General features: G+C 43.9%; 2 protein-coding genes and 1 pseudogene across 2 annotated transcripts; 2 read left to right on the top strand and 1 right to left on the bottom strand.

Annotated features, from left to right (window-relative positions):
* The first annotated feature begins 4500 nt into the window (after positions 1-4500).
* On the top strand, positions 4501-14680 carry DYNLRB2 (dynein light chain roadblock-type 2). Its single transcript, XM_005907874.3, has 4 exons — positions 4501-4619; positions 7063-7138; positions 13226-13393; positions 14423-14680. Exons 1-4 carry the CDS (start codon positions 4617-4619, stop codon positions 14464-14466), a joined length of 291 nt encoding a protein of 96 aa, XP_005907936.1. The 5' UTR covers positions 4501-4616; the 3' UTR covers positions 14467-14680.
* Positions 14681-60193: 45513 nt separating this feature from the next.
* Positions 60194-230359, bottom strand: CDYL2 (chromodomain Y like 2). The gene is made up of 7 exons (XM_070388662.1): positions 229511-230359; positions 118229-118817; positions 87754-87971; positions 77361-77533; positions 71302-71512; positions 69394-69537; positions 60194-66848 (listed from the first exon to the last, which is right to left on the bottom strand). Exons 1-7 carry the CDS (start codon positions 229532-229534, stop codon positions 66690-66692), a joined length of 1518 nt encoding a protein of 505 aa, XP_070244763.1. The 5' UTR covers positions 229535-230359; the 3' UTR covers positions 60194-66689.
* LOC102266981 (EEF1A lysine methyltransferase 2-like) lies at positions 150769-193713 on the top strand (annotated as a pseudogene).
* Positions 230360-288358: the final 57999 nt, after the last annotated feature.

The raw sequence follows: 288358 nt of genomic DNA, 5'->3' as shown, positions 1-288358 counted from the left end.
CTTCAGTCCTTTCTTTGAACAAAATTAAAAACCAGGAAATAGTAACAATTTTCCCTCACCCCTAAGATACTGAGACTATCTACTGGGTGCAGTGCACAACGATGGAAACTGCTTGCTGGAGCGATTAGTTTAAAAATGGGAATTGTGAAAAAATGAGATGAGAGGTAAATAAATTACACTAGATGAACATTTTAAGTGAATAACTGGAGAAGAGGAATAAGAGAACCAAGGGAAAGATTTTCTTTAGTGAGAAAGTCAGTGATACAAGTTATAAATTTTTTTTCATAGGGAGGGCATGAAGGAAAAGGAGGCTGAAGAGAAAGTAGTCAAGAAGGGAGAGAGGACAGAAATAGGGGAGGGAAGTAAGGAGGGAAAGGCTAGAGAAAGAGAAAGCTGAGAAAGAGGGAAAGAAGGGAGTAAAGGAATGGAAGAAATAAGGAAGAACACTAAAGAAAGGAAATGACACAGAAAGTAATGTGGCTAAATGACCCATAGCGGGCACCTGACACAAGCCAAGTAGTTCACCCACATGATACCTTTGACACCTCACATAAACTCTGAGATACTGTCTTTCCTATTTTATAAGTGAGGAAACAGAAGCTCTTATAACTTACTTTACTCACAGAAACACACCTAGAAACATCACCCTGCTGCTGCTGCTGCTGCTGCTAAGTCCCTTAAGTCATGTCTGACTCTGTGAGACCCCATAGACGGCAACCTACCAGGCTCCCCCGTCCCTGGGATTCTCCAGGCAAGAACACTGGAGTGGGTTGCCATTTCCTTCTCCAATGCGGGAAAGTGAAAAGTGGAAGTGAAGTCACTCAGTTGTGTCCAACCCTCAGCGACCCCATGGACTGCAGCCTTCCAGGCTCTTCCATCCATGGGGTTTTCCAGGCAAGAGTACTGGAGTGGGGTGCCATTGCCTTCCTAGCTGCATGTAACTCCAAATTCTGTGCTCTAGGAAACCATTTAATTACAACAGAAAAGATTCTCTTACAGGAAGTAAATGCTTACGTTACACTTGAGTCCTGAAAAGAATTACCCTAGAGGTTGCCTTTGTCCTAATATAAAGTAGAAAATGGCTGATTTTCTGAAACTCTAAATCTGTCATTCTAAAATGGTACTGGGTCAGTTATAATACTTACTGATGTCACTGACATCCCCTAATTCTGCTTCAGTATTAAGGGCAATTTTCAAGCAAACTGTTGTTGCTGTTGCCGTTTAGTCGTAAGTCATGTCCAACTCTTTTACAACCCCATGGACTGTAGCAGGCCAGGCTCCTCTGTCCAAGGGATTTCCTAGGTAAGAATACTGGAGTGTGTTGCCATTTCCTTCTCCAGGGGATCTTCCCAATCCAGGGAGTGAACCCGAGTTTCCTACACTGGCAGAGAGATTCTTTATCACAGAGCCATCAGGGAAGTCAAAGAATCTAGTGTACACTTTTTTGAGCAATATCACTAGAGTACTAGGAGAAGTTGTGTTTAAACTGACAAATAATGCCTTATTTTATGAGAAAATGGGCACAAAGTATACTCCTTGGCTCATTATTTAGTATTTGCCAACTGGTAGGAATGCCAGTTTCTATATGGGACGGTACTGAAAATACCAAGATAAAACTCGAGCTCATGAAGTTACCTGGGTTTCTTCAGATTAAACAGAGAGTAGAAACAAATTATTAGAGAGATTCCAGCAGAAAATTGTCTCACTTTCACAAAATTATATGTGAAGAACAGTAGACTTTATGTTCGCATGTACCACAACTTTGGTGGTCACTTCAAGAGTACTTGCAAAAAGTATTATTCATTAAGTCTTTCACTTTAGTTCAAAGTTATTGAACTATAGTTAGCATTTACTGTGGGTCAAAAGAAGTGGTGAGGGGATGAACAGAAGAGAAAAAGAGAAACAGAGGTTCCCATACACTGAGCATGGGTATAGAGAACGTGATAGATGCTGCCAAGATATTTTATACAGCACAGCTCTGGATATTCATTATAGTCCCTCAAAAAGCATAAAAATTAAACCATGCTACCTCCAAGGAATAATTAGAAGTGAAAATCAATACGGAGAAAATGGCTCATATTCTCTTCATTGATTTTCTGTGCACAGTGAGTCAAACTTGACTGTTGGTTGGAAGTCAGTTTGGCTACTTCTTATTACTTTTTTCAGCAGTTGGATACTCCTGCCAGTGCCTTTCATGCCGGAGTCTCTCTTTGCTCTAATCACAGCTGTCAGCTATTGAATGAGTTTGATACCCTGACTTCAGAAAGGAGGGGATTCGCAGACCATGCATATGCAGTCAGTTCCTTCATTAAAGCTGACTGACATCAGCGATAACACGGTGCACTGCCACTGATTTTTAGAAGCAAAACAAATTGCTGCACAACCAAGTAGGAATCTCCTGGATCTAAAACACCCAGAGAGCCCAAGAATCAGTGTTTATACAATTTATCCAGTATTGCAGTATATGCCTGCACTTTTATCACTGAAAAGCATACAAGTTATCAGTGCAGAACTAGATCTGCAAACATACACACCAGCTCCTCCCCCAGAATCTCAGTTGCCCATTCCAAATGACCTTGGCTGGAGTGTCAAGTGTGGAGTGACAAGGCGGTATGAGTTAGCCATTGTGACTTGGCTTTTTGAGAAGCAGTAAGTTTCTCAAAGGAAAAAAAAAAAAAAAAACTGAAGCAGAACTAGAGCTTCAGCGAGTGTTTCTGTACATAACATAGTATCATCAAAGGGTAGGACTCCAAGTTGAAATGGATCATCTAGTCCCAAGCCAAGTTCAAAATTTTTCCAGGGCATCCCTGACCAGGAAGACAAGGACCTATTCAGATTCTAGATGACTTCCCTAGCAATAACTATGCCTTGTTTGGTGTAACGTACTTATTGGAAACAAAAGCACAAACTGAGTCAGTATTACAGGGAGCTGCTATAGTGGGGTCCCTATGGAGAAGCAGTCCCAACTTGACCATTTATATTTACTGCATGCATGCTCAGTCGCTAAGTCATATCCAACTGTCTTTTGATCCCATGGACCAGGCTCCTCTGTCCATGGGGTTTTCTAGGCAAGTAATGGAGTGGGTTGCCAATTCCTTCTCCAGGGCATCTTCCCCACCCAAGGATAGAACCCGTGTCTCCTGCTTGGCTGGTGGATCCTTGACCACTGAGCCACCAGGGAAGACCTGTCTAGAGTTCAGTCATTCAAGTTCTCTTCAAACCCCAGGACAAGATGCCGACCCAACCACAAAATTTTCCCACTGTGCCTCAGGTACACTCTGTCTCTTCCTCCCAGACTACCAAGATACATCAATGCCCCTCGGAAGACCAAGAGACTTGTAACCATCCCTAGTTGACCTTTAACTTGTTTCCTCCCTCAGTTCCTCCAATACCCAATGGACTGCTCTTCTACGGAGATTTGCAGAAACTCAGCACTAACCTGCCACTTTTCAGCAACTCAGAAATGTGGGCAAATGGCTTTGTAAAAAATAAAATAAAGTTCTAGTGGGTTAAATATAAGTACTGGGTAGTAGCAGCTCTACAACTGAGGGAAGAGCAGCTCGGGGGTGGTACAACCACCACGAGAACCTAAGACGTTATGATGACACTTCACCTACGGTGTTGGGGGTTGCTGCTGCTGCTGCTAAGTCGCTTCAGTCGTGTCCGACTCTGTGCGACCCCACAGACGGCAGCCCAACAGGCTCCCCCGTCCCTGGGATTCTCCAGGCAAGAATACTGGAGTGGGTTGCCATTTCCTTCTCCAATGCAGGAAAGTGAAAAGTGAACGTGAAGTCGCTCAGTCATGTCCGACTCTTAGTGACCCCGTGCCTGCAGCCCACCAGGCTCCTCCATCCATGGGATTTTCCAGGCAAGAGTACTGGAGTGGGGTGCCATTGCCTTCTCCATGTTGGGGGTGGGGAGATGTAATTTAATAAATATATATTTACTATATACATACTTATTGTATGTGTGTGTGTGTGTGTGTGTGTGTGTGTATGTCTTCAATTAAAAAGAAATGCGCTTGGTGGGCGGGGGAACAAATGTGTCAGCCCTGACCCGGCAGCGCCTCAGCAACTCTGCGGGTCACAGGGCAGCTGAGTCTATACCTAATATCACCCCGGGGTCAGACGGAACCACGCCGGTTTATTTGCTCCAGAACACGTATCACACTTGGACAGTACTGCTTCGTTTGTCGCGCATTTTGTCTGTCTCCCGTTCTAGAATGTACCACAGGCCCAGAGAACGGGACACGGTAAGTGGTCAATAAATCGTTCTTGAACGGGGAATTGGCGGTTACCGAACGCGTACCTCAAGGAATGACTGACTGAAACTTCGAACGAACGAATCGAAGCCTGGCCTAAGTACCTCAGTTCTCAGCTCAGGTGAGCGCTGGGGACAACGGTCCCCAGCCCCTGGCTACGGCAGCCGGGAAGGTCAAGCCAGGTCCGGGCGGAAGTGCAAGCCCCGCAAGGCCCGCCCCGCGCGCACGCAGGCCCGGGTACCCACGCTTCCGGGAGATCACTTCCTCCACTGTCTCCTAGCAACGGCTGGAAGCGTTGTTGACATCCGAGGCCGCAGTGGCGCAGGTCTGAGCCCAGAGTCTCGCCGCCCATAAGATGGTAAATCCGAGATCTCTGTCAACAACCCGCCCGCCAAGGGTGCCGACAGGCAGGGTCCCTTCGCTGCCCAGTTCTCGGGGCCGCAGGGAAGGCTAGGAGCTCCAGAAGCTTCTTGGAGGGGCACACGGAGACGCTGGAGGGACCAGAGGGGGCGACCGTGGAGGAAGGGAAGATGTGTAGATGGGGGGAGCTTTCTTGGGGAATAGATATCTAGGGGTGTTTTCTGGGAGTAATACTTGAGGAGGAAGAATATCGAGAAAGAGACACGGAAGGGATGAAAGATCCTGAGGGGAATGAGTAATCTCCTCGACAGCGAGGGAAGTTTGAAAGGGGAAGAGGCACCATGGAGGAGAGAAAAATCACCCCGAAGGGAAAGAAAGACATGCGACAGCGCAAGGGAATGGAGAGGGGCGAGAAGGAGGAGCTGTTGAGGAGAGAAGAAAGAAAAATAGAAAAGAGGAAGTAGGGATGGGAGAAGGGAGGCGAAGAAAAGGAAAATGGAGAAAGAGAAAGGTCGAAAAAGAACAAACCGAAAGTGTTTTTGGTGTTTTGTTTGTTTGTTTGTTTTTAAGGAAGGAAAAGGTATTGGCGATGGGAATTAAGAGACTATATTATGAGGGCTCAGAAATCACGAAAGGAAAAAACACCTGGGAAAATAGAGGGACAGGCTGGGTCGAGCAGGGAGAGAGAAGTAAAACAGAAATAAAGAGGTCAGCGGATCTTGTAAGGAGCTGTGGACGTTGTCCTATAGATGGCACAAAAAAAGTAGTTATTTAATCCCCTGTACAGGTACTATGCTTTAGTGCAGTGTTTCCCAAAGTGAGATGCAAACATGAGTTGCTACTTTAAGATGGCTCAGAAATACCAAATACCACAGAGTGAATCACATCAGAGAAAGTTATTCCTCTTTCATTTTTTTCAGCCTCTAGACTATATCCAGGAGAGACTTTCTGGCACTTTTAGGTCCTTTTAATACTTTGGCCACCTCATGCGAAGAGTTGACTCATTGGAAAAGACTCTGATGCTGGGAGGGATTGGGGGCAGGAGGAGAAGGGGACGACAGAGGATGAGATGGCTGGATGGCATCACCGACTCAACGGACATGAGTTTGAGTGAATTCCGGGAGTTGGTGATGGACAGGGAGGCCTGGCGTGCTGCAATTCATGGGGTCACAAAGAGTCAGACACGACTGAGTGACTGAACTGAACTGAATGCCACGATCATCTATCTATCAAGTAGTTTTGATTTTTCACCTGAAGTGCAAACCTCAGGCTCATAATTTTCATTGGAGTAGAATTTAATAATATGATCTCTCTTTTTTTATGATTATTTCTGCCTGTGACAAATGATACAGAATTTGCATTTGTGGTAGCGATGTATAGTTTCCTTTTAAAATGCATTCATTTAAACTTTTAGCAGTGAGATAATTCTAAAAATGTGCTGGGTGAATAATATAGATGTTATTTATAATGGCAGAAATTGAAAAGCTGGTACACGAATGCCTGAAATTCAGAAAACACCTGCTATAGTGGTGGAAAGAGGAAATAAGTGCTCCCGCCCACATTAGGGTCAAAAGAAAACTGAGTCAAAAGAAAACTGTCTTTTGACAAAAGTAACATAGCATTCACCCATACAATGTTGTAAACAAAATTATTTTATAAACTCTCATCAAAAGACTCTGCAGAATACTGTTTGAATTCAGAATATCCAGTGATTACTCTGTTATGAAAAATATGCAGGCTGGAAAAAATATTCTTTAGTTTAGCATTTGTAGAAGGAAATAAACTGGTACAATAGTCTATGCATAAGATTCAGAAAGCTAAATTTAAAACCCAGTAATGGGATTATAACATTTATGGTTGAACATTCAGCATGCCCTGAGATCCAGGCTGTAGTTACCAATAGAATCCTGGGATACATTGTTTTCACAGAATATTTTTAATTTAATCATCTGAACTCCCAGTTAGATGACATTTACAACTGAGAATATGATTTTTTATTAAGTGATGCTTTTAGAAGGAAGGAGGTCGTAATATAGCTCTATAAATATTTTTTTAAATCTATAATGTAGAAATGGGATTTTTTGTGTGAATACAGAAAGATCAATGAATGAAAGATGACCCGAGCAGATTTCTGTTCAACATAAAGGATACTTTTCCAGTGAATAGAGACAGATAAAAATGAAGTGCGCTCTTGTAAGGCAAGATTTCTGTCTCAACAAAAGTTCGGGGCAAGATATTTTTCAGGGTTGTATGTAGAGAGTCTTATATAAGTTTGCATATGGGTCTTGACAGTTTCAATGCTCTCTTCCAAAAGCTGAGATTTAGCATCCAATACCTTAGTTTAAGGAGACAGAGGAGTAGGGATCTTTCTAAACATTACTCTCGTTAGGACTGGGATCACCATGAAGACTCTGGTTAATTTTTTTCCTGATCTCTTCCAGGCAGAGGTGGAGGAAACCCTAAAGAGGATCCAGAGCCATAAAGGGGTTATAGGAACAATGGTTGTAAATGCAGAAGGTAAATACATCACAGGCTGCCTTCTTGACACGCAGAAGCAGACCAAGAGCCTTTTTGTTCTTTGAAGTCTTAGGCAAACATCTTGGAATTTTAAGTCAAAAGTATATTTTACATATTTTAGCTGAATCATTTACTTATCAAACATCTATTGAGTGTCTGTTAATTACATGCCAAGCACTCTGCTAAAAGGTAGGGAAATAAAAATTTTAATGTATATATATTCCTAAGAAGTGCTGTACATTGTCTAATTTTTAAAGCTTTGGTAAACTCTCTTCTAACATTTCAGGAGGAGCTATGAAACTATTACAATGAAGATAAGAATACCATTGTTGGCAGTTTGCTTTCATTTTGAAATTGTAAAGCGTACAGAGTTTCAATCTTCATTTGAAAAGAAACCGTTCCTTCACCATAGTAAATGAAATCTTTGAGAATTAATTTTAATGTAATTTATAGTATAGTCTTCATGGTTATAGTTAAAGGAGGGCCAATACATTTCCACCTATGAAATCTGTAGACTTATTCCAGAAACTTGCCTATTAACAGTCCACAGAGCCTTCTCTCTGGCACGTTGTTCCATGCTCAGCTATGGTGGCAGCCTCTTAAAGGCTTCTGCTGGCTTCATTGCTAATTCAGGCATCTGTAAGGGCGAGAGGTGCCACAGATCCCAGAACGTTAGTTGAAACAAGAGTAGCTACTTCACATAATTCATGGTATAACCATGGAATTGGCACACTGCCAACTCGGTGCTTGGCAACGGACTCTCACAGCTAATCATTATTATGGAGCAAATCCATCAATAAATATTTATTGAGCAACTACCCACTGAAAGTCTGTTTAAGCTCTCAACTTCAATCCCTTATTATTAAAAATGGAAAATAACCCAATTTACTGATGATTGTGACAAGTAAGTGAAATAATAATTGTCAAGGGCCTGGCACAATACCCAATACTTAACAGAATTGTAATGAAGTAGTTCTGTGAATGTGGAAATTTTTAATTTATTTATACAGATAAAATATTTGATGTGTTTTACAAAATAATAAAATTTAAAAATGCTCAATGTCAAGAGAATGTCAAGTAATAAATTCACCCAGCTTGAGTGATCAGGAAGGAGAGGTTTTAACATCAGCCTACAGGTAAATCAAGAGCTATGCCTAATATTTCCAGGAGGCCATCCAGTCTGAGTCCATTGTTCTGGTTGAACTGATTTTAGTTCCAGGCATTTGCATAAGCTCTATCACACCCCCTAAGATTTGAAGGACTTCACAGAGAGGCTGTATTTGTTTTCTTTGGCTGCCATAACAAAGCACTACATACTTAGTGGCTTAAAAAGATTAGACGTTTATTCTCTCTCAGTTCTGGAAGGCTAGATGTTGAAATCAAGGTGTCAGTGGTCCAGGCTCTCTTCACAGAAGCATCCTTCCTTGCCTGTCTCCCGGCTTGGTGAGTTCCAGCAGCCCTTGCTGTATGTTTGCTTGTAAACGCGTCACTCCCACCTCTGCCTCCATCATCGTGTGCGTTTTCCTCTTCGTACTCTTTTTCCTCTTCTTATAAGGACCCCAGTCATTGGGTTAGGTCCCACACTGATCTAGTATGACCTCACATCTTCAAAGACCCTATTTCCATATAAGATCACATTCTGAGGTTTAGGGGAGGCTTGAAATTTGGAGGGAACTCTATTCAACCCATCTGGTGGCTCAGACAGTAAAGAATCTGCCTGCGATGCAGAGGACCTGGGTTCGATCCCTGGTTCAGGAAAATCCCCTGGAGAAGGGAATGGCCACCTACTCCAGTGTTCTTGCCTGGAGAATTCCATTGACAGAGGAGCCTAGTGGGCTACAGTCTATGGGGTCTCAAAGAGTCAGATACAACTTAGCAACTAACTCAGGTACATTCATTCACCAATCCTGACACCGAGGACAATGTATCTGAAGGCAGACTTAGTCTAAAGTTCATAATTCTGGCAATATGCTTTAAATGTTGGAAAAATATCCATACCTTTTGATCTGTAATTCCACTCCTGGGAATTTATTTAAGGAGTAATGAAGAAAAGATTTAGGTGCAAAGGATCTCAGAGAGGCATCATATATAACAGCAATAAAGCGAAAGTCACTCAGTCTTGTCTGACTCTTTGCAACCCCATGGACTATACAGTCCATGGAATTCTCCAGGCCAGAATACTGGAGTGGGTACCCTTTCCCTTCTCTAGCAGATCTTCCCAACCCAGGGATAGAACCCAGTTCTCCCACAATACATACACAGACAAATAGGTAAATAAATCTCTCCCAACAGTAGGGAAATTTTTGAATTAATTATGTAATATTTACTCAATGAACCATTACTCTATTTAAAATGTTGAAGAATATTTAAAGTCATGAAAAACTACTCCCAATATTAGATGAAAAAAAAGCAGGAAACGAAGCAGTACCCAGTATTTTTAAATCCTAAATACAGCCAAGCACACATACACACTGAAATATGGAAGAAAAGGCAGGGATGTGTTAACGGTGATTATCTCTTGAGCAGTTGAATTAAAAATGACTTTTATTTTCCTGAGGTCTCTCAATTAACACTTTTCTCATCCAAGGGTAACACAATATTATTTTTCATACTCATTAACTTCTAATTAACCTCTACTAGGAAAAGGTTGTGTTAAGGTTCGGGGCACTTTTCTGAAAGCCAAATTAACCTTTTCCCAAAAAATACAAATGAGGGGCTTATTTTTATGGTCAGATTATTAACAACCAGAGTGTATGACAAGGATGTTTACTAATAGCATATAGTATAAGTTGTGTGACTCGAATGAAATGAAATGCTCCATCTCAACAGCCTACTCAAGTTTAAATGAATGTGCCATTTATTACAATGTAGCTTTGCAGCATTCAGAAGTCCCATGAAATTTAACACTGTAAATATTTAACTAAGCTGCTGTTTGTGTGTTCTTGCTCTCTACCAATGGTTTTAGTTGACTAATTCCCAGTAAATCATTTTAACAGTTTTTTAGGTTTTTGATTGTGGTGAGGTAAGCCTTCTACCATGTTATACGTTTAAACTCATTCTCTGCCATGTGCAGCAGAGTCCTTTGGTTTCACTATCTGAAACATAGACTTATCCATGACAATGAAATGAGCTTATCAGTTTAACCCAATGCTGAGGGGTGTAGGTTTTTGTTAGATTCTTTGTTAACATTGGTTCCCCATTTATAAAATAATTCATTGTTTACAATATTACAGTCCTGATCACTGAACTAGATACTGGTGAACATGCATATTTGTTTCCCAGACAGTCATATCCGTTGTATATTCTTATGTATATAAGCCTGATTTCTGCAGGCTCTTAATTTTAAATATTCTTGACATTTCTAACAATCCATCATTTGGATTTCATTAGATTTTATCCAGCCATCCAGCCATTTCCTTTTATTTTTGAAATATAATCTAGCAACCAAACTACAAGTGTACAGTTGAAGAGTACCACCTTGGTGGGATCATAAAGATTCATATTTTTAAAGCAGTGTCGTAAATTTAGGAATATTGAATTTATACTCTTTGTTCTAGAAGTTACATTTGAGGAATTTATCCTACCCACAAGTATATACAAATGTGAAATGGCATCCACACAGATATATTCTGTCGCCTTGTTTATAAAAGGCAAAGATTGGGAACAGCCCAAATGCTTGGCAGGAAGATATATTAGTTACGTGCATTACAAAGCATCCATTCAACAGTCGCATTATACAGCCATTAACAGGAATGCCCTAGCCTTATGTGGACAGAAGGCAACAACTTTCCAAGTGTATCAAATGGAAGAAGTTAAGGTACAGAATAGAGAATGATACAGTTGAAGAATACAAATGTGAACAGACTTAAATAAACTTAGACTATCTCTGCAAGGACACCAAAGAAACAGAGCAGTGGTTACCTCTCAGAAGAAGTGGGTGTGTTTTATACCATATGCTATAATTACTTCCTAATAAATTATTTTTTAATTACTTCACATGGTCCCAAGCAAGAACTCAATAAATATTTGTTGATTGATATTTTTTCCCCAAGGGTCCACAGCAATATGAAGAACTCCAAGAGTTTCCACAGTGCACACTTATTATTCAGGAAGGCTAGGTCTATTATTTATTGACTTGGATCATGAATAGACTGACTAAGTAGGCCCGAGCATCTGATTCATAATCTTGTCATCTGCACTTTAAATAATTTATTCTGCTTGTATTTCTTTTTTGACACTGAGCAATGCAGACTTTGTAGATAGTCACTCTTCGTGATGCAAAATAAAACTGTTTGGTCAAAAAGCACCCTTAAAAGGTGGAGTGCTTGCTCCACTTTCAGTCTCCTGCTTGGTAAAGACACACATGTAATGGTTCACCAGGTGTGAAAGACAGAACTGACTTCTGGAGAGAAAGTGGCCAGCAAACAATAATACAGAAATTAACAAGCTTTCTATGAAACCTTATTTACTGAAAAGGTTTTCCTTATAAATATTGTCCTCCTCATCTTGTTTGGCAAGACCGACTCTGGAGAGAATGAATTTCTTAAAGGGGAAGGAAATTAGTCTGTTTCAGAGTTGAGGCTCTCCAAAGGTTTTCATGAAAAACAAAGTCCCAAGTTAGAAGCACTCAGACCAGTTTCTGGAGCTACATTCTCTGAGGGAAAAAACCAAGAGGGCCACCTTAGCCTTTTTTATTGATGGGCCTTCATTTGGGTTCCTGAGGAACTTGACAACAATCCCAGATTCACCTTCATGTGCCCCCCAAAACTCAAGGCACATTTGCAAATCAAATCCTTGGAATTCCCTGGCTTATTTGGTAGTTTTCAAAATAATATGGAGGTCGGCTCTGATTAGGTACGATATATGTAAAACAGCTAGCACGGCACCTGTTCCACAATAAGCACAGAGTGACCTGAAGAGAGGCTGGATGGATTTGAATGGAATGAAATTATACTCGCATATTTGTCTGGCTAGGTTTTTTTCTGCTAAATTAATAGCTTCTGTTTTACACTCATAATGAAACAATAGAGCACACAAGTAGCCAAATCTAATCATGCTTAAACCAAGAATGAGTGCAAACCAGGGCATGCCCAGCCAAACTACAGCATCTTTGTGGCTGTGTTTTCTAGCATAAAAATTAAGGTTTGCAAAATACTGTATGAGGAAGTTACAAAGAAATTCTGAAAACCCCTTTTGATACTCTCTAGCAGGTGCAGATACCCCCTTCTATCTCTGTTCTCAGGAAACTAGCACCATGTGTTAAGTGGACTTTTCACAGCTTCTCACGGTGAACTCACCTCACTGTAGACAGGATGCTTGCTGCTGCTGCTGCTAAGTCACTTCAGTCGTGTCCGACTCTGTACAACCCCATAGATGGCAGCCCACCAGGCTCCGCCATCCCTGGGATTCTCCAGGCAAGAACACGAGAGGGTTGCCATTTCCTTCTCCATTGCATGAAAGTGAAAAGTGAAAGGGAAGTCGCTCAGCCATGTCCTACCCTTAGCAACCCCATGGACTGCAGCCTACCAGGCTCCTCCATCCATGGGACTTTCCAGGCAAGAGTACTGGAGTGGGGTGCCATTGCCTTCTCCAGACAGGATGCTTAGGGAAATGCATTTCATATAGAAACATGTTACTACTGAAATAATCAATTAACAATTTCCAAAAGATTTGTATACTAAAGTGTTCATCACCATTAGGTACGAAAACAAAAACACACAACCTAACAATCCTATAGTAGGGGGTTGATTATATTATGTTGTATCCAAAGAACAGTAAAGTCTACAGCCATTAAAAATAATGTCGATGGCACCGTCAACAAGGAAAACTTGTATGCTGCCCTTTGAATGAAGAAAAAAGCAACAGTCAAATCTACTTTTATAATTTGATCCAACTAAATTTTAAAATCCATGTGGAGGCAGAAAGATTGGAAGGAAATAAAGTAAAATTGTTCCAGTGAGTAATATGAGTCATCACTTTTTCTTCCTTTTTAAAATTACCAGTATTTTCCAGTATTTCTATGATGCACCTATTGCTTTTATAAAAAAAAAAAAAAAATGTTTAACCCATAATTAAATCTTGTACTAGGCATTCCCATCCGAACAACCTTGGACAACTCAACAACAGTTCAGTACGCAGGTCTCCTTCATCAGCTGACCATGAAAGCCAAGAGTACCGTCCGTGACATTGACCCTCAGAACGACCTAACTTTTCTTAGGATCAGATCCAAGAAACATGAAATCATGGTAGCTCCAGGTAATCTGGCCCATTTCATGTCACATTTCAGGCATCTTTCTACTTTACTGGATAAAGGCTTTGTGTCTCAAAGGATGGGGACTGTGGGTTTTAACATGCACTATGACACATCATGTTCCTCAATTAAAAAATGAAGAAGTTTGAATCTGAAAATTCCTTGAAATTAGTCAAGAAGTTGGATTTTGCCCGTTTGTACCTGTTGTTAGTAAAACATTTAGGAGGTATAGATTTCCTGTTACGTAAACTTAGCACACAGACCTCCTGAAGAGTGGGAGAAATATCTCCTATCCAGGGGATAAAGCAGAGGGTGGGTCAAAGGTCTGTTGGGTCTCAAACCTTCCCTGGGGTGGAGCCCATCCACTGGGGCCACTAAAAGCCAGCCGCCACAGAAATACTTCTTTCCTCGAAGGAGGTGCATTCACTGTGTTAGTGGATGTCAGTGTAAAACAGGACTCATGTTCCTAAATCTAGTCTAGAGCAAACTTCTCTATAATGCAGCTGTAAAATCAGAGTCGCCCGCAAACTAAATAAAGCTTTACCTGCACCTGTGTTCTCACACAAGGCGCACATTAGAATTGCTTGGAGATCTTTTTAAAAATTTTTACTGATACCTGGAACTCCACCTCAGACCAATAGAATCTGGGGCTGGGCCCAGGTAGCTCAACAGGTGATGCTGATGTGCAGCCAGGCTGGCAAACCACTGGTCTACACAAGGTCCAAGTGATGTGCTGAAGAGACAAGCAGATGAGCTGAAGCATTCTTTTATTAAATTTAATTTTTAGGGTAGCCTAACACATAAGATGGGCTCCCCTGGTGGTTCAGTGGTGAGGAATCTGCCCACCAATGCAGGAGATGCAGGTCTGATCCCTGGGCCAGGAAGATCCCTTGGAGTAGGAAATGGCAACCCATTCTAGTATTCTTACCTGAGAAAACCCATGGACAGAGGAGCCTGGTGGGGAACAGCCTACGGGGTCGCAGAGAGTCAACCAATTTTTAGGGTGGATTAACTTTGTCCATCTCTCTCCACAGATAAGGAATATCTTCTGATCGTCATTCAGAATCCATGTGAATAGACCTGCAACAGCCAAATTCTGCCCTGTGATGCCAGGCTGAAAACACTTCATTCTTTAAAGATTCCTGAGATTATAATCAATCCAAGTGATCTTTTGGACAGTCCTTTCTATTTTTACATTTAAACTCTTTACATGTCTTATTTAATCCCTTTTGAATGTATTGTAAATTTATAATTTAACTATATAATAAATAAGTTTCTGAAACAGTAGTAAAGATGAATAAAACTAAAAGCTGGTTCTTTGAGAAGATAAACAAAATAGACAAACCTTTAGCCAGACTCATCAACAAAAAAAGAGAAAGAATCAAATAAACAAAATTAGAAATGAAAAAGGAGAGGTTACAACAGACAATGCAGAAATACAAAGGATTATAAGAGACTCTTATGAACAACTATATGGCAATAAAATGGTAACTTGGAAGAAATGGACAGATTCTTAGAAAAGTTCAATATTCCAAGACTGAACCTGGAAGAAATAGAAATTATGAATCCAATTACAAGCACTGAAATTGAAGCTGTGATCAAAAATCTCCCAAAAGACAAAAGCCCAGGACCAGATGGCTTCATAGGAGAATTCTATCAAATGTTTAGATAAGAGCTAATGCCTATCCTTCTAAAACTCTTTCAAAAGATTTCAGAGGTAGGAACACTTCCAAACTCATTTTACAAGGCCACCATCACCCTGATACCAAAACCAGTCAAAGACAACACACAAAAAAGAAAACTACAGTCCAGTATCACTGATGAGCATAGATGCAAAACTCCTCAACAAAAGTTTAGCAAACAGAATTCAGCAACACATCAAAAAGCCATACACGATGATCAAGTTGGGTTTATTCCAGGGATGCAAGGATTCTTCAATATATGCAAATTAATCAATATGATACAATATTAACAAATTGAAAGATAAAAACCATACGGTAATCTCAATAGATGCAGAAAGAGACTTTGACAAAATTCAACACCCATTTATGATTAAAACTCTTTGAAAAATAGGCATAGAAGGAATCTACCTCAACATAATAAAGGCCATATATGATAAACCTACAGCAAACATTATTCTCAATAGTGAAAAACTGAAAGCATTCCCCCTAAGACTGGGTGTCACTTTCACCACTGTTATTCAACATAGTTTTGGAAGTCCTCGCTATGGCAATCAGAGAAGAAAAAGAAATAAAAATAATCCAGATGAGAAAAGAAGAAGTAAAACTCTCACTGTTTGCAGATCACATGATACTGTACATAGAAAACCCTAAAGATAGTATCAGAAAATTACTAGAGCTCATCAGTGAATTTAGCAAGGTTTTAGGATATAAAATAAATACACAGAAATCACTTGCATTTCTATATACTAACAAAGAAAACTCAGAGAAATTAAGGAATCAATCCCATTCACCACTGCAACAAAAAGAATAAAATATCTAGGAATAAACTTACCTAAGGAGACAAAAGAACTGTACACAGAAAATTATAAGACACTGATGAAAGAAATCAAAGATAATGTGAACAGAGAGATATTCCATGTTCTTGAGTAGGAAGAATCAATTCTCTGGAAATGACTATACTACCAATGCAATCTACAGATTCAATGTGATCTCTATCAAATTACCAATGACATTTTTCACAGAACTAGAACAAAAAAATTCATATGGAAATGCAAAAGACCCTGAATAGCAAAAGCAGTCTTGAGAAAGAAGAATGGAGCTGGAGGAATCAACCTTCCTGACTTCAGATTATACTACAAAGCTACAGTCATCAAGACAGTATGGTACTGGCACAAGAATAGAATTATAGACCATTGGAACAAGGTAGAAGCCCAGAAATAAATCCATGCACCTATGGGTACCTTATTTTTGACAAAAGAGGCAAGAATATACAATGGGGCAAAGACAGCCCCTTCAAAAAATGGTGCTGGGAAAACTGGACAGCTACATGGAAAAGAATGAAATTAGAACACCTCCTAACACCTACACAAAGACCAACTCAAAATGTATTAAAGACCTAAATGTAAGACCAGAAACTATAAAACTCTTAGATGAAAACATAGGCAGAACACTCGATGACATAAATCAAAGCAAGATCCTCTATGTCCCACCTCCTAGAGTAATGGAAATAAAAACAAAAGTAAATAAGTGGGACCTGATTAAACTTAAAAAGCTTTTGCACTGCAAAGGAAACTATAAGCAAGGTGAAAAGACAACCCTCAGAATGGGGGGAAATAATAGCAAATGAAACAACTGACAAAGGATTAATTTCCAAAATATACAAGCAGCTCATACAACTCAATAGCAGACAAACAAACAACCCAATCAAAAAGTGGGGAAAAGACCTAAACAGTTATTTCTCCAAAGAAGACACAGATGGCTAATAAACGCATGAAAAGATGCTCAGCATCGCTCATTATTAGAGAAATGCAATCAAAACTGCAATGAGATAGCACCTCACACTGGTCAGAATGGCCATCATCGAAAAGTCTACAAACAATAAATACTGGAGAGGATGTGGGGAAAAGGGATCACTCTTGCACTGTTGGTGGGAATGTAAATTGACACAGCCACTATGGAGGATGGCATGGTGATTCCTTTAAAAAAATGGGAATAAAACCACCATATGACCCAGCAATCCCACTCCTGGGCATATACCCTGAGGAAACCAAAATTGAAAAAGACACAGGTATCCCACTGTTCATTGCAGCACTATTTACAAAGCTAGAACATGGAAGCAACCTAGATGTCCATCATCAGATGAACGGATAAAGAAGTTGTGGTACATATACACAATGGAATATTCGGATCACGTCAGTCGCTCAGTCGTGTCCGACTCTTTGCGACCCCATGAATCGCAGCACGCCAGGCCTCCCTGTCCATCACCAACTCCCGGAGTTCACCCAGACTCACATCCATCGAGTCAGTGATGCCATCCAGCCACCTCATCCTCTGTCGTCCCCTTCTCCTCCTGCCCCCAATCCCTCCCAGCATCAGAGTCTTTTCCAATGAGTCAACTCCAAAGAACACACAGGACTGATCTCCTTGCAGACCAGAATGAACTGCAATGAGAATGGACTGGTTGGATCTCCTTGCAGTCCAATGCACTCTCAAGAGTCTTCTCCAACACCACAGTTCAAAGGCATCAATTCTTCAGCGCTCGGCTTTCGTCACAGTCCAACTCTCACATCCATACATGACCACTGGAAAAACCATAGCCTTGACTTACACGGACCTTTGTTGCCAAAGTAATGTCTCTGCTTTTGAATATGCTATCTAGGTTGGTCATAACTTTCCTTCCAAGGAGTAAGCGTCTTTTAATTTCATGGCTGCAGTCACCATCTGTAGTGATTTTGGAGCCCAGAAAAATAAAGTCTGACACTGTTTCCACTGTTTCCCCATCTATTTCCCATAAAGCGGTGAGACCGGATGCCATGATCTTCGTTTTCTGAATGTTGAGCTTTAAGCCAACTTTTTCACTCTCCTCTTTCACTTTCATCAAGAGGCTTTTGAGTTCCTCTTCACTTTCTGCCATAAGGGTGGTGTCATCTGCATATCTGAGGTTATTGATGTTTCTCCCGGCAATCTTGATTCCAGTTTGTGTTTCTTCCAGTCCAACGTTTCTCATGATGTACTCTGCATATAAGTTAAATAAACAGGGTGACAATATACAGCCTTGACGAAATCCTTTTCCTATTTGGAACCAGTCTGTTGTTCCATGTCCAGTTCTAACTGTTGCTTCCTGACCTGCATACAAATTTCTCAAGAGGCAGATCAGGTGTTCTGGTATTCCCATCTCTTTCAGAATTTTCCACCCTCCTTATTTAACTTATGTGCAGAGTACATCATGAGAAACGCTGGACTAGAAGAAGCGAAAGCTGGAATCAAGATTGCTGGGAGAAACATCAATAACCTCAGATATGCAGATGACACCACCCTTATGGCAGAAAGTGAAGAGGAACTCAAAAGCCTCTTGATGAAAGTGAAAGAGGAGAGTGAAAAAGTTGGCTTAAAGCTCAACATTCAGAAAACGAAGATCATGGCATCCGGTCTCACCGCTTTATGGGAAATAGATGGGGAAACAGTGGAAACAGTGTCAGACTTTATTTTTCTGGGCTCCAAAATCACTACAGATGGTGACTGCAGCCATGAAATTAAAAGACGCTTACTCCTTGGAAGGAAAGTTATGACCAACCTAGATAGCATATTCAAAAGCAGAGACATTACTTTGGCAACAAAGGTCCGTGTAAGTCAAGGCTATGGTTTTTCCAGTGGTCATGTATGGATGTGAGAGTTGGACTGTGACGAAAGCCGAGCGCTGAAGAATTGATGCCTTTGAACTGTGGTGTTGGAGAAGACTCTTGAGAGTGCATTGGACTGCAAGGAGATCCAACCAGTCCATTCTCATTGCAGTTCATTCTGGTCTGCAAGGAGATCAGTCCTGTGTGTTCTTTGGAGTTGACTCATTGGAAAAGACTCTGATGCTGGGACGGATTGGGGGCAGGAGGAGAAGGGGACGACAGAGGATTAGATGACTGGATGGCATCACCAACTCGATGGACGTGAGTCTGAGTGAACTCTGGGAGTTGGTGATGGACAGGGAGGCCTGGCGTGCTGCAATACATGGGGTCGCAAAGAGTTGGACACGACTGAGGGACTGAACTGAACTGGACTGAACACATAAGGTGGGCTCTGCTGGTGGCTCAGTGGTAAGGAATCTGCCTGCCAATGCAGGAGATGCAGGTTTGATCCCTGGGCCAGGAAGATCTCTTGGAGTAGGAAATGGCAACCCATTCCAGTATTCTTGCCTGGGAAAACCCATGGACAGAAGAGCCTGGTGGGGAACAGCCCATGGAGTCGCAGAGAGTCAAACACGACTTAGTGACTAACCAGAACAAATTTTTAGGGTGGATTAACTTTGGCCATCTCTCTCCACAGATAAGGAATGTCTTCTGATCGTCATTCAGAATCCATGTGAATAGACCTGCCACAGCCAAATTCTGCCCTGTGAGGCTGAAAACACTTCACTCTTTAAAGATTCCTGAGATTATAATCCAAGCCAAGTGATCTTTTGCACAGTCCTTTCTGTTTTTACATTTAAACTCTTTACATGTCTCATTTAGTCCCTTTTGAATGTATTGTAAATTTGTGATTTAACTATATAATAAATCAGTTCTGGTAGTTATGCCACCTCTTTTTTTTTTTTTTTTTGAATTGGCCAAAATGTTTGTTCAGGGTTTTCTGTAAGATGTCATGGAAAAACCAAATGAACTTTCTGGCCATACCCAAAACTGAAGCATTCTGCTGACAAGGCAGACTTCCTTGTGACAGTTCTTTTAGTCTAGAAGTAAATATTCAGCCTCCTGAATATTCTTTGGAAGGACTAATGTTAGAGCTGAAACTCCAATACTTTGGCCACCTGATACGAAGAACTGACTCATTTGAGAAGCCCCTGATGCTGGGAAAGATTGAGGGTGGGTGGAGAAGGGGACGACAGAGGGTGAGATGGCTGGATGGCATCACCGACTCAATGGACATGAGTTTGGGTAAACTCCGTGAGTTGGTGATGTACAGGGAGGCCTGGCGTGCTGCAGTCCATGGAGTCACAAGGAGTCAGACACGACTGAGTGACTGAACTGAACCGAACGGCCACCAAGAATCAGAAGTGTGATTTTGCCCATTTCGCTGACATGCCCAGGAGATTCAGCAGAGTCCTGTGGGGTGGAGAGGAAGCAGGGTGTCCCAGCCCTTGAGGAGGGTTAAGTGCCTTCCCAGATTAAACAAGGACAGTAAGAAGTCAGGAGCATGGTTCTCAGTTGGGTCAGCACCGCCACCTGCAAAACTCCTCCGGCTTGTCCCTGCATCGCACTAGCCTGAGCAAACCAGGAGCTGGTTCTGAGCAAGGACGCACATGTCTAAGGCTGCCTAGATAATTCTGGAAGGGTATTTTTTTTTTTTACAATTTTTAAAGTATTGAATTTGTCGCAATGCTGCTCTGTTTTATGGTTTTGTTTTGTGGCCCTGAGGCATGTTGGATCTTAGCTCCTCAACCAGGGATCAGACCTGCACTCCCCGCACTGGGAGGCGAAGTCTTAACCACTGGGCCACCAGGGAAGTCCCAGGAAGCTTTATTTCTACTAAGGATTTCAAACACTCCAAAAACAGTAACAATGCTAGAACAAATACAACAGATTTTCCATGACCCACAGAGCACAGATGTCAGCCTTTTGCATATTTGCCTTATATCCTTTTTTTCCCCTAATAATTGTTTTATTTTGAGATCACTAAGGATTCACATGAAATTGTAAGAAATAACATAGATCCTGTGTACTCTACCCAGCTTCCGCCATGGCAACACCTTTCAAAACTATAGTGCAACATCATAACCAGGAAGTGGACCCCGATTCAGCCCAGCCATGGAGCATTTCCATAAACACCAGAGTGCCTCATGGAACCCTTTTTGCAGCAAGCCCCCAGACCTCTGGCACCCAGCAATCTGTCCTCCATTTCCATAATTCTGTCACATCCAGAAGGTTGTTCAATAGATGGAATCACACAGGACGTAGCCTCTTGAGACTGACTTTTTTTTCACTCAGCAGTTTTGTTGAGATTCATCCAAAAAATAAGAAAAATTTCTGATTATTCACTTGAATTAAAAAGATTAAAACACAATGTATATATAATTTTATGGGGAGAAAGGAATTGCTTTAAATAGGATTGTATCCCTTGCTGGCATGTTTCTTCCTCTTTTAAATAATAAATGTACTGATCTGAATCCCTAAAAAATATTAACTGTTAAAATTTTTTAATTAAAAACATTATGGGTATAACTGCAGCCCATCTGCCCCTCAAGGCCTCGGCCCTCTCCTTTCCCAGCTGATTGCTTTTCTGTCTGTCTGTTTTAAGATGTATCGAATGACTTATCTCGGCTGCACTGGCCTGGCTGCGGCTGGCCGGGCTTTCTCCAGCTGTGAGTGGAGGCTGCACTTCGGTTGTGGTGTGTGGGCTTCTCACTGGCGCCTTCTCTTGAGAGAGGGTTCAGCAGGTGTGGCGCATGGGCATAGTTGCCTCCATGCATGTAGAATCTTCCCAGAGCAGGGATTGAGTCTGTTTCCCCTGCATTGGCAGGCAAATTGGTAACCACTGAACCACCAGGGAAGCCCACCCAGAGGATTCTTATCGGATGCTCAAGTTACCTTGCACAGGGGGCCACAGCACTTCCCCACAACTCCTCCAAGGCACGCCAACGGTGAGGGACAGCGCAGGACAAGTCTAGTTCCACACTGCCGCAGCGCCAGCTGGCATCCTGGGGGGCTACCATGGCCCCACTCAAGCAGTGTGTTAGTCACTCAGTCATGCCCGACTCTTTGCAACCCCATGGACTGCATCCTACCAGGCTCCTCTGTCTGTGGGATTTCCCAGGCAAGAACGCTGGAGTGGGTTGCCATTTCCTTCTCCAGGGGATCTTCTCAACCCAGGGATCAAACCTGGGTCTCCTACACTCCAGGAAGATTCTTTACCATCTGAGCTATGAGGGAAGCCCCCACTCAAGCAGACCATAGTGTAACCTGAGCAGCAAGCAAGGGCCGAAGCAAAGCCCTCAGATGAAAGGGGTTTACTCAGCACGTGATGACGGGAGAGGAGGCAGGTCAAGGCTGAGAGAGACCATGGTGGCTGAAGCCAAACAGTTAAGTCTATCCACACAACAGAAGTCTGCACCCCACTGCAGATCTCAGCGCCCCCTGGAAAGCAAGACCAACATGCATATACTCTGAAAATGCTCTCCAGATATTTGCAGTATGGCTCCAGGCTGAGAGCCGTTGCTGTTACTCAACAATGGGTCTTACTGGGGTAGTGAGGAGAGGAGCCCAAGACAACAGATAAATATTATACCAGTTCCAGCCTGGGAACAGCCCTGCAGTTCCCCCGCATCGTCCAGCCAGCTGAGCCCTAGATTTACAAAGAGGTTGCTGACTCTGTCTCTGGAGAGAACAGAACAAATGAGGAAATGAGCTTAAATTACAGCAGAAGTGAGTTCTTCCTAAAAGGGGATAAATAAACACAGAAGAGACAGATTGCAGAATAGAGAACCTGTATACTATAGCACATCTTTGACTTTCAAGCATTTCCCCCCACACTTTTTATTTTAAAAAATTTCAGCATTGCAGAAGAAGAATCAACACCCACATAAGTTTCATCACATTTACCGACTCAATATTTTACAACAGTTCTTCATCTCTCTCTCCATATATAGACTATATGGGTATATTATATACCTATGGCCTCAATATCACACTTAAGAAATGTATTAATTGATATAACAATATTATCTAATATATAGTCATATTCAAATTTCCACAATGGTCCCCTCCTGTCCTTCATAGCTAAGTTTTAATCCTGCATTCTATCAAGGGCAGCATGTTACATTGGGTAGTCATGTCTCTTGCTTTTCAGCTGTTTTCAGAACCCGTTTTCTATTCTCCACTTTGAGGTGGTATCAAATTTGTGCTTGTTCTCCCTCGAATCCCCCATGCCATCTGCTCCCCATGCCCCTTGAGTGCCTCCTGATTGGACCCAGGGGCTGCCAGTAAGAGTAGAGGAAATTCAGCCCTAGGGCGGGTCTTCATTACTGGTGACTGCTTCCCCTGCCTCTGTCATGACTCAGAGGCCAGACATAGTACCACGGACCCAACCTCACCCTTCAACCCAAAGAGGGCTGGGTACCATAATAATACCCAGTGGTCCAGGGGACATGTCTACGTGTGCTGACCATCTCCAACATAAAGAGCATCTCGTGAGAAGCCGAGCAGCAAGGAAATGCACTATTGACAGAGAGGATCACTGACACCGTCTCTCTCAGTCCTTGGTGTTAGGGGTGAAGGTTTCACCTGAGCCCAGTGTGCAATGTCTTTCAGGAATCAAATATGTGAGTTTGTACTGAACTGGTCATGTTATGGGCTTCCCTGGTGGCTCAGACGGTAAAGAATCTGCCTGCAGTGTGAGAGACTGGGGTTCGATCCCTGGGTCGGGAAGATCTGGAGAAGGGAATGGCTACCCACTCCAGTAATCCTGCCTGGAGAATCCCATGAACAGAGGAGCCTAGTGGGCTACAGTCCATGGGGCCACAAAGAGTCAGACACGACTAAGCGAGTAACACTTTCACTTCACTTTTCACTTTTTTGGAATTGGGGCTCATGATCTCATCAGAGGGTTCATGCTCTTGTGAGACCCACTCCATACCCCCCAGAAAAAATATATCTCACTGTTATACAATGTACCAGAGGCAACGTTTGATTGCAATCCCCTAATCTGTCCTCTCCCCATCGTTTCCCAGCCCACCCAGAGCTCAACAGCAGATGCACAGCTGAGTGGGAAAGCCACTTCCTCCCTCCGGGCCAGGCCAGAAATTTCAAGCCCCATTTGAGATGCAGCAGTGGGAAACCTCTGGCAGGCGCAGGTGCCACCACTTCGCGTGCCAGGACTCTGTGTGGGCTCTTCTGAGCAAGAGCCTCCCTCCATTCCACCGGGCAGGGAACCCTGCTGCAGTCCTGCCTGCACATTTCCAAGGGAAACTGTAACCCTTTGCTGGAGGCAGAGACTGTGGTAGAGAATTTGCCAAACCCAGTGACAGTGGAGGAGGATGTGATATTAGGAAATCTGTGCCACGTCTCTCTGCCTCAGCAGAGAGAAACTCACACTCCCCTCGGATTCCTAACAGCAGAGTAAATTAGCTCATTTAAAAAAATATCACAAGATGTCTGTATCTATAGACTCAAGGTCCACATTCATACAAAACCACGGATAGAGTTTTCATTTCCTGTGAGAAGTACAAGCCTGGACTCACTGGGGCCTCCCTTTAGTCCAACTTGCTATAAATTTTATCTGAACAATAGGAGAGCTATTCACAGACTCTCTGGAGGAACATATCCCAACCATCAATATTAATGAGAATGAACCTGGGAAGACCAGCTTAATAAAATAGCTAAAATGCATTTACACATCATTAGCATGATGAGCTCCCAAATTTTCATCACTGAACAGCCAGCCCATTTCAGAGAGGATGGTCAGAAAACTGCCCAAAGATCCAGAGAGTGTCTGCCTCTCAAAGCCACTTTCACTGTGTACGTTCTGGCTTTTGAGCTAGATCACCTCTTCAAAGGGGTAGGTCTGGTGGCTCAGATGATAAAAAATCTGCCTGCAGTGTAGGAGACCCAGGTTCGATCCCTGGGTCAGAAAGATCCCCTAGAGAAGGGCATGGCAACTCACTTCAATATTCTTGCCCAGAGAATCCCACAGACAGAGGAGCCTGGTGGGCTACAGTCCATGGGGTCGCAAAGAGTCAAAATGACCGAGCAACTAACAATTTTCACTTTTTTTTTCACCTCTTCAAAAGCAAAAATTGCCATAGATTAAGACTTGGATTCTGCCCCACTCTTTTCTTGGCCTTCAATAAACCACAATCCTCAATATGTCTTTGACATGGGGGGAAATACCCTTATTCTTCTGCATTTAGAAAATGTGTAATAATATATGCCCTTGAATAATACAGCCATAGGTAGTCAATCAACCAATATTTGGTCTTACAGTTCCTGTTTTAAGAAAAAAGTAGATCATGTTTTGGGCCACAGCAGACCTTTCAGAGTGATGGTAACACCTCCAATCAGGAGTCTTACAAAAGACAAACCAGTATTTCAAATCCTGGGAATCATGGGTCTGGAATGCCCCCCTAATACAAAACCATCTCTAATAATGGACACTCTGCATCCCCAGGGAAGTCTGGATTACTTTTAGGATCTTGAATATTTTAGGTGAGTGAAATATCAAAAACCTCAGATATACAGATGACACCACCCTTATGGCAGAAAGTGATGAGGAACTAAAAAGCCTCTTGATGAAAGTGAAAGAGGAGAGTGAAAAAGTTGGCTTAAAGCTCAACATTCAGAAAATGAAGATCATGGCATCTGGTCGCATCACCTCATGGGAAATAGATGGGGAAACAGTGGAAACAGTGTCAGACTTTATTTTTCTGGGCTCCAAAATCACTGCAGATGGTGATTGCAGCCATGAAATTAAAAGATGCTTACTCCTTGGAAGAAAAGTTATGAGCAACCTAGATAGCATATTGAAAAGCAGAGATATCACTTTGCCAACAAAGGTCCATCTAGTCAAGGCTATGGTTTTTCCAGTGGTCATGTATGGATGTAAGAGTTGGACAGTGAAGAAAGCTGAGCACCCAAGAATTGATGCTTTTGAACTGTGGTGTTGGAGAAGACTCTTGAGAGTCCCTTGGACTGCAAGGAGATCCAATCAGTCCATTCTGAAGGAGATCAGCCCTGGGATTTCTTTGGAGGGAATGATGCTGAAGCTGAAACCCCAATACTTTGGCCACCTCATGCGAAGAGTTGACTCATTGGAAAAGACTCTGATGCTGGGAGGGACTGGGGGCAGGAGGAGAAGGGGACGACAGAGGATGAGATGGCTGGATGGCCTCAGTGACTCGATGGACGTGAGTCTCAGTGAACTCCGGGAGTTGGTGATGGACAGGGAGGCCTGGTGTGCTGCGATTCATGGGGTTGCAAAGAGTTAGACATGACTGAGTGACTGAACTGAACTGAGCTGAATAACACTTTGCTCCATATTTCTTAGGCAAGATTTAACCTAGAGGTTGGATTGGCCATGTGCTCAGCCATGTCTTGGACACAGAAAAAAAGACTTCCTCCTGGATTCTGACTTTGGGAAACTCCCCTCCTTCTTCCCCTCACCATACATGACCTCAGGACTGCCTCTCTTGCCGCCCTCAACCATGAACATTCCTGCTATAGGCAGAAATGATTTTCAAAGTCTCTTTCTCTGGTCAATTAAACCCCATGAGATATAAATATGGGGCAGTTGAAACATCATAAGACCAACAGTCTGACTCTACTACTTACTTATAGGCAGTATCCAAACTTCTCTGAACTTTAGCCTGATGTTGTTTAGATTCTAAGTCATGTCTGATTCTTTGAGACCCCATGGACTGTAGTCTGTCAGGCTCCTCTGTCCATGGGACTCTCCAGGCAAGAATACTGGAGCTGGTTGCCAGGCCCTCCTCCAGGGGATCTTTCCAACCCAGGGATCGAACCTGGGTCTCCTGCACTGGAGTGGTCTCCTGCATTGCAGGCAGACTCTTACTGCATGAGCCACCAGGGGAGCCTGAGCCTTAGCATCCTTACCTGAAAAAATATATATAGGCCATAATTCCTACAATGTAGGTTGTCGGGAGACAAGAAGAAATTACATAAAGCCCTTGATACTGAGGAGATGTTCAACAAAGGGGAGTTGCTATGATCATCAGTACTCTCTAGAGAAGCAGCAAGAGGCGGGAGATGACCATCACAGCAATTACATCATCATTAGAGATATGATCAGTGTCACAACGTCGACATTTGACAGTATTCTGTGGGGTTCATCACGTAGAACAATTACTGCTAATCCTTTCATCAAACTCCAGCAATCAACCATCCATCTGGGTCTCCAGGATGTCAAACCACCACTCCATTCATGCAATGTCATTATATCAGGGACTGCTCTTAGGACAAATCTCCCCATCGAGAAATGAATTTGAGTCAGTTCCAGTGAGGTGGAGGAACCAAGAGCCTGTTATACAGAGTGAAGTAAGTCGGAAAGAGAAGAACAAATTGTGTATATTAACACATACATATGGAATCTAGAAAAAATGGTGCTGATGAACCTATTTGCAGGGCAGGAATAGAGATGCAGACAGAGAGAACAGACTTGACACAGCGGGGGAAAGGGAAGGTGGGGCGAACTGAGAGAGTGGCGTTGACACATGAACACTGCCGTGTGTGAAACACGCAGCTAGCAGGAAGCTGCTGCAGGGGTGCAGGGAGCTCCGCCTGGTGCTCTGTGACAACTAGAGGGGTGGGGAGCTTCAGGAGGCAGGGGACACGTGTGTACTTGTGGCTGATCCACGATGTCGTACGGCAGAAGCCAACACAGTATTATACAGCAATTATCCTCCAATCAGAAATAAAAAAGAAGGCATCTACTGTTTAATATGCTGACCAAGCCTATGTTTTACCCCTCCCAGTACAAAAACTAATTTGTACTATGCTTAATCCGCCTCCCATACCATCCACATTTGTAACCTGTTTGAACTGTTCTTTCCTTCCCTCTCCCTACCCTGTGTACGCACATCACCAGCTTTCTTATTCAGTCTGGATTGATGGATCAATTCAATCCATCAGACCGATTTTCTGATCCGTATTAACTGGCTGCATTGCTTCACCAATCCAATCAAGAGACATTGTGCATTTCGCCACCTGTGAGGCTTAAGGATGCAGACTCTGCCTTGTCCTTACCCCTACCCCAGCATCTGGCTGAAACCCTGGCACAGGATGGGTGCTCAGTCCTTAGGGTAAATAGTCAAGATCTCTATTCCCACTCAGGCCCTATTTTAGAAACACTGTTCACTGGATCATGGGCCTGGTTGAAAAGGGGCTCACCAAGTTATTGAGCACCTCTGAAGTGCGCATCCTCCAAGAATACTCAAGACAGGATTCTGACCAATTGGAAGGTTTGCACTGGCAGGCTAAGTCACTTCAGGCATGCTGACTCTTTGTGACCCTATGGACTTGTAGCCTGGGGACTCCTCTGTCCTTGGGGATGCTCCAGGCAAGAATACTGGAGTGGGTTGCCATGCCTCCAGGGCATCTTCCCAACCCAGGGATTGAACCCGCATCTCTTACATCTCCTGCATTGGCAGCAGGTTCTTTACCACTAGTGCCAATTAGAAGCTTTAGAATGTCTCAATTCAGATTGCAGAATGAATTAAAGCAGCTCATTGAGTGCCACGGGCCTCCTTCTGCATCTGTTCCTGCACAACTTCCTGCTTCTTGAATGGCTCCCAGGAAATACTGGGGCCTCCCCATCAATGCCAGGAGAGCAGAAGGCCCAGCTTCTCAGCAGAGGTCCAGTATTCACAGCCGCACCCTCTGTGAAGTGTGGATGGGAGGCCTGTGTCAGCAAGTCCCAGACCTCCCAGGAATGGGCTGGCGCCAGCCTCATCAGATTACAATGCCCCGAACGGTGCTGTCAGCCAGATCCTTTATCCAACATGAACTTTAAGTTGTTCACAAACCCTGAACCTTTTGGCTGGGTATTTGATCATATCTCAGGGACAGAGGGGGAACGTGAACATCTAGTGTCTCCAGGAAAGGAAAAAAAAAAAAAAAAAAAGCACACACAACACCGTCTGTGATGTCAGGAGGACAGGAGAGAGGCTGTTATCTGAACGTGTTTACCTGCTCTTTCCCAAGCCAGGTAATTTCCGGGAGATGCAGGCGGAGATGAATAGCCATTTATGAAACTACAAATGAATTAAAAACACTGGCTCCATCTGAGAAATGAAAGGAGGTGTGCTTCTTAGTCAGGGAAGTATGAACCAGGTGGTGCCTCGTTCAGCATGGAAATCGAAACAGCCTGCCCAGGAGGGGACATGACTGACGTCATCCCCGCCCTCAAAGGGCTCTGGGCGTAGAAAGGGGAGAGGCGTGCAAAGAATGCACTTTCGACACAGTGAGATGATGGTGAAAAAAAGTCTGTGTGAGGGCCGGTGCCAACACCACGCAGATAAAGGACCCTGACCAAGGCTTGGTGTTTAAGGAAAGTGGCTTGCAAGCAAATATCCCTGAGCTGGAGGCTGAAGGCCGAACAGGAGTTTACAAATTTAGGGGGAGATAAAGAGCAACCTGGGCTAAGGGTGTGTAAAGTGAGGCACATTCTAGGTCAGCGGTCTTTCGATCTCGCTTTAGGAATCGCTCTCCTCGAAGTTGCGGGGGGTGAGCTTCCATTCTGCCCTCCCCTGCACTTCGCCCCGCCCCACCACACTTACACACAGCAATCCTTCAGGGACCCCACCCCAGACCTGTTGAACCAGGGTTAAGAAAGACTAAACCTGCTTCTGTGTTTAGAAAGACTCCCAAGGACCTGTGTTCTTCCCATTGAAGTTGGATGAGGAAACCTATGTTTCCGCCAACAAGCGTCCCCGGGAGAGGGGTTAGGATGGGAGTTTATAAACACCGCCAGCCCACCCTTGTTCTCTTGAAATCTCCCTCCACTGTCAAGCAAGGCCCCCCAAAGCCTGGGCTAATAGTAAGAGCTACAGAGACAAGGAAAAGGATGCCATATGGCAGTCAACTTATGCCCCAATCCTGACCAAAAAAGAAGAAAAAAAGAGGAAGGAGATGACCTGGAAAATCCAGGCAAAGCTGATTCCCCAGCCAGGTTTCACACACAGGCACTGGGGGGTCCCTGGGGCACCTCAGCTGCCCATGTGTCAGGCCAGCAGTTTTAAAGCAGCATCTTCATGACCTTTGCCTTCACTGCTCCAACCCTCTTGGAGCTCCTACCAGAGCCACAGGGCTCCAAACATCACGGATAGCCTCTGGGGACCAATCCCTCATCTGTGACCACCATCCCTTCCCGTGCTGGTACAACTGCCGCCTACGAGGAAGGAAACATCCCCCTCCTCCTTCTGCCTGGGCTCCTTGTGAAGCCCATCTTTCAGTTTTTACACACAGGGACCCTTCCTGGGTCCTGACTCCATTCTATACTCAGATGATTCTTGCACTCAGAGAATCGAGGATTCCACAGCACCCAGTGCAAACAGGTTTCTGGCAGCACCAGCTCACAGGGGCCCTCAGCCAGTGGGTGCTGGGGTTAGGGTGTAGAATCAGTTTCCCCTAAACCCAGGAGAGGCACAGGGTACCACTCAGAGCCCCTGCGGGAGCAGCCTACAGCTCCCTTCCACGGGTCTCAGCCTGGAGTCACAGCTCTGCCGCCTCCTTCCTCTGCCCTGCCCTGCTCCTGAACTAGTCCCATGCACAGGACTCCGCGGGCAGGGCCCACTTCTAAGGAAACTGCTCTCAGACAAGGGTCGTGGATAATTGCTGTATAAGCCACCCATGCACCTTTAAATTTGTTGCCATGTCTGCAGTCAGGATGGCCCTCCTGCGGGGCTGCAAGCCTCGACTCATGAGACCCCCGGGCTAGAGGGAACCATACACGTCCTGGAGCCCTGAGCTCCTGAAACACCTTGAATCACGCCCACTTCTCCCTGAAGGGGATTACAGCAGCTTTTGAGTGAAATAACCCGGACAGCCGAGCCACCCCCACCATCACTCCAGCTTTATTGCGCCACAATCAGCAGCCATCTCAAGTGGAGATGAAGCTGTGGAGAGCGGATATTAAAGCCACCTGCTGCGCCCAGCCTCCCCAGATCGGAGGCCAGATTCCCTACCAGCCGTTCCGAGCCGCCTTTGCACCCCTCGACCCTGCCCGGCTGGCAGGGAGGAGGGCTCTGTCCTTGGGCCACAGGCCCTCCCCTGCTTGTTAGCACCCACCCTTCCTGAGAAGGGGGTCTTCCTGCAACATAAGCTCAGAAGTACAAAAAGATATTAAAAGACGGTGCAGGCTGGGGGACACAGCATGCACGAAGTTATCCTCTCTTTTGAAAAGAAAATTCATTGTCTGTGAATAATTCATGGCATTGATCTGTATTCGAAGAGCAGGCTTTGACGTCTTCCCCCCAACAGGAAGAGATCATGGGGGCCTCAGAACGACAGGGAGCACTTGGTTAACATCAATAGTTGCCACTTATGTGCCAGGCACTATGTCCAATGTTTAACAGTCTTTTTTTTTTTTTTTTTTTTTGGCATGCAGGATCTTAGTTCCCCAACCAGAGATCAAACCCACACCCCCTGCACTAGAAGACTGGACAGCACAGAAGTTCCGGAGTTTAACAGTCTTTGAAAGAGGTCCGTTCATCTTTGATTCACAGGTGAGGAAATGGAGACTCCAAAAGGTGAATGGCTGACCTCGACCCACATGTCTGGTAGTGATAAGTTAAGCCCCACGCCCGGTTCTGCCTACCTCTAGGGCTAGATTCTCAAGCAGAGCTTTTGCCAGGGATTTGGGTTCAAACTGTGGTTTAACTTCCTGTTGTTGTTCAGTCACTAAGTCATGTCTGACTCTTTGCAACGCTATGGACTGCAGCCTGCCAGGCTCCTCTGAGGCAAGAGTACTAGAGTTGGTTGCCATGCCCTTCTCCAGGGGATCTTCCCAACCCAGGGATCAAACCTAAGTCTCCTGCATTGCAGGTGGATTCTTTACTGTCTGAGCCACCAGGGAAGCCCATTATCCAATAAGGTCCCATTCTTATACTGTGAGGTTAGTACTTCAATGTATCTTTCCGGAAAACTCAGTTCAACCTGTAACAGAGTACAAGCAGCCAGAACCAGAAACTCTAACTTTCTAAATGAGATTCAGAGAGGATGAGGAGAGACCTGGCCTCCTCCCCGACTGAGGGACCCCCAGGTGATCACTTAACACCTTTGATCTTGAGTCTCGATCTCCATCTCTGCTCACTTGCTACTTAGGGGATGTTCCCAGAGGAAGAAGCCTGCTCACCACTGCACCGCAGCAGGAATAAGAAAGAACACAGAAGGAGGGAGGGCCAGTCTTTAAAATGTGGCACCCTCCAAATGCAGTGTTCTAGGGGACAACCTCTACAAAGCTGTTTTGTTCAGACTTTAGTCTTATAAAACATGTCTCATGAAACTGAGATAGGGTTCTCAGTTGCATGCATGGAAACAAACTGGAGATGGTTTTAGCTGAAAGGGAATCTATTCTAAAGAGAGGGTCTGGTTCACACAGGAGCCAGGAAGGCTGCAGGACCCAGCTGAAACGATGGCCAGGAATGCGGGAGTCTGACAGCCAGAACCACAGTCAGAACCCCAACCAGCCCAGTGGGACACCCTTGCCACTGAGCATGGCCCCAGCCCCGTCACCATAGCTGCCCATAGGCTTGGACACAATCGCTGAGGCCACACGGCTCCCAGAAGAGATTCCCCACTGCCCCTGACTTCAGGGGCCACTAACTCCAGACTGGTTAAGATTAACTGGTTGATCATTAAATCATCAGTTAATGATTGGCTAAAATCATTGGCTAAGCCTCCCACATCAGGGATCCAGCGGCAAGGGAGTCTGGGAAAGCATGTATTCAGCTTTTTTTTAAAGCTTTAATACAGGGCTAGGCTTTCCTGGTGTCCAGTGGTTGAGAATCTGCCTGCCAATGTAAGGGGACCTAAGAGCCTCTTGAAAGAAAGAGGAGAGTGAAAAAGTTGGCTTAAAACTCAACATTCAAAAAACTAAGATCATGGAATCCTGTCCCATCACTCCATGGCAAATAGATGGGGAAACAATGGAAACAGTGAGAGACTTTATTTTGGGGGCTCCAAAATCACTGCAGATGGTGATTGCAGCATGAAATTTAAAAGAAGCTTAATCCTTGGAAGAAAAGTTATGACCAACCTAGACAGCATATTAAAAAGCAGAGACATTACTTTACCAACAAAGGTCCATCCAGTCAAAGCTATGGTTTTTCCAGTAGTCATGTACAGATGTAAGAGTTGGACCATAAAGAAGGCTGAGCGCCGAAGAATTAACACTTTCAAACTGTGGTGCTGGAGAAGACTCTTGAGAGTCCCTTGGACTGCAAGGAGATCCAACCAGTCAATCCTAAAGGAAATCAGTCCTGAATATTCATTGGAAGGACTGATGCTGAAGCTGAAGCTCCAATACTTTGGCCACCTGATGCCAAGAACTGACTCATTGGAAAAGACCCTGATGCTGGACAAGATTGAAGGCAGGAGGAAAAGGGGACGACAGAAGATGAGACAGTTGAATGGCATCACCAACTCGATGGACGTGAGTTTGAGCAAGCTCCAGGAGTTGGTGATGGACAGGGAAGCCTAGCATGCTGCAGTCCATGGGGTTGCAAAGAGTTGGACATGACTGAGCAACTGAACTAAATGTAAGGGACACGAGTTCGATCCCTGGTCCAGGAAGATCCTACATGTCGTACAGAAACTAAACCCGTGTGCCACAACTACTGAGCCAGAGCTCTAGAGCCCAAGCACCTAAAGCCTCTGCTCTGCAATAAGAAAACCACCACAATGAGAAGCCCGTGCACTGCATCAGAGAGTAGCCCCTGCTTGCTGAAAGCAGAGAAAGTCCACGAGCAGCAATGAAGATCCAGTGCAGCCAAAAATAAATAAATCTAAAAAAAAAAAAAAAAAAAATAGAAGGCCTCTGACAGTTAGCCATACACTATGGAATTCCACACATAGGAAGGAGGTTCAAATGTTGAGCAAATAATGAAAAATAGCTCTAAGGGAAGATTAGACCTGCTTATCCAGGAGCAAAGGTAAGACAGAGACGGCAGAAAGTAGATTAGAGATTGCCACAGGTGGGGGGAGGGGGGAGGTGAAGGTACTCAAGGGTGCAGGGTTTCTTTTTTGAAGTGAGGACAATGTTCTGGAACTAGTGGTGATAACTGCACAACTGAATTATATACTTTGAGAGAGTGACGTGTATGTACGTGTGAACTATGCATGAGTGTGCGTTTAGGCACTTTAGTCGTGTCTGACTCTTTGCAACCCCACAGACTGTAGTCCACCAGGTTCCTCTGTCTGTGGGATTTCCCAGACAAGAATACTGGGATGGGCTGCCATTTCCTCCTCCAGGGATCTTCCCGACCTGGGGAAGGAACCGGAGTCTCTTGTGTCTCCTGCATTGGCAGGCGGGTTCTTTACCACTGAGCCAAGTGAGAAGTCCTGTATCTCAATGAAAACAGAAGTCTCAGAGAGGCATCCAGGCTCCTCTTATTAGCAAGCGGTGTTGGGAAAGCTGGCCAGCCACGTGCAAACCACACGGGAGTTAAGATGTCTGAAGGTCCACAGCTGGGACTCAGAACCCACCGGAGGGGACTTGGAAGCCCAGCACCCTCTGTTTCCTCCCTGGGCCGGGCCAGTGGGATTCTCGGGCCCTGGGCAGAGGGTGGCCAGGCGTGCCCCTCACCCTCCTGCCCTCCAGGATCGGGCCTGTGGGATGTGTGGGGGAGCATTCTCAGGGTCCAGGCCAAGCCAAGCCTTCCTGGCGATGCACACCATCTGCAGACAAAGTCTTACATCAAACAAATTAAAGGCCTCTCAGCCCTGCTCCTGCCTCACAGGCCAGGGACGGGGGGCTGATGCTGGGGCCACGGGGACTCAGACTCATCAGCAGGGGCTGGCAGCCCTGAATGCTGCGGCAGATCAGACGGGGAAGGAGGGGTGGGGCGGAGCACCCAGCTCTCGGCCAGCAGGGGTCTGGACTGAGCTAGACCCTGAGTTGTGGGGAATTCAGGTGGCCTTCCCCTCAGCCCTGGACATCCCCGCCATGGAGGCTCAGGGCATGCATCTGGCCCCTCTGGCCCCCAGTTCACAGTACTGCATTATGAGAAAGCATGAGATGCTCAGAGAGTGGGGGACGGTCTCTCCTCTGACTCATTTACTAGGATCCAGGCTCAGCAGGAGAGAGCGGGTGGAGGGGGAACCCCCAAACCTCCCAGAGCAGCATTCTCCAGACCTGTTTGGCCACGACTGGCTGCATCACATCCTGGTGGATCCGAATACAAAACAGAACACATCTGCATGAGGGAATCCTCACCCTTACCACCTGCAGTACTCTGGACTTTATTCCATTCCATTCCTTTTCCTTTTACACACACACACACACACACACACACACACACACATATTTTTTGCAAATGCTGGTTGTGACCCGCAAAAATGATGTCACGCATCCATGAGGGGGACACCTGCGCTCAGAATGACTTGCCACACAGGCGCTGTGCAGTTGAACTGGGTTTGAGCTGGTTGGCTGCAGAACCCAGCCAAGTGACTTAGCGTCTGGCGTCTGGCCACTTTTCCTAACTGCTAATACCGTGATCCCTTGTCCCTGGCCTCCGTTCTCGACTGGGGCTCGACTTGCTGACTGGTCTCCCCAAGATGCACCCTGGAACTCCCTCTTTGCACATTCCGTGCACAGCCCATGGCAAATTTGTGAGTGTGGGCATGCCAGCCCTTGCTCAACACCTCCACACTTGCCCTTTGATCTCTGGATGAAGACATAGCTTCTGCCCCGGGATGATGGGCGCACAAAGCCAGAGGGGTGTGACCCCTGCCCCCTGTCCCGCCCCTCCTCACCTTGAGCCCACCCCCCACTGAAGTCTCTTCCCCCTTCCTCCTCCCCTCCTACCCCTCCTCACTACTCCAGACCCACCCGTTCTTCCAAGTGCCTGGTCAGTGTCCTTACCACACTCCTGCTTGCACAGGGACTTTGCACACCCTCTCCCTTCACCTTTTTACCTCGTTCACTCCTACCATCTGCCCTTCAGAACTCAACCCAAAGTCACTTCATCTAGGAAGCCTTCCTTAACTTCCTGAGCCAAGTCCAACCTCCCAAATAACCCTTCTGGACCACGCTCCTCACCCCCATAGCGCTCCAGGGCTGCAGCTCTGTGCTACTTAGAGAGTTACTGGGTTAATCCAGGAGACTTCCAGACCAGGACTTCTCAGTGCCCCCGGGAGTTAGGATCAACTAGAGACATTTCCAAAACTGCAGAGGCTGACTGCCTGCCACTCGACTAACCCCCATCTCCCACCTATTCCAGTTCTGTTCCTCTAAGATTGCGGCTTCCCAAGGGGAAGGAGAATCACTGGGCCGGGCCCTCAGCCTCAGGATGGCAGCGATGAGGTCGGCTTCCTGCCCCACTGTGCGCCCCAGGGCCTAAGGGAGGGAAGGAGGGAGATGAAGGAGATAGAGGAGGGAGGGAAGGAGGGAGGAGGTAAAGGAGAGAAGGAAGGAAGGCAAGGGAGGGCAAGCAGCCTTTTTAAGGAGGATACACCTTCCAGCATGAAGAATCGATGGTTTTGCCCTTCTCGGTTCCAGCCCTTGGAAGACTCTAAGGGCCTGGAGGCACGGAGCAGGCTGGCAGCATGGGGACCTGGGTTCTCAGGGTCCCAGCTCATAGGGGTGCATCCACTGGCCCTGCAGCCACCCCCAAAGCTGAGAAGGTGCCCCCACGGCTGTGGTGGGGTGGGGAAGAGTTCTGCTTAGCTGGAGGAGAAGATGGGATTTTGTCTCCATCTCCCTCCGACCTCACACAACGGAGCGCAACCGCACTGACTCTTATCCAAGCCCCTTCCTATCTGCGTGACAGCACCCCGAGCCTGTGGGGGCATCAGGGTGAGAGGACAGCCAGCTAGGGACACAGCCAGTCCCCCAGCTGGGGGGTCAATGGGAAAAGGCCTCAACAAGATGACAGCCCCCAGTCTCCCAAGGGCTTGTGGTATGGAAGGTAAGAGATAGGTCGAATACATAACCCACTCAACTAAAGCCTCTCTGCTGAGCACCATGCTGCTAGGGTTGGGTGGGGAGGTATTAGGAGAAGTGGCTTTGGAGTCACGCAGACCTGGGTCCCCGACCCACCTTCCACCCGTGGAGTCTTGGTCAGGTGGCCCCACTTCTCAGCCTCACTTTTCCCAACTGTAAAATGGAGACAATAAGATGCCCTCATTGGGCTGTTTGTGGGGCAGAAATGGAATAATCAGTCCAAAGTAAGAATGAACTTTTTGGCCAACCCAGTACTTAGACTCGAATTTTGCGGCCGAAGACATTCCTTGACTTCTGGCCCCTGCCAGTCTCGCCAACCACCTCCTCCCTCTCCTGGCTCTAGCCTCCTAGGATACCTTTCTGCTCCATGAGTAATTCCAGCTTGTTGCCACCTCAAGGCATTTGTTCCGCTGTTTCTCTTCTAAGAACACTCCCGTCATTTATCATCAAGGGCCTGGCCTGAGGTCTCCTCTGATGGCTCCGTCCTGTTCAAGAGGCCCCTCTCGCCTTAACAAATTTCTGCCCTCTTTCTCCATTTTACTTCCTTTTGAGTATTTATCAGTAACTGAAATAATCCTGTTCATTTTTTAATTTTTTTTGTTTACAACGTTATAATTGCAGGGGAGGAGGAGCTTCTGTCTCCCCTCCACCTTCCCTGAATTGTCAGCTCCATGGGAGCTAATTGCTTATCTGATTGGTTCTCACTGCTCTGGCATTATAATGATGCCTGGGGTTAGTGGTACTCAAAACATGTCTGTTTCAATGTCTGTGTGAATGAATGAGTGAGTGAATGAAGGAAGGAACGGACAGTGCAGTGGTTGGTACACAGTCAGTGCTCAGAAAAGGCTGTTTATTTAATATCCACATTGTGACGATCACCGTGAGAAAGCTTGTTGCTAATAACGGAGCCCTCACATGTATGGCATCCTCATTACTTCATTAGTTCCCCTCCAGGGGGATAACCAGCTGGGTTAGCTTTGGGACTCAGCATCACCCCCAGGAGTCAAACTGGAAGCCACAGGGGCCTGTGATGGGTGCAGGAAGTCCAGACTGGCAGAGGCCCAGTCTGGTGGCCAGATGTGAGGGCAGAAGCTTCCTTGGGGGAGGTATTTGTGTTATTATATATGCTAACTCAGACAGGCAACAAACACCCGCTCTTGGTGCACAGACACACGCACACACACTCCCCACCTCACTCCCACCAGGGCCCTGCCAGGCAGATCCAGCAAATGAGAAACCTCTGGAGGAGAGATCTTCAGGAGCCTCCCTGGGCACCGTCTGGAGCGACCCTCCCATCATTAATACCCCCTGCAGCTGAGCACATGTTTTTTATGGGGATGAGTATAAATAAACAGCAGAAGGAGCCTTCAAAGAAATGACCCCCAGAGGAAACCTGATCTTCAGGCAATTAGAATACTTCTGTTCAGATAATTGCCAGCTGAAAAAGTGAGCCTGGTGCCAATTCTCAAAAGGCGCCAGCACCGGCCACCCCAGGCTGATCGCAGCCTCCCGTCTGGCGTGGCACTGGAGATGGCGCTCCAGCAGGTGTCCCCGAGGGTGTGAGGGGGATTCTGCCACTTCAGGGACAGTTTCAGCAAAGCATTTTTGGTTGTTCCAACTGGCACTTAGTGGGTAGAGGCAAAGGATGCTGTTAAACATCCTGTAACATGGACGGCCTCCGCACCAAAAAATTGTCAGCTCAGAGGGTCAGGAGCACTGAGAGTGAGAAACTCTGGTCCAGGGTGGGGAGAAGCCTGCAGGGGCAGAAGCTTCTAAGGCGCTCCAAACACCCACTGCAGGTCAAACACCTGGTCAAACACAGCTCGCGATCCCTGAATCCTCAAAACGTCACTATGAGGTTTAATCACCATCCTCATTCTACAGTTAGGGAAACTGAAACTTAAAGTGGTTTTTATTAATAAAAGGGGGCAGCTTGCCCACGATCGCCCTGGCAGTCAACACAGAGCCAGATCTCAAAGCTGGACTGGTGCCACAAAGCCTGAGCTCTGCCCTCCAAGCTGGACCATCATGGTTATAAAACTCTATGCTGGTCGCTCTTACATAAGCATCTTCTTGACCCCATGGGAAACGTGAGATGGTGTGAATAGCAGGGACTTAGGCTTCCTGTGGACCTGCATTCAAGGTCCTGCTCTGCCATTTTTTACCTGCCACGCAACAGGTTATGATAAAGTGAAAGAGGAAAGTGAAGAAGTTGGCTTAAAATTCAACATTCAGAAAACGAAGATCATGGCATCTGGTCCCATCACGTCATGGGAAATAGATGGGGAAACAGTGAAAACAGTGTCAGACTTTATTTTGGGGGGCTCCAAAATCACTGCAGATGGTGACTGCAGCCATGAAATTAAGACACTTACTCCTTGGAAGGAAAGTTATGACCAACCTAGATAGCATATTGAAAAGCAGAGACATTACTTTGCCAACAAAGGTCTTTCTAGTCAAGGCTATGGTTTTTCCAGTGGTCATGTATGGATGTGAGAGTTGGACTGTGAAGAAAGCTGAGTGCCCAAGAATTGATGCTTTTGAACTGTGGTGTTGGAGAAGACTCTTGAGAGTGCCTTGGACTGCAAGGAGATCCAACCAGTCCATCCTAAAGGAGATCAGTCCTGGGTGTTCTTTGGAAGGAATGATGTTAAAGCTGAAACTCCAGTACTTTGGCTACCTCCAATGCAAAGAGTTGACTCATTGGAAAAGACTCTGATGCTGGGAGGGATGGGGGGCAGGAGGAAAAGGGGACGACAGAGGATGAGATGGCTGGATGGCATCACCGACTCGATGGACATGAGTTTGAGTGAACTCCGGGAGATGGTGATGGACAGGGAGGCCTGGCGTGCTGCAATTCACGGGGTCACAAAGAGTCGGACACGACTGAGCGACTGAACTGAACTGAACTAACAGGTTATGGGTGTGCTAGTCAAACTCTCTGGACCTCAGTTTTATCATCTGTAAAATGGGCTGATATGGCCCATCAGAGGGTTTCCATGATACTGTGTGTAAATACCTTTGAACATCACCCAGCACATCAAGGACCTCAACAATCAATAGCTATGAGTGTGATTGCTACTAGTGAATTTGAAATTCAGAGCCACAGAGGTGCTGATTTTTTGTAGGGAAATGGGGTCTTGTGGGGCAAGTATGGGGGGAAGGGGAGGGGCATTGAGTGGGTGAAGGGAGTTGATTCCTCGGGCTGCCAGAACTCTTTACTAAGTCCCCTGTGCATGGCTTCCTTTGGGGAAAGCCTTGTATTTTGTTTACTGGTGATGGTAGCAAAATGTAACAATTCTCTGTCTCACCAAATGCCCAAATATATAAGGTTCCAAGTAGGACTAAGCAGGTCCAGAGAAGCAGGCTGAGGCAAGGGCAGGGGAACTTCCCTGCAGTTTGTAAAGTCACCTGGCTTTGAACCTCACCCACCCTGGCCCTCTCTGATGGAGGGGAAGAGAACTAACACTTCATAACCTGCTGTGTGCAAGTGCTTTTGACACAGCGCTTCCAGTCTTCCCACAAGTCCCTATGAATTCGTGGCACACACATTTCACAGTTGGGGAAACTGAGGCCCAGGGAGGTTTATTAATTTTCTCAAAGTTGCATAGCTGAAAACGAGATCTGAGCCCTGACTCCAATGCTGGTGACTTCAACCACCTTACCTTAAGCCCAGTGAGCTTAGGCAGGATGGCGGCAAGACTGACGAGTCCACCAGGAGCCTCTCTCTGGCTCATCTCCCCATCCCACTGATGCACGCTGGCCACAGTGACCACAGGCTCCAAGCCCGAGCCCAGCCTCCTTATCTGAAAAGATTAATGTACTCAGAGGCCACATGGGGACTGAGAATCAGGGCCTTCTAGGACAGCACTGAGAGAACTTTTAGCAATGAGACACTCAACGGTCAATGGCTGCATAGCCAACATGGTAGCCACCAGCCACAAGTGATGCAACGTGGCTAGCATAACTATGGGACTCAATTTAACATTTTATTCTATTTTAAATAATTGACTTTTAAAATTTAGTCGCTAGTGGCTTCCATTTTGGTTGGACAGTGCAGGGAAAACAGAGAATCCTCAGCTTCTGAGCGTTTTTGGCAACAATGTGCTTCTCAGAGCACCCTTCCACAAGAATTTCAGGTTTAAGATCCACTAGCCCTGGGCTGCTGTCTATGGGGTTGCACAGAGTCAGACATGACTGAAGAGACTTAGCAGCAGGAGCAGCAGCAGCCCTCGACTGCCGGAGAAGGCGATGGCACCCCACTCCAGTCCTCTTGCCTGGAAAATCCCATGGGGGAGGAGCCTGGTTGGCTGCAGTCCATGGGGTCACGAATAGTCAGACACGACTGAGCGACTTCACTTTCACTTTTTCCTTTCATGCATTGGAGAAGGAAATGGCAACCCACTCCAGTGTTCTTGCCTGGAGAATCCCAGGGATGGGGGAGCCTGGTGGGCTGCCGTCTATGGGGTCGCATAGAGTTGAACATGACTGAGACAACTTAGCAGCAGCAGCAGCCCTCGACTGCTCTGGGCACATGTATGAGAAACCTCTTGGATGAGCTGAGCTCATGAAGGGTCATCTCACTCATGCTTCCAATCCACAGACACGTGCTGAGATCCTACTGCTCATGTGGGCACCATCCCCATCCAAGAGGAGCTCCAGAGCTGACAGACACAGTTAGGAATAATGATAACAATGACATCATCACAGCGATGCTGATGAGGATGGTGGTGATGAGAGTGGTGATGGTGGTGAGGGTGGTACCATGCTGACTGAATAGTGTGATGGTGATGATGGTGGTGAGGATGCTGACGACGGTGATAACGGTGATGGAGAAAGACAGTGATGGTGAATGACGATGATGGTGAATGACGATGATGGTGAATGACGATGATGGTGAACGCGATGATGGTGACGATAAATGACGACGCTAATGATGACAAAGGCAGTACATATGAGGTAAGAATATGGACTCGGAGTCTCTCTGGATTCAAATCCACATTCTACCATTTACCGGCTATGAGACCATGAGCAGGTCATTTGGCCTCTTTAACCCTCAGATCTTTTGAAAACTGAGGTTAATAAAGTATGTCTTCCTAAGATGGTTGAGAGCATTAAATAAAAAAATATAATGTGCACAGAATAGCCTAACACATAGGGAGGACCAACTGAATTAACATTTTATTATTATTACAATTATTCGTTATCACTGATTCAGGACACACTCTTTCCCAGGTTGTTTTACACAGTCTCAGTCGGTCCTCACACTGACTCTACTCTCCTTCCCATTTGACAGGTAAGATAACTGAGGCTCAGATAAGGTTAAAGGATTTGAGGATTCTTAGAGCAAGTGGCAGTGCTGTGATCTGAGCCCCGGTCTACATGTCTTTGGGCTTCCCAGATGGTGCAGTGGTAAAGAATCCGCCCACAATGCAGGAAATAGGAGTTCAATCTCTAGACCGGGGCGATCCCCTGGAGGAGGAAATGGCAACCCACTCTAGTGTTCTTGTCTGGAGAATCCCATGGACAGAGGAGCCTGGCAGGCTGCAGTCCATGGGGTCACAAAGAGTCGGACACGACAGAGCACGCACACACACACACACACACGCACTATACTATGTCTTCAAAATGTTTTAAGTTGCTTAACTGCCCAGGATGCTATTAAATACAAATTAGAGATGATAGGGGTTCTCAACACGGCGCTTGTGGAAAGAAAGAAAGTGAAGTGCGACTTGGGTCAGTCCCATCACTTCTCAGATCCTCAGGTGCCTCAGCCACAAGACACTCTACAGATGTTAAAGGATCACACAGGTGAATAAATAAGACAGTCCGCATAAAAACAGCTGCATGGAGCTTTCACAGATAGAACACGCATTATCAGCTCACGTCTTCAACCAGCATTAAATCACCGGGCATAAGCCTGGCACACAGTCTCCAAATGCCCCAGGCCCAACCTTGTCTTCACGTCCCTACCCCTATGATGACAGCACAAACCTCCAAGTGGTTTTATCTGAATGGGACAAAGGAAAGTGTTATTTCCCCACAAGGCTTTTGACTGCCTGGCGAGGCACAGGGAGGAGGGAGGCAGCCCCAGGACGCATCCGCCGGAGCCTCTGCTGCAGACCCTCCCCAGGGCTAGGGGCGACCCACCACCCTGGATTCTCATCCCAGCAAATGAAGCACAGAGGCTCCGTGAGAAACCCTGGAATCACTGACAACTGGCCAGGGAAGAGAGAGGGTATTTATAAACCTGGCGCGGTGCCTGAGCCCTCAGGAACCTGAGAGGGCGGCAGCTTCCCCACCCCGCGGGGAAACCAAAGAGGAAAAACACCAACACGCTCCGAGCTTGGGCACCAGTCGAAAGCCACAGAGGGCGCATCCAAGTCCCCTTCTAAATTTAGAACATTCTGCCAAACCAGTTCTCCGGCTCACCCCGCACCTCTCCCCTGGGCTGGACCACGGCATTCTACTGAGAGGCAGCCACACGGTGGGAGCCCAGATCCCAACCCGCTTTGTCTCCATCCTCGTCCCCATGAGCAAGGACAGCCAGGACCCCGGGGGCCTCTCCCACACCTGAGACAGCAGTGCAGGAGGAAGGGATCTGAAGTCAGAGGTGGGAGTTCCCATGTTTGTGCTGGCTGCTGACGCCAACCAGTTGGAGATCTTAGACAAGCATCTCCAGCCTCCTACTGTCTACTCCGACAGTGTCATATTCATCTGGACCACGAGCAAACCTAACCCGGCAGCGTAGGGTGGGCACCCAACCCCTGCGGCTGAACCAAGATGGAAGCTGGAACCTGAAAGTCCCTGTTCTGAGTCTCTCTCTCCTTCTCTTTGACTGAGTTCAACACATTTATTTCAATATTACCCAAGAGTTCCAGGCTCCATTTTTAGTCCCAGGATTAAAAACAGGCACCATGGTAATTATAATCAAAATGTATTTCTCCATCTTTAAAGTCCTCCTGCTATTCTAGTACCATCATCTCCGTTGATAATCATAATCATAAAAATAACAAAAGCAATTAGCAGCTGTATGTAGCACTTACTACATACAGACATTGGTAATTTATATAATTTAATTAAATTATTAATAGTACATTGTTGTTCAGTCACTAAGTTGTATCTGACTTTTTGTGACACCATGGACTGCAGCACACCAGCCTTCCCTGTCCTTCACCATCTTCCTGACTTTGCTCAAACTCATGTCCATTGAGTCAGTGATGCCATCCAACCATCTCATCCTCCGTCATCCCCTTTTTCTCCTGCCCTCAGTCTTTTCCAGCATCAGGGTCTTTCCCAATGAGTTAGCTCTTCGCATCAGGTGGCCATAGTATTGGAGCTTCAGCATCAGTCCTTCCAATGAGTATTCAGGGTTGGTTTCCTTTAGGATGGACTGGTTTGATCTCCTTGCTGTCCAGGGACTCTCAAGAGTCTTCTCCAACACCACAGTTCAAAAGCATCAATTCTTCAGCGCTCAGCCTTCTTTATGGCCCAACTCTAGGGTCTTCCCAGGTGGCACAGTGGTAAAGAACCCACCTGCCAATGCAGAAGACTCGAGAGTTGAAGATTTGATCCCTGAGTCGGGAAGATTCCCCTGGAGCAGGAAATGGCAACTCACTCCAGTATTCTTGCCTGGAAAATTCCATGGACCAAAGGAGTCTGGCAGGCTACAGTTCATGGGGTCACAAAGAGTTGGACACGACTGAGCCCACATGCAGGCATGTATATGTGTGTGTGTGTGTGTGTGTGTGTGTGTGTGTGTGCGTGCGTGTGTGTTAGTCGCTCAGTCATGTCTGACTCTTGTGACCCCATGGACTGGAGCCCACCAGGTTCCTCTGTGTATGTATGTATGTATGTATGTATGTATATATATATATATATATATATATATATATCAGAACTGAGGTTTATTTGACATAACAATTAAAATTATGAAACAGCAATAACAATACCAATGCTTTTCTTATTCTTTCATTTAATTCCCATGTTGACCCTATGACACATGCCACATTACCTCAGCTCCCTGCTTGAGTACACAGGGTGCCATGCATAAACCCAAGAACACGCCTCTCTTGGACACCCCATGTAATCTGTCTGTCCTATGGCCCTCCTGGCCAGCTCTGGCTCCATTTCTCTATGGGAGGGTCACTGCTGTCCCCAAAGCCCCACTGCCCAGCATGAGACCCTCTAGCATGACCTCATTCTGTGCTCCAACAGCCACCCCAACTGTGAAAGTACCCATCCCCATTTGTGCTACATCCTGTTTCCCTGGTTACAGAACACCACAGCCGTGGGCTCTCGACGCCTTTCCAAGTTTGGATGGATAGCAGGCTTCTGATTTTATGCTCAGGCTTTATGGCAGGTCCTCACATGCCCCTGTTCCTGGTTAGAAGCCAGGAACATTTCTTCCCTCAGAACATTTCTTTCCAGAAGCCTTGGGTGAATAACCGCACGAGGCCATCCCATCATCCCTTAGACTTGCTGGACTCTGCTGCCTTCTGAGTGAAACAAGAGTTGATGCTGTCTGGCTGGGACTGAGCTGCTGAACAGCCATGTCTTTCGGTTACCTTCTGGGTCGGTTTCATCCTGACTCGTCCACAGTCTCCCTCTGCTGTTGTAAGAAACCCTGTGCACTGTTGAGATAAGTGCTTGGCAGTACAAGTGCTTCTCAGTTTGTGGTAAGCGCTCAGTTATTTGAGCCAAACCTCCTTCCTGTCTCCTTGCACTCATCTCATCAGGAAGGTCAAGTGTTTGTGGGAGGTCAGACTCATCACTTCACCTCTTCAAGTCCACGTCCCGACCCCATGGGCTAATCGTAAGGAAGATGAGGTTCTGAGCTGTCAACCGGAAATTCCAAAGCAAGATGTGCTCGCTGAACTCCGTGCATGTTTGGAATGAAGAAGGACCCCCAAATGTGGAAGGACCACCATCAACTCTGAGGACAGCCCAGCCCACATGGTGGTGCCAAGATGGCAGCTGGCTTACAAAACGTCCTTGAAGGAACAGCCCCAGCCCCGTGGCTCCCAGCCTGTGAGTCAGCAGCCTCCACTGCCGCTCGCTGCTCACCACGGAACTGCGGGTGTCTGCAAAGTTGATGACATCTGGAGTTTCGGTCTCAATCAGGCTGCTTTTGGCAACTACCTTTCCTGGTATGGAGCTGATTCTGAGTATTTTTCAAATTTGTACCTAGGGACTTCCACAGAAAAACCTCTAAAGTGCATCCTGCGAAAGCCACAGCTTGAAATTCCTCGACTGGCACACTTGTCACATGGTTTGACGTGTATCCACACCAAGAAAGGTTGACCAGAGACTAAAGGCACGGCAACAAGCTGTACCTAGACAGACTTGCCTGCGTCTCCTGCCCTCAGGCCCAGCTCTGCCACGTCCCAGGTGTGAAGCTGACAAACAGCTTCCAGGGGCTCCTCTAACTTTGTCTAAAAAAAATGGTGGAAGTGATATAAGTAAAGCACTTAGAAGTTAACTACACATGTTTTAAATGGAAGAACATTTAAAAAATAATTTGATTTATTTATTACTGATGTTGGCCGTGCTCGGTGGGCTTTGTGAAGGCTTTCTTTTCTCTAGCTGCAGCGAGCTGGGGCTACTCTGGAGTTGCAGGGCATGGGCTTCTCAGCGTGGTGGCCTCTGGTGTTGCAGAGCACAAACTCTAGGGCACGCAGGCTTCAGTACTTGCAGCTCCTGGGCTCAGTACTTGCGGCTCCACAGCTGTAGTGCACAGGTTTAGTTGCTCCGTGGCATGTGGGATCTTCCCGGATCAGGGATCGAACCTGTGTCTCCTGCATTGGCAGATGGATTCTTTACCACTGAACCATCAAGGAAGTCCAGAAGAACATTTTTAAAAAGGCTAACTACAGTGTCAGTATCCTATCAAAAAACTACCAGCAATTCCTTAATATTATTCACACATACACATGCACACAGTTTTTTTTTGTTCAAATCAAGATCTGACACAATCTACATATGATGTTTGGTACATATGTCTCTCCTAGGTTCCCTTCTCCCATTGATATTTTCTCCTTTGAAAGTCATCTGGTAAAGGAACCAAATGCTGACATAGTTATTTTTCTGCACTTTTCTGCATTCTAGATTTGACTAATTGCATTGATAGAGTTTTGCTTAACATATCCTCTCGCATACAGTTCCTGGACATTGCAAGCCCAATTTAGAGACAGGTGGTATTATGTCTTTCCATGAGGAGAAAAATAATGTCCAGTTGACTCCTTTTGGTGAAATTACTAGGAATGGCAATCATTAATTAGCTAAATGTAATAACTCATGAGGGGCTGCAGCCCAATCTCTTTTAAGAGAAAGAGAGGTGCCTAAGACCAAGAAGAATGAGGGCCATCAGCACAGAGTACAGGTCATAAAGCTTAAAACAAGACCACTCCACATTCCAAACCAGCAGCTGCCATTTACTAGTTGGGACTAATTATGACTTGGAAAAGTGACTTAATGACTTTGAGGCTCATTTTCTTCCTCTGTAAAATAAGAAGATCATAATATTACCCAACCATAATATTACCCAACTGGTTTGCTGTAAGGGTTAAACAGCAGATATAAAAGGCAGTGCATGAGAAGTTGAGGAAACACATGCCCTGAGCTCAGACTAAACTAAAAAGTGACAATAATGAAAACAGTGTGGTACTGGCCAAAAATAGAAACATAAATCAGTGGAACAAGACAGGAAGCCCAGAACTAAGCCCACGCACTTATGGTCAATTAATCCGTAACATGGGAGCCAAGAGTATACAATAGAGAAAAGACAGGCTCTTCAATAAGTGGTGCTGGAAAAACTGGAGAACTACGTGGAAAAGAATAAAATTATATTCTATACTACCATATACAAAAATAAATTCAAAATGGATTAAACACTTAAATGTAAGACTATATATTATAAAACACCTAGGAGAAAACAGACAAAACACTCTTTGGCATAAATCACAGCAATGTTTTCGGATCCATCTCCTAAACTAAATAAAAGCAAAAATAAACAAAAGGGGCTAATTAAACTTACAAGGTTTTGCACAGCAAAGGAAACCATCGACAAAAGGAAAAGACTGAATGGGAGAAAATATTTATTTGCAAATGATGTGACTGATAAGGGGTTAAAATCCAACATAAGTAAGCAACTCATACAAACATCAGAAAAACAAATAACTCTACTTAAGAATGGGCAGAAGAACTGAACAGACACTTTTCAAAATGGAAATGCATATGATCAACAGGCACATGAAAAGATGTCAACATCACTAATCATCAGGGAAATGCTGACCAAAACCACGGTGAGATATCACCTCATACCTGTCAGAATGGCTACTATCAAAAAGAACACAAATAGCAAATGTTTTCGAGGACGTGGAGAAAACAGAACCCTTATACACTGTTGGTGGAAATGTAAATTTGTGCAGCTGGTGGGAAACTGTATGGAGTTTCCTCAAGAACCTAAAAACGGAGCAGCTACTTGACTCAGCAATGCCACTCCTGAGTATACATACAAAACAACCCAAAACTACTCACTTGAAAAGATACATGCACCCCAATGTCCATGCTGCTGCTGCTGCTGCTAAGTCACTTCAGTCATGTCCGACTCTGTGAGACCCCATAGATGGCAGCCCACCAGGCTCCCCCATCCCTGGGATTCTCCAGGCAAGAACACTGGATTGGGTTGCCATTTCCTTCTCCAATGCATGAGAGTGAAAAGTGAAAGTGAAGTCACTCAGTTGTGTCCGACTCTTAGTGACCCCATGGACTGTAGCCCACTAGGCTCCTCCATCCATGGGATTTTCCAGGAAAGAGCACTGGAGTGGGGTGCCATTGCCTTCTCTAATGTCCATAGCAGCATTATTTACTATAGTCAAGATGGAAGTAGCCTAACCGTCCATCAACAGATGGATGCATAAAGATGTGGTATACACATACACACAATGGAATGTTCCTCACAAAAAAGAATTCATTTTTGCCATCTGCAGCAGCATGGATAGGCTTGGAGGGAATTATGTTAAGTCAAGTGAGTCAGACAGAGAAAGACAAATACTGTATGATATCACTAATGTGTGGAATCTAAAAAAATATGACAAACTAGTGAATACAACAGGAAAGAAGCAGATTCACAGATACAGAGAATAAACTAGTGGTTATCAGCAGAGGCAGAGGGTGAAAAGGAGGGGCGGTACAAACTGCTGAGTGTGAGGATTTATTGTACAACACGGGGAATATAGCCAATATTTTGTAAATGGAAAGTAACCTTTAAAATTGTATTAAAAAAAAATTTAAGGCAATGTATGGTACCCAGGGTATGGAAAGTAATCAATAATTATCCCCCTCCCTTGATAACAACCTAATCTACAAGCCGATAGGGAAAACCATTCTGAGTGAGACCCGAGGAAAATGGCAGACTGAAGAGAGACAAAAGAAACCACGCTCGCCTCTTCTGAGGCACAGGGACTACCCCATGCTGTGACCTCCAGAAGAAATAACGTGTGTTTATGACTCAACTAGAGCTAGGTTCAAAGTATGATTCTGCCATTTCCTGGCCATGTGACTCTTAGAGCCTCAAGTTGATTCAGCAGTAAAAAAAAAAAAAAAAAAAAAAATTGGCTGTCAAGTCACAAAGAAGACATGGAGGAAACTTAAGTGAAATTAGCCCATTTGAAAAAGCTGCTGCTGCTGCTGCTAAGTCGCTTCAATCGTGTCCGACTCTGTGCGACCCCATAGACAGCAGCCCAGCAGGCTCCATCCCCCCTGGGATTCTCCAGGCAAGAACACTGGAGTGGGTTGCCATTTCCTGCTCCAATGCATGAAAGTGAAAAGTGAAAGTGAAGTCACTCAGTCAAGTCCGACTCTTCTCGACACCATGGACTCAGCCTACCAGGCTCCTCCGTCCATGGGATTTTCCAGGCAAGAGCACTGGAGTGGGTGCCGCTGCCTTCTCCACACACTGCATAACTCCAACTATGTGACGTTCAGAAAAGGCCAAACTATTGCTGCATAACAATGCATCACAAACTTAGCCACTTACAACAACACAAATGCATCATCTGTTTCCATGGCCTGGGAGTTGGGGCACAGTATAGCTGAGTTCTTTGCTCAAGGTCTCATGAGGCAAAATTAAGGTGTCAATGGGTTTCGGTCCCATCTGAGGCTCAGGTCCCCTTCCAGTCTCACTCAGGGTGTTGGTAGAATTCAGTGCCTTGTGTCTGTGGACTGAGGTCCCTGTTTTCTTGCTACAAGCCCCTGACTGGTGGCTGATCTCAGCTCCTAGAACCCTCCTCCCATTCCCTACCATGTGACTCTCTCCCTTTGGTCTCTCAAGTCTGAATCTCTGAATACTCCATCTCTGACCTCTAGTCTCCTAATGGTTGAACCGATTAGAGCAGGCCCACCTCACTCAAGAACAGGGGATTATATCGGGTGGCAATCTTGAAGCCATCTCAGTATTCTGCCTATCACGGGCCCAAATAATTAACCAGCTTTCTTAAACTAAACAGTTATGGTCTCCATCTGTGGAAATACCACAAACAACCAAAGATAAGAAAGTTATTTTTACACACCCAGAATCAAAGCAGAAATACCTTTGTTTAATAAGAAAGAGCTGTGAAAAAAATAAATATTTTTCATTTTTTAAAATACAAAATAGATATTTTCCCCTTCTTCTTGTAAGTCAGGAAATATCCACTTGGAAGTGTTAGTTTCATTCACTCACATTAATGAGTATCCACTGTTTGTAGGCAATATAGAAAGCAAAGGGATATATAAGGTATATATTCCTGCCCTCAACTTGAACTGAGAACCCCATTCACTCATATGTTCATGATTTTATTTATTTTCATTCAACAAACAGCATCTTGGCTTTCTCTCTGTGCAAGGCACAAAAGCACCGAAGATTCAAAATCAGTTTTTGCCCTCAAGGAAACTCACAGTATAAAAGCAACATCTTGAGTTGTGGTATCATTTAATATTATTTTCAACAGCTTTAACGGCAGGATCAGTTCTGACAGCTTGAGTCCAGTATATAGAAATCAGATTGTTGGTAGCATGGTGCAGTCAAAAGAAAAGAAGCCTTGGAATCTAAACCCAAATGATCAAGTTGACATCATCGGTAAGAGAACAAATGGCCCTGATGCGATGCACTCAGAGAGACATGACATGGCTTCTGTGATCCTCCTCCCAAAATGCATAACCTGAATCTAATAACGGGGAAAGATGAGACAAACCCAAAACTGCAAAATGTAACTAGCTTCTTATATTCTCTTCCAACTGTCAAGGTCAAGAAAATCTCAGAAAGGTGAAGGAACTGCTCCAGGTTAAAGAGGAACAAGAGAACTAAATGTGACGCATGACCTTGGATTGGATTCGGGACCAGAAAAAGGACAATCATGGGACAGTCAGTAAAGTCTGAATAATTAGATCATAGTATTGTTGTTCATGTTAATTTCCTATTTTTAAAACCATGCCATGTTTATGCAAGATGTTATCGTTTGGGGGATCTGGGTGAAGGGTATGTGTAATTTGGGGGTGTACAATTTTTGCAACTTTCTTGTAAGTCAAATTATTTTAGAATGAAAGGACAGAAAGACGCTCTGGAATTCCCACTCACTGCTTACTACTGTGTGTCCTTGGGCAAGTCATTTCACCGCTCTGAGCCCCAGTTTTTCTCTCCTATTAGACTGAGGCAGGCAAAGAAATTGGGTACAAAATGAGTACACGTTTTTCAGTTGTATGTCTGCATACGGACTTCCCTGGTGGCTCAGACAGTAAAGCGTCTGCCTACGATATTTCTTAATTCTTAAAACAAACAAACAAAACCTAGAAGAGGTACCGAAGGCAAAAGGAGCTGAGTCATCACATGACATCACACCATGATGGAGGGAGAACGTGAACTCAGCTCCATTTGACGCCAAACGCCAGGCGCTTCCGGCTTCCTCTTGGCCATTGCTGTGATGATAATACTACAACCAATGCAAGACACAGGGAGGAGCAGAAGGGGGAGGAAAAGACTCCGCAATCAAACAGGAAATGTGGCCAAGAGGAGATACAATCTTAAAGACACAACCGCAAGACTCCTTTAAAAAAAAAAAATAATTGTCAACCACAGATCTCCTCTGCCAGGAACTGGCCCACAACGTCTGAGTTTTCTCTTCTTTTGTCAGTAACTGCTTGTTACCATCCAAATGGCTGTGAGAGAAGCCTGCGGGCCCCTCTTTGGAAGTGAAAGTGTAAACAAGTGTGTCTGCGCGAGACAAGGAGGCGTCTTGGGACGCCGAGTGTGGCCTGAAGCTAGAACCCATCGGGGCCCCCTGGCACCGTGAGACAGCTCATTTGCCATCTGTCCTGGTAGAGCCCAGGCTCCATGTTTGACAATAGATGGAAAATCCCAAGGACACGCGTCCCCCACCTCTGCCCCCCGGGCAAGTCCACAAGTGTTCTATTAGCGTGTGTGTGTGTGTGTGTGTGTGTGTGTGTGTGTGTGTGTTCTGCACGTGGTGGCTAAGCCCGTGGACCCCAACTGTCCTACAGCCACAAATCATTTTTAAGGCCCTTAATCCAGGAGGTTAAGTTACACCCCACAAGTCACCATCTGGATGGAGGGTTCCCACGTGGGTGGGGTCTCCTGGCACTTCTTGAATTACACCAGCTTGAATGTCAGTCCCTGATGACTGACTCGCGGAGACCCTTGCTGCCTCCCAGTCTGCATCGTCCGCTCCGCCCCTGTGCTCCAGACAGGTTTCCACTGCTTTAAAGACGGGGAAGGGGAGGAGGTAGGTATCAGGCGATCAACATGTATAGGACACCTACTACGTGCTACTCTACTGCGGGCACTTTCTGCCTTCAGCTTGCATGAGCATCATAATGACCTGTAGTGAGAGTTATTGTGCCCATTGCACAGATTAGGAAATGAAGACTGCCATTCAATGAAGTCAGATCAGAGACGTAAATGCAAGGCTTTCTGCCCGTATAACAATCATATACATCATGCTCTTTCCATTGACATTGTTGCTGTTGATCTCTCCAGTCACTTGTCAGCAAGATCTCTCCACATTTCTCACAAACTGACAGCCTTGAAGGAGGAATTATCACTGACGTTCATACACATATGGGTGCTGCCCGCCTGCCTGGTGCCCTGGACAGTCTCCTCCTGATCCCTGAACAAAACAGCAGCTGCCCTATAAAGTGTCCCCCTCCCACTCTCTGCCCTGAACCTCCCAGCCATTCCAGATTTGTGCCCCCATGATGCCTGTCGGCTCCTGGACGCTGATTTCTCAACTTGCCTCGGTGCCCAAAGGCCTCTTGTCCTCACCCCCAGCTTGGGAAGGCTCCTGGACCATCCTTGGGCCCAAGCCTCTGCATCCACATTTCCAGGAAGGGGTTTGGAGGATGGAGAAGTAGAGACCTCACTGGAAACCTCAGAATCCAAGAGCTTCTGACAGGGCCGCCTTAGGGAATCCCCAAGGAAAAGGGCAGCAGGCCTCGCACACATTCTCATTGAATCCTCCCAATAACCTTAAGAGAGGCAGCAGCATGAGCCCCACATGCAGGAGGACACAGAGGCCAGTGAGGAAAAGGGTGTGCCATGGTGTCACAGCCAGGGGCCTTCTCTGGGGAAGTGTCCATTCAGCCACCAGCAGAGACTAGTTCTCACCTGGGAGAGCAGAGGGACATTACTTTCCTACCCAGCTTCTGCCTGAGCCCAGACCTGCATTTGCTCTCGTCTAACAGACATGCCCGAGTCCCTGACTGATGTGACCCAGTCTCTCGCCCCGGCCTCCACCAGCATAAGTACTGATAAGGCTACTCTTGATTCAGTAGCAATGCTTTGCCAACAATGGTCCTAAAGATGAGAGTGTGTTTGTATATGTATGTAGGTAAGTACCCACTTAATCTCACACTTTATTTTTTCTTTAAAAAACATAGTATGATTATATTTTAATACACAACCAAAATACAAAACACCACAGTAAATTGACAGCAATAAAATATGGTATTTCATTTGCACTACACTTAGACATTGATATATCAAGGAAAATGAAAGGAAAAAAAAACAGAGCAAAATCTCACACTTTAAATAAATCTAATATAATCAAATCCCTTAATTATACAGTGGAAGTGAGAAATAGATTTATGGGACTAGATCTGATAGAGTGCCTGATGAACTATGGACGGAGGTTCGTGACATTGTACGGGAGACAGGGATCAAGACCATCCCCATATAAAAGAAATGCAAAAAAGCAAAATGGCTGTCTGAGGCCTTACAAATAGCTGTGAAAAGAAGAGAAGCGAAAAGAAAAGGAGAAAAGGAAAGATATAAACATCTGAATGCAGAGTTCCAAAGAATAGCAAAAAGAGATAAGAAAGCCTTCCTCAGTGATCAATGCAAAGAAATAGAGGAAAACAACAGAATGGGAAAGACTAGAGATCTCTTCAAGAAAATTAGAGATACCAAGGGAACATTTCATGCAATGATGGGCTCGATAAAGGACAGAAATGGTATGGACCTAACAGAAGCAGAAGATATTAAGAAAAGGTGGCAAGAATACACAGAAGAACTGTACAAAAAAGATCTTCATGACCAAGATAATCACGATGGTGTGATCACTCACCTAGAGCCAGACATCCTGGAATGTGAAGTCAAGTGGGCCTTAGAAAGCATCACTACGAACAAAGATAGTGGAGGTGATGGAATTCCAGTTGAGCTCTTTCAAATCCTGAAAGATGATGCTGTAAAAGTGCTGCACTCAATATGTCAGCAAATTTGGAAAACTCAGCAGTGGCCACAGGACTGGAAAGGTCAGTTTTCATTCCAATCCCAAAGAAAGGCAATGCTAAAGAATGCTCAAACTACTGCACAATTGCACTCATCTCACACGCTAGTAAAGTAATGCTCAAAATTCTCCAAGCCAGGCTCCAACAATATGTGAACCGTGAACTTCCTGATGTTCAAGCTGGTTTTAGAAAAGGCAGAGGAACCAGAGATCAAATTGCCAACATCCACTGGATCATGGAAAAAGCAAGAGAGTTCCAGAAAAACATCAATTTCTGCTTTATTGACTATGCCAAAGCCTTTGACTGTGTGGATCACAATAAACTGTGGAAAATTCTGAAAGAGATGGGAATACCAGATCACCTGACCTGCCTCTTGAGAAACCTATATGCAGGTCAGGAAGCAACAGTTAGAACTGGACATGGAACAACAGACTGGGTTCCAAATAGGAAAAGGAGTATGTCAAGGCTGTATATTGTCACCCTGCTTATTTAACTTATATGCAGAGTATATCATGAGAAACGCTGGGCTGGAAGAAGCACAAGCTGGAATCAAGATTGCCGGGAGAAATATCAATAACCTCAGATATGCAGATGACACCACCCTTATGGCAGAAAGTGAAGAGGAACTAAAAAGCCTCTTGATGAAAGTGGAGAGTGAAAAAGTTGGCTTAAAGCTCAACATTCAGAAAATGAAGATCATGGCATCTGGTCCCATCACTTCTTGGGAAATAGATGGGGAAACAGTGGAAACAGTGTCAGACTTTATTTTTGGGGGCTCCAAAATCACTGCAGATGGTGATTGCAGCCATGAAATTAAAAGATGCTTACTCCTTGGAAGAAAAGTTATGACCAACCTAGATAGCATAGTCAAAAGCGGAGACATTACTTTGCCAACAAAGGTCCATCTAGTCAAGGCTGTGGTTTTTCCAGTGGTCATGTATGGATGTGAGAGTTGGACTGTGAAGAAAGCTGAGCACCCAAGAATTGGTGCTTTTGAACTGTGGTGTTGGAGAAGACTCTTGAGAGTCCCTTGGACTGCAAGGAGATCCAATCAGTCCATTCTGAAGGAGATCAGCCCTGGGATTTCTTTGGAGGGAATAATGCTGAAGCCGAAACTCCAGTACTTTGGCCACCTCATGCGAAGAGTTGACTCATTGGAAAAGACTCTAATGCTGGGAGGGATTGGGGGCAGGAAGAGAAGCGGACAACAGAAGATGAGATGGCTGGATGGCATCACCGACTTGATGGACGTGAGTCTGAGTGAACTCTGGGAGTTGGTGATGGACAGGGAGGCCTGGCGTGCTGCGATTCATGGGGTCGCAAAGAGTCAGACATGACTGAGTGACTGAACTGACTGAATAAATAAATAAATAAATATATATATATATATATATATAAAAAACTCATGCATATACATGTAAAGTTCACTTCATCACTAAAGAGTGGTTATGCACAGAGACAAGACATGGAGACAAAATATCCATCAACAGATGAATGGATATAGAAGAAGGAATATTACTCAGCCAAAAAAGGACAAAATAAGGCCCTATGCAGCAACATGGATGCGACTACAGATTATCATCCTAAATGAATTAAGTCAGAAACAGAAAGACAAATACCATATGATATTGCTTATATGTGGAATCTAAGATATGACAAAAAGGAGCTTACCTATGAAACAGAAACAGGCTCATGGACATGGAGAACAGACTGGTGATTGCCAGGGAGGAGGGGTGATGGGGAGGAACGGACTGGGAATCTGGGATTAGCGGATGCAGACATTGTATATGGAATGCGTAACAATAGAGTCCTACTATAGAGCACAGGGAACTACATTCAGTGTCCTGCGATAATGGAAAGAATATCACAAAAGGATGTCTATGTACAACGGAGTCGCTTTGCTGCACAGCGTTAATTAACACAACACTGTAATTCAACTATATTTCAGTTTTAGAAAGTGACTATGTGCCAACAGCTGTTCTAAACATTTTGTACATAGATAAAACCTCAATTACATATGTATGTGTGTGTGTATATTAGCCACTCAGTCGTGTCTGACTCTTTGTGACTCCATGGACTGTAGCCCTCCAGGCTGCTCTGTCCATGGGATCCTCCAGGCAAGAATACTGCAGTGGGTTGCCATTCGGATCTTCCCAACCAGGGATAAAACACAGGTCTCCCACATTGCAGGCAGATTCTTTACTATCTGAGTCCACATATAATGATAATTATATATAATCTCTAAAATTTATATATGATGCTGCTGCTGCTAAGTCACTTCAGTCGTGTCTGACTCTGTGCGACCCCACAGACGGCAGCCCACCAGGCTCCGCCATCCCTGGGATTCTCCAGGCAAGAACACTGGAGTGGGTTGCCATTTCCTTCTCCAATGCAGGAAAGTGAAAAGTGAAAATGGAGTCACTCAGTCATGCCCGACTCCTAGCGACCCCATGGACTGCAGCCCACCAGGCTCCTCCCTCCATGGGATTTTCCAGGCAAGAGTACTGGAGTGGGGTGCCATTGCCTTCTCCATCTTATATATGATACTTATATATAAATCTCATTTATATAAATTTTGCATATATAAGAAAATCTCACTTAACCATTAAATATGGACTATGTTAGCAACTGTTCTAGAGACTCTATATAATTATGCAAATCTCATTTAATCATTAAAAAAGACTTCATGCCAACTCTTATAAATATACATAATCTAATTTTATAATTAATGTCCTTTGTATATTTAAATAAATCTCATATATATAAACTGTCACATATTCATACAGTCACATATATACATATGTTTTTATAAATCTCATTTAATCATTTAAAAACTCCCTAGAAGGCGAGCACAGTTGTAATCCCCAAAGGCTAAGCAAGTTCTAACACCCTGTGCATGTGATACCAGGACTCAGGTGAGCTCCAAGCACTCCAACTCAGATCTGCCCCCCTAAACCCCAGAGCTGTCCCTGCCTCAGTTAGGGGGCAACCCCAAATCCCAGGACCAAACTTGACTCGTTTTAAGTCTGCCTTAAACATACACTCAGGATGTCACTCCTTCCTATTACCTCAACTGCCCCATCCCCAATTCAAGCCTTCATCGAGGGCAGACAGACAACTACCAGGGTATCCTTTGGGTCCCCTTGCCCTCAGCTCCCTTTTGCCCGAAACTAGCAAATATGCTAAAAGCACAAGTCAGTTCTGGCTGCTCCTTCCTAAGCCCTCCAACCTCCCTTAGAGTGGAAACTTGAATCCTCAGCACAACCCACAAGGCCATACAGCACATGTCTCCCATACAAAGACCTGCCAGCATGTTGAAACCACCACTCGCAAGAGCCTGAATCATTTTGGGATGTAATGTATGAATCTAACATCTATTAAGGAGGGTTTGTAAGAATTTCTTTGGTGAGAACTATGCTACCTACCACCCCTTCACACACACACACACGTATACACACCCCAGAGTGAGTGAGAAGGCCTCCCCTTTCATCTGAAGTCAAAGGAAACGAGGCTTTAGCAATTTATATGCATCCCCTAAACCTTAGGGAACACAGCAGATTGGCATCTGACTCGTGCCTGAGAAATTCAGTGAACGAGAGGCCGACCAGCTGACTAGTTAGCCCACCAGGGAGGCAGTCGCTGCTGTTTGGGATTCAGCCTGTGATCCCTGGTCTGTGTGAACAGAGGTTGCATGAATGCTCCCCTGAGCCAGATGGGGTCTAGGCATCATCTTACCCTACAGGGACAAACAGACGTCCACTGAAGAAGCTGGCAGTGGACCCCAGACTCCTAGGGACTGAGGAGGGAGTGATGTGCTGATGATGCAGAGTTTACTTGGCAACTGTAAGAGACTGGCCACCATCAACTGAAGAAATCACCAAGAAACCCATATGGGTTCCCTGAAAGAGAGTCAGTATAAACATTTATTGGGCCCAGAGAAGGAGAGTCCCCATGTGACAAGAGCACCACTTGGTCCTTATAAAATCTTTCGAGCGCTCCCTAATCCAACCAGGAAAGGAAATGAGAGTCGGTAAGAATGAGTGAAGTCTTGACATTGAATGAAATTGGAAGCATTGATGCTTAAATGGAACATAACCATCTTTGACAACTGAACTGACATTGTGTTTGTGACACTGTATTATTTGCTGAAAGACTGAAGGCAGGAGGAGGAGATGACAGAGGATGAGATGGTTGGATGGCATCACTGACTCGATGGACACTGAGTTTGAGCAAGCTCTGGGAGTTGATGATGGACAGGGAAGCCTGGCGTGCTGCAGTCCATAGGGTCGCATAGAGTCGGACACGACTGAGTGACTGGACTGAACTGACAGCCTACCTGTGTTTTCATCTAGGAGATGATTATTCAGTTAATCCAACTTAAAGAAACAGTGAGAGGCAAAATTTGGGGATTACACTCCATTACTGTTCATCCAACATAGTGGCGGTCCCTTTAATTGTTGATGTGTCTGACCACATGAGACCCTCAGCTCAGTTCTCACCACTGGGTGAGGGCTTCCTTCAAGTATCACATCGCATCAAAGGTAGCCTGGGAGAGACAGTAAGAAGAAGAGGGTTAGTCTTACAGACGCTTCACCCTGAAACGTCTGAAAGGTTTCGTCCAGTCTTCTGGAAGGACCAGACACAGTCAGGAGCAAAGCGGTTTCCAGGTTTGATCTTGACTACTCAGGATGGAGTCAGGACTTCAGAGAAAGGGCAGAGAGGCACACAAGACAATACTGAGGACACCAAGAACAAGAGAAAGGAAAGGGGACCATCAGCGGGACGATCCTGGGCTCCAGCCTAGGCTGGCTGGTCCACACCGCTGGATGGGGATTTGATGGAAAACTAACACCACCACACCATCTTCTAGATTCTAGGGGTGTTGGAGATTATGTAAGCTCTTCTTTCCAGTACCACATTGTGGGCAGTCTGAGAATTAAGGCAGGATGACATGTCTTTCTCACACTTCTGGACCCCAAGATTCTGCATGACAGGGACTGAGGAATCTGTGCCTGTCAGCACTGGTGTGGCCTCGAGGCAGAGCTGGGGGCTCAACACCGCCGCTGGACGGACAGACAGGTAGACGTGACCTTATGCAAGTTCCTTCCACAGAGTTCCCTGCTGCCGCAAGCCCCTGACAGACTTCTTCTTCCTCTTTCCTGTGGCCTCCGTGTTGTCTCCAGAGCCAGGCGTCCTCAGCAGCATGCTTCTCCTGAGAGCCACGACATGACGACCAAAGCAAAGAGAACAGACTTTGTATAATTCCATAGTGACAAACATGCCTGTGAGTCATGTGTGCAGCTGGGATTGTATAAAACCAAGCTCTGCAGAGGTTTATCTCCAGTGAGGAGGGATAGCTATGCAAAGAAACATGCTGGCTGGGTCAGGGAAGGAGTGGATGCTCCTACCAATTTCTGACAAATCCTACCTGCACCCCTCCCCATTTCCAGGTCTTCTGTTACCAACCCATTGCCCCGCAGCGATCCACCAGCCTGAATTACTGAAGCTCAAGGTAGATGTGGGTGGGAGGCACCTTTGCTCCCTAGGAACTCAGGCTCAACCTAGAAGCCTCAGCTGTTGCAACCCCCTGGAGACCCCAGAAACATCTCTGTTTGGAAACCACAGAACTCGTCTGTGAACTTCACCTGCCAGGCTGCCAAAGGGAGGACACGAGTGAACGCAGACCAAGTTTCAACCTTTTTATTCAAAGCAGCTTCTCACGATGTATAAATACTGCATATTAGCACACATGAAAAATACAACTTCTAAGGCACCCAGAAATGTGTTCATACACGTTACAGGACCATTCACAAAGAGAGTGTACAATTTGCTCTAGACAGTCAGCGTTTGATAAATCAGAAGGTTATTATCCCTCAGTACCGCACCCAGTCTCGGGTAATATTTACAGCGTGGTGAGAAAGGGGCGCTGTACCTGCTTTATAAGTCTATGAAGTACTCATACTTACAGATATTCAGAACTAGTTAAAGACTTTCCCATGATAACCTGGCGAAAGAAAACGAGTAGCCTAATTTGCAAAGGTCTCCTTGGATTTTGGTGTGTGTGCTAGATCCATGATCAAATCTGAACACTCCCGGGGTGGGCCGGATACATTTTTTGGTAGCCTGCTTCATTATCAGAGGTTTGGTAATAAGCCTTACCACTAGAATCCCACTTCTTCAGTATCAGATCATTTCTCAGCCGGCCGATGGATGAATGGTTTCATTGTGGATGAGCATGGAGCATCTACCTAGTGTGAGAAGTGAAGAGATTTCTTCCAGGACTAAACAGGAAGCGGAATGGGTTGATGGAGAACAAAAAGGAGGTGGAAATTTGGCAACTGTAGGATCTGGCTGCTCAGTGTAGACACACATCTGAAGAACGCGCTGGAGGTGTCTACACGGATGGACAAATCACACGCTGATCAGGGACCCTGAAGGATGCCGGACCTCCACTCTCTACGGTACCGACGTGGATAAAGGCTGGACTACATAGCAGAAACACCCGCCTGGGACAGCGCGTTTCAATCTAAGAAACTCATCTTCCAGAGCCTTCGAGAGGGGACGGCAAATCCCTCTGTAGGGCCAGCCGGGGGGAGCATACAGTTGGTGGACGGGGGCAGCTTCTCTGTGCCATGAAGCATGCACACCTCTGCCTAAATGTGCCCACAATCTATGGAACTCGTGCTTTGCTGGAATAATGGAATTCTTTGGTCCTTGGTTTTATGAAAGGCAATATTTTCACAGTCCTGTCAACATGGGCATCAGCAATGACTTCAGGCTGGGACTGATGGCACAGGGACACATTAAATACTATACGGAAAATTCCACACCCTCCAAACTGCCCAGAGTCACCTTAACGAGCTCCAGAGCGAGGCCAGGTGCTGGGCCAACGAGGCAGGGTCAACCCACAGAGAGGTCAGAGCAGAGGCTAAAATCTAGATGTCAGTTTTTCTGATTGACACACACACTGCAAATATTTGAAGCCAGTCTCCATCCTAGTGGGAGACAGGTTGGCTTTATGAACACGTATTTTGAGATGAACCGAATAACTTGACTTTAGCCATTCTATGGCCCTGGTCTCAAGATCATCTTTGAAACCTTGATAAGGAGAACCAGGAGGTAACTGCAGAAGCAGGGCCAATGAGAAAGAATCATTTTTTTTAAGTTTAATTTTCAGAGTTTACTTGGTTTTATCAGACCCTGGTGGACGCCCGTCCAGTGAGCTCCACGACTTATGCGCCGTTCAAACAGCCCAGAGTGGGCTGAGACCGGCTCAGCTGATGCGTGTGTTGCACACCTAGGTTGCCTCTGCCCTGCTACACTCAGGTTCAGTATGGCTTAATACACCTACTTCACTGACAAGACACTCAGCACATGTGGGAATGCGGATGACATAACTGAAATCGACTTCAGATTGTCTACACAGTAAGACTCACATGTAAACTTTGTTAACATCTCTCAAGGAGTGCTGACCGCAGCCAGGCTGGACATTCCCAGGTCACCTGCAAGGAACCTGGGGTAACCGCCAAGGTCAGCAGCAGGAAATGCCATTGGTTCAAAACAAACAATGGACCAGCGGCCCTCCCTGTGGCCGTGTCTACACCACATGAACAGTACGCAGGGGGCTCCAGAACACCTGTCCGGGGCCCCTTCGTATGGCCAAGACAATCGCCAAGGTGTCTAACTGGTCCCTGCTGCCGTCAACTCAACCGCACTCTCCAGATTAGCCATGCTGTACAGACTGCACAGAGTCCATCCACATGGCTTACGCTGCTTAAAAAAAAACAACCCGTATTACCTTTTTTTTTTTTTGCAACAAGCTTAAGGCTCTGTTCACAAACTCCATCAACTGCCACACAGTGAGAATTTATGGGGAGATCCTCAACTACATACCTAGTTGCAAAGGTTGGAAAATTTTACTGATCCTAATGGTAAGGCTTATTCACAAATTCAATACATTTTTTCAAACTCAATTACTTTGAAAAAAAGAAAATTAACCGGCTCTCTAACAATTTAGGAGCACTCGATTTTAACGGGAAAAAAAAAAAACAGAAAACCATTGGCACCAAACCAGAATGCTATTTCTTGAAAGAACAAGTGATATTAATGGAAAAGATTGCCTAAAACGCAGATCCTAACTTACCACAGAAATATAAAAGTTTATATTCTGAAAATATATATACTGTATTAAAGTCTGTACGCATTTCAACCAAAATTTGCAGAAATAACTAAGCAACACTTATCTACAACAAAAATATACATGCAAGACAACCCCCAAATGGTTTCCCTTAAATATCTACAAAAGCAAAGTGTAGATTTTTAAAGATCATACAAAACCATTTACAGAAAATAAAATAAAATACTTAAGAAATCTCATTTAGAGTCTTAAATACTGTGTATATTAGTGAGGATGTCTAAACTAATATATACAACAGATCTCAGTATCTGAATACAGAAACACAGAAGAGAAGCAGTTCTGCATTTTAAATATTCACTTAGGAAGATCTGAAGGTGTTTCTATATTTTTTCTTTGTTAAAAAAATTTCCACAGAAACTGGCTTGAAAAATTATATGAATGTGACTAAATTTCAAATTAAAAAAGTGTACAAAATTTTTTAAACCAACAGTTAATCATGGGAAATGCAATTCCGCATCCAGTGGAGGCTATTTTTCAACATGGATATCAGGAAATAGAGTTGCATTGGTCAAAGTCTAGTGTGATTATCATTTTTCCATCCTTATACTAAACTCCACATGGGAAAAACCTATTTTCATGCTTCAGCAAGAACACTTCCCAGTTTGCTTTATACCAAACAAGAATAATATTTTAAATCAATTCTCTACTAGCTTCTTAGAGTTATCCAACTTCATTTCCTAGAGGGTCATTTTTCATGGTTTTCACCCACAGGCATTATTTCAGAGCAGGAAGGGATATATGGGTATATCAGCCTTAGGCTGAGCCATTGGAGCTCTAACCATCTTTGCAACGTTCTCCAAAAAGCCCTCCTGAACCATGCTGTTAACTCAGGTGCTTCCACTGCAAGGCCCTGGATGCTAATCACCAGGGGCTGGAGGAGAGGGGGGTCCTAACGCATGCCTCACAGGATGGCACAGGAGGTACTGTCCAGAAGACTTCTTGACTAAAGAAGTGCCCTCATCTTCCCCAAAGGCAACCCCAGGACGGGGCTGCCAAGACCAAGTACAATTCCTCTAAGGCCTGCCCAGGCTCTGGGACATGACCGACTGGGTGGGGAGCGGGTGAGACAGAGTAGAGAGAGGGGAGAAAGGATCGTATGGATGGAGAGAAGGTTCTGGGGTAGAAGATAAGAAATGAAAACCTGGGCCCCATCTCAAGAAGGCTATGGAGGACAAACCGTGACACAGCCACAGGTTTGGCGAATTTCAACCCATGTCGGCCATAAGTCGACAACCCATGTCGTAAGTTGGCCATAAGTTACCTGGATCTCATCTCTGCATTATCAAAGCAATTATTCAGAAAGTGAAAAACTCAGTGGTTTGGTCTACCCTGTAGCCAACAGATTAAACTGACTTTTGCCCAATTTGTGGAACATCCTTCTTGAACTGACTGTATGGAAACAGCCGAAACACAGACTGTCGGGTAAAACATCTCCTCTTATACGTGGAACCTGCCCAGGCATTCCACCTGAATGATGGTTTCACGTTCCTACCTTATCATCAGAGATCCTGGAGGTGTTTAGAAGTTTGGATTTGATGATCCAAAGCTACATTTTAGTCCAAAGCTAAAACACTTCTGGTTTTTCTGGCAGGGGACAAAGATGGGCATTGAGCCAAAGAAATTTCCAAACATTGTCTTCCATCTCCAACAGGAATCCTAACTCTGCTTCTAGAGACGATGAAGTGGTTGTCCTTAGAAGGTAAACAGAAAGCAAGGTGCTCTTTCTTTAGACGACTTAGTGATGGGAGAGAGATTACCTGCCAATAACAAGGCCGTCCAGGGGCTCTGGCAGAGCACACATTGGCTTTCTCAAAGGAGGAGACAAACCCAAATAAAGATGTGACCACAGGTATCTGGGCAAAGGGAGGTGCTTCCCTATGGTAACAGTTCCTACAGGATCCCACGTGGACCACGGTGGTTGGCAGGGGGTGGGGGTGGTGTACACAGGACTTCAACCCATCGTCCCGTGGATGGATTTAGCCAAGGCAGCTGTCTCCCTGCCGAAGGAAGAAGCAAGTGAGACGTGTGCTCTTCCCTGATTCTCTTGAGGTCACAGGAAAAGGAATGGGGCTTTCTGCAGATGGAGCCAAGACCATCTGAAGGATGGAGAACCCAGGTTAAGTCTCTAGTTCAAGTGCAGAGACTCCACCTGTCCTCCGAAATGCAAAGCTCAGCACCACGAGTCCTCTCCACCTGCCCGGCCCAGGGTGTCCAGCTGCCTCCAGAGGAGGGAAGAGGGCCAGAGAGGGAGAGGGAACTACAGCAATGACCCTCCCTCAGCCGCCCTCCCCTCCCTCAGCTGTGCCCAACTCTCACCGCTCCTCTCCACTCTCTCCAAGGAAGGGCCAGGAGGGGCTGGGGACTGACAGAGGGCAGAGGAGATGGGTGAGTGGAGGTCCTTGAGAACACTCGGGGGCTGGGGTGGAAATGGAAAGATTCTGCCACGCTGAGAACCAAACTTCCTCTGGTGTGTGACCCCCACGCGGAAGGACATGGCCCTGTAACTTCTCTGCTTGAACCCCGATGCTGACGGCCTCTGAAACCAAAACCAAGGCCCCAGACCAAAACCTCTCCCCTCCATGGCCGATCCGGGGACTCTGGGCGACAGCCTGAACACAAAGGCTGGGGCCCTCTGTGGCCTACGGGCAGAGGCCTAATCCCTGGTTACTGCTCCCTCGTGGGAGTAAAGAGCCTGAAAACAGGACTTCTGGAGGCAGAAAGACTTAGACCTGCTGCTGACAGCTCCACAGAGTGGGGACTGTCCCCCGTCTCTCTGGAAGGCCCCAACCAGATACCACTGCCCTATGAGAAAAGGGACTCTGAAAGTCAAGCCCCAAAGGAAGAAGTGTCCCTCAGCAGTATGCAACCCCCAGGGGGCCCAGCCCCCACCTGTTCCTGACATCCAGGGATTAGGGACTGGCTGTGTCTCAGGACCATTCAGGCGGGAGGCCCCTTTATGTCCTTAAAGGCAGGAGAGCGAAGAGAAGACCCTTCCATGATTTCTCCTAGAACAAGTATTCAATGACCACAGAGCTGTTTCATACGCAGAGAACCTGGTGCAGAGCCATTCCTTCTAATTCTAGCAATCCCGTTTCCATCCCTCTGAATTTTACATCTACGTGGTTCATTGCTAGAATGCACCAAACAGCTCGGACCCTGTATGGGATTTGCTCTAGGGCAGCATGAAAGTAGTATCTGTGTGAACAACAGACACCGTGACATATAAACAGAAATAAATAAATTAAATAAGTCTGATTAAAGGGGGGAAAAACCACTTTCCTAGTAGTTTATGTGTTTTGCAAAACTAGCTTTACATATTATACACATAAATTATCAGAATTTCCACTTACATCGTTTTAAAAAATATATATTTAACAAAACGCTCCTAAATGTACAATATCTGGGTTTTGTAAATCACTTGGTTGGGTTGTTAAGACCAAGCCCTAAAAGTCACACAGACGTGCATCAGAGAGGAGACTGAGGCCGGCTCCACACAAGTGTTCTGCTCATTGCTCTGGAAAATCCCCTAAGACTGGTCGTCCCCCAGTCACTGGATCTGCCCTTAGCCACAGAGGGCATGGCAGCTGAGTCCCCACGTCAGAGGCACTGTGTAGACACAGCCTGCGTCAGAAGGACTGGTGGGGCGAGGGGACTGGTCTTCCTTCCTGGACAAGGATGGTGGATCTCAGCAAGTGGGGTGGGACAAGGGCGCTGGCAAAGGCCTGGGAAGAGATAGCCCTCGATGGCCCTCCAGCCAGTTGGGGTTTGAGGTGCGGACACGGGGCAGGAGGCCAAGCACACTGCGTTTCCCATCATTACACAAAACCAAACCAATGAGGAGCAACCAAAGGACACAAGGAAATGGACACAACCCTAGGGACAGAGAAACACCTGGACAGACCCCTCGGCCAGGCATACACTGGGCTCTGATCTCTGAAACACAGGGGCGGAGCTGGAAGTCAGGGGCCCCACAGTGCTGGGCCCTCACACTTCGTAAATTTTGTCCTGCAGGTAGCTGAAGAGGGAATCCAGGCCTTTGGAGGAGCTCCAGAGCTGCTTGAGCATGATGCATTCTTTCTCGTTCACATCTTCAAGCACCGACCTCAGGAAGCTCCGCACGAGGCATTTTGACTCCTCCAGCACCTGCAGGGAAATGCACAAGCCTCGTTAGTCAGGCGCCGGGGACCTGCTCCCGAGGGACATACTTGGCCTGGGTAACCTTCTGATGTCCACAGCCAGAGGAGGCGCCTCCTGTGGTTCTGGGCTTCCCAGGCCTCTGCCCCTTGGCAACACCAGGAACAGGTTGCACGTGTGCCCAGATGTCAAGCCCTCAGTCCCTGGGATGGCTGAGTGGGACCTGTGTTAAGCCCAACTGCAAGGACTTGGTCTTTTACCCAAGGGTGACCGATACTCAGTTTCACTTTCTATGGATGTCAGGAAAAAACTTGGGGAAACGCTGCTTTAACCTCCGTGTGCTACCTAACTCAAGAATGGCTGGGACCGCAGAGTAAGATAATGAAATGAACTAACGAGTTGCCAAGGTACCCACAGGACCCGCCTCGACAGCAATGTCCCTTGTTCAGGCTTAGCAGTAAGCAGTGGTAATAAAAGTAGCAATCCTTGCAATAGCAAGTAATAACAATGGCAATAAATGGCAGTAACGAGCAATAATAGAGACAACAGTAATACTATAGTATTATAGTTGTGATAACAGAAATGTTAGTGGTGGTAATAACGGTAACAGTAGTAACAGAGCTATAGTATTACAGCAGCAATCATAGTAATGCCAGTGATAGCAATACGATAGTACTATATTACAGCAGTATTAACGATTGGAATATTAGTAATACAGTAGCCAGCGTGGTAAAAATAGCAATAATAATCATGATCATGAGTAAGAACAATCGCAGCAATCACAGCGACAGCAAAGCCACTACAACCACCATTAGCTGTCGGCTCTATGACAGGCACTCTCGGTGCAGTCGTTTATTTCCACCTCAAATTCACAAATAGGCAGTATGTTTATCTCTGCATTACAGATGAAGGACCTGAGCTCAGGGAAGTGGAGGTGCCCACGGCTGCCTGGTGGACATGCCCTGCAAACCCCTGGCTGATTCTGTAGGCCCCACGGCTGCCTCAGTCTGGCAGAGGCACTGCTGGCAGCAAAGTGTCTGAGCATCCTTCTGCCTCCCCATTCTCTGTGGACGTGGGAACTTCAGTTCTCAGTCTTACCAAGCACTTTCAAACAGAAAAAAGCAAGACAAGAGCTCCCTTGCTCAAGCAGGCTGGAACCATATCCTTCAGCTTGGGCTGGAGGCTCACGGGTGGTAAGAGGGGACGAGCTGACAAAGGACACCTCTTCCCTCCCCCAAATTTCTCTGAGGACCACCATCTCCGGGGGTTATGGGGAAGATTCCTGTCTCAGGTGAATCACCCCGAAGCTCCTGAACTCCTATCTGTGGACAGGAGAGTCTTCCTTGCAGGACTTCTTCAAAAGCCGTTTCTGAGCACCCCCAGAGGTCAGACTCCTCAGGGGAGCTTTGGAGTCTTTGTCCTCCTGCCTTTACAGCCTCATGGCCCCCAAACATGCTGTGCGCCAGCTCACACCACCAGGAACCACTGCCTGAACCCCACGTGCCCTCACTCACACTGTTTACCCCACTGAGAACGTCTACCCACTCCTGCAGGCAGTGTCCCCTATGGCACCAACCACCCCTGTCTACCTAGGCTCATGCAGTTTCCTGGGACCTGAGATCTTTGGGGTGAAAACCACAGGAGAGAGTCCTGGGCAAAGAGTTGGCCACCAGAGTCATCAGGAAGATTAAAAGAGAATCCACAGAAAGAGCTGAGCAAAGGGCTCGGCCCACGACAAACGACCACCAAGAAGGCAGGGCTGTCCCCACCCTGCCACCGTCCCTGGGACCACAGGCTTCCTGGGGGCAGCGCTGCACAGTGGGTGTCTGTAAAGGCTGGCGGGGGCAATCAGGAGGTGAGTGACTGCGGGTGGGGACTCAGGGTAGACGGGGAGAAGTTGTGGGGACCGCTCGGCCCCCACAGTCCAGCCCAGCGCCCCATGACGCTGCAGCACAGTGAGCGGCCAGACCTTCTGCTCTCAGAGAGCCTTTTCTCCTGCCCTGCCCTTTCTCCCCCTTCCCAGGGTATTCCCACGCAGCGCTCAGAGCGACTTTTAGGAGATAAAATCGACAGTTAAAACCCAGTACCTCCATGGAGGTGTTATTCACTTATCCCGTTTTCAAGGAGTTGAACTATAGACTCTAAATGTGCTGCGCGCTGGGCGGGCAGGAGAAATGAGGTACCAGGGCGGCAGGAACTGGTGTTTCTCATCTCTCAGCTGGCTCATACCCTGCCCTTATTCGCTTTTGCTTCCCCTTTCTTTGAAAACCATAGATGATTTGTGTGTCTGTGCAAGTTTAGGAACTTTAAAGCATCACTTCTACCCCAGGCTATAAATCTCTTCTGAGGTTTCTGCACTGGAGCTGACGTGGGAACACCTAATGGTGCTCACCGTCTCCCTCTGGATTTAAGCTCTCAGCACCGAGACTCGGCCTCTGCGAAATCACACAGGGCCTCCCATGGACTCCCTGCGCGACCTCTGGCAAGTCAGACACTCCCTTCCGGTCTCGCGGCCCCCACCTGCGAGAACAGCGCACAGAGACGCGGAACTCACCACCGCGCTGCAGGAGGCCATCTCCTTGACCCGCAGCATGACCTCCTGGCTGAACGTGGTCGGCCAGAAGACCTGGGACACCAGGCCTCTGCTGCATGCCTCCTGGGCGGTGAGCTTCCGCCCACAGAAGAGCATCTCGTTGGCCTGAAAAAGCAAAGGCAGGAGAAAGCTGAGAGCCGGTATGCCTGTGAGCCTGTTAATGAGTGAGCGTGCTGTGGGTGATGGTCCCAGCTCTCAGAGGCGGCATCCTTAACTGGAGACCAAAGATGCTGGGGGAACTATTTGCCAACGCTTGTATCTGTATGCATCTTTCTGAGCCGAGGGCCTCAGCTTCTGTTAAATTCCCGAAAGAAGTCATGTACCTACAGGAGCTTCGTCTGCCCAATACCCCTCCCCGTGTCTGGTGGCAGATGCCCCAGGAGGGACTGGGGACAGTTCAGAGTTGACACCCCGTCCTTGATGGCTGATATGGGAATAAGCAGAAGAGCCACCCTAGACATTAAAGCTCTCTGTGAGGTCTCCAAGCTGGAGAGCATGGGGAAGAATCTTTCTCCTTCTCTGGTGGCTTAAGTCACTCAGCCCAAGGCCACCCACTGCTGTGTCTGTCCCTGCTCCATGGAGACGAGGAGCTGCAAAGACAGGACAGGTGGAGAACAAGAGCCCTGCTGGTGCTGGGATTCTGGGGCCTGGCACCCCGAACAGGGGCTCTACTGTTGGACCTGCCAGTTACGGGAACCGTTAAACTCTCTGTTCCCCCACACCACCCTTTAAGCCACTTCAGGTGTCTCCCTCACCGACTGCCCAAAAGGTCCTGAGTAACCACATGATCCCGACACAGAGAATGCATCCTTTCCAGGGGCCCAGAGTTGGACGCAGACGCTGCCCAGCAGCCAAGGGCAGAAACCCCTCCTGCCTTCTGAAGAGTCCTCTGTACTCTGCTCCCCCAAGAACTTCTCTCAGCTGTGATCCGTGTTCTGGGAGGAGCTACGTGGACAAGGTCCTAGGCAGCGGCGGGGCACAGTGCAGCCACCACTGACACCGAGCGGCTGTCCCACTGACACTCAGGGCAAGAGGGTCGTAGCCCCTCCCTCCTTCAGGACAAGTCCCTGCCTCCTTCCCACAGCGGACCGTGCAATCCCCTCCCTGACTGCTGTCTACCGGCCTCCCCTCCCATCCCCTTCCTGGCTCTGCACACTTTAGCTGCTCTTAGGCAGATGTTGAAATGCCAAGCTCTCCCAGCCTCTGGATCTGTGCACCCGCTTCCCCTCTGGGGGGGTCATGATGACCCAAAGGACAATCTTTCACGGCCGAGGAGCAAAATTTGTCAGGTCGATAACAGGCTAATGGATGCATCTGGTTGGAGGTTTGAAGACAAACACACGCTGTACGTATTTAGAGACAAGAGACGCCGTCTCAGGAAGAAGAAATGCGAGGAAGGAGCCCAGTGGAAGAAGCCAAACGGGACGCAGTCAGTTGGCAAAAACAGGTCTCAATTGGGAACATTCTTGGAGTTTCAGAAATGACTGAAATGAAAGAAAGAGACCAGGCTCTGCAATGTTAATATGTTTGTGACCACCAAGGCCGGGAGGAACGGGGCAGAGTGCAGAGGCTGAGATCACAGGGGAACGTGCCTGCCTCATCTGCCCACCACCGCTGAGGCTGTGAGCCACAAGAAAGCGGCCCCAGCTCTTGAGTCCAAACCACCTTGCAATCCACCTGCTGGGCTGCTGCGTAGACACCGGCGGGCAGCAACCCCAGGGAGGCAGAAGAAGCTGAGATGACCTGCAGACTGCACAGGGAGGGAGCAGCCCTGGGACTCTACCCACGTGAAGGGCCACGTCCTAAACACCAGGACAGAGGAGGGGTGCTCTGGCACCCCAAATGTGCTGCAGAGACGAGGAGGCTTACCAGGGCGACGCCTAGGATCTGGGGGAAGGTGTAGGAGGAGCAGCCGGCGGGCGTGAGGCGGATGGTGGCGTACGGGGTCTGGAACCAGGCCTTCTCGCTGGCCCACACGATGTCACAGAGGGGCAGGATGGAGGCACCCAGGCCCAGAGCAGGCCCATTGATCGCCACCACGATGGGCTTCTTGAACTGGATAAAGGCCTTCACAAAGTCCCTGGGGAAAAGACAGGACCCTCTTTAGCAGGTGAGTGGATTTGCCAAGACCCACAGACAAGCTTCTGTCGAGGTGGGAATAAGCCTTCCCAGGTGCTGGAAAGCACCCACGGGTCATCAGGGGACCTCCCAGATGGCGAGCCCTGGAGCCACAGGCATAGAAATGGCACAGTGCTTGGCATCAGATTTTCAGGGGAAAACTCATGGAGTGACCACGGTTTGCCCAGAAGATCCCAGGTCAACCCATGGTCCCAGCACTGCACCTGGCTACCCTGCCCTCCCACCTCCAAGATAGTAATGAAGAGCAAATACCCTTAAGGAGGACACCCTGAATGTTAACGTTCAGAACGGACCTAAAGGAGGGTTTTATAAGGAGGGGTATTTGAACTCAAGGAGAGAAGGAATGTTCTAAGGGTAGTGTTGAGGGTGGAGTGGGCGCCTTTGGTGGCATGAACCCTTTGGTACTGGAGGTACCCCAAGTTTGGCCCGATGATCACCCTGAGTGAGCGTTAGACCATGGGCACAGGTGGGGACTGATGACCTCTAAAGAGTTCTTTCAGTCTCAGGACTGTCTGATTTTGAATTACCTACAGGCATACCAGACTCACTGAGTGTGGTTCTAGAATGTTGATGAAGGTCTGTATGTTTGGGTGGCTTTGGCCAAAACTGGGGAAGGATGCTGGGCTCCCCTGGGGGCATGAGGCATCTGGCTCCGTGGCTTTGGATTAGGCAATGTCGCCTCCCTGTCCTGCACCAAGCAAGCTTACAACATGCATCTTGAATATTAAACAGGGACACCTACAACAACCTCAGGTCCTCTGCCTTAGGACACTCTTCACCTTCCCCCTAGCTGCTTTATAAGGTCCATAAAACATTAATGTTATCGGACATGGAGGAAAAACCCAGGATGTCTAGTAAAGCCTGCATCCCTCATTATTTTCAGGTGGAAGACTGGAAACTAACAGGAACTCACAAGAATAAAATCCAGACTCCAAACTGTGACCTTGGTCTGCCTCCGCTTCCCTCTCCAGACTCATCTCCTGTCTCTCTCATCTCTGCTCACTGTGCAGGGGCTGCCTCGGCCTTCTGAGAGTTCTTGGAACACTCCGTGATCGGGATTTGCAATTATCCCAATTATTTGCTGCTTGCTTGAACTCTCCTCCTCTTCCAGTTCCTTAAGGAAACTCACAGGTCTGCCTCATGCACTGCTTGGTCTCCAAGCACATTGGGATGAACACTTGGTAAATCAGCTCCCAGAAAGAGAGCAAGGATGGTAGATGTGCGGTAGGGAGGCACCGGCTGGTCATCAGACCTGCTTTCCCTTCCCTCTTCTTCCTGGGGTTACTATTGGAACATGGTTCTCAGTCTCCCTGGCAACTGGCTATGCCCAAGTAACCAGGTGCCGGCCGATGGGACATGAGTAGAAACCAGATACACACTTCTGGGCCTGGTACAAGAAAATCTCCCACCACACAGCCCTCCCAGCCCTCTCAGCTTAACAAGCTCAGCAATCTTGGAACACATTTGTTGAATCACAAAATGGCAGGTGTTTGGGTTCCTGACTCAGCCCTTGGGGGACAGCCATGGGTTGATCGGTAATATCTACTCTGAGATCACACATGCAAGAAGTAAATTTCTTTCACAGCTGAGCCATTATGTATGTTGGGGGTTCATTTGTTACAGCAGCAAATACTTAACTTATACAAACATCAAGCTGATTTATCTCTTCTCAATTGATACTACTCCCCCAAATTCGTCTCAAAAGATCTGGGTATCACAGTGATACGCCGGGATTGGACTGAACTGTGAGAAGATGGCTTAACATCATGGCTCCTGACATGGGGGTTATCTTGGGACCTACGTGCTGTCACAAAAGTATGCACCCAGGCTTGAGCCATTGGATTTCCTGACTTCTGTACGACTCTGTGCGTAGACTCTTTGTGACGCACCTTAGCCACTGTTGTCCCAGTACAGCTGACCCCAGAGTACACTGCTGCACAGAGGGAGATGTGGCCCTATGCCTTCTGAGTCCTGGTTTTCCAGTGGCCTGTTTCCTAGCTTGACTTCCTAACTTCATGGCCCCAGTCACTGGTTTTAACAGGAGGTTTTTGCCAAATGCAATTTGGAATCTGCAGGGGGACGTGGGGCTTCTTTGCAGGGTCCTTGGAACCACAGGGTTTGGGTTTGGGATTTTCAGCAGATGTCCCATTCCTAAACCCCCTGGTACAACTCCAGGACCTTGGATCTCACAACTGGGAAGGACGTTAAGAGAGAGGCAGGGAACCAAATCTTCCACTTGGCATAGAATCACCTCCTGAGGATGCATCACAGCCTCTGTTGCACACTCTCAGTAAAGGGGGCACACCCCTATCAGGACGCCCCCCCTGCTGTGGCCCCTCTGATACTCCTATTCCCTCTGCTTCACCATCCACACGACAGTCCTTCCAGAAAGTCACTTGGGCACTCATGACTCTCCAGGAGCTTCCTCTTCTAGACCCCAGAAACTTTCACGCTGTTGTTTCCAACCTGAGCTCTGTACACAGGCACCAAGGACCCCCGAGGAGGGCAGAGGGGCCCAAGCATGCTCAGCTCCGACCCTCTGACCCTTCAACCCACCCTTCCATTTCAGTCCAGCGTGCCGAGTGCTGTTGCTTCGGTTGTGTCCGACTCTTTGCAATCCCATGGACTATAGTCTGCCAGGCTCCTCTGTCCATGGGACTTTTCAGGCAAGAATTCTGAAATGGGTTGCCATTCCCTTCTCCATTCAATCCAGCAGACTTGCAAATTCATTTCCTTGATATAAAAACGCGGTGAGCAGACCACACTCCCCTTCCTTTTCCTCTCACCTCGAGTAGGAGATCTCTATCACAAGGGCCCGCTGGACGTGCAAGCCAGACAGCAAACAGGATATTGCATTACAGATGCTGCCACTCAGATATCTGATCCTGGCCTAGATGGTAGGGCAGCGCTGGGAAGATGGCTGGCGTCTCCCCCCATGTCAGAGCCCCTCGGGCTCACGCCAGCCCTCATCGCTGCCTCCACTCAACCTGAGCCCGTGCCGGGAGCTGCAGGCTGGGCTGACGTGGCAGGAGGATCAGGAACTTTGGGGGCTAGAGGACTTGGCCTCCAGCTTCAACACTGCCGCTAACGAGTGGGGAGACCTGGGGCAAGTCACCTAGTCTCTGGAACCTTATTTGGCTTCTCTTAAAACGGGAAAGCCAGTGGTATGTCCTGAGATGAGAGCAGAGGCTTCAATGTGAGGGTCCACCCAGTACCAGCTCAGTGCCTGGCACGTGGGTCTCTGTCATCACGGTCAGCACATCGGCCGGGGAGGGCAGACACAGCTTTCATGCTGTTCCCAGTGGTCCGTGAGCTCCTCTCCTGGCCCACAGGAGACTCGGAGCAAAATCCTGCATCGGGAGTGTCCAAAGTCCACCCGGAGCACTTGGCAACTGTGACCCTGCTGCCCGTTCCCTTTAACAGGAGCTGTGGGGTGCAGCCCCCGACTGCCAACATTCGGAGCCAAGTCGGCTGAGATGGGGCATGTGGGCACCAGGCACACACACAGTGACAGCCACCCTGGGCCCCCCACTAGAAGCCCGTTCCATCGTCAGATCCAGGCTTTTAGCTAGACCTCATGGCTGGAAGTAACGGGAAGAACAGTGAAAATCATTCTTTACACCAGTCCTAAGTACTCATTATGGGCCAGGAATGGACCAAGTACTGCACACAGGTAATCTCACTCCTTCTCGTCCCAGCATCCAGCCAGCAGGCCATGGTCTCCCGTGAGGGGTTCAGGTGAGGCCGGCCTGGATGGAGCACATAGCTTTTTTTGGGTCCTGGATAGAGGCTTCTGCGGAGTGAGTCATCCGAGCTCTTCCCACATCTGCTAGTTCATTCAGCAAACATCTGCAGAGGGCAGGCAGCTTCCCGGGCCAGGTGCAGGCGTGTTTTCTTTAGGAAACTATCAGGATGGGGAGGGACCACGGCGGGGGTGCCACGGCCGCGTGTCTGGCCCGGATCCTGGGCTCAGCCCAGCTGAGATCGTGCGTAAGAACTGCAAGGGACGCCAGCAGCTTACAAGGTTCTGTGGCCAAAATACGTATCAGCCTTGCTAGACTCTGAACGAAGTTCTTTCACAAGAGACCTCTCAGACTGTAAATTTCTTAACATGCCTGGAAAATCCACAGACGAGGGGACAGACCTCATTTATCAGCAGGGTCCCTCATTCACGATGCTTCTCTGGAAAGCTGCAGCAAGTTTTCCAGGAAATGCTTCTCTACAACACTGTGGTTCTAAAACTTCTGGGACATGTGTGTTAAGTCACTTTCAGTCATGTCTGACTCTTTGTGACCTCATGGACTTATAAGCCGCCAGGCTCCTCTATCCATGGGATTCTCCAGGCAAGAATAATAGAGAGGGTTGCCATGCCCTCGTCCAGGGGATCTTCCCGATTTCTGGTGCACTGTCAATGTGGAGAAGCCCCTTGGTTGGCACGCGGCAGGGGTTCCTGATCTTGCTTTCATATTAGAATCACCAAAGAAATTTTGAAACCCAAGGCATGCTCCCCCAGCGCTCCCCTCACTCATTAAGCCCAAAGCTCCTGGAGATGCTGCCGAGCTGCTGGGTTTTGGAAAAGCTCCTGGGCTGAGAACCAGTGGTCCGGGGGAGTGTGGTCCCAGACAAGTCATGGTTCGGTGGTGCCTCCTGGTCCCTGGAGAAGGAGCACTTAGTCCACATACGGTGGAGCAGCGGGTGTGTGCCCCTCCCAGGGTGCAGGACCAGTGACAGCCGTGCTGGAAGTCACACTCACTTGCTTCTGACAAATCTGTAAGGAAGGAGGTTGTAACCACCCTTTGCTTTCCCAAAAGAGATACTGGTCTATGGGAGTGGATGTCCTCCCCAGGATCCCAGCTTTTGCCCCAAAGATAATGCAAGAGGGGAAAATGCTCCCCACCCAAGGGTCTGCATATACAGAGCTGCACGTCCCTCCTCCTCCTCATGGCTGAGCCTTGTCAGCTCCATGAGGCTGGGACGCCCAGAAAAGCAAAGATTTCACCATCAGGCAGAGGGTGGGATTAGTGTGTATAATACTTGGGCATTACCAGAGGCTGGGTTTAACATGAGGAAATAAAATCTCTTTATGATAAAAAAAAAATAAAGTGGATTATAACCTAGAGTGTAAAAGCATCTCTAATTTTGGCAGGAAAATATCGGATGTCCAATTGAACTCTGAATTTCAGATAAACATAAAACAATTTTCCAATAGTCACATACAGATATGAGAATTGGACCATAAAGAAGGCTGAGCACCAAAGAACTGATGCTTTTGAATTGTGGTGCTGGAGAAGACTCTTGAGAGACCCTTTGTACTGCTAGGAGACCAAGCCAGTCAATCCTAAAGGAAATCAGTTCTGAATATTCATTGGAAGGATTGATGATGAAGCTGAAGCTCCAATACTTTGGCCACCCGATGTGAAGAGCTGACTCGTGGAAAAGACCCTGATGCTGGGAAAGATTGAAGACAAAAGGATAAGAGGGTGGCAGAGGATGAGATGGTTGGAAGGCATCACTGACTCCGTGGACATGAGCTTGAGCAAACTCCAGGAGATAGAGGACAGAGGAGCCTGGCGTGCTGTAGTCCATGGGGTTGCAAAGAGTTGGACACGACTGAGCAACTGAAAAAATTTTTAGTATAAGTGTATCCCAAGTGCTGCATAGGATGGGATATACTTATGCTTTTAAAAATGTTTCCTTGTTGGAAATTCAAATTTAACTAAGCAGCCTGTATTTTCACGTGCTAAACCTAGGCATATCCCCCCACGTGTCTGAACTCCAGCAAGGCTCACCTGATGGCCTCCGCGATCCGGGTGCTCTCCTTCCTCCGGTCGCTGGACAACCTGCCAATCAGGTAGGAGTAATCCAGGCCACTGCAGAACACGCTGCCCACAGCGCTGAGGAGCAGCAGTTTGCTGTCATCTGTGGCTGCATTGCAGAGTGCACGCCGCACTTCCTTCATGATCTGAGGGCAGAGATGGATTTGTGGGAATGGTGAGTGGTCCCTCTAAAAGCAGAGCACCTCCAGGCCTGTGCAGAGCCCTGGGCGTAGAGGAGAGTGAATCTGCTCTTCCCATGCAGGGAGCCTCCCCTGCATACACGCCACACCCAGACCAAAGAAAGAAACCCAAACCCAACTCCCTGTACCATCTCCGAAGCAGCACAGAGCGCCAAGGAGGTGCCAGTGGGGTCAGTGGCTGCAGGCTCGGAAACCGGGTGTGAAGCTGTCTAAGCCTGCTAAATCTCAGCACATCCTCCGCCAGCATTGCTTATTTGGCCCTTTCCAAGGTGTGGGAAAATATTCTTGCGCACAGCTCAGGCAAGGTATGTCAGCTGTCGCCAGAAGTCCCAGTTTAACTATGCTCCTGCTTATCCTTTTTGTTTTCATAGCAGCAGTCATTGATATATGTTGGGCTTCTCTTGTGGCTCAACTGGCAAAGAATCCGCCTGCAATGTGGGAGACCTGGGTTTGATCCCTGGGTTGGGAAGATCCCCTGGAAAAGGGAAAGGTTACCCACTCCAGTATTCTGGCCTGGACTGTATAGTCCATGGGGTCGCAAAGAGTCAGACACGACTGAGCGACTTTCAAATTCAGATTTCAAAAAAATACATATCAATGCTGCTGAGGATACAAAGTGCTAATACCATAGCATATACCAAAAACCCACACTCATTTATATAAACATTGCTACCTAGGATCAGGTTGCATCTTTTGGTCCCAAGATGCAATCCTGTCCGTCACAGTTCTCTTCTCCAGTTTAATATGTGTTGAATTGAGCAGTTCCATATATCCAGTAATAACAATGCTATCTTGTTTATCCTTAATTCCACTAAGATGCTCACACGGCTCAGAGGTCAAGTGGGAAGTGGGCTTTGGCACCAGACTGACCTGTAACATTTTCCAGGTGCCAAGGAAAATAACCATTAAACACAAATTCTATATCCAGCTAAACCATCATTCAGAGGCAAGGGTAAAGATCAGGCATTTTCAAGGAGGGAAGGATGGGGAGAAGGGATGGTTAGGGAGTTTGGGATGGACATGCACGCACTGCTGTATTTAAAATGGATAACCAACAAGGACCTACTGTATACCACAGGGGACTCTGTTCAACGTTACGTGGGAGCCTGGATGGGAGGGGAGTCTGGGGGAGAATGGATGCGTGTATATGTATGGCTGAGTCCCTTCACCGTTCACCTGAAACTATCCCAACATTGTTAATCGGCTATGCTCCAATATAAACTAAAAAGGTTAAAAAAAAAAAAAGATTAAGAATTTTCAGTAAAAGAATGCTTACTACCCTTAGGCCCTCACTGGAAGAACTAAAAAAGGATGCACTTCAAGAAAAAGAAAACTATATTCACAAAGAAAAACTGACTTGCAAGGAAAAGCAGCCAGCAAAGAAAGGAGAAAACGTGTCAGTAAATCAGTGTAAGAATTGACTATGAAATCATCATCAAACTGATAGAGGCTGACTGAAGGCTGGAGTTTGCACGGGTGAGAGGCCAGAGTTGGGGCATGTGAGGCTGTGTCTGGAGACGGTGCAGAGGCCACTGTCACATTCAGTTCAGTTCAGTTGTGTCGCTCAGTCATGTCCAATTCTCTGCAACCCCATGAACTGCAGCACGCCAGACCTCCCTGTCCATCACCAACTCCTGGAGTTCACCCAGACTCACATCCATTGAGTCAGTGAGGCCATCCAGCCATCTCATCCTCTGTCGTCCCCTTCTCCTCCTGCCCCCAATCCCTCCCAGCATCAGAGTCTTTTACAGTGAGTCAACTCTTCGCATCAGGTGGCCAAAGTACTGGAGTTTCAGCTTTAGCATCATTCCTTCCAAAGAAATCCCAGCGCTGATCTCCTTTAGAATGGACTGGTTGGATCTCCTGGCAGTCCAAGGGACTCTCAAGAGTCTTCTCCAACACCACAGTTCAAAAGCATCAACTCTTCGGCGCTCAGCTTTCTTCACAGTCCAACTCTCACATCCACACATGACCACTGGAAAAACCATAGCCTTGACTAGACGGACCTTTTTGGCAAAGTAATGTCTCTGCTTTTGAATATGCTATCTAGATTGGTCATAACTTTTCTTCCAAGGAGTAAGCGTCTTTTAATTTCATGGCTGCAGTCACCATCTGCAGTGATTTGGGAGCCCAGAAAAATAAAGTCTGACACTTTCCACTGTTTCCCCATCTATTTCCCATGAAGGGATGGGACCAGATGCCATGATCTTCGTTTTCTGAATGTTGAGCTTTAAGCCAACTTTTTCACTCTCCTCTTTCACTTTCATCAAGAGGCTTTTGAGTTCCTCTTCACTTTCTGCCATAAGGGTGATGTCATCTGCATATCTGAGGTTATTGATGTTTCTCCCAGCAATCTTGATTCCAGCTTGTGTTTCTTCCAGCCCTGCATTTCTCATGATGTACTCTGCATATAAGTTAAATAAGCAGGGTGACAATATACAGCCTTGACGTACTCCTTTTCCTATTTGGAACCAGTCTGTTGTTCCATGTCCAGTTTTAACTGTTGCTTCCTGACCTGCATACAGGTTTCTCAAGAGGCAGGTCAGGTGATCTGGTATTCCCATCTCTTTGAGAATTTTCCACAGTTTATTGTGATCCACACAGTCAAAGGCTTTGGCATTCAATAAAGCAGAAACAGATGTTTTTCTGGAACTCTCTTGCTTTCTCGATGATCCAGCGGATGTTGGCAATCTGATTTCTGGTTCCTCTGCCTTTTCTAAAACCAGCTTGAACATCTGGAAGTTCATGGTTCACGTATTGCTGAAACTGTCACATTAGGCATCACTATGTGTATGTACATAATGGGCTTCCCCGATAGCTCAGATAGTAAAGAATCTGCCTGCAATATAAGAGACCTGGGTTCAATCCCTGGGTCGGGAAGATCTCCTGGAGAAGGGAATGGCTACCCACTCTAGGATTCTTGCCTGGAGAATTCCATGGATAAAGTAGCCTGGCGGGGTCACAAAGAGTCAGATATCACTGACCAACTAACACTTTAACTTTTTCCCTTTCATGTGGACACAGCTTAAGGAAAACATCTCAAAAGTACATGAGTTACAAAGAATGGATGGCGGAGGGTATAAAATTTAAAAAAGCTCACTCAATCCAACAGAACTTAGGGAAGCAGGAAAAGTAAGTGCAGAAAGTGCATGAAAAGAAAAAACAAGGCATGTACTTGCCTGAGTGGAGCTGAGAGTCCAATAGAAGAGACAGTAAAGGAACAGGTTTTTGAATGATTGTTATTAAATATTCAAAAGGCAGAATCGTAGAGTACAGTGGGGACACTTTACGAGACCACTGTTTTATAGATTGTACTTTAAGTGACCATGCCCTTTTATTAAGCATAGAGGTGCCAGGATTGCATCCATGAATTTCCACATAATATTTTACCTGAAACAAAACTTCAGTGATGGAGGGTATGCTATCCCAGTCTTGCAGATGAAGCAAGGAAGACTCAGAAAAACAAAGTCAGGGGTTCAAGGTCACCAGCAAGAGGCAGAACCGGGATACAAATCTCACCTCCCTTCTCTGCCCACTACTGCACACTGTAGGATGACTTAAACAAATGGGTGAGTCTTTGTGGGGGAAAAAAAACACATGCCAAGACATCAGTCTGAATCACAACCCTTGGGGCTTGAGCTCCATGAGAAGGACGCGAGAAGTGCTTTCCATTCTAACGGGGATAAGCCATAGATATTCATTTAAAACATCAGAAAAGCTAACAGGTCACTATCGTGTGGGTCCTTTAATCCATCTGCCTCCAGAAATAGGCAGGCTCTCACCTATACACGAGCTCTGCTTCTCCGAGAGGCAAAGAAAGGAAAACCCTGCCCTGGGGACGTGAGTTGTAATTCTTCACGTGACTCCCCACCTGAGGGCCTGCGCGCTGGTCAACTAGTGGAATAAAGTCGAACAAAACGGCCACCTCCTCTATGAGTTAGATGGAAAGCAGGTTCGTGTTTTGTTCATGCGACGAAAGAACAAACTCAGTTTTTAATTTTTAAAGTGTATGTATCCTGGGGACTTCCCTGGTGGTCTAGTCGTTAAGACTCTGCACTTTCAATGCAGGGGGTGTGGGTTTGATCCCAGGGAAACTAAGCTCCCACCTGTCTTGCTGCTGCTGCTAAGTCACCTCAGTCGTGTCCAACTCTGTGTGACCCCATAGACGGCAGCCACCAGGCTCCCCCATCCCTGGGATTCTCCAGGCAAGACCACTGGAGTGGGTTGCCATTTCCTTCTCCAATGCATGAAAGTAAAAAGCGAAAGTGAAGTCGCTCAGTCGTGTCCAACGTAGCGGCCCCATGGACTGCAGCCTACCAGGCTCCTCCGTCCATGGGATTTTCCAGGCAAGAGTACTGGAGTGGGGTGCCATTGCCTTCTCCAGAGGTGTGGCCAAAAAAATAAATAAAAATGAAAATGTGTGTATCTAGTTAGTGTACTTTTCCTTGGCCTTTCTCATGTTGATAATCCAACTTGGATGGAAGGCTGAGGTTCCCGCTTCTTGAAGGACACCCACCAGTCATATAATGTAACTGAACCGTCGTTCTAAAATTCTTACACACTCCTCTGTCTTCTAAAACAGAGCATGCTGCACACGCGTCACTGCCTCTCCACGTCACATGCTAGTCCCCTCAGAGGCTCCCGGGCGCACCTCTGCTAACAAACAGTGCCGGACCACCGTGCGTGTGGAAACCCTGGGTCCCTTCTTGACGCCCACTGCCCTGCTCTGCACTTGGTGGCCATCGCCTGCTCCTGCGTGAGTGTCTGCTGGAAAAAACACACCCCTCCTCTGCAGCTTCTACCTTCTGAGCTGCCAGGGGCTGGAACCAGATAACCAAATCCATTAAAAATGGTATTAAATGGGAGCAGACCAGGGTCCCTCTCTCTCCTTCATCTCTGCTTGCTGAATCCAGTCACCCAGGGCCCATATGCACTGAGACCACCCTCGTGAAGGCCTTCTCAAATATTCCCCACGAAATGCCACCTCCTCCTTCTCCTGACACCCCAAGTGCTTTAATCCCCTCCCGTGACACTTCTACCAGCTCCCTGGCAGAATGTGTGTGTCCTTACTTTATCCTGCCCTCTCCCTAGCTTAAATCCCTGGGACAGGCGGCCTCCAGGTAGCTGGTATTCACACCTGCGTGAAGTCCCTAGTGACTCACTTCTAAGAGAATATGGTGAAGTCATGGGATGTTCCTTTCAAGAGGTGATTAAGATACAGGATGACTAAACTTGTCTCAGCTTTTCCTGGCCACAATCCAAGGCTTTCAGTATCTTAGTTCCCCAACCAGGGATTGAACCTGGGCCCTGGTAGTGAAAGTACCAAGTCCCTAAGCCAGGAAATCCCCTGAGTCGTCCTCTTTCGCTCTCTCTCTCTTCCTTAGAGCTCTCAGTCTGGGGGAAGCAAGCTGCCACACCATGAGCAGCCCTATGGAGATGCTATGCCATAGTCCACGGTGGGAAGCCAATGGCAAGAAACGGATGCCTGTGGCCAGCAGGGACCTAGGACCTTCCAACAGTCACTAGAAGGAGCATGGAAGTGCAGCTTCCCCAAGCGAGTCTTCAGGTAAGGCTGGAGGAGCCACTGATGTGTCTGAGGTAAGTGTGTGTGTGTGTGTGAGGAGTGACTTGATCATATTTGCATTTCCAGCAGATCACTCTGCCTTCTGAGGAACAGACAAGAGGGCAGGAAACACGGAAGTGGGCAGACCTGTTGGTAGGTTATGATTGATACAATCGTGCAGACAAAACAGCCAGCAGTGTGGCCTCTGATGGAAATAGAAAGAAACGTGACTGGCTTGAGGATGGCGTGGACATGGCAGATACACCCCAGAGGGTGTGAAGATGCCTCCAGCGGGTCTGGGGGCCCCCGTGGAAGGTGGTGGTCTGTGGACTGAGGCTGGGGGCTACAAAGAAAACCCCAGAAACACAGTGAGGGCCTGAGGTCCTCTCCTAAAGAGAAAGTGGATGAGTTTTTAATCCCCAAGACTTTGTACTGTCTATTTTGCCGATTCTTTCCTGCAGGGGCATTTCCATTATTTTCCTGGCTCTTTGCTGTATTCCAGACAAGGAGAAATATGACAACACGCATGCTAGCTTCAGAATCCGGTTAACACACCCAGTAACGTATGGATTTCCGCCCATGGGGCCAATCCCGCCAACGCCACGTACACAGCTAGGAAAAGAATCCAGCTGTGACCCTGAGAGCGGCCTCTTTCCAGTCCCTCCCTGAAGGAGCAGGGCTGGGGCTGCCGGCGGCCACTGTCACACCTCTGTTTCATCTTAACAATAGGAACATTCACTGAATGCTTCCTAGGTGTCAGGGACTCTGAGAGCCTCTTTTGCAGACATTATCTCTAATCCCACAGGGAATACACTGTATGATTCCTATAAATGAGAACACTCAGAGAGGCAAAGTAATCCCAAGGTAGCAGAAAAGGAAAAGTGTTGGAGGCGGGATCTGATCCCAGTTCTGCCAGGAGGGGCAGGGCTCCTCTGCTAACTCTCTGCGTGCTAAGTCGCTCAGCTGTGTCTGACTCGCTGTGACCCCACGGACCATAGCTCACCAGGCTCCTCTTAACCATGGGATTTTCCAGGTAAGAATGCTGGAGGGGATTGCTATGCCCTCCTCCAGGGCATCTTCCCAACCCAGGAATCGAACACGTGGATCTTCCGTTTCCTACACTGGCAGGTGGGTTCCTCACCACTAGCGCTGCCTGGGGAGCAGTATTCCTTCACTATCACCATGTCACATACTTCCACGGCTACTCCACCCAGTTAGCCAATTCATCCACGGCATCAATCCACTCTGTTTGCTGGGAGAGCTGAAAACACCAGATCAATAATTGTTTTTCCATCTTCCTCCTGTTCTGTTACTGACAGACACCAATTAGGAGTAAACCTTGCTAATCAACCAAACCCGAGTCTCAGGAGGTGAGAACCCGGGCGCCTGAAACTAGTCAGATGCCACACACTTCTGTGATGAGAAGGCAACAGTTAATACACAGAGCTGCTGCGAAGAGAGAGGATGAACTGGGAGGCTCCACATCTATTCGGTTTATCAAAGGAAAATACCATGCCTTTTTCAAGCATGCTTTTTAAAAGTAGTGAAGTAGAAAAAATCTGAGAAGAATTGGTCTCTTGGGAATGTTTTGTGAGGAGCTTAAAATAACAACGTTTCCAGGTGTATCAACATGTGAATGGCGGCCTTTGGGATAAACCACAGGCCCTGGACTCTGAGATCTCTGCAGAGGTCTACACAGCAGAGAACCTAGAGGTGGTTCCACTGAAGGCGGAGGAGGGAGCGACCCCAAACACCCGTGCTTAGAAGAGGGGTGATGAGTCACCAGCAGCCCCCCACCTCCACAGCCCTGGCCACTCTCTTCCCTCACAGGCTGACAAACATTCCTGCCCGTTACCCCCACAGTCCCCAAAAAGAACCACAGTCTATGTAAATCATAGTGACAAGGGGAAAAATGTAATAGAGAAAAAAAGATAAATTGGATTTCAAAGAATTTTGAATTGAATATCAAAGAGTGCTATCTAGAAAAGAATAAGACAACCCACAGAACGGCAGTATTTTCAAATGATAGCTCTGACAAGGATCCGGGATCCAGAGCATATAGGGAATGTGTGATAATAATAAGTTCAAGGACACAGCACTTCCCATTCCACCCACTTCCGGGCCCCCCCTGAATTGCACTGGACACGCCGGGCAGTGCCAGACCATCTGCACCTCCTGTCTGGGTGGGTCACCAGTGACACAGCCGCTCCCTGACTGTGTCCCCCCCCACCCCAAACCCATCCCATGGTTCACCCTCCAGGTCTGCATTGCTGCTGTGGACACCGGAGTGCAGGGTACCATGGGAACGGGGGTCTGCACTGAACTGCCTGCGATGCCCAGGCGCTGGGCTGAGGGCCACCCTCTCTGAAGCCATGGGAGCCCAGCCCTATTCCATTCTCTAGGCATACGCTGTCTCACCTGGAAGACGTGAATTGTAATAACCCTACACCAGAAGGCGGGATGAAGAGGGGCAAGTAGGACACGGTGTGCAGATGGTCACTCATCACTCTGTGCCCTCCCGGGTTGGTCCAGCAGGAGAAGACAGCTCGGATTCGAGTCTTCTCACACGGGCACTATCAACAATCTCTTCCCTGCCATCTGCTAAGCACCCCCTCTTTTGAATGGTGTTGTCTATGTAAATGCATTATGTATTCACTGCTTCACGGTTCTGCTCATCTAGACATAAGTAGAATTAGCATTTTAAAAAGTAATAGAGACGGAATCCCCTGGCGTCCAGGGGTGAGGGCTTGGTACTCTCGCTGATGGGGCCTTGGGCTCAATCCCTGCTTGGGGAACTAGGATCCCGCAAGCCGCCGTGAGCCACAGTCAAAAAGAAAAAAGAAAGTCAGAGAGAAAAAAGATAAACTGGACGTCAAAAACTTTTGAATTGAATGTCAAAGAATGTTATCTAGAAAGGAAAAAGACAACTCAGAATGGCAGGATTTTCAAATCATAGCTCTGACAAGGGTGTGATATTCAGAACACACAGAGAATGCTTAAAACTCAACTCTAAAAAATTCCCAATTTTAAAAATTGGCAAAGGATTTGGACAGACATCTCTCTGAAGAAGACAGACAAATGGCCAACAGCCACCAGAGGAGATGCCCAACATCATCCATCATTAGGAAAATGCAAACCAGAACCAAAATGAGATAGCACCTCAGGCCCACCAAAACAGCTGTAATAAAAAAAGACAGACAATAACAAGTGCTGGCGAGGAAGCAGAAGAATGGCGACCGTCATACACCGCTGTTGGGGATGTAAAGTGGCCCAGCCACTGGGGTAAATAGTTTGGTAGTTCAACTATGCAGTTACCACTGTTACTGTAGCTCAGTCGACTCTTTGGGACCCCATGGCCTGCAGCACACCAGGCTCCCCTGTCCTTCAGTGTCTCCCAGAATTTCCTCAAACTCATGTCCATTGAGTTGGTGATGCCACCCAACCATCTCATCCTCTGCCATCCCCTTCTCCTCCTGCCTTCAATCTTTGCCAGTAAGAGGGTCTATTCCAATGAGTTGGCTCTTTATGACTCAGCAATTCCATAATTAGGAATATAACCAAGAAAACCTTATATTCACACAAAAACATATACACAAATGTTCATAGCAATATTATGCAAGATGGTCAAAAGTGGAAAGTGAAAGTGTTAGTCGATCAGTCGTGTCCAACTCTTTGCGACCCTGTGGGGTGTAACCCCCCAGGCTCCTCTTTCCATGGGATTCTCCAGCCAAGAATACTGGAGTGGGTTGCCATTTCCTGCTCCAGAGGATCTTCCCGACCCAGGGATTGAACCCAGGTCTCCTCCATTGCAGGCAGATTCTTTGAGCCACTAGGGAAGTCTGCACCAAAAGTAGAGCCAACCCAAATGTCCCTCAACTGGAGAACTAATAGACAAAGTGTGGCCTACCCATACATGGGAGAGGGATGAGGCACTGATCATGCTACCACATGGATAAACCCCTCAAATACTGTGCTGAGTAAAATAAGCCAGCCACGGAAGGCCATGCATTGCACAATTCTACATCTGTGAAACACCCAGAAGAGGCAAATCCGTAGAGACAGGAAGACCATTCGTGGCTGCCAGGGACGTGGGGAGGAAATGGGGGTGACTGCTAACGGGCACAGGGTTTCCTCTGGGGGTGATGGAAATGTTCTGGAATTAATGCTGACGGCCACACAACTTTGTGAATACACTAAATACCACCGAACTGTACATTTTAAAAGGATAAAGTTTATGGTATGTGAATTATATCTCAATCAAAAAAACTGTAAGTGAGCTGAGCGAATATAATTCCATCTATATTAGACATGCTGACTACCATTCAGTTTTGCTGGAGAAGCCCAAGATGTGATGTTTGGTTTCTGGAGCCAATACTGACTAATTCTGTGACCATGATCAGCTTATTGAATCTCTCTGTTTTCCGGGGTCTTCGTTTTCAAAATGGGATACTGTAGTCACAGATCATAAAGATCAGACAGATGACGGATGTAGTGAGATCAGCAAATTGGGTCCCCAGGTCAAGTCTGCCTGAGGGTGGGTGGTCTCCACTGACTCCGGAGGGCTCAGAGAGCCAGCACCCACCCGCCATCCCATCCCTCTCACCTCGGGGGTCAGCGCGTTGTTGTCCGAGGTCTGGCTGGACAGCAGGATGTGCGTGAAGCCCTCTTCCTTCCGCACGACAATGTCCCGAAACCGACAGTTGCTTTCGTTCTGGCGGACGCTGTACCTGAGCCTTTTGTCGAAGACGTAGTCCTTCTCAGCTTCCAGCTTCCTCTTCACCGGGCTGTGTAGGTTGAGGCCCCCGTTGGTCAGAGCAGAGCCTTCCAAAATCAGAACACAGAGTGAGACGCTGACCGCAGAACAGCCACACAGGAGCACGGCGGGAGAACACTCAGATTGTCGCGGGAAGGGTTGGATGTGGCTGGGACCTGCGGGCAGCCCCTGTTCTGGGTGGTGAAAGGCTACATCGCCAATCACGGAAGAGCACAGACAGCACTCCCTGTGAAGGGCCCCGCGAGACCCTTGGTTCCCTCTCCCACACATCCACCCTTCAGCAACGACGGATCCAGGAACGGTCCCTGAATAAAACAAACCACAAACCAAAAGTACTGCAGCTTTACTCATAATCAAAAACTGGAAGCAACCGATATGCCCCTGAGCTTCCCTTGTGGTTCAGCTGGTAAAGAATCTGCCCACAATGCAGGAGACCTAGGTTTGATCCCTGGGTTGGGAAGATCTCTTGGAGAAGGAAAAGGCTACCCACTCCAGTATTCTGGCCTGGAGAATTCCATGGACTATATATGGGGTCACAAAAAGTCAGACACAACTGAGTGACTTTCATTTTCAACTCTGATTCATTCACACAGTAGAATATTATTTGGCATAAAAAGAAGTCCACTGTCAAGCCACAAAAATACATGAGTGACTCTTTAATGCATATCACTAAGTGAAAGAAGCCAGTCTGAAAAGGCAACACATACTGTATGATTCCAATTATATGACATCTCAGAAAAGGCAAAAGTGTAGAAAAAGTAAACAGATCGTTGGTGGCCAGGGGGTCAGGTGGAGTAAGAAGAGGGCAGAACTGGTGAAATGCAGGGGACTTTTTTAGGGCCATGAAACTACTCTGCAAGATATGATGGCGAATATGAGACACTGAACATTAGCCGAAACCTGAGGAACTTTACAGCATAGACACCTTTGCTGCTGTTGTTCGGTCGTTAAGTCGCATCCGACTCTTTGCGACCCCGTGAACTGCAGCATGCCAGGCTTCCCTGTCCTTCACTATCTCCCGGAGTTTGCTCAGATTCATGTCCACCCAAGGATGGAATGCAGAATGTGATAAATAGGATCTAACTGTATGACACGCATATGAAACCACCTCCCTGAAGGAGGACAGGGGAAAGGTCCTGACCGAAGTAATTTTAGGAAGGAGTGGAGTGTGTAAAACTAAAAACAACCTGCATGGAAGCACTGTAGTCCAGTTGATGAAGTTGATTCCTACAGAGGTAAACTGTTGGTATTTAGTCACTAGGTCATGTCTGACTCTTGGCCACCCCATGGACTGTAGCCCACAGGCTCCTCTGTCCACAGGACTTCCCAGGCAAGAATACTGGGCTGGTGTGTCACTGCCTTCTCCAGGGGATCTTCCTAACTCAGGGATGGAACCCACAACCTTCTGCACCACAGGCAGATTCTTTACCACTAACCCACCTGGGCTTCCCTGGTGGCTCAGATGGTGAAGAATCTGCCTGCAATGGAGGAGACCTGGGTTTGCCCCCTGAGTTGGGAAGATCCCCTGAGAAGGGAATGGCAATCCATTCCAGTATTCTAGCCTGAAGAATCCCACGGACAGAGGAGCCTGGTGGACTACAGTCCATGGAGTAGCAAAAAGTTGGACACAACTGAGCCACTTTCACTTTCACCTGAGAAGCCCGTGGAGGTAAGTGGAGGTAACTAGGAGTTAAGAATTCTGACATCCTACATGCATGTTGGAGTTGAACAATTATGTAAATACATAGCAAATGGGAGTGCAAGGTTTCTCTGAGTGGGAGTTTATAGAGAAATAAAGGGAGGGAGCTAGAATGATCCATGTGTTGATGGATGAACACTGAAGACATCAGTATGAACTTAACACAGGTACAGATGGTTACATACAGAAATATTTCTAGATAAGCGTGTCTACGCAGGTTCGTATACACAATGTATTTCCTCGCTCTGTCGGCTGAGAAGGCCCAGAGTCTGGCATCCCAATAGCAGTGGGCACCCCAGGAGTCCAGGTCTTGGTTTCTGATAACCATTCTCAACAAAAGGAACAGGGGCTCTCTGGAGAAATAGGTGATTCCAGGACTGGGGCAGGAAACATGCAAGATAAGCTTGTAGAGACTGAAAGGAAGGGAGTAGTGAAACCAAGACCAAAACAAGTAACAACCTTCACAATGGTGACACATGTCAAAGGACACAGGCGTCGACTGACGGAGCTCTCAATGGCCAAAGATGCAGGAATTTGAGCAAGTAAAGTATTAAAAGCACATACTGTGTTATAACTGAAAGTAAAAAATAAATATCCATGCGTCTAGACTGATATAATCAAATGACTGGATAAACAGGAGAAAAGAGACATGAATCTGAGCAAACTCCAGGAGATAGTGAAGGACAGGGAAGCCTGGTGTGCTGTAGTCCAGGAGGTCAGAAAGAGTCGGACACGACTTAGTGACTCAACAAGAGACAAATCTTCCATGGAGAAGAATTCCAAATAGTTCAGGTAGATGCTCTGTTCTCAAGGAGGTAAAACATAGCTTCTTTAAGGGTGTGCCTCATACCTTCCAAACGGTGTAGAAAGTGAGGGAAGGGGCTTAGTGGGGGAAGAGGAACAGTGGAGAAACCTGACTGGGGCAGATGGAGAAGCCAAAGCCCCGTGATCAAGACCAGCACTGACAGGGATAAGTCATGGCATGGCCTGCACTCCTGGTATAATGTGAGGGAGAAGGCACTGGACCTCTGGGGTCTCCTCTCAAAACCCTACAACCCCAGTCTAACCATGAGAAACACACAGACAAATCCCAGTTGAGGGGCATTCTACAAAATACCTAATCATTGTACTGCAAGAATGTGAAGGTCATCAAAACCCGGGAAAATCGGAGAAATTGTCTCAGGGCAGAGGATCCTAAGGCGACATGACAACGAAAAGGGGTGTGGGATCCTGGATAGGATCGTAGGATAGATGGTAGGATAAGGTCTGGACTTTAGTTGATAATACTGTATGGATTAGCAGTTCATTGATTGTAACACATGAACCATGCTAGTTTAAGATGTCATAAAAACAGGAGAGGCTGACTACAGGGAACACACAGGAACTCTCTGTATTTTCTTTCCAAATTTCCTGGAAATCTAAAACTATTTAGAAAATAAAGTTTCCTTTAAAGAACATATATTAAAATAAAGTTAACTTTTAAAAAAAGAAAACGACACCCCAGGTGATTCTGACATGCAGGTGGGTTTGAGTCCCTAGACCAGTGGTTTTTGCACTTGAGCAGACACCTGGATCCCCTGGAGAAGGTTCGACCAGCCAGCGGGGCGCACCCCAGACTGTTGCCCCTGCCCCAGGGACTGGACTGTGAGAACCAGGCTCAGGACAGCTGTCAAGGTGGACTCAGATTCTTAATGAGCACGGGGGTTGGGGTGGGCCTTGGAATCGCAAGAAGCAAGCCAAAGGCAGAGACCAGGAAAGGCTGCTCTGGAGCCCTCTCCTACCCCACCGAGATGAGCGCCCAGCCCCAAAAGGGCACAGAAGCACCAGCCGCCGTGTCATCAGACAGACTCTGAGAAGCCTCCTCATTTTGTCCCTTTCCATTACCCAAAGCGACAGGGCTTTGTCAAACACCACAATGCAGGTAAACGATTCAATGAACTCCGGAAAGCAAGCGTGAGCATTTAATTAAAAGGCTCGTGGAAAGGGAGCTGTTTCTTCAGGGTCAAGCTCAAAACCTCCAGCTCCTGAGAAAGCCTTCCTAATTGGAGCCGGCAGATGTGTGCTGGGGACCTGCTGGCAGAGGTTAGCGCATCATGGAGCTGCTCTCAGCGGCGGCCACCCGGCTCACCCGCGAGAAGTCAGAAGCCGAGGGCTCCGGAACAGCAGTGTTTTCCCTGGGGCTGGGAGAGGTCTGACTTCACCTCTCCTGCCCTGCAACCAAGTCAAGGTGCTGGTTTACTTTTACATCAAGGAGGAGGACCTGAGGGTTACCTTTTCTGAGCAGCTCCGTAAGCTGCCTGTAAATTGCTCAACAGTCCTACAAAACTGCCCTTCTTAGTCCATTTTGCAGATAGGAAAAGTGAGGCGCTTGCAGGAAGCCACAAAGGTTTTAAATGGCAGAGCCAGGATTAGAGGCAACTGCCCCTCCTTCTCTTCATTCATTCAGAATCTAATGAGTTACACCTCTTCTGTGTCAGCCATCACACTAGATGTTGGAGGTCCAAGAAAAATCAGAGAAATAAGGCCCATGCCCTCCTGGAGCTTGCTTCATGCCCTCCCAGAGGGTGGGAGACAGAAAGAAAACAAAGAGACTAATCATCAAAATAATGATAAATGGGAAAAGATAGGGTGACGTGATAAAGAATACGGGGGGTTCTCGGTGAAGGAGCCCATGGTCTTTCTGTTAAAGCATAAGGGGAAGCGGCCCCTAAGGGACCATCTGACCAAATAATCCATAAAACTATATAAGAAAATAGACCCGTATGTCTATTATCTACCAGGACACAGGGCTCACATCATGAATGCTAACTTGGAGGACACGCCATCTCTGGGCCAAGGAAGGCAGGAAGCCTCCGTGAGGGCCTGGATTCACTCACATACAGTAGCGTTAAGTCACCTTTCTGAGCCCCACTCCGCCCTCCCACAGAGCTGCTCTCAAAGCTGCTACCCTTCTGGGGCACCATGCTTCCAGAGAGACAGGGGAGGCTGGCGGGGAAGGCACCATAGGGGACAGAATATGCCGGAAGCAGGGAAGTCCAGGGCTTTGCGGCCAGACAGCATGGGAATTCCAGCACTGTGTCTGCTCATCGGGAGAAGCTGGAAACCCACGAGCTCTCCACTGGCGTCTCCTTCGCTATAAGCTGGGGTTAGTGGTACCTGTTTTTGAGGGTTGTTCTGTGTTAATTTAATTAAGGAACCGACATGGGATTTGCAAGGGCGTGGCTCATTCTAGGCACTTTCAGAAACGTTAGCTGAAGGACGCCACATCACTCCAAAGCTGAGGAATCCGTTTTGGTGAGTTTGTGTAGCCCCAGCTCTCCTGCTCCAAGCCAGGACACAGGTCCAGGGGAGATGGGGTGTTCCAGGGGGAGAGGGACTGACCGCCTGATGAGGCAGAAGGCCAGAGTGAAACCCAGGTTTCAAAGCCCACACCCCCCTTCTCGGGCTGGGGGTTCACTACTCCCTCTGCACCCCCCCTTTCCACACATGGAATGGGAGATGCCATCCCTGCCTCCCAGGATGATCAGGCTGGTTTCTTTCCTTCCACTCCCATCAAGCCTTCTCATGCTCCTTCCTTCCAAGTACAAAGGAGTATTTCCCATTAAGAAGGCCCCACAGAATCTCACTCTCACACAGCCCCTCTGCTCCAGACATGCAGAAGTGATGGATACAATGCTGGGCTCCAAACAAGATAATCATCTCTGTGTGTGAGAGGTAGAGCATCAACACAAAGCTCGCCGTGGGGGTGGGCACCGGGAGTGACGGGCAGGAAGGGGACGTGTGGGCAGCAGGACTCACGTCTCCCTCGCGAGGTGGGAGGATGGAGATGGGGGCTGGAAACCAGGGGATGGTGTGATGTCCTCCATGAAGACAGAACAGCGACAACAAAGCCACGTGCTGCCCACAGCCAAGGCTTTATTGGGACCTCTGGGCCGGGTAGAGGGAGAGAGAGGAAGCAAAGAAAGACAAAACCAACTTCCCTCTTGAAATGAGCCTGTCTGCCAAAATTCCAAAACAGGAAGATATCTAATGCTTAGGATTCTAGCTGATAAAATCAACGCTGGTGACACGAACAGCTCCAAATCAAATCAAATAAATATTATGAGACAATATGACATGGACTTTAAAATAGGAATGTTTAGAATGCTCCAAGTGATAGATGTGAGGGAAACAGTCATTTAAAATAAATTCTCAGACAAAAGCAGACAAAAAGGAAAAGAGCACAGAGGTAAGGTAAAGAACTAATTAAAAAGCGAATGACAAAGAGGAAAAAAATTGCATGCCACGGATAAAAGATCCCCAGACTAAAGAAAATTTAAACACTGAGGACGAAAAGACCAAAATTCCTCCAGGGGGAGAAAAACAGACCGAAGATATGCACAGATAATCCACAAATACTACATAAAACAGCTCTTACATTATAAGAATTCAACTTCGTTCAAAAGAATAATGCAAACTACAATTCAGAATGAAAGAAATGAACATTAAAACTACACTGAGAAACCATTTCTTACCCATTCACTTGGCAAAAGTTTAGCATCTTGACAATATACCCTTCTAGAGAAGATGTGCAGAGAAGGCAATGGCACCCATTCCAGTACTCTTGCCTGGAAAATCCCATGGACGGCAGAGCCTGGTGGGCTGCAGTCCATGGGGTTGCACAGAGTCAGACACGACTGAACGACTTCCCTTTCACTTTTCACTTTCCTGCATTGGAGAAGGAAATGGCAAGCCACTCCAGTGTTCTTGCCTGGAGAATCCCAGGGACGGGGGAGCCTGGTGGGCTGCCGTCTATGGGGTCGCAGAGTCGGACATGACTGAAGCGACTTAGCAGCAGCAGCATAACTACACACCCAAGCACAGACTGGGGAGATTAAACTATGGTGCATGCACACATGGGATGCTAATGCAACTGTAAAAAGAGTGAAAACTACTTCTAGGAACTAATGAGTGATTTCCAAAGCATGTCTTCAAGTGAAGACAGGCAAGGTATAAAAGTATTTTACCTTTAGTGTAGGAAAGAAGGGGAAATAGATAAATTTGCTTATTTTGCAAAAAGAAACAGAGGAAGGGTAAATCAGAAAATGATTAAATCGGTTACTCACAATGGTTGGCAGAGAGAACAGAGTAGAAGGGATGGAGAAGGAGTATATATAAATAACTGAATCACTTTGCTGTACACCTAAAACTAATACAACATTGTAAATTAACTATACTTCAATAAAAACAAACAAAACCCACAGAAAATATTACTGGGTAAAGAGGCATGATGTATGCAATCTACACTTAAATGGTTCAGAAAAAGAAAAATAATTTGTATATAATCTGTATAATCATTTGTACATAAATTCTAAGTGTGTATATATGTGTGAGTCTATATAATTACCTATACATGTACATACACACAGATATATACACAAAGAGAGAGCATGGTAAAATGTTCAGTTCAGTTGCTCAGTCATGTCCAACTCTTTGTGACCCCATGAAGTGCAGCACGCCAGGCCTCCCTATCACCAACTCCCAGAATTCACCCAAACCCATGTCCATTGAAAATTAAAATTATATAGTATATATATATATATATATATATATTCTGAAAATAAGAATCAAATTAAAATTCCATACAAGGACTACCTCTAGGAAGAAATATTTGAAGAAATAATGGTTGAATGTTTTTAAGAACTTAAGAAAAAAGACAAATTCTTACTTTGAAAGAGCACTCAGTATGAAATAGGATAAACAGACAAATAATAATGAAACTGCAGAATGTCCCAGAGAAAGAAAAAAATCTTAAAATATAGCATGGAGAGAAAAGAACACATTCTCAAAAAGGAATATCAGATTGATAGTAAAAGCAGTAACAGAGGCCTGAAAAAAAAGAACTTCCATCAAAATGCTGACAGAGAATAACTCTCAGCCAAGAATTTTATACCCAGCTAAAACCACATTTAAAGGACCAGTTAAATGGGCATTTTTAGATATCTCAAAACTAAAAGAGTTTATCACAGATTCTAAAATTATAAATAGAAACTTAAGCAAATCAAAAAGTTAATTTGTAAGAAGACAAGAAACACAGCTGATGGTTTTCTATATTGAAAAGCAGAGACATTATTTTGCCAACAAAGGTCCATCTAGTCAAGGCTATGGTTTTTCCTGTGGTCATGTATGGATATGAGAGTTGGACTGTGAAGAAAGCTGAGTGCCAAAGAATTGATGCTTTTGAACTGTGGTGTTGGAGAAGACTCTTGAGAGTCCCTTGGACTGCAAGGAGATCCAACCAGTCCATTCTGAAGGAGATCAGCCCTGGGATTTCTTTGGAGGGAATGATGCTGAAGCTGAAACTCCAATACTTTGGCCACCTCATGAGAAGAGTTGACTCACTGGAAAAGACTCTGATGCTGGGAGGGATTGGGGGCAAGAGGAGAAGGGAACGACAGAGGATGAGATGGCTGGATGGCATCACTGACTCGATGGACGTGAGTCTGAGTGAACTCTGGGAGTTGGTGATGGACAGGGACGCCTGGCGTGCTGTGATTCATGGGGTCGCAAAGAGTCAGACACGACTGAGTGACTGAACTGAACTGAACTGAAATGTAATTCCTGGCTGCAAAAATAACAAAAACAATTTTTGCTGTTTAACAACACTGAGTGAGTGAACAAAACAAAAACATGAGGCTCCTTGAGAAGTCAAAACCAAGTAAGGCCCTCCTTGCTGCATCAATAGGAGGACAGCATATCTGTTAGAAAAAATGTGTAGTTGAATATGCATGCTAAAATTTAAGAGCACAAGTATAGCCTATGGCTAGCATCCAAATCAGCCCAGAGAGGAAATATATAAAATGTATAAGCTCAATTAGAAAGTACAAAAAGGGCCGTGGATGGGGATGAGAGAGGGAGCAGAGAGACAGAATTACAAAGTGAAAATGCAAAATAAATTAGAAGAAAAGACATAAATGATGTTAACAGTCACATTAATTTGTGAGCAGGTTAGGCTCATATATTAGAAGACAGAGATGATCTGACTGGAGAAAAGAATCCAGAATCCAGATGTGAGGAAGGCTCCCTAAGGACAGACTCTTAAAGACGGAAAAAAAGCATCTCAACTCAGCTAGTGGGAGAAGGAAACCTGTCGGGTCAACTGAGAAATAGTGGAAATAACTCAAAGTGTCAAGAAACGGTGCATAGTTGTCACTGTGCGGCAGGAAGAGGTGTGTCGGGAAATGCATCGCTGTTTGTAACATACACAAAGGCAAACAGAAAGCTGGTATGTGAAAGGTAAGGGAGCAGCTGCCCTGGACAGGTGAGGGGTAAGTTTTCAGGGAGGACAGAGGGTAAAGGTCTAGGGGAAGCCACAGAGGACTGGATGGATGAGGGACAGACTGCAGGACACGACTGTGTGCAGCATCAGCCACTCTGGGCAGGGCTCGGCATCCATGTCCACGTTCTCCACCAGGAACATGGCATATCCCAGCCCTGGAGAGCACCGAGCTCCCTCCAGAGAGCAAGAAGGGAAGGAGTTCAGACAGGACACCAGAGGATGCCATCCCCAGGTGAGGGGTGCGTCTTCTATGCTGGCTTCACACTTAACTCTTACTCAGGATCTAGGGCAGCTCTAGAGAGTCCCTTGACAGCAAGAAGATCAAACCAGTCAATCCTAAAGGAGATCAACTCTGAATATTCATTGGAAGGACTGACACTGAAGCTGCAGCTCCAATACTTGCCCACCTGATGTGAAGAGTTGACTCAATGGAAAAGACTGAAGGTAGGAAGAGAAGGTGGAGAAGGCAATGGCACCCCACTCCAGTACTCCTGCCTGGAAAATCCCATGGATGGAGGAGCCTGGAGGGCTGCAGTCCATGGGGTCACCGAGGGTCAGACATGACTAAGCGACTTCCTTTTCACTTTTCACTTTCATGCACTGGAGAAGGAAATGGCAACCCACTCCAGTGTTCTTGCCTGGAGAATCCCAGGGACAGGGGAGCCTGGTGGGCTGCCGTCTATGGGGTCGCACAGAGTCGGACACGACTGAAGTGACTTAGCAGTAGCAAGAGGAGAAGGGATGACAGAGGACAAGATGGTTGGATGGCATCCAACTCAATGGACGTGAGTTTGAGCAAACTCCGAGAGACAGAAAAGGACAGGGAAGTCACGTCCCTCCCTGTGGTCCATGGGATCACAGAGCCAGACACAACTTAGTGACTGAACAACAACAATAAGGGCAGTCCTTTGATTATCTTGGGCAACTGGGCTCAGAGCCACCTACATCTGCCCAGAACAGTCTGAGAGGGCTCCTTCCACGATCAGTCCAGCATCATCCTCAAAGTCCTTTCTCTCGATTGCCCACTGTTAACACAATCATCCTATTTTGTTGAATGCTTATGTGATCCACAGATGCCTGATCCTGTAAGGCATCATTTCATCCACATTTCACAGGTGAGAAAAGAAAATCCCAAGTCATGCCCCTGAGAAGGGCCAGAATACAGTTCAAACTCTGAACATCCTGACATTAAACATGACACTTGACTCAAGCAACAAGACTCGGAAGCCTAAAACTGGTCCTGGGCCCTCCCGCTGGTGGCTGGCTCTGAGGGACCTTCTGCATTTTTTTTCCCCTGACAGACCACTGAACAACATCAGAAGGAAAATCTGGGTACAGCACATGGCTCCAGTGTCCTGTGGAGCTGTTTCCAAGCTGAGCTCATTTCGCTGCATCCTCGTCATCTCTGCACCCACCTGATGTCTCCACCTGCCAGCAGGCTCTTCAGGCACAAGCCACTCACTTGCTCTGTGTCCGCAGGACGGAGCACAGTGCCTGGAAGGCAGCGGTGGTCATCAAATGGAGGGGTGGAAAACAAACGGTGGAAACTAACCGGAGCAGCCTCCTTGCACCACATGCCAACCTCGTATTCAGCGCTCTCCGTTTGGAGACACGTTCCACGCTCACCTCTCGACACACTGGTCATACTTCCGAACCTTGGTATGAGTCTCATGCATGGAAAAAAACAATGGTTTCCTGAAACCAGGCTGCACTCACACCTCAATGACTAACTTGTACTTACATCACACTTGGCCCTTCTGCTTCACGTCAGCCGGGCGAGACCTCACCTCTCAGAAACGCCCGGGGAAAAGAATATGGTGTGAGTGCTATGAAGTTTCCTCCCCTTGCAAAGAAAGTAGTAGCACCTTCTTGGGGTGCGAGCCATCAGGACACAGAAGGAAGGCGTCTCCAGACCAGAGACACTGTTTCCCAGAACGCCCTTCCCCCTGTGCCCTCCTGGTAAAGGTCTCATCCTTCTCAACGCAGCTCTTCTGGGACCTGCTCTCTAATTCTTCCAGGGCAGTTCATCCCTCGTCTAGAGTCTGCTGGAACATCCTTTTCCTTTTTTTTTTAACTTTCTTTACTGCCCCTCCCTTCATTCATTCAGCATGCAATTAAAGAATGTCCAGGGCAAACCTGGCTCCTGGGAATCACTGATGGGCAGAAACAGAGATGGAGCCTGCGCTGAAGAACTTACAGTCTGGGGACTTCCCTGGTGGCCTAGTGGATAAGACTCTGCACTCCCAGTGTGGGGGGCCTGGGTTCGATCACTGGTCAGGGAACTAGATCCCACATGGCACAACTTAGAGTTTTCATGCTGCAACTAAAGATCCCTCATGATGAGGCACAGCCACATAAATAAATACATGTCAAATACGAACTCACAGCCCGATTCAACGCTATCCAGAAGAACCCCCTGCCATGCTGGAGATATTTGCTATCTGCACAGCCACATGCTGCCACCAATGCTCAGTCGCTTCAGTCGTGTCTGACTCTGTGCGACCCCATAGACGGCAGCCCACCAGGCTCTGCCGTCTCTGCGATTGTCCAGGCAAGAACACTGGAGTGGGTTTTCATTTCCTTCTCCAGTGCATGAAAGTGAAAAGGGAAAGTGAAGTCACTCAGTTGTGTCCGACTCTTCTCGACCTCATGGACTGCAACCTACCAGGCTCCTCCATCCATGGAATTCTCCAGGCAAGAGTATTGGAGTGGGGTGCCATTGCCTTCTCTGCCACAGCCACATAGGGCTATTGAAACTTAAAAAAAAAATGTCTAATTTTAATAAACTGAAATCTAACTTTAGCCACATGAGGCTGGTAGTGCCATGTTGGACAGTGTAGGTAATCACGCTGCAGGAGAATTACCTTGTGTGCCTTGCAAACCCTGACATAGCACAGGCACATCTGGCTCCCTCTTTACCCATAGTGAAGTCACTCAGTCGTGTCCGACTCTTTGCAACCCCATGGACTATAGCCCACCAGGCTCCTCCATCCATGGGATTCTCCAGGCAAGAATACTGGAGTGGATTGCCATTTCCTTCTCCAGGGGATCTTCCTGACCCAGGGATCAAACCCAGGTCTCCTGCACTGCAGGCAGACACTTTAACCTCTGCGCCACCAGAGGCCCTCTTCACCCATGCACAGATTCTTAAAGGCAAGGGCAGTGCCAGCCATTCCTGTATCTTTACACCACAGTGGTAAAAAATCCACCTGCCAGTGAAGGAGATGCAAGAGGTGAGGGTTCGATCCCTAAGTCGGGAAGATCCCCTGGAGGAGGAAATGGCAACCCTCTCCAGTATGCTTGCCTGGAAAATCCCATGGACAGAGGAGCCTGGCGGAGCTACAGTCCATGGGGTCATAAAGAGTCGGACATGACTGAGCTTTAAAACCAGTGCAGCCGGCAGGCAGAAGTGGCTCAGTCATGCTGAACAAATGAATGCGTGCATAAATGAGTCATGCCACACACAGCAGAAGGCCTAGAGAAGTTTCTGTCTCCTGACCCAAACCGGGAGAGCGAGAGGCTGGAGAGCAGGACGAGAGCACGGTGAGGGACCTGCCCCGTCCCACCCACATCCCCCCACCCACGAAGGCGCGAGTGTGAGGCCTTTCCCCCGGCTCCTTTTCTCCCAGATCTCCTGGGAAGCAGATACCACTCACGGAGCCGAGGGAGGCCTGCGAGCAGCCGGAGGGCGCTGCACCCGAGCTCCATGGCCTGCAAGCTGTGGAGCGGGCTGGGCGAAGGGGAGGCTTAAAATAGACAAGAGAGAAGACTCATCAGTTCCGCAGTTGAGGGAAACCGTCCTTTGTTGACGGCGGGGTGAGGGCTTTCCAGCTGCAGTTCTTAGAAGAGAAAGTGATAGTTCTTACACTTGAGAACCGTTTCCTGGTCTGTGGTTGATGCACCAAAGATCCCCAAAGTGTGGCCAGGTCTGAGGGCGCGCTGGGAGGGGAAGTACAGGGTGCAGGGCTAACACGCCCGGTCCTCTTCTGTCTCAGCCGGGGAGGAACAGGCTGCTGCCCGCAGACTCCACAGTGGGGGCAGCAGCTTCTTTCCGCAGAAACGGGGCTGGGGGTCAGGTGTTTGGAGCTGGGTGGGGTATAGGAGTTGGCGGTGGTGCTGAAGTTGAAAACACCCTCCAATCTTCCCATCCTCTCATGTCAAAGAGTTCAAAGAGCCCAACATATAGTCAATACTTGTAGAGTCATCTCGCAGCTGGTCCTTGTCCCAGCCCCTAACCGTCACCATGGACGGAATCCCTGATCTCAGGGCCGAATTCAACAGCAAAGCTCAAGTTTAGAGGTACGTTCAAAAAAAAAGACTCTTCCTTTAGGCAGTATGCTAAGTGACACAAGTCAAAGATAGGCCCTGTATGATATTGTTTACTGTGAAAACTAAAAAAATAAAATAAAACAACAAAATAGAACAAACAACAACAACAAAAAAAACCCAGCAGACACACAGACATAAAGAGCAAATCAATGGTCACCAGTGCAGAGGGGAGAGTCAGTACGGGGTGGGGGTGAGAGAGGTATACAAATTATTGCATATAAGACAGGCTCTGGGATGTATGGTACAACACGGGGAACATAGCCAATATTCTGTAATAATTGTAAATGGACTGTAACATTTAAAATTGCATTAACAAATAAATAACCAAATTAAAAAAAAATTTTTCTTTAGCCTCGTTAGCCATCATCTGGCATGTTATAATCATGCCTGATAAATACACTAGGAATTTCAAGAAAGCTTAAGGCTCCCAGGTTACTTCAAACCATTGAGAGTGATGGGCATATATCTTACGATGTCTGTTGCCAGTTCTAAATGTTTTTTAACAGCAGAGCATGAATTCAAAATGTAGAATAACCTGATGAAATTGTTTCTAAAGGTGAAATCACACCTCCTGTGTTAAACACCCCATGGCCATGGTGATGCTCAAATATTTGACCAGAATCCTGGCACCCAGAGAAGGATACCCTATTCAGCTATACCCAACAGCTGAATTTGCTACTGAATTCAGCCCTACGGTCTCCAAAGCAGAAAATGACTCCACTGGAAAGCCGCTTTCTCATCTGTTCTTGTCACCCCTCTGGCTCACAAACTCTACCTTCTGGCCTCACTCTAGTTTCCAACCTCAGCTCCCACCCCTGCCCCTTAAATGCCCCAACCTCCAAGACGATGTCAAGTTTCCTGCTTCCGGGCCATCTTCAGCTGTCCCCCTGCCCCGAGTGCCACTTCCGTCCACCTTCACACCTGGAGTCCTCGGGGCCACCTGAAACGCTTCCCTCCCAGGTAGCTGACTTCCTCCCAGGAACAGCCACTCCCTGGGGGCCCCCACGGCGGTCTGTCTAGGCCCTTCCTGAGCGCTCAGCACACTCGGCTTTGCGGCTGGCCACTTGGGAGCATCTGATTCCTTAATTAGTTTAATGAGTTCTTTGGAAGTCCAGGCTTGTCGTCTCTAATCCCCAGCTCCCAGCGCGCAGTGGGCATAAAATAAATGTCTCTTTAACTGGGTTGTAGAAAAAATGATGGTATCGGAAGGCTAAGGGATGGGTTTTCGACAAAGAAGTATTCTCTGTGCTTACAGACACCCCACCCCTCAGGAAGTTGAAGAGCTAAAGTTAAGAACATGGGTCTGGAGCAAGAAAAACTAAAATATAAAATTTTACAGTTTTTAAAATAAACAATAACACAAAATAACAAAAAGTATTTTTAAAGAAAACAACAAAAAATAAACTTAAAAATTAAAAAAAAAAAAAAAAGAACATGGATCTGGAGCCTGACCCACTGAATCTGAATCTTGGGGCAGCCACCTTCTGACGGATCAGTTACTTCTCCACATACCTCAGTTTCCTTATCTGTAAAGGATTCTTTACCAGCTGAGCCACCAGGGAAGCCCTATCTGTAAATGGAGGAGAGAAACAGACCACCCCCCACCCGAATTAAATTAGTCACCACATATTACACTGCTTAGAACTGGGCATGGTGCACGGCATGGGCTCAACAAATAAATATTGGGTATTTTGGGCACCATATGGAAACTGACCCGATGCTGGGAAAGACTGAAGGAAAACGGAGAATGGGGTGAGAAGGTTAGATGGCGTCACCGACTCAATAGGCATGAACTTGAGCAATCTCTGGGAGATAGTGGAGGACAGGAAAGCCTGTCATGCTACAGTCCAAGGGGTGGCAAAGAGTCGGACACACCTTAGCACTGAACAGCAACAATGGAAACCGCCAATTTGTCTTTTCCCCATCAGTTGCTTTCTCCCCTTAACTGTGAGCACCTTGCTCATCAATATACTTGGAGAACAAGGCACGGAGTGACCCGCTCCTAGGTACACGTGAGGGCTCGTGGCAGTCACTAAATGTTGGATGAAGAAAGCATAGATGAAGTTGACCGATGGTGTCAGAGGTCACTGTTACCTATTTCCTAGAAATCTTCTCAATAAAATGCAGTTCCTACTTGTCCAGAACATTCTCCCTTTTCCCCTTTGCCTGACTACACTCTACAGGTCCTTCAGGTCTCAGATTCGATGCTCTCCCACCTGGAAGACCCTCCTCTCATCTCCTAACCCCGGTGGGCTCCTCACTCACTCAGAACACCCCCATATCCTGTGTGCTGGCATGCTGAGCTGCTTCCTCAGGTTTTCCCATGAGAACACGAGCTGGGTGAAGACAGCAACCATCTCACATACAGCCGTGGCCTTGGCCCCCCATCCCACACCTGGCACACGCGGGTGCTCCTGCCGTCAGATGTTTCTGTCTCGCCACCAAGTGATGCTAGGAGCTGCTGGTGGGAAGCCAGGCCAGTAGTAAGACGCCTTGCTTAGACTCTGGGGGCTCAGCATGGACCCACTTTCCTCCCATGTGGAGAAGCAGGCAGAGGGCGGGGAAACCACAGAGCGCTAGTGTGCTGGAGAAGGAAGGACTTGGGATCACTGTCACCATGGCGCAGGCGGAAGGGTTGACTCTGACTACCAACTCTGAGGACACAAGTGACGGGCCAGTCATCCCACCACTCAGAAGTAGGGCCTCTTGAGTGTGCCTGCTGGTTGACATGAATGGAATAGCCATGAAGATCCTAGCATCAGTGAGCGAGCAGCAGGGCATGTGGTGGCAGGGAGGAAAGCGTGCCTCCGAGCAGAGGAAGAAACCCCACCGGAGGCCATGCCGTCTGAGAAAGGGGAGAAGAGAAATCAACACCCACGGCACTGAGCATGCGGGCCCATCACCTAACCCTCTGCAGGGGGTTCTGTCATCGCCCCGGGACAGAGGGGAAGACCGCCAAGGCTCCAAAGCTGCAAGCACCCGCCTAGAGTCACTGGCTCGACAAGAGGCAGTTTGCACTTGAACTCATGGACCTTGTGCCTCCAAAGCCCCTGCTCACTCGTTCTAGTCTCTTCCTCACCACTGCTGCTTCCAGAATTCACAGCAAGTTTAAAGGAGAAATCCCAAAGTCCTTTCTGGAAACAGGACTTACATTAAGAAGTCTGCTTGCATTTTCTCTGCCACAGCGAAGGACTACACGTGACACGGAACACGTGACTCGAATGAAATGCACTCTGCTGCAAAAGAACACGCAGAGCCCTGGACGGGGGACGGGCGGGGTCTCAGCCCTGTGGCTTCAATAAGAGCTGGGCGTCTACGTGAATATTAAGGGCGGAGAAAGAAGTGCAGCCAGCAGGGCTGTTGGCGGGTGGTGATGCGAACAACTGTCAGGCAAGATGCTGAAAGGGAACCCTTCAGCTGATGAAGAGAGCCCTGACCAAACATCAGCGGTCCTCTGGGCCACGCTGCGGGAGCACAATGTTGAGAAATGGAGACAGCCCAGGATGGGAGGTGCTGCTGAGACGAGGGATGGGGGCGCCTGACAGACATGCGAAGATTCACAGGGATCAGAGCCCACGGCTCCAAGCAGAAGAGGCTCCCTGCTTCTCTCTCTGCTCCGTTAGTTCATTCACTCCCTCATTCGGCAGGTATTTCTGAAGCACTTCCTCGGTGCTGAGCAGTGCTAGGTGCTAGATCTACAAGTGGGAGCAAAACCAGAGCCCATCGGTGCTCTCTGGAGCTGACAACCCAGGGAGGGAGGCAGAGGCTTTCTGAGAAGTCGGGCTGTGACCGCGACAAGCCGAGGTCCGTGCCGTCAGTGAGGAAACGCGGGTCTAGGTGTGCAAGCAGAAGGGAGGCTCACCTACCCGCGGAGTCAGGGGGAGCTTCTGAGGGAGGGCTGCTGTTGAGCAGAGCCACGAAGCATGAGCAGGTGGGTTAAACACCCACCTGAGGGCTGGCAGGGAGGGTGCCCATGAGTACACAGCACACAGAGACCACGTGGGGAAGGAGGCAAGGCAGGTCTGACCGGGGAGGCTTTGCAGGCCTGCGGAGTGTGGGCTGCACAGAGGGATGCCTCCGTTCCTTCCAGAAAGACTCCCAGATGCCCTCCCACTGCAGGCTCCAAGCCACCTGGCTCTTAAGCCAACCCTGCAGCTTCAGCCTTCCCTGCAGGGTTGTCCAGAATGTTCTTTGTGATGTGGTGTTGTGTGCCCACACGCCGATCCTTGGCTTTGTGCTTCTGGGGGTGCTGTCATCTTCTCCCACCAGCCCTGCCTTTTTCCTTGCTCATTCCGCCTCATTCTATCAGACTCAGTTTGCGTGTCAACTCCTCCAAGAAGCCCTCTCCTGACTCCTTTCCCAGGCTGGCCTTGGCACCCCTGCTTGTAACTCCCTCAATGTCTTCTGCGTCTCTCTCCATCATGCTATGAGGGACTGCCACTCGACAGTTCCTGGTACACAGCAGTCACTCAGTGAGTACAGTTAACAAATATAACAAGGGATTAGAGTATACAATATATAAAATGCTCTAAAAACAAACAAAAAAAAGCTTCCCAGGTGGCTCAGTGGGTAAAGAATCCATCTGCGATGCAAGAGATGCAAGAGACTTGGGTTCGATCCCTGGGTTGGGAAAGAGTCAAACATGACTGAAGCAATTCAGCATGCACGCATGCAAGAGAAATGGGCAGAGGATTGAAATAACATAGCTAATATTTATCAAATGTCTACTATGTGCCACCTAATATTCTAAAGGCTTTCTGTGAATGAATTCCCTTATTCTTTACCACAACCCCATGAGGCATGATTACATCTACATTTTATGAATGAAGCCTCTGGCCCAGAGAAGCTGAGCGATTTGCCTGAAGCCACGTGGCCGAATGCCTGGTCCACCCACCCTATTGAGCATCATCCCCTGCTCTGCTTGGCATGACGAGGCTCAGGCCCCTCCCAGGGGAGGACGCACAAGTGTTGGGAACGTGAGAAGACGCTCACCGGCACTAAAATCAGAACCGCAGAGCTTGGGAAAGCGTGACAAAGACTGGCAACAGCCAGAGCTGGCGAGGGTGTGTGTCTCGGGAAGCCGCCTGGACGCCCATCAGAGAGGCCAGCTAAGTCCCTGCAAGCCGTGAGAGCCCGGGCAGCCAGAAGGGGGGGGCACATCTACTCCCCTGACACAGATGGAGTTTCAGATTTAAAACACAGTGTTCTCACCACCTCCAGTCTCTACCCAGATGCCACCTTCTCAGTGAGGCCCCGGTTTCTTACATGTGCGCACGCCCACAGAGGTGGGACCATCCTTGTTCATCATCCCTTCAACAGATCTTTGAGCAAACAGAACGTTTTTACACGTGCAACATATAATGTGTAATAAATATACATAAATATATATACAAGTTGCATAAGCTGAGAGAGTAGTCCTGAATGAGCCATAGGGAAATGTGAACATCAGTCACCTCAAAATAGGATTCGGGGGAAAACGGAGGGAACTTGAATGTTTAAAAAGCTTACACTTTCCATAGTGTTTCAATTTTTTGAACTAAATTACTTTTTAACCTTAAGAAGGAAGGGAGGGAAGGAGGAAGGAAGGAAAGAAGTCTGGGGGCACGAAAGGCAGGGGACATTTTGGGGACTGCAGTTAGACAGGCCTCCATCCCAGACCCTTTCTCTCATGAAAACCACCCTGAAACAGCGTGAAGGAATCAATTTTCTGAAAGGTATAAATAAAACTCACAAGAAAAAGAGCAAGAAGGGACAAGAGTGGATACAGCTTTTCACCACGTGGACAGGAAATGGGACGAGGCAGGGCTGAGGTCATGCCCTAAAGTTTCCACCAAGTGCCTGAGAGGGGGTGGCTGAGATGGGGGCCACCCCCCAAAAGCCTTTACAGCTCAGGACTCGCAGGTGCCAAGGACCAAGGAGAGCAGCCCTGCCCAGCCATGGAAACCAGAGGGTGGGGGCCCAGAACTGAGTCAGAACTGCGGGAGGCCACCTGAGACTGGGCATCTGGGCTGAGTGCACTGGGGAGGGTGTTGGCCGGGCAGCCAGAAGTGGACGTGTGACCACAGCGGAGGGTGGTCACAATTCCCTTCTCACTTTTACTGCTGACATATAAGCCAGGAGGAGATTTTGCTATTTCGGTCTTTTCTGACAGCTCATCCATAATACAAGATCAGAAAGTCATCAGGAAACCCTAAATCAGAAAAGTAGGATCAGTCCTTCCATTCATGACCGCCCCCGCAAAGCAACTGGTCCTGTAATCATAACTAGGGTTGGGTCCCCAAGTATCCCAGCATCTCCTGCCCTGGCCCTGCCAGCCTTCAGAAGTCTCCCTGAGTCTTCCCCTCAACACAAGCCCACCTCCTCCCCAGCCTGCCACCCCTCTGTATGAGTCTACCTTCTCCCCAGGTTCAAAGACAAGAGCAGACAAGCCCAAAGACTCGATGAGCATGTGCAGAAAAGACTCAGCCTCAGTGATGAGTTAAGAAATGCAAATCAGAGAGACACTGAAGTTCCTCTTTTTTGTTCCCACAAATAATGCTGACAAGACAATGGCAATAGTAAAACTCATCACCTCGTTCGTTACTTTGTTTGCTGGGGAGAGGGGCAAAATCGCCAGGACAATCCTAGAATAAACGCCTCTGGGAATTTATTCTAAGAAAACAATTCAGAAATAACGCAAGACAAAACCAAAGAAGTTTTCAGTTCAGTTGCTCAGTCATGTCTGACTCTCTACGATTCCATGGAAGTTTAGACCCAACCTGTGTCTAGCGACCGGAGACTAGGTCAAATGTATGTTTTCTTATATATATAAAATGGCACGACTAAAATTATAAACATGAAGACCTGCCCAATATGGAAATAGGCATATGCTATGTTGAGCAGAAAAATCAAGATGCAAATGTTGTCATACAAAATGTTTTCCATACACACAGACACAAATATAGATACACACGGGTGTGTACATGCGTGCACACACACATACACACACGAGCAGAACAGGCTTTTTCCCACTGTGTGATTAGGGTCTGCAAAGAAAGTTAGATATCACACAGCAAGACAGTGTGACAGAGAAGTTTTTAAAAGCCCTGAATCTCAAAAGTAAAAAGCTGGTCAGGGGACTTCCCTGGCAGTCCGGTGACTAAGATCACACACTCCAAGGCAGGGCTCCCTGGCTCAGTCTGCAGTTGGGGAACTAGATCCCACACGCTGCAGCCAAGAGTTCACAGGCCACAATTAAAAGACTCCGTGCACCGCAGCTAAAACCCAAAGCAGCCAAATAAATAAATGTTTAAAAACAAAACAAAGCAAAAAGCGGGGATCAGAATTCTGACTCTGGCATGTTACCCTCTGGGGAGTCCTAACTTCTTAAAGGCTCAGTTTCCTCACCTGTAAACTAGAGATGAAAAAGACACCCTGCTCCACAGAGTTGTCAGGATTGGCTGAGCTATTGCACGTACAGTCCTTAGCGCCATACCCAACCATAGCAAGGACGTCTTCAGTGTCTGTTACTGATGCCATTGCTGTTATCATTATCACTAGTAAGGCTGCACCCTTTAGAGGGCTTGAGTTAGCTCCTCTCCAATAAACGCGGATGTGAGATTTGCCACGTGGAGAGGTGTCGTGGAATTTGGAAAGTGCCTCCTGTCCCATGGGAGCCGCAGCTGGCCTTCTATCTCTAAAATCAACAAGGAAACTTAAGCCGAGTTCAAGGCCTGCCAGTTGTTCACAAGTCCACACCAAACAGGTGATTCCATTTACACGTATTGTCTAACCCAGAGGACAAAAGCCATGCCTCCTTGTTACTAGCTGGCTTCTGCCCATACAGGAATATAAACCCATGTGTCTGGACTGTCTTCCCTCCTGACTCTGCTATGTGGGAGTGGTCTGCTGGATAATGCACCCCCAAAGATGTCCCCATCCTCATGCCCAGAACCCTGGGATACGTGACCTGATGTTGCAAAAGGAGCTTTGTCAGAGGAGGCCATGCTAGATCACACAGGACAGCCTTGATATCACCACAAGGGTCCTTGAGAGAGAGGCAGGAGAGGCAGAGAAGGAGATGAGATGGTGGAAGCAGGGAGATGCGGGGCCACGGGCCAAGGAATGCGGGCGACCTCTGGAAACCGAAGAAGACGAGAAAACCGGTCCTCCCCAAGAGCCCCCTAGGAACACAGCCCTGCCAGTTCCCTGTAGACTTCAGACGTCCAGGACTCCAAGAGTGTAAATGTGTGTTGCTTTAAACCACTCAGCGTGTTACAGCAGCCACAGGAAAATCATGCGGGCTGTTGCTCCACTAAGAGCACCTGCATTTCGTAGGTGGGGTCTGGGGTCTGGGAGTCGCGCTGTGGCTGTGCTGCAGCTCCACCTGGACATGCCTGAGAGCTGCGCTTTAGCCCCAGTTTCCTGGGGCAGCAAAGGGGCATGTCTCTGCAGACAGCACTCAGGGCTCCCAGGCACGTGGTCAGCACTAGCTGTTTTGAGATATCATTTACATACTATAAAATTCACCCATCCAAAGTATACAATTTAGTGATTCCTAAGTTCACTTGCTGAGTTGCACAACCATCATTTCAATCGAATTCGAGAACATGTGGATCGCCCCCAAAAGAAGCCCTGTACCCATTGGCAGGCATTTCCCCTCCCTTTCATTTCCTCAGCCTCTGGCAACCACTAATTTGCTTTCTGTCTCTATAGATTTGCCTGTTCTGGACCTAGCAAATAGAGAGTCCTACAGTAAGTCGTCTTCTGGGACCAGCTTCTCTCACTCAGCCTCGTGTTCTCAAGAGTCATCCACATTGTAACCATGTCAGCACTTCATTCCCTTTTATGACTGAATAACATTTCATTGTCTGAACATAAAAAGTTTTGTTTACCCTTTCATCAGCTGATGGACACTGTTAACTTTCATTTTATGCCAATTCTTCTAGCCCTGAAATGAACTTTGATAATTAAGGGAATTCCCTAGAAGAGCTGCGAGTATGTATGTGTGTGTCTTTTACTATAAAGAATAGAGGTTTAAAAAAAAAAGACATAAATGAACTTATTTACAAAACAGAAACAGACTTAGAGAGTTCAAAGACAAACTCATGGTTACCAAAGGGGAAATGTGGAGGGAAATAATAAATTAGGAGCCTGGGATTAACAAACACACAGTACTATATATAAAACAGATAACCAACAAGGACCCACTGTATAGCACGGGGAGCTCTATTCAATATTCTGTAAAAACCTATATGGGAAAAGAACCTGAAAAAGAATAAATATATGTATAACTGAATTACTGTGCTGTATACCTGATACTAACACAACACGGCAAATCAACTATACTCCAATAAAATTTAAAAAAAAATTAAGCCTAGTGGAAAATCCTCATGCAGGACTGACAATTCCATCCCCCTGGAATGCTGAGCCAGCATCTTTGGAACCACTGAAGATGTCTCATAGGAAGGCCCAGGGATGCTGGCCAGAACACTGCCCTAAGACCCTGGGGAAGTTGCTGGTTTGAACCTAAATCCCTGTAATGCCTTTTTGTAAAAATGGGTCACAGACCTCTGAGGACTTCAGCATTGCCAGACCTGGCACTAAGGCCCCACCCAGCCCCTCCCATTGGCACTCCATGTCTGCACCCCTCCAAGCCTCAGTTTCCCCATCTATAAGCAAGGCTGATGATAGCTAAGCTTGTTATGTTGCTATGTTGTCCAGTTGCTAAGTCAGGGAGCCAATGAGGGGATTAAATGACAGGCACTCATCAAACACAAACAGTAAGGCTTCTACTACCGTGGAGCCCAGCACTGCATCATCAGGATGGTCTTTGTAGGGCCAGCTGGGGGGATGGGTGGAGCTGCAGCCCTGGTCCCTGGGGGTCTACTAGCTTTTCACCAACATCTGCAAACCAAATTTGACCACTGTTTTGAGACCCTTTGCCGACAAGGTACCCCTCACAGCTTGTGCCTGGCGGGGCAGCGGGGGACTTCCACTCCCCACCCCACCCTCTTTGGTTCACCACTGATAAATAGGACTCGGAAACAATTCTAAGGACTCTTTTTTGAGGTGGTTGAGAGAGGAAAACATCTGAGCTGGCAGTGAAAGTGATTAGTCAATTTCCAAGTCTTGACAGTGGTCAAGATTCCATCGGCCTCCACTGGATGCCAAAATCAAACCCGGGATTGGGGAGCCAACCGGGAGAGTCGATTTCCCCCTTGGATCTGCCGTGGGTCAAGCCGACAGTCAGATTTTCCATCACAGTCAGGCACTTTCCACTCAGAGGCAGTGGCCAAGTTGGACGGGTCTGCACACATTACCCATAAAAGGGTTTTAAGTTCATTCATTCGCACAAGTCGCTCACTTGCCACGCTTTGAAAGACAAAACGTAAGAATCCCTTAGGCTCTAGTGGCTGCTATATGTCTGGAAAATGACCCATTTTTGTAAAAACAACAAGGCTGGTCAAAGTCTGCTGGCCTGGGAGTGGGTGTCTGAAGTATGTTAAAGGAACAGCTGTGCCCAGGAAAACGGATACCTGCCTTCACAAGAGGCCCCGTGTGGACACCCTCTTCGGACTTCCTGTGATTCACTGAGATGGCTCGGGGCCTCTGCCTCTGACACTCAGGATCTCGGGACAAGCTGGGCACCTCCAGAAGCGGTGGTGATTCTAAAGGTCATGAACTGGGGTCGAGTTCAGAGCATGGAGTGAGGACTTTCTGGAAGAGTCACAACTTTGAGGAAGTATCAGGGAACTGTAACAAGCCCAGGGTGGGGGGCGTCATTCAGGACTTTATCACTATATCCTTAAGTGAAACTGGCCTCTAATTTTCCTTGTTCCTCCCTTCCTTGTCCCTTTGGAAACCCAGGTTATGCCGGCCTCATCAAAGGAGCTGGGGTGTTTCCTATTTTTCTGTTTTCTCTGCAACCATTTGGGTATGAGAGAGATGCTTCTGTTGTAGAATATTGGGAAGCTGCTGCTGCTGCTGCTGCTGCTGCTGCTGCTGCTGCTAAGTCACTCCAGCCATGACCGACTCTGTGCGACCCCGTAGACGGCAGCCCACCAGGCTCCCCTGTCCCTGGGATTCTCCAGGCAAGAACACTGGAGTGGGTTGCCATTTCCTTCTCCAATGCATGGAAGTGAAAAGTGAAAGTGAAGTCACTCAGTCGTGTCCGACTCTTCGAAACCCCATGGACCGCAGCCCACCAGGCTCCTCCATCCATGGGATTTTCCAGGCAAGAGTACTGGAGTGGGGTGCCATTGTAGGCTTGCCTGTAAAACCACCTGAGTCCTGTGTGCCTTCTTCTCTCTTTTTGTGAGGGACGTGGAATGACTGATTTAATACTGGAATTTAAAAGCCATTCCCCTTATTCAGGTTTTCTAGTCATCTGTGAGTCTGTCTGCTTAAGTTGTATCTTTCTAAAGAAATTGACCACTTGCTCCTGGGTTTGAAATTGAATATTGTTGCCATTTAGTTGCTAAATCGTGTCCAATTCTATGCAGACCCCATGCACTGTAGCCCATCAGGCTCCTCTGTCCACCAGCTTTCCCAGGCAAGAATATCAAAGTGGGTTGCCATTTCCTTCTCCAGGAATCTTCTCGACTCAGCGATCAAACCCACGGCTCAGGTGTTGCCCGGTGGACTCTTCACAGCTGAACTACCAGGGAAGCTCTTCAAGTTGAATGGCACATAGTTAACCTCAGTTTCTTAGGCTTAGAAGGATTACATCCATCCATGAGTAAACAGCAAGGATGAGTCCAAGTGGCTTCTGCCCCACCAACATTCCAGGGCCCCCCGTCAGAGCGTATTTTTATCAGTGACCAGGAACTGCCTTGTACTGCCTGGGAGCCAGTTGAGCGGTGATCTAGGGACTAGCTCTGGAGTCGGCCTGCTTGGATTTCTCTCCTAGTGCCAACCTGAGCACTTGTAACCTCAGTCTCCTCCTCCGAAAAATGGGTAGATTAACCACAGCTGCCACTCAGGGCTGCTGTGAGGACCACAGAAAGGACTTCGTACACTCCAAGGCCAGACAGGGAAGTTCCCACATGGTAAGACTTTCGACTCAACAACTTTGTTCCACAAACTTTCACCTTATGAATTCTCACGAAGGCAAACTCGAGGTCCAGAGCAAAAGCGCTTCAGCTTCCCGGTACCACCAGCTGGCGTTCCCAGTCGTCTCGGTGCTTACTCGTTCAGACTGGTGGTTCTGAAAGCAGGGTCCCTGAGCCAGCCACAGCATCTGTGAACTTGCTAGAAATGCAGAGTCTCAGGCTCTCTGCCACAGCGGCTACGTCAGTAGGGGTAGGTGCCGTAATCGTGTTTTAACACGCCCTCCAGTGGATTTTCAGAGAAGGCAATGGCACCCCACTCCAGTACTCTTGCCTGGAAAATCCCATGGACGGACGAGCCTGGTAGGCTGCAGCCCATGGGGTCGCTAGGAGTCAGACAAGACTGAGCAACTTCACTTTCACTTTTCACTTTCCTGCATTGGAGAAGGAAATTGCAACCCACTCCAGTGTTCTTGCCTGGAGAATCCCAGGGACGGGGGAGCCTGGTGGGCTGCTGTCTATGGGGTCGCACAGAGTCGGACACGACTGAAGCGACTTAGCAGCAACAGCAGCAGCCAGTGGATCCCGATGCCAGCTCCACACCTGAGAGCCCAGGGTTCTTGAAAGTCACCGGGCACTTCCTCTGTTCAAGTTTAGTTCTGAAGTGCTTTTAAAGCACAGTCACTCCACGAGGATCAATAAAAGGAAAAACGATAATCGTGGTGAGAGAGTGAGTAGGGAGAGATAAACAAACACGGTAGAAGTGAAAGCTGAGATAATTTTACAAGATCAATGGAGAAGAGACGGCAAATGTTGTGCGTTTGTGTGGGATGACTCATTCAATGATGGGAACAGTTCTGCAAACACTGAATCAGGCGGCATCTGAGACGCAGCGCCTGTGCTACAGAAGACAGTCATCAGGAAGCGAGGACGGTGATCCCCAAAATTCAGAGAAACGTGAACATGGGGCCACGGGGTCAGCGTCAACAGTGAAAACTCACTGGCTTCACGGAAATTCGGGGAACACCAGGCACCTGTGTGCTGTGCTTCGGGCTCAGAGTCAGGGATGTCCACAGGTTACAGGCTCATCTGAATCTGTCAAGTATTAATGCTTTGGGCTTCCCTGGTGGCTTAGGTGGTAAAGAATCTGCCTGCAATGCAGGAGACTGGGGTTCAATCCCTGGGTCAGGAAGATCCCCTGAAGAAGGGGATTGCTACCCACTCCAGTATTCCTGCCTGGAAAAACCTGGCAAGGAGGAGGAGCCTGGTAGGCTATAGTCCACGGGGTCTCAAAGAATCTGACACAATTGATGCTTTGGCGTATTTTGATGAAACTGTGCTAACTAATTCTGGACCAGACTACAGGGGGAGTTCACTAATCCAACAGCTTTTCCGTATGGATGAAACAGGTTTGTTTTAGGAGAAAAAAGAATGAAAAAGAGAGAGAGAGATGCCTGGTAAAGAGTGTATGAGCAAGAAGGAGACGTTATTTCAGGTTTTAAACCTTTAAAGAACTAAATCACATTCCTACTTACAAGCTTAAAATTCAAGGAGTAATTCTGAATCTACCAACAAAGGACGTGGACTATGAACCATTCATCACTACAACCAAACGCTTCTGTGAGAACTGCTGTATACACCATGGCTGTGAAAATGCAGCATTTAAAAGACACAATCCACACTCCGCCCCCTGAGATTCATTGATGGGCGTAGAGACCATTTTTAACAAGCTCCCAAAGGGACACTGAGGCAGATGGTATCTGGACTACAGAGCCATTTGTCATTACGGGAAAAAAATCAGAAGCAAAAGCTGTCCTGGGCCCCTGCATGTACTTCACAAACATTGCTGGGGAAAATGCTGTCTGAAACCAAAGCACCACCCGCTAGAGCCCCAATTTAGCACTTGTTCCCACAGCTCAGATCGGGGAAGTCAGCAGTAAATGAGTAACGTGTTACATAAGTTGCTTTTCTGTATGCAAAACCTTAATTCACCAAAGAGAAGTTGAAATCATATAAAAAGCAACAGCCCTCCCCCAAAACAAATGCTGGGAAAGCGTGGCCAGGATCTCCCCATCTTCTGCCAGGCAAATATGAGGCCCCTCTGTGCTGAAAACCCTGTTGCCCCCTCTTTGTGCCCCTGGGGTTCTGGGTCAGTGGTGGATGTGGTCAGAGAAGGCGGGGCTGGGGAAGAGGAGGAAGAAGAACATTCAGGGTCCATGTGGGCATGGACACTGGCTGTACCAAGGCTTCCCTCTGCCTGAAAACATAAGTGGACTCATGTTTTGCTTGACTATACCTCTGACCCCTGGCTGGAAAGTTCTGGAACCACACAACCTCCTGTCTCGGGTCTTCTTCAAGAACTCCAAACCTCGCAATTTCTCTCTCTCTCTCTGGTGAGGATTCTCAGTCTTTTCCTCTTCCCAGTTACTCCAAAACCTGGATATGATGCTATCTCTAACTAGAGTGTTAACGGCTGACCAGGGCTTGGGCATTTATCACCCCACTGACCACTGGAGATATCAACCCAGGTACAGAAAGGCACACCATCTATGTAACAAACGTGCTATTCCTACCAGCGTGTCAGCCTCAGGAGTCTTCTCAACAACGACCTAGAGATACCCAGTTTCAACTTACTGGAGAGCAGGCTCTAAGTTTCAAAAGGCACAGCCCTAACCTCCAAGCACCTAGCACAGTGACCAACTCTTGTGAAGAACAAAAAGTAAATTGACAGCTGATGTGAAACATAACTGCCACCCCATTTTACCACAAAGCAGGTCCCCAAAATGCAGGAGAGCCACCAGGAGGTGCTTGTTAAAGACCCACCTTCTGGGCTCCACCCCAGACTTAGGAAATCAGACTCTATGGGACCTGCCTTTTAAGAAAGTGCCAGGGAATCTTACACACGTGACTTTGAGGACCACTGCCCCAGCCTTACGTGAACCCGAAGGACATCAATATTATAGGATGCGATCAAGCCAAAGGACCTTTTGGGAACACTCAAACCAAACAAGAGAAAGGCAAGTGACTTCCTCCTCTCTATGCAGGCATGGGCCCGAGTGGAGTACAGAATGTTCAACACTGGGAATAAATAAGGCCAAGAAGGGATCAGAAACAAGAAAGGCCCAGAGAGGCACTCAGCATCAACGAGGCCACCAGTAGGGCCGGCAGGCTTGTCCTCGTCTGTCTCCCCCGGTGGCGGGGTACCGTGCCCCATCCTGAATCAAGTGGTATCGACCAGACCCGAGGACGGAGTGCATACAGCTGGCAGCCACGCCGCCTCTGGAAAGGGGTGCTGAAGGAGAAGCAAGCCTTTATCACAACCTCCACAGGCCTGGAGTCCCTCCACCTTGTGGTCTGGCAGCTGGAGTCAGTATACAGCCCTCCCTGACACTGCCCCCCTACCCTGCTCTCAGGGCGGCCCCCTCCTGAGCAGGGCAGGGGGCGGGGGGGCGGGGTGCCGCTACCAGCCGGGGCGCCGGCAGTCACTGCCAAGCCCCTGGGCCTCCAGCCGAGGAGCCGCCAAGGCTCCCCTGCCCGAGACGGGGAATCCCTCCACTGCTGGCGACTGTCACGGGAACGTCAAACACCGGTGTTTGTGCCAGGCCTCATTCACACGAGCCCACTCCTCCCCGAGAGATGGATTTTTTAAAACAAACAGCTTTTCCATATGCTAGCAGGCAGAGTCATGTCAGCATCAGGGATCCCCAGACGGAAACGTGAGTCAATCTGGGGCAGAGACTGCTAAATCAATCCTGTTTGGGTGAAATTCCTCTCTCTGGAGAAACAGGGACCTCAAAAGCGGATTGCTTGGATTCCCCCCTGCGGAGAGTCCCTGAGGACGCTCTTCCCAGCCACGCATACCCTGAGCGTCCTGAACTCTGACATCACTATCCCCGTAACGTGCCTTGTCACCACATCCTTCTGGGAACTCTCCCAGCCTATCCCACCTGCCTCCTGACACCCTCTGCCCACCCGCACTCCAGTTCCACCCGGGGCATCAGAGGGCCCTACTGTGTTGGGCGCAGGTTGTCCACACCCGTTGCAGGATTTCCTGACGTCCTAAGGCCTGGAGTCCTGGTGGCTAAAGACAAAAATTCACCACGTGGACACACAGATATCTGAGAAATGAAGCAAGGCAGGTAACAAGTGCAGACAGCTCACCTGGAAGACGTGGCCACTGAGGACTTAGTTGGGAAACCATCTGACTACTGGGGGAATGTCAGACTCGAGAGCTCGAAAAACCTGGGTCATTGTCTCCTCTTTCCCCAGTTGTGCCTATGGGGCCTTGGTCAGAGGGAGGGGGGATTCCAGCATCTTTGCTGGGTGACTTGCAAGAGGCAAGTCAGGCACCAAGAAGGGCAAGAAGGCACCAAGCCAAAGGAGCCTAGGCAGGGGTCCAGGCAGCCTCTGGGACCTAATACAGACCGGGGAGCTGATCATGCATATTAGCGAGAGATGGGGGCAGGGAGTTCCAGCTGAAGGGCCAGTTTGGGGAATTCCAAGTCCAAACTGGGTCTGAGAAGGAGGAGCAGCCCCTGGCCCAGACTCCACCTCTCTGGGCTATGGTGCTGGGTTCACAATGAGATTGAAAGCAAGGGCCCTGGGAGGCATGTGAGCCCCAGAGAGACACTGGCCCCGGGGTAAATGAGTCTCAGGTTCTGGGGGTTAGGGACTCTGAGCTGCCCTCAGGGCAGGGCCTCCAGAGCAGTTACCATGGCCTCGGGTGTCCCCGAGGGCAGCTGGGGATGCTGGACCTGGGACTGGCCTTGGCCAGAGCGTCAGTGGCTTGGCCTCCCCCACCTACATAGGCGTCCGGGATGGGCAAGGGATTGAGCCTGCAGGGCCCCAGGTAAGAGAGCCAGGGCAGGGGTCCTGTGTTTCCCCAGGCTGCCCGCAAAGTCCCATCAGAGAGGAGGAGCAGCCACATACCCAGCCCGTTCTCCGCCAGCACCGCGGGGCTCCCATCGCAGTCGCCCAGGTCCTGCTCGCCCACGTCGTTCAGATCCAGGTCAGGCTGGTGGGACCCGTCTCCAAAGGGCCTCTCGTCCTTCTCGGAGCCAGCATCGCCATTCTCCATGCCATTCTGTGCCTTTTTCAGTGGCATGATTTGCAGGCCACTGGGGGTAGTCCTGTAAGACACCGTCTTGGCGGCCCGGTCCCCGCTCGCTGGGGGCTTGGCTGAATAGCCTTTCTTGGGCCTGGACAGGGAAGGGTTGACCCGCCTCCGTTTGTGGGAAGTCCCTTTGCTCTTGCCGGCGTCCGAGGGCCTGTGGGGGAGCTTCTCGACCGAGGGTCCTCGGCCGTCCCGCAGGAGCTTGGAGGCGCCGGGCTGCTTCCCCGACTTGAGCCTCTTGTCCTTGGCCAGGTGCAGCCCGTTGAACTCATCGATGAACTCCTCACAGTGCAGCAGGTGGTGCTCGGGCTCCCAAGTGTCCTCCGTGCTCCCGTAGCCTTTCCACCGGATCAGGTACTCCCATTTTCCCTTCTTGTTCTTCCTCTTGTCTACAATCCTTTCGACCTGGGATGCGGGAGGAGAGTCAGGAAAGAGAGAGAGAGAAGGAAAAAAAATCAAACCATTGCTAGGTCACAAGAGCAACACAAGGACAGAGGTGTCCATCCTGGCTAGGGGGGCCAGGAGGCTGACCCTCCCAGCAGCCTTCAAGAAGGCTGGTTCATTTCAGGAGACTGCTGAAGGGAACCAAAGGCACCCGTGCGGTTGTTTCCCATGACAACGGCATGATGCCACGCCTGGCTGGTTGCCTCTACCTGTCTGTCCAAGGCTTGCTCTTTTTCTTTTTTAAAGATTGGGTGTGGACCATTTTTAAAATCTTCATTGAATTTGTTACAATACTGCTTCTGTTTTACGTTTTCGGTTTTTTTGGCCCTGAGACATGTGAGATCTCAACTCCCAGGCAGGGATCGAACATGCACCCCCTGAATTGGAAGGCAAAGTCTTAACCACTGGACCACCCAGGAAGTCCCCAAGGCTTACCCTAGCTCAAAATCGCATTGTGAGCATTCACGGAAGGTCTTTATTCTTTTCGTGGCACAAAACTGGAATCAGACTTTTAAAGACCAATTTGGTGTGGGTTTTCCACCCACTCTGCTAATGTGTCCTTACTTATCATAATACTAATGATTAGTAATGTTTGCTGGGCATGTGCGAGGAGGCAGACGCTACTAACTGCTGGGCATGGATGCTTTCATTTCATTTTCTCCGAACAATAACCCAATGCTGTAGGTGTTCCTCCTATCCCCACTTTACAGAGAGGAAAATGGGGCTGAGAGATTAAGTCAGTCAACTAAGTTCCAAGCTGGTAAGAGCAGAACTGGGAATATGAACCACTCTCAGCCCAGATTTATTTTCTTACTCACTAGGCCGTACCAAATCTCTCAACTATAAAAATCTTCCACATTGACCAAAACTGCCTGGAGTCAGTGACACCCAATGTCCCCCTAGCTGGCTCCCCTAGCTGCAACATAACAGGTACAACTGCCAAGCAAGGTGACGGTATGTACCTTGCATAACCCCCCAGAATGTACATTATTACTGTTCCATTTGATAGATGAGGAATTAAGTATGAGGCAACCGGCCTGCAACACAGGGCTAGGGATGGTGGAGGTGAGATCCGAACGTAGATCTGGTTTTCAAGTCATGTACTACTCTCTCTATGTACCATCAAAGGTAAGGGAATCTCTGTCTTCAAGTATTATCATGGGAAAGCACACTTACAAAACGCCAGTCCCAAGGCTCATAACTGGTGAACGAGGTGAAGGGTATACGAGGGTTTATTTATTATTCTCTCAACTTTATAGGTTTGAAATTTTTTAACTAAAAAAAAAAAAAAATTTCCATTGCTCTACCAAAAAGAGCTAAATTTCAAAGGAAAAGTAAACTATTACATTCAAATGTTTATTATATTTCAATGTCAACGTAATTTTATAGGATGGAACTTTGACCCAAAGAAAGTAATAAGTGAGGGTGTGCTCTCGGAACTCATAGGAAAAAAAAACCAACAATATGAGAGGGGGAAAGTGGTTACACTTAGAGCTGGTAACTGTTAAAGATGGGTAATAGGTAAATGTGGGTTCATTTTCAACTGTTTATGTTTGCATATTAGAATTTTTATGTTTAAAATTTTCCATAATAAGAAGTGAAAATTTCTGAAAAGTGAGATTGTTTCCCAATATCTGGGTATAACAGAAGCTATGCAAAATAATTAAATGACTTTCATTGCTTTGCACTTAATAAATATCTTAATAGCTAGACCATATTGCCTCTTTATAATACTGCTTCTTCATAGACAATTTAAATTGTTTCCTTAATTGATTCATCTCAAATCAAATTGGCCTATTTCTATTAAAATTTGTTTCCTTCTAAAATGCGCTGTGAACATCTGTTTTGGATTGATTATATAATTTTTAGAAGTATCACACAAACTCTATAATAGCTTGAAAAAGTAAAATCATGCCAAACTAATCAAACTTTCAATCTCTGAGTCAAGGAATGGGGCTAGCTGGGTATTCATTTGTGATAATGGTGCAGAAAGTTGGGAGTGTTTGTGGAGGAGCCTGCAGCTTTGCACATTTGTAGGACTTTGAAGGGGAAATCCTCTGCAAGTTTACAGAGGGAGGAAAGTGCACAAGCAGAATGGCACTGCTGGAAAGAGCAGCATTCTGGAGAAAGCCAGCCTAGGGGTGTCAGGAGGAAGCCCAGATATGTCTAAGGGCTATGAGTTAAGGCATTTGTGTGGGCATGGAGGTCTCCAGCTTCAGAAAGCATATGCTTGACCTCCAGGATGGAGAAACTTCTTCCCCAGGATGAAGCAGAAAAACCATGCTAGACAAACAGCCAATACAATGGTTGGTAGGTAGGTGGATGGATGGATGGATGGATGGATGGATGGTTGAATGGATGAATGAACAGATGGGTGGATAATGGGATGGATGGAAAAATGGATGCTTGAATGAATGAATGGATGGGTGGATAGTGGGATGGATGAGTGGATGGATGGATGGATGGATGGATAGATAGACAGATGGGAGGATAGTGAGATGGGCAGGTGATGGAAAGATATATAAATGGACAAATGACTAGATGGATGGGGGATGGGGGATGGGTGAAAGGGCAGGTAGAGAGGTGAGTTCAGGAATAAATGGGTGGATGAATGGATGGCTCACACTCATCAGATGAGCTTAGTATAGTACTTAAGAATACAGGCTATGGAGCAAGACTATCTGGTTTAAAGCTTCTAAGGAGTTATGTGTTCTTGATCAAGTTACTAAATCTCTTTGGGCCTCAGATGACTTGCCTAGCAAGAGGGAAATAACAGCACCCACCACCTAGGGCAACCGTGGAGAATATACAAATAAGGTATTTAGCATTCCAGGGTAAAGGTCACTTCACCTTGCATATCCTCCTGTGAATGCAAACCTGGGTAGTAGCTAAAGACAATGTGTCCCCACCCAGCAGAATAGACATCCTGAGGGTATTCAACTCCTCCCTAGGAGAGTCCACCTCTTAGGTAAGTCCTTCTGAGTAGAGGAGATGCCGTGCAGAGGAGAGAGGCTCAAGAAGCCTTTATTGAGCAAGGGTGCAGTGTCTACACGGCTACTTGCGGCCACACTGGGAGAGCAGCTGGTTTCCTTCCCTCCTGGTTACTGGAGGATTCAGTCACAGTAGGCTAATTTATGGGGGACAGAAAGGCCACTGCTTCCACCTCTGGTCCTATCCAGAAAGCTACTGGGTGACTTGAAAGTCATTTCTACTTACCTTAACCCAATACCAACAATGAGCAGTACTAGCGGGATCATTACTAGCCTGATGTGCAGGAAAAAAACTATTGGCTCTTCCACTTTGTATATACGTGACCCTGGGCAAGTTGCCTAACCTCTCCGTGCCTCCCTGTCCCCATCCGTTAAACGGAAATAGTAATAATAAGAAGAAGAGCTTCCCGCAAGGTTGTTGGGAGAATTAAAAGGAATGAGGTGTGATGAGAAAGTAAAGTGTCTTGAACATCAATCACAAAGCACTTCAAGATGAGTGGAACTGCTCTGAGAAGTACAAAGCTTCAGGTGACAAGAGTTCCACAGTTTACACACTTTGTAAAAAAAAAAAAAAAAACAGTTTTTTTTTCCAGGTTTAGAGAAGCAACTGCTTTTTCTGAAAGCCCAAAATGCCCACGAGGCGCTCATAGGAAATCTGGCCCCCAGACACCCCCTGAGACTTTGAATGCACCATCTTCTGGGACCTAATCTCCTTCTTTACATCCCCGTACAGGTTTTCTGACCCTCTTTTCCTCTTCTTCTCAGGAAAGCCTCAAATAGAACCAGAAAGCTAATCTGTTCTGTGGATAACAAAAGCCCACGTTATTTAGGACTTGAGTGTTAAATGACTGCAACATTCTCTCTGGAAAATCTCTTTCCCTGAAGATCCCCCAGCCTCCTCCACTGTCCCTGACTCCTTGCACCTGTTGAAAACAGAAACCTGAGCCCTCAGGTGCTGGCAGCTCTGCTCCTGAATCCCCAGCCTACCTGCACAGCCCTCCTGTACTAGCTGAAGCTCACCTTCTAAATGGACACAATTGTCAATTCCCTGAACCTGCAGTTACCTACCAATGCATGTTAAAGTCACTCAGTCGTGTCCGACTCTTTGTGACCCCATGGACTATACAGTCCCTGGAATTCTCCAGGCCAGAATACTGGAGTGGGTAGCCTTTCCCGTCTCCAGGGGATCTTCCCAACCCAGGCATCAATCCCAGGTGTCTCACATTGCAGGCAGATTCTTTACCAGCTGAGCCACAGGGGAAGCCCTACCTACAAGTGCATGAACACTATTAAAAAAGCGCGTACCCACACACCTGCCACCCTCTCTTTTCAAAGGTAAACAATCTGAGGCCCTGAACGATTCCTTGGAGTTCAACCAAATCATTAATTAACATTTCCCCTCTGTGATCCCAGCTGATACAAATGATATTCTACCGCAGGTGGGGGCAGGGAAATTTTGAGGCAGTTATTACCAGCACTGCAATGACATTAGGAACAGGAGGATGCCAGTCACTTTCAGTGGTACATGCTAAGTGAACATGCCAGGAACTGTACTAAGAACCTAAAAGGCATTAGGTTTCACCTTTCCACCCGAGCTTTCCCCTAAGGAGCATTCTCACCACTGACAGCTGAGGAAGTTGAGGCTCAGCAGGTATAGATAACTTTCCCTCCATCACACGGTCAGCAGGCAGTCAGCCAAGACTGGAACCACAGTTTGTCCGACTCCTCAGCAGGAGTTCTTGGCCACTGGCTACACCTCACTGGAGGGAAGCCACTGGAACCAAGCAAGCAAGTTGCCAAGCATGTGGACCAGCAAAGCAAAGCGATGGGCACTGAGGAAGAAGGCGGCTTCATGAAGTCGCCCACCCCACACTCCAATGAGCCCACACACAAGGCACCGCAGGCCCTGGCGAACCCGCAGACCGCCAGGACGGTGCCCACAGGCTGCGGGAAGGAGAGCGCTTCAGCGGGCGGCACAGAGTCTCGGGGGTAATAACTATGAAAAGTGCTCTGACGGTGGAGAGAAAGGGGCTGTGACAAGAATGGCTACTTCAAATCGGATGGGCAGGGAGGCTCCTCCAAGAAGGAAAGGGACCTTCAGAGATGGAGAAAATCTGGACACTGAGAGGCCTCTCCGGGCAGCAGGACAGTTGCTGCCCACGGGCAGGTGGACCAAATCACAGCAGCAGCACCTAACACTCACTCAGCATTGACCAAGCGCCAGCCACTGTCATACGCGATCGTTGCATAGCAGATTAACACTGTATGTATTAACTCATTTCATCGTCAAAATATCCAAACGAGGTAGGTAACTTTATCCTCTTTTTTATAAAAGGAAAAACTGAGGCACCCAGAGGTTAAAGACTTTGACCAAGACCCCACCTCTGTCAAGCAGTGGACAGCTAAGACTTGGTCCGGAACGTCTGGGCTCCAGACCCCCTGCTTTCAGTGATGACACCGTATCCACTCCCCACCCTTACTCAGTGAACCCAACCTGACTGAGGCTGATGCTGTGTCTGTAGCTGCTGATGCTCCCCCAACTCCTGCCAGGTCCCAGAAAACTTACAGCAGCTGTACATGGCTTAAAAGCAGCCTTCTAAAGAGAACTCTAATTTGAAAAGATACAGGCAGCACGTATTCATGGCTGCACTGTTTACAATAGCCAAGACATGGAAACAAATGTCCATCAACAGATGAATGGATAAAGTAGACGGAGACACACACACACACACACACACACACACACACACAATGGAATATTACTCATCCATAAAAAAGAAAGAATGCCATTTGCAGCAACATGGATGGACATCGAGATTACCACCCTAAGAGAAGAAAGTCACACCAAGACAAATATCAAATGATATCAATTATATGTGGAATCTAACATTAGTAACACAAATTAATTTATTTACAAAACAAAAACAGACTCACAGACATAAAAAACAAATTTATGGTTACAGTGACTGCAGCCATGAAATTAAAAGACGCTTACTCCTCGGAAGGAAAGTTATGACCAACCTAGATAGCATATTCAAAAGCAGAGACACCACTTTGCCAACAAAGGTCCATCTAGTCAAGGCTATGGTTTTTCCAGTGGTCATGTATGGATGTGAGAGTTGGACTGTGAAGAAAGCTGAGCACCGAAGAATTGATACTTTTGAACTGTGGTGTTGGAGAAGACTCTTGAGAGTTCTTTGGATTGCAAGGAGATCCAACCAGTCCATTCTAAAGGAGATCAGTCCTGAGTGTTCATTGGAAGGACTGATGCTGAAGCTGAAACTCCAATACTTTGGCCACCTCATGCGAAGAGTTGACTCATTGGAAAAGACTCTGATGCTGGGAGGGATTGGGGGCAGGAGGAGAAGGGGATGACAGAGGATGAGATGGCTGGATGGCATCACCGACTCGATGGACGTGAGTTTAGGTATACTCCGGGAGTTGGTGATGCACAGGGAGGCCTGGCGTGCTGCGATTCATGGGGTCGCAAAGAGTCAGACATGACTGAGCGACTGAACTGAACTGAAGGGGAAAGGTGGGAAGGAGGGATAAATTCAGGGTTTGGAATTAGCAGATACACACTACTATAAATAAAACAGATAAACAACAAGGTCCTACTATATAGCACAAGAAACTATATTTGATACCTCATAATAACCTATAGTGGAAAAGAATCTGAAAAAGGATATATACATATAAGTGAATCACCTTGCTGCACACCTGAAACTAACACAACATTGTAAATCAACTGTACCTCAATAAAGAGTAGTGGCCTCCTGAGTTTGTCTCTCCTGGGGTCCCCAGCACGCCATGTGGGACTCCCTCCCTTCCTGCTCCCATGCTCCATCAACTCAAAGGGAAATAAAACAATTATCAGTCATCTTCCCTCTCCCAGCTTCCCACCAAACCAAAAGAGGACATAAAATGACAACTGCTCAGGAATACAGGATCAGATTGTCCAGACTTCTAAAGGGACGCCCCTTACGCCCCCTCCTTCTCACCTTTCCAGACTCTTAAAGGAACGCCAGATGGGGTTGGATTGAGAAACTGTGGGTTACTAGTACATCTTGACCTCTGAACGCAAAGAGCCAGGCCAAAAAGGAATAAAGGAAGGTGATGTCCACTTGGGCTCTCTGCCCATACATGCACCAGAGCAGCCATCCCTGGACATTTCCAGAATCCTGGACCTCAGACTCAACAACTACAAGGGCCTCTCCATCTGCACCCTTTCAGTATCCTGGGACAACTGCCTTGGAGGTAGAATGGCACAGGCACCCATCATCTGACATGAGGGATGAAGTCCTTGGGTTTCCCTGGTGGATCAGCGGTAAAGAATCTGCCTGCAATGCAGGAGACCCGGGTTCGATCCCTGAGTCAGGAAGATCCCCTGGAGAAGGGCATGGCAACCCACTCCAGTATTCTTGCCTGGAGAACCCCACGGACAAAGGAGCCTGGTGGGCTACAGTCTATAGGGTCACAGAGAGTTGGTCATGACTGAAGTGACGGAGCACACGAGCACACGTGAAGTCCTCAGGAAGAATTAAGATGGGGTAAGTTCTGCAAACTACTAGGTATGGACTGTACCAGGTTTAGAAGACTGTGGTTGTTTCAGATGATCTCATCAGTGAATAAGGCAGTACCAACAGGCAGTATGTCCTGCAGCTGAACTACACTAAGGAAACAGAGGCAGAAGTTCAGCTCAGAGCCATACAGTTCAAGCTGGCTTCTGGGTGAGGGTCAGAATGGGGGACTCAACAGCATCTAAGTGAGGAGAGGACCAAGAGGAATTCCCACACCCACTCTGTTGGAAAACACTAAACCAGAGACTCCTCTTTGATCAAGAGCACACACACAAAAACTGGTAATGTATTTATAAAAACCTCTAAAACCAATCAGAACACGATCATAACTAAAAATTCTCAGGAACATTACACTAGAAGTACTACTGTATATTTCTGGATAGCATTTGTGTTGTGATTTCAAAGACTATAGAAAATATGACCTCTTTTTTAAAAAGAGTAAGGAAAAAGGAAAAAAGATAAATGATGATGATGAAATCAATAGGTTGAGAAGGGAACTGAAATGAAAGAAGACTCATTTACATAAGAAAGAATGTAAGGAAGCCAAAGGAAAAAAATGCCAGCAAAGAAATAAAATTCCCACTGGAACCAGGAAAGGACAGAGCCAACAAGCAGAAAATCAAATCAGTGATGTAGACAACATACTCGAAACACTCTCCAAGAATGCAGAAGAAAAGGACACAGAGCTTTTTTAAAGAAAATATTGAGGAAAATGAGAGTAGACATATAGGAGGGTTAACAGAGATCCAAGAAATGTAAGCCTGGCAAAGAGAAAAAAATCAAAATAAGACAAGAACACTAACAAGGAATAACAAGAGACATCTCTGTATCTTGAGTCTGCATGTCAAAAAAAGATCTCTTTTAGGGGAAGCAAAGGTTGAGAATAAATCAGCTTAATTTCTATTTTTGCAAACTTTCTTGATTTCAAAAAGTTAAACTCCCCAACTCACACCCCAGCCTTCCCCCATCCAAAATGGTACACAAGTTGAAAGCATAAATAATGTGAACTTAAGAAGTCTAACACCAGTCAAGTGGACCTTCAGCTGAGAAGGAAGGAAGAAGACATCTTGTTCGTTAGGGCACAAAATAAAAAATAAACCATTTTTTTAAAAACAAGAGTCTGGAGGATCTCATAATGCCAGAAAATAAGATAGGGTTTAATCAATCAATAAAGCCCAACTGATGAGGAAATGCCAAAGAAGCCAACTGAAACTGAAAGAGTGCCCAGTGGCTGGAACAGTTTGAAAAAAGCAAATAGTGGTAGTACTACATTCATAACCTAAAAGAATGAAATAAATACCCATGAGGCCACCTGAAATAAATAAGTGAATTAATTATCAGAATTGGTCGCAGGCCAAATCTGGTCCAGGGTCTGTTTTTAAGAACATACCACACCCACTCATTTATGTATTAACTATGGCTGCTTCATGCTACAAGGGCAGTTAGTTGTCTAACAGAAACCGTGTGGCCCACAAAGCCCCAAATAATTGCTATCTGGTCCACTGCACAAAATGTTTGCTGATTCTGAACTAAACAAGTGGAGGATAAGGGACAAATATTCCTCATAGAACAATTTGAAATAATAAATGTAAAAAGAATGAGGGAAATAGAAAAATCATCATTAGAGCACCACAGTAATAATTGCTACAAACAAGATCCACAGATGGATGCTAAAATTAGTGGGTAAAATTTTAAAGAGAAACAGGATATCTGCATAGCCTGAAAATATTTCCCCCAACTACCACAGCAGTTTTAACAGCCCTCCAATTAAACCACTCCCCCCAAAAAAAGTATGCAAAGAAAAAAGAGTAACTATACAGTGCAGAAACCTGGCCCACATCAGTGATCAAGGTTACATCACCTGTGATAAATCATGTTGATGCCACATAAGTCTGATCTGATTCACTGAGAAGAATTCCACTTATTCTCTGTGGAATAATCCCCCAAAACCCATAACCTATTGATTAAACAGCAGACAAATCCAACCTGAGGGAACTCTACAACATACTTGACCAGTATCCTAGAGAAGTGTCAAGGTTACAAAATATAAAAAGACCAAAATATGGCCTTAGATGGACGTGACTGAGGGAGAGCAGTAACTAAGTACAACGTGGTATCCTGGACTGGATCCTGAAACAGAAAAAGACACTCATGGAAAACACGGCTGTGCTGTGCTTAGTTGCTCAGTCGTGTCCAACTCTGCGACCTCATGGACTGTAGCCCTCTTGGCTCTTCTGTCCACGGGGATTCTCCAGGAAAGAATACTGGAGTGGGTAACCATTCCCTCCTCCAGGGGATCTTCTCAACCCAGGAATCGAACCCAGGTCTCCCGCTTTGCAGGTAGAGTCTTTACCATCTGAGCCACCAGGGAAGCCCAAGAATACTGGAGTGAGTAACCTATCCCTAAACTAGTGAAATCCTGAGAGTCTGAAGGTTAGTTTACAGTGTAACACCAATGCTCATTTCTTAGTTGTTATAAATGCACATGGTGTAAGATGTAAATAATTATGAAAACTGGTTAAGGGGTATATGGAAACTCTGTACTATAGATTTGTGAAAATCCATAATTATTTCAAGCCTGTTTTTAAGTACAGTTGCAGGTTACACTAAAACTTTAAAAAGCGTCCAAATAATGGTAACAACAATCATAAAACCTAACAATTTCAAGTACTCATTATATACACTTATTCACTTAGTGAGAAAAGTTAAGAGAAATAACAAAAATATATTAGGCAAGATCAAATTTTGTAAAGAATATCAAAGTAAAATGTGAGGAGCAAAAACACATTAAATAGGAAGGAAGTTTTTTTTAATTAAAAAATACTAAATACATAATAGTCATGAATTTTTCTGTGTCAGATAGCAGATCAAAAAGTAACTTTTAAAAATTCAACAGAAAACTGGTAGAAATAATCTGAACTGAAAAACTTAAACTCAATACTTTCAGGCTAAAATAGATCAAGCAGATGAAAAACATGGACATAAAGAATCTGATGTATAAATATGATGGTTGATCAAGTAAATATTGCATATATTTGAATGAACACAAACTTTTAACTGGATAATTTGTAAACAAAATAAACTTGACAAAATTTCAAGAAAATCATCCACAGAACACATCAAAATCAATTAAATACTAAAATATCAGAGGAAAAATCCTCTAATGAATGTCAAAAAGAAGGTATTTATGAACTATGATCTGTAAATACACAAAATGCTAATATACTAGATAAGACATTTAAAAAATAAGTCCCAATCACTTATAAGTGAAACAATGGCCCTAAGTAACCATCAAATAAAGAGCTAAGAAAATAACTACAGTAACAATTTTTTTAAAAATCAAAAAAATGGGGACACAGAAAATCAACAGTTGGGCAGCAGAAGGAAAGAAGGAAGGAGTTAGACATCTGCCCTGAGTAGTCAGGGAGAGAAACACACTCTCCTGGGAAGAAAGAGAAAGGCATAAATATCAAAGTAGAAATTAGTAAACCAGAAAATGTAAAAAGGCTGCACTCACTGACATTCAGAAACTGATTCTTGAAATAAAGAGCAAAAAATGGAACAGTAGGCAGCCCTGAGGGCTTGTTTCTCTACAGAAACACTGAAAAAATCCAGCAAAACATCAGAAGCAATTTTTCTAGAATTCTGGAAAACACGGTCTGTAACAACCAAACTGAATGGTGAATCAAGAAAAACCCAACTCAAAAAGCAGGAAAGGTTTTTTTGTCATTTTTTTACCTTACCCTTGCCCCACCCATTCCCCAGCTCAGCAGCGGTCTTAAATAAAGCAGCCCACATTCCCAATATAGAACCATGGTCCTTGGTTCTGGAAGGAGCAGAGCAAACCTTTCCTTCAAAGAATTGTGTTTGTTCTAACCTGTCTGGGGCTACATGAAGAACTGACATAAGCACTTGTTTTTATTTTGCTTGAAACTTATTCAGGTTGGTAAAACATTTATGCAGACTAATTCTTTCAGAACAATGTAAGATTGCAACATCGGCTGCCAACTGGGACAAAAGAATACAGTTGAGAAAACAAAGTACAAAGGCCTGGGAAGAAAAGATGGAGAGTTTTCTTGGGAAGTTAAGGCACTCAAAAAACCCTGACTGTACCAAGAAATTTAGAAAGCTACACACATTCCCAAGGCAGGCTGCATGCTCAGAAAAGACCAAGGATGGCCCTACAACTTTCGCCTCTGGCTAATCTCTAGCGTTCATGCATGCAGGAAGTGAAGACTAAGGCAGAGTTGTAAATGGCCTGGCTGAGTATTGAAAGAATGTCCCAATACAGAGCCAATCTGAGGCTTCCTTTCTTCCTTCTTTCTTCCCTCCCTCCCTCCCTCAATTCCTCTCTTCTTTTATTTCTGTTCTTTGTTAACTTCTCCTGGCATGCAAGGAAATCTGTCACAACTGCCTTAACATATGCTAAAGGAACAGATTTCATAGACCATCCATGATGAAGAATACAGACTTTATAAAAACTGTTTAGAAAAGCCTCTAAACAACTAGCAAGAGTCCACAATGAGCAACAAAACAAATCCTTAGAAGTGAGGAAAGCCTACTTTCCAGAGTTACCACATTATAATATTCAAACTGTCTATTCTTCAACAAAAATTATGAAACATTCAAAGAAACAAGAAATATGACCATTCACAAAATAAATTGACAGAAATCTTCCCTAAGGAAGGAAAGATATTGGACTCACTAGACAAAGGCTTTGCATCAACAGTCTTAAGTAGGCTCAAAGAGGTAGAGAAAACTATGGACAAAGAGTTAAACTAAGCCAGGACAGCAATGGCTTAACAAATAGAAAAATCAAAAAAGACACAGAAATTATAAAAAAAGAACCTAAGAAATGTGGGAGACAAAAAGCACAACGACATAAATGAAAAATTCATTAGAGAGTTTCAGTAGAGAATGTGCACAAGCAGAAGAAATAGTTGGCAAATTTGAAGATAATTCAACTTAAACTGTCCAGTCTGAGAAGCACAAATGAAAAAAATAAAGGAAAATAAACAGAGCCCAAGAAACCTGTGGAACACAGTTAAGAGTAATAATATACACACATAACGGGAGTTCCATAAGGAAATTCCAGCTCACTGCTTTACAACAAGAAGAACAACAAAAATCCAGACAAACCCATGTTCATAACTTGCCTAGAACTCACCACACAATAGATATTGAGGGAAAAACAACTTAGCCCCAAATCTCAGGTGTTTTTAGAAGGAGACTGAATTTGATCAGTGATGAATCAGAGACTGAATTTGATCACCTCAAGTGACGCCACTAGTCACCAGCTCTAATGGAAAAGATGAACAATGCAGAATCAGAGAGAAAAACTCAGTGGATACAAGGAAATTACAAGCAAGGATAGAAGGAAATAATCAAGCAAAAGTGCTAGAAATCAACAAAATAATAAGAGATCAGATAGACTGATCAGTAGATTTAACAAAGCTGAGGGAGGAAATCAGAAAACTTGAAGGTAAGTCAATAGAAATTAACAAAATTGGAACACAAAGAAAAAAAATAAGGGAAAAAAACAGGGCATCTAAGAATGATATAAAATAGTCTGACACACATGTCAGTGGAATCCCGGAGGAAAAGAAAGGGTAAATAGGCAGAAGAAATATTTGAAAAACGAATAGCCAAAGTTTATCAAACTTGACGAGAGTATCAAACCACTAATCCAACAGTTCAGAAAACACTGAGCAACATAAATACTACCCCCTCCATACCCAAAAGAAAGCGATATAATACAAAGCAATATACCAACTTGTATCATATTGAAACTGCAAAAAAATACAATCAGAAAATCTTGCACTCAGTACAAAAGAGACATATTTCATACCAAGGAACAAAAATAAGCATTACAGTGAAAAAAGTAAAGTGTTAGTTGCTCAGTTATGTCCGACTCTTTGTGACCCCATGGACTGTAGCCCACCAGGCTCCTTTGTCCACAGGACTTTCCAGAATACTGGAATAGATTGCATTTCCTTCTCCAGGAAATCTTCCCAACCCAGGATTCAACCTGGGTCTCTTGCACTGCAGGCAAATTCTTTACCATCTGAGCCATTTCAGACTTCTTATCAAAAACCATGCATGAGAGCACAGTAAAATAACATCTTAAAGGTGATGGAAAAAAAAATGATGGTCAATCAAGAACTTGATACCCAGCCAAAGTATCTTTCAAAGATGAAAAAGGAAGAATTTATCAGAAAAAAACTAGGGAATGAATCTCCAGCAGACCTATTCTACAAAAAATGTTAAAGGACTTTCTCAGATAGAAGGAATATAATCACTAGACAGAAACTTGGATCTACGCAAAGAAATACAGAGCCCTGGAAATAGGATACATGAAAGTAAATTCCTTACCTTGAATTGCTCTAAAGTTAAATGACTATCTCAAGTAAAAAGAGCAGCAATGCACTGTGTGTTCATGGCATATGTACAAGTAATATGTATGACAACGATAGGACAAAGGCAGAAGGAAAATAAGAATATCTTATTGTAAGGTCATTAAACTGCAATGAAGCAGGGTAAGTTATATAAAAGTAAACTGAGTAAAGACATGGAATGCAAACTTTAGTGCAAGTAGTTTTATAAATAAACAAGAGATATAAATAATTGCCAAAGAATTGATGCTTTTGAACTGTGGTGTGGGAGAAGACTCTTGAGAGTCCCTTGGACTGCAAGGAGATCCAACCAATTCATCCTAAAGGAAATCAGTCCTGAATATTCATTGGAAGGACTGATGCTGAAGCTGAAACTCCAATACTTTGGCCACCTGATGTGAAGAACTGACTCATTGGAAAAGACCCTGATGCTGAGAAAGATTGAAGGCAGGAGAAGAAGCGGATGACAGAGGATGAGATGGTTAAATGGCATCACCGACTCAATGGACATGAGTTTGAGTAAACTCCAGGAGTTGGTGATGGACAAGGAGGCCTGGCGTGCTGCAGTCCATGGGGTCACAAAGAGTTAGACACGACTGAGTGACTGAACTGAACTGATAAATAAGTGGAGAGATAAAAAGAACCATGAGAAATGCTAAAACTTTTTTGAAAATTTTAACCCAAAAGAAGGCAGAAAAGTGAAACAATAGATTAGGGGAACATAAAATAACAATATTTTAATACAATTATATAAGTAATTATATTAATGCAAAGGGCATAAACATCAAACTAAAAGACAATATTGAATTTGATCTTAAAAAGTGAGACTCCACTATATGTTGTTTCTAAGTAATCTACTTTCAATCTAAAGACATAAGTTAAAAGTTAAATGATAAGAATATACACTATGAAAAAATTAACAAGGCTTGAGAGTTATATTAATATCAAACAAGTAGAGTTCCAAACAAAGAATATTACTAGAGACAAACAGGAACATCACATAAGAGTCAATTCTCCAAGAATATACAACAATACAAAAGATTTATACACTTAACAACAGTTACAAATATGTAAAGCAAAAACAGAAACCTGGAAGAATTAGACAAATACACAATTATAGTTGGAGACCTCAATATTACTCTCAGTAATTAACAGAATAAGAAAAGATGAAATCAATATGGATACCAAATTCCTTAAAAACACTATGAATCACTTTGACTTAATTGACATTTATTTAAAAAAACACACAAAATATACATTCCTTTCAAGGGCACATGGAACATTTACCATACTTTAGGCCAGAAAGCAAACCTTAAAAAGTTCAAAAGAATGAAAACCATGCAAACTATGTCCTCATAACAAAATTAAACCACAAATTGACTAAAATATATCTGGAAAATCTCACCCCTAATATTTGGAAATGAAAGCACCCACTTCTAAATTATTTCATGGTCAAATAAGTCTCAAGAGAAGTTATAAAGTATTGCAAATTAAATAAACATGAAATTAATACAACGTATCAAAATTTGTGGGAAGCAGGTAAAATAGTGTTCAAAAGGCAATTTATACCATTACAAGCTGTTATAAGAAGAAAATAAAGATCTAAAATAAATAACCTAAGCTTACACCTTAAGAAAATAGAAAGAAAAGCAAATTAAACTCAAAGCTAACATAAGGAAAAATAATAATAATAAAGGTAGGAATAGAAATAAAGGAAATTAAAAACAGTAACAATACAGACAGTATTAATAAAATCAAAAGCTGATTCTTTTAGAGAATGATAAGATTGATAAACTTCTAGCCAGACATAACAGCAAAGAACATGAAAACTCAAGTAACCTATAATAGGAATAAAAGAGTGGACATACAGAGACCCTCAGATAGACATTTAGAACTTCCCTGATGGCTCAGATGATAAAGAATCTGCCGACAATCCACGAGGTCCCAGGTTCGATCCCTAGGTCAGGAAGATACCCTGGAGGAGGGAATGACTGGCTACCATACCTCTGCAGTATTCTTGCATGGAGAAGTCCAGGGACAGAGGAGCCTGGCAGACTACATACCCCAACATTTAGGGACTTCCCTGGTGGCTCAGATGGTAAAGACTCTGCCTGCAATGTGGGAGACCCAGGTTCAATCTTGGGAAGATCCCCTGGAGAAGGGAATGGCTACCCACTCCAGTATTCTTGCCTGGAGAATCCCATGGACAGAGGAGCCTGGTGGGTACACGGGGTCGCAAAGAGTTGACACGACTGAGCAACTAACACTTTCACTCCTTTCATGATGATCCACGGTTGCCAAGGGTTGGGGAGGGAAAAATGAACAGGTGGCACACAGAGAACTTTCAGGGCAGCGAAACTACTGTGTATGATGATGGATATATGTCACTGTACATGTCTTCAAACTCAAAGCATGCACAGCACCAAAATGTAAACAGTGTGACAGTGATATATCAATTAAAAAAAAAGACAAATGACAGAATGACAAAATAGTGACATTTATGACTAAACTGTTAATGTCCAAATCCTTTTTCAAAACTTTGAAACCAACAACAAAAAAATTTTTAACAATAAAAATGGGTAAAGAATCAGAATAAAACATTCAAAGAAATAAAAATGGATATAACATGCAAAAACATGATCAATCTCATCACTAATCAGGAAAGTAGCAATGGAACAATGAAGAAAACGGACAGAAATAAGGTTGATAATATTCATTAGCAAAAGCGTGGGGAAATGAACAGCCACGTATGTCTTTTATCAGAGTGTAACACCCTTAGTTGTTAGTTTCTAAGTCGTGTTCGACTCTTTTGCGACCCCATGGACTGTAGCCCACCTAGCTCCTCTGTCCATGGGATTTCCCAGGCAACTTCCTTCTCCAGGGGATCATCCCAACCCAGTAATTGAACTTGCATCTCCTGAATTGGCAGGTGGATTCTTTACCACTGAGCCACCAAGGAAGTTTTTGTAATACCCTTAAGAGTAATTTAATAGATACCTATAAAAACTTTAAATGCACAAATAACAGATATCTTAAAATTTATTAACTGCACACACACAGAGTATTTATATTTAGGGTCGTATCCACTAGCTCAGGTCAATAGCCATGAGCAGAAGAACTGTGTGTCCCCTCTGAACAAAAACACATCATTTCCCGCTTTGTCTACTCCATGCTAGTAACCATGGAAGTATCAAATATTTTTGGTACAGCTAGGATAGTTAATAACTAGACTCCATCATCAGCCTGGGCCCCCATGGGACTGGGTGGAGCTGATCGCCCCCACCAACCCACCCTGCACTTGAAGCATGAATGAGAAATAACCCTTTGTTGCATCAAACCACTGGAAATAAAAACTGCACAAACCCTTGACCCAGCAATTTGGCTTCTGGGTACCCATCCTGACTATACAACAATGATCAAATAAATTAAAATAGAGCTGTATGCTTTGATATAATAGTATGATTCCATTCATGTTAAAATATGCATATGCAAATGAAGACAGGGCTAGACTATTTCACTGTTAACTGTCTCTAACTATTGTCTAATCCTTAACCATGCTTGGCTCTCAGGCTGGGAGTGGGATCAGGGAAGACGCATTAAGGGGTTCTTCCCCTTTTATTCAATAGTCTTCTGCACTGCTTAACTTTTTTCAATGCACGCTATTTATATAGTATCTGTGCCACTGTTAAATCAATAAAAATATTTTTAAATTAATGCATTTCCTATACAATCTAAATGACCAGTTAGAAGATATAATGGGAAAACAGCCTATTCCAAAAAGCAACCAGAAAGATTAAATAGCAGAGGTTAACTTTTACAAGAAATATTGAGAAACCATAAGAGGAAAAACCACAAAATCCTGCTGAGGTATTTTAAAGGGCTCAAATGAATGGAGCTATATGTACAATGTTTCTGGGTGGAAAGTCTTAATATATTAAAGATGTCAGATCATAACAAACTGATCGATAAAAATAATGCAGTTACAGTCTAAATCCCAGTAAGTCTATTTACAGAACTGTTCAAAAGGATTCTCAAGTATCTCTGGGAGAATTAAACAAAAATAGTCAAGAGATTTTGAAAAAGAAGAATAATGAGGTTCTTTCCACAATTATAAAATAAAACCCAATATAAAGTCACAATCACTGTGAGCCAAGTATTTGGGCAAGAAAAAAAAAAAAATCAAGTGAATAAGGGAGGAAGCCCAGAAACAATCCTTAGTATATTAGGAAATAGAATCTGAAGGGGGGGAAAAGTTGCATCAAAAATTAATGCCAAAAGAGGAACTTCTCCTGGTGGTCCAGTGGCTAAGGCTCCCCCTTGCAATGCAAGAAGCTCAGGCTGGACCCCTGGCCAGGGAACTAGATCCCACGTGCCACGACTAGGAATTCGCACGTCACACCAAGACGGAAGACTCTGCACGCTGCAGCTAAGACCCGGCGCGGTCAACAGATGAATGAATAAAATGAGTGCCGGAAAGAAGAATTCTTGGATAAGTGGGACAATTCAATAGACATGAGGTGAGAAACAGCTCCTCACTTCACAACAGAGGGATCAGAGGTTGGTGTTTCTTTAAAAACTAATTCCAGGTGCTTCCAAGAGTCAGAAAGCTGAAAGACACACACACACACCACATACACAGCCGAAAACCTAGAATAAAATGGACGTGGACAGCCATCTGAGTTTTAGTTGAAAGACATTGTATATTTTAAAAGAATAATTTTTTACTCTGAAAAAAACTGTTTATAAAAATAGAAAAAAATCAAAAGGTACACAAATAAAACGGAAAAAAATCAAGAGACATGCAAGAAACATGTCAGATGAAAGCTTAAATAATTACCACATGAAAAGCTCAGGAACATCATTAAGAAAGGTACATAAATAAGCAAAGGGCATGAAGAACTATTCACAGATAGTATATACAAATGGCTATTAAGTATGTAAAAACACTTTAATGAATGAGCAAATCATGTAAACAAAAACAAGAGTGGGATTCTGGTTTTTGATCCGTCAAATTAAAGCTTTTTTCTGAAAATCAATAATGCTTAATGCTGACAAGGGGATGGACCCCTGGATGTACTGTTGTGAAGCGTTACAACTTTCAGAAGAGATTTTTACAGTATGTATTAAGAGCCTTAAAGCATCCACATCTTTGACCCAGTCATGCCTCTTCAAGGACTCCAAAAAGTTGGCAAAGCACCACACATGGAAGTGTGCGTGAAGTATGTGTACATGGAAGCAGGTTGAAATCTAAGCCTCTAACAAACAGGTTAAAATGAAACCTGGACTCTCTAAAAAAAAAAAAAAAACACTGCATCTACAAATAGGTTTTAATGATGTGGGAAAGTGATGAACTATTAAATGGAAAACAAAGATTTTTCATAGCTTCAGGGAATCCTAGATTGTTCCAGTTATGGCCCTTAATAAATAACATCTTTCTGTTCCCACCCCACTTTGCAATGGGATCTCACCCCTCTTCTTATCAAAGGGTGGAGTGTATTTTCCAGCCCTGGAATCCAGAATAGGCTTGTGACTTGCTTTAACCATCAGAATGTGATAGAAGCGATGTCATTCAACTCCAAACTCTAATAAGCCTTAAGAGACACTGGAGCATCTAATTTCACCTCCTTGGTCCACTGCCCTGAGACCACCAGGTCCAGCCTACAGAGAGTGAAAAGACCAGAGGTGCCCAGCCAGCTGCCAGCACCACATGCCGGAAAGGTGGGTGAAGCCACCTTGGACCTTCCATCTCAGCTGCATGAATGAGCCTAAGATACCAACAGAGAACCACCCAACCCACCCACTGAATCATGAGAAACAATCAGCTGTCATTTTCAGCCACTAAGTCTGTAGCTGATGTACCATAATATAAAATTGTATTAGAGAAATAGCTCAATCATGTAGCATAGGACACATGGGAACTTAGACAAAAAGACAAGAAGGAAATATTAATAGAAAGATAAAACCTTAACATATAGAATACACACACTTGGGCAAAAAGAAAAAAGGCTGTTAAGGCTATGTCCAGGGAGTAGGATTTGAGTTTACACCCTTTATATTTATGAATTTCCTTTCATGCACAGGAAACCATATGTACATAGAATTGTGTCTTAAAAATTCATTTATTTCCCCAGACTAGATTGTGAACTCCTTGACGCTAAGTAAAGACTGTGTTTTTCAACTGGGAACCCCAAGGCTTGTCACAGAGCAGGTGAACAACAAATGTTTGAAACATGAAAACATGGAGCACCAGGGCTTCCCTGATTCAAGACTGGGCTGCAGTTCCAAATTGTCTTGCTCCCTGGATTGCTCCTAATGTCCACTGGACCAGATCTGGTGCCCAGGGGTCAATGACCACCCGATCAAGTTGCCCAATGGCAGGTCTCCTGGCCACCCTGCCCTGGCTCAGGCCAAAGGGCCCTCTTGTGGGGTCCTCTAAGGACTGTTCTAGTTACCCTGTTTTATCATATCATTTACAGAATAACCATATAATAATTACCATTATTATTATTTCAGTGAAACACTCCAGGCAGCCAATACTAAAGATAATACTAACTTGTTCACTCAACAAACACTTTATTGAGTGCTTATCACATGCCTTCCCTTATAGCTCAAGAATCCGCTGCAATGCGGATACACTGCAATCGACCCAGTTTGATTTCTGGGTTGGGAAGATCCGCTGGAGAAGGAATAGGCTACCCACTTCAGTATTCCTGGGTTTCCCTTGTGGCTCAACTTGTAAAGAATCTGCCTGCAATGCAGGAGACCTGGCTTCAATCCCTGGGTTGGGAAGATCCCCTTGGAGAAGGCAAAGGCTACCCACTTCAGTATTCTGGCCTGTAGAATTCCATGGACTCCATAGTCCATGGGGTCACAAAGAGTCGGACACGACTGAGTGCCCTTCACTATCACATGCCAGGCACTGTGGTAGACACCAGAGGTTCAGCAGTGAGTAAAGTCAAATGTGGCCCTTTCTCTTGAGCTTATAGTCTAGTGGGAGACAGATACTAGTCAACAGCATCACCAATCAACTCATAATGACACACAGGTAAGTGCACTAAATGTCTGGAAAGAATTCCCTGCTGATCCTAGCTTCCAGAAAACAATGAGCTATCACTGAATTATCAACCTGGAACATGGGACAGCCCCACAGGAAACCATCCCCATTCCACAAGTAATTCGCACGGGTGACAAGAAAGCTTTGGGTTACAGAAAATATGGAGAAGAATGAGGTTGAGGTCTACAGCGTAGACAGGAAAAAGGAAGAGGAGGAATCAAGGGCTGAGGCTGCAGGGAGGAAAACACGCTCAGTCGTGTCCAACTCTTTGCAACCCCATGGACTGTAGCCCACCAGGCTCCTCTGTCCATGGAATTCTCCAGGCAAGAATACTGCAGTGGGTAGCCATTCCCTTCTCAGGGGACCTTCCCAACCCAGAGATGGAACCCAGGTCTCCCACATTGCAGGTAGATTCTTTACCATCTGAATCACCAGGGAAGCCCCCTTAGTTCCCTGTCCAGGGATCAAAGCCACAACCCCTGCATCAGGAGGTGGATTCTTAACCACTGGACCGCCAGGGAAGTCTCCCTGGTTCTATGATTTTAAACGCTCTATCAGAGAAGTAGTCTCATAGAAGCCAGAACACAGTTTCCCCAGGTTAGCTTCACCAAACTACAGATACTTCAGTGGTGTCAATCTAATACCTAAACCTACACTGAAGTCATAATCTTTTCCTTGTTTTTATCAGCTTTGGTGTTTATACAAAATAACCCATTTGCAACAGAATGGCCACACCTAGCCCTCCAGAGAGATAGCCCTGTTCAGTTAGGGGACTCACAGGTCAAGGACTGGTACGTCAAGGGGGCTGTCATGCACGGCACAGTTGTTTCATTGCCATTTACTGGGGAAATTCCAGAGAGAGACCACTGATGTCTCTTTTGCCACAAGTGTTTTCTATTCCAATACAGTGTCAGGGTGCTGAGAGTGTCTAGGTCACCTTGCGATTATCCAGAAAGCAAGGCCAGTGGTTCCTCTTCTGCAGAAGGGCTCAGAAGACCAAATTCCTCATTGGTGGGGCAAAGATGGAGCCTTTCCCTCCCCCATGTTCCTTAGGAAGGTTGTAGGGGATGTTAGGTCATTGGAAAAACCAACATGGGATGGAAGGATGAGGGGAAATGCTCCTTCACCCAATAGGAAATGGAAAAGACACACTTCTTTTCTTGGTACAGCCTCATTACTCCCTTATGAGGACACCAACACCATCCCACTTTGAGGATGAGGCTCAGAGAAGATCCACATCAAGAAGAAAACAACCTGTTCCTTGAGAACGCAAAGGGCGTCACTGTACCCAGGAGGCAATCAATAAATATTAGCTGTTAGTCAGACCTCCTCTTAAAAATGAACAAAAAATAAGAGGCATGGTCCTTTTTTCTAAACTTAGAAATGGAAAATACAAGACACTTATTTTGTAGTTCAAATTGTTCCCGGCTCCAAAGTATGAAGACAGAGCAGAGAAGAACCTAGTAATGATGGAATCTGTATTATAAAGTAAAATTGATGCAATCCTTATTTATTATAAAGCAAAATGAGGCAATTACCTATCTACATTCCTATTTTTAAATACAAAGATAAAAACTCTCTTCAGGAAACACAGCGCCTGTTTGCAAATTGAACAGACGCATAAGACACCAGCCCAACAAGAGGAAATACAAACAGAAAAAAGCACAGTGAGTTCTGCTTATAACTTGTTTTGAAAACACAAATTTGTTCCAATGTGATTGATTTGAAGGTACAATTTGAACAGAATGCAAATTTTGTGTTCGCATGTGCACAAGCTTTACCCATTAGAAACACACTAGATGAATGCAGAATCCCACATAAAATATGTATACACACGTATGCGTGTGCACACACACACACACACCCCTCATGCATCTACCAGCAGCCTCAGCTCACCATGTGTGTTATGAGACACAGCGATCCTCAAGCTCCCTCCATTCAGATGACCTCCTTCCAAATTCACAACCCCTCTTCAGCTGCAGACCCTCTCAAACCCACTTCTGCAGGCCAATTTCCAATCACATGTACTGTCTAAGGTACGAGTTTCTTAGGGCTCTCCAGGTGGCACAGTGGTAAAGAATCTGCCTGCCAATGCAGGAGCCGCAGGGTACACGGGTTGGATCCCTGGGTTGGGAAGATCCCCTGGAGGAGGAAATGGCAACCCACTCCAGTATTCTTGCCTGGAGAATCCCATGGACAGAGGAGCCTGGCGGGCTACAGTCCATGGGGCTGCAAAGAGTCGGACATGACTAAGTGACTGAGCACGCATGCACCCGTGTGTTTCTTAACCATTTAACATGTGCAGAACTCTGCTGCCTTCTTTTTGACTGTGTCACTGACAAAGTTTTTGAGTTTTGTGCCCACTTCTATAAACCCTGTGAGTTTTTTGATTCTGGATAGCACAGCGATTTTTAGGGACACCAAAGTCACTCTCTAACAGAACTTGCTGTACATGGAAAAATGTTCTTCCATGGTTGATTTAATTTTTAAAGGAGATACACAGCATTATATTAATAAACTGGCCCAGCCCTTCTTGTGGTCATCTGGCAATATATACCGTTATGCCCATGTCTTTTGACCAAGTAATCCCATTCGAGGAAACATTAAGCACGTTCAACTGGAATTACAGACATAATTTAAGAGGAAAAAGGAGACCAAAGCATGCATTTAAGATGTTCATTGTGAAAGCAGCGTGTGTGTATGTGTGTGCTATGTCTGTGTGTGCACATGTGTGTGAATGCAAAGCCCTGGAACATTAGAATTACAGACAATATGTAACCAAAAATTATTAGTAAATTACTTTAATATATTGTCTGTTAAATGAAAAAGGAAAACAAATGTATGTAAACTGATTAACAGGATCAAAACAAAGGCTGGGAAAACAATAATATATTTTTACACAAGTATACACACACAGGCACACAGAGCTGTGTTTTACATTTTTAAAAAGCGAAGTCACCAAGAAGGGTTTTCAATAGGCTAATTTTTCAGTTTTGCTAAAAAATCAGAACTAGTTCTTCACTGCATATCACATACCCAGCACCCTATTTATTTCTAGACGTGAAGAAAGTAATTTGAAATTTTAGTTTTGTGAATACATATTTTTGTACGAGCACCAGTCTGAATCCTGAACTACAGCTGGTTATCTTCAGTCTGTCACTAAAACTAATTTGCAGCCCGCTGCTTGCTGTAAATACGGAAACAATGGTCCCTTCGCAACACGCAAACACACAGGGCAAAACATACCAAGAGAAAGGAAAGGTTTTGCTGAAAGGCTGGCCAGTCGTACAAGGCTCTCAGGCCGACTGTGCTAATGGGAGAAGAAGAGGTGGGAGGGTTTGATCAAGCAGGGTCCTTACCAAGAAGACAATTTTCTGGACACAGCAGATGGCACAACGGGAAGTGAGGGTTTCTCACGTTTAGCACAGAAGGAACCACTCAATGGGTTCCGCAAACTATAAAGTCTGTATCTGGAACCATTCATGTCAGAATCTTTGAATCAGTAAAAATTCTCATGCTGGGAACCAGACGCTGACGACGTGGAGGGAGGTGGGTCAACATGCCTGTGTGCATACCTGGGAGGAGCAGAGATGGGAATACTTTGTGTGTTTAACAGAAAGTTCTGTTTTTATTAACATTTCATGAGTTGGCTTTCCCATACCAAAAAGCTCTCTCCTCTTCTGACCACCTGGGATGCAGAGTAGAAGACAGCACTCACGCTTTGGGTCCTAAGAACTGTGGGGTTTAATCCCATCTGCTTGCTGCATGACCCATCTGCTTGACTTCTCTGAGCCTCCCTTTCCTCTTCAGAAATGTAGAGATAACAGTTTCTCTCTCAAATGTTTGTTCTGAGGATTGAATGTTTTATAAAGCAACACCCCCTGGCTCTGAGAGGGCTTCCCAGGTGGACTGGTTGTAAAGAATCCACCTGCCAATGCAGGAGATTCATGTTTGATCCCTTTGGTCAGGAAGAAGGAAATGGCAGATGGAGAAAGAAATGGCAACCCACTCCAGTGTTCTTGCCTGGAGAATCCCATGGACAGAGGAACGTTGCTGGCTACAGTCCATGGGGTCACAAAGAGCTGGACATGACTGAGCGACGGAGCACACATCGGCACGCTGGCCCTAAGAGGAACCAAGCCAATAGTCATTAAACCTGAAACCTGATATTTCAAGAGACATTCAGACTGCTTCTACTCTTCAACTTGACCCCATGCCTGATGTCCCCAGAAAGAACAAAATGCCCTGACCATATTCAATATGGTACCGAGAGATGGACACCACAACAGGATCTTGAATTATCATTCATCCAACCAACGCCAGATTGGATCAACCATCTTCACTCACTCGATCGCCCAAGCCAAGCGTGTGGGGGATGATGAGGCTGGAAGGTTAAGGGGAGACTGAGTGCAAAGAATTATTCTTCACACTTTAAAAAAAAAGAAAGAAAATATCCAAACCACTGTGATTCAACTGCATGCAATTATGTTGTGTCTGTTTTAAAATAATGCCCCCAAAGTTCTTCCAAAATAACCACTTGGCCACCTGGCGACTGTGCACAAAACCACCAGTGTGAGCGATCGCTGCCTGGTGTCCTCTGTCTGCCCTTGAAATTCTCTCTGACTCATTCATCAGCATCACTGCGATGCAGGTTGCTGGCTCCTCTACATATCAGCTAGCCCCTCATGTGTCCCAATGCCTCACCACGGCAGCAAGAAACTGAATACTCGTGGACGTGAACACGGAAAAACAATCCCACCCCGAGCAGCAGTGGCCCAGGGGCAGCCGTGCCTCCTCCCCACCGCATGGGAGAAGGTGGGTGGCCAGGAAGAGTGGGGGAGGAGGACTCTTGAAGCCTGAGCAGATGCTTGGAGTGAAAAATCATAATGCATAATACCCTCCTTGAAAGGTGTGTATGGTAAGGCAGCCCTGAGCTGCGGTGCCCAGCTCTGGGAGCAAAGGGAAACGGGCAGTGAAAAGAAAATGCAGTTGCTACCAGACACATCTGTTGCCCTTCATCTGATTTATGTGGGATGCACAGCTGGCTCTGTCAGTTTGCTATCCTCTGGGTGCCACAAGCTCAGTGACATCCAGCCCAGGGGCACTGGCCTCCTTGGTAGAAAATGTGGACTTTCTGCCAACACCCAAATGAGGGATGAGCCCGGGAGGCCACTGGATACTGGAAGCCGAGGGCCCTGAGGTCTGGTGGGTGTGCCAGCATTAATAAAGGGCTCAGCTACAGGCTAGAACCTCTCCACAGCCCCCAGCAGCCCTACTCACTACTGAAAGACTACCTCTTCCAGGCAGCGTGTTCCTTGAAGGTGCAGCCGGTGATCTACTAGACTCTGTCTTCTCTTCTTCTCCTCCTGTGGCTCGTAATGCCCTATGCAATTCACTGCACACAGTAGATGCTTAATAAGTGCTAGGAGGATGGGAGATGGTGCAAGGGTGGGCAGAAATGTGGATGGAACCATGGGTGGATGGAGAGCTGCCGGGCCGAACTCAAGTCGCTTCAGTTGTGTTCGCCTCTTTGCAACACCATCAACTGTGGCCTGCCAGACTGCTCTATCCATGGGCTTTTTCAAGCAAGAATACTGGAGTGGGTTGCTATGCCCTCCTCCAGAGGATCTTCCTGACTCAAGGACTGAACCTGAGTCTCCTGCGCCTCCTGCATGGCAGGTAGATTCTTTGACTGCTGAGCCACCAGGGACAGGCTAGGGTTTTAAGAGAAGCCGGGGCTGTGAGTATACCACACTGGGGGGAAATTCTGAAATTGTTCAGGTGACTCAATCAGATTGTCATCTGGAAACATCCAGGAGATGGGCAGCATTTTTAATTAAATCAAATGGCCATTCAGTTGCCATGGGTCACTATTTAAGATGTGCCATTTGAACCATATTGAGGTTTAACCCAGAGCTCAAAAGATCCCTCTAAACCTCTGATTAGCTTCAGTCAGTCAGTGGAGGATGACCAAGACCTTGACATTTGCTCCACCACCCTGCCTCTATCAATAAAATTTATGGAAGTGACCCTTCTACGCCTAGACCATGAAAGCGCCATTCACCTCCACCGTGCTCTCCTGGGACACGCATTCCTGGAACCCAGCAGCCATGCTGTGAGGAAGCCCAAGAGAGGCCATATGGAGAGACCACACGTGGGTGTTACAGGTGACAACACAGCTCAGGTCCCAGCCAACCAGACATGCAAGCAAAGATGCTTCAGATGATTCCAGTCCCTGGCCATCAAGTCACCCAAACCCTCAGGTCTTCCCAGTGGAGGCCCCAGACACTGGGGAGAGGAGACAAGCCATTCCTAGTTTCCCTGCTTGAATTTCTGACTGCAGAATCCATGAGCATTTTTTAAATGCTTTACGTCATGAATTTATGGGGTGGTTTGTTTTACAGCCATGTTAATTGGAAGACCAGACCTGAAATATTAACCCCAAACCCAGACCACTTAGCTCAAGCCTTGACACTGAACCTCAATCCTGTGAGCCCCTAAACTGCAGGAGGGCCCTTTCCTCCTGTAGTCTTAGATACTTTTAGGGGTCTTACTGCATATCATCAATAAAGTAAATAAGTCAAGAGACTGCTGCCCATCTGGCTTGTCACCCACCATGTACACATCTCTTCTGTGGCTCATGCACTAGATCAGACTTCCTTGGACCTGCCATGATTCTGGCTGCTTCAATAGAGTCTGTTACCCTATCTCTGACCCCAGCTCTCTCTGTTCACCCCACTGTTCTGCTTCATAAATCCCAGCATACATCACACACACGCCAACCTGGGAACCCCAAGAAAAAATACCATCTCGCTTTCTACATTCAATCAACTAACTCTGAGGCTCACCCAGGGTTGCCCAGGGAAAGGTAAATTAGCCAAAAGTAGGTTACCACTGCATTGGATCTAAGCTCCGACTTCACAGATAAGATGAAACGTGAACATTTGTAATGTTCCTTCAGTGGACAGACAGATTCCACAGAGCAGCATGGATACGGCGTATCAATCAATCCCACCAGGTAGGAGGTAGCCAGAAGCTCAGAGCAGGCCTAAAGGCACTTGAGACAAAACCCTGAGACAGAAACATCAGCAGACGCAGAGTGGGTGGTTAAGCTCACGCAAATGAGTGGTTACATCTGACTCACCTAGAGGACCAACGGAGGTGAGGCCAGAGTGAGCGTAACCGAAGCACAACACACAGACCCAACCGGGACCTTGGTTCACACCACAGGCACAGTGGTTGCAGAGAGCAGGCAGCAGAGAAGAGGAGGTGCTGTGTCTGACCCAGGCCCTGAGGAAGGAGGGACTCACACACACCACGCCCCTGCATCTTGGCACTGGCCTGAGAACACAGGAATCCTTGCGGGACCCCAAGTCACAACCTCTGCACAATCACCAGGGACCCATGACTTGGGAAGACTACAGCCACCCTCAACACCCAAACTAAGCAGCTGCGCAAGGGGAGTAGCTATTCTAACAATCAGAGCATCCACCTTGGTCAGGGAAGCGACAAGTATTCAAGAGACCCGCTGGGGACAGGGAACGGTGAAGAGGGCAGACAAGGCCCTGATCTTGAGGGTTAGCCAGGACACACAGAAGACAGACTGCAGATAAGCATTTAAACTAAATGATTGATTGCAAGTGTGCAAAGAAGAGGACGTGCATGTATATTTGGCGGTGGGGGGGGGGTGCGCAGTACAGGGCAGGGTGACTCTCTCTCATACACCTGAAATTCCCTGGCATGCAAAATATGGCATGGCTCTTGGAACAGTGTTTCCATGTGATCTGTGGAGACAAAGGAGGCCTGTGCTGAGCAGATCTACTCCTAATAAGCTTCTCACTGGAAAGGCCAGTGGTGCAGGCTAGGACCCACAGAGATGCACAAGGTACCTGGCTCTGCACAAACAAAAGCGTCTACTGTTTGGCGCCTGCTGGGTGCTTTCCCCACCTCTGCCGCTAAACCACTCAGACGAACCCACAACAGGCGATTATCTCCACTTCACAGATGCAGCAACTGAGGCTCAGAGGGGTGAGATGAGCTGGTCACAAAGCTGACACAAGAATGCACCCCAAGTCAATCTCACTGCTTTACTGGCCACGTGGAGAGTAAGTAGTGGGCTTTGCTTTGTCATTGCATAAAATTAAGGGACCTAATTTTAAATAAAATGGAATATATAGCACTCATTGTTAATATGATCTGCAAGGAAAACTCACAACCTGTTTAAAGATAGATGGTAAACTCACATAATAGATACAACAGTGATAACCTGTGGCTACCACGACACTGAGCACCTCATACGCATGATTCCGTTTAATCCTCACATCACCCCCTGGGAGAGACCATCGTACCTGATTTACAGATGTGGGAACTGAGGCTTTCAGAGCTACAGTGCTTACTTAAGGGTCGAGAGTTGAACTTGAGCCTATCCTCTCCAGGGCCTAATATCACCTGACCATCTTGACCAGCACTGACTTACTGCTCCCAGGCAAGCCGGCCAGGATGGTGGCCAGACTCGGGAATAGGACTGGTCACTATGGGGAAAGGACACAGCCAAAGGAGCTGGACATCCAGTCTGGCCAACGTGACCTGACACCCCAGGCTCCAGTGGCAGGTGTGGTGGGGGGGGGGTCACAGGATGGAAAATCCAGAACAGGGCACTGGCAGGAGCCTCAGGAAAGCCTGCTCAGGTTAGAGGGTCCCAGCAGCCAGGCCTTGGTGGGAGACAGAAGCCAGGAACTGACCAGAGGCAGGGAAGGCCTGGACCTGGACAAACAGGGAAGGATGAAGGACTTAGGGCCAGAGAAGAAGGCAGCAGTCCAGGCACAGTGCTCTTGGCAACAAGACCAGAGTTGTCAGAGCTAGGGCATGAGCCCTGGCCTTGATGCCGCAATGCTCCCTGGGAACTGGGCAGGAGTCCCTGGGGCTCCCAAGGGACTGCTTGGATGAGAACAACACTCATCCATCCTTCTGATAAGTACTGATGGAGCACGTGACGTGTCTCTGGCCCAGGCCAGGCCCTAAAAATGGAGCCCTGAACAAGACAGACACAGCTCTTGCCTCCTGTGAACTTGAAGTCTAGGCAGTGTTTCTCAAACTAGAGTCTGGGGACCCTCTGGGGTCTTTGGTTTAAAAAAATGCAGATTCCTGGGCCATACCCCAGAAGGAGGTTAGAAGCAGGAGCCTGTGTGGCCTTGAGTAAGCCATCTAACTTCTTAAGAGCCTCAGGTTCCCCATTAGTAACTGGGAAATAAGCCTGGCTCGCGGGTTGCTGTATTAAATGTACTCAGCATACAGTAGGGATTTAACACAAGCCAGGATCACCAGGACCATCATTGACACCTTCGGCATCACCGTCTCGGAATACAGTCTACGAGACTTCATTTGAACAAGACCACTAGTCACTGGCATGCGCTAAATTTCAAGAATCTCCGCATTGTTTTCAGCTCTGCAGGCAGTTCCTGCTTTTCCAAGATGGGGACCAGCCAACAACCCAAAATTGAGACAAACAAGTATCTGCACTGGAGACCACATGGAGGAAAACAAGGTCACCTGGGGACCCCAGTTCTGAGCCCCTGCGTGCTGCTGTCTCTCCTAGGAGCCCAGACACAGTGACAGGAAGCCAGGAGGCCGTCACCGGCCAGCTTCACGCTGTGCAGTCACGGGGACAGGAAGCACCTTGCTCTCAGCTTGCGTCTATCTGCGCAGAGACAGTGACTCGGGCCGGGGGAACCCGAGGAGTCTCCGAGTCTGCCCTGGCCACCTCTTTCTGGCCCCAGCCCGCCTCCCCTGGCATCACTGTGGTGAAGCCCCATGGATTCACGAGGCGTTTCAAGAGCATCACAGATATTCCCTGTGCTGGGTCATCTCCCAACAATGTCCCTGCTTCCCACACCCTGACATTTTAAAGCTATTACAGAGCAAAACAACACACAGGCAGAAACAGGCAGGTCACGAATGAGGGTGTAAAGAAAGGGGAATTCAGGTTTTCCCCAAGGGCTCTGAAGCTATGCAATATTCCCACCAACTGAGGAGATATTCGCCCTGGAATATCTCCCCCCACCTCCACCTCGACCTGCCACTTACCCTCCCTGTGGACATACCGGATTCCATGTTGGACCCTGTACACCACAGTCACCTGAACTCTTAATGCCAGAGACCAAAAGAAGCAAGGAGACAGAAACAAGGAACGAGGCTTGCCCGTGCAGAGGCGATGCCAATTCCCACCATGTTCATGAAAGACCCCCACTGAGTGCCCAATGACCAGGCAGTGCAAATTTACCCGTGCACAACACCCCCGATGAACCTTGTCATTTTCATCTGATCCCAACAACAGGAAGCACCCTGGCAATGAGTGTGCACTCTTCTGACAAAGCAAGGAGCATGATGCCCTGCTGGCAGTCTTGAGACTCTGAGGGACTTTGCTTGGTGGGGCCCTACTCTCTACCCAAACCTTCAACCTGGCTTCTGAAACAGTTGTTGCTGTGGGGAACACACTTCTGGTATTTCTACCTGAGACTCAGGACGCATTCTCCTCCGGGACCAATGTATTATACAAATGTGGGAGGCCGACTCGCTGCTCTGATGAGTAGAGTAACCCTGCAGCTTTAGCTGGAGGCAGACTTCGGTGGGCTGGCCTGGGAATCCAACTTGTGATATGGTTTCTGGTTTAAAATTAAACCCCAAGGGCCCAACCACTTCAGAAATTGAGTGTGTGTGGTTGCTTAAAGGCTTTCTTTAGAGTCACCGGTGGGGTAACTTATCTTAAATAAGAAAATGGACTAAAATAGCCAGAGAGAACCCACATCACATCATTACGGGAAGTGGCTACAGAGATGATGCTTCAGCCTGAAGAGACACTAAACATGGTGAGCACACTTCCGCTGAGACCCCCGGGAAATGTCACCTCCTCCCAAGCAGTCTGGGGCTTCCTCTAAACCCCACGCAGTGTCTCCCACGCATGGCCAAGACAAGGAGGGACAGTACATGAACACGAGAAGAAGCCCCCAGGACAACAGCACCCAGACGACCCATCGCTGCTGTTCTCCAGCTGTCTCTCGTGCCTGCCAGGCCCCTGAGAAACACTGCACCTATGATAACGCATCAACTCCCTGCTGTTCCCATTTGACAGGTGAGCAAACTGAGGCTCAGGAAAATCAAGGCATCTGCCCAAAGTCATAGAGCTAACACTTGCTGGAGCCTGGATTTGAACCCAAAACTATCTGAGCTCCTTCCCAAGACCCTGAGCAAGTCTGAGTGGAGAAACGCTGCCCTGCAGGAGAGTCCTTCTGTCGGGGCTGCCAGGGTAGGTGGTGGTGAGGACTGGCCACACTGTTCCTACAGCTGTGAGCTCTTCCTTGTCCAAGAGGCTCACACTCAGCCTGTGCATCTGTGGCCCCCTTCTGCTAGGCAGGTTTATCATCTAACATACAACCCACTTGGAGGAGGGCGTGGCAACCCACTCCAGTATTCTTGCCTAGAGAATCTCACGGACAGAGGAGGCTAGCAGGCTATGGTCCATGAGGTCGCAGAGAGTCAGATATGACTGAGCAACTAAGCACATATAACCCACTATATTTCACTGAGTCTAAAACACACACAATTTTCCATGCTATCGTTTCTGCAACCAGGATTAAAATCAAGGGTGCCGTGACCCCATCCTGCCACAGGGCAAGGACCTCTGACCTGCCAGGGTCAGCAGGAGCACTGTATATCCATCCTCTGGCCCTGTGCGTCATGGTACCTGTTTCAGGTACCTGCTTAGACTTACTGTCTGCCTCAGCGCATTTAGGTGTGTGGCATGGGTCCAGGAATTCCTAGAGAGCGGAAAAGTGGCCTGGAGAGCCATCTCAGGCCATCTCCTCTTAAGAGCTGTTTCTCTCTACACAAAGGCTGCATTCCCTGCGCATGGCCGGACAGCAGGGAACTCTGCCCAGAAGGGTTGTATTAATTAATCCCTGGCCTGGTGTCAAGTCCAGCTTTGGCCTCACAGCCCCAAGAAACTAAGCCGAACATCCAGTTTACAGTTTGCATTCTGTGTGTGGCTGACTCTGAGTCTGGGAGATGAGACCTTAACTTCAACTGCTTCTGCAACCCAGACTTCCTACATGCAAACCCTGAGTGTAAGAATGCAATGTGGTCCCAGCAGAACTTCCTCAGAAGGGCCACCACGCTCCAGCTGCTCTGATCCCCCTGGAGGACCATGTGGGACAAGTATCATCCCCCACACTGACTTTATCTCAACAAATCCTCCTTCCTCACAAATCCCACAAGTCATTCCCATCCCTTCCTTGGGACAGGGGTCAGCAAGCCACAGCCTGCCAATCTGGCCCACTATTTGTTCTTATAAATAAAGTTTTATTGATAACACCACCACACCCATTTTTTACATATTGTCTTCCTGCAGCTACTTGCCAGTCTTGAGAGCGGACCTGAGTAGTGGACAGAGATAAAATGACCCAAAAAGCCAGAAATACTTTTCCTCTGGCCCTTTTTCCAACTCTTAACAAAACGAAAAAGAATAAAAGGAGGAGGAAACTTAAAGAAATTATTTATGTGCTCCTGTCATAAGACTCTTTTCTTGACTGTTATTTTCTATTATTATTAGGGTTATTTCTCTCAAAGAACAAATCTGTTTTAAAACCATGGCGAATTAAAAAAAAAAAAAAAACACCTTGGTGATATCCCACTTCATACTGGATGAAGATCCAGATTTATTAGTATGGCCCATACAGCCCCATAACACCCTCTCTCTGCCTATTTCAAACACACACACACTCACACACACACACCATGAAATATTGCAGTGTACCTTAGCTATAGTAAAGACGTTGTTTTATGAAGCTTTTGTTCACATGTATATACATACACACGTCTATGAATTCACTCTCAGATCTACCCACTTCTCTGCATCACCAGGTCACAAAACCTCTCACCCAGACCTGTGCTGCAGACACCTGCTCCTCCTGCTTCCAGTCCTCACCCTCGCCGTGCATTCTGCACATGGTGGTCAGCTCTGAAAGGCCCCATTCTGAAACCCTAAGGTGCTTTCCCACTGCCTGAGGAATAACATCCAGGCTTCTCACCACAGCCTATAGACAAGCACGGTCTGTGGCCAGCCTGCCCCTCTCCTGTACCCACCTCCAGTCTCACTGCCTCCTATGGGGTCCTTGGCCAGCTTCAGCTCTTTTTCATCGCAGCGTCTCTTTGTGGGCATTATCCCCTTGGATACTGGGGTTGAATTAGGCTTAATTAAGTAAATGTTTTACCTTGAATATTCTTAATTCCCATACACTCACCTTTAACACACATGCATGTGCACACACACACACACACACATGCCTTGCCTCACCTAGTTTAATAAGACTTCCTCAGAACATCTTCCCTGATATCCCAGACAAAATCAGGGATGTATACTCTTAACATTCTTTTCCATCCTTTGCAACACATCACAATGTCATTAGTGATTTGTAAGATTCATGGTGACTGTCCCCTTATACTCCAAGGTGGCAAGCCCCATGTAGCAGGGTCTATGCATGTCCCACCCACCACTGTGTTCCCAGGACAACCTCTGGCCCACAGCAGGTACTCAGGAAACATTTGTTGAATGGCTGAGTCAACAAACTCTCCTTCTACAGTCTGCAGACCTCAACCCACAAATTTCAAATTCTCATGAATTTGAAATGTCTAGGAATTACACTCAGTCACTGGAGCCTAAACTAGATCTGAAGTTCTAGCAGTCCACAAGAAATTCTGGCAACAGGTGTGTTAGACTGACCTGAGAAACCTGAACTCAGGCTGAACTGCAAAATGCTTGGCATATTTTGTTCCCCAAAGCCTGCCAGCCCCAGTGTGAGTGGCATGCTTTTGTGACAAGCACGTGCACTGCTATTTAAGAAGAGTGAGATCTGAGTTCTAGATGAGTGAACCTTCATTTGTTCAAATTCTCACTTGTCCTGAACATTCGTGGTGTCACTCTACCCACAGGCTTCTAAGCTCTTTTATCTTCTAAGGTGGGATGACAATTAGTTACTCATTGGCTCTTAAAAGGCCAACTGTGAAATGTTCTTTAGCACATACTCAAACTTCTTCCATTATATATCTGTGAGTCACAAAGAAGCAGTGGTATCTATTTCAAGTTCAAATTTATTTGCTAATCCAAAAAAAAAAAGTCAAGTTCAGATGAATTAAGATTGGCCATGAGTTCCAATTATTGAAGCTGATCAATGGGTCCTTGGAAGTTTGGGATATTGTTCTCTGTATTATCATGTGTGTTTGAAATTTTCCACATGAACACTGAAAAATTATTTGATGAGCATTTAGTGACTCAAAGAAATATTCATCCATATATTTGCTCCCAATAATAAACACTTGGTTTTAAAACTGGCAATGGAATGAAGGCATTTGTAAAATAAAGAGACTGATTTTACCACAACAAACAATAATTATATTATGACCCTATCTCCAATTTAATTATAACCCTTTACTAAAATAACAACAAATTATGAATGAATTTCCAATTAGTATGTGTAAAAATAAGTGAAATTCTATTTAAAGCAAGTTTAAAATAACTAAAAACATGACCACAAGTACAGAACTTGACATTCATTATGTATTTACTCAATAAAAGACCAGCTGAGGCATCTTTCTCAAAGAGTAACTATTTTTAGATTAAGCACAAAAAGGATTAAGAATGACTAGGGTTCAGATCTTGGTTCCAATATCATTCTCCAAGAAAAAGTACAAGGACTCCTTGAAAAAACAGCTGATACTAGGGTTAGGACAGGTAATATACAAAATAAGCCTGGAGCATCTTGTGCTGCCAGAAAGTAAGGAAGTGATAGAAAAAAAAAATGGAGATATGTCAAAGCCATATCACGAGCCAACCTGAAAGAGCTTCCAGTGGCCAAAACTGGAAAAATTGGAGTAAATAAAATAAGTAATGTAGTAGTGGATTATATCCCAAATTACAAAATAAATGTTCACAAGTCCAATCATGGAAATTAGTACTTAAGTAATTAAACAAATTAGGGAGAAGAGACAAATCTACCACACAGAAGAACTCCAAATAATTCATGTGGATATGCTCCCCTCAAGAAGGTGACTTAACTCCCCACTCTTAGGTGTGGGCTGAGCTTAGTGATTTAATTCCAAAGAACAGAGGATAACAAGAGGAAGGGGTACCTTTACAGTGGAAAACCAGACATGACCTCAGTCCCATGGTCAAGGCCAGCATCAGCAGTGGGAAGTCGTGTTGATGGCATGCCTCCTTGATAGGATGAGAAAAGAATGGTACTTTCTCCCTAGGATCTTCCTGGTAAAAACCTATAACCCAAACTAATCATGAGAAAAACATTAAACAAACCCAAACTGAAGGACATTCAACAAAATACCTACCTGGTATTCCTCAAACCAATCAAGGGCATTAGAAATGAGGAGAAACTGTCACAGATCAGAGGAGGCCAAGAAGACATGACAATTAAATGCAACATGCTATCCTAGATAGGATCCTGTGCTACATAAAAGAACCACAGAGAATTAGTTCAGCCTAGGCATTAAATACATAATGACCAAATATAAACAACAACAGAGTGGAGGGAGAGAATCAGTATCTGTGTTTGCTACAATATATGATCTAAAATACCTAGTTTTCAACAACAAAAAAGAATTATGAGACTTGTGAAGAAATGTGAAAGTGTGATGAATAACAGAGCAGAAAAGCAAACAACAGAATCTGTCTTTGAAGGGTCCCAGATATTGGATATAGCAGACAAAGAATTTGAAACAACTGCTATAACAGTGTTCAAAGAATTAAAGGAAACCATGTTTAAAGGAACGTTTGATGACTATAACACATAAAATAGAAAATATCAATTAAGAGATGAAAATCATTTCTTAAAAACAACCAAATGGAATTCTTGAAGTTGAAAAGTAAAATAACCAAATGAAGACGTCATTAACAAGGCTCAAAAACAGATTTGTGTTGGTAGAAGAAAGAGTCCATAAACTTCAAGATAAATCAGTAGAGATTATGCAAACTGAAAACAGAAAGAAAAAAAAAAGAACAGAACTTCAGAGAAATATGAAATACCATTAAAAACAGATATATGCATAATGGAAATACAAGGAGAGGATGAGAAAATATTATTAAAATAAATAATAGCTGAAAATATCTCAAATTTGATGAGGAACACTAGTCTACAAATCCAAGAAGCTAAAAAAAACTCCAAGTAGAATAAGAACAAAGATATCACACCCAGTACATTATAGTCAAATACTGAAAGATGAAGACAAGGAGAAAGTCTTTAAGGCAGTAAGAAAAAAATGACTCATCACATACAAAGGAATTATAAAAAGATTAACAGCAAACTTCTCATCAGAAACAATGGAGACCAGAGGGCAGTGGGGTAACATAGTCAAAGTGCTAAAAGAAAAAACTGTCAACCAAGAATCCGATATCTAGAAAAGATAACTTAAAAAAATCAAAGGCAGAGTAAGGACATTCCAAGACAAACAGAACCTGAAAATATATGTTGTAAAGATAAATAACTAAACTAAGAAAACATATATAAGATATATAACTAACACTCCAATAAAAGAGATTTTAATTTTTAATTATTCAATTAATATAAATGAAGGTGGAAGAAAGGAACAATGTACAAATACGACAAATAGAAAACAAACATTACGGTGATAGAAGTAAGCCTGCTGCTGCTGCTAAGTCGATTCAGTCGTGTCCGACTCTGTGCGACCCCATAAACGGCAGCCCACCAGGCTCCCCCATCCCTGGGATTCTCCAGGCAAGAACACTGGAGTGGGTTGCCATTTCCTTCTCCAATGCATGAAAGTGAAAGTGAAGTTGCTCAGTCGTGTCTGACCCTCAGTGACCCCATGGACTGCAGCCCACCAGGCTCCTCTGTCCATGGGATTTTCCAAGCAAGAGAACTGGAGTGGGGTGCCAGTGCCTTCTCTGAGAAGTAAGCCTACTCATACCAATAACAACATTTCATATAAATAATCTAAATACCCCAAATAAAAGAGATCATCAAATTGGATTAAAAAAATCAAGAACTAACTACATGCTGACGACATGGAACATTTTAGTTTTAATAGAGACACACCAGGGGAAAATCATTCCATAATGATAAAAAGGGTCAGTTCTTCAAAAGCACATACACTTAGCATTCAAACTTCAAAACACAAAAAAGAAGTGGAAGGACACATATCCACAATTACTGTCGAAAGCTTAAATAGACTTCTCTTAAAACTTAATGGAACAAGTACACAGTAAATCAGTACACATAGAAAATCAGAATTTAGAAAAATCTGAACACTGCTATCAATCAATCTGACCTAGTTGACACTCCATCATTACTTGCGACCTGACTAGTACACTCAGCCCTATAACACCATAATAAACATTCTTTCCAAATGCATACAGAACACTTGATAATAAGGCCCATAGACTGGGCCATAAAACAAGTCTCAGGTTAATAACACTAAAGTCACACAAAGAATGATCTCTAACCAAAGCGGAATTAAATTACAAATTAATAACGGAAGGATATCTGGAAAAATCTCTAAATATTTTTAAATTAAGAAATATACTTCTAAACAATACATAGGTCAAGGAAGAAACACAAAGGAAATTAGCATTTTAAACTAAATAAAAATTAAAACAAAATATATCAAATGTGTGGCATGATGCTAAGAACTCTATTGGTAAAGACATAAGGCCTCAAGTTAACCTTATGTTCTTTCTCTAAAAATTAAAACAGAGAACAAATTAAACCAAAAGAAGCAAAATAAAGGAAAGAAGAAGTGAAATTAATGAAAGAAAACAGAAAAATAAGAGAAAAATCAATGAACCCAAAAGATGGTTCAATGAGAAAAAAAAATTGACAAACCTCTATCCAGACTGATAGAGAAAACAAAAGAGATACAAATTCATAATATCCATAACAAGGGAGGTGACATACTACAGATTCTGCAAAGACAAAACTCTTACATTTCTCAGATAACCTAAATAGCTCTATGTCTACTAAATAAATTGATTTTGTAGCCTAAGATCTTTTCAGAACAGAAACTCCAGTTTTACCAATCATTTACTCCTACCAGCAGTAGTACTTCAGTACAAACTCTCCAGAAACTGAAGAGGACAGAATAATTCCCATCTTGTTCTATAAGGGCAATCTTATCCTGCCACCAAAACTACACGAAGATAGCACAAGAAAAAAAACAAACTAAAGTCAGTTTCCACTACGCACATAAACCCAAAAGTTCAACAATTTTAGTAAATACATCCTGACAATTATATATTATATATCATGACCAAATGAAATTTTATCCTCAGGATACAAGTTGATTTAGCATTCAAATAAATCAACATAATTCACCATATTTCCAAATAAAACAAAAACCATACAAAAATTCAATGATCCAGAAAAAAAACATTTGAAAAAGTCTAATATCCACTCTTGAATTTTAAATTTCAGCACATTAAGGACAGAAGATTTCTTCAACTTGCTGAAGTGCATCTACAAACAAACAAACAAAAACAACAACAAAAAAGACTACATTTAGCTAGCATTGCACCTAATAGCGAAAGAATGAGCGCTCGCCCCCTTACATCATGAACAGACAAGACAGAGATGTCTTCTCTCACTACTTCCACTTAACATTTATTGGAGGTTCTATTCAGAAAAAAAAAAAATAAATGTCATCCAGGTGGGAAACAAAGAAGCAACACTGGTTTCCTTCTCAGAAGACACGATTATCTAGGAGATAACTGAATTGAGTCATCCAAAAGAGCTACAAGAACTAGTGAATTTATCAAAGCTGCATGATATAAGATGAATATACAAACACCAATCAGATTGCTATATGCTAGCAATGAACAATCAGAAATTTAATCTTTTTGAAAAATACCATTCACAATAGCATCAAAATATATGAAATACTTAGGAATCAATCGATAAAAGATTGTTAGACTTAAACACTAGAAACTGCATTATAGAGAAAAATTTAAGAGGACTCTCTTTTTCCCCACACATATATATCAACAACTGACTTTTGACAAAGAGGCATAAGCAACTGAGTAGAGAAATATATATATATATATATATATTCTTATACACACACCCCCACACATATATACATATATATATATATATATAGTCTTTTCAACATATAGCACTGAAACAATTGGAGAGCCGTATGATGGCTCACAGCTTCCCTGGTAGCTCAGCTGGTAAAGAATTCGCCCGCAATATAGGAGACCCCGGTTCAATCCCTAGGCCAGGAATATCCCCTGCAGAAGGGACAGGCTACCCACTCCAGTCTTCTTGGGCTTCCCTGGTGGCTGAGAAGGTAAAGAATCCACCTGCAATCCGGGAGACCCGGGTGACCCGGGTTAGATCCCTGGGTTGGGAAGATCCCCTGGAGGAGGGCATGGCAGCCCACTCTGGTATTCTTGCCTAGAGAATCCTCATGGACTGGCGGGCTACAGGCCCAGGGGTCACAAAGAGCCACAACTGAGTGACTAAGCACGGCACGGCACACGGTGGCTCAATCAGTAAAGAATCCACCTGCAACACAGGAGACTCAGCTTCTGTCCCTGGGTCAGGAAGATCCCCTGAAGAAGGAAATGGCAGCCTGCTCCAGTATTCTTGTCTTGGAAATCTTATGGACAGAGGAGCCTGGCAGGCTACAGTCCATTGAGTCCCAAGAGTCGGACATGACTTAGCAACAAAACCATCAGTGCAAAAGAGAACTTCAAATCACACTTCACACTACATACAGAAGTTAACTCAAAATAGATCACAGACCCAAATGTAAAACCTAGAACTATAAAACTTACATGAGAAAATCCCTGTGAACTTAGATTAGACAAAGATTTTGGTGTTCTTAAATGGAACACCAAAAGTACAGTCCATAAAAGGGAAAAAAGGAAAACACTGGACTTTATCAAAGTTAAAACTTTTGCTCTTTGAAAGAAACCATTAAGAGATTGCAAAGACAAGTTATGGACTGAGAAAAAATATTTTGAAACATATATCTGATAAAGGATTTGTGTCCAGAATAAAGAATTCATAAATATCAATAATAACAAAACAGTCCAATTTTTTTAATGGGTAAAAGACTTGAGTCATCAAAAAAAAAGTATGCAGATGGCAAATAAGCACATAAGACTCAACATCATTAGTCATTAAGAAAATGCAAAAAAAAAAAAGCTAAAAAATTACAAAATTTTTTTTAAAATTAAAAAAAAGAAAATGCAAATTATAACTATAATGAAAAACCATTCAGTTCAGTTCAGTTCGGTCGCTCAGTCGTGTCTGACTCTTTGCGACCCCGTGAATTGCAGCATGCCAGGCCTGCCTGTCCATCACCAACTCCCAGAGTTTATTCAAACTCATGTCCATCAAGTCAGTGATGCCATCCAGCCATCTCATCCTCTGTCGTCCCCTTCTCCTCCTGTCCCCAATCCCTCCCAGCATCAGGGTCTTTTCCAATGAGTCTGCTCTTTGCATGAGGTGGCCAAAGTATTGGAGTTTCAGCTTCAGCATCAGTCCCTCCAATGAACACCCAGGACTGATCTCCTTTAGAATGGACTGGTTGGATCTCCTTGCAGTCCAAGGGACTCTCAAGAGTCTTCTCCAACACCACAGTTCAAAAGCATCAGTTCTTCAGCTCTCAGCTTTCTTCACAGTCCAACTCTCACATCCATACATGACCACTGGAAAAACCATAGCCTTGACTAGACAGACCTTTGTTGGCAAAGTAATGTCTCTGCTTTTGAATATGCTATCTAGGTTGGTCGTAACTTTCCTTCCAAGAGTAAGCGTCTTTTAATTTCATGGCTGCAGTCACCATCTGCAGTGATTTTGGAGCCCCAAAAAATAAAGTCTGACACTGTTTCCACTGTTTCCCCATCTATTTCCCATGAAGTGATGGGACCAGATGCCATGATCTTCGTTTTCTGAATGTTGAGCTTTAAGCCAACTTTTTCACTCTCCTCTTTCACTTTCATCAAGAGGCTCTTTAGCTCCTCTTCACTTTCTGCCATAAGGGAAATACCATTACACATCCAAAAATGGCTAAAATATTTAGCATATCAAATGTTAGATATGGAGAAACTAGAACTCTCATACATTGCTGGTGGGAATATAAAATGGTAAAATCACTTTGGAAAAAAGTTTGGCAGTTTCTCAAAAACTTAAACATACACCTTCTATATGATTCCTCTATTCCACTCGTATGCATTTAACCAAAAGAAATAAAACCATACATCTTTAAAAGTCTTGTGCATGAATATTCATAGCAGCTTTATTTGTAATAGCCAAAACCTGAAAGCAATCCCCATGTCCAGCAATAACTGAATGGATGAATAAACTCTAGTGTATCTATGCAATGGGATATTACTTAGAAATAAAGGGAGTGAAAAAAAAAAAAAGAAATAAAGAAATAAAGGGAGTAAACCATCAGTACACTCAAGAACTTGGATGAATCTCAAAATAATTATGAAGTGAAAGAAGCCAGACAAAAGAGAGTACATACTGTATGATTCCCTTTATATAAAATTGTGGAAACAAAAATACTCTGTAGTGACAGAAAATAGATCAGTAGTTGAGTGGGGTGGGGAGACAGTGGAAGAGGTAGAAGAAATTACAAGGAGGCAAGAGGAAACATCTGGAAGGAATAGATATATATTCATTAGATGGCCTGAGGTGATAGTTTCACAGGTACCTACTATGTCAAAATGTACAAAATTTTGCACTTTAAATATAAGACCTAGAGCAACCAAAAATAAATAAAAATTTAAAAAATATTTAGAAGTCTAAGAATCCAGGCCTCAGGGGTGATGAAACTGACTCTGAACTTTCAGACCGTGGTGTAACGACTTCCTTTGGTTCCATTTGTTTTGGCCTGTGCACTTCCTTTGGACCTGTGATAGCCCTTCCTAAACAAGAGTTAAGTTGGGACCTTTGAGGAATGGGAAACACATACGCATGCACACCCTAATTCTGTTGCCTGCATCAAGGTATCATGGTCTATGCAGTCTATGAAGAGATGTGACCAACACAGACTCAGAGGCACCTGCAGGAAAGCGTGAAGGTTGCAGCCAAACCAATGTATCCCAAATCTCTACGTTCCCACAGTCACCCCCTAAGCACTTGGCCTCTTGTCTGGGGGTGCAGGTAGCTTACTGGGAGGAGTATGGAGTTAGAAGGAAACTGAGGAAGTAGGAGTCATAAAAATCAGTTATCCAAAACAAAAAGTTATTCTAGAATCTGCTGCATAGTGTTTAAGATACCCTGAGAACCTCAAAAGGGCCATCGTTGCATCCTGGTTGGAGAATGGGCAGGGATGGAAGAGGTAGGAAACCCATTTCTCTATCTGTTGGAAGCACAGTAAATAGTTTCATAATGCCATCTTGGCTATGCGCTGGCCTCACCCTATTCCAAGATTCTGAAAATGTGAAAATTCTGGATCCAAGCCTCCCTGGACAGGTTGACTGCAGCTTCCTGGAAGGCATCTGTGACCTCACTTCACAGCCAGAAGGACATGGCAGTGTCTGAACTCCCATCCCTCTGGGGACATCACCACTATGCCAGGATAGAGAAGCGCCTGTCCAACAGCAAACAGAGGATCGTGGAGGTGCCTCGTCCCCAGTGAAGTGTGGATAAGCCCAAGTGAAGCCATCCTCACTACAAAGGAAACAGCCCTGAGGATACAGTGATGCAACAAGGCGCCTGTCAAGGACTTTAGACGTTTGCATAACAGATCACAGGCACGACCACCTTGGACCACAACTGTTCAGTGGCTCCTAACTGATTTCTGCTTCAGACTCCTTCCCCCAGTCTCCACTTAGACACCAAGTTGAGCTTTCTAATATATAAATCTTACTGCCTTGTGTGTGCGTGTGTGTGTGTGCTCAGATGCTTCAATCACGTCCAACTCTTTGCCACCTCATGGACCGTAGCCCACAAGGCTCCTCTGTCCATGGGATTTTTCTGGGCAAGTATACTAGAGTGGGTTGCCACTTCCTCCTCCAGGGGATCTTCCTGACCCAAGGATTGAACCTGTGTCTCCTGCATTGCAGGCAGATTCTTTGCCACTTGAGCCGTCAGAGAAGCCCCTCACTGCCGTATCTCCATCTTAAAAATATGAATGGCTTCCCAATAGGACTAAGTCCCATCCTGAAGGTAAAAGATATATGAAGTTCCCAAAATTAGAAAGGGAGACTGGGTTTACTAACTTGAAGTCAGTAAAAGTTAGTAGTAGAAGGTCCATTTTAGTAAAAAGTTGGTAAAAGAAAGAAAGTCCATTTTATTCTTATTATTAAGAATAAAAGTAACAGATAAACTAGGATATACAAAAGGTTAGGCTCAATGAACTTAACAGCAAGCCACCATACCTCATACAGATACCCGAGTGACACTGTTAACACAGTTGTGTTCTCATAGACTATATTACGAAATACTATCGCTCAAAGTTTGGTATTACAAGAGTGTAATTTTGAGACTTTACTTGGCCAATGTGTAAATCTTGCTGAATCTACTGGGGGTGGAAAAAAGCTTTCAAGTTAGACCAACAAGAACCAGGCTACGCAGAGGAGAACTTTGGGGACCCCTTATGTGTTTGTACCATGGAGCTTTAGAGGGGCATGCTAACTGGGCATGCTGCTGAGATGCTTGGGATGTGGTCATGAAAACAAGAGGATGCTGGAGGTGCCCTGGGTAGGGGCGAGGGGTGAAGGAACAGTTGGGAGGCAGATGCACTGTGGATCGAGAGGAACTGAGGCAGGACACTCAGGTAGAAAGCAACTGCACAGAAACTCAGAAAAGAAAATTAGGCTTGGGAAGGAGAAAAGAGGAAGGCCTTCTCATAAGAAGTCCATCTATTTGGCAATTAGAAGCATGGGGTTTGGACCTTCTCATTTGATGAGGTTTATTGCATCAGCACTCACTATGTGAAAGACACTGTGTTGGGCCCTGGGGGTACAGATGCACCCCTTTGAGTTTAAGGATGTATTCTGGGAAATGGAGGTGTTGAGTGACTCTGCCATCTGCACATTCACTACAAAGTTTGTCCTCAATTTTGCAACCCAGCACTATTGTTTCTTCAATTGAAGCTGATGGAGGTGATGAAGGATCTCCCACCACAACGTGTTCTAACTACTGACAGTTACTGGAACCCCCAGGCTCTGGTGATACTGTTGATGTCCCTCCACTCACAGCCTTCTTGGAGATCCCCAAGTTTACTCTGTATCCTTTGCCCACTCAGCGAGGTGTGCCAGCCTCAAGTCACCACAAAACGAGCACTTACCACCCAGCCCAACCCTTTCCTGGCACTTGGTTGGTTCTTCCAGCCATGCACCTGGTTTGCCTGCTCTCCATCATCAGGAGCAAGAAAAAGAGCCCCAGTGAAGTAAACAGACCGAGATGTTCCTCACAAGCAAGGGACGTGCTAGAACCTGCCAGCCAGGAAGACAAATGGTGCTCAAGCTACTGAACTTGCCAATAAGCACAAAGAAGATGTATATATTAACTGCACTCTTCTGTATAATGGGTCTATACATAGATTGGGCTTCCCTCATAGCTCAGTCGGTAAAGAATCTGCCTGTAATGCAGAAGACTTAGGTTCAATTCCTGGGTCAGGAAGATCCCCTGGAGAAGGAAATGGCAATCCACTCCAGTATTCTTGCCTGGAAAATCCCATGGACAGAGGAGCCCGGTGGGCTACAGTCCACGGGGTCGCAAGAGTCAGACACGACTTAGTGACTAAACCACCACCATACATAGATTACAAAGATACATGAGAGGAAGCGATGCTGCTTACAGAAATTCTAAACAAAGCACAGTCTGATCACATCTTTACAGGCTCTGGCAAGTTTCCCCAGGTCTGTGCATCAGTGTTCTCATCTGTAAAATGGGGTTAATAATGACCACCTCATGATCAGAAAGAAACCCGTGAGGTCATGTCAGCAGTTAGCTCTGTCTGCCCAGAACAGGCACTCACTGAATGGCAGTGATCACCATGCCTGATGTGACAAGGTGCCAAGGGGGTTCTCAGAGGCAGCCAGACCCAGAGGACTGCCCCCCACAGTCCAACTAGAGGCCTAGAAGAGCACCCTGGAAATTTTGCTCCTGGACATTTTTCTCAGGGCCCTCCTAGAAATAATCCCTGGGCTCCCTGCAGAATGCTCTGCGAGCCATGGTGATGCCTTCAGACCACACCGTTCACGTGCACTGTCTCCAAAAGAATCTTAAGTCAGTCGAGGAGCTTTGATCAACTCTGACTTTCAGACATTTGTCGTCTGCCAGCCTCAGACATTGCCTGTCCATAAGAGAGGCTAGAGAGCCAAGATACAGGAGGGACTTTGGGATCACCCAAGGTCTGGATCAGCACTTGCTGGCTGAGGGGTCTCGAGCAGGTCAACAACCACTCTCGACCTCAGTCAGCTCCAGCCTCTGGGCTAAGGGTCAGCTAGCCAGCTTGCCCTCAGTCACCAGCCCTTTATGGCAAGGGCCAGTGACCTTGGTTGAGACTGTGGAACACCCGGCCAGTGACCTTGGTTGAGACTGTGTAACACCCAGCCAGTGACCTTGAGACTGTGGAAAACCCAGCTGTGACAGCTGGCCACAAGCCCAGGGCAGCGTGTGCAAACCTCCATCTTGCAGGCCGTTCATCAGCTCCTCAATCTAATTGCAAATGGTGACACATCCCCACCGTCAGTGCATTTATAATTCACATTGTTTCGGAGCCCCTTCAACGGATATGTCTCATTCGTCTGTTCTCATTTCTAATGGCAAAACATGACATGTAACTGTCCCACACAGAACACTAAAATACGAATAACCCCTTGCGTAAGTTTAGTGTGCAAAACTGTCCAACACACAGCATTTAGGAAACTAAGCGCTTATTTTTAAATAGCTGATTTTGAATTTACTAAGCACTCACCATGGGCCACCATAGCAGTGGACAACAGAAGTTTGAAGCTAAATCTCCACTTTGTGATGCGAGGAGCTAGGAACACACAGCAAGTAACCGTGGACTTGAGGCACTAATGCATGCCATAACTGGGTGAGCCTTGAAACCACTGTGCCAAGTGAAAGAAGCCCATCCCCAAAATCCCCAGACTATACGACTCCATCTGCAGGAAACGTCCAAAACAGGCGCATCCACAGAGAAGCAAAGTGGATCCATAGTTGCCAGGGGCTGGGGGGAAAAGGGATGTGAGAGTGACTGCTAATGGGTACCAGTTACCTTTCTGAGCTGACAAAAATGTTCTAAAATTGACTGTGGTCATGGTTGCACAGAGTGTGATGAATGCACTAAAAACCACTAACTTGAATCTTTAAGTGGGGGAGCTATAAGGTAGGTGAATTATATCTCAATAAAGCTGTTCTTTGTCTTTTTTGGCTGCCCTGGGTCTTCACTGTGGCGCTCAGGCTTTCTCTATTTGCAGAGCACAGGCTCTAGAATGTTCGGGCTTGGGTCCCCCAAGGCATGTGAGGTCTTAGCTCCCCCAAGAGAGATGGAATCCACGCCCCCCCATATTGGAAGGTGGATTCTTAAACACTAGACTACCAGGGAAGTCCAAATAAAGTTGTATTAAAACAAAGTAAGCTGGGGAAATTAGGAGCTTCACCAAGCTTCCATTTCTTCCTCTACAGAATAGAGATGATAATAATGGCAAACTTAAAATAACTGGAAAATTCAGAAGGATAACACTGTAAAAAGCACTCAGTTTGACCCATATCATTATCAGCTATAATCAGAGGATCAGTCACACCAGGCAGAAGGTGGAAGCAACCCAAGTGTCCATCAGTGGATGAATGGATAAGCAAAATGAGGTATATACACACACACGAGATGCTTAGAGGAGTCTGATTCACAGAGACAGAAAGTAGAAGGTAGTTATCAACAGATGGGGGAGCGGGGCTGGGAAGTCAGTATTTAATGAGACAACTCACACAATTCAGTCTTGCAAGATGAAGAGAGTTCTGGAGATGGGAGAGTGGTGATGGTCCTACAACCATGCCACATAACTGTACGTTTAAAAATGGCTAAGACAATAAATTTTATGTTATGTGTGTTTGATCATAACTTTAAAAAATTAAAAATGGGGGGATATAAGGGCTGGAGCAAGGAACACTATGGGGAGGAGAGGAGAAATTTGGAGAAGACCTCATAGGACTAAAGGCCTGGGAGCTAAGGCATCATCAGGGCAGACTGAAGGAACACCTGGAGGGGAGGGGTGAGGAGCACCTCGAGGGGAGGGGTGAGGAGCATCTCGAGGGGAGGGGTGAGGAGCACCTCGAGGGGAGGGGTGAGGAGCACCTCGAGGGGAGGGGTGAGGAGCACCTCGAGGGGAGGGGTGAGGGCCAAGGAGAAATTATACAACACAGGAGAGTTTCTTATAGGTCTCCAACTCAGAAAAACAAAAAGAGAGAGACTAAACTAGGCAGGGTTGACATCCACACAACAAGTTTGTCTCTTTAGTGTCCCTTCTCAAACCTGGTGCAGCCTGTGGAATAAGCAAGTCTGGGAAGATACAGCAAAAACCAAGGTGCCTGAAATTTGCTACTTATATACCCTACTGCAACCCTCATCCTTCCAAGGCCCAAGATCCTGCAGGTATACTTTTTCTTTGTATCTTTTAAGTCTAAAGTGGTAGAGGCTGGGGGAAAGAAGGAAGGACTACAGAAACAGCCAAATGTAAGCATGGGCAGCCAAATGTAAGCATGGGCACAAGTATCCGGAAAGACTGATCCAGAGGTACAACTATGACACCCACCCTTTGGAGCTTTGTAATACACAAATCTGCACCATTAAAAATGAAGCCTTGATTCCTAAAATCATTGCTTTAAATATTGTTTTAGAACTTCCAGCCAATGCAATAAGGCAGGAAACAAAAATAGAGAGGTAATCTATAGGAAAGAATCTTAAAAAAAATCATTTGCATAAATCATCATACATCTAAATAGCTCAAGAGAGATAAATTGAAAGAATTCAGAATAAGAAAATTCAGAAAGATGTCTGAACAAAATAAAGATCTAATTAACATTCAGCAATAACTGGTTAGGAACTATAGTAAGAAAAAAAAAAAAAAAAACCCATGCCATATTTATGGAGGCAGCAAAAATATAAAATGCCTAGAAATAAACTTAGCAAAAATGTGCAGGATTAAATGAATAAATCCACAAAACAACTGTGATACATAAAAAAAAATGATTTTACCAAATGAAGACACTTCTATATTTGTGGATGGGAAGTTTCATTACTATAAAAATGTCAATTTTCTCAAGATTAACTTTAAATTTAAAGCAATTTCAATCAAAATCCCATCTGGATTTCTTAAACCTGACAAATTTATTTCAAGTAAATAAGAGCAGGAATAGCCTAGAAATTTTTGAAACAAGAAGAAAAATGAATTCAGGACTTGCACTACCATTTATTAAAACACAAAGCTATAACAAAGAAGCAACTGATATAAGCAGAGATAAAAATTGAAATTGCATAAAAAGGTCAAAAATGTACCTGTATATATATATACACGTTTATTAGAATTTTATATATAATAAAAATGTCATTTTAGATTCTAAATTCAGTAAAGCAAGTGAGTTTATATAACTGGTTTAAAAGAAAAAAATTATTAAAAAAAGAAAAAATTATGAGATATCTACCTCCAAACAACCAACATGAGTACAATTTAATTCAGTCACAGGTATAAATAAACACTTCACACACATATGTGATTTAGGGATAGAGAAGGTCTTTCTAAGTTTACAGGAAATTTTTAAAGCTTTAATTACATAAACATTTAAAAATTCTTATGTCAAAGAGTGTCACAATCTAAATTTGAAAAAATATTGTGAGGGAAAGACTCTTGACATAAATGGTAGAGAAACATTTATTATTTTTACTGAAATGATTCAATAAGAAACAGATGAGCACATCAATGGAAAAGGCCAGGGGGAAAAGGTGTAGAAGGAAAATAAAAGTGAAATGACCAGGAAATAAATAAAAGATACTTAAACTCACCAGAAATATAAGCTTGAAAAATAAAACAATGAATTGACATTTTTCACAACACTGGCAAGAGTTAAAACAACTGACCATCATTGGCAGGTGTTCAGGTAAATGGGCACTCTTGTACACTGCTGGCTAATTTACAACACTCCTGGAGGGCCATTTGGCAATGCGCATGAAACACCTTTGTGAAATGGTCACAGCTTTTGATCAGTAATTCCACTTCCAGAAAATAGCCTAAGGGAATAACCAGAACTATGTGCACAGTTTCAACATCATCATATGTTATGGGCAGCACGGGTACTTACTTACTAGACACAGTTCTGTGCTTTAAATGGGCTGTGTGACTTAATCCTCAGGAAGGTACTCTCTAGATTCTGATAAATCTCCACTTTTACAGAGGAGGACACTGATGCACAGAGAGACCAAGGAAGTCATTCAACATCATACAGCTAGCATGTAATAGAGCCTGGATTGAAACCCAGGCAAGTGTGACTGCCTTGACCCAGACTAGAAGCCATCAGGGGAGCATCAATACCAATAGCAGAACTTGACTACTACCTAATGTCCAACAAAAGGGACGGATGGAAGTACATTCCAGCACATGCACATAACAGAATTAAAGGGTAGATGGATGGGTGGCGAGATGAGGGGTAGGTGGGCGGATGGGTGGGTGAATGAATGAATGGCTGAAATCACAAAGCATGTTTCAAAATCTATCCTTGGTTTTATTTCCACTCACATGTACTGAACGTCAACTTCACGGCAGGCAAGTATTCAGGTACCATTTTGGCCCTCACCAAAATAGGCATGCAACAATTAAACAAGACTTCTGCTCCCAGGAGTAAACGGTGAACAAAGAGAGTGTGAGGCTGCCCCCAAACCTGAAGATGTTCTCTTCCCAAAGTTCTTAAACACTTCTTCGTTTCATAAAAGAGAGAGAGGTGAAAAGAATTCGGAGACTATGAACGTCTTTCATTAAAATCTGGGTCTCCAAGAACCACAGACAAGAGACCTGACAATTGTCTGCACTGATACAGTAGCTCTGACAGAAAGAGGCAGCACCACAATGTACGCCGGGATATCTGGGACAGAGGATTACCAAGGATGCTGTGGAAGTGAGGACGAGAGAAGAGGAGTCTGAACAAGTCGGGAGAGATGTTCCCTACACGGCTGTGCGGGGACTGGGTCTCACCTCCATCCACTGAAAAGGGCTTGGCAGTGAGCCCCAAAACCATGACACCTGAGCCTCGTGTTCCATTATTTGTTATTATCTTTAACCAAGTAAGATTATTTCCTATAATAAACACATTCATTGGAAATTAAAAACAATTTTTTTAACATTCAACCTCTTCATATACAATTAAGGATGAAGACAAGTGACCACAGAAGGCAACAGCCAGGGAGAAGGATAAACAGAATAAACCAAAAGAAAGATGAGGTCTCTGAACACAGGACTGTTCAGTCGTAAGGCATCTACCATGCACTTACGACATCAGAGGAAGTGGCTGGGGTGGTGGTGGATTACACCATTGATACTGGCTCTGCTGGCCCCTAAATGAAAAGGGTACATCCGGTGCGACTGTGTCATACACATATTTTACACCTGTGTGTGCTCAGTCATGTCCGACTCTTTGTGACCCCATGGACTGTAGCCTGCCAGGCCCCTCTGTCCATGGGATTCTCCAGGCAAGAATACTGCAGTGGGTTGCCTTTTCTTCCTCCAGGGGATCTTCCTGACCCAGGGATCAAACCCAGGTCTCTTGTGTCTCCTGCACTGGCAGGCGGGTTCTTTACCACTAGCGCCACCAAGATCTACAGTCAAAGTCCACGTGGGGATCTAGAGCAAACTAAGCTTTGAAAGCATGCCTCAACACCGCCAAGGGACTTCTGGTTAACTGAGCTCCGGCAGGCTCTCTTCTTGGTGGACAGAGTAGCAAAGCAGTAATTCTATCCTTGTGACAACAAGCAGCACATTCACGCATAATCAGAGAGGTGACGGTCTTGGACCATTCCCCTCCTGCTGTGAGTTATACAAGCTCAGCAGGGAGTGATACAACAGCACTGAGCCACCTGCCTCTCCTGCTCTCAGGAAAGCTCTGCACCCAGGAGGCCTTTGGGTGCCACAGACGTGCAAAACCCCTGGCCTCTAGGGTGAGTGACAGACACGGCGCGATAAAAAATGTCATTGCTGGAGACCCTCTGGCGGACGAAGTACATCCACAACACTTGTTTCCTTCCCCTGCACAAGCACCTCTAAGAGCCAGGTATTACAGGCATCCTGCCCATTGAAACAACCAGGGTAAGAAGTTCACACAACCTGCCCAAGGGTCCTGTGGCTAGAATGGGGTCTGGGATTTTTAACCAAGACTCTCTAATTCCAATTCCCCTGATCTGTGCCCAACACCAGGCAACCTCTTTTGCATGAACTGAACATCTGGAAAGCCAGATGTCCACTCCCGAGGACATTAGTGACCCTGAAACCAGAAGCCCAAATGAAACCCTGTCACAGCTACCCAAAGACCCCAAGGCAAAAGGCAGTCAGAATGGAATAAAGAGCACCTGGGCTACAGATCCCAGCCCGACCACTTACTAGCTGGCTGACCTCGGGAAAGCCACCTAACCTCTCTGTGCTTCAAGTTTCTCATCGGTAGAAGGAGAAGAACGGTGCCCACCTCTTAGAGTCAGTACGAAGATTATATGTGCTAATATCTATACAACACTTCAGATGATGTCTGCTACTGGAAGGATGCAAAAAGTCGATACACTTTAGCGATTACTACTAATTAGTATTACTATTGTTACAAAGAAATGACCACGTACAGGTTTCCAGCTTGTAACACAAGGTGCTTTTGCTCCTAGATTTGACTTTGAGGAGTAAAACTTAACATCACTCTCTGATGTCCATGGGGAATTTGAAAACAACCCTAAACAAGACCAGAGGTTTTTTTTTAAAATATAAATTTATTGATTTTAATTGGAAGTGATTTACTTTACAATATTGTACTGGTTTTGCCATACATCAACATGAATCCACCATGGGTGTACATGTGTTCCCCATCCTGAACCCCCCTCCCACCTCCCTCCCGGTACCATCCCTCTGGGTCATCCCAGTGCACCAGCCCAAGCATTCTGTATCATGTATCGAACCTGGACTGGCGATCTGTTTCACATATGATATTATATATGTTTCAATGCTATTCTCCCAAATCATCCCACCCTCGCCCTCTCCCACAGAGTCCAAAAGACTGTTCTATACATCTGTGTCTCTTTTGCTGTCTCGCATACAGGGTTATCGTTACCATCATTCTAAATTCCATATATATGCGTTAGTATACTGTATTGGTGTTTTTCTTTCTGGCTTACTTCACTCTGTATAATAGGCTCCAGTTTCATCCACCTCATTAGAACTGATTCAGATGTATTCTTTTTAACAGCTGAGTAATACTCCACTGTGTACATGTACCACAGCTTTCTTATCCTTTCATCTGCTGATGGACATCTAGGTTGCTCCCATGTCCTGGCTATTATAAACAGTGCTGCACAACATAGGAAACTCTAAGCAAGGTGAAAAGACAGCCTTCAGAATGGGAGAAAATAATAGCAAATGAAGCAACTGACAAAGAATTAATCTCAAAAATATACAAGCAACTCCTGCAGCTCAATTCCAGAAAAATAAAGGACCCAATCAAAAAATGGGCCAAAGAACTAAACAGACATTTCTCCAAAGAAGACATACAGATGGTTAACAAACACATGAAAAGATGCTCAATATCACTCATTATCAGAGAAATGCAAATCAAAACCACAATGAGGTACCATTTCACGCCAGTCAGAATGGCTGCGATCCAAAAGTCTACAAGCAATAAATGCTGGAGAGGGTGTGGAGAAAAGGGAACCCTCTAACACTGTTGGTGGGAATGCAAACTAGTACAGCCACTATGGAGAACAGTGTGGAGATTTCTTTAAAAACTGGAAATAGACCAGTTTTTAAGACTGCCATACGACCCAGCAATCCCACTGCTGGGCATACACACCGAGGAAACCAGAAATGAAAGAGACACGTGTACCCCAAAACCAGCGTTTTTAAACCAAACAGTATGGTGTCCTTATTCACTTGGAAAGGTCTCGACCCTGATCTTCCCTTCTTGTTGCGCCCTCTGCCTCAGAGGATGGGAGAAGGCAGGGAGGACCAATGATACCACCGCTCACCCAGAACAAGCTACACATCACCACCACCTGATTCAACTGCGCTGTGGTCCTTAGCACACACACCCCTTCTTCCTGCTGATCAGCACACCTGCCGCAGACCTGCCCTGTCGGCATCACCTGCACCAACTCCTTGAAATTGGAAGAGTGAAGTGGAAACCGAATGAAACTCACAAGACCAAATGTAACACCTAGACCCACCTTCCATCCTGGTCTCTGGGGATGAGGCACCTCCCACCAGGTACCATAGCAGGGTACTGGGCCGCCCCCTGGGTGAAGCTGCTGCTGCTGCTTCTAAGTCGCTTCAGTCGTGTCCGACTCTGTGCGACCCCATAGACGGCAGCCCACCAGGCTTCCCCGTCCCTGGGATTCTCCAGGCAAGAACACTGGAGTGGGTTGCCATTTCCTTCTCCAGTGCATGTAAGTGAAAAGTGAAAGTGAAGTCGCTCAGTCTTGTCCGACTCTCAGCGACCCCATGGACTGCAGCCTACCAGGCTCCTCCGTCCATGGGATTTTCCAGGCAAGAGTACTGGAGTGGGGTGCCATTGCCTTCGGGGCTATTATTCCCCACACCCTTGAAGACCTGCAAGTGACAAGAGGCTGAATTCCACTCGGTCTATCTGAGCCGAAGCACGGGCTGGGTGCATAGTGAAATGACAGGGAGTGAGCCGACCCTGTGGACCAGGGAGGGCTGACTTTATAATCCCGAGCACTAGGAACTCATGACTGCATTGTGCTACGGGAAGAAAGGGGCTTCTTTAAACGTGCTTGAAATGTTCCATTTGGCCATGACTCCAATCATGACCTCGTGCTTTCTTCTTACAGCCAGGGTTTTTTGAAGTGCGGATTCTAAGCAATTTTCCTTGCGTGCTCGCAAATGTTCTGGAATCTTCTGAGTGCTCTGAATCGGTGCTGAAGACAGGAAAAGTAACCCGAAGAATGGAGGGCACAGGAAGTCGAGCGTTCTGAACAGACTGAGAATGATTCCTGGCTCACACAGAGTCTTCCCTCGGCCACCAGGCAGGCCAGAAAGAGCTACACCGTGTGAGTCACCAGGGTCCCTCGCTTACGGGAGCGTCTCTGGGAGCATGGCAGAGCACAGAGACCACTCCCCGAGAGACTGCTCTCCCCACAACCCCACTGTTGTTGGCTCAGCGTCATTTAAAAACTGAACTGCTTTTTATAAACTGGTAGACTTCACTTAGGGCTTCCCTGGTGGCTCAACGGTAAAGAATCTGCCTGCAGTGCAAGAGGCGCAAGAAATGAGGGTTCAATCCCTGGATTAGGACGGTCCCCTCCAAGAGGAAATGGCAACCCACTGCAGTACTCTTGCCTGGAGAATCCCATGGACAGAGGAGCCTGGTGGGCTACAGTCCACGGGGAGGCAAAGAGTCAGACACGGCTGAGCAACTGAGCGCAGACACAGAGACTTCACTTAAAATCCAGATTATAAGGGACTCTTGTGGTTTTCACTATTTATACTTTTATCTTCCAAATTTTCTCCAGTAATCCCATTTTATCTTCTGATTTAAAAAACTAAAACTGTATTGAGTGCTTCACAGTATTTTACTTAAGGCAAGTAATCCATTAAAAAATGTTTGAAAAGCAAATACAGTATTGAAAATTTATAAGGCAAATTAGTGCTTTGCCCACAGTAGTCTAAGTTTTTTCACAAAAAACAAAAGCAAAACAAAAGCAAAACAATGTCCCTGAAACACTTACAAAAATTTGAACAAGTATTAGTCTTGTATTATTAGAAATAATTCATCAAGTATTATTAGAAATAATAAATATAAATAGCCAGAAATTTACGGGCTATTTTCTCTGTCTCTAAAATAATGAAAAGCAAAATCAATATCTAAAAGACAGACAAAACCTCGAAGCATCCCAATAATTAAATCTTAGCTAAGGAAGGTAATCCAAACAAACCATGGGCTGCAAATATCGGTAACAGCTCCAATACATTCCAAAATTTATAAAACTGAGCCAAGCTGGGCTCAGATGGGTCTATGGGGTCGCAGAGAGTCAGATATGACTGAGGCAACTTAGCAGCAGCAGCAGCAGCAGCATACTTTTAGGGCTTCCCTGGTGGCTTAGTGCTAAAGAATCCACCTGCCAGTGCAGGAGACACAGGTTCAATCCCGGGGTGATGAAGATCCCCTGGAGAAGGGAATGGCTACCCACTCCAGTATTCTTGCCTGGAGAATTCCATGGACAGAGGAGCCTGGCAGTCCATGGAGTCACAAAGAGCTGGACACGACTGAGTGAATAACACTTTCACTTTCACTTAATAAGCTAAAGAGAACCACACATATATGGTTGATCAATACATTTTAAAGGGAACACAGACATAGGGGAAAAAAAATGGTCCTTTCAAGAAACAGAAGATTCCTAACTTTAAAAATAAAAAGAATCTAAAAAAGAACATATATATAACCAAATCACATTTTCTATTATAGGAATTACAAGATTGAATATAGTTCCTTGTGCTATACAGTAGGTTGATGTTATTATCCTATATATTTTATATATATAGTGCTAGCTATTAACCCCAAATTCCTAATTTAAATTAGAAACTTTTAAAGCATTTTTATATTAATTTCAAAATATTAACTTGAATACTATATGTGATGCTGTGCTGTGCTTACCACCCCACCATGGACTGCAGTCTGCCAGGCTCCTCTGTCCATGGGATTCTCCAGGCAAGAATACTGAAGTGGGCTGCCAGGCCCTCCTCCAGGGGATCTTCCCAACCCAGGGATCGAACCCAGGTCTCCTGCATTGCAGGTGAATTCTTTACTGTCTGAGGCACCAGAGAAGCCCGAGAATACTGGAGTGGGTAGCCTATCCCTTCTCCAGTGGATCTTCCCAAACCAGGAATCGAACCAGGGTCTCCTGCATTGCAGGTGGATTTTTTAACAGCTGAGCTACCAGGGAAGCCCCACTACCTGTGGTATGATATGCCTGTTAGAACATCCTCTATAGTAACATTACAGTGTCATCTATTCCCCAAAAGCATTTGCATGCTTTATTTTTATTCTATAAGCCTCTTGCCACTATTTACCTATTTATTTGGGGGACACTGATTATTTAGTTACTATTAGAACAGAATGCTGTTCTTCCATCACTCATGCCTTCACATATTTCCCTACTAGTAGAATATTTGAAGTAAAGCCTCCAACACTTAAGAAAATAAATTAAATTAAAAGAAAAAGAATCTTGACACCCTATCCTGATATATATATATATATATAACAAAATCAACTCCAGAAGACCACCCATCTAAATGCAACAGGTCAAACAATGAATATTCTATAAATATTCTATAAATAACAAAGGAGAACATCTTTATGACCTTCAGGCAGAAAGTTTCTTAAAGAAAAGAAAGTGAAGTCGCTTAGTCGTGGTCCAACTCTTTGTGACCCCATGGAGTGTAGCCCATCAGGCTCCTCCATCCATGGAATTTTCAGGCAAGAGTCCTGGAATGGGTCGCCATTTCCTTCTCCAGGGGATCTTCCTAACCCTGGGATTGAACCCGGGTCTCCCACATTGCAGGCAGACGCTTTACTGTCTGAGCCACCAGGGAAGCCCCAAGTTTCTTAAACTAAGGCCCAAACTGGACTTCCTTAAAATTATATAACTTGCACTTATCAAAAGACACAGTTAAGAAAATAAAAAGATAAGCCATAGAAGACATGTAGAATACATACATATTTCTGACAAAGAGTTTATTTCTAAAATAATCTGTGCTGTCAACACCCAAAGTATGAAACCAGGGTTCTGGGAAGAAAAGATGCAGGAGACAGGGGGAGTTGAATTATAACTGGACAGTGATGAGGGAAGCATGCCTTATGCTACATCTTATTTGATCTTCACAGTAATCCTTTGAGGCAGGTGCAGTTTTTAATCCCTATCTGACAGGCTCAGCACAACCTTAAGACTCCAACATGCTCCCAAGAGCCACCCCCATGCATGGTGAAGGGGACAGAAATGCTTGGTTAGACACAAACTGTAATCAATCTTTGCCAGTCTGGGAAGCACCGGCAGGAGGTGGATGTATACGAAGTCCCTAGCAGGAGGGGCTGCAACCAATACGTGGGCAGATCCACCATGAAAGAGACGATATCACATTCTGAGGGCTGCGTGAACAACCATCCCCATTCAGGAAAAAATGGAGATTAAGTCGGGAGCAAAGGCCACCCCAATATCAGAAGTTAGGAGATGCTGCCATTAGAGAATTTTTTGCAGAGAACTTTATGTAGTTTGCAAAGTACACCAGCAGAATCTGAGAGCCATCACATCCATCATGATCCACAAAGTGTGGTCTCAGGTGGCCAGGAAGAATACTATAGAGAAGGGCAGTCCAGCGTCAGCCCACATGGCTCCTGGACAAGATACTTAGCCTTTCTACTGAGACTCACTTCCCTTACCGCCCACCAGAGAGGACAAGCACCCTCAGGGAGACTGAGCACGATAAATTACATTGGTGAGGTTTTAAAGTTCATTTGGGAGTGTGATGGGGTTTGGCCCTCTTTCTCCCAAATGCTAATCAACTGGGGAATCAATAGGCCCCCAGAAGACCCACTTGCAGCAGGGCAGAACAGGGTCTCAGATGAGAAGGTGTACACTGCTGGTTAGGTGAGAAGCCCGTGTGACTTCCCAAGAGAAGAATCCTCAGAACTTGACTCCTGAACATGGGCAGTGGCCCAGCAACACAACGTGCATTTCTGGTGAGTGGAGGGGTTGGTAAGGGGCTCAGGCTTCTGCCCTCACTTCTCAGAGTCTTGGTTCCCTCACCTGTACTCTATTTAATGCATAGAGGTATTTTAAGATGGCAAAATATGTAAAAGGCCTGACATTTCCTGGTTGCTCAGAAAGCATCAGTAACACTTCTGTGTGTTAGCTGGGATGCATGGAGATGCCTTGCATTGAGGAGTCTGGGCATCTCTGATCTGTGTGAGGATGGACAGGAAGGGCTTCCTGGTTCCCTCAACCCAGAGCCCCCACATAGGAAGAGAAGATATCACTAGGGGACCAGAGTCCACACGCAACACTTCACTGTCTACAGAGAGCCGGCATCTGTGGAGGATGACTTTTGATACCTACAACCCAGAAAAGGCAGAGCTGCCCTCAGTGGACAAAAGGGCCAGAAAAGAACCTGGCCATATCTATCCAAAGCCTAGAAAATAAGTTTACTTTTGACCTGCTAACCCTGCTTCTATAAACCTATCCTATAATTTGAGATACAGAGAAATACAAAATACTCATCACAGAGTTATTAGAAATTACAAACATATAAACAAAAACCTCAGTCATTTGGGAAAACAAAACTTTTAAATAATTATTGGGTAAGGAAATAAAATTACAAATTAGTTCAAAATAGCAATGATGATAATACTACATAGACTACTCGAGAAGAGATATGGCCAAAACTATAATCATAAGAAAAGTATTACAATGTTTATTATTAAATAAGAAAGCATAAAATTTAACAAGAACTTAGGGGGAAAAAAACAACAAAATAAAACCGAAGAAAAATAGAATTAAGGCATTAATAACGTGAAAAGCAGAAATAAATTCATTAAAACTAAATGGCAGTAGAATTCAAGAGCTAGGTCTCTAAAAAGCACTACTATAAACCAAAACTGCCACCAACAGACAAACCTCTATACAGTCTAATGAAAGAAAATAATGAGAAAACAAAAACAGACACAGAATAGAATGAAAAGGGTAAAAACATGGCAGCATTTCAAAAATGACAAGAAATTATATGACTTAATAAATTCGAAAATTCTCAAGGAAATAGAAGGTTGTCTGGAAAAAATTAAAATGAACACAATTGACTTAATAAGAATTAAGAACATCAAATTAAGCAAAAGCCATAGATGATTTTGAAAATGTTACTAAAGAATACTCTCTGAAGCTTTATAAAATGCTCCAGATGCAAGAGGAAAGGAACATTTCCTCACTCATTTTATGACATTTAATGACCTTGACAGAAAAATTTAACACACACACACTAAAACTACAGCCAGTATTACTTCAGAATATACATTAAAAAATTCTAAATAAAATATTTTTGAACTTCACAAATAAAATAAAATATACCTCTACCAGCAAGAACCTGCCCCCCACCAAAATATAAATGCACTAATATAATCATATCAATTAGTGGGAAAAAAAATCACATGATCTCAATAATTTTTCAAATTTGTCTAATACGTCATTTCCTGTTTTTAAAATACAGCAAAAATAGAACATTCCTAGTCTTAAACAACCAGCCAATGTGAAACACAAAGTGAAGTAATACAGGCATTCCCATTAAAATCATGGATCAGGCTCCTATCACAACTAGTATTCAACACTGGTGAACAAAGCAAGCAAAAGAAATAAGGGCTTCTATTATCAGGAAGGAGAGAAACTGACCATTACTTGCTTGAGATAAAACTGAACTCAAAAAACCTAAGAGAATTAAGCAGGAGACCATAATAACTAATAGAGAGTCAAAAACATGGCCAGGTTATAAGTATTCAATAACCAATCATTTTACCCTACAAAATTAACAACAAAAAATATTATAGAGAATGATGTACTCTCAATAATAACAAAAACAAAACTGAACAGAACATAGCTAAGAGAAAAATGTACCAAGAAATATGTAAAACTCACACGAAGAAAAAAAATTACTGAAAGATACAAATTAGACCTGCACCTGTTACAAAGATAAGCCAATTGGCCTGTAAATAAGAAAGTCCTCCCAAGCTCAGTAATGAATTAAATACCATTCCAATCCAAGCTACTAAGATTTTATTTGACTTGAAAACTGATTCTGTAAATTCATATGTAAACTAACTGGGCTAGTGTAGTCAATAAAATTTTGAAATAAAGAATAAAAGCATTATATGCAGAGTACATCATGAGAAATGCTGGGCTGGAAGAAGCACAAGCTGGAATCAAGATTGCCAGGAGAAATATCAATAACCTCAGATATGCAGATGACACCACCCTTATGGCAGAAAGTGAAGAGGAACTAAAAAGCCTCTTGATGAAAGTGAAAGTGGAGAGTGAAAAAGTTGGCTTAAAGCTCAACATTCAGAAAACGAAGATCATGGCATCCGGTCCCATCACTTCATGGGAAATAGATGGGGAAACGGTGGAAACAGTGTCAGACTTTATTTTTTTGGACTCCAAAATCACTACAGATGGTGACTGCAGCCATGAAATTAAAAGACACTTACTCCTTGGAAGGAAAGTTATGACCAACCTAGATAGCATAGTCAAAAGCAGAGACATTACTTTGCCAACAAAGGTTCGTCTAGTCAAGACTATGGTTTTGCCAGTGGTCATGTATGGATGTGAGAGTTGGACTGTGAAGAAGGCTGAGCGCCGAAGAACTGATGCTTTTGAACTGTGGTGTTGGAGAAGACTCTTGAGAGTCCCTTGGACTGCAAGGAGATCCAACCAGTCCATTCTGAAGGAGATCAGCCCTGGGATTTCTTTGGAAGGAATGATGCTAAAGCTGAAACTCCAGTACTTTGGCCACCTCATGTGAAGAGTTGACTCATTGGAAAAGACTCTGATGCTGGGAGGGATTGGGGGCAGGAGGAGAAGGGGATGACAGAGGATGAGATGGCTGGATGGCATCACGGACTCGATGGACGTGAGTCTCAGTGAACTCCAGGAGTTGGTGATAGACAGGGAGGCCTGGCGTGCTGCGATTCATGGGGTCACAAAGAGTCGGACACGACTGAGTGACTAAAATGAACTGAACTGAAATAATGTTTATATATTTGATCACATATAATTAAATAACATAATATATAAATATATAATTAAATAGCATATTATATAATTAAATAGTATAATAAATATTAAAAATCAGTAAGGAAGCAAAGCAAGTTTAGTCCTAAATAATGTGATTTTCTGTGATTTTTCAAGCCCTTCAATACGAACTGGCCTCAAATGTGTACTCACAGATTAATTGAATGTCTTTCATTGTTTAGAGTTATGATCCATATACCAATTGAGTACAACCTCATTTTAAAACAACACGCTAAAAGGATGGCCAGGAATAAAATAATAAATCACTGATCACTACAAATGGTGGCATACTTCTGTGACGATGGTTATGAGCACAGCAATCAAATTCCTCTATCTGGTTTTTGGACAGTGCCTGCTGCTTATGTGGACAGGAAGAGAGAGCTACAACCTGCCCTCCTCTTGCAGGTGGCAAAGCAGGCCACACACCTGAGTGGGAGACGGTTCTCGGAAGCGAATGCGTAACCAGAAAGATGCAGTCACGTCAGAGCAATTGCACTGAGGAAAAAAATAAACAAATTTAAAACGACAACAAATTCAGGAACTGCACAAAGCACTTCGAGTCTAACCACACTTGCAAAAGTTTCCCTAAGCCCAGGAAACTATCAGGGGAATTCTAAGATTCCCTGAAACATGTGGAAAAATCTTGAGCTATTTTTTTTTCCTTTGAAGTTCTGTCATAAATTCTACGAGAAATGACTCAGATGATTTGGAAATTACTAAAGTTACTAGAATTACTAGAAATTACCGCCTTCGGGTAAGTTGACCGTAGCGACACAAAGAGTATTTAGAGATTTAGTGGTCCACCGTGAAGGTATATTTCATGGTAAAGAAAAGGTGAAAATCTGGAATTATAAATTGGGTGTCACTGTTCACTTTACACGGACTGCTTGCTACAGGGCTCCTTTAAAAATCGCAGGCTGCCCTTGTGCAATTACGTTATTATCCAACCTGGAAATGTGTTCATCTATTGTACAGACAAGGCACACACCTCAGCAAGGCAAGAACTTAATAGCATTTGCCCCTAAGAAAGCAGCCTGCTTTCTTAGAGGAAACGTATTGCCTCTAGTATGTTTAAAAAAAAAAAGTGTTAAAATAGTAGTATTCCTTGCAAGCACCTTCTCACCTAGGCTCTATTGTTGGTGGAAGGATAAAAATCTTACAAGCTGCATAGATCACAAACTACAACCCTGGGTATATCATCTATTAACAGATGCAGGAAGAAAGACAGATGAGCAAGAAGACTCAGAGGGGACCAGTTATCTAAGCCATATTCTCAAAATCATAGAAACAAAGGGCTGGACTCAATCCGATGACAAGTTCTCTCTCAAAGGGTTAAAAGACTCATTGAGAACAAGTGCTTCTGTGGACTGAATGCACAGTGTGACAAAGCAAATTAACTTGGCAGTTGAAAGTAATGGGAGCCAAACAGACCGTGCCATGCGGATTTGTGTCTCTTGTATTAAAGGTTATACTCCCTTTATAGTTATTGTAAAATATCGGCTATATTCCCCAGTATTGCACAAAATATCAATGTAGCTTGCTTCACACCTGATAGATTTTAAAACTGAGATTGTTTAAAATTGACACAAAAAATCAGTCATGTCTGACTCTTTGTGACCCCATGGACTGCAGCACAACAGGCTTCCCTGTCCTTCACCATCTCCCAAAGTTTGTTCAAACTCATGTAAAATTGAGGTGTCTCAGTCCAAATAAAAAGAAGTCCCAGATGTTCAAGCTGGATTTAGAAAAGGCAGAGAAAACAGATCAAATTGTTAACATCCGTTGGATCATCAAAAAAGCAAGGGAATTCCAGAAAAACATCTACTTCTGCTTTACTGACTACTCTAAAGCCTTTGACTATGTGGATCAAAACAAATTGTGGAAAATTCTTTAAAAGAGGGAATACCAGACCACCTTACCTGCCTCCTAAGAAACCTGTATGCAGGTCAAGAAGCAACAGTTAGAACCAGACATAGAACAATAGACTGGTTCAAAATTGGGAAAGGAGTATGTCGAAGCTGTATATTGTCAGCCTGCTTATTTAACTTATATGCAGAGTACATCATGTGAAATGCTGGGCTGGATGAAGCACAAGCTGGAATCAAGATTGCTGGGAGAAATATCAATATCCTCAGATATGCAGATGACACCACCCTTTTGGCAGAAAGTGAAGAGGAACTTAAGAGACTCTTGACAAAGGTAAAAGAGGAGAGTGAAAAGCTGGCTTAAAGCTCAACATTCACAAAACGAAGATCCTGGCATCTGGTCCCATCACTCCATGGCAAATAGTGGGAAAACAATGGAAACAGTGACAGACTTTATTTTCTTGGGCTCCAAAATCATTGCAGATAGTGACTGCGGCCATGAAATTAAAAGGTGCTTGCTCCTTGCAAAAAAAAAAGCTATGACAAACCTAGACAGCATACTAAAAAGCAGAGACACTACTTTGCCAACAAAGGTCAGTCTAGTCAAAGCTACGGTTTTTCCAATAGTCATGTATGGATGTGAGAGTTGGATCATAACGGCTGATCGCCGAAGAATTGACGCTTCTGAACTGTGGTGTTGGAAAAGACTCTTGAGAGTCCCTTGGACTGCAAGGAGATCAAACCAGCCCATCCTAAAGGAAATCAGTCCTGAATATTCATTGGAAGGACTGATGCTGAAGCTAAAGCTCCAATACTTTGGCCACCTGATGCGAAGAGCCAACTCGTTAGAAAACACCCTGGTGCTGGGAAAGACTGAAGGCAGGAGGAGAAGGGGACGACAGAGGATGAGATGGTTGGACAGCATTACTGACTCAATGGACATGAGTTTCAGCAATCTCCCGGTGATGGTGGTGTCCCTGATAGCTCAGCTGGTAAAGAATCTGCCTGCAATGCAAGAGACCTCAGTTCTATTCTTGGGTTGGGAAGATCCCCTGCAGAAGGAATAGGCTACCCACTCCAGTATTCTTGGGCTGCCCTGGTGCCTCAGACAGTAAAGAATCCACCTGCAATGCGGGAGACCTGGGTTCGATCCCTGGGTTGGGAAGATCCCCTGGAGAAGGGAAAGGCTACCCACTCCAGTATTCTTGGGCTGCCCTGGTGCCTCAGACAGTAAAGAATCCACCTGCAATGCGGAAGACCTGGGTTCGATCCCTGGGTTGGGAAGATCCCCTGGAGAAGGGAAAGGCTACCCACTCCAGTATTCTGGCCTGGAGAACTCCATGGACTCTGTAGTCCATGGGGTCACTGGGAGATGGTAAAGGACAGGGAAGCCTGGCAAGCTGCAGTCCATGGGGTGGCAAAGAGTGGGACACAACTGAGCAACTGAACAACAACGAGAAAAGAAGGATGTCACAGATATCAGCATCACAATGGAGCTTGTTAGAAACGTAGACCCTCCAGGCCCCACTCCAAGTCTACAGAATTAGAAATTCAGAGGGTGGGGCTGGTAATTTGCCTTAACAAGCCCCTCCAGGCAATTCCTGCACAAAATCCAGGTTGAACTACTCCTGATGAAGTAGCCATTGAGTTCCAATTCTTTGCCAAGGAGCTAAGACTTTGGAGAAGTCACTTGACCACTGTGAACATCTGTCTTCTCATTCGTATTTGGGGTTTATCACAGTATGTTCTGGGCTTCCCTGGTAGCTTAGCTGGTAAAGAATCTGCTTGAAAAGCAGGAAACCTGGGTTCAATCCCTGGGTTGGGAAGATCCCCTGGAGGAGGGCATGGCAACCCACTCCAGTATTCTTGCCTGGAGAATCCCCATGGACAGAGGAGCCTGGCAGACTACAGTTCATGGGGTCGCAAAGAGTCGGACAAGGCTGAGCAACTAAGCACAGCACAGCACAGAATACGTTCTGGAGAAGGGGGTGACAGAGGATAAGATGGTTGGATGGCATCACCAACTAAACTGACAGGACTTTGAGCAAACTCCAGGAGATGGTAAAGGACAGTGCAGCCTGGTGTGCTGCAGTCCGTGGAGTTGCCAAGAGCCGGACACGACGCAGTGACTGAGCAACACAGTATGTTGTTGTTATTTAGTCACTGAGTCATGTCCAACTTTTTCGACCCCATGGGCTCCTCCGTCTGTGGGATTTCCCAGTTAAGAATACTGGAGTGAGCTGCTGAATGTTTTGTGACAGCTTGGATGGGAGGGGAGAATAGATACATGTATACGTATGGCTGAGTCCCTTCACTGCTCACCTGAAACTATCACAACATTGTTAATTAGCTATACCCCAATTCAAAATTAAAAGCAGGAAAAAAAGAGAGAGAGAGAGAACACTGAGTGGGTTGTCCTTTCTTTCACGAGGGCATCTTCCTGACCCAGGAACTGAACCTGCAACTCCTGCCTTGACAGGCGGATTCTTTACCACTGAGCCACTAGGGAAGTCTCATCATAGTATACATCTATGTCACAGAGGTGTAAGATTAAAACACAAAGAGTTTATTAAGGAGCCCAACGCTTATGGTTGTGGTTTTGACGGTTATCATTTCTAGTTGTTGTCATCTTCACCAGAGCTCCCTCACCTGCACAAATCTGACTCACCTGTGGAACTTCTACCCTTTGCCACTGCTGACTCACGGGGGGTCTGGGGCAAGGTTGGGGGGACCTGAGTTTACAGCCCAACCCCCCCGCCCCAGGTCATGTAAGTGTGTGCCTCCATTTCAGAACTTCAGGAAAGTAGATTTAAAACATTTTGAGATTCAAAGGCTACATCTGTGGTCCAGGGATGCTAAGAAGACGGGCCGCTCAAATAAACTTCAAAAGAGTCCCCAGAGTGAAATTCTGAGTGTGCAGGGTCAGAGGATCCCAGGAAAGAGAAAGAATTTAGTACCCAAGGAAAAACGTGACCTCAGGGAGAGCCTGGACATCATGGGGACATGAAGCGAAGGCGGAAGGAGTAGAAGGTGACTACGGTCCAAAATGCTGGGTGATGCTAAGACCCAGAGCTCACGACTGCAGAGCTGCTGGCCACGGTCATCTCATTCAGACCAAAACCCGACTCAGGAGGGATGTTCCACCATTTAGAAAAGATGTTACAGCCATACCACATGAAACTATGCTGGATCCTCATTGTTCACTGGTCTCATATTTGTGAATTCTACTCACTAAAATTTATTTCCAACCCCCAAAATCAATACTAAGGAGACTTTGTGGCCATTCAAGAACATGCACAGAGCAGGGCCCATTGAGTCATCTGACTGGCATGACCCGAGATGAGACTGAACAAGAGACTCTCCTTTTCTGTTTCAGCTCCCATGATGCAAACAAGTGTGCCTTTCCAGGTCTATTTAGTGCCACACTTTTGCATTTTCGTGCTTTCTGTTGGTGATTTTGCTATTTAAAATAGCCCCAAGCTTAGTGCTGGAAGGCTGCCTGGCTGCCCTACACTGGGAAGGTTGTGCTGGGCCTTGTGCAGAAAATACATATGTTACATGAGCTTCCTTCCAGTGTGAGTTTATAGTGCTGCTAGCTGTGCAATTCAACATTAATGCATCAATAATATGTATTAAATAAGGTGCCTTTGAACAGAAGAACACATAAAACGAGGTTATGTACTGATCAGCTGACAAAAATGTGACAAGAGTCTCACAAGCTGAACCTTACATTTCCCCTAGGGTAATGGTTCGATATCCTGGGTTGCAGGGCGGAGTCGGTTCCATGACCCCTGAGGATAACAAAACCTGTTGATGCTCAAGTTTCCCTTATATAAAATGGCATGGTATTTGCATGTAACCACCGCACATCCTCCTGTATACCTTGTCATCTCTAGGTTACCTCTAAAACCTAATACAGTGTAAGTGCAATGCAAAGAGTTGTAAATATGATGTAGATCCTCTATGAATAGTTGCTGGTACCTGGCAAACTCAGGTTTTGCTTTCTGAAGCTTGCTGGAATTTCCCCCGCCGCCCCCCCTCTAATATTTTCCATCCACAGTTGGCATCTGTGGATGCAGAACCCATGGATATGGAGGGCCCGAGAGTACTGGCAAATCCTGTGTTCACAGGGACTTTAGAAAGAACACAACTTGTGACTAACAATTGTGACAACATGAGAATCAATGGTAGCTATTCAAAAACTGATTTGTTTCCATCATCTTCAACGAAGAAAAGGTAAAAGAGAGAAGGGAAGCCAAGACACTTCAAAAGTTTCACATCTCTGAACTCAAATTAGCCTCAATCTGGAGTTCCAAAATAATGAAACTTCATTCATACAACAAATATTTGTGGAGTCATGTGCCCTTCCTACAGATACAGTGGTAAAGATGAACAAAAATCCCTATCCTCAGGGAGCTTATATCCTCTGGGGAAATCATGAATAAGTTGTTTTTCTTTAAAGGAAATATATGGTATGTCAAAGAGTGTTAAGAACCAGGAGAAAAGACAAAATAGAGAAGGAGCTATAAAATACAAGGTGCACTGAAAATGAAATAGGGCACCCAGGAAAAGCAGTGGGGAAATCAGAGACGTAAAACTCAATGACAGCTATAAATATTGAAAAGAACAAGACAAAAAAACACACATCTTTTTAAATATGGAATGATTTAACATGCTTAAAAGAAAAGAATCATGTGAAAGACAAGCATTTAATAAAAAATAAGCATTTAATAAAGTGGCTTGGTATAAGGTGAATAAATAAAAAAAATAACTTTTCTATATTCCAGCAATAACTATTAATAGTATAAAATGTGATTTTAAACATTCTATACATGGTGGCCTCAAAAGCTATCTAATACTTAAAAATAGCCTTAAGAAATACACATGACCTGTATAAAGACGGGACTTCCCAGGTGGCTCAGTAGTAAAGAACCTGCCTGTCAATGCAGGGGACACAGGAGATGCAGGTTTGATCCCTGGGTGGAGAAGATCCCCTGGAGAAGGAAATGGTAACTCGCTCCAGCATTCTTGCCTGGAAAATTTCATGGACAGAGGAGCCTGATGGGCTGCAGTCCATACAGTCGCAGAGTTGGACACAACTGAGTGGACTGAGCAAATACATATATAGAGACAACTGAAAAACTGTTCTGAGAGACTTAAGAGATTTGGAACAATGGAGCTAAGAGCTTTATTCCAGAGAGGAAGACCAAAGAGATTCAAGTACCAAAATCTCCCCAAATTAAATTTAATTTACTGATACAATTCCAATCCCCATCCCAATGGGAGAAAAGGAAATAAAATCTTTTACTATGAGTAATTAAAACAGACCAGCATTGTCGATACTGAAATATTTATAAGAATAAAAGGGTATGTTATGGAACAAGAACAGACAGATCTATGGAAAAGAATATAGAGATTAAAAACTTGCTAGTGTAGACTTATGTACTATGGGGAGGTACCAGCAAAAATGGTCTTCTTTTTTTAAGTAAAATTAGTTCAACTAAATATAACATTAGTTTCAAGTGTACATTATAATTCAGCATTTGAACACACTAAAAAGTGATCATCGAATTAAGTCTAGTTATTAACCACCATCATACAACTGACCCCTTGTTCACCCTTCTCACCACCAACCCCCTTCCCCTCTGATATTTACCAATCTCTTCTCTGTTATATATGAGTTTGGTTTTTATTTATCAATTTTTTAGATCTCCCATATATGTAGAATCATATGGTATTTGTCTTTGTTCTCTGTCTGACTTATTTCAGTTAGCATAATACCCACTAGGTCCATCCACATTGTTGCAAATGGCAGGATTTTATTCATTTTAAAGGCTGAAAAATATTCCATTACACACACACACATATATATCACATCCTCTTTATCCATTCATCCATCATTGGATATTCCAGTTGTTTCTATATCTTGGCTCCTGTAAATAATGTTGCAATGATCATGAAGGTGCATATGTCTGTCTGAATTGATGTTTTCATTTTCTTCCAGTAAATATCCAGAAGCTGGATACCTAGATCACATAGTAGTTCTATTTTTAATTGTTTTGAAGAAACTTCATAATGCTTTCCATAGTAACTGCACTAATTTACATTCCCACCAACAGTGTATGAGACTTCTCTTTTCTCCACAACCTCTCCAACGCTTGCTATTTCCTGTCTTTTTGACAATATGCATTCTTTTTGGTTTGCATTTCCCTGATATTTAGAGGTCCTGAGCACTTTTTTACGTGCCTGTTGGCCATCAGTATATCTTCTTTGGGAAAAAGTCTTTTCAGATCCCCTGTCCATTTGTCAATCAAATTGTGCTTTTTTCTTATTGAATTGTATGAGTTATTTTTATATTTTAGATATTAGCCCCCTATCAAACTTATGGGGCTTCCCTGATGGCTCAGTAGTAAAGAATCCACCTGCAATGTAGAAGATGCAGGAGATGCGGGTTTGATCCCTGAGTCAGGAAGATCCCCTAGAGTAGGAAATGGCAACCCACTCCAGTATTCTTGCCTGGAGAATCCCACGGACAGCGGAGCCTGGGGGGGCTACAGTCCATGGGGTCGCAGAGTCAGACATGACTGAGCACACACATACACACATCAGATATATGATGTGCAGACATTTTTTCCCAATCATAGGTTGTTTTATTTTGTTGATGGTTTTTCATTCACTGTGCAAAAGCTTTTTAGTTTGATATAGTACCTTGTGTTTATTTTTGCTTTCTTTACCATTACCTTCAGAGTCAGATCCAAAAAACAAGAAAGAAACCAATGCCAAGAGCGGTGTCGAAGAAGTTACACCTATGCTTTCATCTGGAAGTTTTATGGTTTCTGGTCTTACCTTCAAGCCTTTAATCTACTGTCAGTTAACTCTTGTGTATGGGGTGAGATGTTGTCCAGTTTCATTCTTTTGCATGTGGTAGCATAAATGGGCTCTGATACATAAATGGGCTCTGATACATAGTGTAGGAGTCGTCTCCATCAGTGGGGAAAGAAGTTTAGTAAATAAATGGGGTTATGTCAACTTGTTATAAACATGAAATAGGATGAATTTAGATCCTCATATAATGTGTCCAAATTAATTCCATGCTGACTATATGCCAATAAAAACTAAATCAATATTGCATAAATGATTTCTTATAATTCTGGTTTTTATCTCACTGGAGAGGGGTGAGCAAAAGGGCAGATTCATTCAGTCTGGTAACAGAGAACTGAGCACAAACTACTGTCATTGTTCTTTCCTCTCAAAAATAGAAAAATGAAAATAAAAGCATGCTGTGTGCCTTTATAATGGAAGAGTATGTTTCCATTTAAATGTACAATGAAGCAGAGATAATTCTGTCATAGTCACAAGGACGTTCTGATCCCCCCGGAAACAAAGAAGTGGGATCAGCATTCTGTGCTGACTTCAGTTCTCTAAACTCACTCTGGGAAGTGAGGCAATGAGAAGCCAGCCCTGGATTCAGAGAGAAGAGGCTGGGGTAGATGTGAGATGCTTTGGGGTAGACCCCCCATGCACACATGGGGGTCGGGACAGTGGGGGCAGCAGAAGGCACCATTGAGAGAATAAACGCCCTGCCAGGAATGGGGGTGGCCTTAGCACCCACCTCGCTTGAGGGACACTCTGGGAAGCAACTCTGATTGGGACAGAACTCTGATGACTCCTCCCAACAAAATAAAACAAGCAAGTGGGAAGGAGATTCAGGGGCAAGACCCAGGCCCAGCTGCTTCCATCCTGAGGGCGTCCCTGGCCTGGGAGAAGCTGGCCACGTGCTGAGTGTAAGGGAGAGGGGTGTGGAATGGGCAGTGGGTGTCACTTCTACATCCTTGGAGGAGGAAATGGCAACCTATTCCATGAAAAGGAAAGACAGGTTTAAGAATAAAATAATTGCAAAAGTATTCTTTAAAGTGTTTCTATACTGTTTATATAATAAAGTACCAGGGTTTATAAAAATAAGGAAACTATCTTGCAAAACAAATGGAGTTAACAATGGTTAGCAGAAAACAAGAAGTGAATTAGAAGTTTAGCTTAAAAGTTCTCTGAAAATTAGGAAGAACAAATGATGAGAAAAATGATAGAAATATTGAGTGTATACCCAAAAACATACAATATATTAACCAATGTAACATAAGGAAGAAACTAGTAACCAATAACATAACTTTCAAGGCCTCCACGACTGATCAAAAGATGTGACACCAACCTATATTAATGAAAACTGAACACTAGATATATATTTACTTCTGAAATGTATTAATTTAAAAGATAAAGAACAAATCTTATAAGAACCAGAAACAAAAGTTAGTAAGTTTTTAATCATCTTAGCATCAGACTTCTCCTCCACACCATGATTTTCAAAGAAACAGTGTGCAATAAAATCTTCACAACCAGTCAAGCTATCTTTCATGCAGAAAGAATTTTAAAAAAAACAAACATTTTCCATGTTCAGATATACAACAGGCCAGAAAGTATACCACCCATACATATGTTCTTCCTGAGCAAAAACAAAGTATACCGCTGACCAAAAAGTGTATCAAAATGATAAATTTATAAATGAGGCAGATGCGCCATCAAATAATTCACAATAAAGTATAACAGATAAAAGTAAAATGTATATTTGATCTCTAATTGTTAACAACTAACTATATAAAGGCTATTAATCTTTCCTTAAAGAGGACACAATATTTTAAAACCTACAAAAACAAATATAAATTCCTTAATTATTCCAACAAAAACTGGGGGAAAGCTTTACACACTAGACACCCCTAAAAATTTTGTTTCCTTTTTGACAAAGAAAAAGTAGAGGAACAAAAAAAACTGAAAAGGTATTGACCAATTACCCAGACAAGACCTGGGAGTAATGGAAAGTCAAGGAATTAATCTAAAACTGGAGCCATGGGAGGGTATTTCCTGACCCAGAAGAGTCAGCTGAGATGATCACAAAGCTTGGACCTACTGGGAATTTGTACTGGAACCCTGAAATTCTAATGAAAAAATTAAAATAATAGAATATAAAGGCTTCCCAGGTGGCTCAGTGGTAAAGAATCTGCCTCCCAATGCAAGAGACATGAGTTTGATCCCCGGGTCAGAAAGATACCCTGGAGAAGGAAATGGCAACCTATTTCAGTATTCTTGCCTGGGAAATTACACAGACAGGGGAGCATGGCAGGCTATAGTCCATGGGGTCACAGAGTCTGACACAACTTAGCAACTAAACAACAAACCAAAAATAAAACTGGGAATCTTACACTGTATTAGACGTCAAGGAAGACTTTTTATAGAAAGAAACACTGAAAAAAAAAGAGTCAGAAAATGAATATGAATTAATAGCAGGACAGCATTCCAAGCAAAAAACAGAAGAATATTTTGAATAGTTCACAAAATGAAACATGGTACAAAGTCAATAGGAAGGCCAGAATGGACAAAGCACAAAAAAAATAAAGGTAAGAGTCAGTTAGAAAGGCAGGGGCCACAATAGGAAGAAGAGGAACAAGCAGCTGGCTGAATTTCTCAGAAAAAAATATAATCCTCAGCAAGAAGGACTTATTCCAAAATATGGAGGGTTAACATTAAGAAATTTGTAAAGAAATTTATGAAACTGTATCAACTGATCAAAAAAGAAAGATTTCAATAGAAAAAAAAACTTTAATAAATTAGAAAATTATAACATTTCAAGGAATCAGTTTTCTAAGTATAGTCCTTATCTGAATGAGCTACTTGAGGATACACTCCAGCATCACAGAACACAGTCCAAGAAAATTGTGGAATATACAGAAGCGCAACAAATTATTATGTAAGTAAATTTACACTTAAATCTAAATAACTGTTGACAATTCATTACACTTTGGGAAAGAATTGTTAAAATTCAAGGCCTAACAAAGTAGGTTTAGTATAAATACAACAGTAACAAAAGTCTGTATATAAAATTTAAATAATCAAATTAAAAAACAGGAGAGGTGGCCAGGAGAGAGAAAATAAAGAGCAGCTAAGTTGCTTCCCGCGTTCGAGAGAGACGTTCTAGCAATTGCTTAACTCAAGGCATTAGCAGAAAGAATAGTTTCAAATATGTCTGTTAAGAAGTTAAGGACAACCCATTACAAAAAAAAAAAGAAGAAGTATATATATAACTTCCAGGGGGAAAAAAGTCACAAAATAAAATAATCAATCCCAAGAAAAGGAAAACAAGAACACACAATAAACGGGAGAGGACGAAGAAGATGGTGCCGGATGGCGCCGAAGCGTGGTTCCAGGGGGCAGTCCCGGAGGGTGTGTGGCTCCGCCCTGTTTGCGCGGGGAACTCCAGAACGCTGAGATGCTAAGAGATATCTAGAACTGCAAACTTTGCAAGAATATGGAGATACAGGAGAAATCTGGCTTGGAGAGGTGAGCATGACTCAACTAATAAGGTGGATGCAGAAACACAAGATTCCACCGGATGCTTCAGTGCTTAATATTAGAGCTGGAAATGGTGTTTTCCTGGTTGAACTTGTAGGCAAAATGTGGTTTCTCTGATATTATTGGAATTGATTACTCTCCTTTTTACAGTACAGCTTTCTGGAAGTATTACAGAGAAAGGTTTATCTAACATTAAGTTGAAGGGAGAATACTTCTTGAATCCTTCCACAAAGCTGTCTGGATTTTATAGTTGTACTGATAAAGGAACGTCTGATGCCATAAGCTTTAATCCTGACAACGCAATTCAGAAGAGGAAGCAATATGTGAAATCTCTCTCCAGGGTGTTGAAAGAGAAAGGCTTTTTTCTAATAACCCTATGTGATTGGACCAAAGAAGAATGAATGAATTCAGTGAAGGATTTGAACTTTCCCAAGAGCTGCCAACACCCAAGTTCAGCTTTGGAGGTAGATCTGGAGACAGTGTAGGAACACTGGTTTTTCAAAAGACATGAGACTTTTCACTGGACAGATTCAGTTAGTTTTTTAAGAAGCTCTGCTTCAAAGTAAACCCGACACAGAAAATGCAAGTGCAAATCAACATTTAGCACGTGTCGCACATGATGCACGTGTGAATCATTATGGTGTACATAAGACGCACATGTTGGATAGATGGAACAAGTTGGCAAAAACAGAAGAGAAGAGAAAACCATGAGCGTGTAAGTAGTTGGGTTTTAGAGATCAATCAAGAACGGTTTAAAGTTTTCTTCTGTATTTGAGATGCAAACATTTTTCTTTCTGATTTAAAAAAACATCCTGTAACTGCTGAACAGTTAAAACTTTAAAGCAGTAAATGAATTTACAGAAAGGATGTATTCTTCAGGTCTGTGCCTTGGTAAAGGTGAACTGAATATAGCTATTTATGAAGATTTGACCAAGTTATTCCAGGGTCAGAATAATAAGCCAGAACACTTTCTTAAGGTGTGATTAGACTATCACAAAACATAGTAAGTATGAGGATTTAAAAACGAGGATTTAAATAAGGATTTAAAAATAAATGATTTAACACCTGAGAAAATCCCCCAGCCCTTATGTATATAATTAAACAAAGTCAGGTAAATGTATCAGTTGATCAAAAGGAAGCATGATAAACAGAAAATATAACATATCATTTCATAAATAATTTTAAACATACTAATATTCATAATAATATTACCTAAACACATTGACATGGAAATCTATCCAATACATCTACAAGAAGACCCTGAGACTTAAAACTAGCTCTCACTTTATGAAAAAACAGTAAGGATCTAAGAATTTACTTGATATAATTAGTCAGCTTTATTTAATAGGTATATATCCTAATTGTCAAAATATATTTACTCATATAATATAGATACTACATTCTGTGCTCTCTGGAGACAATTTAGTCTTCAAATAATAAAATATTGATCATGCATTAAATCACAAAAAATTCAGTAACACTGCAAAAAAGGGTTAAATATACACTTTGATCTCTGGCCACAATGCATAAAAACTTGAAGCCAGAAACAATTAAAAGAATAAAAATAACATTAACTTAATTATTTTAAAATAAAATTTTTTATTTAAATTAGAAGGCCCCATAATAAAACTGTAAATAAACCATGCTCTGAAACAAATTAATAACTATAAATCTTTTCCTTTTTATTTTCAAATATCAAATGTGAAATAAGTATTCAGCTCAAGTAACTGGAAAATTAAGAGTAAATTAAGCCTAAAGAGATATAAATATTTTGGAAATAATTTGAGGAAATTGGTATGATCTACTGAAGCTGAATATATGAGTACACAACACAGGAATTCCATATCTAAATATTTAACATGGATAGTCTCTGGCATGGATGTACCAGTAGATAGGTACAAAACATATTCATAGCTACACTGTTTGTAATAGCAAAGCATGAAAATAAAATAAGAAACTTAAATAATTCCAAATGTCCACCCACATTAGAACAGATTAATAAATTCCATAATTTGTATATCCTATTATTTGTAATTACATACTGTATATTTTAACATTTTGTATATTTATATATGTAAATACTATACTCTTATAAAGAAATAGTATACTCCAGTAAAAACAGTATATTCCAGTATACATTAACATGGATAAATCTCAAAAGCATAACACTGAGCAAAAAGCAAGATTGAAGAAGAATTCATGCAATTCAATTCCATTTCTTTACATTTCAAAACCAGGAAAAATCAACCAACATGAACTTTAGGGACCCATAAGTGAAATTATACAGAAAGTGAAGGAAATGATTAACCAGAAATTCACAACAGTAACCTCTCAGAAAGAGGGATGGCTGGGCTTATACTGAGACAGGTGCTCAAGAGGGCTAAAAACATGTTCTATTATTTAAATTATGTGGTGAGTGCACTTATTATTGTTACTATTAAATGTACATTTTTGCATTTCATATTTTATAATTTAAAGTTAAATAGTAAATAGATGGAGTAAAAAGTACTAAATGAAGAAATGAATAATGATAAATCAGGAGCTTATTAATACAGAGAAGAAAACAGTGAAATGGGAAAATAAAGCTAAGAGCTGATTTTATGAAAAAAAAATCAATATAAGAGACAAACTGCTGGCAACCTGAAAAATAGGTAAAAAGGGAAATCACAAAGCTACCAATTTAAGGAAGACAAGAAGACATCATCAAATATAGAAAAGAGATATTTTGAAAATATAGGAGGAAACTATTTGCACCTTTTCAAACGAATTTTAAAACAGGGATACTAGGAATGTTGTTCTTATTACATATAAATTACAAAAAATTACTTCAGAAGGTGAAACACGAAAAAATCAACAGCCATTAGAAATGCTATCAAAAGTATCTCAAAAAATATTCTAGATGCAGAAAATATCACAACCAACTTATTTCTTTCAAAAAACATTCAAGAGGAAGCTTAACTGACATGTTGCACAAACTTTTCCTAAAAACAGGGGGAAAAATAAAAGGTTAATCAATCACTTTCATGAAACCAACACTATTCTAACATTAAAAGTTTTACTAAATTAGTACACACAGAAGAAAACCAAAGACCAACAATATTTATGAATATCAATACAAAAATTCTAAACACACAGAGGAGTTGGCTGAACCTAGCAAATTATTAAAATAAAAATTCATCATTACCAACTGTGCCTATTTCACAATATGATACGTTAGTCTTAAGAAATCAGTTACTAAATTATACCCAAGTTTATAATAAGGAGGAAGATTATATGATCATCTCAGGAACTATCAAAGAAGCACCTAATAAAATACAACAGCACTCCTTATTTAAAAAAAAAAAAAAAGGAAGACTACAGATACAGGAACTCTAATTAACAGGGAAAATCATCTACCTTTTACCAGTAGCCCCTGCCTTAATTAATGATGAAATCAGAAGCAAGACATGACAAGACATGACTCCTGGCTGTCATGCTATTAGTGAGTGCTTTCTGAAAATTGTGGCAAATAAAGTAAGAGTAGAAAAACATATCTGTATAACTAAGAGAAAGGACAGGCAAGATAATACAATTTGAGGATGATGTGACCACCTAAAATTCCAAAAAGAACTGAACGAAATATATTTGATAAGAATTCAGAAGGTGAAGCATTAAAAACAAATATCAAAAATTATTCTTCTTATAAACAGTAATAAATTGAAAATAAAACCCTATTTACAAAAGAAACAAAAATTTAAACTGCCCAGTAACAAACTCAGACTCTGTATCAAGAGAGCTAGATAACTTTACTAACACACATGAAAGGAAGTTTTAATAAATGTAGAGAAACATGTTCTTGAATGAGAAGACTCAAAATCACAAAGATACCAACTTTCCACAAAGTGATTTGTAAATCGAGTGCAATTAAAAGAAGAACCTCATATGGATTTTATTTTGGAACTTCATAAATAGAAATAATCAAAAACATTTTGAGAAAAGAATTAGGAAGGTGGACTCAAGTTATCAAACAACAATATGTTTTCTAAAAGTACAATAACTAATGATGAACTATGGACACTCTTGAGAGTCCCTTGGACTGCAAGGAGATCCAACCAGTCCATCCTAAAGGAAATCAGTCCTGAATATTCATTGGAAGGACTGATGCTAAAGCTGAAACTCCAATACTTTGGCCACCTCATGCGAAGAGTTGACTCATTGGAAAAGACTCTGATGCTGGGAGGGATTGGGGGCAGGAGGAGAAGCGGACGACAGAGGATGAGTTGGTTGGATGGCATCACCAACTCGATGGACATGAGTTTGAGTGAACTCCGAGAGTTGGTGATGGACAGGGAGGCCTGGCGTGCTGCGATTCATGGGGTCGCAAAGAGTCGGACACGACTGAGCGACTGAACTCAACTGAACAATAACTAAAACTGAAGAAGAGAGTAGAATGCTTGTAAACAAACTCATATCACTATATGTAATAATTTCACCAATGATAAATCTGACATTTCAAATCAGAGGGAAAATAATGAGTTATTCAATAAATAGTGTTAAAACAATAGATTAACAGTGCCAGTGGCCATATCCCTACTTCATACTGTACAGTAAAACAAATCACAGCTATATTAAATGTGCATGTAAATGTGCATAAGTTTTGCCATAAAAGGAACAGAAGAGACTAAAGATCAATGGTTATAAACTTCAGCACAAGGACGGCTTTCTCCCTACTCCAAGGAAGGAAAGTAGGAAGAAAAGGAGGGAAGCAGAAAGAATAGAGAGATGAGAAGGAATCACAAATATGTTCAGTTCAGATGCTCAGTCGTGTCTGACTCTTTGCGGCCCCATGGACTGCAGCACACCAGGCTTCCCTGTCCATTACCAACTCCAGGAGCTTGCTCAAACTCATGTCCAACAAGTCGGTGATGCCACCCAACCATCTCATCCTCTGTCATCCCCTTCTCCTCTTGTCTTTAATCTTTCCCAGCATCAGGGTCCTTTCTAATCAGTCAGTTCTTCACATTAAGTGGCCAAAGTATTGGAGCTTCAGCCTCAGCATTAGTTCTTCCAATGAATATTCAGGACTGATTTCTTTAGGATAGACTGGTTGGATCTCCTTGCAGTCCAAAGGACTCTCAAGTCGGATTCTCCAATACCACAGTTCAAAAGTATTACAAACATATAATCTAGGATAAAAGTTACTCTCCTTATAAAAAAAAAATTACAACAGGTGAAATTTAAAACTAACCAGAAAGAAAAATAAATATTTTGGTTAATGTATGTGCTTAGACAAGGATTGCTGTTGTTGTTCATTGTTCAGTTGCTAAGTCGTGACCGACTCTTTGTGACACCATGGACTGCAGCACTCCAGGCTTCCCTGTCCTTCACTGTCTCCTGGGATTCACTCAAATTCATGTCCACTGAGTCAATGGTGCTATCCAACCATCTCATCCTCCATTGCCCCCTTCTCCTACTCTCAACCTTTCCCAGCATCAGGGTCTTTTCCAGTGAGTCAGCTCTTCACATCAGGTGGCCAAAGCTTCAGCCTCAATCCTTGCAGTGATATTCAGGGTTGATTTCCTTTAGGATTGACTGGTTTGATCTCCTTGCTATCCAAGGGACTCTCAAGAGTCTTCTGCAACACCACAGTTCAAAAGCATCAATTCTTTGGCACTCAGCCTTCTTCACGGTCCAACTCTCACATTCATACATGACCACTGGAAAAACCATAGCTTTGACTATTTGGACCTTTGTCAGCAAAGTGATGTCTCTGCTTTTTAATATGCTGTCTAGGTTTGGCATAGCTTTCCTTCCAAGGAGCAAGTGTCTTTTAATTTCCTGGCTGCAGTCACCATCTGCAGTGATTTTGGATCCCAAGAAAATAAAATCTGTCACTGTTTTCACTTTTTCCCCATCTATTTGCCATGAAGTGATGGGACCTGATGCCATGATCTTAATTTTTTTAATGTTGAGTTTCAAGCCAGCTTTTTCACTCTCCTCTTTCACCCTCATCAAGAGGCTCTTTATATCCTCTTTCCTTTCTGCCATTAGAGTGGTATCATTTGCATATCTGAGGTTGTTGATATTTCTCCTGGCAATCTTGATTCCAGCTTGTGATTCATCTAGACAAGGATTAAGGTCATTAATAGTTTTTTTTTAATCTTTATATATAATATCAATAAGAAATGGAAAACACCTCAAAAAACACCTTGCATTTTTTAACCATTATACAAGTAGTGCTGAGAGCCCAGTGAAAATAAACAAACAGGCTAGTTACTGCTGGCAGTATCTTTTCTGGATGGCAAGCACATCCTTTCTGGAGAGCAATCTGACAGCATTAGCAACAGTCTTTATAAAAGGCATATTCACTGAACTTCCATATCTAGAAATTTATCTTCAGGAAATACCACCAACATATACAAAGATTTCTGAAGAAAGCTTAGTTATATCACTATTTAAAATACTAAAATTTTTATTTTGCCATTTGCAACAGTATGGATGAACTTGGACTCCATTACCCTTAGTGAAATAATCAGATAAAGACAGATACTGTATGATATTACTTATGTGTGAAATCTAAAAAATAAAACAAACTAGTGACTATAACAAATAAGAAACAGACCCACAGATACACAGAGCACACTAGTGGTTGGCAGTGAGGAAAAGGCAAGGGGCAAGATAGCAGTAGGGATTAAGTGGTACAAACTACTGTGTAGAAAATAAATGAGCTACAAGGTATATTATACAGCACAGGGAATAGAGCCAACATTTTGTCATTGTAAGTGGAGTATAAAAATACTAGCAAATCAAATCCAGAAACTTATTAAAAAGATAACACATCGTGATCAGTGGGATTTGTCCCAGTACTGCAAGGGTGATTCGACATATAAAAATCAATAAGTGTACTACATTAACAGAATGAAAAAAACTACATGATCATCTCAACTGACACAGAAAAGGCACTGACAGAAGTCCACATCCTTTCATAATAAAAATGTCAGAAAACCAGGACCAGGAAATTTTCTCAACTTGGTAAAGAGTATTTATGAAAAATCCCCAGCCAAAATCATATTCAGTGGTGAAACGTTGAAACTTAGTCTCCTAAGATTAGGAATAAGACAACAATGCCCACTTTCTTCACTGCTTTTCAACACAGTACTGGAAGTTCTGCCCCAAATATGAGACCAAAACCACAGGCAACAAAAGGCAAACTAGATACTTCATTAAAATTATAACTTTTGTGCATCAAAGGACACTGACAAGAGAGTGAAAGACAACTCAAAGCCAGAAAATGTTTTCAAATTACATATCTGCTAAGGTTTTGATAATCAGAATTTAAAAGAACTCCTACAACTCAACCAACAATCCAATTCAAAAATGGGCAAAGGACTTAAATAGAGATTTCTCCAAAGAAGATAAGTAAACACCACTAAGCACACAAAAATATGTTCAACATCATTAGTCATTTAAGGAAACACGAATCCAAACCACAGTGAGATAACATTTCTTAACTACAAAGATGGCTACATTTTTTTTTTAAGTAAAGTAAGCACTGGCGCAGGAGGGCCTAGAGGAGCTATCCCACGATGAAGATCAGGAAGGGCGGCGGTGAGGAGATACCCCTCATCCAAGGTAAGGAGCAATGGCTGTGCTTTGCTGGAGCAGCCGTGAAGAGATACCCCACGCCCAAGGTAAGAGAAACCCAAGTAAGACGGTAGGTGTTGCGAGAGGGCATCAGAGAGCAGACACACTGAAACCATACTCACAGAAAACTAGTCAATCTAATCACACTAGGACCACAGCCTCGTCTAACTCAGTGAAACTAAGTCATGCCCATGGGGCCACCCAAGATGGGTGGGTCATGGTGGAGAGATCTGACAGAATGTGGTCCACTGGAGAAGGGAATGGCAAACCACTTCAGTATTCTTGCCTTGAGAACCCCATGAACAGTATGAAAAGGCAAAATGAGAGGATACTGAAAGAGAAACTCCCCAGGTCAGTAGGTGCCCAATATGCTACTGGAGATCAGTGGAGAAATAACTCCAGAAAGAATGAAGGGATGGAGTCAAAGCAAAAACAATACCCAGCTGTGGATGTGACTGGTGATAGAAGCAAGGTCCGATGCTGTAAAGAACAATATTGCATACGAACCTGGAATGTCAGGTCCATGAATCAAGGCAAACTGGAAGTGGTCAAACAAGAGATGGCAAGAGTGAATGTCTACAATCTAGGAATCAGCGAACTAAAATGGACTGGAATGGGTAAATTTAACTCAGATGACCATTATATCTACTACTGCGGGCAGGAATCCCTCAGAAGAAAGGGAGTGGCCATCATGGTCAACAAAAGAGTCTGAAATGCAGTACTTGGATGCAATCTCAAAAACGACAGAATGATCTCTGTTCGTTTCCAAGGCAAACCATTCAATATCACAGTAATTCAAGTCTATGCCCCAATCAGTAACACTGAAGAAGCTGAAGTTGAACGGTTTTGTGAAGACCTACAAGACCTTTTAGAACTAACACCCAAAAAAGATGTCCTTTTCATTATAGGGGACTGGAATGCAAAAGTAGCAAGTCAAGAAACACCTGGAGTAACAGGCAAATTTGGCCTTGGAATACAGAATGAAGCAGGGCAAAGACTAATAGAGTTTTGCCAAGAAAATGCACTGGTCATAACAAACACCCTCTTCCAACAACACAAGAGAAGACTCTATACATGGACATCACCAGATGGTCAACACTGAAATCAGATTGATTATATTCTTTGCAGCCAAAGATGGAGAAGCTCTATACAGTCAGCAAAAACAAGACCAGGAGCTGACTGTGGCTCAGATCATGAACTCCTTATTGCCAAATTCAGACTGAAATTGAAGAAAGTAGGGAAAACCACTAGACCATTCAGGTATGACCTAAATCAAATCCCTTATGATTATACAGTGGAAGTGAGAAATAGATTTAAGGACCTAGATCTGATAGAGTGCCTGATGAGCTATGGAATGAGGTTCGTGACATTGTACAGGAGACAGGGATCAAGACCATCCCCATAGAAAAGAAATGCAAAAAAGCAAAACAGCTGTCTGGGGAGGCCTTACAAATAGCTGTGAAAAGAAGAGAAGCAAAAAGCAAAGGAGAAAAGGCAAGATAGAAGCATCTGAATGCACAGTTCCAAAGAATAGCAAGAAGAGATAAGAAAGCCTTCTTCAGCGATCAATGCAAAGAAATAGAGGAAAACAACAGAATGGGAAAGACTAGGGATCTCTTCAAGAAAATCAGAGATACCAAAGGAACATTTCATGCAAAGATGAGCTCGATAAAGGACAGAAATGGTATGGACCTAACAGAAGCAGAAGATATTAAGAAGAGATGGCAAGAATATACAGAAGAACTGTACAAAAAAGATCTTCATGACCCAGATAATCACGATGGTGTGATCACTGGCCTAGAGCCAGACATCCTGGAATATGAAGTCAAGTGGGCCTTAGAAAGCATCACTATGAACAAAGCTAGTGGAGGTGATGGAATTCCAGTTGAGCTATTCCGAATCCTGAAAGATGATGCTGTGAAAGTGCTGCACTCAATATGCCAGCAAATGTGGAAAACTCAGCAGTGGCCACAGGACTGGAAAAGGTCAGTTTTCATTCCAATCCCAAAGAAAGGCAATGCCAAAGAATGCTCAAACTACTGCACAATTGCACTCATCTCACACGCTAGTAAAGTAATGCTCAAAAGTCTCCAAGCCAGGCTTCAGCAATATGTGAACTGTGAACTTCCTGATGTTCAAGCTGGTTTTAGAAAAGGCAGAGGAACCAGAGATCAAATTGCCAACATCCGCTAGATCATGGAAAAAGCAAGAGAGTTCCAGAAAAACATCAATTTCTGCTTTATTGACTACGCCAAAGCCTTTGACTGTGTGGATCACAATAAACTGTGGAAAATTCTGAAAGAGATGGGAATACCAGACCACTTGACCTGCCTCTTGAGAAATTTGTATGCAGGTCAGGAAGCAAAAGTTAGAACTGGACATGGAACAACAGACTGGTTCCAAATAGGAAAAGGATTTCGTCAAGGCTGTATATTGTCACCCTGTTTAACTTATATGCAGAGTACATCATGAGAAACGCTGGACTGGAAGAAACACAGGCTGAAATCAAGATTGCTGGGAGAAATATCAATAACCTCAGATATGCAGATGACATCACCCTTATGGCAGAAAGTGAAGAGGAACTCAAAAGCCTCTTGATGAAAATGAAAGTGGAGAGTGAAAAAGTTGGCTTAAAGCTCAACATTCAGAAAACAAAGATCATGGCATCCGGTCCCACCACTTCATGGGAAGTAGATGGGGAAAGAGTGGAAACAGTGTCAGACTTTATTTTTCTGGGCTCCAAAATCACTACAGATGGTGACTGCAGCCATGAAATTAAAAGATACTTACTCCTTGGAAGGAAAGTTATGATCAACCTAGATAGCATATTGAAAAGCAGAGACATTACTTTGCCAACAAAGGTTCGTCTAGTCAAGGCTATGGTTTTTCCTGTGGTCATGTATGGATGTGAGAGTTGGACTGTGAAGAAGGCTGAGCACCGAAGAATTGATGCTTTTGAACTGTGGTGTTAGAGAAGACTCTTGAGAGTCCCTTGGACTGCCAGGAGATCCAACCAGTCCATTCTGAAGGAGATCAGCCCTGGGATTTCTTTGGAAGGAATGATGCTGAAGCTGAAACTCCAGTACTTTGGCCACCTCATGTGAAGAGTTGACTCATTGGAAAAGACTCTGATGCTGGGAGGGATTGGGGGCAGGAGGAGAAGGGGATGACAGAGGATGAGATGGCTGGATGGCATCACTGACTCGATGGACGTGAGTCTCAGTGAACTCTGGGAGTTGGTGATAGACAGGGAGGCCTGGCGTGCTGCGATTCATGGGGTCACCAAGAGTCGGAGACGACTGAGCGACTGATCTGAACAAGCATAAGTAAAGATGCAGAGAAACTGTATCCCTCAATGCACTGCTGATGAGAATATAAGGTGGTGTATATGTAGTGGACAATAGCTTGGCAGTTTCTCAAGAAGTTAAATAAAGAATTATAGCATAACCCAGCAATTCCACTCTTGAGTAGACACCCAGAAGGACTGAAAAAAGAACTCAAGGTACTTGTAAACCAAGCTCACAGCAACATTATTCACAACAGCCAAAAGACAGAAAGTGTCCATAAACAGATGAATGAATAAACAGGTGGTATATACATGAAATACCACAGAATATTATTCAGCCATTAAAAAAAAAAAAAGGAACGAACCTGGAAAACACTACAGTAAGAAACAGGAAAACTCCAGATAGGAAAAGCCATGTAGTATAAAATTCCATTTATGTGAAATAACCAAAATAGGCAAATCCACAAAGACAACAGATTATTAAGCTGCCATTTGACTACTAAAGGGGTAAAGGGTTTCTTTTTTGGATAATAAAAAAATATACATATGTTCTGGAATAAGACAGTGGTGATAGGTGCAGAACAATGTGAAAATGCTAAAAGCCAAGGTACACTTAAAAATTATTAAAATGGCAAATTTTACAGGTGATTGTTGAACACAGGTTTAAACTGCACACGTCTACTTATACACAGATTTTCTTCAATAGATCAAACCCAGGTCCCCTCATTGCAGGCAGATGCTTCACCATCTGAGCCACGAGGGAAGCCCAGCAAGTACTATAGTACTACACAATGTAAGGTTGGTTGGACCCACAGATGGGCAATTGCACACACGGAGGAAGAGGAGCCCTGGAGACAGAGGGCCAACCTCAAGTTACATATGGATTTCCAGCTGCATGGAGGGTCTGTGCCTCTAACCCTAGCTTCATTCAAGCATCAATTGTGTATGCCGCTGCTGCTGAGTCACTTCAGTCGTGTCGGACTCTGTGACCCCATAGACAGCAGCCCACCAGGCTCCCCTGTCCCTGGGATTCTCCAGGCAAGGACACTGGAGTGGGTTGCCATTTCCTTCTCCAATGCATGAAAATATTTTACCACAATTAAAAATTAGTTATATATGTGCATATGTGTGTGTGTGTGTGTGTGTATATATATATATATAACTTTTACATCCAAAAAAAGCTAGTACAACCTTCAATACACTTATTCTACTATTTTTCTCTTTTCTACTTTATTAATTTTTTGTCTTTATTTACACTTATTCATTCTTTATGACTTCCTTTCATTCATTTTGCTGTCTTTTTTAAACTTTTTGAGATGAATGCTGAGTTCATTCTTTTGGTTTTTAAGGTGATAAATGTTCCTTTAAGTACCAGTTCACCCACTGCACAGAAGTTCTGTGACTTAGTATTTTCATTCATGCTATTTTGAAATTTTTTCTTTAAAAAAGGTTGACAACAAAAACAACAAAATATAATCTTAGAAAATAAAAACAGCAGGAAGAAAAGATAGAGGTGCTCACTCTGGAGGAGAAAACAGCCCTAACTTCCAGTATCCCAGACTTTTCTGGAATACTTGGGAGACTTCCACAAGCTCCCCTCACACTCTAGGTGCTGGAGATACATCACTGAGCCAGACATGACCGTGCCTCCAAGAAGACAGTCCTCACATAAATAAGTACAAAAATAAAGACTTATTACAAAGACCAACACTGTGGAAGAGAACCACAGGATGCTCAGAGAATACATAACAGGGAGGTCTACCCTGGAGAAGGCACTGGCACCCCACTCCAGTACTCTTGCCTGGAAAATTCCATGGATGGAGGAGCCTGGTAGGCTGCTGTCTATGGGGTCGCACAGAGTCGGACATGACTGAAGCGACTTAGCAGCAGCAGCAGCAGGTCTACCCTGGTCTGCGGGTCAGAGGTGTTTTTGGTAAACCAACTTTAGAGCTGCAAGGGGGTGGAAAAGGAGACCAGGCAGGATCAGGGGTTCCCAGGCACAGGAAACAGTACGAGCAAAGGTCCTGAGGCAAAAGACATCCAGATGCCTATAAAGAGGTAGTGAGTGTAGTACATAGAGAAGAAAAGGGAAAGTAGTCTTAGCTGAGCCTGGAAAGGCAGGCAGGTTCAGATCCTGTGAAGTAGTTCAAACTTTTGTTCAAGAGCAACTGAAGACATTGGGAAGAAAGTGAGAACAGAGAGTGCCAAAGAGGAAATGTTGGGAGTCCAGTTAAGAGGCTATTGTTTCTTCCAGAAAGGAGTGAGGGATGGCTTGGACTAGGATGCCGGGAGGGCATCCAAGGAAATAGGGCTACCTCGGAAATGAAACGGAAAGCTTCCTGGTTACTGAATTCATGGCTCTTACCAACATGCAGGAGTTGCACAAGAAGGGAGACAGGCTCACTATAACAAGGCATTTTCCAGCAGTTAGCACAGGATGCCAAAACGGAAGGGGCTGCCCTTTAAGACAGCGTGCCCTCTTTCCTTTGAAAGTTTTCTAGAAGAAACAGTGTGATCATATATGAACGGTGTATATGCTGGTTGAGGAATCAGATTAGATGACATCTAAGACACCCCAACCTCTAAGACTCTTTGCTTTAGTTTTTTGGCTGCCCTGCTGAGTACATGGGCCCTTACTTCTCCAACCAGGGATCGAACCTGGGCTCCCTCCAGTGGAAGCGTGGAGTCCTAACCACTGTACTGCCAGGAATTCCCTAAGACTCTTCGCTAAAATCAACAGAAATGTCAAGCCATCTGGACAACCCAATATAAAACTCCTAGGAAAGATACAAATCATGTGTTTGTGTATGTGTATGGATCATCTCATATCTCAGTTTTCCTATCTACTCAAACTGAGTTTTCTCATAGAAAAGTACATGGATAAATGACTGTCAGTACTTTACAGCTTGTCACGCAGATGGTGAAAAAACTATACTACGTCTCTCTTCCTGGTTCTTTGTATTCAAGTATTGATATAATACAGAAGCGTGGCGGCTGCAACAGACCGCATAGAAGCACGGCCAAGAGGAGCTATCCCACGTCCAAGGACAGGGGGGCGGCAGAGAGGAGCTACCCCACGTCCAAGGAGCAGCTGCGGGGGCGCAGGAGGCCAGAGAGGAGCTACTACACGTTCAAGGTCAAGGAGGGGTGACCTCGTACAAGGTAAGGAGCAGCGGCTGCACTTCGCTGGAGCAGCCGTGAAGAGATATCCCACATCCAAGGTAAGAGAAACCCAAGTAAGACGGTAGGTGTTGCGAGAGGGCATCAGAGAGCAGACACACTGAAACCATAATCACAGAAAACTAGCCAATCTGATCACAGTTACCACAGCCTTGTCTAACTCAATGAAACTAAGCCATGCCGTGGGGCCATCCAAGACGGGCAGGTCATGGTGGAGAGGGCTGACAGAATGTGGTCCACTGGAGAAGGGAATGGCAAACCACTTCAGTATTCTTGCCTTGAGAACCCCATGAACAGTATGAAAAGGCAAAATGATAGGATACTGAAAGAGAAACTCCCCAGGTCAGTAGGTGCCCAATATGCTACTGGAGATCAATGGAGAAGTAACTCCAGAAAGAATGAAGGGATGGAGCCAAAACAAAAACAATACCCAGCTGTGGATGTGACTGGTGATAGAAGCAAAGTCCGATGCTGTAAAGAGCACTATTGCATAGGAACCTGGAATGTCAGGTCCATGAATCAAGGCAAACTGGAAGTGGTCAAACAAGAGATGGCAAGAGTGAATGTCGACATTCTAGGAATCAGCGAACTGAAATGGACTGGAATGGGTGAATTTAACTCAGATGACCATTATATCTACCACTGCGGGCAGGAATCCCTTAGAAGAAATGGAGTAGCCACCATGGTCAACAAAAGAGTCCGAAATGCAGTACTTGGATGCAATCTCAAAAACGACAGAATGATCTCTGTTCGTTTCCAAGGCAAACCATTCAATATCACAGTAATTCAAGTCTATGCCCCAACCAGTAACACTGAAGAAGCTGAAGTTGAACGGTTCTATGAAGACCTACAAGACCTTTTAGAACTAACACCCAAAAAAGATGTCCTTTTCATTATAGGGACTGGAATGCAAAAATAGGAAGTCAAGAAATACCTGGAGTAACAGGCAAATTTGGCCTTGGAGTACAGAATGAAGCAGGGCAAAGGCTAATAGAGTTTTGCCAAGAAAATGCACTGGTCATAACAAACACCCTCTTCCAACAACACAAGAGAAGACTCTACACATGGACATCACCAGATGGTCAACACCGAAATCAGATTGATTATATTCTTTGCAGCCAAAGATGGAGAAACTCTACACAGTCAGCAAAAACAAGACTGGGAGCTGACTGTGGCTCAGATCATGAACTCCTTATTGCCAAATTCAGACTGAAATTGAAGAAAGTAGGGAAAACCACTAGACCATTCAGGTATGACCTAAATCAAATCCCTTATGATTATACAGTGGAAGTGAGAAATAGATTTAAGGGACTAGATCTGATAGAGTGCGTGATGAGCTATGGAATGAGGTTCGTGACATTGTACAGGAGACAGGGATCAAGACCATCCCCATGGAAAAGAAATGCAAAAAAGCAAAATGGCTGTCTGGGGAGGCCTTACAAATAGCTGTGAAAAGAAGAGAAGCCAAAAGCAAAGGAGAAAAGGCAAGATATAAGCATCTGAATGCAGAGTTCCAAAGAATAGCAAGAAGAGATAAGAAAGCCTTCCTCTGCGATCAATGCAAAGAAATACAGGAAAACAACAGAATGCAAAAGACTAGAGATCTCTTCAAAAAAATTAGAGATACCAAGGGAACATTTCATGCAAAGATGGGCTCGATAAAGGACAGAAATGGTTTGGACCTAACAGAAGCAGAAGAAATTAAGAAGAGGTGGCAAGAATACACAAAAGAACTGTACAAAAAAGAGCTTCACGACCCAGATAATCATGATGGTGTGATCACTCACCTAGAGCCAGACATCCTAGAATGTAAAGTCAAATGAGACTTAGAAAGCATCACTATGAACAAAGCTAGTGGAGGTGATGGAATTCCAGTTGAGCTATTTCAAATCCTGAAAGATGATGCTGTGAAAGTGCTGACAATATGCCAACAAATTTGGAAAACTCAGCAGTGGCCACAGGACTGGAAAAGGTCAGTTTTCATTCCAATCCCAAAGAAAGGCAATGCCAAAGAATGCTCAAACTACCGCACAGTTGCACTCATCTCACATGCTAGTAAAGTAACGCTCAAAATTCTCCAAGCCAGGCTTCAGCAACACGTGAACTGTGAACTTCCAGATGTTCAAGCTGGTTTTAGAAAAGGCAGAGGAACCAGAGATCAAATTGTCAACATCCGCTGGATCATCGAAAAAGCAAGAGAGTTCCAGAAAAACATCAATTTCTGCTTTATTGACTATGCCAAAGCCTTTGACTGTGTGGATCACAATAAACTGTGGAAAATTCTCAAAGAGATGGGAATACCAGACCACCTGACCTGCCTCTTGAGAAACCTATATGCAGGTCAGGAAGCAACAGTTAGAACTGGACATGGAACAACAGACTGGGTTCCAAATAGGAAAAGGATTTCATCAAGGCTGTATATCGTCACCCTGCTTATTTAACTTATATACAGAGAACATCATGAGAAACGCTGGGCTGGAAGAAGCACAAGCTGGAATCAAGATTGCTGGGAGAAATATCAATAACCTCAGATATGCAGATGACACCACCCTTATGGCAGAAAGTGAAGAGGAACTAAAAAGTCTCTTGATGAAAGTGAAAGAGGAGAGTGAAAAAGTTGGCTTAAAGCTCAACATTCAGAAAACGAAGATCATGGCATCCGGTCCCATCACTTCATGGGAAATAGATGGGGAAAGAGTGGAAACAGTGTCAGACTTTATTTTTGGGGGCTCCAAAATCACTGCAGATGATGACTGCAGCCATGAAATTAAAAGACACTTACTCCTTGGAAGGAAAGTTATGACCAACCTAAATAGCATATTCAAAAGCAGAGACATCATTTTGCCAACAAAAGTCCATCTAGTCAAGGCTATGGTTTTTCCAGTGGTCATGTATGGATGTGAGAGCTGGACTGTGAAGAAAGCTGAGCACCGAAGCATTGATGCTTTTGAATTGTGGTGTTGGAGAAGACTCTTGAGAGTCCCTTGGATGGCAAGGAGATCCCACCAGTCCATCCTAAAGGAGATCAGTCTTGGGTGTTCATTGGAAGGACTGATGCTGAAGCTGAAACTCCAATACTTTGGCCAGCTCATGCGAAGAGTTGACTCATTGGAAAAGACTCTGATGCTGGGAGGGATTGGGGGCAGCAGGAGAAGGGGACGACAGAGGATGAGATGGCTGGATGGCATCACCGACTCAATGGACATGAGTTTGGGTGAACTCCGGGAGTTGACGATGGACAGGGAGGCCTGGGGTGCTGCGATTCATGGGGTCGCAAAGAGTCGGACACAACTGAGCGACTGAACTGAACTGAACTGATTGAAATAAAGCCTCAACTTACTTGTACATATTATCTTAATTTTAATTAAGATTAGAAACGTGGAAAACAAAGTATGATTACCAAAGGGGGAAGGGGAGGGAAAGATAAATAAGGATTTGGAGATTAACAGATACACACTACTCTATATAAAAAGATAACCAACAAGGACCTACTGCATAGCACAAAGAACTATACTCAACATTTTGTAATAACCTATAAGAAAAAAGAATCTGAAAAAATGATATATATACATACATGTATATAATTATATATACAGGAATCTCTTTACTGTATACTTGAAACTAACACAACATTATAAATCAACTATACTTCAATAAAAAATAACAATTTTTTAAAGTATATGCTGTTAATTCTTTTCTGAGCCAAGTGTACAGACCTGTCTGCTAGAATCTGGGATTATGTGCCTCACCTATGAGAAGCCTACCTGTCTGGAGCACAAATCCACACAATCAGGGCACCACTGTCCACCAGGCACCAAAACTCTAAGTACAGAATATGGCAGTAAAGTAAGGATTTCAAACATAGAATCCTGCCAATTCCAATCATGACGGGGTGCAAACACCATGCCAAGAGAAATAAAACCAAAACAACAAAGAAAAAAGAACGTGGAAAAATGCACTGAGGCTCATAAATATGCTGAAAGAAAGGACACTGACCCAAAAATGTTACCAACTGCCCTCCAAACCAGTCTTCTCCTCAATGCTAAAGCTGAGTAGAGGCCAACCAACTGAAGGCCACTGAAAACAGCCCCTCCATCAAAATTACTAGGTGGGCAGAGGCATCACAATTTCTGAAGCAGCAGGACTTTAGAACAGTGTTGAAAAACATCTACTCAGACGAACTCAAAAGGAAGATTTCCCTTCCCGATTAACTCATGTCTCAGGAACTCCTTCACAGGCCAACACACAGGCCAGCCAGTGTCATCCCCGTCTTGAACACACACAACCACGTTTTCATGCTATAAGCATGAAGCAGCAGAAAGGTTTTCTTGTTCCTTTTCTCGGTTTTGGCGCAACATCCACTGACCTATCCCATCTGGGATTCTGTATACAAGTGCTACAGCAGAATACCACTGAGTAACAAAAGGAGGGAGGCGAGAAGCAATACTACAGGCATTTTATCATTTATCAAAGAGATGAGTACCTCAGATGACCTCATGTGAATCTTGCTTTTAACCATCTGGTAGCTGATAAGCCTCAGTTTCTGAATCATAAAGTGAGGATAATACTAGTACGAATCCCATTGCTGTTGTTGCTCAGTCGCTAAGTCGTGTCTGATTCTTTGCGACCCCATGGACTGCAGCACGCCAGGCTCCTCTGTCCTCCACTACCTCCTGGAGTTTGCTCAAATTCACGTCCATTAAGTTGGTGATGCTATCGAATCATCTCATCCTCTGTTGCCCTCCTCTCCTCCTGCCCTCAATCTTTCCCAGAATCAGGATCTTTTCCAATGAGTCAGCTCTTCACAACACGCGGCCAAAGTACTGAAGCTTCAGCTTCAGCAACAGTCCTTCCAATGAATATTCAGGGTTGATTTCCTTCAGGATGGACTGGATTGAACTCCTGCTGTCCAAGGGACTCTTGAGACTCTTCTCTAGTGCTACAATTCAAAGCCTTAAATTCTTCATCATTCAGTCTTCTTCATGGTCCAACTCTCACATCCATATATGACTACTGGAAAAACCATAGCTTTGGCTCTTCGGACCTTTGTCAGCAAAGTGATGTCTCTGCTTTTTAATACACTGCCTAGGTTTGATCATACATTTCCTGCCAAGGAGCAAGTGTTTTGTTTTGTTTAATTTCATGGCTACAATCACTGTTCACAGTGATTTTGGAGCCCAAGAAAATAAAATCTGTCACTGCTTCCACTTTTTCCCTTTCTATTTGCCATGAAGTGATGGGACCAGATGCCAAGATCTTAGTTTTTTGAGTGTTGAGTTTCAAGTCAGTTTTTTCACTCTCCTCTTTCACCCTCATCAAGAGGCTCTTTAGTTCCTCTTCACTTTCTGCCATTAGAGCGGTATCATCTATATCTGAGGCTGATGCTATTTCTCTTGGCAATCTGGATTCCAGCTTGTGCTTCACCCAGCTTGGCATTTAGCATGATGTACTCTCCATATAAGTTAAAAAAGTAGGGTGACAATATACAGCCTTGACGTACTCCTTTCCCAATTTGGAACCAGTCTGTTGTTCCATGTCCAGTTCTAACTATTGCTTCTTGACCTGCATACAGGTAAGGTAGTCTGGTATTCCCATTTCTTAAAAATGTTCCAGTTTGTTGTGATCCACACAATCAAAGGCTTTAACATAGTCAATGAAGCAGAAGTGGATGTTTTTCTGGAATTCCCTTGCTTTCTCCATGATGCAATGAATGTTACCAATTCGATCTCTGGTTCCATTACCTCTTTGAAATCGAGATATACATCTGAAAGTTCTCAGTTCATGTACTGCTGAAGCCTAGCTTGAAGGATTATGAGTATAACCTTGCTGGCACGTTAAATGAGTCCAATTATACAGTAGACTGAACATTCATTGGCATTGCCCTTCTTTGGGTTTGGAATGAAAACTGACTTTTTCCCATCTTGTGGCCACTGTCCAAATTTGCTGACATACTGAGTGCAGCTCTTTAACAGCATCATCTTTTAGGATTTTAAATAGCTCGGTTGGAAGTGTGTCACCTCCACTAGCTTTGTTTGTAATAGTGCTTCCTAAGTCCCACTTGACTTCACACTCCAGGATGTCTGGCTCTAGGTGAACGACCATACCACTGAGTTTACTGGGAACATTAAGACCTTTTTTGCACAATTCTTCTGTGTATTCTTGCCACCTCTTCTTAATCTCTTTTGCTTCTGTTAGGTCCTTACTGTTTCTGTCTTTTATCATGCCCATCCTTGCATGAAATGTTCCCTTGATATCTCCAATTTTCTTGAAGAGATCTCTAGTCTTTCCCCTTCTACTGTTTCCCTCTAATTCTTTGCATTTTTCATATAAGAATGAAAATTCTTCCCTCTCCTTGCTATTCTCTGGGTTATATACCCAACTGAATGCAGTATATCTTTCCCCTTCTCCCTTGCCTTTCACTTCTCTTCTTTCCTCAGCTATGTGTAAAGCCTCCTCAGACAACCACTTTGCCTTCTTGCATTTCTTTTTCTTTGGGATGGTTTTGGTCACCGCCTCCTGTACAATGTTATGAACTTTCATCCATAATTCTTCAGGCATTCTGTTTACTAGATCTAAAGTCTTGAATCTATTCATCAGCTCCACTGTATAATCATAAGGAATTTGATTTAGGTCATACCTAAATGGCCTAGTGGTTTTCCCTATTTTCTTCAATTTAAGCCTTAATTTTGCAATAAGGAGTTCATATCTGAGCCACAGTCAGCTCCAAGAAGGACCAAATGAGAGAATGCATGTGAAAATTTATACCATGTCTGGTATACAGTAACACTCACTAAACACTATTATTACTATTATTACTATTTTTAATAAGACCATTTTATATAAAAATCATAGGAAGTTACAATTCTAAAACCTCTCTGTACCTCAACCAGGATCAAAGATTAGATTTCTTCAAAAAATATATCAGTTCATGAAGTCAAAAGTAAATATACTAGCTTCCCAAAAAGTCAATCCCATAGACATAGCCACAGAAGAGTGGGAGAGTGGAGGGTAATAAAACATAAAATGTCTCAAGATATCACAGAGTTTGGAATCACTGCCATGTTTGATAAACAGACAAGAAAACAATCTATGACAATCTTTTGTTGCTGTTGTTATTTAGCCATTAAGTCGTGTCTGACTCTCGCAGCTCCATGGACTGTCTACCCTTTCTGTCTACCCTTTCTTCTCCAGGGCATCTTCCTGGGTAGACATGCCCTTCTGTCTACCACTTTCTTCTCCAGGGCATCTTCCCAACCCAGGGATTGAACCCTTGTCTTCTGCGTTGGCAGGCAGATTCTTTACCATTGAGCCCTTGACAATCCTACATAGTATTAAAATACACATCACTTTGGAAAGAAACCTAGGTATATAATTTGGAGAAAGTCCATATGTTTTTACATCCCACAGGCAGCCATGGTGTGGTTCCCTTCCTCTTTCTGTTAATATTTAACTACAAGATGCTTACCAAAGTCTGTTTCACAAACTACCCTGTGTACCGTATTTTTCTAAGTGAACATGGTTTTAAGGCAACACAAACAAATACAGCAATGTAAATATCAGGACACTAAAATACTTTCCATTCACTTTTTAAAGCAACAGGAGCTTTGGATTCCGTGAGTTGATCTGACTTCCAACAGTTCATCATCACGTCTGGATTTCCAGGAAAAGTTTAGATGTCATGTGCCTGCCATAATGTCAAGGTCTGTGAGGTCCGTCGCTGAGGCACGTCTTAACCCCATTCTTCATCAACAAGAGAATTAAACAAGACCTGAGGCTGGGCTGAGCCTCACTGGCCTCCTTTACTAAGTCTTGTGCAAGAAAGCGATAATGACATCAAAATTTCCAAGGCAAGTCTCCAGAAGAGTCTAGGAAGATACCATCTCTGCCTCGTGGATGACACTCAGACTTAGTGAAGGCAAACAGCCAGTTTTGACATCTTAAGCATTCCTCTCTTCTTCAGTAAAGTAAAAGAGTCCCTCGCTTTTGTTCACTTGTTGGAGATGTTAGTGAAAGGCTGAGCAGAAGACTTCAAAACTCCCATCCACTCCAAGATTCAATAATCCCTTGAATACAAGACTGTATTAACTTTACTTATAACACAAAGTTGAATGCTGTGAGTTTAACTTATGAGAAACCAAAATTATTATTAATTGACCAATAAAGACATAGAAAATAGACTCAAAACTTATATGCCCTCAGGAAAACTGAAAGATTAAAAATGCCTTCAAGCTTCCTACAAAACAGACTGTGCAAACATCTGAGACAATTTCAACTTTGATGTAAATGAAAGACCTAAATAAATTAATTCTTTCACTAGAGTGTTTTCTGAATCTTGCACTGTGTGAGCTGCTAAAGATGCAACAAGTCAGAGGGAATCCCTGCTCTCTCAAAACTTACAACCCAGTAGGAGATTTAGAAAATAAGATAATAAATTACAACCTATTAATGTGAGTGCTGTGATGAGAGACAAACAGGGTTCTACAGGAGCCCGAAGGAAACTCTTGATGAGCCGGGGAAGTTTTCCCAAGAAAGACGTCTCAGCTGAGACCTAAAGGATGAACAGGAATTAAGGAAGCAAAGATGTGGCAGGGATGATAATGAAGAGTGCCCTGTCCCTTAGGAGGGTGTGATTAAAGGAGAGCACATGGAATGTCCAAGAACTGAGAACAGATTTCTCTGGATGGAATATGTGCTGTGAGTGGAGAGCTAGTAGAAGATGAAAAGGGTCAAAACCCAAGGGCATCACTTAAAGATACTTCATCGGGAGAGACATAGAAAAATGGGGATTTTAGAAAGATCTTTGTGAGTCCAGTATGGAAAAAAAAAATTGAACTAGATTCAGAGAGACCAGCTGAGAAGTATCAGGGTTGACTGAAACAGTGAGAATTGTCTCTTGAATTAAAGTGGTGAGAGTGAGTATGAAGAGAAAAGGCTAAGTTCAAGAAATACTCAGGATGCAGATTCATCAGACACATGGGGTCCGGGCAAAACACAGGAGGACACATTTCTAGCTACAGAGCAGGTAGATACAGATGCTATTGAGGCTAGGAGCCCAGAAGGAAAAGCAAGTCTTATATATGTTAAACGTAAGTTCAGCTTTGGCTGTTTTGAGTTTAAAGAGCCCGAGAGTTAGATGGCTAGCTCTGGAGCTCAGGGGGGGAAAAAAAAACAAAGCAAGAAAGTGTCAGAGACTTGGAAATCACCCTTCTGGTCACTGTAGCACAATGAGAGAACAGAAGAACCCCAGGTTAAAACTATAAGAAGCCTCAAAGTTTAAGGAATAAATAGCAGAAGATGACACAAGGGCAGTTTAAGAGTGGGAGAGCCAGTGGAAGAAACCATCTCAAGTAGAAGGGGTGGAGACCCAAAGGAAATGTCAGCTTCTGAAACACCTCCCCACATGTGGATCTGTGCTGTGCGTGGCATGGACAGATAAGGAATCACAAGCATGGGTTGCCATGGCCAGCGTGTCAGTACTCAAGACCTGGGCGGCCCCCAAGAAGCTGTCAAATGACAAATGATGTCTTTGGGAGGAAACAATAACCTAAAGGATGAGGACAGAGGATGAGACGGTCGGATGGCATCACTGACTCAACAGAAATGAGTTTGGGCAAAGTCCGGGAAATAGTGAAGGACAGGGAAGCCTGGCATGCTGGGTCCATGGGGTCACATGGAGTCAGAAAGGACTAAGAAACTGAACAACAATAACCTACAATACAAGTGAGGTGACAGATGTTCATTATGGAGGACCTACAGCAGACAGACTCGCCAAGCAGTGAAGAGCAACAACTGCTGATGTGGTGGGTAATGTGATACCCCCCAGATCCCCTTTTCAGGGTCCATGTGCCTGTCCTCTCAGCTTCTAGGAATATCCGTGCTGCTAAGGACTCACAGATGTGAGCCTCAAAGGGAACTGCCTTCCACCACAGGGGAGCTGCCCTGCCCAAGAATAATCCTCGCAGCCCCTCTCAAGGGCAGCCTACCAGCAATGGCTGGCTGATGTAGGGATATGAGGGGTCTGGTTCCCTGGCCTCAAGTTGAGACATTTCTGAAGAGTCATTCCAGCTCCCAAGCCTTCCTTGGGATCCACTGAGACCTCAGCTGGAAACTCAGTGCAGGTCTGCTTCACCAACCAATCCTGCCTCACTTCCTTACAGGTCAAGCACCCAAGAGAATCCTTCAGTAAACCCTCTGGATACAATTCTCCAGTTCTAGGCAGCTTGACCTAAAATGGATGGTGCATACCAAACTGGGCCAAAACACTGAGGCTTGAGTAGAGAAAAACAGCAGCTGCAAACCACAGGGCAGTCTTTGTGTGTAAAGAGGTACAGGGGGCTCTGTCTCAGGCAGCACTTAACAGAGAATGTTGCTGGTGTTGGTGTTCAGTTGCCCAGCCATGTCCGACTCTTTGCAACCCCATGGACTGCAGCATGCCAGGCTTTCCTGTCCTTCACCATCTCCCAGAGTCTGCCCAAGTTCATGTTCACTGCATCGGTGATGCCATCCAGCCATCTTATCCTCTGATGCCCTCTTGTCCTAGAATAGCCATTCTCAATCCAGTTGTCACCCATAATGAAGGACAATGATTTGGGTGTTTGAATTCACCGTAAGGGACTTTTGTTACCTAGTAAGTCTATACAAGATCCAGTGGAAGGCAAAAGGGAAACTTGAATTTCTAGGGCAATCTGAAGGAATCTTCTTAGAAAGGGTAAAAAGTAATACTCTATAGGGGAAAAATAAAGGACACTCACTCAAGAGAAACCCGAGGTAGCCTAGAAGCACAGGTTTTGAACATTCTCAATGACTCATTCAACAAATATTTATTGAAAGGTCACAGTGTGCCCAGGAACATGCCATGAGTTAAGAATACAATCATGGAAAATACACTAGACATGGCCTGTACTCTCAGAGAGCTCAGAATCCAGCAGAAAATTCTGGAGTTCAGCAATGGAACCCTCTTCCCCCACCAAAATGGTTCCAGGAAACCTAACACATAAAATCAGATACATGTGATAACTTCCCAGTGGAGATGTCTGGTGTAACTATAACTTACAGACACTTCCTTATCTCTGCGTTAACTCATGAGAGCAATAAAGCCTATTGTGCTTAAGAGTAAGGTTTTTAAATAAGGTCTGAGGAAGTTACTCTTCCTATAAAAGCCTTGGCAATTTATCTCCACATTTGGTTTGCTTGTCCATAAGAAAACAAGCCCCGATTTGCAATGAAAAGTAGTTGTGAGTGCTAACCAGGCTTGGTTGGTTTCATCACCTTGTCTTGCAATTTCAAGGTGTCCTTCACTCTAACTGAAGTCTGATGTCTGTTTCAGAGTTGAACGTTTAACATAAAGAGTTCACACTCTCTCTCCTAAATATAAAAGTCAGGGTAGAAGGACCCAGAACTCTAAATAAACACCCACACTACCTTTTATACAATTTAAGGAGACAAAGTGTTAGACATTCAGTTACTACCAGACACTGATGATTACGCCAGGTCTAGAACATTCATCGTCACACCACCTGAACCTTAAGCGGTTATTTAAATGGACGGGGTGCATTGTGCTCTAAAGCGTGTTTGCTTGTACACGTTCACGTGAGGCGCTATGAATAGGCCTGAAATTCTTAAAGAATGTTGCAGACTCAGAATGATGCTAAAACAGTGCATTTACTGAAAGTTCACTTACACATCCAGAGATGGCAGGAAAAGCTGTATTCTGAGGTCTGCTCACAGAAAGGGTTGACCTGATTGCCCCTTTTAACATACTAAAAACACTCCAATGTGTTAAAAATGTGGTATACAACCATATGTGGGCGTGAGGTTTTCTTCACGATCACATTCTGAACAGCAGTTTAAAAGACATTCATGGCTGCAGCCCCAGCACTTAGCATAGTTCTAGGCACATAGTTAACATAAAATAAATATTTGATTGATGGTTAATTGAACAAAAGTAACTATTTTTAAATAAAATTCACATCCAGGATATGTGATCCATGGTTTATTAGCAAGTGCCCTTGAGATATAAGTTTTAGAACACTGAACTCAGACAAGGAAATGAAAATCAAAGAGGAAAATTCCCTGATCAAGAATCTGAGAATAGGGTGGAGGCCCCTCGGCAGGGGAATTCCTGGTATGGCAGAATGTGGCCTGGGGCCCCAGTCCCACACATGTGTCCCTCCAGTCTCCACACCAATGCTCCTATAAGTCATTTAGAAAGCAATGTGGTGATGGAACGATGCTGGGGGGATTCCGGGAGAGATGGGATGACTGGAGCAAAGAAAGAACAAATTTTTTTAATATTTAACATTTTACTGATTAAAATATTTATGATTATAAATTGCATTCAGTTTTCTGTTATCAAACACACAATTAAGAGAAAACAGGACATAAAATGACAAACTGATGGCCCTCCCAGGCTTCCCAGGAACGGACCACACCTTTCTATAGGCTTGGTCAACTGATGGGCCTGTCATTGGAGTAACAGGAACTTTGGAGGGGGCAGCTTCCACCAAGTGACTCAGCCTAACTGGGCAATGTCAGAAGAGACACTTTGCTACAAGAAGGGACAAGAAGGAGTGACTCAGGACCAAGAAAAGCTACTTCACCATCCCTATCATTCACTCAACTACCAGAGCAGGGGCTGACTCAAAGCAGGGGTGAGTTTCAGACCCAGCGGAGGCCTGCCCCAGGGGCCCAGTACCACCTCTAACCTGCCATCCCCAGCATGGCTCCAGGGAACAGCTCAGTGTAACGGAAGACCAAAACCAGCAGCATCCTTGGAGCTCTAGGCTTGCCTCTCTTCACACACAAGACGATGATGGCTACAAAGAAGTAAGGTGTTCACATGAAAAAGTAACAAGACTCCATCAGGAGGAGGAGTTTTTTTAAAAACAGAAGAGCTCTCATTTTACAGTAGAAGCCATCGAGGTTCAAAAAGACTCAAAGACGTGTCTAGCTTCACAGTGTTACGAATCGGTGGTATGTTGATGGGGATGCTGACTATCAATCAGGGTTCAGCCAGGGAAGCTGAACCACTAGATATACTGATATATATTAAGAGATTTAACAAAGAGCAGCTTATGTGGTTATGGACCTGGCTAGGGAAGTCTGAGGTCCATAGTCAGGTCATTAGGAAGGGGAAGCTGGAAATCTTCCAGGCTGAGGCTGCTATCCACAGATGGCATTTCTTCTTCTTCAGGAAAGCCCCCATTCTATTCTTAAGGCTTTTCAACAGACTGAATCAAGTTCACCCAGATTACCTAGAATAATCTCTCTTATTTAAAGTCAACTGATTATGGACTTTAATCACCTCTACAAAATAACCTCACAGCAACACCTGTTTTAGTGTTTGACTGACTACCTGACACTTAAAACACTATCACATTCATTTATCAGTAGCACCCCAGTGATCTGATCTCTCAGAGAACTGCTGGTACAACCCGTTTATCAAGAACTTTATCTCCTTGTTCTCAATACAGCAAGATCTCTTCCCTGAGCAAATTTTATTCAAAAAGGTTCTGGGTGACTACGTTAAACGTATTCTACCTTTTTTCTCCAGCTAAAATTACTGAAGATGTTGGGCCCCACTGTCACCATTCAGCAGGAGAGGAGTTTGTAGGGTTCATGGAAAATCACTTCTTGGGTCCAATAAACCAAAGTCAGTATCACAATTTTTTGTTATCCACCAAAGCAGTAGAGCATGTGTAGAACTAGGGGAATGGAGAATAGGCTGATCTATTCTCCCACTTCACCCTGGATATCACATTCACTCTCTCCTCACTATCAAACAATGTTTTTTTAACTGAAGTATAGTTGACTTACAATGTTGTGTTAGTTTCTGATGATAAAGTGATATATTCTTTGGCAGATTCTTTTCCATTATAGTTTATTATAAGATATTGTATATAGTTCCCTGTGCTATACAGTTGGACCCTGTTGTTTATCTATTTTATATAGTAGTGTGTGTGTCTAATGCAAAACTACTAATTTATCCCTCCCCTCTTTTCCTCTTTGGTAACCATAAGCTTGTTTTGTTGTTTTTTTTTTTTTTTGTCTGTGAGTCTGTTTCCATTCTGTGAAAATGTTCATTTGTATTATTCTTTTAGATTCCACATATAAGTAATAACATATGATATTTGCTTTGTCTAACTTACTTCACTTAATGTGATAATCTCTAGGTCTATCCAAGTTGTTGAAAATAGCATTATTTCATTGTTTTTTTATGGCTGTCTCACTCAAGCTTCTCAAGAGTGTTACCCATATGTCTTTACATCCACATTCCCCACATTCCCCTGCAGGCATCATCACACTGCAATCAAGCCCTCCCACCAAAACACTCTATAGAAAACATGCCCCTTAAGGTTTCCAATGACTTACTGTTTATTACAGCCAAAGGACTCTGTTGACCACACCATTCATGAAATACAATTTTCCATTACCTTCCATAACAGCAAAGTCTCTTGTTTTGCCTCCTACCTCTCTTGCTATTCCTTGTAAATCTGATCTTCTGTCTCTTCTTCCATCCTGTAAATGTCCACTTTCTCCAGTCCTCCTCTCCTGGACTCCCCTCCTATTTACATTCTAATCTATATGCCAATGATTTCCAATCTCTATCTCCATGACAGATCATGCTTTTGAGTCTCATGCTCACATGACCTACTGCTGTGAATATCTATAGCTAGGTGCCCCAGAAACACTCTGAACTCATTGTCCTTTCCACTGACCCCACTTCCTCCAACCAATGCTTCTTCCTCGATTCTCTATCTCCACTACTGGTTCCACCACCCACCTAATGGACCAAAACAGAAACCACCAAGTTATGCCTCAACTCCTGCCTTTCCCTCAAGCCTACATAATGTCAGTCAAGTCTTACTTGAGAGGAATGAAGAGAGTATAACTGAAAATCACATTTTCTAGCCTCCTTTGCAGCTAGCTATGACCATATAATTATTCAGGCCAATAAGAGGAAAGCAAGATTGCATGGAACTTTCAGCAGCTGTTTATAGAAGATTAGTCAACTTTTGCATCTCCTTTTCTGCCTATTTCTTCCATCCTCTCACACAAAAGATGGCTAGAGCTCCATGGCCACCTTGGATCCAGCAGTGACCTTAATGGGAGAAGCCACAGCTGAAGATGAAAGAGACAAGAAGAAGCCTGATATCCTGAGAACTTTGGAGAGCATCACACCAATCTTGGACTGCCTAACTCCAAGTTTATTTCATGTAAGAAAATAAACCTTGTTTCAGTTCAGTTCAGTCGCTCAGTCGTGTCCGACACTTTGCGACCCCATGAATCGCAGCACGCCAGGCCTCCTTGTCCATCACCAACTCCCAGAGTTCACTCAGACTCACGTCCATCGAGTCAGTGATGCCATCCAACCATCTCATCCTCTGTCGTCCCCTTCTCCTCCTGCCCCCAATCCCTCCCAGCATCAGAGTCTTTTCCAATGAGTCAACTCTTCGCGTGAGGTGGCCAAAGGACTGGAGTTTCAGCTTTAGCGTCAGTTTAGGCCACTGTTATTGTACATTTTCTATTAAAAGCAGCCAGCCATAATCTTGACTAGTGTACCAAATTACGTTGATTCTTTTTTAATCTTTCAAATTCCATCCATTTCTCTTCATCTGTATTACCACTCCTTTGGTTCAAGTCACCAACTGACACTCCTTCCAATTACCAAAAGAGTATACTAACTGGTCACCATGGCTTCTAATCTTCCTCCAAACTAATCCACTGTCCATTTCTGAGGGGCGATCTGAGATTATGCAACAAAAGTGTTACAAATGTTAGCATTTTTCAACCTAGAAATTTCACTTCTCAGAATTTATCTGGAGGAAAATAATAAGACAGGAATACAAATAATTATGTTTATGGAGGTTAAAAGCAATATTTAAGTTGTTTATAAATGGAAAAAATCTAGATGTCCAACAATAGGGGGTCAGTTAGACACAAAATAGTGTATCGATTTAAGTGAAAATTAACCTGTCATTAAAAATCATGATGTAGAATAATATCTTAAGATACATAAGGAAATAATCATTATATATATGTATAAGAAAAATAAAACAATATATATCCTATGTTCTAATTTGATTTTTTAATTATATAGATATAGAAAATACTTTCACTCATATTTGTACCTATACCAAGGAAGCTAACACTTTAATTAATTCAGATATCACATCACTATTTAATAAACATCAAGTATATGCTAAATGTATAATACATGTATAATAATATTTATCTTAGATATATTAGATATATATATCTATGCTGCTGCTGCTGCTAAGTTGCTTTAGTTGTGTCCGACTCTGTGCAACCCCATAGATGGCAGCCCAACAGGTTCTGCCATCCCTGGGATTCTCCAAGCAAGAATACTGGAGTGGGTTGCCATTTCCTTCTCCAATGCGTGAAAGTGAAATCACTCAGTCGTGTCTGACTCTTAGCGACTCTGACTCTTAGAGCCCACCAGGCTCCTCCGTCCATGGGATTTTCCAGGAAAGAGTACTAGAGTGGGGTGCCATTGCCTTCTCTGATATATATCTACATATAGATATAATTTTATGCTTTTATTTTTCCAAGATGCAACAATAAACATAAATTGCTTTTAAAAGTAGAAAAGATAAATATTCTCAATAAGTCCTGCAAACCTGATCATGCTCATTTCCTAGTTCAAACATCTCCACAGTCATCACGTTCTCTGGAAGGCTTTCATTTATTCCCCCAAGGTAGATTCCCCTCATGATGGTAGAGAACCCCATCTTTCCCTGTACTAACACTTTTCCTCCTGCACTCTAAACTGCCTATTTTCTGAACTATATCTCATACTAGATCATAAGCTCAGGCAGTACAATCTCATCAATTCCCTAGAGCAGTGGTTGGCATATATTTGGTGTTCTCTTAAAGTGAGATGAGCAAATGAATGATGGTGTTATGAATTTAGCCACATCTACCACTTTTTTCACCATCCAAGAGACGTAGAGGGGCTCACATCTTTGCAATCTAAATGTGTGTCTCCAACACTTAAGATTTTTGATAATTACCATGCCTGAACCATTCCTTAGCAATTGCTCAGGTACAAGACGCTGTATAAACTCATTTCAAGGATAGTTTAAGCCCCTGAGGAAATAATCTTATTCGATGAGGAATGACTTCGCATAAAAGTCTATACTGCTTGAAAATAAGCTGCTATCTATCCACAGGGAATAATTTAAAATAACTTTCAAAAGCTGAGAGAATCATATACCCAGTCGATATTCTTCAGGTGTCTACCATGTGCCAAAAAATCAATTCAGCTCATCCAGTGTATTCTCTTTGACAATATTTGCCTCTTCAAATACTGGTACTGACACTCAAGAAGTTTTATCACTGACTGTTCATTCTGGAATTATACGTGTTTCACCTTGGGTACAAGTGGTACATAGAGGAATATGTCAAATTAACAAGTTGTGTTGGTTCTTATGTGAGTTTCATAGTTTGTTAATGTTTTGAAGCAATCGCAGGAAAGAGCTCTGACAAGGAAAGAGAAAGACTTAACAATGCTTGAAGATCAAGAACAAAGCTGGAAACGCATTCAAGTGCCTTCCTTTAATCTGAGTAGTGGCCCATGGTGGCTTCAAGAATTATTACCTTTCCAGTATGCTAACATGACTGGCAAAGCTGCAAATTACAGATGAAGAAGGTACAAAATATTTCTTTTCATACAGATGAATGCAGAGGGCTACGCTCTGGGTTAGATTTCATTTCAGTGAAAACGGTCTCCATTAGAAGTGAATGACCTCTTCGAGCTACAGAGAGAAGAAAGAAGTACCAGCCCAATTTGAAGGCTGTAAGGATGGACTGACCTGGTAAGAGCAAACATCAGCCAGGTGGAGATTTAACTGAGGGGTATTTTCATTAGATTTGGTTTTGTTTTTCTTCACGAAGTTCCAATGTTTCTGCAGTCGGCCTCAATCCACTTTTTCCCATAAACCCTGTTATTTTCAGTGCATAATTTTGCAGGACACAAGGTGCCTATGTAGCGCTATAGCAGAAAGGTCCATGTTCATCACTGTAGCAGCATCGATTTTTAACTAAAGTAAATTTCTTTCAACGAAACGAAAATCCTATTATCGTTTATTTTATTTGGAATGAAACAAAAGCAGTATTTATATATATATATACATACACATAACGGTATACATATTTATTAGATATGGATGCGTGAATACATAAGATAGAACTATCTTACGGGAAGATACCCAGGAACTGTAAGTAAACTGAACACTGACAAATGTCAGGAACTGCCACTGTTAGAAACGCCTCAATCAATTTCAACTTGGCCACTGACCTTCTGTGTAGACATACAGCATTCTCTTTGAATATTTTTGCCAACTGAATGGAGCCCTCCTCCATACTGTCAGCTAATCACAAGGGAGAGGGTGTAAAACACCACCCAACAGCCACTTGGAAAGCCATGCGGTTGAAGCTTAAATGCATTCAATCCTTTTAATGAATAACATAGTCTGGCTCTCTGGAAGGGGACTCAGCCACACTTCCTTCCAGAAAGAACTGGAAGGGACTCTCCTAAACAAGGTGTTACCACCACGGAGAGACCACAAGTCAAAGGAGAAAGGAGAACAAAGGGCAGCGCTCCACACAAGTATAACAAAGGTCAGCCAAGGTACTTTATCTATTCTTAAGTTGGTCTTCTGTTCACTGATTCAGTCAACAAGTATTTGAATGTTCGAGGACACAGAGATGGACAAGGCAACTGGGCTCCTTATTCCACTGGTTACATCTTCCTGATATCCAAACATGTTAGCGAATGCTTGACTACCATCTGGGGGCTGCAAACTCTAATGCCTACTGGAGCCAGACAAGTAATGTGAGAGTGAAGCAGAAAGGGTTTCTGGTAAGAGGGCGCACTGGGACAATTATACACAAGTATCACACACCCCATCTAAAGGTATTCAAGTCCATTTTTCTTATCTACCATCCAGGCAAGGCAAAAAACATAGAAAGCCTAGACCTGGCTCACAGACTACCATTTTATGACTCTTTTGTTTAGCAGAATATTGACCAGAGCATCTGGGTAAGAAATTTCATTTTGCATTTAGATATATGACTTTAAAATGCTCAGCCCATATTTACGATCACCTTCGTATAGTGGATGGCTATAATACACCAGATGATGATGAGAACTCTGCTATAGGAGAAACTGTCTATCAAGAGCCAAAATTTTGGTAACTGAGCTTGATTCCATATTTCTTCACTGTGACTGAAGAGTGCCGTTACATAAACAAAGTTTTTCTTTAAAATTAGCACCTATTCCTTGAAAGATGCTATTCAGGGAAGGCTTACTTTTTACAATTTAATTGTCTAAAGCACCAAAGAGAAGTTGAAGACTCTCTAGACTCCAAATCGCATTTTCACCATAGAGGGTCAAAGTGTCAGCAGACACACAGGTGAAATAAACCAATTACAAATGTATTCAATAATAGTTCTTGCCCAGTCAAAATATGGTTTCTTGGTCAGAGGTTACAAGAAACCATTTTACATACCCTTGGGTATAGTATTTAATTAACGTAATATTTAAATTGAGAATGGTATCAGTTTTATTCTTTTTTTTTCTTTAAAGGTCAATAAATGTACTGGATAATCCAAGATGTGTCCTTAAATCAACAGCCTGCTTTTTACACACCCAATTTTACAGTTTGAAATGTACAGTTAGCACTTCTTAACTGTTTTTAAAACTAAATTTGAACAACAAATTAAATTCCTCAGTATGTGTTATGTAATGTAGACACTGGCTATAAAAATGCTGACATTGGTTATATTCTCATAATGCAATTTAGCCCTTTTTAGTAATAACTATGCAAATAATCAGCCACGGGAAAACTATTTTACATCTAGTACAATTACCTACTATCACAGAAGTAATTATTATTATTGTCTTGTTTACTAAACTTCAAGAAGAACTCGAGAGATGCTAAGACACTTCCAAGGCTGGTGTGAAAACTCCCCTTTTAACAGACTCATCTGGCAACTATAATTACCAATGTTAAGGAGGGCATTTCAGATAATCATTAAACAAGAAATTATCCCCAAAAGGTTCATAAGTTCCAAACTTTAAAAGAAGAAAGTATATTGACAGCTCCTAACATGTCCTCTTAATGCCTTCTCAATGCAACTCTTCTCCCAGGCAAAGTCAGAAGCTCTGAGATGACTCACTATCAACAGGTAGAAAAATCCATACTCCCAACGAGCTGAGCTTTGCCCCTGAACAATGCCCACTTTTTTGCTGGTTATACTTTGGGAAACTCAATCAAACATCCCATTTGACTGTGCTTCAACTCTTTTGGTTTCAGAAATTGTTCCACCATCTTGAAATAGACAAAAGTGTTTGGGTGACCTATTGGACACAATCTTCCAAAGTTCTTCACCAGGTCTACCCAGCTTCATCTTCTCTATCAGTGCAGGGATGAGGAAGGCAGTAGGCTAGAGAAGAGGTCAATCCACAACATTCTTTCAAGGATAATAGAAAGATTTTAGCTGGATGGTTCTGCCCCAGAACATATCATGGTGTTTCAGTCAACATGTTTGTTGAGGCTGTGGTCTTCTGAATGCTCGACTGGGGCTGGAGTTCCTGTTTGCCAGGTGGCTCACACACAACTTACTAAAGCGAGGTCTGGTTGTTGGCAGGAGGTCTCGACACTGACCTCTCCATAGGACTGCAGTGTCCTCTCAAGCCATGGCACCTGAGCCCACTGGTGGTTCACGACTGAGCCTCACCAGGTCCAAGGCGAGGCATCCAAAAGACCCTGGTTGCACAGGCGGCTAAGATGCTGCCTTGCCTGTTCGCCACTCTTCTTCTCTCACACTGGCCAGCAAATCTACCAACTGAAAAAGCTACATCTTTCCAGAAGGCCCAAAGGGAAAAAAGCTCATTGTGGGTGAATCACCCCTATAGTCTCCCACCAAGAATTCCACCCCTTGGGGTGTTCATCTCAATTTAGCCGAAAGTCAAGAACCAGGGCTACTGTTAAATCAATTTATGTGCAAGGGAGTCCAGGTCCACGCCGAGCTCTGATTCTGGTTTTCTGGAGGATCAGCAGGCCTTCAGGTTGAAGATGGGGCATCTTTAACTTCCTTAATCCTGAACGTTCTCTTGGGTCCAACAGCTCTTTGGGGGCATTCTCCCTAGCGAAAGGGAGTTGCTTCTTGTTTTGTCCACTTGTCCCAAATCCAAAAGCAGTAACTGTTCTGTTCAGAGCTAGTAAAACCCAGCTCCCAGAGGCCATGGCTATTTCTCCATTGTTTCAAAGGTGCCAGACTAATGTCTTCCTTGACCATTTTTTGAGACGTTTGCAAAACATCCATTGCTGGTCACTACCTGTTGTGGACCTGGAGACAGGCATCCCCCGAGGTCAGTGCCGTAGAGCGTTGGGAGCCGGGCTTCCATCCCCAGTACTCTAGCAACGTGTTACCACCCACCTCCGCCTTCCATGTGCTCCGGCTTCCACCGGAGTCCCTCTGCAGCGCCCCCTCTCGCCCCGAGTGAGCGCGACACCCGCAAGGACCGCCCCCACGCCCCGGCCCCGAGTCGGCGGCGGGGGCAGCAGGTGGGGGGAGGGGGGCGGGTGGCCCGGCGGCCCCGGGGAGCGGTTTGGCGGGGGTCTCCCGAACCCCCCATCCGGCCGCCCCCTTTCAAGGCCGCCTCCCCCCAGGACCCCGCCTCGCCCCGGCCCGGCTCCGCTCCATCGCGGCCCGCCACCCCCCCAGGTTCCCCTCCCGCGCCCCCGGCCCGGCCCCGGGGCAGCGCACCCCCGGCCCCTCACCCGCGCCGGCCGCCCCGCGGCCTCCCGCATTCCCCGCACGTCCGGCGCCGACTTTTACCTGTACTTTCTGCACTCGAGGCGGCTCGTCGGGCGAGAAACACCTCCCCGGGACCGCTACCTCCCCCGCCCCGGCTCCGCCCGGCTTCCTCCTTCCCCTCCAAGGCCGCAAAGTAGATGGAGTAAGAGAGTGTGTGCGCGAGAGAAAGAGAAAGAGGGAGCGGGCGCGGGCGCCGCGGGAGGGCGGGCGGCGGGCGGGAGGCGCGCCCGGCCCCCGCCACCCTCCGGCCGCCGCCGCCGCCGCCACGGGCTCGGCAACTCCGGCTTGCGCCCGGCCCCGGCCCCGGCCCGGCCCCCGCCGCCCGCCGCCCGCCCGCGGGCTGGGGCCGGCCCGCGCCCCCGCGTCCCCGTACCTCGTAAAGGTCCCCAGAAGCCATGCCAGGCTGCGGAACTTGGCTCGCCGGCTGTGCGCGTCTGCTCGCTCGCGCCCTCCGTGCGTGTGCGCAAGGGGGGCCAGTGTGCGCGTGTGTGCGCGCGTGTGTGTGTGTGTGTGTGTGGTGTGTTGAGTAAACTGTGTTTTTGCAGAATGACAGGCTTGGGGGCTGCCTATGCGCAGAATCAGAGCGGGCGGCGGCGGCGGCGGGGCTGGCGTAACCGGCAGCGGCGGCGGCGGCGGCGGCGGCACGAGCGCGGGCAGCAGCGACGGCCGCGCAGCGCGCCCAGGAGGCACCGACGCGGCCCGAGCGCCGCGGCCCCCGCGACCCGGCGACCCGGCGGCGGTGTGGCTGCGGCGGGCAACGGCTCGCCCCGGCGCCGCCTGCAGGAAGCCGCCCCGCGCCCGCCGCCGGCCCGGACGCTGCTGCCACTGGGCGAGTCCCCGCCCCCCGGGAGCCCGGCCCGGCCCCCCGGGCGGGCGGGCGGGGGGGGAACGGGGGCGGCTGCCGGGCCGCGCCCCGGGGGACCGGTCCCGGAGCCGAGGAGCGCCCAGGCCCGCCCCGCCGCCCCGGGCCGGCCCCGGAGGCGACCGGTGGGGCTCCCCGGGGGGTGGCGGGCCAGGTGCCCGCCGGGCGTACCCGGCCCGGGACTGCGAAGGGGCGGCCGGGAGGCAGGTAGAGGGCTACGAGGCCCGGCGGGGAAGGGGCCCCGGGTGGGCTCAGCCAGCTCCCGGGGGCCTCATCTCTTGCCCCGCAGCCCCGGGAGGGAGTGGGCGCCGCCCCCGGGAGACTTAGCCCCTGGGGACCGCGCGGCCCTCCCCGGGCCCATAGCGCCTCCCTCTAGTCTGGGTGGTGAGATGTGGAGGCCACAGGAAGAGGGACGAAAGGATCCCTCCAGAGACGCCGAGAGAGCCAGGACAGCACCCCGGCAAACCCTGAAAAGTCTTTGGAGCCGGGCGTGGCCTTCGCCCAACCTCCCCAGCCCCCATTCATCCACTCATCCATTATTCAACAAGCATCTTCCAAAGTCTACCCGACTGCACCGTGTCCCCGGGTAGGCGCGACTGGGACCCTGCCCTCAAGGGACTTTGACTCCAAGAGGAGTGAGGAACCACGCGCACGGGAGGAGGATTCAGTCGCTCAGCCAGAAGGCGCTCCTACTGTGTGCCAGGCTCCAGAGCCGGGGGAACTCTGAAAACCAAACTCGTTCTTAAGTCATCTCTTCCTGCTTCATCGTGGACACCAATTCTGTTTAAAGATAGTGAACTCAGGACCTGGGAAGGCAGGCTATTGAATTTGGAAGAAAGGTCTTCCTCATTCTAGCCCCAGAAATGCCCAGTTGGTCATTCTCCAGCTGTGGTGTGGACTTAACTCATATTCTCCCTCGGTCTTTTCCTATTTGAGAGACTCTGGACAAGTCACTTTACCTCATGAGGCTTGCTTTCTCTATCTCTAAATTGGAGATGGTAGGACACCCCTAAGGTGATGTGAGAATCGAATAGAGGATGTCTGTATACACAAAGTGGCCTATTCCAGCAGAATTCCATAAGGTTACTTGTGTCTGAATTTGGGCCCTGAACTGCCCTTGTGAAGAGGGAGATGGCAAAGGAGAATTATAACAAACAGAAAGGTTTGATCCATAGATTATCAAAATTTTTTTAAGTCATCACATCTTTCTATTAAAAAAAAAAATCCCACAGAATCTGGAACACAGGGTTTTCATGTCTGGCTCATTCTAGGAATAAATACATGGGCTTTTATATGCTGTCCCCTGTGCCTAGAATGTCCTTCCACACTGAATCCATCTGGAAAGCTCCTCCTGCCGAGGCTTGTTCACCTATGTATCACAAGCATGGCAATGTGATCGTTATCCCTATTGCTGGCAGAGAGTGGGTATACAATGACTGTCAGACTATACCAATACAACAGATTTTATACTAATGTCTAGTTAAAATCCCATATTAAAATGATGAAGGGGGAAAGGGGTGAGGGGTGGAAATAAACAAGAAAGTGTATTTGGTTTAGAAACTGGAAATTGCTATAGCAGTTTTCTTCCCTCTTCATACTGATATTTTCCCCATGGTCATGGTTTTAAATAAGAATATTAATAATAGGCAGTTCTCTATCTGTAGGTCAGAAAACAAATTTTAATGATCCTTAATTTGTACTTGGGAATAAATGCACCACGATAGCATGAGGATGTAATTTGGAAGTAGAAGACAAGAAAGAAACTGGGTTTGGAAATAATACACTCAGCCAAATTTGAATATATAATCAGTAGTTTTACAAAAACACCAAAAACTTCACTTGTGCTGGCCAAGTACTCCCTGGGAATGTGAGCACAGTTTGAAAAAAAAGAAACCTTAGTCTAGACAACAATTGTTTACAGAGTTCACAGAAGGAGATGTTCACTGTGGATTGGCATGCTCAGGGAATATTTTATGGATGAGATAGTATTGTAATGGATCCTGAAGACTCATAGAAAAGGAGGGACTTTGGAGAAAAAGACAAGGGTAGATGGTAGGCAGTGCTGCAATGAGATGGGCATGAGAAGACCAGAAGATTGATTTGTGGAAGTCACAGGACATTGGATAATGAATGTGGGTCTGTTCATGGAGAGTCTTGAACACCAAGCTAAGCACCTTGCAATTTAGCCAGTCAGCAGGGGGAAACTGGATGAAGACTTTTGAATCCATCAAAAGCATGTGGCAATCAAAAGTGTGTTAGAAGACAAATTCTAGAAGAAATATGAAGAACAGACTCCAGGGGTTGAGGTTAGAGGTAGGGAGACCAGTCGCAGTGGTCCAGTGTGGTGGAGGTTGAAATGAAGAAGAAAAACTGGATTTGCAAGATGTTCAGAAGGAAGAACCTGGCGGCCACAGACTTTCATTATGGTTACTCCATCTACTTCCATAAGGTATTTGATCCACATCAACAGGACTTGATGACTAACAGGATGTGTGTGTGTCTGTGTATGTGTGTGTATGTGTGTGTGCATAATTGAGGGAGGGGGTGAGCAACTAAGGAAAGAAAGGATACAGAGATGACTAAGGTTTTAAACTGAGTGACTGAACTCCCCATCCGTCATAGCACCATTTTATTTTGAGCTTGCCCCCAGACCATCGCTGGCTTCCAGAAAGGCCAGATGCTTCCTAAAGGATTAAAAGGAAGTCCTTCACCCTCTGAGGAAAGGCCAACCAATGGACAGAACTGCTCCAGGTTCTTCGGATGACTTAGAACCACTGTTGCTCATGGAGAATGGAAGATACCTACCATCTTCCACAAAATGGGACAGACTCTTCATACTAGTCACAATGAAGGGCAACTGATAGAAACTCAAACTAATTTAAAACACAGTTTATTGACTCACATAGATTAGAAAAGGATGGAGTTGCTCTCCAGGTTGGCTGGCTTCAAGGTCTCTAAGGATGTAAGATGTCCTCTGTCTCCATGCTACACTCTTTCCTGTTGGAGATAGACTTCCCCAGGCAGCTAAGAATATGGCACCTGGCAGCTCACATCTGGAAAAGGCAATGGCAACCCACTCCAGTACTCTTGCCTGGGAAATCCCATGGACAGAGGAGCCTGGTGGGCTGCAGTCCATGGGGTCTTGAAGAGTCGGACACGACTGAGCGACTTCACTTTCACTTTTCACTTTCATGCACTAGAGAAGGAAATGACAACCCACTCCAGTATTCTTTCCTGAAGAATCCCAGGGATGGGAGCCCAGTGGGCTGCCATCTATGGGGTCACACAGAGTCAGACATGACTGACGTGACTTAGCAGCAGCAGCTCACATCTGAGCTTAGAGATCTCAACTGAGTATTTCAAAATCCTAGGGAATGTTTCTGCTTGGCCACTGTACATCATGTGCTGGTATGTTGGACAGATTACTGTAGCCAGTCACTAATAATGCTCTATGATTGGCCAGTTTAAATCACATCTCCACCTATCCCAGCAGGAAGAGTGCAATGATTGATTGCTTTGCCAGAATTACCTGATCCCAATTGAGAATGTGCAGAAGCCCAAAGAAATGGGGGAATGAAAGGATGCCGGGAAGACAGATGTTCACTATATGCTAAAAGAAGCTTGGGGAGGAAAGGGAACTTAGAAACAAGGGAAGTGGCTGCGTGAAACATGCCCTTGTGATAGAGCAAGAATGGACAGTTTAGTACCCAAGGATACACTGTATCCTCCACCCTGACAGTGGCATTAGAAAGCCATACTCTTCTCCTTCTGGCATTGCTTGAGACCTGATCTTGACTTCCTATATAGCATGGTTGAACATTTGGGTTCTAGGTTCACATTGCCTGGGTTCCAATTCTTGTATCATCACTGCTAGGTGTATGCTATGAGGCTCTTTACTTAACCTCTCTGTTCTTTCATTCCCCAAAATATTTATTGTTACATAATAAGTTATCCCCAAAACTTAGTAACTTAAACGAAAGGCATTTCTTATCTCACCGTTTCTGCGCATTAGGGATCTGGAAGCGGCTAAGCTGAGTCCACACTCAAGGAGAGATGAATTAGCCTCCACCATCTAAAGGAAGGACCATCAAAGATTTTGTGGACATATTTTAAAACCACCATACTGCATTTGTAAATTGAGGTGATAGACAACCCATAGAGTTGTTTGGAGAATTAGATAAGATAATCCATGCAAGGCACCTGCCACTAACAACGGCTGAATAATAGTATCTGTTATAATTAATATTACAACTGCTACTGCTGGTTTTAAACTTGCATGTGTCATTAATATCTTTGAATGTCCAAGATCCTGTAGAAAGGCATTAAATAAAACCTTCAAACAATATTGTTTTCATGCCATATAGAAACCCTTGTTGCTAATTAAACCTTATTTTTAGCATTAATTTTAAAACATTTTATTTCAATGATGATGATGACGATGATGGTAATACAGTAGTAATTGAAGTAAATCTTACTTATTCAGTGTCTACAGCATGTCAGTTGCTATTCTCACTGAACAAAACAAAAAATGCCCTGCCCTCTAGGAGCTTACAGTACAGTGGAGGAGACAGTGAATCAAACAAGAAAACAACATATATATGTGACATTATTTCATGGGCTCATAAGAACTACAGAGAAAAATGAAACCATGTAAAGAGGCAAAAACCAAAAAACTGAGATGGGTGTATGCTTGGGAGAGGGTACTGGTTTAGATAAAAATAAGACCTCACTGAGGTTGTGACTTTTGAGCTGAAACCCCAAAGAAAGTGAGAACATAAATCCAGTCAGAAGGCAGAGAATGTCAGAAACCAAAAACAGTCAAGGCAAAGCCCTGGGGTTGAAGAAACTGTGTGTGTTCAAGGTCCAGCCATGAAGCAAAGTGGCTAAAGCTGAGCAAGCGAGAAAGAGCACAGGTGGAGGTCAGTCTGAGACCTGACCGAGGGCCAGGTATATGGAGGGCCTCGGAGGCCAGGTAAAGAATCGAGATTCCATGCTCAGTGATGTGAGAGGTCATTGGGGAAGCTTTGAACAGGGGATGATATGATTGGGTCACTTGGCTCCTGGGTAGAGACTGCAATGAAGGGACTCAAGCGGGCTGCTGGATACCATCCTGGAAGTCCAGGTGTGAGATCCTCGTGGTGTGGACTAAGGCAGAAGTGTCAAGACAAAGAGAAGTGGTTGGATGGGAGGTGTCTACGGGGATACATGGGCTGTGAATAACATAGAAGAATCCTACATTTTTAAAAGTCTTTATTTTATTTTGTATTTATTTTATTTATTTATTTTGGCTGCACCATGGGGCATGCATGATCTTAGTTCCCCAACCAGGGCCCAAACCCATATCCCCTGCATTGGAAGCAGAGTCTTAACCACTGGACAGCCAGGAAAGTCCAAGAATCCTAAGTTTTTGGTCTGAATGTCTGGGAGAATGGAGATGCCATTTACTGAGATGTGGAAACCTGGGGAGAAGTGTATCTGGTAGGTTATTTGTATTTGTATTAGGTCTGGGTGAGGGGAAATCAATAATTCCATTTTAGAGCATGCTAATTTTGAGGTAAGTTTAGACATCCAAATGGAGATGAGGGAAGAGTCAATATGTGAGTCAGGAACCCAGGTAGGGGACTTCCCTGGTGGTCCAGTGGCTAAGACTCCCAACTTCCAGTGCATAGGGCCTGGGTTCGATCCCCCTTCAGGGAACTAGAACCCAATGCTGGAACTGAGTTCAGTGATGTGCCAAAACTAAGACCCAGCGCAGCCAAATAAAAAGTAAATTAAAAAAAAAGAAACCCAGGCTGGACACAGTGGCAGTGGTCAGCACACAGCCGGTAAAGACTAGGCATAGACCTGGTGGGAAAGAGGGTGTCAGATAGAGCCCTACAGTGGTTTAGTAGTTAAAGGTCAGGAAGACGGTGAGGAGTCAGCAAAGGTGTCTGAGAAGGGGTGATGGAAATAGGAAGGGAGGAAGAGGGTGTGGCATCCCAAAGCCAACTTAGAGACAGGGGACCTCTCATTAAACCTCAGGGGGACAACGGGGGAGAAGGGGACTGATCGTAGGATCCAGCAACGGGGAGAGCTTCGGTGACCCTGACAAGACCCATCTTGCTGGAGCAGTAAAGTTGAAAGCTAGACTGATGTGAGTTCAAGAGACTTGGGCAGAGAGGAAGTACAGATGGTGAGCACAGGTGACTCATTCGAGGCCTTTTTCTATAAAAGAGCAGAGAAGTGGGTCGGTAGATGGAGGCAGGCATCGGATGCCGGAAGGGTTTTTAATACAGATGATATGACCACATGTCTGAACAATGATAGGAATGACACAGTCATGAGGAGGAAATGGTCACACCGCGAAGAGAAGAAAGAATTGAAGGAACAGAGTCTTTGAAAAGGTCCTGGCGAGGGGATACAGAAGGCCAAGGCAGAGGGCCCAGCCTTAGGAACACAGAGTCTGTCTGCAACGGGTTGAATAGTGCCCCCCTGAAACCCGTGTCCACCTGGAACCCCAGAAGGTGACCTTATTTGCAGATGTAATTAGTTAAGATGAGGTCATACAGGATTCGGGTTGGCCCTGAACCGATAACCAGTGTCCTTAAAATAGAGACAGACAGGGGGAATGCCATGTGACAATGGAAACAGTGATGGAAGAAATGTGTGTAGAAGCCAAAGAATGCCAAGGATTGATCGCAATCACCAGAGGCCAGGAGGGAAGAATTCTTCCCCAGAGCCATCAGAGGTAATGTGGTCCTGCTGACACCTTGATTCCAGGCCTCTAGACCCTAGTCCTGTGAGAGAATAGATTGTTGCTGCTTTCAGCCATCGGGTTCCTGGTGAGCTCTTACGGCAGCCACAGGAAACTAATACACCATTCTCTGCACACACACGGCAGGCCAAGTGTGTGGCTGCAGATGAAGTCACTGGCAGGTTTGGAGCTCTCTTCTGTGATTTCTATATTCCCCATGAAATGAGCCATGAAATCATCAAATGAAAGCAAGGGGAAAGGTATCAGATAGGGGAACTTGATTTGCCTGGAACAATACTTCTCCCAAAACTAATAACACCCCTCTTTTTCACTGTTCAGGCTATCTAGATTTAAAATGAACATGTGTAGTTCTTCTAGTGTATGAAGACAGATTTTAAAATATGAAAAAATGACTTAGGTGAATTCCCTGGCAGTCCAGTGGTTAGGATTCTCTGCCTCTACTGCAGAGGTCACAGGTTCTAACCCTGCTCAGGGAACTAAGACTCCTAGCCAAGGAACTAAAATCTCTGGCTGAGGAACTAAGATCAGGCATGCCCTGCAGTGAGGTGGGGAAAAAAAAGGTTGACTTGGGGAAAAGAGGAAATTGACTAGGAAAATAGGGTGGTGTTGCTGGGAGATACTGAAGGCCCACTGGATATGTGGTCATAATTTAATCAGACCCTTAGGCTTGGTTATTCTTTATCCAATCATATTCCATTGTTCAGGGGCAAGCTGGGCATTGGGTTTAACCAAGGGTGGGATTCACCGTGTGAGTTCAGTGGAAGGAGAGAGGAAATGGAGTTAAGAATATATATAAGGAAGTAACTGTAAGGAAAGAATGATGGTAACTGAACCTAAGCTAGATAAGGAGGTCTGTGATATCATGTGGGCTGGGCAGAGGTGATATAAACAAAATTGTTGGTCAGTGAGTTGGAACAAAGATTGTGCAAGTGAGAAGGACTACACCAAGTAACAGGGCTCTTGAAATGGTGCAGTCAGTGCTGGCAGGGACCACTGTTGAACAACTACCTTGAGCTGCATGCTTTTCTGTTTTTTTTCCTGTTGTTTTTTTTTCCTTTGGCTACGCCGCTGGGCTTGTGGGATTAGTTCCCCAACCAGGGATCAAACCTGTGCCCCCTGCAGTGCAAGCTCAAGGTCCTAACCACTGGCATGCCAGGGAAGCCCCCACATGCTTTCCATGTATGACCATCTTTTGTTTCCTTTGCCTCTTTCTTGCTACCCCTATTCACAATGAAAGACCTTGTTGTTGTCCCAGCAAGACAGAGGCAGGATCCACCTACAGAAGCTTGATGACCTTAAGAACAAAGAGTGGCTCCAAGGTAAGAACTGAGGGGCAGAAAAGACCACAGATATTGGGGCTAGAAGAGGGACTGAGAAATGAGAGAAGGATAATGAAAAGAAAAGACCTCCTAGGATCGCAACCGAGGTAGGCTTTGAATCACCTTAATTGAAAGGGAAAGTGAAAAGATGTGTTGAGCTCTTTTTGGACGCCAGTGATTTTTGGTGGAGTGAGTCTGCCTTTCCTTCTAGGCATGGTGTACAGAACTCAACTATTACATGCAAGCTGTATCATTTTAATCATTTCAACAAGGTAAGAACCATTGGCCCGTTTTATAAATGTAAGAATCATGATGCTGATCATATGCTCCAGAAAGGGCAGATAGACCTTCTGTTGCCTGAAGTAGGCTCAGACTCCCTGTGGGATATATTCATGAGAAAAAGTTATTTTTGTAGAGACCATGAGGCAAGAAAGAAAACCCAAGTGTTTGCCTGTAAGCCATGACTAAGAACTGATCCTCTGACTTTGAAATCCTGCAGTAAGAGATGCGTGAATACTGGGAGGCAAACAATATCAGTTTTTAGGGGTGTCTCTGTGTATGTGTGTTGTAAGAAGAATGAACCTGGACTCAAATTTGTTGACCCAACACTACTTTGTTGGGACTTCCCTGGCGGTCCAGAGGTTAAGGCTCTGAGCTCCCAATACAGAGGGCCTGGGTTCGATCGCTGGTCAGGGAACTAAGATCCCTCATGCAGCAACTAAAACCCGGCACAGCCAAATGAATGTTTTTTAAAAAAAACACTGCTTTGTCTAAGAAGATCAAAATGCAATTTTTTGTATGTAGTAAATCAATGACATTACTGTGATATGGGTATGTCTCTCAGTGTTGTTTAAAGTGACTAAACTCTATTACAGGCTCTCAACTTTGGGTCTCAGGATCTATTGGTGCTCTTCAACAAGATTGGGAACGCCAAAAGGGCTTGTGCTCATGTGGATTATAGCTACTGTTATTTGCTGTTGGAAACTGAGTTGAAAACATTTTTAGAACAGGAATTTACACACATAAAAATAAGACACCAGCACACACTCCGTTAGCCTCCAGAGGAACACAGTTATCTAGAATCATGCTGCTAAGTCGCTTCAGTCGTGTCCGACTCTGTGTGACCTCATAGATGACAGCCCACCAGGCTCCCCCCCATCACTGGGATTCTCCAGGCAAGAACACTGGAGTGGGTTGCCATTTCCTTCTCCAATGCATGAAAGTGAAAGTGAAGTCGCTCAGTCGTGTCTGACTCTCAGTGACCCCATGGACTGCAGCCTACCAGGCTCCTCGGTCCATGGGATTTTCCAGGCAAGAGTACTGGAGTGGGGTGCCATTGCTTTCTCCACTAGAATCATGAAACTTCTAGAAAAGTACCGCATGCACTGGTGAGAGAATGAGAGTGGAAAAGGCGAAAGTTTCTTGGTGTTATTATGAAGATAGTTTTGACCATGGGAGTCCCTGGAATGCTTTCAGAGACCCTGAGAGACATGGACCACTCTTTGAGAATTACAGTTCTACAGGATCGGGTAAAAGGCTGTATCTGTTGTGGGGAAGGTCGCATCTTCAAGGGTTATATGGATGTGTTTCTTTTCTAAATAGACCTAGACGGCATGCTTCCTACATCTTAGGATGTGAGCATGTGTGTTCTCACTCACTCTTCTCCCCTTTTCCTCCTCCTTCTCTCCTTCTCATTCTTCTCTTTTTAATCTTTTTTTTTTTAATGAAAAATTCCAAACTTATGCAAAAGCAGAGAGAAAAACGCAGTAAGCCTGCATAGACATACCCAGCACGAGGTACTGGGCTCACCAGCCTGAGCTCACTCTTATTTCATCTCTTCTGTCCCATTCCCTCATGCAAAACACTAGATTATTTTCAAGCAAGTCTAAGGAATTACATCACTTTATCTGAAACCGTGTCAATACACCTCTCTAACACAGAAGGACTGGCATCATGCAACTGCATCTCCACCATCGCACGTGGCTGTTGTTATTGTTGTTATTTGGTCACTCAGTCAGGTCTAACTCTGTGACCCCAATAGACTGTAGCCCACCAGGTGCCTCTGTCCATGGGATTTTTCAGGCAAGCACCTAGATTAACACTAATTCTTTTTTTTTAGTTGGAGTATAATTGCTTTACAATGTTGTGTTAGTTTCTGCTGTACAACAAAGTGAATCAGCTCTATGTATACATATATCTCCTCCCTCTTGGACCTCCCTCCCACCCCTCTAGGTCATTACAGAGCACTGAGCTGAGTTCCCTGTGCTATACAACAGATTCCCCACTAGCTATCTGTTTTACACATGGCAGTGTATATATCAATCTTAATCTCACTAATTCTTTGATATTATCAAATGTTCAGTCGATGTCCAAATTTCCCCAGTTGTCTCATAAATACTTAGTCACAGTTGGTTTGTATAGATCATGGTCCCTGCCTTTTTCTCTTGCAATGTATGTGTTGGAGGAACTAGATCATTTGTCAGCAGTGTTGTTCAGCATGTGCTTCTGTACCCAGTAGCTCCTCTGTGTGGGTCGTTAGATCTAGATTTGATTTTGTTTGGGGGGAAAGAATACTTCATAGCTGGTGTGCACTCCCACCAGGAGGCACATGGGGTCTGCTTATCTTTTTCTGATTTTAGCAGCCACAGAGATACTGATTTCTGCCTAGATCCATATCATTAGGGGTTGCAAAATGAAGATCATCTATCACCTCTTCGTTATTTATCAGCTGGATACTTGTATGAAATCTTCCCTGATCAACTGTTTGATTGCCCTGAGGCATATCTGTACAGAAAAGGCTGGCTAAATGCTTTGTTTTTTCCTTTATGAGTTGGTTCTCCAACAGCCTCCAAAAGGTCATAAGGTATTTGTCTTAGTGTCACGTTGAACTCATTAATTCTATCGTATTTAGTACATCTCACCCCCTTCTTATTGTTCCTCTTCTTATTGCCCAAATGGCCCCTGTTTTTGGCCAGCGGGAGCCTCTTGCAGTTGGTTCCTGAATCTTTCAATGCATCCTCAATTTCTGGTATGAAAAGATACTCAGGTGTCATGACCACTTCCCGCACCAGATCTTGAATCCACCATGTCCCCAGTGATCCCTGGTTCTTCTCACTGAGAAAGGTCGATGCCATAAAATGAACACCAACTTGTAGCTGTGGGCTGGTCATCGCTTCTATACCTTTTCAATGAATAAAGCTAGAAACTTTTTACAGTTCTTTTAGTCCTTAGGGTATATCCCACAAAGGATTTCCAGTCACATTTCTTTGTTTTAAAATCACTTGGAATAAGTTCTCCATGATTGGTTAAGTCAACAACTCACTACACGTTTAGAGTCATTTGTTTTTGTCTTGATTTTGATGTTTAGAAATTACATTTTTACATCATTCCAAAATTAAATCTGTAAACAAAGTATATTTAGGGAAACCTGCTGTTGTGGTTCAGTCTCTAAGTCACATCCGACTCTCTGCAACCCCACGGACTGCAGCACGCCAGGCTTCCCTGTCCTTCACCATCTCCTGGAGTTTGCTCAAACTCATGTCCATTGAGTCGATGAAGCCATCCAACCATCTCATCCTCTGTCGCCCTCTTCTCCTCCTGTCCCTGATCTTTCCCGGCAGCAGGGTCTTTTCCAATGAGTCGGCTCCAAGTCTAGCTTCTACCGTTTTCCCTCCAGTCTGTTCCCTCCCTCCACTTGCAGGTAACCATTTTATTTTATGGTTTATGGTTGAATTTTTTAACACAAATAAAAACGCACATACATTCATATACCCCATTTCTTAGATAAGTATTGGTATACTATGCACACTTTTCTCCACCTTGCTTTTCTCATTCTCCTGTAGCTCATTCTTTAGCATTATCTACAATTACTATTGTTACAGCTGCATAATACTCCATGATGTGTAGTGACATTGTCAGTCGGCCGCCTTTTGCAGTTACAAATAGTACTGCAGTAATTAGCTTTATGCCCGTATCCTTTTTGAATATCTGCTTGCCTGTAGCAGGATTTCAATTCTTTGAAACTTGACTTCAGAAAATGTACTGACCATTATAATCTGTTGGGAGAGAGGGTGCCCAAAAGCAAGCCCTACCCCTGTGGACAGGACGCTAGGTTTATTTTTACTTCTGAGAAGGGTACTCACTGCAACTGTCGATCATTATGGCAGGGAACTAACCTGGAGGTAACATATGGGTACCTGCAACGGGGAGGGAACCTGAGGCTCCACGAAAGAGAAAGCCAGTAGAGGAAGCCACTGGAGAAAAGGTGAAATGAGGTGGGCCTCTACCAGAATCACTCAGTCTAGGGAGCGGCCCTGGCAGTGCCAGCTGGGCACTCAGGGAGAGGAACCTGGATCCGTGGTCTCTGAGGATAGCAGAATAATGAGTTGGAACTTTCTCTGTGTTCAGTGTCTCTTATCTCAGAGTCTTCAGTTTTGTGAAATGTTGCAGTGCTGTCTTAGTTATGCTATGGGAAATTCAGAGTCAAGCCTGTATGTATGATTGGAATGCACTGATAAAGCAGAAAGTAGTCATCTCTCCTTATGCCCTGCCCCCAAGGCAGCAGAGTGGCAGCTGTGCAGCTAAAGGGAACACAGTGGCTCGTGATTCCGGAAAGTCAGTTCATGCTAACCCTGTAGAAATCCTTGTGGCACCAAGAGTGGGGTCATGGAATTAAGAGACGGTCCAGGCTTGGGTCCTTATCAACCTGCTGAGTGGAGTCAGACTTCCTGATGAAGGATGGCCACAGAAAAGGCACCCAGATGGATAGACACTCACTCGCAAGAGGTCTTCTCTTTTGAGCAGAAAAAGACCATTGTGTGTTGACTGAGGAAATATTAATGATAGAGCCTTATGTGATTAATAAGCAGTCTACAAAACAAGGTGTTTAGGGTGCCATTTTTCTAATTAACCATGTCTAAAATGTAAAATACTGACTTCTGGTGTGTAGATAGACACATCAAATTGGAAATGATAGCAATGGACTTAGAAGGGGTGATGAGATCATGGGTAATTATTTTCTTTGTTTTTAAATTTTTGTATTAAAATGCTATTTCAAAATAATAAGAAATAAAAAATACCTAACAAAAAAAATGGGCAAGGCAAGGGAATTAGTGGGCGATATAGAAATGAAGAAATATGAATGGGCAATTAACTTAGGAAAAGACTATTCAAACAGACTTCTTATTAAAAAAAATTCAATGAAAAAGAACGGCAAGCTGGCATTTTAATTCATCAATTGATAATTTTTAAAAATTAGTCCAATAGTTAGGATTGCTAAGGATATAGAAGAAATGGTTTACATACAATGTAGGTAGGAAGCTATTAATAAATTGTTGCTATCTTTTCTGGAAGGAAATTAGACATTGTTTATCATTCTCCTTAAAATGGTCATACCTTAAGTAATTTAACTTCCACGAATTAATCTAAATTAAAAAACAGATATTTAAATAATGACATGTTTAGGAGTATTTATTATAGTCATTTATAATACCAAAAATAATTAAACTGTAAATGTCTAAAAGGATAATATTCTTTAGGCAATTAAAATCATGATCTTTAAGAATAGTTATGAACATGAGAAAAAGTTGACTGGAAAAGGCAGATTACAAAATAGTATATCTAGTATGATTACACTTTTATTCATAAAATTGTGTGTGTAAATGTGCAACAGTGTGTGTGTGTGGTAAAATGTTAATAGTGATTGAATATAGATGGGTATTTGGGTTTTCTTCCATAGACACTGTTGGATTTTTTAATGTTCTATAACGAGCAAAATCCATATACACGTAAACAGACGCGTTTATAGACTCAGGATATGTTGCTTAAGGAAATGGTATTTTAAAAGTAAAGCAAGGTTCAAACTATTATATATAGAATGGATAGATAATAAGACCCTACTATATAGCACAGGGAACTACATTCAACATCTTGCAACAAACCACAATAGAAAATAATATGAAAAAAGAATGTATCAGATCAGATCAGTCGCTCAGTCGTGTCCGACTCTTTGTGACCCCATGAATCGCAGCACGCCAGGCCTCCCTGTCCATCACCAACTCCTGGAGTTCACTCAGACTCACGTCCATCGAGTCAGTGATGCCATCCAGCCATCTCATCCTCTGTCATCCCCTTCTCCTCCTGCCCCCAATCCCTCCCAGCATCAGAGTCTTTTCCAATGAGTCAACTCTTCGCATGAGGTGGCCAAAGTACTGGAGTTTCAGCTTTAGCATCATTCCTTCCAAAGAAATCCCAGGGCTGATCTCCTTCAGAATGGACTGGTTGGATGTCCTTGCAGTCCAAGGGACTCTCAAGAGTCTTCTCCAACACCACAGTTCAAAAGCATCAATTCTTCGGCGCTCAGCCTTCTTCACAGTCCAACTCTCACATCCATACATGACCACTGGAAAAACCATAGCCTTGACTAGACGGACCTTTGTTGGCAAAGTAATGTCTCTGCTTTTGAATATGCTATCTAGGTTGGTCATAACTTTCCTTCCAAGGAGTAAGCGTCTTTTGTATGTATAACTGAATCACTTTGCTGTGTACCAGAAATTAATGCAATATTGTTAATTAACTATACTTAGATAAAATAATTTTTTTAAAAAACTAAAGCAAGTTTTGGAAGTGGAAGTTTACAGAGAAATGTGAGAGGAAGCTGGAATTATTGCTGTGGAAATGGGTTGGAGGTGGAGACATCAGTATGGACTCATGTTTAGCTTAACACAGATGCAAGTAGTTACATATATAAAGCTTTATATCCACACGTTAGTGTGCACACACGTTATCTCCTTGCTCTGTCAGCTGAGAGGGCAGAGAAGTAAGGGCCTGTCAGGTGCCCTGAGCACACGTGATGCCCAGATCTTGGTGTCTAACACCATTCTACAGTAAAAAGAACCAGAGCTTCTCAGAGAAATGGCTGATTCCAGAACTAAGGCAGAAAATATACAAAATGAACCGAGGCTCTCTTATAGTACCAGAAAATTAAAAAGTACTCAAAATGAATAAATAAACCCACAAAGATGAGAGTATGTCAAAGAAGCCAAGTGAAAAAGCTTTCAAGAACCAAAGCTGGGACAATTTGAGTGACAAAATAAATTTAGTAGTACTGGATTATATCCAAAGTATGAAATAAATATTCATGAGTCAAAAGCTAATATAAATGAATGGCTAAATAAATAAATGGGTTAGAAGAGGCACATTTTCCTGTGCAAAGAATTCCAAATAGTTTATGCAGATATTCCACACTCAAGGAGTTGCAGCATAACTCCCTACTGTAGTGAGTTCTTTCCAAGAGTGTGGAAGGCAGCGGGGAGAGGGGGGCAGCGGGGTGGGGAGAGTAATTTTAGAGTGGAGACACCTGACAAACACATTCTCAGCCAGGGTCAAGACCAAGGTCAAAGAGTGACAAGTCAAGCTGATAGTAGGCACCCTTGATATGACGTGGTGAAAATGGCACTCTACTTCTGGAGCCTTCTTCTCAAAAACTGAAGATCCCATTGTAATCCAGAGAAAACTATCAGACAAACCCTCACTGAGGGGCATTCTATGAAATATCCAACCAGTACTCCTCAACGTGCATGCAACATGTGGGCATGCTCAGTCATGCCCGACACTTTGCGACCCTATGGACTGTTGCCCACCAGGCACCTCTGTCCATGGAGTTTTCCAGGAATGGGTTGCCATTTCCTCCTCCAGGGGATCTTCCCCACCTAGGGATCCAACCCACGTCTCCTGCATCTCCTGAATTGGTAAGTGGATTTCTCAGGACTGAGACAGCTGGGAAGCCCCAGTACTTCTCAAAAGCTCATCAAAAACAAGGGAAGTCTAAGAAACCATCACAATGAAGAAAAGTCTAAGGAAGTACAATGATTAAAAGATGATTAAATGCAACGTGGTGACTTGGTTGGGATCTTAGAACAGGAAAAATAATGACATTGGGTAAAAATTAACGTCATGTAAGTAAAGTATGGCCTTTAGTTAAGAGTAATGTATCAGTGAAAAGTGAAAGTGTGTGTCACTCAGTCATGTCCAACTCTTTGTGACCCAATGGACTGTAGCCCCTCCAGGCTCCTCTGTCCATGGGACTCTCCAGGCAAGAACACTGGAGTGGGCTGCCATTCCCTTCTCGAGGGGATCATCCCAACCCAGGGACTGAACCTGGATTTCCTGCATTGCTGGCAGATTCTTTACTGTCTGAGCCACCAGGGAAGCCCTATTAGTTGCTAATTGTGACAAATGTATCATACTAATGTAAAGCATTAATAATTACATTAGCTACTGTTACTAAAATGTTAATAATAGGGGAAACTAGGTGAGTATGTAAGCAATCTTTGTACTATCTCTACAATTTGTCTGTAAATGTAAAACTATTCCAAGAAAAAAAAAATTTTTTTTTAAGCAAGTCCTGTAACAGAATACAATAAAAGCATTTTCAGAAATTATCTATTCAGGGCTCTAAAGGAGGTCATTAAAGACAAGGTTTTTTCTGGAGAAAAACTTTATTATATTGATTTCAATTAACAGTTTTGCTTTTTAAAAAAAGTGCACTAAGAGAAGGAGTATTTTTCTTTTCATTAAAGAGTGAAATATTACATTTTCCCAAACATACAGATATCCATAAGATTATAATTTCACTCAACTGAATCACAAAGTAAAAGAGAACATAGTGAATTCATCCGAGGAAAAGGCACATCTGAACAACAAGAAACCTGGAAAAAGGAAGAATCCAGGAAAGAACTTGCCTCGGAAGATGAGCTACTCCTAAACTGAGAAGAAAACGGGAGGTTTTTTGATTGGGATTCTCAAAGGACAAAAAATAATCAGTTCTGTAAATAAGGATCAGAGTGTCCTGAGAAAAGACAAAGACTAATAAGCAAAAGAAAAAAATTAAAAGAGACATGAGGTACACAAAAGATTTCAAGGAAATTTGAAACGTTGTAGATGAATCAAAATCAACATCGTAGACAGTACATGACGGTATGTAATATGGACAGCGAACCTGAGAGCAGTTCTCAGAACTTAGAAGAACAGAGCTTGAGATGAAGACAGAAAGCATGATAGTCATGGGACATGGAGAAAAAAGGTGACTTTTTTAAGTGCCACTAAACAAGAGAAAAAACACGAAGAAAGGTCTGAAGCTATAATAGAAGAAAGCAATGATGAACAAAAGACTTACCACTTTAAAGTAACTTTAAATGTTAACCACTTTATACTAAGAAAGTAGTCATTTTTATGTAAAGACAACACAATAACATTGTAATATGAACATGAACTCAGAAAATATATTTCTGTTGAAAAAAATTACCTAATTATATATTCCAATCCAAAAAAAAAAAAAAGCCTCAGGAATGGACTTATCTATGGAGATCAGTAATAAAACACTGAAACTTGTCATAATAGTGAGGTCTAAATGTGTTTTCAGTCTGTTTTTACTACTGAAAGTGAATGTAAAAGTAACAGTGTAATAATATCGGGGACTAAAATGTGTGAACAAGGGGGAAGCGAATACTTTTTCTTGAATGGGAGAAGGTGGGTTGGAAAGCCCAGATTCCCCTTTGCTCCGGACCCTGCAATTAGAAAAAAAATCAGATGGCAAATCTGAAACAGTAAAGATAACCTCTATAGAATTTACATGATGCATTAGCTTCCAAAATACAAAGTTAATATCGTCCACAAACCGCAAGAGAGAATATAGAGATAAAAAATAGGAAACTTCAGTGAAGATGACAGGAGTAATAGTTATAACAGTGACAGAAGTAAATGGGATAAATGCCCCCCAAAAGAGGCAAAGACTCCTAAATTAGGCTGCAAAAGCATGTTAGGCCAAAAACCACAGATGAGCCTTGAACAGACAATGTGGAGGTTTAGGGGTGCTCACCCTCTGCATGCAGTGGGAAATCTCCCTTTGGCCTAAAGTTGGATCTCTATATCCATCATTTCTCTGAATCCGAGATACCTCCACATCTGAGACACTGCATCCTTGAATTCAAACAAGGGATTCTCTAGTACCATAGTTTTTACTATTGAAAAAAAAATCCACCTGTAAGTATATCCCACAGTTTAAACATGCATTTTCCAAGGGTCAACTGTATTTTTTTCACATATAAATATAAAATATAAATGATATAACATGTTTAAAAAACAAAGGACTACAAGAAAACATGGACTTGCCACGTGGTGCTAGTGGTAAAGAATCCACCTGCCAATGCAGGAGAAGCAGGAGATGCAGGTTCAATCCCTGGGATGGGAAGATCCCCGAGGGTAGGAAATGACAAACCCACTCCAGTATTCTTGCCTGGAAAATCCCATAAAAAGAAGAGCCTGGTGGACTACAAGTCCATGGGGTTACAAAAAGTTGGACACAACTGAGTGACTGAACACACACACATGAGAAGACATGGTATAAATGAAAAATTAATATTAGATGAAACAGAAATCTAGGGGCTTCCCTGGTGGCACAGTGGCTAAGGCTCCACGTTCCCAATTCAGGGCGCCAGGGTTCCATCTCTGGCCCGGGAACTACTCGCTGCAACTAAAGATACCACACGCCACAAGGACCGAAGATCCTGTGGCCACAACGAAGACCCAGCCAGTCAAATAAATAAATGATAGTAATTTTAAAAGAAATCTAGGAAAAATACGGAATGTAAAAAAGTGGACATTATATAGTCATATGGGACATAATTTGAAATGAAGACATGGTGCATTGTTCAGCAAATATTTATCAATTCCCACAGCTTTTTGGAACAAAAAATACATGAAACATTTAATGTTAGCTACTACTACAATTTAAAATATGTCTAAAACTTTCTTGAGTTACTCTGTTGTGTACAACATTTCATTTAATATATTAAGAAAACAACAATGCATTAGAAATACAATTAAAAAAAAATCTGACAGAACCACTGTAATTTTGTGAAAGGTCAACATAACATTATTGCTTTTGGAAGGTAAATTAGGCCAAAAAAAATCAACAAAAATATAAAGGATTTAAGTCATAAAATTAGTAAGCTTAATTTTTAAAATGAGGTGAGGAGAGAGTATATTTTCCTAAAATTACAGAAAATTTACAAACATAAAACACATAATAATAAAATTCACTAATAATAATAAATATATAAATATATTGTATATATTGTATAATAATAATTCAAGGATAAACACATAATAAATAAAATTCAAAAATGCAGTACAATTACACATTGATCGCAGACATTCCTTGAGGATATCTGATCCTGAGAATAACCTTTTAAAGTAAATCCCCTTAAAAGGAAGTTCAAATTTTCACAATGAGCACTGAAGAAAAGTTCATTTGTCTTGAAAAACGAAACAAAAAGTTATCAAGGTAAGTTTATTTTAGTACACATTTAATGAAATCAAAGAACAAAAAATATTGATTTTGGCGTATTCTCACAAATCTGTGATCTCATGATGCAACACCCTTTTTGTTTGAATAATATTACTAGAATGATTTTGCTGAAAAAAACTCAAAACTTTTATCAGTTTCCCAAGGATCATTTCAATGCTTTTGTATTTAGATATCTGTTCCTCCTGGTGGCTCAGATGGTAAAGAATCTGCCCGCAACGCAGGAGACCTGGGTTTGATCGCTGGGTCAGGGAAAATCCCTTGGAGAAGGGAATGGCTACCCACTCCAGTATTTCGGTCTGGAGAACTCCATGAACTGAGGAGCCTGGTGGGCTACAGATCATGCAGTCGCAAAGTCGGACATGACTGAATCACTAACACTTTTTCTTTCCTCTGATACTACACACCATCATCTTGAAATTTTCCTCTTCTTTCATTTAAATTTGGGTGATTCTAACAGTTCTCCAACATCACCTTCAACCTTATAAAATCTTCAGGCTCTCTTTCTCATCAAGTATAACATGCCAGCTTTGTTTTGTCAGGAAAATATCCACTAATCGACTAAAGGAAAATGATCAACCAAAAGGCCAGGTAATGACCCTTGTATTACCAATGAAAGGACCTTTAAGACGAGATCAATTTTATAAATGATTAATTCATCAGTGAATATTTCATGTGAATACAGTTTTGCTCCCCTATACAACTTCATGGCAGGTTCCCTGAAGGCTCAGTGGTAGAGTATCTGCCAGCCAATGCAGGAGACGCAGGAGACGTGGGTTTGAGCCCTTGGTTGGGAAGGTGCCCTGGAGAAGGAAATGACAACCTACTCCAGTATTTTTGCTAGGGAAATCCCATGGACAGAGGAGCCTGGTGGGCTACAGTGCATGTAGGTCGCAAAGAGTAGGACACGACTTAGCGACTGAGTATACACACACACATGTATTAATACAAATTCGAAACTTCAGGGAGTTAGACATTGAAGTCTCCTCTGAATGTAAAACAAACCATCCTGCATAAGCATGTGTGAGATGTCAAAATTGTAATGACAGCTTATTTAGAAGTTAATTGCAATGAAAATAGATAATATCAAAACTAATTGATCATGCTGAGGTTTGACAGAAAACAACAAAACTCTGTAAAGCAATTATCTTTCAATTAAAAAATAAATAAATTTTAAAACCTAATTGAATACAGTCAAGGTGTCAAGCAGGGGAGGAATTTACAGAGTTAGTCTTCCACTATTAAGTAATATGGAAAATAAATAAACTAAGCATTTAACTTTAAAAAAAAAAAAACAGGGAAAAAGATATGGAATCTAAACATAAGGAATTAAAGATATAAATTCATCTAAACTCTGATTCATTGAAAAGAACAAGGCATTCCAAGGCGGCGCTAATGGTAAAGAACCCCCTGCCAATGCAGATGTAAGAGAGATGCAGGTCTATGCAGGTTGATCCCTGGGTCGAGAAGATCTGCTGGAGTGGGAAATGGCAACCCACTCCAGCATTCTTGTCTGGAAAATTCTATGGACAGAAGAGCCTGGCGGGGAGACGAGTCTGGCGGGCTACAGTCCATGGGGTCGCAAACAGTGGGACAAGACTGAGCACAAGGCTAAGAAAAGGAAGGGAGGAAGGGAGAGAGGTAGGGAGGAAGGGAAAGAGAAGGAGAGAGAAATGAAATGAGAAAGAAATAAGAGAAGCAGAGGGAAAATAGAATAAACAGGGCACAATTATATAACGCTGCTGCTGCTGCTGCTAAGTCGCTTCAGTCGTGTCTGACTCTGTGCAACCCCATAGATAGCAGCCCACCAGGCTCCCCAGTCCCTGGGATTCTCCAGGCAAGAACACTGGAGGAATGGTAAAAAGGTCTCCTTCAGTAGAGATTAGGTTCTGGAAGACTTTCAAAGTCCATTTGGTCTTAAAGTGCAATTAACAATACAAAGTGACCGCTATCGCCATCTGTTGGTGGCAGACAGAGTTGACGTCCTTGTTCGGCTTTGTTTCCATTTAAGAAATCTTATAAATCAAAGTTTCCAAGCTGTTTTAAATTTATAGCTTCTGAAATATTTTAAATGGAACAAGATACCTTAGATGCTATGACAGTTAATTTTTTTCAGTTTTAATGACATTGTTTTATTTCTAATATTGCAAACAATACATGTTCATTGAAGACAATTAAAAATACATAAAGGCATAAATTAAGAATTAGCAATCACTCATAATCCCCACCCCCAGAGATAACCATCATTATCACTTTGATTCACTGCCTCTCAATGTCTACATATTTTTAAATTGGGGTATAATTGGTCTACTTCACTATATTGGTTCCAGGTATACAACATAGTGATTCAATATTCCTACGACCACCTGATCTGCCTCTTGAGAAATTTGTATGCAGGTCAGGAAGCAACAGATAGAACTGGACATGGAACAACAGACTGGTTCCAAATAGGAAAAGGAGTACGTCAAGGCTGTATATTGTCACCCTGTTTATTTAACTTACATGCAGAGTACATCATGAGAAACGCTGGACTGGAAGAAACACAAGCTGGAATCAAGATTGCCGGGAGAAATATCAGTAACGTCAGATATGCAGATGACACCACCCTTATGGCAGAAAGTGAAGAGGAACTAAAAAGCCTCTTGATGAAGGTGAAAGTGGAGAGTTTAAAAAGTTGGCTTAAAGCTCAACATTCAGAAAACCAAGATCATGGCATCTGGTCCCATCACTTCATGGGAAATAGACGGGGAAACAGTGGAAACAATGTCAGACTTTATTTTTCTGGGCTCCAAAATCACTACAGATGGTGACTGCAGCCATGAAATTAAAAGACGCTTACTCCTTGGAAGGAAAGTTATGACCAACCTAGATAGCATATTCAAAAGCAGAGACATTACTTTGCCAACAAAGGTCCGTCTAGTCAAGGTTATGGTTTTTCCTGTGGTCATGTATGGATGTGAGAGTTGGACTGTGAAGAAGGCTGAGCACTGAAGAATTGATGCTTTTGAACTGTGGTGTTGGAGAAGACTCTTGAGAGTCCCTTGGACTGCAAGGACATCCAACCAGTCCATTCTGAAGGAGATCAGCCCTGGGTTTTCTTTGGAAGGAATGATGCTAAAGCTGAAACTCCAGTACTTTGGCCACCTCATGCGAAGAGTTGACTCGTTGGAAAAGACTCTGATGCTGGGAGGGATTGGGGGAAGGAGGAGAAGGGGATGACAGAGGATGAGATGGCTGGATAGCATCACGGACTCGATGGACGTGAGTCTGAGTGAACTCTGGGAGTTGGTGATGGACAGGGAGGCCTGGCGTGCTGCGATTCATGGGGTTGCAGAGTCGGACACGACTGAGCGGCTGATCTGATCTGATCTGATCTATTATAAAATGATCACCATGGTAAGTCTAGCTATCATCTGTCACCATACAAAGCTATTACAATATCATTGCCTATATTCTGCAAGCTGTACATTTCAGCCTTGTGACTCCAGTACTCAGAGGCACTGGAGATTTGTACCTCTAAATCCTCTTCACCTATTTCACAGATTCTCCCCAACTCCCTTCCATCTGGTTCAGTTCAGTTGCTCAGTCATGTCTGACTCTTTGTGACCCCATGGACTGCAGCACCCTGAGGCCTCCCTGTCCATCACCAACTCCCAGAGTTTATTCAAACTCATGTCCACTGAGTCAGTGATGGCATCCAACCATCTTGTCCTCTGTCCATCTTGTCCCCTTCTCCACCCACCCTCAATCTTTCCCAGCATCAGGGTTTTTCCAACGAGTCAGCTCTCTGGATCAGGTGGCCAAACTATCGGAGTTTCAGCTACAGCATGAGTCCTTCCAATGAATATTCAGGACTGATCTCCTTCAGAATGGAATGGTTGGATCTCCTTGCAGTCCAAGGGACTCTCAAGAGTCTTCTCCAACACCACAGTTCAAAAGCATCAATTCTTCGGCGCTCAGCTTTCTTCACAGTCCAACTCTCCCATCCATACATGACTACTGGGAAAACCATAACCTTGACTAGACAGGTAACCACATTTATTCTCTGTATCCAAGAGTCTGTTCAGTTATATTTATTTGTTTTGTTTTTCAGCTTCCACATATAAGTGAAATCATATGGTGTTTGTCTTTCTCCAGGTTATTTCACTGAGCATGATAATGCTCCAGGTCCATCCATACTGTTGCAAATGGCAGAATTTCATTCTTTTTATGACTGAGCAATATTCCATTGTGTATATATACCACACTTATTGATGGACTTCGGTTGCTTCCATTATCTTGGCTATTGTAAATAAGGCTGCGATGTTTTCTTTGGGAAAATACCCAGAAGTCAGATTACTGGATCATATAGTAATTCTATTTTTTAATTTTTTAAGGACTCTTCATACTGCTTTCCATTGCGGCTGCGCCAATTTACATTACCATCAACTATGTGCTAGGGTTCCCTTTTCTCTGCATCCTTGTCAAATCTTGTTATTCACTGCCTTTTTACAATAGTTTTTCTGACAGGTGTGAGGTGTCATTGTGGCTTTGATTTGTATTTCTTTGATGATTGGTGATGTTGAGCATCTTTCGATGTTTCTGTGGGCCCGTATGTATGTCTTCTTTTGAAAAATTTCTCTTCCGGTCCTTTGCCAATTTTACAATTGGGTTGTTATTGTTTTTAATGTTGAATTGTATGATTTCTTTGTACGTTTTAGTATTAACCCCCAAGAGACCTAGAGTTTGCAAAGATCTTCTACCATTCAGTGAATGGCCTTTTCATTTTGCTGATAGTTTCTTTTTCTGTATAATCTATCTCAATTAATCTTAAAATCTTAATGGAAAAATGAAAATGTGTTGGAAATTATAAATCACTAAAATTGACTTGGGAAGTAGTGAATTCAAAAACACAAATGACTATGTAAGATATATTTAAAAAAAAAAAAAAAGCTTTCCTCAACATATTTTAGGACCAGAGATTACAGGTGAAACTCTTTTAAGAAAGTACCTATACTCTTGAAACTGTTCCAAAATGTAGAAAAAGAGGGAGACTGATTAATTTATTAATCTCTAATTAATTAATCAGCATAACTACAACACCATTAAAAACTGACAAAAATACCCCCATAAAGAAAATTTAGAGATAAATTACAATATTTAATATGGAAGAAAAGGTTAGCTTAAAAATTATAACAAGACAAATAAAATTATATAGCCAAGAATATCACACTGTGTCCAGTGAGCATTATTTCCAGATGTACAGGATAATTCAATATATGAAATCATCAATCTGATTCACCATGGTGATAAATCCAAAGAGAAAAACTCTATGAGGATCTTTAAGAATAAAAAGAAAACACTTTGAAAAATCCAAGTGCATGTCTAATTAAACAATCCTAACAGTAGAGTTGGAAAAATAATTCATAAACATCAGTAAGATTTTCCTCTCCTAAAATAGCAGTAAGAAAATTATTCCTGAAATAACCACTATTATTCAGCATTGTTTTAGAGCTTTTGGTGAGTACAATTAAGTAGAATAAAGAGATATAAATTGCAAAAACATATGTAACTATTTGGTCCCCAAAAAAGAAAATTAATTAAAAACTATTAAATAGTTTAGAGTTCTAATTTTATTAGAAAATAAATATAAACCAAGACAATGGCTTTCCCATATACTAGTTGCAATCATTTATAAAATATCATGGAGAGAATTATTTTATAAAAGTATCAAAAACTATGAAATTTCTTGAAACAAATGTAAAGTTTAAGACACACTTTGTAAAATTTACAAAACTCTAAGAAAACTTAAAACATAGCATGGACAAATAAAATTAACATACTATGTTCATGGATGAGAAGACTTAATATTGCAAACAAACAAGTTCCCCAAATAAATCCAAACATATAACACAACTCAACCATTATTTCAATAGGATTTCTTTTTGAAAATAAATGATGCAGGCTTTCAAAAATTCAACTAAAATAATGAACACAGAGCATACTCAAGACATTTATTAAATAAAGGAAATAAAGTGAGCCCTTCCCTAGGTAACTTTAAAAGTACAACTGGGCCTTGTGCAGGAGGAGAAAAATAGATCAATGAAACCCAACAGAATGTCCAGGAACTAAAAGAAGGATATAAAAAGAAAGTAGCTTGTAATAAAATTAGCATCACAGAGCAGCATGGAAAATAAGACTACTAATACATGGTATTGAAACAACTGGCTAACTACTTAGAAAAATAAAAAGTTAGACCCTCCAATAAACAAGTGGAATGTCATACTTAGTTTTTAATTGTCAGCTGCCCTTCCTACGAGTCTATGCTTCCGTGCACCATGACAGAGACTTAGCCACATGACTTGATGTGGCCAGTGACTCTGCCACATCCTGGTGTAAGTTCAGTGAGCCACTGCATGGTTCCACCATGGCTCTCTGTCCCTCTGGCAGGAGACAGAGACAGAGGCTGCTTGTTCAGGTGGACTCCCAGAATAAGGCATGTCTGGACCAGTACCAAATCAGGCCTGCAGCCAATACACAAAATGAGTGAGAAATAAACGTCTATGATCAGAAGTCATTAAAATTTAGGGATCATTCATTACCATGAACAACCTAAAGAAAATTCGGGTGACAGAGAAATAGAAAGATGAAATGTAAAAAAGAGATTATGAAGTCTCTAGAGGAAAATATGGATGAATGTCTATTTAAATATAACATGGAGGAACAATATTTAAATGAAACACAATTTAAAGCTTTGGCTACATAACAGGTAAAATTTCTTTTCTACAAAATATTCAGCCAACTACACACTGGGAAAATTTATGTACAACACATATGTCAAAGGATTCATATGAAAAAGTTCTTATAAGTGAAAAAAGTAACATTTTAAGAGGCCAAGGATATTAATAAAAGTTCATTCTCAAAAGAAAGGATATAAATAAATAAAATATATGTAACAGCAGAATCACCAAATAAATGCTAACAAATATTGAGGCTCCTTTTTTTTCTTTTTCAAAGTTTTTTTTTTTTTTTTTTTAATGTGGACCGTTTTTAAAGTCTTTATTGAATTTGTTACAATATTGCTTCTGTTTGATGTTTTGGGTTTTTGGCTATGAGGCATGTTGGATCTTAGCTCCTTGACAAGGGACTGAACCCAGACTTCCTGCATTGGAAAGGGAAGTCTTAACCACTGGACCACCAGGGAAGTCCTTGAGGTTCATTTTTTAACAGTCTTATTAACAGAGACAAAAAAAAAAAAAAGATCTGTGCCCAGTGTCAGCAGATGAACAGAGAGAGAGGCATTTTCTTATAATGCTCTTAAGAGTGTAAAATTTTTGGAAAGTAATTGAGTAAAATATTAGAAGACTTAAAAAGTGACTCAGAAAGTCAACTTCTTGTAGCCTGTCCTTAAAACTAATTGGATAAATGGGTAAAAATATAGATATATATCACTGTAATTTATAATAAGAAAATATATTTTTAAATCTTAAATGTTTAAATTTATGATACATTTATACAATGGAATTCCATATAATCATTGAGGATGATTATGTAGACATATGTGATTCAAAAAGGCAAAATACAATTTACAAATGTTTGGTTATATCCAATTATTTTATTCTAAGAATATATAGTATAAAAAATATGTATATATGTATATTTCAGTTGTGTGTGCTTATTTATATCCATGCATAATTTTTTAATACCTAAAGCTGGAGAAATAGCTAAACATGTAGTTTTGGTATATTTTTTTCTTTCATTCATATGCATTTTCTAAAACTTCATATTATTTATGTATTAGATAATAAATTCTTGAGGGTATTCTAAAAAGCTATGTTGCTTAAACCCCATTAGGGTGACAGATTTCTGAGACTATAAGAAAAGCTATTGATTGGCTGACCTTGAAAATGCACAGGTCCAAAAAGAAAAAAAGAAAGAAAATGCACAGGTCCAGGGAGATACAGAATTTTGTATGGATTTCTAGTGACTTTCATTCCTCTTGAGTATAAATCCATGGACACCTAGGTGAAGAACCCTTGAATAATAAGTATTGTACACCTGATTTCTGTCTACTTCAGATTTCATAGGTTGGGTCCACTTAGTCCAAGTATCTATAAAGAACAAGCTCCGGCATTGTTTAACTTAGTGTTCTCTTAAGTTGACAAAACATGTTTTGAGAATGAATGATTGCAAAGTTTGTCATGAAAATGGCATCATTAATCCTCTATCATTAGAACCATATAGGAAGTATATTTATTTGAAGGACTGAGGCTGAAGCTGAAGCTCCAATACTTTGGCCACCGGACGCGAAGAGCTGACTCCTTGGAAAAGACCCTGATGTTGGGAAAGATTGAAGGCAAGAGAAGCGGGCAATAGAGGATGAGATGGTTGGATGGTATCATGGACTCAATGGACATGAGTTTGAGCCAACTCTGGGAGATACTGAAGGACAAGGAGACCTGGTGTGCTGCAGCCCATGGGGTGCAGAGGCTGAACAACACTAGGAAGCATAGCCAGGGTTCCTGATCTAACTGCTTGTCTTTTCAAAGCAATGTGTGAATCCCCTTAACCAGGACAACCAAGAGAAATAAAGGAACACATACTGCTCTGGTCTGATCTTCTTTCTGAGTTTGAGGTTCCACATTTCCTATGCTAGGCTCTCTGTGTCTTTATCCAGGCTAAGTGATGCTTCAGCTTCCTCACCTGAACTTGGTTCTATATCTGTGTCTGCTTTGCCTGCTGTTCTCTCACTCTCGTATTCTCCTTAGTGATGGAGTGAAGGAGAGTCTATGTTCCTCTCCTTGACCAAAGGGTACAAGGGCTTGAGACCTAAACTGAAAACCCATCACCTCCTTTCATGCCAAGACTACAGCACCCTTAACCCTGGGGGATCCTTATCTAGCCAGTTCATGCTTCATAACATGGGACTCTGAGAGTGTGCTTTTTTCTCTCATGGACAAGATATTCTGAACATCCCTGAGATCACTCACTAAACCAGAACTCGTGTCACTTGAATTCTTCTAAGTGTGACACAAACTCTGAAGAGCTGAAAGATTAAATGAAGTTATAATACCCAACAGCTTCTACATGTGAAGATAAGTCAAATCAATAGAACTTTATCACCTGTCTCTCATGCTCTATCGCTGTAGGAAGTGTGAGCAGAGATATACATTAAGAATTTAGGATGATAATCTCTAAAAAAAAAAAACCTGTGACATGTCTAGGCAACAAGATAACGTGTACCCGGATATTTAAAGTGAAATGTGTCAGATACGAGAAGCTTACTGTTTTCAAGCAAAAGTTTGGGGGTTTTTTTAATGGGAATCTTTCAGAAGAAGCTAAAACATTTTCCTGCCTTGGGCAGAATATATGAAACATAGATTAACCTCTTCTATATGTCTCTGGATAATTAGGAATGTCAGCTTTCGTACTGTGCTGTGATATAGAAATCCCCCTGGGAATTTTCAAGTGTACAGGCTGCCTGAAGCTATATGAAATGACTTAGAGCTATTACAATGCTCACTTCATACTTTTTATAGTTTTTTCGGTCTCCTCCTATGTTATCACCACTTTTTTTTTGTTGTTTTGAGCAGGCTCGCAACCATTTAGCCAAGTTTTGATACAAACCGAATCCAAAGTAAAAGTATACAAACTTACAAGTAAGATAAGAGGCTCTCTTCTTAGATTCTGCCTTTAGATAAATACTACCTTTATAAAATGAGGGTTTTCACATCTAATTTTCTGCACAATTGCCACTAATTTTTCTCCCCCTCACAATCCCCAACGGATTCTCAACTATGTTGAAGAAAGATAGGTTCGGTTGATAGGTGACATTCAGTCAAATAAGATATTATTGAATAAAATTAAATATGTAATGAAGGTACGAGCAAAAGAAATAAATGGAGTCCTTGGGAAATAATACAGGGAAAGCACAACTTAAACCAAACCAGAAGAGAGGAGTGAAGGGGAAGTTCTTGGCATTTATTGACACTCACTATTGCCAAGTACTGGTATGAGAACATACTGTTTCACATTTAAGATTACATTAAAGATTGCAGTTAGGATTTCGTTCATCTGCAATATAAAACAGGAATTTATTTAACTTTTCTAACAAAAAGCCTAGGAGTTAGTGGTGGCTGCCTGTGATTCAGTTTCTCAACGATACTGTCAGAGATCTGGGCTTTTTCTCGTTCTCTTCTGCCATTGTTCATAAATTGCCTATATCTTAGTGGTTACAAGATGGTTGCTGCAGCCCCAGACTTCACATACAATGTTCAAAGCAAAAGGAAGACGAAGGGACAAAGATTTTATCCCTGTGAGACTTTGTCTTTTTATTTGGAAGATTGTCCTTCTTTGGCAAACTTCTCCTTTCATCTCCTTATCCTGATCTAAGTCATACGGCCTCCCCCACCCCCACCCCGGGCTGAGATAGGTTCTATTTTAATCTTTTTGGCTGTGCTTTATGGTTTGCCAGACCTTAGTTCCCACACCAGAGATTGAATCTAGGTCATAGCAGTGAAAGCACTGAGTCCTAACCATTGGCCCACCAAGGAATTCCCTGAGATAGGGTTCTATTATCCCGAAATAAATTGGGATGTTGTTAGCAATCGGGGAAAAAAGTATAGAAAAAGTATGGGTGGGGAAGGCTACTGAGTCATCCACAGACAATGTACACCAGACAGGTATTTCCTCATTTAACCTAACAGTAACTTGCCTTATTGTGATAGGGAAACTGAGCCTCTACTATGCGACTTGTCCACACGCACACAAGGCTAAATTTGAACCTCTTGTTCTTCCTCTCCATGATCACACAATGGCAGTGGAAACACCACTCACATTTAGAAGATATATGCCAGCAGGAAGAATAAAGCTATTTGCCAAATTTGTTGTTGTTCAGCCACTCAGTTGTGTCCAACTCTTTGTGCAGCACGCCAGGCTTCCCTGTCCTTTACTATCTCCCAGAGCTTGCTCAAACTCATGTCCATTGACCACCACAGTTTGAAAGCATCAGTTCTTCAATACATAAAGAATATTTCAGGAAGCATTATCTTCATCTTTATCCAAATTTGTAAAGATGGAGTGGCCACTGCCATTGAGCTGGAGGAGGCAAGAGTGCCTCTCAAATTGCTGCCCTATCTCCATGCCTCCAGGGTAGCATCACTGTCCTGCCTCTTGCCAGAACGGCTTGGTCACGGCCTCTAACTTCATCAGACATCTGTCTCACCCCAAGTATTGCACTTTCAGCAGCAACCTCACCTTTGGCCCCAGAAATCACAAAATTAAACTCCTCCACCCACATCTCCCTCAGCTCTCTACCTGATTCCAGTGAATCGAGACAAAACGGCATTTACTCCAGGGTGTTCTTCATCATTTTTGAGCAAGCTGCAGAAATTAAAATCATTGCTCCTTTTTGTCTAATAAAAATCCTGCTTTGAGACACATGATAAGCAACCTTACTGATTTTCTTTTGTATTTAAAAATTTCCAGAAGGAAAGAATGAAGTATTTTGCAAACGTGTGAAAAGGGAAGTGACTGCACTCTAAGTCTTTCATATTTAAAATCTCCCTTGGTTCCTTCTCATCTCCACGTTGCTTCTGTGACTCGTGTTCTGAAACTCAGACCCAGCTGAGTTAATGGTGCATGTGCATGCACAGTCTTGTCCAACTCTTTGCAACCCTTTGGACTGGAGCCTGCCAAGCTCTGCCGTCCAGGGGATTTTCCAGGCAAGGATCCTGGAGTGGGTTGCCATTTTCTCCTTCAGGGGCCTCCCAACCCAGGGATTGAACCTGCATGTCTTGCACAGACAGGAGGATTCTTTACCCCAGGCCACCTGGGAAGCCCCAGTTGGTACCCCAGTTTCTAGAGGAAGGGTGCTTAACCTTGAGACCTACAGTTGAGCTCTAGCACATACATTAAAGTGATAGCAAAATTGTACTTGTGTGTACATACATATCTTTTTTGGGAGAAAAGATCCATAGATTTCATCAAATTCTCTAGAAGACTGGATTAGTTTTCTAAAGCAGTCAAAACCAATGACTAAAACCTTGCTGGCTTAAAACAACAGAAATTGCTTTCTCACAGGCTGGAGGCCAGAAGTCTAAGATCAAGATGTTCTTGGGATCACATTCTCTTCAAAGGCTCTAGGGGAGGGTGTGTCCTTGCCGCTTCCAGCTTCTGGGGACTCCTAGTGTTCCTTTACTTATGGTCACATCATTCGAATCTTTGTCTCCATCTTCATAGGGCCTTGTTCCCTGTGTCTCTCTGTGGCCTTTTCTGTCTCTTATAGAGACACTTGGAGTTAGGCCTCACCCTAATCTGGCATGACTTCATCTTGATCCTTACTTTTGCTATATCTGCAAAGACTCTGGTACATGCATGCTCAGTCCCGTCAGTCATGTCCGACTCTTTGAGACCCCATGGACTATAGCCCACCAGGCTCTTCTGTCCATGGGATTCTCCAGGCAAGAATGCTGGAGTGGATTGCTGTGCTCACCTTCAGGGGATCTTCCCAGCCCAGAGATCGAACCTGTGTCTCCTGCATTGCAGAGAGATTCTTTACCACTGCTGCTGCTGCTAAGTCACTGGGAAACCTGAAAAGAATCTTACTTTCATACATAGTCACATTCTGAGGTTTGGGGTGGACATAGATTTTGGGAGGACACTGTTCAATCCACTCAGGGATCTGTGATCCTCAATAGGTAAGGACAAAGGACGTCCCGGACTCCAGGAATGACATTCCAGGACCTCCAGACTCTACCCCCATCTTATATCTCTGATCTCGTCTTCTTCAGCCACTCTCCCGCCACCCCTGCCTATTCCAGCTCCCCAAACCGCTACCCTGATCTGCTTCCCCTCCTTCTGATGCCTTCTCTTTGAGACTTTCCCATCTCACTATGGATGCAACACACAGCTTGATCCTTAATCCTCCACATCCTTTCTTCACACTCTTCCCTGTAGAGAACTCACCTCCCTAGAGAGCTCACCCACACCCAAGACCAACTTTTTATTTTCCTAAAAAACTGAAATCTGCAACCCTGACCCAATCCATGCTGTGTCCACAAGTCTCTTCATTGAGACTTCCTTAATTCTCTGAGCGTGTGGCCCCATGTAGTTACCACATATGCTGCTGCTGCTACTGCTAAGTCGCTTCAGTCATGTCCGACTCTGTGCAACCCCATAGATGGCAGCCCACCAGGCTCCCCCGTCCCTGGGATTCTCCAGGCAAGAACACTGGAGTGGGTTGCCATTGCCTTCTCCAATGCATGAAAGTGAAAAGTGAAAGTGAAGTCACTCAGTCGTGTCCAACTCTTTTCGACCCCATGGACTGCAGCCTACCAGGCTCCTCTGTCCATGGGATTTTCTAGGCAAGAGCACTGGAGTGGGTTGCCATTGCCTTCTCCATACCACATATGAGGAAGGTGCTATAATTACTTGCACTTTACAAATGAGAGAAATGAAGGTTAGACAAGGAAAAGAATTTGCTCAGCATCACACAGCCAGCAACAAGCAGAGCTGGGGTTCCAACCCAGATGTAGCCAAGGCCAGAGCCCATACTCTTGACCATCAAGAGTAAACTTAGCTTGTTCAAATAAAGAAAAGAATGAGTGTGATTGGAGTAAAGCAAAACGTGGAAAGAGACTGAAAGGTAAGTAGACCAGCCCTTGATTAGGTAGGGCCTTGTATACATGGAAAGTTAAGAAGTAATTCTGAGTGCGATAGGAAAACCAACAGAGACTTTGAAGAGAATGAGAACTGGGACAAGACCATAAAGTAATGTGTCATAAAGAGTAGTTTCACTCATTCATTTGTCCGTGTCGAAATAAATAGTTACTGAGAACCTGCTAGGTTCAGGGCACAGTGTGAGTAATGTGTGTAAAATGGCCAACATGTTAGATGAGACCCTGGTCTTCACTGAGCTTGTATTCTAGTGTGTGCTCAGTTAGTAGGTTGTATCTGACTCTTTACGATTCCATGGATATAACCCTCCAGACTCCTCTGTCCAAGGGATTCTCCAGGCAAGAATACTGGAGTGGGTTGCCACTTCCTCCTCCAGAGGATCTTCCCAACCCAGGGATCGAACTTGTGTCTCCTGCATCTCCTGCATCGGCAGGAGGATTCTTTACCCCCGAGTCACAGGAGAAGCCCTGTATTTTAGTAGGAAAAAGGCAATAACCAAGAAGGGACTAAACAAAGCAAGGCAGTTAGTGATAAGTACCACTAAAACAAAACAAAAGCCGCGTAAGATGAAAAACTACTACAGAACGGCAGAGAGGCAGAGGAGCAACACTCTAAACCAGAGAGTGGTTGGGGGGAAGGGCAGTGAAGGTCTCGCCAGAGCAGTAACATCTGAATGGACATTAAAGGGGATGAGGAACCAACCAAGCAAACATCCAGAAGCAAGCTTTAGTGAAAAGCCGAGACACGCACACAGAAGATGAAAGTGCGTTAGGGCTGATTTAGTGAGCAAAACTCCAGAAAGAACTTTATGGGACCTAGACCATAGCAGTAACACGCAAATGCTTTACAGTTCCTACAGCTGCATTTAAACAGTCTCAGTATGACTGGGAAAACGGTGAATTATTGTCATTTGGACACCCTGACTACTCATTAGTATTCCTGACTAATGGAAGACGACAAACATCAGACAAGAAAAATGACTGCAGCAAATGCCTTGGCACCTCTAACTTTTCACCTTTGGCAAACGACTTCTTCGACAGCCTCTTATGCTGCATCTGGCAGCTGGGAACTCCCAGAACTGCAGGGAGACAAAGCAGACATGATCTTTGCGATGCAACAAAACCAAGACATCTTGAGGGAACATGCTCCGAAAAACGACGTAGACTTCAGCCATCTTCCAAAGCAAGTGATGTCAACAGAAAGCCTGGGCTCCGACTCATGCAACCAACCCCAGGCAAACCATCTTACAACCATCTCCTCCTATCTCATCTCCCTTCCTCTCCTTCACATAGCCGGGTTGGGCAAAAAGAACTAGATTTCGGGCCTTTAGGAAAGCTGCGTGTGTCACCTAAAGGCCTTGAGAAAGCCACAGATACACAGATGTCTGTACAGGACACACGTCTCCAGTGTGACTCGTGAAAAGGCACCATGGCTTGAAGGTTCCTCTCACTCACTCAGTTCTGTGAGCCAGATGCCTCCAGGACTGTCTGCCTAGCTGAGGGCACATCTTCTTATATCATCTGAACGATGTGGCTCATGGCCCCATCCTAGTTCACGAGAAGTTCTGTTTCTTTTCTAGTGTCTGAGAGGATGGGAACCGGAAGGAGAGGATGGGAACCGGAAGGAGAGGATGGGAACCGGAAGGAGAGGATGGGAACCGGAAGGAGTGAATGGGGCATTCCGCTTCCTCTGATCGCCACTCATCTTCCTTCTTCCCCTCTCTCTCTCCACGCAACAGTATCCAAGTCTGCTGTGTGTGGTTCACTTTCACTGAGGCTTTTAAGAACAACCAGTGTGGTTTCTTCACAATCACTTCCTAACAACCAGAGAAACTCAACCCCCAATTTAAAACAGCGTCGTTTTTTCACAGGTCTCCATATTTCCTCCCCCACAGGAAATTTTCCACTCTCACAATTTGTCCAGAAATACTGCCTGTTGCCACAGGACTGAGAGTTCCTTCCGACATGCTGCGTCCCTCAAACCTTCTTTCCTCGGCTGCCCATCAACACTCAAAATCCTTACTTTCCTCGTGGAAGCAGTTGAGCTCTTTCACCCTCAAAAATCTAGGCTTTGCCTGCAAGTTGGCAAAAAAAAAAAAAAAAAGGCAAGACAGAGGCTCACCTTTCCCAACCACACAGCCCCATCAAAGTATTTTATCCATCAAAGAGTCCTTCATCTCTAATACTCATGCTGTTCTTTCCCTAAATGACAGAAACTTGACACTCATTTTTTTTTCACTAAAGTGCATTTTTTTCTTTCTGCCACACTGCCTCATGATCCTATAAAGCTATATCAAGACAAATGCCGTCAATGAATTCAGGTCCTTCCGTATTTAATTTCCCTCCCGCTTTAATTGCTGAGTCAGTTTTGTTTTGTTTTAGAGCATCGTGTCAAAGTACAATGAAACATCAGTAGCACCTCTTCACAACCGTGACAACCAAAACCATTCCACAATATTGACAACATCCCCTGAGGGCAAAATGGCCCAGGTGGACAACCGTTGGTCTACTGAACAGGATTTTCACTTGTCATCTGGTTCTTTGAGCTCCTGGGAACCAAGAAAAACCATTTCACAATAGTGTCAGATCTCTGAAGACAGCAATGTGGATGAGGTGTTGGCTGCATCTCAGGACTCCTCTGATGGACTTGGGTGAAGACTGGCTGTCCTTGAAGTGTTCCATCAACAAATCTCCTTGAAGAAGATTGCCAAGCAGTTCAAACATAGAAATTGGCTTCGTCTGTCTGGCCGAAGTCAAAACATCTGGTTGAACATTAATTTATCCTGTTTCCAGTAAGCTAGCAAGTCCCAATGATGGATGAATTTTTTTCAGCTTTCATTCTTTGGGGAGCTTATAACACAGCCCAGTCCCTGGGGAACACTTTGTGTCAAGAGGACACAGTTGTAGTGAGGTACAATTAGAAGGAACTAGCCTGTTTAACATCTACATTGAGTAGCTTTGCAGGTCACAAAATTTTATGAACTTCCCTATAAACTTGGTTCTAACAGGGATATAGAAGGTCAAATTCTTTTTTCCAGGGTCATCTTTAAAATTTAATATTCCATTACAATGCTTCTAGAAGGAGGGTCACGCCTTGACAACATCAGTGAATTTGTTAAAAAAAAAAAATAATAAGAGTGGCTAGAAAGGAAAATGGGAAGAATAATGCAGTCCAGCAAGTATTAGTATAAAAGTGAAAGTGAAGTCGCTCAGTCAAGTCTGACACTTTGCGACCCTATGGACTGTAGCCTGCCAGGCTCCTCCATCGATGGGATTTTCCAGGCAAGAATACTGGAGTGGGTTGCCATTTGCTTCTCCAGGGGATCTTCCCACATTGCAGGCAGACTCTTTATCCTCTGAGTCACCAGGAATTCTGTGTTAGTAAGGGACATCCCTTCTAATAAGGGCAAGGAATACATTGGCCTCTTTCCACCCTTGGTCAAGAGCAGCCCTGCTTCTGTTTAGTCAGTTTCCTGGGCTGCTCCTTTTAACTCTCCACACTCATTCATTCATCTATTTCAAAAAAGTAGCCCAAGGAGGTACTTTCCTGGTTGCCCAGTGGTTAAGACTTTGCCTTCCAATGCAGTGGGTGCGAGTTCCAATGCAGGGGGTGCAAGTAGATAGCACTTATATGTGTTATCTAAAAAATACAACAGACTAGTGAATATAGCAAAAAGAAGCAGACTCACCGGTGTACAGAACAGACTAATTTACCAGTGGAGAGTGAGAAGGGGGAGGGACAACATAGGGTTGGTGAATTAAGGGGTACAAATTATTAGGTGTAAAATAAGCTACCAAGAATATATTGTACAACATGGGGGATGTAGCCAATATTTTATAATAACTACAAATGATTCATAACCTTTAAAAATAGTGAATCACTATATTGTATACCTGTAACTTAAGTAGTATTGGACAGAAACTATACTTCAATTCTTTAAAAGATTTTGTAAGAGAAAGAAAGGTATGGGAATAAAAGAGCTCAGTGCTACATGAAGCCAAAAGGCTCAACTGCTACACTGCAGTTCTTATTTCCACTCTACCTCCACTTTAAGGTGGCCACACTTAAAAATGCTCACAACCCAAGAGTGCAAAAACAAGAAAAAGAACACAAGAGGCTATTCTGTCTCCAGCAGCTAGTGCATTGCATTTACATAGCTTTGAGTATTTCAAGTGCTCCAAGATTCCATAAGGGAAGGATGAGGGGTTTATAGACACTTCCCAGGTGACGCTAATGCTAAAGAATCTGCTGCCAATGCAGGAGACACAAGAGATGGGGGTTCAGTCTCTGTGTTGGGAAGATCTCCTGGAGGAGAAAATGGCCACCCACTCCAGTATTCTTGCCTGGAGAATTGCATGGACAGAGGAGCCTGGCGGACTACAGTCCATGGGGTTGCAAAGAGTCAGACAAGACTGAGCAACTGAGCATTCATGTGCATAGTTGGTGCTTTAAGGATTCTTCGGTCTCGACAAATCAGAAAAATGCAAAGCTACCATAAGAAGCCCATTCCTTCTTATGATTTAGATATATTTCATTCTCAAGGTGGAGAATTTACAAATATAGACTTTTATTTAGGGAGCAAAACTCAAGGCACCACAGCTGCTCAAGAAAAGAATGAGAAAATGGCACCTAAGTTACCACTAACGTCGTCAGAACGAGGGGAAAGGTCAACAAGGAGATTGCTCAGCTATTTTCAAGCATGAGTATTGCCTTGGGAAGAAATATTTGGCTCTTTTTTTTTTTTTAAAGCATCTGCTTTGAAGATTTTCCTGTTTTGGAATCCTATCAGTTCTAAAAATCAAGATATTTCCTTCAGCTTATTTATGTAAGAAGCTTCCTTATTGATATTTCTCTCACAAAGGCAGAGTCCCCGGTTGAGAAGTTACTCATAAGCAGCCTGTTTTGGCATATGCTTTGCTATTTGCCTTTTTATTTCAAGTCCTTGAAAATGAACTTTAACACCACGTTTTGATTGCCAGGGTACACAGTTAAGTTGTCGATAGACATGTAAAAGACTGCTTATGTTTTTTAACATGCTTAATATTTCTTGCATAATTATCAGTCATCATTTGAGAATTCCACCCCCAAACCAGCCATTCACCCATCAGTCATTATTTGAGATTACAGTTAAGGTTTGTTTTTTCTTTTGCAGTGCTCTTTCTTCCCTGTGTATCATCCCACTTACATTAGCACATGCTATTCCCAACACAGCATAAACTTTCACGAAGAGATTGCTTCACGGAGAGGCTTAAGAACTTGTCCTCATTTCGAAGGGGTATGCTTAACATTAAAGATTTATACACGCTGAACTTCCTGCCTCTTTGATAAGAAAAATGAAAATGAATCGTGAAATGAGTTTTTTAAAACAAGTGACTAGTTCTTCAACTGTTTCTGTTTTTGTTTTTCTTTAGCCTTAACTTGCCAAGTTATTTATGAGGCTGCAGTCTTTCCCAGACACTATTGTAAATGAGTTGTAAAATCTGGTGACATGTGAGGGGTCAAAGGTGTAAATGTCAATGAAATATGCTTTTGTCTCTGGGGTGGGGGGGGGGGGCAACCTCTCATTCCTCAAAGGAACAAGCCCCACTTGATGCACACCTGTGATCACCAGGCTCTTAAACCTTTTGTGTTGATCTCACTTCCATTCAACTAACACTGAATGATGTCCTTTTATACCAAAGATACAGTGGTGAGCAAAGCCAGTCACGCTCCCTCCCCTCATGGAGCTTACAGTGGGGGAAGAAAACTGCAAGTCAAAGAGAAACACGAGTAAGTCTGATATAGAAAGTGCAGTCTGCTGGGGATCCTGAGAGGGCTTCCTGGAGTGACCATCCAGGCAACAGAACAGGCGTGGCTGTCCAGGACAGACTCCACAATCTGCTGTTCTGCCGGCTTATACAGCTACAAGGGCCTTCACCTCCAGAATCACGGAGGAAAGGAATGAATCACCTATCCTCAGTGAAGTCCACTCTAAAAGTAAGGACTCTCTAATGAAATAAAAAGTCCTTTACTTATTTTTTTTTTCTGTAAAGAAAACAGACTCCACCTACAGTTCATTCTCCCTTTTTCCCCCGTCTTCTGAATCATTTAATTGTTTCACTTCATACATAACAACTTATAACCATGGTAGAATCTAATTCTCCGATGACATTGGGAGACTAGTGATTGCTTAAAAATTTTAGTCAATGAAAACAGTATGCCATTAAACAACGTATATGTTAATTATATAAGATAGGCATGTGCACACTGGTTAACCAATGCTTGTAATGGAAAAATGAGAACTTTGCTGTGAGTTGCTGTTGTTCAGTCGCTCAGTCGTGTCTGAGACCCCACAGTCTGCAGCACCCCAGGCTTCCCTGTCCATCACCAACTCCCAGAGCTTGCTCAAACTCATGTTCATTGAGTCGGTGATGCCATCCAACCATCTCATCCTCTGTTCTCCCCTTCTCCTCCTGCCTTGAGGCTTTCCCAGCATCAGGGTCTTTTCTAATGAGTCAGCTCTTCGCATCGGGTGGCCAAAGTATTGGAACTTCAGTTTCAGCATAAGTCCTTCTGACGAATACTCAGGATTGATTTCCTTTAGGATAGACTGGTTGGATCTCCTTGCAGTCCAAGAGACTCTTAAGAATCTTCTCCAACACCACAGTTCGAAAGTATCAATCCTTTGGTGCTCAGCTTTCTTTATAGTCCAACTCTCACATCCATACATGACCACTGGAAAAACCATAGCTTCGACTAGACGGACCTGTGACTGGGTACCCCTGAAAGCAGTGCTGTGAAGCGGAACTCTCTGTGATGCTGGAAACGTTCTACGCCTGCCCTAATGCAGTTATCACCAGCCAGAGGGCTACAGCTATAACTGTGTGTGGTATCAGCCAGCACAGGGCATGACTCTGTGTTATTTTTCCCGTATAAAGCACACCACATGCCTCCTCTCTGATTTTCAGTTCTTGATTTCCTTAAAATGGAGTGAGAATTTAAAAACAATTGTGACACGTTCGGAGAGAAATATCCTTTTAGATTTTAATATTTTTTCCTAATTTTTTTTTACAGGTCTTTTGCTCACATCTAATCTGATAGTCACATTCTGGAGCAGATTGAATGTTTCAGGTCTTTTGGAGTGTTCCACACCTGTCTTCCCTTCCCACTCCTGCCTGCTTCCTCTCTTGAGATTGTCAGCTTCTCACACGGACAGACTGGAGGTGGGAGGAAATGGTTCCAATAGGCAGAGACTCTGCTGAGTTTCCTCCCTCTGAGCTGAGCGAGACCCAAGGGGCCAGCGTCAGAGGACCTTGAGACAGAGATTGTAAATGACAGGTCCCAGGAAGAGTGAGATGTCTCCCATGGGGTTGAGACATGCAGGGAGCAGAACACCATGGTGGCGAACAATATGCCTTTCTTGAGTAAAGAGTTGGAGTCTTATTTGCAAATCACAATATACAGACAGCATGTGAACACAGAAAAAGGGAACAGAGTGAGACAGAAAAGTTTGGTAAAATACTCAAATGAACAAGGAGGGGGAAATGAAAAATGGAATGAATAGCAATCTAATGAAATCAGCAAAAAAAAAAAAAAAAACAAAGTTAAAAAATTACTAATCAAAGGAAATGATTATCGAGTGATGACCATTTCCAGAACATGCCATGAACTTCACTCCGCCATGTCTCTGCTGGTTTACCCTCCTCACCTTTCTCTGCCCCACGAGGCTCATGGCTTTCAGTTGTTAAGCACTGTGTGTCCATCGCCACCATTAAGAGAGCATTTTTTCACTGCTCCAAAGAGGGACCCTCTTCCCTCAGCCATCTCCCCCTTCTGGGAAGCAGGGCCTCAGTCATCTCAAAATCAGTTTTTAAAAACCGATTGGTCTCACAGTTCTTCATTTCCTGAAACATAACTCTACTTACAAAAGCCTTTAATCTTGCCTCAACTGCTTGGAGTTGGAGGAAATTTTATTAAACATTTGCTGTGCACCAGTAACAGTGAGACATACTACACAAAGCCACTGTCAACCTCAGATACAGGAGACGCTATCAACCAGCAACCACATCTCTCAGAGGATTAGGAACAATACGAATTGCTACCCAACACCAGATATTGCTATGTGATATGCTACGGTACGCTCAAGAAGGAGTAGACAGAAAATAAAAATCCACGTCGGCTCAGATGAGTCATAAGGATCCAAACTGAAAAACAGTACCTTACAAAGGAAGATGTTTGGGTCTGGTTAAATATCACACTTGGAAAGTAGACTTGGTATGATGTTCCATATACAGTGATGAAAGTATGGGATTATTTAGAACATAATGTTGCGATGACTGAAAAAGAATTACTGAATCAGAATTAGAGAAATATTGCAGTTGTTTCTTTTCTTTTTTTAATCAGGTCTCCATTAGATAAACACTTTGAGACTGTGGACCAGATAAAGAGTGTAAGTGCAAACAGAAGACAGAGGTGGGGGAGAGAGCGGGGTGCAAGTTGAGGGAGCTTCTGTAGCTGACAGATGGTGATAAACTCCTTTTGGGATGGCTGAAAGGGATATATTGAGCTTATCTGCCTGAGAGCATCTTCATATGGTTTCATCCTGCCGTCTCTTTCAGTCCTGATAATTCCAACTCTGCAAGCCTGAAACCATCTATGTTGACTTGCCTCTCTTGCTTAAAAACTGTGCTGTGTGAAGAAAATATTGGATCTACAAGATGATGAAATTACTTGTCTGACAGTTGCAGAATGTTGACTAGCGCTGCCAGCTATAGTGGCAGCCAGCAATCTCTCTGCTGCTACTTACACACTCTAAATGGCGAGTCCACCTGGAGGTGCTATAAGAAATCAAGAGAGAGCAAAAGGTGCTCCAAAGTTCAAGAGAAAGGTGTAAAATTCTAAGTAAGGTTCAAAGAAGAGTTTCCTGTGAAAGACTTTTCCAACGGAAGATCATTTCACCAGAATGTCCAGGATTTGACCTCTTCCAGAACAATGTGGTATATCCAGATTTCAGTATCTTAACTTCAAACAAGTACAAAGATTTTTTTTATTTCATTTTTTAAAAATTTATTTATTTATTTTAATTGGAGGCTAGTTATTTTACAATATTGTGGTGGCTTTTGCCATGCATTGACATGAATCCACCACGGGTGTACATGTTTCCCCATACTGAACCCCCCTCCCCCCCTCCTCCTCCCCATCCCCCGGGTTGTCCCAGGGCACTAACTTTGAGTGCCCTGTCTCATGCATCGAATTTGGACTGGTGTCTATTTCACATATGGTAATATACATGTTTCAATGCTATTCTCTCAAATCATCCCACCCTCGCCTTCTCCCACAGAGTCCAAAAGTCTATTCTTTGTATCTGTGTCTCTTTTGCTGTCTCGCATATAGGGTCATCATTACCAGCTTTCTAAATTCCATATATATGTGTTAATATACTGTATTGGTGTTTTTCTTTCTGACTTACTTCACTCTGTATAATAGGCTCCAGTTTCATCCACCTCATGAGAACTGATTCAAATGCATTCTTTTTAATAGCTGAGTAATATTCCATTGTGTGTATGTACCACAGCAGCAGTGGGATTGCTGGGTTGTATGGCAGTTTTATTTCCAGTTTTTTAAGGAATCTCCACACTGTTCTCCATTGTGGCTGTACTAGTTTGCATTCCCACCAACAGCGTAAGAGGGTTCCCTTTTCTCCACACCCTCCCCAGCATTTATTTTTTGTAGAGTTTTGGATAGCAGACATTCTGACTGGACAAAGATTTTTTTAAAAGGCATCCTAAAATCTTACATGGCACCTATGGATAGAAAAAATAAATTATTTTTTAAAGTTTTATATATCCTAGGAGAGTATTATCTAATATAAATGTCTCATGCAAAATAAAGGAAGAATACTAAACATGAAGCCATCACTTTGCACCCAAGAAAAACATCTGGATTAACTTGAAAATGGAAAAATAACATATACCTAATATCTAATAATGGGAACACAGCAACCATATTTTACTTATCAATTCAAACACAAAGAGAGAATTTGCTTTACACTCATTTCCTTTTAAAAACGACAGGCTTATAAAAACGATAAATTACTCTTTGAAATGAAGTTTTTATTTCCCAGGAAATCCTCCTTGATCTGAAGAGGGGGATGTGGCTAGAGTCTCTTATCAACAGGGTTTGATGTCACAACAGCACAAAAACTGAGAATGGAACAGTGCCACAGTGCTGATGAAAAGACCCGTCATCTGCTTTTCCTTCCTCTGCTGTTTTTAATAAATCTGTTTTATTCAGATTTCTCTTTCAGCCTCTACATCTGAGCCATCTTTTGCTCAGGAATAAATTACATTTGTCCCATGAAATTTATGAGTTTTTCACAGTATAAAATGGCATCAGATAAAGACATTCTTCATCCACCCATTTCAAATCTCACCATCACAGATCCAGCCCAGTAGAACTTAGGGTTACCATGGATCATTCACTTCAGGAAATCATTCTTCAGTTACTATAATAAATGGTTTTTTTTTAAGTGGGAAATGTTTTTTTCTTTAAAAAAATAAGGATATAACAAGTATGTAATAATTTCATCATATATTCATGTTTAGACTCTTGGACAAATGATCTTTTATTATATCAAACTTCGTGAAGTAAAAGGATGATTCATTAAAAGATTCACCTCTTATGTTCAGTAGGATACAAGAGAAATATTTTCTATTAAACAAGAACAAACTGATATAAACCACCAACTGATATAAGAAATTTTAATTAAAAGTACAGCTGTATTGGACACGGAAAACAAACAAACAATGCTGCCCGAACTTGATTAAACGATGGATAGAACAAATTTGAGAAACACTAAACAGAACTTTTTAAAAATCAACTATTTAAGCAATATTGAATGAAAATGAAAATATTAGAGGAGTTGGCAGATAAATTGGACACATTACAAAGATTTCACTAATGAAGGGATCTTTTGCAGAAAAAGAGCAAATATAGCAAAGCAATACTCAAAAGTATAATAAGAGAAAATTTGTACAAGCTAAGCATCATTAAACTTTTGAGAATGAGATAGGAGCCTCAAATCTGGCTTCCTAGAAACCCACCTTGCATCCCATCTAAATTCATTCACCATTCTGCAACCAGAGAGGTCTTTCTAAAATATAAAAATGATCATGTTGCCTATGTCAACACCTACAACTATTTAAACTTTTCACTTTGGCTCTGCTTTTCGGAAAACATATCAAATCTCAAGTAATCTTATATAACCTATGATCCTGCATACTTTAGGGAAACATTCTCCCCTCTGCTTGATTCTCCTCCAGTCTTCCTCAGATGTGACACTTATTTCTTAATTCATGTTGTCATATAATTTTCCCTTTGTTTGTAATTTTTTTTCCTTCCTACTTTCTATATCTCAACCTATCCAACTCTGACTCATTATTCAAGCTTCCTCTTTTGTGTCATCACTTTCTTAAGGAAGAGTCTCTCCTTAGTTGGGTTAAATTCGTTTAGCCAGAAAACAAATTTGTGTTCAGTCACTCAGTCATATCCGACTCTTTGTGACCCCATGGACTGCAGCATGCCAGGCTTCCCTGTCCTTCACTATCTCCCTGAGTTTGCTCAAACTCATGTCCATTGAATCAGCAATGCCATCCAACCATCTCATCCTCTGTCATTGCCTTCTCCTCCTGCCTTCAATCTTTCCCAACATCAAGATCTTTTCCAGTGAGTCAGCCCTTTGCATCAGGTGGCCAAAGTACTTAAGCTTCAGCTTCAGCATCAGTCCTTCCAATGAAGGTTCAGGAATGATTCCCTTTAAGATTGACTGGTTTGACTTCTTGCTGTCCAAGGAACTCTCAAGAGTCTTGTCAAAAAAAAAAAAAAAAAAAAAAAAGCATCTTCTTTAGCACCACAACTCAAAAGCATTAACTCTTTGGCTCTCAGCATTCTTCACGGTCCAACTCTCATATCTGCATATGACAACTGAAAAAAACCATAGCTTTGACCATATGGACCTTTGTTGGCAAAGTGATGTCTCTGCTTTTTAATATGCTGTCTAGGTTTGTTATAGCTTTCCTATCAAGGAGCAAGCATCTTTTAATTTCATGACTTCAGTGACTGTCCACAGTGATTTTGGAGCCCAAGAAAATAAAATCTGTCATTGCTTCCACTTTTTCCCCTTCTATTTGCTATGAAGTGATGGGACCAGATGCCATTATCTTACTTTTTTGAATGCAGAGTTTCAAGCAAGTTTTTTCATTCTCCTCTTTCACCTTCATCAAGAGGCTCTTTAATTCCTCTTCACTTTCTGCCATTAGAGTGGTATCATCTGCATATCTGAGGTTGTTGATATTTCTCCCAGCAATCTTGATTTCAGCTTGTGATTCACTCAGCCCAGCATTTTGCATTATGTACTCTGCATGTCAGTTAAATAAACAAGGTGACAATATATAGCCTTGCAATCAGATCAGATCAGTCGCTCAGTCGTGTCTGACTCTTGCGACCCCATGAATCACAGCACTCCAGGCCTCCCTGTCCATCACCAACTCCCGGAGTTCACCCAGACTCACGTCCATCGAGTCAGTGATGCCATCCAGCCATCTCATCCTCTGTCATCCCCTTCTCCTCTTGCCCCCAATCCCTCCCAGCATCAGAGTCTTTTCCAATGAGTCAACTCTTCGCATGAGGTAGCCAAAGTACTGGAGTTTCAGCTTTAGCATCATTCCTTCCAAAGAAATCCCAGGGCTGATCTCCTTCAGAATGGACTGGTTGGATACTCCTTTCCTAATTTTGAACCAGTCAGTTGTTCCATGTCTGGTTCTAACACTGCTTCTAACATAACATCTGCATACAGGTTTCCCAGGAGACAGGTAAGGTCATCTGGTATTCCCATCTCCTTAAGACTTTTCCATAGTTTGTTATGATCCACACAAAGACTTTAGTGTAGTCAATGAAGTAGACATTTTTCTGGAATCCCCTTGCTTTCTCTATGTTGGCAATTTGATCTCAGGTTTCTCTGCCTTTTTAAAGCCCAGCTGTACATCTGGAAGTTCTCAGTTCACACACTGTTGAAGTCTAGCTTGAAGGATTTTGAGCATAATCCTACTATAATAGTATGTGAAATGAATGCAGTTGTACAGTAGTTTGAACATTCTTTGGCATTGCCCTTCTTTGGGACTGGAGTGAAAACTGACATTTTCCAGTCTGGTGGTCACTGCTGAGTTTTCCAAATTTGCTGACATATTGAGTGCAGCACTTTTAACAGCAACATCTTTTAGGATTTCAAATAGCTCAGCTGGAATTCTATCACCTCCACTAGCTTTGTTGATTGTAATGCTTCTTAAGGCCCACTTGACTTCACGCTCCAGGATGTCCAACTCTACATGAGTAACCACACAAGCATAGTTATACAGGTCATTAAGACCCTTTTTGTATAGTTCTTTTGTGTGTTCTTGCCACCTCTTCTTAATCTCTTCTGCTTCTGTTAGAGCCTTACCATTTCTGTCCTTTATTGTGCCCATCCTTGCATATATTCCATCCCTTGATAAATTCCATTTTCTTAGAGATGTCTAGTCTTTCCCATTCTATTCTTTTCCTCTATTTCTTTGCATTGTTCATTTAAGAACGCCTTCTTATCTCTCCTTGTTATTCTCTGGAACTCTGCATTCAACTGGGTGTATCTTTCCCTTTTCCCTTGCTTTTCACTTCTTTTCCTTCCTCAGCTATTTGTAAAGCCTCCTCAGGCAACTCCTTTGTCTTCTTGAATTTCTTTTTCTTTGGGATGGTTTCAGTCACTGCCTCCTGGACAACGTTATGAACTTCTGTCCCTAGTTCTTCAGGTACTCTCTCTACCAGATCTTGAACTTTAATTCAATTTAATCCCTTGAATCTACTCGTCACCTCCACTGTATAATCATAAGGAATTTGATTTAGGTCATATCTGAATGGCCTAGTGGTTTTCCCTACTTTCTTCAACTTAAGCTTGAATTTTGCAATAAAGAGCTGATGATCTGAGCCACAGTCAGCTCCAGGCCTTGTTTTAGCTGACTATATAGAGCTTTTCCATCTTTGGCTATAAAGAAAATGATCAATCTGATTTCAGTATTGACCATTTGGTGATGTTCATGTGTATAACTGTCCCTTGGGTTGTTGGGAAAGGGTGTTTGCTACAACCAGCAGGCTCTCTCGACAAAACTTTGCTAGTCTTCCCTCTGCTTCATTTTGTACTCCAAGGCCAAATTTGCCTGTAACTCCAGGTGTCTCTTGACTTCCTACTTTTGCATTCCAACCCCCTATGATGAAAAGAACATCTTTTTTTGCTGTTAGTTCTAGAAGATCTTGTGGGTCTTCATAGAACCAATCAACTTCAGCTTCTTCAGCATCAGTGGTTGCGGCATAGACTTGGATTGCTGTGATGTTGATTTGTTTGCCTTGGAAATGAACCAAAATCATTCTGTCATTTTTGGGGTTAGACCCAAATACTGCACTTCAGACTCTTTTGCTGACTATGAGGGCTACTCCATTTCTTTTAAGGGATTCTTGCCCACAGTAGTAGATATAATGGTCATTTGAGTTAAATTCACCCATTCCTGTCCATTTTAGTTCACTGATACTTAAGATGTCAATGTTCACTCTTGGAATCTCCTGTTCAACCACGTCCAATTTACCTCAATTTATGGAGATTCCTATGCGATATTATTCTTTACAGCATTGGACGTTACTTTCCACACCAGCTACTGCTAAGTCACTTCAGTCATGTCCGACTCTGTGCGACCCCATAGATGGCAGCCCACCAGGCTCCCCTGTCCCTGGGATTCTCCAGGCAAGAACACTGGAGTGGGTTGCCATTTCCTTCTCCAATGCATGAAAGTGAAAAGTGAAAGTGAAGTCACTCAGTCATGTCCGACTCTTAGGGACCCCGTGGACTGCAGCCCACCAGGCTCCTCCATCCATGGGATTTTCCAGGCAAGAGTACTGGAGTGGGGTGCCACTACACCAGACACATCCACAATTGAGCATTATTTCTGCTTTGGCCCAGCCACTTCTTTATTTCTGGAGTATTAGTAATTGTCCTCTGCTCTTTCCCAGTAGCATACTGGGCACCTTCCAACCTGGGAGGCTCATATTCCATTGTCATATCTTTTTGCCTTTTCATACTGTCCAAGGGGTTTTCCAGGCAAGAATACCAGAGTGAGTTGCCATTTCTTTCTCCAGTGGGTCACATTTTTTCAGAACTCTTCACTGGGATCAGACCGTCTTGGGTGGCCCTGCACGATATGGCTCAGAGCTTAATTAATTTATGCAGGCCCTTTCACCATGACAAGGCTGTGATCCATTACATATATATGTAATGGAATATTACTCGGCCATAAAAAAGAATGAAATGTTGCCATTTGCAGCAACCTTTATGGATCTAGAGATTATCATACTAAGTAAAGACAAATATATAATATCACTTATATGTGTAACCTAAAAAATAATACAAATGAACTTATTTACAAAACAGAAACAGACTCTCAGGCACAGAAAACAGACTTATTATTGCCAAAAGGGAAAGAAGGGTGAGGGACAAATTAGGAATTTAGGATTAACAGACACACACTACTATATACATAATAGATGAAAAGGACTTACTGTATAGCACAGGGGACTATATTCAGTACCTTGTAATAAAAAACCTATAATGGAAAATAATCTGAAAATAGGTATACATATATAACTGAATCACCTTGCTGTACACTTGAAACTAATGTAATATTGTAAATCAACTTATACTTCATTTTTTTAAAAAAGCAAAGGGGAAAAAGGATACTTTTCAATAAAAAGAGATGGAAAGAATTTAGCACTAACAAACCCTCACTGCAAGAGTTACTGAAGGTTATAGTACTTTCAGGAAGTAGGAAGTTGAACTCAGAAGGAAGTAGAGTCGTGCAAGAAACAGTAAGTAGAGAAACTCGTAAACACATCAATAAATCTGAGTAATAGCAATAATAATGACATTTGTGGAGGGAATAAAAACAAAACAGTGGTGATAACAGTGACCCGACTTAGCAATAAAAACGAACAAAGTATTGATACACTCAACAACTTGGATAGATCTCAAGGACATTATGCTGTGTGAAAAGACCCAGTCTCAAAAGGTCACATACTGTACAATTCCATTTATATGACATTTCTGAAGTGATACTGTTATTGAGATGGAGCACAGATTAGTAATTGCCAGGGGTTGGAGACAGTAGGAGAGCAAGAGAGGGTGAGACCATAAAGGAATATCACAGGGAGAGCTTTATGGTGGATGATCAGTTCTGCATCTTGATTACAGTAGTTGTCATACAAACCTACCCATGATAAAGGGACATAGAACTATAAATAAACATTGTGCCGATGTCAACTTCCTGGTTTTGACATTGTACTTTATTTGTCTAAGATGCAACGTTTTAAATAATTTCATTTATTTGTTTGTAGCTGTCCTGGGTCTTCTTTGCTGCTGCAAGGGCGTTTATCTAGTTGCAGAGAGTGGCGGCTGCTCTCTGGTTGCGGTGCACAGGTTTCTGACTGTGGTGGCTTCTCTTGTTACAGAGCACAGACTACAGGGCATGCAGGCTTTCAGTAGTTGCAACCCATAGACTCAGTAGCTGAGGCTCCCAGGCTCTAGAGCACAGGCTCAATAGTTGTGACACACAGACTTAGCTGCTCTGTGGCTTATGGGATCTTCCCCAGTCAGAGATCGAGCTTGTGTCTCCTGCATTGGAAGGTGAATTCTTTACCACTGAACCATCAGGGAAGCCCTAACTTTTAGAAGGTACTGGGTGGAATACAGAGACTGCTCTGTACTATCTTTGTAACTTCCTATGAATCTATAATTACTTCAAAAGAAAATGTTTAAAAAACAAAAAAAGATGAAACCACTAAATAATAAAAAATATGGAAGATGGCAGGAAAGATCAGAGTTAAATCATTCTGAGGTCTTCATATGTTTGAAAAGAGGACAAAGATATTGATTAAACCTTAAGCCAACTATGTCATTAAAAATTTAAAGAAGATAATAAAAGAATAGAAAAAATGTACAGTTTCTAAGTCAGAGAAGGAGAGGGGAAACATAATAAGGAAAACTTGATTAATTCAATAGAAGTTACAGAAGGAAAAAACAGTAAAGTGGCTTGCTAAAACATATATATTCAAAAAGTCATAACTTTCCTACAACATCAGTAAGAATGAACTAGGAAAAAGTAATCCAGTGCATAATAATAACAAAAAAATTATAATATCTGTAAAAGATCTAGGGCTTCCCTGGTGGCTCAGATGGTAAAGAATCCACCTACAGTGTGGGAAACCTGGGTTCAATCCCTGGGCTGGGAAGATCCCCTGGAAGAGGGCATGGCAACCCACTCCAGTATTCTTGCCTGGAGAATCCCCATGGACAGAGGAGCCTGGTGCAGTTGCAAAGTGTGGGTGGGACACGGCTGAGCAACTAAGCATACTTAAAGATCTAAATGAAAACTATGTGTGTGGCATATGAAGGAAACTACAAATATTTGTAGAATAAGTTCTGTTTATATGTAGCTATTTAGCCTTGGGAGATAAGTAAAGGAGAGTGAGTTTCGAATTTGTTTGTGAAAAGCGCGTCCTTCATAAGAAAGCAAAAGTAACCACGTTGCACTGGTCTGCAAGGACTGACTGCAGGAAAGCTACAGTTTCTAACGCATCAAACTTTGACCAACTGAGTAACATAAAGGATATGAGTCCCTTCAGAATTCCTAATAAGGGGATGCCAGAAGTAAAACATCTGCACAAGTTTATCCCTGTTTCTGATGGGACAAGCTTGCAGAGGACTGGGAAGGTGAGAGTTCCTGCATCTCTCTAGAGCAGGTGTGCAGCTCTAATGCATTTCTGTGGGAAGGTGGAGGTGCTCAACCCTTGACCTTCTCAGCAACAGGCTGTTGGTAGTATCCAGGTCAAGCCTAGTCCACATTGCTATTGCAGCCAGCCACATCTCACCCCAGAAAGAACATCCTAACCAAAGAAGGTCTTGCCTTAGGGTTAAGGCAAGGTCTTGCCTAAGGTCTTGCCTTAGGTTAAGACTTATCAGGGAGAGGAATGGCTGAGGCTACTTCTATCCTCTTTATCAATCACACGCAATAAATGGGTCTTATCCTTTTAAGAGACTGGTGGGAAATGCTGAGTTCAATGGTCTCATTTCAGGGTGTTGGTGGGTGATGATCCAAATCCCCTCTCCACCCGGATCTTAAATTCTCTAGTTAACTAATAACCCAACCGGAACACTATATGTGGGTAAAATAACAAATGCTCGTTGATAAAATAGGGGCTTCCCGGGTGGTGCAGTGGTATAAAATCCACCTGCCAATGCAGGAGATGTGGATTTGATCCCTGAGTTGGGAAGACGCCCTGGAGTAGGAAATGGCAACCCGCTCCAGTATTTGTGCCTGGAAAATTCCATGGACAGAGGAGCCTGGTGGGCTACAGTCCATGGGGTCACAAACTGTCAGACACGACTGAGCATGCACACATGCATTGGTAAAATATTCAGTATGACTTGAATAAAGCAATCAAGGCTCCTGAAGAGGGAGTTATCATTCCAAAACAATGCTTAGGTTTCACTTACTACGATTTCAATCAATATCCCAAATGGGTGAGTTTTGAACTTGACAAATTCATGATAATCACTAGTATTCTTTAGAACTTACTGTATGCCACATATATCTATGTGTCATATGAGTTTTAATTCCGTTAATCCTCACCACGGTCCCATGCAGAAGGTGATACTATTGTCCTTAGAGAAGATACTACTATTGTTCTCATGGGAGATATTGCCATTATTCTCAAATGCGGAAGCTGAGGCAACCTGCCCAAGGTTAGAAGGTTGGCAGATGCCAATACAGGATTTGAATTTGAACGGAAATCCACCTGAAGTTCCTATGTTCTAAATGCCATTGCAACTGTCTTTTAAAATAAAAACTGGGGAAATAAATAGATAAGGCTACCAAAGAAAAACACGAATGGAGGCAGACTAGCCCCGACAGCTATCTCTGGGGTGGGGTGTAATACACAGTGTGATATTATATGAAAACAGATAAAGGGACTCAGGGGAACAAAACCAATCACTGAGAAACAGAATCTATTGTGTACATTAATTTAATTATAAGTGTATTCAAAATCAGACAGATATTTTAATAAGTTGTTTTAGCACAACAGGCTAAGAACTGCAAGGGGAGGGTAAAGATTCACTTTGAATTAATAATTTCTCCTTTCACCATATACAAACAGAAATCCTAACTGGAATAAAGAGTTAAATAAAACCAAATTGTATCATAAAAATAGAATGTGTATTATTAAATATTTATCAACTCTCAATGGAGAAGAAAAGCTTATATAGTAAATTACAAAGGAAAATAGCAACTGACTTGATAAGATAAAAATGTAAATTCTCTATTAACTAAATAAAAACTTACTTCAGAGGCAAATGCAAGCAGAAAAGTTACAGCAAACATAACTTAAAAATCATACAAGGTTTGACCTGAGACCAAACTGTGGTGGAGGTAGTGAAGATAATGGCGACCTCCTTCAAAAGGTCTCGTGCACGCACTGCTGCATTCAGTGCCCCGGACCCTGCAGCAGGCCACTGGCACCTCACCCCTCCGCTAGAGACTCCTGGACACTCACAGATACTGAAACCCCTCCAGGAGGGAGAAGCTAACAGTGAATTATGGTATGCTGCCCTCAAGCACGTAGACCCCAGACCAGTTGGAACCTGAAGGTTGATGGTGCTGACTCCCACTTACCTCATGACCAACCCCTCAGAAGAATGTCCACAAGCTGATCACACCCTCTTTGAACCATTACTATAAAGCTTCTCACTATCCTTTCCAAGTGGGGACATGTAGATTTTCAAGGCAGGAGCCCACTGTGTCCCCCTTTGCCTGGCAAAGTAATAAAGTTCTCCTTTTCTACTTCAAAAAAAAAAAGCGCAAAATCATACAAAACACAGCTGTTTGGTCAAGTTGCTTTAAACTTCAAGAACTAGTTGATTTCCTTAAAATAGAAAGAATTTTCAGAAATCAAAGAGCAAAATACTAAAACCCCAGATGAAAAACTGACATGAGCAGAAAATCAACAGAAGAGACACTAAAGTCCAAAAATTCATTTTTAATCCAATAAAAGATGCAAATTAAAACAACACGCCATTTTACATTTTCCTTTGTTGATAAAGATTTCTTTTAAATAATGGTAATAAGATTGTAATACAGATATAAATGCATGCAAACTTTCCATAATGTGATCTAGCAAAATAGTAAGGTTGTATTTTGTATCATTTTGAATTAAGTGAATTAAGTAGTGGGATATAAATATCTTAAGAGCATTGTAATTTGTGTGCAATATTTGTGCAATATTTGAAATAATGCAAAGCCCAGCATCCTTGAAACTTGAAAAACATAGCAAAATTATTGAGCTCTCCAATGAAGTAAGTTGTATAGCAATAATAACCACTTTATATGTTACAAGTATTAAGTGAGATAGCATATTTAAAGTATTTAGAACACAGCCTTGCATATGTAAGTATTACATAGTGTTTATTATGAAATGATGGTTGGTGGTGATGGTCATTCTGATCATAATGATGATGATAATGGTTGAAGTTGCCACATGATGGCACCATGTTAGCAGAAAATAAATATACACCATTATCCTGTGTCATTACTTTGAGACCCATACTGCACTAAATGTTAGACATTCTATAGATGATTTTGTAATTTTGAAATTATTCAGTAAAAATAATTTGTAGTAAACAATAATTTTTAAATATAAATTTTCAACTATTTTTATATTTATAAGAATGTCAAATTCTAATACAATCACCCTTGCTGACATGGTAACCCTGAATCAATAACTTTAAACTAGAAATTAGATATATTACATTACACAGGGAATTTTTTTAAACTCATGATACATGACGCTCTTTGGAAAAAAACTATCAAAAGAATGCTGAAAAATAAAGAATCATTAAAGCAAAAATATATTGATATATTGTAGTAGTTGAAGGTTTACACACCCAAGGAATATCCTCTCATACAAATTTTACACTCATTCCAATTAGAAAATCAGTGTTAAGTTTTCAAAGTCTTTGGGAATACTTCCCTCACATAGAATGTAACCACCTGGTAAAGGCAGAACCAGTAAATCAACCACAGTCAAGATCTTTTATGTATTGATACCAAAATACATAAGAATTGCTGTAAAAATCTTCAGAAAGAACTGAGCAAAAAGTTAGATTAAAATACTTTTTTAAGATAAAATAAGTAGGAAAATCTATATATCAAGATATATACTCAGTATCTATTTGTTTCCAAAGAAAATCTCTAGATTTTTTCAAAACTAGAATTTATACAGGCCATATGCTATCACCATTTTATCACCAGCAGAATTTTAAACTTTATAAAGTAGCTCTTGATTCAGTTTGGAAATAAAATCTGTATTTCAAGACAATTTAGAAAATTTCTGTCAAAACAATAAATAGCACTTTTTACAGTATGCAGTCAAAGCTGTATTCAGAAGAATATTCATAGCCCTAAATGCTTTTCTTACTGATTAAGAAATAATAAAAACAAACAGCCAACACAGGAAGCTATAAACCTACAGCAAATGAAGTAAGAAATTACAATAAATGAGAAGTTAGTACACTAGGAAATAAAGTAGAACTGATATATATGAGAATGAGTTCTTTGAAATGGCCACTTAAGCAAATTTTAGCAAGTTTAATAAGATATTTGTACTTACATATATATATATGGGCTTCCCAGGTGGCACCAGTGGTAAGAATCCACCTGCCAATGCAGCAGATGTAAGAGACACGGTTTGATCCCTGGGCTAGGAAGATCCCCTGGAGGAGGGCATGGCAACCCACTCAAGTATTCTTGCCTGGAGAATCCCCATGGACAGAGGAGCCTGGCGGGCTACAGTCCATGGGGTCGCACAGAGTCAGACACGACTGAAGCGACTTAGTATGCACGCACACATCAGTATCAACTGGCAAGCCAGGAAGTAACAGCATATTGCTCATTAAAACAAACAAACGAAAAGCCACTAAAGGCATTCTCATTAAAACAGACAACAAAACAATAATTCCCATAATCAGTAATTCCCATAATCGCTTCAGATATTTTAGATCATGGTGGAAGTTCTATACACCACTGCAAGACTCTTTATTTGCATACAACACAAATATATATATATATATATCTCAAAAACAACAAATCAATTGTAAAGCTATTGAAACTCACAGGAAAGTTTTCAAAAGTGTCTGTTTACACTGGTGACTATGGCCTGATAGTTTTAGTTTGGGATGATCCATGTTGGACAACAATGTCAGTGTACTTAATTCCACTAAACTCTATACTTCAAAATGCTTTAAATGGTAAATTTTAGTGTTATTTATCTTTTACCATGATAAAAGAAAAATGCCAATGGCTTCAGTCACTTGGACTAAGGCTGGCCCTATACAAATGCTTGATAATTTTTTTAAATAAATTGTTGTTTTGTGGTTTAGTCGCTAAGTTATGTCCAACTCTGCAATGCCGTGGACTCTAGTCCGCCAGGCTCCTCTGTCCATGGGATTCTCCAGGCAAGAATACTGGAGTGGGTTGCCATTTCCTCCTCCAGGGGATCTTCCCAACCTAACTAGTTTTTAAAAGTTAATGGGTAAAAAACAAGCATTCACAACAGATGAGGGGGAGAGAGAATGAGAGAGGGAAGGAAAGAAGGGAGGGAGGGAGAGAGGCAGGAAGGTGGAAGGGGAAAGGAGAAGAAGCAAAGAAAAGAAGGAGCAAAGGATGGAGGGTGCAAAGGAGGAATACGCAGGACTCTTAGGGAGCTAAAAATGTTTGTTAAGGGACATCAAAGACAACTGAGCTTTTTTCAAAAGGCATCATATTCCAGGATGAATCCATTCAATATTACAAAAATCTAAAAATTCTCCAAGCCAATCTTTAAAGGTAATTCGGTTCTAAGCAAAATATCAGGAGGGTTTCCCTTTCAGAATTTGACACAATAATTATAAGGTTTATCTGGAATAATATATGAGTGAAAATAGCCAAGAAGATTTTGAAAATTAGTAATGAGGAAGGAGGTGCCATTCCAGAAATGTGTAATGTGCTCCATAATTTCTTTTACTCCCTTTCAGAAGACTAGAAATTCAGCTTATCCCAGCTCACTCACAATCATCCAGAGAAAGAGAAAACATTACCTCAAGTTGCTAAATTACTTTAACCTAGTAAACAAACATCTTCAGTAGAATTTGCTTTTAATATATTCTCTATTTTTTATTTTTTTTTATTTTTAATTTTTAAAATAGAACATTACAATTGGAAATAAACTGATTAGTTGTGCTGTATAAATTAACCAAAGTGTATTACAGAATGCCTTAATATTCTGTGGTCTTTGGCTCTAAGCTTTAAAGATATTCAAGTGTTGTCTTCTTGTACAATTTATGAAAGTAAAATCTTTCTACAAAAATAAGTAAATATTTTACTGGTCCTTGAAAAACAATAATCAAGAACAATTTCTTAGAGAATGGTTATGAGATCAAATAGACAGAGTAATAAACAACAGAAACTATAGAAACAGCACCAAGTATGTACATGATTCTCATATACAGTAAGTACAGTGTTTCAAGTCAATAGGAAAAAGATAAATTATTTGCCATTTGCCGTTGAAGTTACAGACTGATCGTTTGTGGGGGGAAAATAAAGTTAGTGACTTCCCTGGTGGCTCAGTGGTAAAGAATCCGCCTGCCAATGCAGGACATACAAGTTCAACCCCTGGTCCGGGAAGAGCCCACTTGACTCGCAGCACCTAAGCCCGTGCACCACACCTACTGAGCCTATGCTCTGGAGTCCGTGAGCCAAAACTACTGAGCCCCTGTGCCGCAGTTACTGAAGCCTGAACACCCCAGAGCCTGTGCACCACAATAAGAGAAGCCACTGCAATGAGAACCCCGGGCACCCCAACTACAGAGTAGCCCCCACTCGCCACAATGAGAGAAAAGAGCGTGCAGCAACAAAGACCCAACCTAGCCAAATAAATAAATAAATATTTTTAAATAAGTTCTTTAAATCATAATTTACACTAAAATGAATTCCAAATGGATTGAGGAGTTTAATTCTTCCATATATTTGACAAATTTTACCAAGTACAAATTTATGAGCTAGATTTCTTTTTAGTCCTGAAACACTGGTTCTAATTATTTTTATTGGAATATAATTGCTTTACAGTGTGTTAGTTTCTGCTATACAACAAAATAAGTCAGCTATATGTGGGTGTGTGTGTGTGTGTGTGTGTGTGTGTTTATTCAGCTCAGTTCAGTTCAGTTGCTCAGTCGTGTCCGACTTTTTGCAACCCCATGGACTGCAGCATGCCAGGCCTCCGGATCCATCACCAACTCCTGGAGTTCACTTAAACTCATGTCCATTGAGTTGGTGATGTCATTCAACCATCTCATCCTCTGTCATCCCCTTCTCTTCCTGCCTTCAATTTTTCCCAGCATCAGGGTCTTTTCAAATGAGTCAGTTCTTCACATCAGGTGGCCAAAGTATTGGAGTTTCAGCTTCAGCATCAGTCATTCCAATGACTATCCAGGACTGATTTCCTTTAGGATAGACTGGTTGGATCCCCTTGCAGTCCAAGGGACTCTCAAGAGTCTTCTCCAACACCACAGTTCAAAAGCGTCAATTCTTTAGTGCACTCAGCTTTCAAACAAAGTCCAACTCACATATCCATATTGACTACTGGGAAAACCATTTCAAATGACTAGAAAGACCATTGTTGGCAAAGTGCTGTCTCTGCAATTAATACGCTGTCAAATTTGGTCAAACTTTTCTCCCAAGGAGCAAGTGTTTTTAATTTCATGGCTGCAATCACCATTTGCAATGATTTTGGAATGCCAAAAATAAAGTCTGTCACTGTTTCACCATCTATTTCCCATGAAGTGATGGGACCAGATGCTCTTAATTTTCTGAATGTTGAGTTTTCAGCCAACTTTTTTCACTCTCTTCTTTCACTTTCATCAAGAGGCTCAAGCTTTTTTGCTTTCTGAAAAAGTGTGGTGTCATCTGCATATTTGAGGTTAAATTGATTTTTTCCCTCATCAAAAAGCTTGATTCCAGAAAAATATCTACCCCAGTGCTTTATTTGATGTACTCTGCATGTAAAGTTAAATAAGCAGGGTGACAATATACAACAAACATACTCCTTTTCCAATTTAAACCAGTCTGTTG

Source organism: Bos mutus, chromosome 18, assembly GCF_027580195.1.
Source record: "Bos mutus isolate GX-2022 chromosome 18, NWIPB_WYAK_1.1, whole genome shotgun sequence".
NCBI lineage: Eukaryota > Metazoa > Chordata > Mammalia > Artiodactyla > Bovidae > Bos > Bos mutus.
Note: the sequence above shows the minus strand (reverse complement) of the source record. Positions and strands in the feature narration are given on the sequence as shown.

Excerpts from the sequence above, each read along its gene's own strand:
- DYNLRB2 (XM_005907874.3), top strand. Across the intron at positions 7,139-13,225 it reads AATGGTTGTAAATGCAGAAG|GCATTCCCATCCGAACAACC; the intron begins GTAAATACATCA and ends ATCTTGTACTAG. Across the intron at positions 13,394-14,422 it reads TGAAATCATGGTAGCTCCAG|ATAAGGAATATCTTCTGATC; the intron begins GTAATCTGGCCC and ends CTCTCTCCACAG.
- CDYL2 (XM_070388662.1), bottom strand. The coding sequence starts at position 229,534 with ATGGCTTCTGGGGACCTTTACGAG. Across the intron at positions 71,513-77,360 it reads CGGATCGCGGAGGCCATCAG|GGACTTTGTGAAGGCCTTTA; the intron begins GTGAGCCTTGCT and ends TCTTTTCCCCAG. Across the intron at positions 69,538-71,301 it reads AGATCCTAGGCGTCGCCCTG|GCCAACGAGATGCTCTTCTG; the intron begins GTAAGCCTCCTC and ends TTGCTTTTTCAG.